Raw genomic sequence first — 282,555 nt, forward strand, 5'->3', positions numbered from 1 at the left:
TAACTTTCTCTTTGGAGGAAAGTGAATAAAACTTGAGGAGAAAAAGAATACAGTTTATCACTTTACAAATGAAATGTGATCTTGAAGAATACATCTTAGTATGCAATTCTTCCCTTTTCCATTTCTGTCATTTTCCTGCTCAATCTTCTCTCTGGCAAAAGGTAGAGAGAAAAATAGATTGGTTAATTTACTGTTTCCTATTAACATGACAGCTTTTCTGTAATTGCTACCTTAAACTTTGCTCAAGTATTTTATATTTATATTTTAATATAAAACATTATGTATTTTTTCCTAGTAGGTTTCTTTACCAAGGAATGTATAGTAGCATATATTAGCTGAGTAAATATATTTTATGTGTCTACTATTGCAAAATTTTCTTGGTTTTACAGCAAACCATTCACATTTGATTCGAGTTATGGTCCGTTGTAAACATGTGCCAAATATTTGTTTTAGCGTCAATATCACTAGCTAAGTAGACCCTAAAATACAGTCAAGCAAAACAAAAACTATAATGATACACAGAATTAGCATAATGAAAAGAGGCACATACAAGTAATTTACAATAATTGACTCATAAGCAAATGTGTGATGTCCTTGAAATGACCAAATGGAAATGTTTTCAATTGAATAGAAATTCAGTGCTTTTGAAAACTGATGAAATGATCATACAGGGAAGTTAAGATATCTCTTTCTTCATGTAACAGGTACAAGTGAGGTGCTAACTACTGACTTTACTTTGAACTGCAATAATATACTAAATGAACTTGAGATTTGGACCTATTCAACATTTTGTAATATTATGTAGTGTCTGTCTGTCTATGAGGTAACATTGGGTTATTCCCTATCTATTCTTACCTTTATAGTTCTTAAGATGCATTCCATTCTTTTCTACTCATCATTATTTAAGGACCAACTCTGAAGATATGGTGATAGGAATAAATCTATACTAGAAATAAAATAGTTGTGTTTAATTTATAGTGGCTATTAGATAAAGTCTTGAGATTCAAATAAAACTCCATTGATTGCTTTTTTTTTAAAAAAAAAGATTTATTTATTTATTTATTTATACAAGCACTGGGTACAGTCAGAAGCACGGGAGGGTGAGAGAGTTCACCAGAGCCAGAGTGGGGAGCAGAGCAGGCAGAAGGACCAAAGTACACTGCTGAGGGGAGCAGCGGGCGGCAGGAGAGGTCTGTGTGCCATGTGGGGCCCTCCTCCCGTGGCCGGGGAGCAGCCGGGGATCGAACCGGCGCTGCAGAGGCTGCGGGCAGCTTCGCAACCCAGCGCTCAACCACTGTGCCACCAGGGAGGCCCTCCATTGATTGCTTTTGACAAACATCATCTAGATAGTAATAACCTGAGTCTATTAGTCAACCTGAAATTTGGCATTTTGCTAGTAAAATGGCCTCATGGGTTTGGGCACACAATCTCATTTAGAATATTCTGAAAATGTTTGGACTGAGATTTTTTTTACAGAATGTCATATATGCACACTCATTTTAATTGCATCATTGTTTATTGGGATAACATTGGTTTACCACACTATATTATTTAGGTGTATAGGTTCACACCTTTTCAGATGTATGGTGTCCCACCAACCTACCACCAAAACACCAATAATACCCCACCATAGTCCATTTGACCTCCTCTCTGCTTTGCTCCCCACCACTCACCCTCCCCTTCTGGTAACCTCAATTCTGCAGTCAGATTTCTGGCTTAGTTTTTCCTTTGTTTTGTTTCTTTATATTCCACAGATGAATGAAATACTCTGGTATTTGTCTTTTCATTCTATGGATTTTGCTTAGTATAATCCCCTCCAGTTCCATCCATGTTGCAATTTGCAAGGATTCATTTTTTTTTCTTTTATAGCTGAGGAGTATTCCATTGTGTATACATAGCACATCTTTATCCACTCATCTGTCTAAGTTGTTATGGAAACAACTTAGGTTGGCTATTGTAAATAGTACTGCAATGACCATAGGAGTGCATATATCCCTTCAAATTAGTGTTTTTGTTTTCTTCATATATAGAACTTTGTGTAAATTTACGGTTAATAAATGCATGTTAATTTTACACATTTATAGTTATAGTGGTAATCTTTGGCTCCTCTGTCACCTTATATAATTATCATTTCTTTTTAGTGGTTAGAATAATTAAGTTCTAGTCTTAGCAAGTTTTATTATAATTCAATATTGTTGTCTATGTCTTACTGGTTTTCAAAAATTTTCAGTTTATTTTGACAATTGCTTTTGTAATAGTAGTTATATAAAAGATAGTTAAATAAAAGATAGTGTATCATTGACAACAACTAAACTACAATCATTGTTTTTAGTTTCATACATCAGTTATTCAAATGGTTCCCCCTCAAATCCAGCTAATACCTTTCCATTCTCCTTTATTTCAATCAATTGTTCTTGTGAACTAGCCAAAAGGCATAGTACTACAATATTTTTTAGCAAAATACCCCACTGATATCTGTATTTATACAATTTTAGAACATTAGAAAATTTTATTTTTGTGGTTTTAAGTGTGTAGATGTGATGACACCTTGTTTTAATAATGAAATCACATAACAATGGAAACATGACCATTTCAAACATGTTCTGTCTACACACTTTCTTTTTTGAAAAGTGGTTGTTAAATTCTCACCTTTATTCTGAAATAACAGATTGAATCTGTTTATTTATTGAAGACATTTTTTAAAGAGAAATTTTAGGTTTACAATGAAATTGAGAGGAAAGTGCAGAGTTTGCCCATCTACTCCCTGTCCTCACATATGCATCGCCTCCCCCATTACCGATATCATTCACTATAATGATACTCTATTTTTTTAAGCTAGGAGTGAACTAACCCAAAGTCCATTGTTTAACTTAGTATTTACTCTTGATGTTGTACACTTATGGGTTTGGAAAAATGTACAATAACCTATATCCACCATTATAATATCACATAGAATATTTTCACTGCCTGAAAAGTGTCTGTGCTCTGCCTATTCATCTCTCTCTCCACCCCTACTTTTGGCAATCACTTTATCTTTTTACTGTCTTCATAGTTTTGCCTTTTTCAAAATGACATTTAGTTGGCAGCATTCAGAATATAATCTTTTCAGATTGACTTCTTTCACTCAGTAATATGCAATTCTTTTTCATGGCTTGATGTTCATTTGTTTTTAGTGTGGAACAGTATTTCATTGTCTGAATGTACCATGGTACATTCATTTATCCATTCATCTACAGAAGGACATCTTGGTTCCATCCAAATTTTGGCAATTATGAATAAAGTTGATATAAATATCAATGTGAAGGTTTTTGTGTAGATGTAAGTTCTCAACTCCTTTGGGTAAATTCCAAGGAGTGAAATTGCTGGACTGTATGATAAGAGTGTGTTTTTTTTTTTAAAGATTTATTTATGCATATGAGAACTGGGGTACAAGCCAGAGGTGTGGGGGTTGAGGAGATTCACCAGAGACATAGTGGGGAACAGAACAGGCAGATCGACTGAAATACACTGCTGAGGGGAGCAGCGGGCGAGGCAGGAGAGGTCTGCCGTGTCATGTGGGTAGCTCCCTGGCCAGGGATAGAACTCATGCTGCAGTGGCTGCAGATAGCTTCAAAGGTTGCCTATCAACCCCTTATGCCACCAGGGTGGCCCTATGTTTAGTTTTATAAGAAGCCACCAAACCATCTTCCATAATGGCTTCATCATTTTGTAATTCTACTAGCAATGAATGAGAGTATTTGTTATTTCACATTCTTAGCAGCATTTAGTGTCAGTGTTTCAGATTTTGGTAGTTCTAAGTGCATAACAGTATCTTATTGTTATTTTAATTTGTAATTCCTTGAATTTATTCATATAATGTCATAAAGATGTGGAGCATCTTTTCATATGCTTATTTGCCATTTGTAAGTCTTCTTTGATAAGGTACATGTATAGATCATTTGCTCATTTTTTAATTGTGTTCTGCTTTCCTGCTTAGTTTTTAATTGTGTTCTGCTTTCTTTTTTCTTTCTTCATATATCTTGGGTAATATGCTTTATCATTTGTGTCTTTTGCAACTATTTCTCCTAGTCTATGACTTGTCTTCTAATTCTCTTAATATTGTCTTCTGTAGCAGAAGATTTCAATTTTAATTAAGTCCAACATCAATTACTACTTGGATCATGTTTTTGGTGTTGTGTCTAAAAAGGTATCACACCATACCCAAGGTCATCTACTTTTTTCCCCAGGTTATCTTCTAAGAGTTTTGCAGTTTTTGTACTTCATATATAGGTGTATGATATTTTGAGTTAATTTTTGTGAAGGGTGTTAGGTCCGTGTCTAGACTAATTTTTTTGTAGGTAAATGTCTTGTGTAGTATCATTTGTTAAAAAGATAAATTTGTAATTCCATTGTATTGTTCCTAAGTCAAAGATCAGCTTCCTGTATTTATTGGGATCTAATTCTAGGTTCTCCATTTTGTTCATTATCCTCTTTGTCTATTTTCTTGCCAATATCACATTGTCTTGAGTACTGTACTTTTATAGTAAGTTTTGAAGTCCTTCAACTTTGTTATTCTTCAATGTTGTGTTTGTTACTCTGAGTATTTTGTATCTCTATCTAAACCTTAGTGTCATTTGTCAATATCCATAAAAAAACAGCTAAAATTTAAGTTGGTGTTTATTTATTTAAAAAAATCCGATAGTTTCCTAATGACGATCTATTCTCATCATGAAAAGGCATGCACATTTTGAACATCTGTCTAGCTGTAAAAGAAAAATCCCTCACTCATCTTTAAATATGAAAGTTTTTCTTAAGTTATTGTGAGATAACCAACAAATCTCTGTGCAATATGTAAGCTTTTCATTATTTTCTTTCATCACTAAAATATGATTTAAAAGAGACTATAGGGAGCCTCCCTGGTGGCCTAGGGGTTAAGTCTCAATGCTATCACTGCTACGGCCTGAGTTTGATCCCTGGCCAGGGAACTAACCCACGTATGGCACAGCAAACCTCTCCTGTCTTGTCCATTCTTCCCCTTAGCAGTGTATTTCAGTAGATCTACCTGTTCTGCTCCCCACTCTGTCTCTGGTGAATCCTCTCATTCCCTGTACCTTTGGCCTATACCCCACCTATTCTATGCAAAAATAAATAAATAAATAAATACTATAAAGTTTAGACTAAAATGAAGTTTTTTTTTAAATTAATTCCAACAGAAATGTTTACTTGGCTTCATTGATTTTCAACCCAATTTCTTACATTGGTATGGATTATGAATTGCATGATGATGATGTTAGCTTTGTCAATTTACCTTAGACCTCTTTTTTCTTTCTTTTACTCAAGTTAGTATTTATACTCAGTATTTCCTTAACATAGTTAAAAAATGCTAATGAGAATATATACTCCCCATTACATTTCATTTTATTGGCTCACAAAAATGTTACTCTTGTATTTTATTACTGAGATAGTCTAACAAACATTAAACACAGAAAATTTTAGAAACACCCATGGTTTTGTTCAAAATGTTCAGCAAATTTTCTCGTACTTATTTCTTCAAATATTTAGTTTTGTTTTCCATTTAAAGTTTGTTATTCTATTTAATGTGTTTTAATTAGGTGCTATGGTAGATTAGGTTCCCAAAGAAGTACATCTTGAGACAGGTATTTGAGTGTAAGTAGTTTATTTGTGAAGAGGAGAACCTAGGAAGCATGGATAGGGATGGCAGAAGTGAGAAAAGGAAGGATGGAATGACTCATTAAGGATGATGTTATCAAGCAGGTTCTTGCTATGGGTCACTGGACTCACTCCTGCTGGAGAGTTGGGAGTCAGTGCAGAATTTTTCTCAGAGTTGTCCCACTCAAAAATAGCAAATATTCTCCAGTTCTCATCTCCCAGTACCTCCCAGAGGTGCACTACTCAGTACCTCTGGCTACCTATTTACACCTCTAGAGGGTCCTTGGTGGAGCGATACGGGTGATGCAGTAAGGTGCAGTGAGCAAGTTTAGGGAGTGCGTGTGCAGAAGATATGTGGGCAGGGCCATTGCATTGTCTGTTCTAGTCCCAAACAGCCTTCAAAATGCTTTTGACCATGTTTATTAAGGTAGAAACAACAAATATTTTAAGTTGGTTATTACTATTAAGAACTGCAAAAGTGACTTACAAATCTATAAAATTTTGTAAGGTTTTCATATTCTAGAGATAAATTCATATCTTAAATAGGTATCTCTGACTCTCTCTGACTCTCTCTCCATATATATGTTAATAATTTAACAGGTTTGACTTATTTTTAATACTTTTAGCTGACACAGTTTATTCAAGGAACAGAAGAAGAAGCTCTGCTTTTTCTTAGCTCTATGTGATTATATCATTAGTGTTATCTTCAATTTGAGGTTTCTTTGAAGAGATTTTTTAAAGCCACTTCTCTATTTCATGAAGGTTATTTACTTCAAACTAGGATAATGTAATCCATATATTGACTTAATTGGCACCATAGAATTCAACATGTTTAATAAAAATTAAATGAATGACAGAGTAATGGCTATCTGTGTAGATCTCCACATTGTGGAAGTTCCATTTTTTCTCCAAGATGCTTTGCTTGCTGTATGTGACATATAATGGTTTGACATTTAGACCTATTGAGATACCAGTGAAGTTCTGATAAAATATTAGTGAAACTTACCGTTTTCCCAATTCTTGAAGTAAATATCAAATAAAATAGGATTCCTATTTAACCCTAATGGATCATCTTTTGCATTCCCTGTGATTTGTGTAGCCAGTTTGGAGTCTTCTAAGCTATTACTAAGTTCTGATGCCTTAGCATGGCATATAGGTCCTTCAACATGTGGCCCTTGTCTGCTCTTTCATCTCAAGCTCTTGCCTTGTCATTCCTTATACCCTGCAGTTCAGTTATAATGAACTTTTTGGGATTCCTTGAATGTATTATGTTGAATCATCTGTCAGAGCTTTTCTTATACTATTGCTTCTTCCCAGAAGGCTCTTTCTGTTTGGACTACCTGATTAATACCTTCTCAATGAAACTTTTTCTGGTCCTTTCCATTCCCCGTGGAGAACTGAAAAGTTTCTCTGGAATGTTACTTCTGTATTCTGAACTTCAGTCTTCAGCTCTTTTGTTGAACATATTTGCTAGCATTCTTGGTTCTTCCTTAGATCACTGTCTCCCTGAAATCAAAGCTGTTGTCTAGTTTATTTTTGTGTCTTCAGCATATACTGATGAAGTGCCACAAAGAGGCCCTTAATCATGCTTGTTGAATTAACTCTGAGGTGATAGTTCTATTGTGCGCTGTATCGGTCAGCGGGCATAGAAGATTGTGTTTCGTTCTGGGTGCCTCTTGAGGAAGGACTTGGAAAACTGATGTGTACTCAGAGGAAAACAATTCCAAACTGTCACGAGAGCAGTTTTAGCTTGGGCCCGATATATAGAATAACAGGGAAGAGGGATTTGGTTTTAATATAAGAAAGAATTATCTAGTAATTAGAGCTGCTTGAACAGGGCATGAATGGCTTTGAGATATGGTGAGTTTCTTACACGGAAAGTGTTGAAATAAAGCCTGAATGGATAACCTCCTTGAGCAGACTGAACAAGGGCTTAAAGCAACTGGAGTGGTCATAGTGAGTGGAGGAAAATTTAGATAATCTTTGAATTGTAAACAATCATGCTGATATTTGAAATCATCTGATATGCCTAGTTGATAGGCTGAACTTTAATAGATATTTTAAAATGGAGAAGTGAGGCTATTTTAAGTAAAATATTTCTCTGTTAAAGTAGTCTCTGGGTCTGCGTGAGACAGCAAAAATGCTGCTTTGTCTTCTCCTTAGCTTGGTCAAGCAAGTCTTTGAGCATGTACTGATGCTGTTATAATAATAATTATTATTTTTTGTGAGTTTGAAGTGCAGATATCTAACTTGCTTCCTCTTTTCATCTTAGAAATAAATAGACCATCTTTATCCTGATCAACCATGGATTTAAAACTTACAGTCTGAGGGTCCATGAAAAATGATGGTGTCTCTTGAATATGAGGGCAAAGTCAGATTCTTTAACTTTCTATATTTTTAGGGCTGCCCCAGACAAAATTTTGAAACAAAATGTTGACTCAATTATAAAAATCAGGAAATAAATAGTAAACATATCAAAGGTATAACATACTGTAAACATTTGAAATAATCTAATTATAGCACCTTTTAAGAACATGAATCATAACGGGGAAACAATTCGTTAAAAGGACTGATCTAAATTTCATACAACTGATTTCAGAACCTAGACCATGACCCATCACATTTAGCCATGTTTTCATGGATTTCTCCATTTTACTATAGTGCCTCAAATACATAAGATGGGATCCTTACTCCAAAGAAATTTTGCAATTTTATAGAGGCATAGGACATATCCATAAAACAGAAAATAACAAAAGTAAAATCAAGTGCAATATGTGTATTGTAGCTAAGGAGTCATTTGGAAGGTCAACAAGGTGAAAAATCACAGGCTAAAGGATATGGAAATGTTTTATTAAGAACAACTTTGAAAGTAGCTCTGAAAGATAATTAGACTTACAGAATTTTTCTTTCTTTCTCAAAGTGTGTGTTGGCTTTTTTTCACATTCACCAGTGCCTTTCCTTCTTTTTGTATTTCTTTTTAGTTTTACTGCTCTTATTATACAGGCCAATAGGACACAGGCATCTAATTGCAGCAAATTCTTATACATTCCAAGTGATTCCCACAAAACAGGTTTCCATGGGAACCAAACAAAAAAGGACTAGAAAACAGAAGCAAAGTATTTACTTAATGTCTGATGGGCTCTGGGCTCTCTGCATGATTTTTATTGGACCTGTTGCTGACTTTTTTCTCGGTTTGGGTGCCAATTACTACTTATTTTTTAATTTTCTAAAAGACTGAAAACTTTTGATAAAGTTTGATAAAATTGTACTGAGCAGGGAGTCATATCTACTGATTTTCAAAAATATATCAACCTTATTTAGAAATTTTGATTTATTACATAGAATTAGCCCAGGAACTTGCGACTCTTGCCAATGGAATTCAAGAGAACAGAAGGGTCATTTGATGATGGTAGTCTTTTACGAATGTCATAAGAAAGGAAGAAAGAAGGTGATAATAAATTTAAAATAGTTTGTTAATGGCCCTGATGTTTGTTTTTGCCACATTAATAATAAGATGTACTTGAACCAATTGGCACAGAGACTTTATTGCTAATTATTTCATGCATAAAGTCTTAATTTAAATACTGCTTTGTATAATGAATACAATCTACTATGTTGTAGCTAGTTTTAATCCTTCAGTGAATAAAGATTTTGACAATGAAACAGAAAGCCATTTAGGCTCATAAAATATGCTTAACATCTTCTGAATTGGGGAATGGAACCCACTCTCTTCATCTCTACCATTGTCTCCATACCTCTTTGAAGTATACAAACATTAGAACTTCAAAGGCAGTCTAGGAAGATGGCCCTGCAGCTTATGGGAAGCTCTAGAGGTGTAGGTAAATATGCCCCTTGTCATTAGGTGGTAGGTTTCCTAGAAATCTTGGCATGGAAAAAATGGGAGGAGGGAAAGAATTGTAAATAAAGGGAAAGCTGGGGATTGGTCCATTTTTTCCTAGGTGTCCTGTGGAGTCTCTTTAAGAGGCAGTGAAAATAGTGAAATCCAGAGGAATTTTTAGAAAAATACAGTTTATGGTTCTGACCTTTTAAGCCAATATGCAGAAGGACTAAAGATGAGAAAAATAAGTCTGGTGGCCAGGTACTAACCCAATTCATTTTTCACTTATTTTTTTAAAGGAACTGTTAGATTCTGCATTTGGTAAATTACCAGCAAAATCAAAATGGTAAGTTATGGTATCACATTATTGCATTTTCTTGGATCAAGATATAAATACCCTCAAATGCTACTCCAGTTGGAGGAGTGTAGGTTCAGCAGATGTTAGTCCCAGCAAGAAGTCATGGATTTTTTTAAAAAGTTAAGTTTATACCTTAAATAGCTTTGTGTGAAATATGATTAAGAGTGAGATCAATTGTGGAAAGAGAAGACAGGACTTTTTTTTCTTGATTGACTAATTTGGATTTTGTTTTTAAAATTAGCCAGTTGTTTCTCTTACTAACAGGTGATGCAAATATACTGTTTTCTTAGGGATTTTAGGGCAAAATTCTAGTTTTGAGGAGTAGAATATTAAGGATCAGTACACTTCACTACTTAAAATTTTTTTCAGAGTATTAAAATAATCTGTGTCCATTATAAATTTTAGGGAAAAGAGATGAATTTCACATTACATAATATCAGAAATTTGCAAAACCTCCTTTAATTACTTTAAAATTAAACTGACTTGAGAAAAAGGCAGGAAGAATTTAGTAGAGTCAGAAGATGAGGGACAGCAGGTAGAAACCTTCTTTGGTGTAGTTACAAATGGAGAAAAATATTTTTTGAGCTACTTAGAGGTTCTGGGAGATTATTCCTCTTCCTTCTTGGGCTTCACTTACCTTGAATCTTAGTCATGAAAACCCTGATTACATGTGTGCAACTGGGTTGGGGGAGCATGATCTTAGAACTGAAGTCCTAAAAGAAGACTCCCCTAGCAGAGCTGTTCAGCATCTCATGTGCTTGGTGACCTAATACAGTGTGCCAGGAGGACGCCTATGCAGGGGCCAGCCAGCCAATGTGAGCCCCAGGAGTTCCTCTCACAAAAACCATCTCTCTTTAGCCTAGATCAAGACAAGTTATTGGGGCCTACTCTCTAATTGCGAATGCCCCAGGTTTAGTACTTTGGAATATTTAGTGATCATTTCCATGTAAGTTGAGTTCCAGTGTGTGTGTGTGAGTGTTGTATAGCATGTGCTTTGGACTGTATCCCCCCCCAAAATTAAAGTCTTCAAAAATTACCTGTGATGGTGAAATAAACTATACTTTTTTATGTGTGTTATTTTTGGCTGAGGGGTGGAAAGTCATGGTTTTGAGGGAACTGAGGAACTTAAGTAGTTTTCGTATAAGACATAGATGAAGTATTTGACTTGTAATGATGGGCCAAGCAGAAAGTTGGACCCTCCTAGAAGGATGAGATTGTCATGCACATGAATTGGTTTTACAGACTGTCACCAGAATGTAAGGATTAGGAACCTAGTAGTCAAAAGTACTGGTCCATCTTGGGTCAAGTTTGAGTGATAGTGGGGTTATAATTTTAGACTATTCTCCCATGCTAATTAATGTGTGGGACACTACCAATTTATGAATAATTCAGAAATCTATGGGTCTTAAAGTAAATTTAAAAATAATAATGAAAGTTCTCACTTGGTGATATCTATTTAGAAGGTAAAATTAGGAGCTGCCCCATTTTTGTCTGTTCCTTTCATTTCCCTGATTAGGCCCAGAGGGTCTGCAGAATGGGTTTAGTCCTCAGACCTTCATATTTTAGTTGCAGTTCATAATGCTCTCTTATGAGAATTAGCTACATGGGCCATAGTGTGACATCTGTTTTACATATTGAAATATTCAAAAACATGAAATCTTGCTATTTGCAACAACTTGGATGTACCCAGGGGGTATTATGCTTAGTGAAATAAACCAGAAGAAAAACAAACATCATATGATTTTACTCATATGTGGTATATAGAGAAAACAAACATATGAACTAAATGAAACAAACTTTTGGACTCTAAAACAGATCAGCAGTTACCAGAAAGAGAAGGGAAGGGGATGGGTAAATGTGACAAAGGGGGCTATCATAAATGAAGTATAGGATTGGATTTGTTGCGGCAAACAGTATACATATGTTCATTTTCAGATATACACACCTGAAATTTATATACTGTATCAATGCAATGTTATTTCAATAATCAATTTTTTAAAGATTTATTTATTTATGCATACAAGAGCTGGGGTGTAGGCCAGAGAAAGAGTGTGGGGAGAAAGAGGATTCACCAGAAATAGAGTGGGGAGCAGAACAGGTGAACTGACTGAAATACACTGCTGAGGGGAGCAGTGGGTGAGACAGGAGAGGTCTGCTGCTCCATGTGGGCCACCTTCTTGGCCAGGGATCATACTCATCCAAGTGGCCGGCGATAGCTTGATAGTGTTGAGACTTTAACCCCTGTGCCACCAAGGAGGCCCCATTAATTACTTTTTGTAAAGGGTGAATTTAAATTTTTTTTTTTTCACTTTAGGCTTACAATGAAAAATGAAATGAAGCGTACAATGAAAAATTTCAGCGATGAAGTTAACCTGGCTGTCTTATGAACAATTGAATAATTAATTATTTAAATTAGGTTTACATCGTTGTTTGTCTATTAGAAGCATAGGGTCTCCCCCCTGCAGTCAATAAACAAAATTTTAAAATGTATTCTGAACTGAAATGCCCTTTTCATGCTTTGGGGGTGATCCCCAAGACAATGCTTTATCTGCCTCTGCATGTCTATGAGAAAACAGAAGGGGTTTAAGAAAGCTTCTCAACTGGAGGTGTAAACCTCCGAACAATTAGAAACAAACAATGCCCATTTCCTTTCCCACCCTTAAAGTCTTCTGCAAGTCTGCCCCAGAACCAGAAAAAGAAGGAGGCATAGCTGCACGTTTATCTGGAGGTTGGAAGCTGGGTGGAGGATTGAATTGCCAGTGAACTTTACACTGTGATTTCATATTGAAGTGGCTGTCTCTGCACCACCTGTTGATGGCATGATTGGAGCATTAGTCCTGGCTAGGCCTCTGCACCATTGATAACTCCGCTTAACATCACCCCAGGGGAGGCTTTATTGGAAACCCAGTCACTTTGCCTCGGCAATGGTGTACATTGGCGCCCCATTCAACCTTTTTTTCTGACATTAGCACATTTGAATGGGCCACCAGTGAAGCCATTCAGTGAGAACATACAACCGGGGTTTCTGGGTGGCCTAGGGCTGAGCTGAGAATTCTCGTTAATGGACTGCAAGACTTAACCTATTGAGGTACATGAACTCAGTGACCAAAGAAAAGTGAGACAAAGATGTCCCTCACAGGAACATGTAGGTCAGAAGTGGACAAAAGCAGACACCGACCAGTCAAAGCTATTTGATTACTGAGCTGAAAAGGGAACACAGATCCCTGTGGGGGGGCAGTGTAGCTGATTTGACGGAAATCTCCAAAATGCCCGCACACTCTGAGAGTGAGGCATTTATTGGAATTGCAGGTGGTGTGTGAAGCTATTTTAAAAATGTTTTTTCCTTCCACTTGTCTTTGTGGTAATTTCCTATTTGGCAGTACTTCGAAAAGGCCCCCAATAACTGGAATGAAAAGAAAGGGTTGAAAAATTGAACTGGAAAAAAGCATGCTTAGAAGTGAAAGGTGATCATGGGCAACATTTCCCATACTGCTGGTGCTCAGAATTATTTTGAAGGTCTTAGGAACCAGAAAATGTGCTTTGAGAACCAGAACTTGTGCATGTTTATATAACCTCAATATCTTAGGATAATTTCAAAACATTTTTACATTAAGATATATGAGACAAAATATAGGTCTTTGAAACTTTACAAAAAGAAAAATGAAAAGAAAAACAACTGAAAAAGATTAAGAAATCATTTTGGATCTATACATATAGCCAATAATAACATGCTTAATTCTGATTAACCTTACATTGTTGATTCTTTTGTAGGAGAGACATTGGTTGTTTATGCTTAAATATGTGACCATGCAAATGTCCAGAGATCAAATACTCAGAGACCCAGAAAATTTAAAAAGTATTCTATAATTTTCCAAAATGGAATTTTAACAAGATCTCATTTGATTAGAATTTACTTATTACAGACAATTCATTCCAAACCACACTTATTTCTTAAAAATGGATTAAAAATTTGACAACTTCTTGAGACAGCAATTTATTTAAAAATGTTCAGAATTTTGGTTTATACGATTTTGGGAAACTGAAAATACCTGTAATCCTGTCATTCTATGAAAAAAAATAGAAGAGAAGAAAGTGTGTCTTTTGTCCTATCATAAATAATATAGCTATTTTTATGAGGAAAATACTCAATTTTAAAAAGTGTGACTGAGGAAAATAATCACATCTAGCAAGAGTCATATCCATTTATATTGAAACAGAATTTTATAAGGGAGAGGCCTCAGGGTATATTGTATCTATTGTTTTCATGGTATTATGGAGTCCTACAGAGGTTTATCACACCTAGGAACTGGACTTAAAAGTAACATTTTCCTCACCTAGAGGAATTGTTTCATTAGAGTAGATTTAGTCTTTTTTTTGGTACAGGTTTAAGAATCCTTACATTTAGATGTCAAAATTCTACATAGGTCTTTTTTTTTTTTTTATAAAAAAGATTTCCATTAATGCCATGACAACTTTTTAAACTTGTAGTAAAAGGGGGAAAAAAAAACCCAAAAACCCAGCAGCATCAAAACTTGGCTTCCCTGAAAAGGAACCTTTGAGACAGGCTAACTTTGCCTTTTTTAAGAAGCATTTCTAAAAACCAATTCCTTAATCTCACTTTGCGAGAAGAGATGTTTAACTTTTTGAGGGAGGGTGTATATCCTCTCTAATTCAGTTCTAATATTTCTCTTTTTAGACTACTTCAAAATGTATGGCAAAATAACTTCTCTCTGGAAGTTCTTCAACTTGAGTGCTCAGTTGCTTTTTCGTAACGGGACCCAGAATATACCACTTTGGCATAAGGATTATTTTATACTGAAAGCAATTGAGAAAGACTTAGTGAAAGTTCTTTACCCTTCTCCTTTGTGCTCCAAGCAGGGCATACATTTCCCTTTGGAAAGGTGACATAAATTTCCATCTGTAAAGATGTTCCCCTCTCCCATTTCAAGCAAACCAGAGAAAGCACTGAGATGAGACTGTGTGACACGCCTCACTGAACAGCCAGCCTCCCATAACTTACCACTCCAGGAACCCAAACCCCCTTTTCTTTGTCAAGTTACTACTGCTGTAATGGTATATAAACCCTCCCTCCATCTAACCACATCTTCAGTTTTCACTAAAGCCCCCAATTACATAAAATATTAACATCAATAAAACTTGTAAACTTTTTCTTCTGCTAAAATGTCATTTCTTGGTTTAATTTGCATTTCTTGGTTTAATTTAATTTCTTGGTTTAATTTCTGGGTTCAGAATTTGAAAGGTAGAGGAAAAATTTTTTTCCTTCCCTACACTTAGATAATCACTTCTCTCTTCTTTTGCGCCTATCAAACCTATTGAATTATGTTTTCTCCTCTGGTTTCCAACTCCTTATTGCATCTTCTTCCATGTTGTCTTATTCAACCTGTTTGTTTTTTTTTAAATCTCGTTTGCACCATTTATTTCAGCTAAAATTTAAAGTCTCAAATATTAGAAGTGTCTTGAAAATGAAAGGAAAGGTCCTACTTGGGATGTTATAATGTGACATTTGTTATTTTTAGAGTGTAGATGTTTTATAGCTAGAAGAAATGAAAATTGGTTTATAAAATTTGAAGCCATCTTTTTTTACAAACCATTAATTTTTGGATTCTCTTTTATGAGGCAGTGGCTTTAAATATCAAAATTTTATTTGACGATACTGTCAAAGCAAGAGTAGTATTTCAAAGTTTTCTCATATATATGTGTGTATGTATGTATATATACTTATATATAGATGTATATACATACATATACACACACACAAACACATGAAAGGAAATAGGGACTAGACTAACTTGGGTTTTTCATAGTTTTAATTAAAAAAATTTTTCCACCCAAGAAGTTGTTAAGTTTGGATGTATTACTGTATTAATAATACAATAATGTTTTCCATCTAGCCAGTGATACTACATGTGAGGAGTTGTGCTAAGCATTTGATATGCCTACTCTTAATGAATCTACACCACAACTCCATGAAGTGAGCACACTATCCCTGTTTGACAATGGGTTAATTGAGCTTCGAAAGTTTAGGTAACTTGCCCATGATCATCTGCTATTAAGTGGGGGAATTGGACAGAAAGGGTTTGGAAGTGGTCTAGGTCTAGTTCCTTTGAAGAAAGAAGAACCTCATTAGTAATTATATCTTACTGTGAGTACCGTTTCTCTTTATACTTTATTAATTGACACATGGTGCTTTCCCAGTATTTCAAGGTCTTCAAGGCACAGCCAAGAGCAAGAAAGGGGTATCTGGATGCATCAGACTCCAGGGATTATTGCTAAGACTCAGGTCACAGGGTCATCATTGCGGAGAGTTGAGGGTACAGGTGTGTCTAGCATTCCCACCAAGGCCTGGTGCATGTTGAGCAGGAACTCTGCTCCCATATGTCTCCATTTCTTTTTATCATTCAGGTAGTACCTTCTGAATCAGTACTTTCATTGGAAAGTACTTTTTGAATTCTGAAAGTTCTATCATCAAATAATACACCATTGCAGTTACTTTTTGTTTTGCTATTTGGAGCATTATACTATTATGAAACATGACCCACACTCCTGATTTAGGAAGAGACACCTTTATCATTTTCACCAACTGAAGAAAGAGCTAATACTGGTTTTATCATTTTCTTGTTGAAAATCATACATTTTAATAAAGTGAAGCACAAATCTGTTACATTTTATGTTAACAAGCTAGGTAGTTGAGAATATGCTACCCCAAAACGTGACACCCTGACATACTTTAAGCAGAAGGAATTGGAGAAAGAGCATGACCTTCCCTAAAACTGATCATAAAAGCTCATGTGAAGTGCAGGAGAGGTACACCATCTCCATCTTTGAAGATAAAGGTATAGGAATAAGAAAGGAATTTGAATAAACAGGCCTTGCTAAATTTTCCTCAGTTTCTACCTGTACTTCATACCCTTTGTCTTATCATAGTTCCCCGCAACTCTCTACTCTTTATCAAGCAATATACAAATGATCAGGTTTAACCTGAATTTCCCTGGGTCATTACCTATGGAGGTACCATAAGGTAAAATATGTATTAAATACATCTGTATGCTTCTCTCTTTTTAATCTTTCTTTTGTCACAGGGGTCCCCGTCCTACCTTTATGACTTTATTTTTTTAAGATTTATTTATTTATACATACAAGAGCTGGGGTGTAGACCAGAGGTGCAGTGGGGTGGTGGTGAGAGGATTCACCAGAGACAGAGTGGGGAGCAGAACAGGCGGATTGACTGAAATACAGTTTCAGTGGAATGTTGACTAAGTAGCCTCCAATCCTTATCCTCCCACTGTCAAATTGTGCCAGGTACTTTATATACCTCATTTTAACTTCTCAGCTGCTTATCATTTAGATATTTTCATTGTCATTTTACTGAGGAAAACTAAAGCTTGACTGTACTGTATTTTTTTTTTTAAAGATTTATTTATGCATACAAGAGCTGGGGTACAGGCCGAAGATACAGGTGGGTGAGAGGATCCACCAGAGACAGAGTGGGGAACAGAACAGGCAGATCTACTGAAGTACACTGCTGAGGGGAGCAGCAGGTGAGTCAGGAGAGGTCTGCTGCACCTTGTGGGTTTCTCCCTGGCCACTGGAGATCGAACTCCTGCTGCAGAGGCTGAGAATTGCTTCATAGTGGGGTGCTTAACCCTTTGCACCACCAGGGAGGCCCTTCACTGTACTGTAATTTGTCTAAGGTCTGTGAGCCAGACTTTGAACGTAGGTCTATTGGGAACTAATTCTATGTTCTCTCATCATTAAATTATACCATTTGATCTTAGCAGGTGTGTGGTCAGTAGTCATTGGGGTGAGCAGCATGCTGTAGAATATTTCTTAACATTTTGATGTTATTTGTGTCTTTTCCCCTACACTTGGTATTAAATTCCAATTACAGAAAAGTTAAATGAACAATACATTGAATGCTGTATACCCTTTATCTACACTAGCCAATTGTTAGTGATTTACTTTATCTGCTTTGTATTGCTCTGTATATTTACATATGTATTTATGTATCTTTTGCTGTTGTTACTCTTGAATCATTTTGAAAGGAAGTTGCACACACACCTGCAAGGGACATGCCCCACCTACCTGGTGAGTGTGGTGATATTTTAAAACTAATTGACATTTTATATAAATATATATATTTATACATCATTATTCATTTTTGTACAATGTTTGATTTCTCCTGTCAGGTGTTGTCCCAGTAAAATTCTCACTACTAAATCGCCTGTGAACCATCACCATAGTCTCTTGTGCTCTTCTGCCCCTGTTTAATCCCTCTTCCTCCCCCTTCCCTGTGGAATATCTCCAAATCATAATTGCCTGATAGTTTTGTCTGATCCCTTATTTGGTTCCCCCATATCCCTCCTATAAGTGAAATGATCTGATATTATCTTTTTCCTTCTGACTTATTTCACTAAGCATAAACACTTCCAGCTCCATCCATGTTGCTGCAAATGGCATGAGTTTATCTTTTTTGATCGCTGAATAGTATTCCATTGCATATATATACCACATCTTTTTTTTTTTTTTTTAAATAATAGTTTGGAAATTTTATTTTATTTTATTTTATTTTTTTTACAGATCTTTCAAATTTTTATTTATTTATTTTTTTTATTTAAATAATAAATTTTATTTTTATATTCCCCCATACAATTGCAAACCCCCCATTCTGACCCCAATCCCTCCCCTCCCGCCCCCAACCCCCCAAAAAAGTGTCTCTGGTTCATAGTTTTTTGTTGATTTTGATTTTCACTTTCTTATATTCATTTTCCTGGTCCCTTATTTAAGTTTTCTAGATTCCTGCTATGAGTGAGACCATCTGGTATTTTTCTTTTTCTTTTTGGCTTATTTCGCTGAGCATGATCCCTTCCAATGCCATCCATGTTGCTGCAAATTGCATGTGTTTATCTTTTTTGAATGCTGAGTAATATTCAATGGTATATATGTACCACATCTTCTTGATCCATTCATCTATTTTTGGGCATTTGGGCTGTTTCCAAAGCTTAGCTATTGTAAATAGTGCTGCTATAAACATAGGGGTGCAGGTGTTCTTTGGAATTGATGTTTCTGTGTCCTTTGGGTAAATACCTAGGAGTGGAATTGCTGGATCATATGGAAGCTCTATGTTTAGTAGGTCCAGAAATCTCCACACAGCTCTCCGTAGTGGTTGGGCCAGTTTGCACTCCCACCAACAGTGCAGAAGAGTTCCTTTTTCTCCACACCCTCGCCAACATTTGTTGCTGCTAGTTTTTTAATATGTGCCATTCTCACTGGTGTAAGATGATATCTCATGGTAGTTTTGATTTGCATTTCCCTGATGACAAGCGATGTTGAACATTTTTTCATATGTCTGTTGGCCATTTGCATTTCCTCTTCAGAGAAGTTTCTTTTTAGCTCTTCTGCCCATTTTTTGACTGGATTATTTTCTTTGTTGTTGCTGAGTCTCATCAGCTCTTTGTAGATTTTTGTGATCAGTCCTTTATCACTAGTGTTGGGTGCAAAAATGTTCTCCCAGTTGGTGGGGTTTCTCTTTGTTTTTGTTATTGTCTCTTTTGCTGTGCAGAAGCTCTTTAATTTGATGTAGTCCCAGCTGTTTATCTTTGCCTTCACTATCACTGCTTTGGGTGATGTGTCTGTAAAGATGTCTTTGATGTGCAAATCACGTAGTGTTTCGCCTATATTTCCTTCTATGTATTTTATGGTTTCAGGTCTTATGTCTAGTTCTTTAATCCATTTTGAGTTGATTTTTGTGTATGGTGTGAGGTAGTGGTCAAGCTTCATTCTTTTGCATGTAGCGACCCAGTTTTCCCAGCACCATTTATTGAACAGCTTTCTTTGCTCCAATGCATAGTCTTTGCTCCTTTGTCAAAGATTAGTTGACCATAAATCTGTGGGTTTATTTCTGGATTTTCTATTCGATTCCATTGGTCTGTATGTCTGTTCTTGTTCCAATACCATGCAGTTTTGATGATTATGGCTTTGTAGTATAGTTTGAAGTCTGGGAGTGTGATGCCTCCATTTCCTTCTTTTTTTTTTCAGTAGAGCTTTGGCTATTCGGGGTTTTTTGTGATTCCATATGAATTTCATCGATAATTGTTCTATTTCTTTGAAGAATGACATTGAAATTTTGATTGGAATAGCATTGAATCTGTATATTGCTTTTGGTAGGATGGCCATTTTAATAATGCTTATTCTTCCAATCCATGAGCAGGGGATGTCTTTCCATTTCTTTGTGTCTTCTTCTATTTCTTTTAACAGTGTTTTATAGTTTTCTTTGTATAGGTCCTTTACCTCTTTTGTTAGATTTATTACCAAATATTTGATTTTTTTTGTTTTGATAATAAAAGGGATGGTTTTTTTGATTTCTTCTTCTTCAGATTTATTGTTTGTGTATAGGAAGGCTACTGACTTTTGCGTGTTGATTTTGTATCCTGCCACTTTACTGAATTGATTGATGAGTTGAATTAGTTTTTCTGTGGAGTTTTTGGGGTTCTCTATGTATATTATCATATCATCTGCAAATAGTGATAGTTTGACTTCTTCTTTTCCTATTTGGATTCCTTGTATGTCTTTCTCTTGTCTTATTGCTCTGGCTAGGACTTCCAGTATTATATTGAAAAGCAGTGGTGAGAGTGGACATCCTTGTCTTGTTCCAGATCTTAATGGAATTGCTTTCAGCTTTTCACCATTGAGAATGATACTGGCTGTTGGCTTGTCATAGATGGCCTTTATGATGTTGAGGTATGTTCCTTGTATCCCAAGAATTTCAAGGGCTTTTATCATGAATGGGTGTTGGACTTTGTCGAAAGCTTTCTCGGCATCTATTGATATTATCATATGGTTTTTATATTTCTTTTTGTTGATGTGTTGGATAATGTTGATTGATTTTCGGATGTTGAACCATCCTTGTGTCCCTGGAATGAATCCAACTTGGTCGTGGTGAATTATCTTATGGATACATTGTTGGATTCTGATAACTAAAATTTTATTGAGGATTTTTGCATCAGTGTTCATTAGGGAGATTGGCCTGTAGTTTTCCTTTTTTGTGTTGTCCTTATTCGGTTTTGGTATTAGTGTAATATTGGCTTCATAGAACGTGTTTGGTATTGTCCCTTCCTTCTCAATTTTTTGGAAGAGTTTGTGAAGGATAGGCACTAATTCGTCTCTGAATGTTTGGTAGAATTCATTTGTAAATCCATCAGGTCCTGGGCTTTTGTTTTTGGGGAGGTTTTTGATTACCATTTCAATTTTGCTAATTGTAATTGGTCTGTTTAGCTGTTCTATTTCTTCTTTATCTAGCTTTGGGTGATTGTAGAGTTGTAGGAATTTGTCCATCTCCTCTAGATTGTTGAACTTGTTTCCATATAACTGTTCATAGTAGTTACTGATTATTCTTTTGATTTCTGCTGTGTCTGTTGTGATTTCTCCTCTTTCATTTATGATCCTGTTTATTTGTGCTTTCTCCCTTTTTTCCTTTGTGAGCCTGGCTAGGGGTTTGTCTATTTTATTGATTTTTTCAAAGAACCAGCTCTTGGTTTCATTGATCTTTTGGATTGTTTTTTTAGTTTCAATTTCATTTATTTCTGCTTTGGTTTTTATTATTTCTTTTCTTCTACTGGTTTTGGGGTTTTTTTGTTGTTCTTTTTCTAGATCTTTGAGCTTCGAGATTAGGTTGTTTCTTTGAGTTCTTTCTTGTTTTTTGATGTGAGCTTCTATTGCTATATATTTTCCTCTTATTACTGCTTTTGCTGCATCCCATACATTTAGGATATTGGTGTCCTCCTTGTCATTCAATTCAAAGAATTTTTTAATTTCTTCTTTGGTCTCCTCGTTAGTCCAGTGGTCTTCCAGTAGTGTGGTTTTTAATCTCCATGAGGTAGGATAGTTCCTTGCCTTCTTTTTATGGTTTATTTCTAGTTTGATGCCTTCGTGGTCAGAAAAGATGGTTGGTATGATTTCAATCTTGGTGTATCTGTTGATGTTTGTCTTGTGCCCCAGTATGTGATCGATCCTGGAGAATGATCCGTGTGCGCTTGAGAAAAATGTGTACTCCGTTTTTTTTGGGTTTAGTGTTCTATAGATGTCTGTTAAGCCCAAATGCTCTAGGTCCTTATTTAGAGCTTTAGTTTCTTTACTTATTTTTTGTCTTGTTGATCTATCCATTGTTGATAGTGGTGTGTTGAAGTCTCCCACTACGTATGTATATCACATCTTCTTGATTCAGTCATCTGTTTTAGGGCATTTAGATTGTTTCCATATCTTACCTATTACAAATAGTGCTGCAATAAGCATAGGAGTGCAAGTTTCCTGTCAAATTAATGTTTTTGTGTTCTTTGGGTAGATTCCTAGGATTGGAATTGCTGGGTAGTATGGTAGCTGCATTTTTAGTAATTTGAGGAAATTTCACACAGCTTTCCATAGTGGTTGGATCATTTTGCATTCCCACCAGCAGTGTAAGAGGGTTCCTTTTTCTCCACATACTCACCAGCATTTGTTGTCAGTGTTTTTAATATGTGCCATTCTCACTGGTGTAAGATGGTATCTCATGGTGGTTTCAATTTGCATTTCCCTGATTATGAGTGATGTTAAATATTTTTTTATATACCTTTGGCCGTTTGCATTTCCTCTTCGGAGAAGTATCTTTTTAGCTCTTCTGCCCACTCTTGACTGGATTGTTTGCTTTGTTTTTGTTGAGTTGTGTGGGCTCTTTATAGATCTTTGAAATCAGTCCCTTGTCAGTTATATGGAGTGCGAATATTTTCTTCCAATCAATAGGTGTCTCTTTGTTTAGGTTATTGTCTCTTTTGCTGTACAGAAGCTTTTTAGTTTGATGCAATCCCAGCGATTTATCTTGTCCTTCACTTTCTTTGCTTTGGGTGATGAGTCTTTGTTTTTTTTTTTTTAAAGATTTATTTTTTTATTTATACAAGCACTGGGTACAGTCAGAAGCGCGGGAGGGTGAGAGAATTCATCAGAGCCAGAGCAGGGAACAGAACAGAGAGAATGACGAAATACACTGCTGAGGGGAGCAGCGGGCGTGGCAGGAGAGGTCTGAGCACTATGTGGACCCTCGCCAGTGGCCGGGCATCAAACTGGCACTGCAGAGGCTGCAGGCAGCTTTGCAGCCCAGTGCTCAACCGCTTCGCCACCAGAGGAAGCCCTGGGGATGAGTCTTTAAAGATGTCTCTGAGATGTATGTCATGGAGTGTTTTGCCTATATTTTCTTCTGTACATGTTAGGAAAACCATTTGACTTTTACCCATTGGTTTTAGCATCCACTAATGATTCTTAGTCTGGGGATTAAAACATGGTGATTTTCTAATCCCATGATTTCCTTAAATTTCATTAGTTGGTGTATTAGTTGGCTCAAGGTAACAAAATACCACAGAGTAGGTGACTTTAACCATGGAAATGAATTTTCTCATAGTTCTGAAAGTTAGAGGTCCAAGGCTAAAGAATAGTTGGGTTTGGTTTCTAAGTGAGACTCTCTTCCTGTCTGGTAAATGAATGCCTTCTTGTACTGTCCTCACATAGCCCCTTTTCTGTGTCAGGTGGAGAGAGAAGCTCTGATATTTCTTTTTCTTCTTATATGCATACCATATTATAGGTTTAGAGTCCTCCCTTTATGACTTTAATTTTAATTTAATTTAATTTTTTAATTTTAATTTTAATCACCACTCTGAAGGCCTTACCTCGATACAGTCACATTGGGAGTTAGGGTATTAACATATTTTATTTTTCCCTTTTCCTTCTCTTCTCAAGCTTTCTCCTTCTGAGTTTTATTATGAACTCATGCATTTCTTTTTTTTTAATTTACTATAATCTATTTCTGTGATTATTCATTTTGATACTCAAATTGTCCAAAATGTGGCCAGTAAGAGCTCCTTCAAACCAGCTCCAGTATTCTTTTGATAGGCCTCTACTAATGTTTGAGCACTTCTTTGCTTTCTTGAATAACAAGGTATAATTTCAGGCTACCTTGTATTTTCACTATCCCAATTCTTTCTGGAACCATCCATTTCTAAAAGGAAGCCTGGTTCCTTTTAGTGGGAAATGGTATTTTTGAAGCACAGTGTGTACTTGTTCTTATTAACTGATTACCTTGTGAATCTGTTATTTTAAATAGCATTCTGCATATTATAGCTATAGAAAGTATACCAATAAAGACTTTATGAAATTAGACTATCTTCAAAAGTATAGTCAGACATTTAGTAAGTATTTGAAAGCTTTTTGGTCATTTACAAAGTAACATGTACCTAATAAATATGATGAATGAATGACAGGTTTTATTTTTTATTTTTATTTTTTTTTTTTATAGAGGCATGTTTTTATTTATTTATTTATTATATTTGTTTGTTTTGTTTATACATGCACTGGGTACAGTCAGAAGCGCGGGAGGGTGAGAGAATTCACCAGAGCCAGAGTGGGGAGCAGAACAGGCAGAAGGACTGAAGTACACTGCTGAGGGGAGCAGTGGGCGGCAGGAGAGGTCTGTGCGCCATGTGGGACCCTCCTCTGGTGGCCGGGGAGCAGCCGGGGATCGAACCGGCGCCGCAGAGGCCGCAGGCAGCTTCGCAACCCAGCGCTCAACCGCTGCACCACCGGGGAGGCCCTGAATGACAGGTTTTAAATGATGGGGTTTGCTTTATCTGCCAGGAGAGTCTTCTAACCCAAATGACTTTGTCCAGGCTATAGTGAGTGGAGAAGATTTGGGTCAGTCCTTATATTTTATCTACATTTTCAACCTGTAGCTCCTTCTCTGTTATTAAGAAAAATCCAGATTCCCATCCCCTGACTTAATGGCTGTTTTCCCAGAATGTGATTCTGGGAGTTTTTAATCTTCTCATCTGTGGTTCTGTGTGCATCCCTTTAGATTTCTAGGGGGATGAGATAACTTAGCTTGAAAAGAATACTTGAAATATTTTCCCAGGTTTTGCAAAACAGCTAGCTAAGGAGTATTTTTTTTTCCACAGATGAAGAGAATCCAGTTAAAACTGAGCTAGGAATATAGATTTCAGAGCCCTTGAGACTCTTATATATTTAATATCTATTCTAAGGAACAAGGTTTCAGTCACAACCACTCATTGAGGATCTATTTACTGTCAAAGTGTAATTGGATTTTGATAGAGCAGTTCATTTTGGTGGGGGTGGGGAAGGGAAGGTGATTACAAAGTAACAAACAAAATGTGATGTTACCTTTGATTTTTTTTTTTTCTTTTCCTGCTCCTGGGTCCTTACAGATACTGGGAATAAACCCCTTATCCCCCACAGTGGTCTTAGAAAACAAGGCGTACACTTCAACTACTTCTGCTGTGAATAATCCATTGAAGCCAAACGGTATTATACTAGATTCATCAGTTTTCACACAAAGGTCATATCCTTACATATCTCTTTGAATTTGTGGGACGCATATGGTGTACCACTTCTATAGAAGAAATATTTTCATTTTAGAATGCAACTTTTGTAACCTTTGGCAACATGTAGTATCAATGGCTCTTTGTTGTTCAAAAAAAAAAAAAAGTAAAACTGTAAGCTATCCCCAAGGATATGCAGGGCGTTGCTATAGCAACAGAATCTGCCTCCCAGCACCACAAGAGAAGCTATGAATAAAAGATGGTGTTCTAAGGACAACAGAATAGAAGAGGTTGTTTCGATCCTGCTAATACCTGAAATTTGCTGTTATTTTGTTAATGTAAAATAAAAATCTTGGGAAAAGGCCCAGTTTACTAAAAGATGAATTTCTATATTGTACTTCAGATGTCATGGGGGAAAATACATGCTTTTGCAATATAGTCAGCTCATGGTAGGATGACCAGGAAAAGGCCAAAATACTTGATTTATATATTTTTTGGTTTTCTCTTTTTACTTCAAATGAAGGAACTCAAAGACAAATATGTTACTCTGACATACAAAGATGGAGTTATTTTAAGTTCTGACCCCAAACAGTCTTCCGGTTCCATATTTAAACATAAGCACACTTTACATAAAAGACAGGTCAAAACATAATGTTCTAATTTCAGCTTGCAATATCTTTTTCTGAATCCAATTGTTTCATGTATACCCCTTCTGCCATTCAAGTCTAGTTCCCAGTAGCCTCACTGTAGCTTTATCTACTTACCAATCTAGCTGTGCTTTATGATACTGGGTATTTTAGGACTCAGACTTTAAAGTGCTATCTAAAGGTTTCAGATGATGCAGAAATGAATCAATTTTGACTCTTTCTTTACATACACATACAAAACACACATATGTATATGTATATATGTCTCTTTCTACACCATTCTTTATAGCATGCTTAGTTTTTAAGAAACAGGTTTTTGTTATATCATGTTACTAGTAAACTGTGATTCAGAGAAGAGGTGGAGAACTTACCCCTCTCTAAGTGCTTGTTTTCAATATATTAAGACCTAAATGAAGTAATTACCAAAGGAAATGACTACTGGAGTAAAGGGATGGCAATGGATAGAGTTGCGTTTCCTTTGAATTTGTATGTGGAAGCGCTTAACCCAAATGTGACTGTTCGTGGAGAGAGACTTTATGGAAATAATTATAGTTAAATGAGGTCATAAAGATAGGACCTCGGTCTTAGAGGATTAGTGTCTTCAAAAGAAGAGAAAGGGAGACCAGACCTTGCTCTCTCTGTACACACATACTGAGGAAAGACCTCTTGATCATCCAGCAGGAAAGTGACCTACTATTAACCAGGCAGAGAGTTCTCACCAGAAACCAGGCCTGCTGGCACCCTGTTCTTGAACTTCTAACCTCCAGAACTGTGATAAAATGAATTTTGTTGTTGAAATCACCCACTCAGTGGTATTTTGTTTTCATAGTTCAAGATGACTAATATAAGAATTAAAATATTTGGTGTGATTACATCTTAATTTTCTTTCAAAGTCCTAGTTTAGCCGCTGTTGTAACAGATTTTTGTTTCCAGGGCAAACAGTCTGAAAACTGTCATGGGCTCAGAAGCTCTCACACTGCTTTGGAGTTTGGACAACCGCCACCAGAACTGCAAAGGAAAGGGCCTTTCGTGCAGCGAAAAAGAAAAAAAAAAACCAATTTTTCCTAACCAATAGAGTAGCAGAAGGTCCAGTTAATAACTGAGGGTACAAGGTGGAGCTGCAACTTAAGGGCAACAGGGGCAGCAGAGATCTGCGACTGAGGAGGTGGGTGGGGGCATCCTGCCCTCCCTAGCAGCTCTGACAACAAGGGAGCCCAAGTGCCTTGTTGCCTTTTTAAGGCTCCTCTCACAAAACCCACAAGTGGCCCCTCCGTCCTGCTCTTTCTCAGCAGCTCCTTGGATCAGGGTGTCAGGGAAGGAGTTCAGATCATAGCACTTGCCCTGGTGTCCCGTCCAGATGTTAGGGGTCTGTATTTGGTCCTACTTATCTCTGGGGGAGAAAGCTGAGAGTTTGACACACATCCCCTGAAGCTGCCCAGATAGCCCCAGGGGTGGGCTTTGGGCTAACAGTTTCACATAATTCTCAAAGTTTTTCTAGATTTTTCCTCTGCTACTGTCACCTTGGCAACTTTACAAAATTGGGGATTTAAAGGTTACTGTAACAGTTATTAAATGTGTTTTTAAGAAACACCATTTTGGCTATGATATTTAGAAAATAGGACTTTTTCTTTAGGTGGGTAAATAAAATTTAGGAGCTTAGTAAAAATGTAGCATTTTGTTTTTCAGCTCTTAATTTAGGAGTGGGTAGTTAACATTTGGGAAGGGTGGACTAAAAGATTGTGTAATAGTACTAATAAAAACAAATTCTAGATAACTGTTGTAAAAAATTTAGAGACCTCCCTTATTCTTGTTAAGTATTTGGTTCTCCTTCAACAGTCACATAATTTAAAGACCCCAGGGATTCTTTCATTAGCAAGGAATTCGTTCTGTCAAGCTAGTTCCATGACTTGGTTGCAGTGCACTAAAATGCTAATATTGAGTGATGAGAACATGGGTGATTTTTTTTCCTCCTGACTTTTCATCTTATTTTCTAAATTTTGTATAATAAGTACTCATTACTTTCATTATGGAAAATAATTAAGTTTAAAATAATTGGTATTAGAACTTTAAGAAAATCTTCTCTTTTTTCGAGAAGAATTTTAGACATTTATACACTAAAAACTAGACATACTACCAATGTTTGAGAGTTCTTCTCTGGCTTTTTTAATATGATGAACGTACTTTTGAGAGAAAGAGAGACCCAATCAAGGATTCAAGCAAGGAAGGTTTATTATGGATTACACAATAGAGGTTGGGGCAACTACTCTGAAGGCAGGGTGTCCTGACTTTACAGGGTTGATCACAGAGGCAGGGTATTGGGAAAGCAGAGTACTGGATTACTGGGATTTTACCAGGTTAATTCAGTAATAGGAAGGTAAGGTATCAAACAGGGACCAGGTTTATTCAAAAAACAAACAGAGACTAGATTTTAGGAACCTTTTAACAGGCTAGGAATTAGAAATTTATAAGCATGAAAAGAAGGAAGTGCATTCTCTTTCTCTTTTTTTTACAATTTTATTTTCTTCTAAATTTATGTAGGAAGTACATTATCTAACCATGAAATGTGATATAGTTGTGATAACTGAAGAATAAATTTAGCTCTGAGCTTCCTGATAGTCAAGAAAATGGGATAATGGATTAGAAAATTTTTGTTTTGATCAAAAAGAAGTGTACTAGCATTTTGTGAGAGGACATCTTTCTCCTTGATAATCTCCTAAAAGGAATTTGTTGTAGTATGTTCATATTTGTATGAAAACTAGAAAGAATATTTTTATATGCTTGTAAATACAGAGAAAATATCTGGAAGACAACCCAGAAACTGTTAATGATTATGTAAAGTCATCAGACTCTTCTGCTGCTTAGCACATTTCCCCCTGATTTTGATGATAACATCCCTTTCCCTCAATGGAATTGATCCTCTCTTATTTCAATCACCAGGTTCTAGGTGATGCCAAACAAAGTATTCTTTTGACTAATCCAACCTAATCAGTGCACATTCCTTGTATTTGCCTTAGGGAGAAAAAGAATCACTTTTTCATTTGGATATTCATACAAGGTTTTAATTCCTCAGTCACCTGAAGTTCTATTCTTGACCATGTGAGAAGTGAGGAGAATAATTCCAAAATACATACAGAAGCAAAGACAAGAGGTTCACATTCCAGGTCTCCATTCCCTGGGATCCTTGATACTGCCCTGGATTCAGCAGTGTCATTCTTTGCCATTCCCTAGTGGTGATCATATCCTCTCTTGTATTTAACTGTTTAAAAATTCTGGAACTTGCAATGGAAAGAATCTGGACTACTTGATTACCTCTGGGAGTTGGGGTTGTGTGGGCAAGTAAAAAGGGATATGAAACTTCTGTATTGCTTGAAAAATTTTTTGAAAAATATTTTTTATAATAAGCATACCTTACTTTTAAAGGAAAAATACCAATAGAACTAACAACAAGAGGAATTTATTATGAAAAAAATTGTATAAGGGACATTGGAAAATATAGACAATAATATCTCCAGGAAAGCAAATGCACCGCGGCTTTTTTCACCCATCTATTTCTTGTACTGGGCATCACAAAAGTCTGAGAATAACACTGAAGTGGTACTCAGTGAAGGAGCTAAGCTAATGTGGTGCTCCACATTTAAACTAGAATAGATTGTAGAATACTTAGAGGAGTGGACAGAGAACAAATCTCGGGCTATCAGCCTATCGACCTAAGGGCCTTTGACAATTCCAGGTGAACTTTTCTGACGATAAGTGTGCATGTAACATTGCAGGCACACTGATATGCTTTGGATTGTAGATGAGCAGATGGTAGGGGTGACATTATTATATGAAAAAAGATATACTCAACTGTGTTCTTACCTAAATGAAAGGTCACCTTACTTGCATGTAGAGATGGGTCATTGAAATTCTAGCAAGTGGGGCCAAATTTTCTTCAAGAGGCAGCTTTAAGTTCTTGTATTTTCCTGATACCTCAGCGTAGCTTAAGATGGATACAGCACATTATAGGGGGAAGAGACTTGAGCTCTATACTTTTCCAGTGTGACTCACCGACACCTAGAGCAAGGCTGCCTTCCCTGTGTGTGCAGGTGGATTCTATATTCCTGAAACCATGGTTATATTTCTTTATTACTTCTTTGTTTTTAGGATACCTCTATCTATCCATTCACTGAAGAGAGTGACCTGGGAATTATTCTAGATTTCTCCCTTCCCACACTCTCAATACATAACCAACCCCTCTCTTAAATATTTATAGATTTTTGTCTTCTCTTCATCTCCACAACCTCTATTTTTGGTTCTGCCCTAATTATTTCTCATAGGATTAATTAATTAAACAAGTATTGCATTTATTATGTATTAAGCACTGTGCTCTGAGGATTTAGCAATGAGTAAAACCCATGGTCTCTGCCTCATGAAGTTTATAGCTAGGTAGTTGTAATCTGCCTTAACTGCTGTCCTGCTTCTAGAACACATACTCAGCCCACCCATTATGGCACTATATGAGCTCTTTGTAAAATGTAAATTCAAAGTGCAAATACAATTTAAATTAATAGCTTTCAGGATGGAGTACAAATCCTAAGCCTTTCCCACAAGTCATTCATAAGCTGGAACCTGTCTCTTTTATAATCTCATTTTTTTTCACTGCCGTTAGATATAAGCTGACTAGATAGTGACCCATCCTCTGGAGACACTGTTGGCAGTTATTTATTTTTCATTCCAAACCTGAATGGATCCAGATACTTGGTTTGAAGTTCCTCCGCCCTTTGTTAAGTACTCTTTTAAAAATAAGATGATTTGCAGATAAATTATTCAGACATGTGACACATTTCATCAATGTTACTGGATACAAATTTAATATATCAAAAAAAGAATATTTAAGGGGCAATGTCACTTGCAATAGCAACAAAAACGGGTACTGAGAATATATTTGACAAATCATGTAAGGTCTTAAAGGGGTTTAATTTCAAAACTTTACTAATGGATATAAACTATAATTAAATAAATGAAGATATGTAGCAAGTTAATGGATGAAAAGTTTAATTTTGATATCATTTCTCTCCAAATTAATCCATAAGGTCAACTTATTCTTAAAAATTTTAATTGAGTTATAATTTATATATAACGTTACATTGGTTCAGGTTTACAACATGATGATTTGACTTTTATGTACCGTATTAAGTGACTACAATAAGTCTAGTTATATTCCTTACCACACACGGTTAACTAGACTTTACTCTCTTCACAACTTTCAAGCATGCTTTACAAATTATTGACAATAACCAGCATGCCGAGTCACCGTGACTTATTTATTTTATAACTGGATCCTTGCACCTCTTACTCCCTTCACCCACTTCACCCCTCCTCACCCCATCAACTTTTTCTAATAAGAATGTCAACAAGTTTTTCATTTGAAACTTGCAAGTCGAAAATAAATTCATACAGAATAGTAAGTGCCAAGAATAGACAAAATATCAAGAAGGATAAATTCTGCATGGGATACCCTGTTGGAGAATAAAATTTAATATAAAATGATAGCAATTAAAAGTTTAGTGCTAATACAAGGATACACAGTTAGACAATATATATATTTGTGGGTTATTGGTACATAACAGATGTAGGAGTGTAAATCAATAAGGAAAGTATAGATCTTTTAATAAATGCAAGTGGGACAACTGGCTACCTTTGTGGGAAAAAAATTGGACATTTATTTTGCACTACACACAGAACTAAATTGTAGAGATATTTAAGACCTAAAGAGAAAACAAAACATTTCAAACTTGAGGATATCTTTAATTCTGAGACAAAAATAGAGTTTCTTGCCTTTATGTGTTACCCAGAGAGGGATCCATACAGTGTTGTTCTGGGTCCTGTTGTAATTATTAAAAAAAAAAAGATTTATTTATTTATGCATACAAGAACTGGGGTGTAGTCCAGAGGTGTGGAGGGTGAGAGGATTCACCAGAGAGAGTGGGGATCAGAACAGTTCGATCTATTGAAATACACTGGTGAGGGGAGCAGCGGGCGAGACAGGAGAGGTCTGCTGCGCCATGTGGGTTGCTTCCTGGCCGGCAGGGGATAGAACTTGTGCTGCAGTAGCTGGTGACAAATTGACAGCACTGTCTTTAACCCCTGCACCACCAGAGAGGCCTGGTCCTGTTGTAATTTAATGAGAAATGTTCATAATGTCTGGAGCCCTTGGTATCCTGCAGAGGCAGGAGGATGTCCTCAAATTCCTTGTAGCAGGAACTCACTTAGGTGGTGCTTACCTTTATTTCCAAATGGCACAGGACACATATAAAGGGAAAAATGATGGCAGCTATAACAGATCTGAAGAGAACCTGGGAGAAGCGTTATTGCCCATCATTTTGGAGGCTTGAAGTCCAATATGAAGGTGCCAGCATGGTCACCTTCTGTTGAGGACCCTCTTCCTGATTCATATCTGGTGGAAGGGACTAGGGGTTCTTTCTGGAGCACAATAAGGCACAATTTCCATTAGTTAGAGCTTCACCCTCATGCCCTTTCCAAAGAACCTGTCTTCCAGCATTCCTTGGGCGTAATGAATTCAATATATTAATTTTGGGGGGACTTAACTGTTCAGACTATAGCAATGCATTATATATCACATATTTAGTGTAGTTACTGACCTATTTGAATTATATGTATAGACTGTGTTATCCTTTATTTTGTATCACATTCTCTGTTCTCTTTTTCTCCCTTTTTTGGCTTTTATGATTGAACATTAAAAATTATTTCATTACCAGAGGAAAAGGAAAGGAGGCTGGGAGGAATGGGCAGAGAGGATCAGTTTGTTAATGGTGAATGGTACCAGAAATATGATGAGGTACATACACATATCAAAATGTGAAGCTGTATTTCATAAACTTACATAGAATGATAAAGCAATGGTAAGTCAGTAAAATTTTATATAAGTTGTTTAATATCCTTCTATTAGATAATTAGTTTTGCTCTCTTGTACTATTTTTAATAGTTACCTTGAGCTGACATATACCCTTGACAAATCAGATTGACTATAAATTAGTATTTTGTAGCTTCCCAGTCAATACAGTCTATAGAACATTTTGTCTTTACTCAGTTCTCTTATCTTTTGTGCTATTGTCCTCATTTATTTTACTTCAACATATATTTTAAAGCTAAAACACATGATATTGTTTAAAAAATCAATAGTCATTTGGGTTTTACTACATGTTTATCTTTTCTTCCTCATTCTGTTCTATGTTTAATTCTGAAATTGTACTTTGCCTGAAGAACTCATTTGAACATTTATTTTAGTATGGGTCTTTGGCACTAAGTTCTCAGTTTTCCATTTGCCTAACGCCTTTATTTCTCTTTCACATTTGAAGGGTGTTTTTGCTAGGTGTGTAATGCCAAACTGGAAGTTATTTATTTCCTGCACTTTAAAGATGCCATTATATTTTGATTTCATTTGTTCTTTGACAAGCCAACCACTATTTTATTTTCCTTCTTTAAAGGTTATGTGTCTTTTTTCTCTGACTGCTTTTAGGATGTTCTCTTTTAATTTTAAACAGTTTTGCATGATGTATTTCAGTGTGGTATTCTTGGTATTTATCTTGCCTGTGTTAGAGAGTTTCTTTAATCTGTGGCTTGATATCTTTTGTTAGTTTTTGGAAATTATTATTCAGCTTCTGCACCACCCTTTCTTACCTCTTCTGAAATACCAGTTGCACAATATTGGACATTTTTTTATGTTCTACGTATCTCTTGTACTCTTTGTATTTTTCATTTTTTCTCCATAGCCTAGTGTTGATATGTTCTATTGGCCTATCTTTCAGTTTCCTAATTTCTTTTTCTTTTGTGTCTAAGATATCTTTAACTCTGTTTATTGAGTTCTTATTGTATTTTACAGATTCCATTTGTCTCATGAAACTCTCTCCATCTTGTCATATATCTTATTGAAAATATTTATCATGGTAATTTTAAAGTTTATGTCTGATGACAGGTGAATGGATAAACTGCTGTATATCCAAAATATGCAATAATAAATAATAAACAGGAAGTAGCTATTGTTTCATGAGCAACATGGATAAGCCTGAAAATAATTATCCTGAGCTAAAGCAGATTTTAAAAAGTACATACAGTATGATTCCATTCATGTAAAGTTCTAAAATAGGTAAATTAAACTATAGTGGTAAAAAGCAGATTAGTGGTTTTCTGGGAATGGGATGTGGCAGGAATAGGAAGGAGGGATTATAAAGGGCAAGAGGACTCTTGTGGTGATGGCTATGTTCATATCCTGATTGTGGGTGATGGCTTCATGCAAATGAAAACTTACTAAATGGTACACTTTAAATATGTGCAGTTCTTTTAATGTCATTTATACTTCACGAATACTGTCCAAAAAAGCAACCTAGACATTCATATATTGAATATCTTTTAGTGGTTTTAAGGGGAAAAAAAAACCAAGTTAAATGAGAAATTTTATTTCTGAAGAGTTAAAAGTTGTCATTAAAAAAGGCTTCACAAAACTGAAGTGTTTCTTGTCGCTTTTCATTTGAAAACATAAAATGATGACTAAAACTACTCAAATATGCATGCCAAATTAAAGTTGATTAACCTTTGACCTTTGCACATCACTTAATGAGGCAGCATGCATGTGGGCATGAGGAAGGACCTGTCAAATTATTGAGTTTTGAGATGACTTCTTTTCTGGAGCTCTTTGTTTTGCTTTCAGCCCACCTAGTTTGACTCCTGTCATACCCATATGAGGCTGGGGGCTTTATGTGAATCTCAATCAGTTAGAGTTGTTGGCAGAGTGGCTTGGTGGAGAATGACAGTATTGTGGTTTTTTTTTTCATGTATAAAAATATGTATGTGATCAACAGAAAATAAAATTTCCTTTTGTCTCTGGTGAGTCCAATTTAGCAATTATTATGTTATTTGAAGAAAATGTCAGTGTAGTCATTTTGTTTAGATTATTTTGTATCTTGATGAGCTAAAGAGAGTGAATGCCAAGATAGATGGTGTATGATAGCAAGCTGACTGAATTTTCTGTGCTGTACACAAAGACTGAAAACAAATTGCCTACAGATTGAAATAATTTCCATGGGGTCACGAATGTCAACAACATCTTTCAGAATTGGTTTTCTTTTTAAAACTGGGAATTTCTTTCATGATGTTGTCCAGCTATGAAAACGAGCCTCGTATAAAACACATTTAGAGCTTTTAGAGAACAACTTGGAGCTCTCAACGATGTGTCATCCTTTGATGATATTTATTTCTATCACTATTATCATTGTGATCACCACTATCATCATTAAACATTTATTGGTTGTCATTGGCAGGGATTAAAAAAACTAGAAACTATGCATTTCAAACAATGTAAAAATCAAATGCTTTATATAATTTCAATTAATTATCAGATAGGCCTATACGTGATAAAATATCTGTAATTATCACATAAGCAATGGAAACTTAAAAAAAAAAATTTTGTTGGCCTCCCTGGTGGCGCAGGGGGTTAAGCACCACACTATGAAGCAATCTGCAGCCTCTGCAGCATGAGTTCGATTCCCGGCTGGCCAGGGAGAAACCACATGGCACACAGACCTCTCCTGCTGCCCGCTGCTCCCCTCAGCAGTATATTTCGTCAGTCTGCCTGTTCTGTTCCCCACTCTGTCTCTGGTGATATCCACTCACCTCCCACATCTCTGGCCTGTACCCCAGCTCTTGTATGCATAAATAATCTTTTTTTGAAAAAAAAAAAAAAAGCTTTTTTGTTGATGTAACATTGCTTTACAACACTATATGATTTAGGGTAGAAGCTCATACCTCCTTAGATGTATTTTACCACACAACACCCACCACTAAAGCACCAGTGACCTTCCATCATAGTCTTTTTCCCTTCCCCAGGTTACTCCCCACGGCCCAAGTTCTCCCTTCTCATAGCCTCAATTCTGTAGTTTGGTTTCTAGGATTTGTTTTGAGTTAATTTTGTCTGTCCCTTTGTTTCCCTTTGTATTCAACACATGAGTGAAATCATCTGATATTTGTAGTTCTCCTATCTTATTTCATTTTATACAATCCTCCTCCAGTTGCATCCATCACAAATGGGGATATTTTATGCTTTCTTTTAAAAGTTGAGTAGTATTCCTTCGCATATATCCCTTAAAATTAGTGCTTTAGTATTCTTTCGGTAGATGCTTAGAAGAGGAATTGATGGATGATATGGTAGGTCTATTTTTTTTTTTTTTTAATTTAAAAAAAAATTTTTTTTTTTTTTAATAGAGGCATGCTTTATTTATTTATTTGTTTGTTTGTTTGTTTTGTTTATACATGCACTGGGTACAGTCAGAAGCGCGGGAGGGTGAGAGAATTCACCAAAGCCAGAGCGGGGAACAGAGCAGGCAGAAGGACCGAAGTACACTGCTGAGAGGAGCAGCGGGCGGCAGGAGAGGTCTGCGCGCCATGTGGGACCCTCCTCTGGTGGCCGGGGAGCAGCCGGGGATCAAACCGGCGCTGCAGAGGCCGCGGGCAGCTTCGCAACCCAGCGCTCAACCACTGCGCCACCGGGGAGGCCCGGTAGGTCTATTTTTAATATTGTGAGAAACCTCCCTACTGGTTTCTATAGAGACTGGGCCAGTCTACATACTGACCAACAATACCCTTATCAATACTTTTTCTTATTATTTTTTAAACATGACCATTCTTATGAGCGTGAGGTGGTATTTCACTGTGGTTTTGATTTGCATTTCCCTGATGATAAGCATTTTTCAAGTGCCTGTTGGCATCTGTATTCTTTGGAGAAGTGCTCATTTTGCTCTTGCCCATTTCTTGATTGGGTTATTTCTTTTCTTTTAGTTGAGTTGCAAGTGTTCTTTGCAGATCTTGGGCATTAACTCCTTGTTGGATGTATATGGTGCAAATATTTTTTTCCCATATAGTAAGGTGTCTATTCATTTGAATTATGTTTCTTTTGTTGTGCAGAAGCTTTTTTGGTTTGATATAGCCCTATTTGTTTGTTTTTGCTTTTGTTCCCCTTGCTGTTGGAATCTAGTTCCCAAAGATGTCACAGAAGCCTATGTTGTGGAGGGTTTTGCCCATGTTTTCTTCTATGTATTTTATAATTTCAGGTCTTATATCCAAATCTTTAATCCATTTTGAGTTAAATTTGTGTGTGGTGTGATGTCGTGATCATAGCAATGGGAACTTAAAAAAAAAATTTCGTTCTTTAGCAATGGGAACTTAAAAAAAAAAAACAGTTTTTAAAAACAATTTAGTACCACAGTTAGACTTTAAGGGTGAGGTTAAAGTAAATTCTTCCAGAATCTTTTTTTCTTTATTGTACAAAAATGCTTGCAGAACTATTAAGACTCTTCAAATGGAGGCAATAATTTGGGCATTAGTTTCATAGAGACTACCTGCTGTCTGGGAGATGCCATGATGTGAGATGATTTTCCTATACATTCGTGTGATTGAGGGAAGAATGCATTCGTAAACTTTTGGAGGGAAAAGAGTACTATCATCAACCTCACATCTTTTAGCCCCTGTTCATTCATTCAGTAATACTTATTGAACAGCTGCTATCTGGGAGTTCATTTAGGTAGGAAACAATTATTTTGGTGAGAATATGAGCTCACAGAGGTATGAACCAGGTATGATGTGAGGCACAGAGGAGGCTCCTGATTTGATGTTGGGAGTGGTGGTAATAGTCAGAAAAGGGTATTTTGAGGAAATTGTACCTTAGCTAAGATCTTCAAGATAAATGGAATTAATAAGGCAGAGGGAGTAAGGAGGTAAAGGAAGGCTAGGAGCAGAAGCCAGCACAAAGGAAAGCTCAGAGGAGAGCATGAGTTTTTTTTTTTTTTAAATACACTGCTGAGGGGAGCAGCGGGCATGGCAGGGGAGGTCTGTCGCGCCATGTAAGACCCTCGCCGGTGGCCGGGTCTAGAACCTGGGCTGCAGAGGCTGCGGGCAGCTTTGCAGCCCAGTGCTCAACTGCTATGCCACCAGGGGAGGCCGGGAGAGCATGAGTTTGATACTTTTAAAGAACTGAATGAAGTTCATTACTCTGCCAGTTGCACAGAGTGATGCCATATGATCCACAGAGTGAATGGCAGAAGGGTGAGCCATGTGACCGTGAAGGAGAGCAAGGGCCAGGATACGGTCTAGTGTACAAGATCAATGGCCTACCATACAAAGTTGCTTAATTAGGGGATTCACTTGTTTAGAATTTCACTTAATATTGTTTGAAGAGAAGAAAAATAATTTCATTTGAAAGCAGGTTGGTATAAAATATTATAATGAAAATTGTTAAATTTATTAATATTAATGAATGTGTTGGAATTTGTTTTTTTTAAGATTTATTTTTTTATTTATGCATTCCTATACCTCCTTACTCCCTCTGCCTTGTTAATTCCATTTATCTTGAATAACTGGGGCACAGGCCAGAGGTAAAAGGGGTGAGAGGATTCACCAGAGAGAGTGGGGAGCAGTACAGGTGGATCCACTGAAATACACTGCTGAGAGAAGCAGTGGGCGAGACAGGAGAGTCTGCTGGGCCATGTGAATTGTTCCCTGTCAGCCCAGGGGATGGAACTCGTGCTGCAGTGGCTGCCAATTGCTTGGTAGCGCTGTCTTTAACCCCTGCACCACCAGGGAGGCCCTAGTCCTTTCTAGATATACAGTTTGGGTAGTTTCATTCTTTTTCATTGTAATATGCATTTTGAAATAGACTCATATTCATATATGAAAATGTAATTTAGAATTTAAAGCCATACATGGTAGACTACTTCCCCCAGAGGTGGAGAGACTGAAGTTTTCCCATTTCGTAAGCCCAAGAGAAAATAAATCCCAGGAACCAAACACATTCATAGTATAATCACAAACACAGGTATTATGAAAACCAATTCAAATGGAAATAGAAAAAACAGGAGAATACTGTAATCCTTTCTTAAAATATCAGTTGGGTTTGTATTTTATGACTTAATTTGCAAAAAGTCAGTGCATCTGAGAAATAGAAATTAGTGCTAGAATCTGTATTGTGAAGTCAGTTTTTCTGTATAGCTAGGCATAAATCATTGTATAAAGAAATTAATTCATGGCATCAAAAAAACATTGTCGAATGCAAACATTGTGCCAAGCCTGGTGTCATTAGTGTGAGTGAACCAGGCAGATACAGTCCCTGTCTTCAGACAGCACATGGTTAGTATGTGAGGAAGAGACACTAGGGGAATACAGTGGGATGCGGACATGGTAAGACGATCTCAGAGTGAGTGCAAAAACTCCTGGTGTCTGAGAGCAGTAGTGTGCAAGTGCAAGGTAGAGGAGAATGGTTTGCACGGCTCTAGTCTCTGAAGAATCCCTAGAAATTCTCCAATCTATTTTTATGTTCTGTGAGCTTGTAGCCCTTATTCAATCATCTGCACTTTATCTTTATCTGATTTGACTTCTTGAATCAATTTCTGGTTTTGAATATTTCCCCCGGCCCCCTACAATATAGTTCTGCTACAGAACCTCTCTGTTGGGGTTATAAGAAGGCTGACTTGAAAGTTACTTGACCACTGTAGGATCAAAGAAGAGGCTGGAAGATGGAATTTAAACAGACTCTTTTTGGAGTCTCTCTGTAACTTGTAACTTGAACAGGTGGCTTGGGCACTCCCTGATTCTTAGTGTAGTGGTCAACTCTCAGACCATGATAAACAGACCTGTTTTGTTCCTAATCAAAAGCACATTTCAACTGTTACTATAATTTTTGCTATAACCTTGTTTAATTGACAAGTAAACTCAGATCCATGGAGATAAAACAGAATGACAGGCATTGTGGTTCTGATATTTTTCATAAATCACGTCTTATTTGCCCATGCTAAGTCAGGGATCACTTTGATTGATGAATATATTCTTCAAATAAATGGGAATGAAGCTGGCCCTATATTGGGTTTACTACTCTAAGGCACTGGTAATCCTGTATGTTCAAGCACTTTATGCTTCTTTGAGAGGAATAGACTAATCATAACTAGTGAAATGTCATAGAGGTGATTTTTAAAATATCTTTTATTTTATTTGGTAATGAGGTTTGTTGAGTGTAGATCTAAATATGGGAAGGCAGAAATTAGCACTACAGTATTTTTCATTGTTTGTTTTTTTATTACTAGAAACAAAATAGTCTTTTGTCCTTACTTCCTCTAATATATAACTAAGACGTTTGTGCCCTTAACTTCTGGGACTCTGATTAAAAAAAAAAGCCATAGACAGCCAAATGGTATGTGTGTTATGTTATTAGATGCACTGCAAGGAACAAATATATATATTTCAGTAAAGTTGACTTCTATAAGCTGCATGTCTGAACAACTAATCTTTTTCATAGAGAGAGAGAGCTATATTTCATATGATTATGGACCCTAACAATTCAAATCCATTTGCTCACTTCTGTTGGTGCATGACTCAGGAAAATGGATTTTTTTCTTTAAGACTGCACTGTGGGTATACGCAATGAAGACACTCTTAAATGCTTCTAAGATTTAATTAGTGGAACATCACAGATACACGGGAAATTCCTTTGTGGGAGGGTTCTCTATTATGCTGTCGTGCCTGATATGCTTCAAACATGGTTTCTCCACTTTAGAGAGAAACTGGTATGTAAGGTGGCTTTGGGAATTAGCGGAAACCTCTTAACATTTGCATAGAAAAATAGGCACAGTATAACTAATGGCTTGTGTTTGATTTAAAATATTGTCACTTTTGTTTGCTATTTTGCAAAACTTGAAAAAATGGATAGGGTTAAGGGAGTTCACAAGGCATGAGATCTATCCCCCTCATCTGTCAATGTCCTGGTTGCCTTGTATTTAGTAATCTCATGTGACTTCTATACACCAAAGCTCCTGTGTAATCTTAGCAAATATGAGGTCAGAAACAGCAGCTTGATCAGTTGCTTATTTTATTATATTACTGAGCAGTGGAGTTGTGGAAAACTTTTCTGAAGTGCTGGCTTTGTTGTTGGGAAGATTGGAGTTTAAGGCATGGATCTACCACTTATTAGTTATGAGATCCCGAATAAGTTTTCTTTCTTCTTTTTTTAAGTCTCTTTAAATTTCCATTTCAGTGTCTGTAAGATGGAGATAATAAAAGTCCCCTTTTGAGAGGACAGTTGTGAGGATTCAATGGGACAGTGGAGATAAGGCCTTTAGTGTAGGCCCAGGAACAGGGTAGTACTCAGAAAATGTGATTCTGCTCCTGTCAGCCTCACAAGTGCCTAAGTGGGCACCATGGAAAGATAAGACCTTCTTTGTAAATTTGCTTATGGCACTTTTTTTCAGCTAGGAATTTGTCTGACTGAAGAGAAAAGCTGTGGCAGATATTAACATGGTCCCAGAGCAAGGGGTACTGTAGGAGCAGCAGGCCATAGAGAATATCTTGGTCAGGGTTAGAAGACATGGCCTTTGGTCCAGGCTTTGAAACTATACCTTTTGATTCTCTAGACTTAGTGTCTCATCTCCCCAGTTCCTGGTATGCAGGAATGTGGAAATAATCATCTAGATTAAGGGATTATTCTGTGATTGGATGGAATAATCCTTTCTATAGCCTTGATATTTTAACCAGAATCTGCATTTTATTTATTTATTTATTTAAAGGATTATTATGTTTAAAAAGATTTATTTATTTATTTATTATACAAGCACTGGGTATAGTCAGAAGCGCTGGAGGGTGAGAGAATTCACCAGAGGCAGAGCAGGGACCAGAACAGCCAGACTGATGAAATACACTGCTGAGGGGAGCAACAGGCATGTCAGGAGAGGTCTGCACGCCATGTGGGACCCTCGCGGGCAGCTGGCGATGGAACTGGCGCTGCAGAGGCTGCGGGCAGCTTTGCAACCCAGCGCTCAACCTCGGTGCCACCAGGGGAGGCCCCAGAATCTGCATTTTAAAGTAAGAGTCTCAGCTGATTCACATATACATTAAAATCTGATGAACCAAAAAAAATTCTGATTCTGTGAGTAATCATATGGAGCATGGCTACCCTGATAAGAGAACCTGTCCTCCCAATGCTGTTATGTGAGCACGAGTAAGTGTCTATGGCAATCCACCATATTTGTAGCTCCTTGTTGCAATGACTTAACTTTCATCCTGAGTATTGCATTATTGTTATCCTTATTTTAAGGATGAGAAAAATGAGATTTGGAAAGTATATCAACAGGATCCTCATAGGAAATAGGATTTAACTTTATGGTTGGAATAAAGAGTTTTTAATATAGGGATTACATAGTTTTTAATATGTGGGCTAATGCAAGGTTATCTCTTTTCTTAGAAGTAAAGAGGAGGAAATCAATTGGTAGCTAGAAGGGAGAGTCTGAGAGTGAAGAATCTGAATATATTTGTACACAATGGGGAGGGAGCCTGTAAAATGGAAGAAATTGAGGTTAAAAGAGATGATTTGTGGGATTGTGAAGGAGGCAAGAGAGTAGGCTGAAAGCATGGCTTCAGGAAAGAGGGGTGTTTAACTTCTCTGAGATAGAAGGGAAAGATGTATGTAGATGTGTCAGTCTGTAAGTGTAATGTGTGTGTGAGATTAGGTTTGAGGAAGTTCATGGCTTTACAAAGTAGGATATAGGTCTTGTGCTGAGAGAGAAAGGGCCGTTTCTTATGCTAATGAGATCTATAAATCTGCGGGGAGAGGACAGTGAATAAGGTGGGTGAGGGTTGCATCTAGTTGGAAAATCTCTCTTGCTGTGAGTCTTCTGCTTTGTGCTGGCCACAAGGTGGTCATATTGGGGAACAATTCTTGTCTGGTAGGCAGTCCTGGTTTTTAATATGAAATCTCCTATGTTTGACTCAATTTGGTAGATAATTTCCTTAGAATTAAAACTGGACAATGACATCATATCCTGAGCTACTGTATAATATTTGAGGCACTAAAATTTCATTCTGGTTTCTTTGTCCATTGGCAGAATTTGTACCCTGGACCCAGGACGTGAGCCCTGTGCTTATCTGATTACTTCTGGAGAATGAGTCCCTGTTCAATAGAGCAGCCTACATCAGCCTCACTCATTTTAGTTGCTTTAGTTGCTGTTCAGAATTCACATATGGGAAAATTGTTTGGAAGGCGCTATAACCAGAATTGGCTGTCGATAATTCTGTGAATTATGTGCTAGATGGCTTGGAAAGATGGGCACTTGCCCAGGGGCTTTAAGTTGCTTGCAACTGACTCTGCAGACTCTGGTCAGTGATGCTCTGGCCCCTGGGAGGTTGCCATTTTATAATCATCTCCATGTTGCTGGCTTTGCTGGCCAAATCATTAGGCCAGCTGGTGGCTTCTCTTTGGCAGCTGTTTTAAGAAACAGATTTCTTTTATAGAGACAATGGATTTTTTCATCCATGTTTGAATGGATTTGTGGCCTCCCTTCCAGTGCTGAATTGTTTGTCCAGTTTAAAAAAAATAGTGAGCAAGCACACATAATTCTCAAATTCTCTGTAACTTCTGACAAGTCTGGGGTAAAAGGACTCTACTTGATAGTTGCTGAATGTGATCATTTCTGAACTTTTTTTTTTTTTGTTAGGATATCACTTTGTATACAGGCAGGAGAGGACTTTAGAAGCATTAGTTAATGTTTTCCCTTACCAGTATAAGATAGCATCTTACAATGAATTACTAGACATCTAATCATTCAGTATTTTTGGCATGAATTTATTATGTATTTTTACATAAATTCTTCATCTTTTTCTTAATTCCAGGAGCTAAATAATTGAATCTTCTCTGGGAGAATTACCTTGCTCCGAAAATGCTGTCTCTTTTTAAGAGAAAAGGTAAAGTTGATTATCTAATTGCTTACTAAACAGAAAGAAGCAAATTAAAACTTGGTTAATGGAATAATTTACTGCTTTGATTTCCATGTATTTCTGGCTAAATATTATATATTTTTTGTTTATAAGAGCTTAAATTTATTTTCTATGTAAAAGAAAACATATACAGATGATGTATGGTAAAAAATCTGCAGATAATGTTAAATGGAAAAAGCAAGCTATAGTGTGTATAGTATGATCTCCAAATTATAAAGTGAAAAATTAATATATGCTTATACAAACACCCAGAGATATATTTGCATATACATAGAAGTGCAAAAAATAATTGGAAGGAATGTTGGGATTTTGTTTCATTTTTTATTAAATCTTTCTTGCACTTACTGTTTTCCTGAATGGAAGTACTTCTCATGTGTGGGCAGATAGAGTAGTTTCTTAGAAATAAAGAACATGATGCTACTCATATCAGGGTGGAGAGTGAAGCCTCCTGATGAAATTGAAGTGCTGAGAGATGTCACATTATTTTGTAGGATAAATATAAAGATGTAAAATTGGGAGCCTGAGATAATAAGTCCTATTTCTTTCCTAAAAATAAAAATATATAATTCCGTGCAACCATTTATTCCCAATTGTTAAACTGTCAACGTTATATATTTAAGGCTTTGATAGAATTAGCATTCTCAGAAAGAATTACCAAAACTAAAGGGCATTTACAAGTGGCAAATACAAGCAATAATTTGTTAACCCGTGGAAAATGTACTTGATTTAAGTCAAACAAATCACAGTGCCTGAGTTCACAGGTATTCTAATGAGATGATGAACTGGGAAAGAAAAATGGAGAATGCCTGAGGAAGAAGTGAGCACATAGCACATATTGTCACGCTGTGTCTCTGGCTCTTCTTAGACCCTTGAGAAACATGCATGTTTTGGTGTGTGCTAAATTGTTATAGAGCAGATTCATAAATATAATAAAAGATAATTATAGTAAAGGTATTTTATTACACCCTAGGCGCCAATATAGCCTCATTTCTGAAGACTTAAAACACACCTACAGTTTAAAGTAGGTCCCTAGAGAAGCTGGTGGTGAGCCATCCAGCCTAAGGCAATTTATTGGCAGAATGAAATTCTGGCTAATTTCCTTAGTGCCAGTGTGTCCAGTGCGCTCATTAACTGCACTAGTTACCAATGGAAAAATACCTCTTTCAGTGCAGGGCACTTTGCTGAAGTGGAGCCAGCCTCCTGCGAAGTGCCTGCAAGATTGGTTTGGAGTATTCTGAAGTGGTTTGGGGGTCCCCAGAGACTCACAGCGTGGTGTAGTGACTCCTGTCAGGGGCCCCTTTGGCCTCCGTGGAAGGTTCTGAAGTAGGACTTGTGCTAATGCCAAGCACGGTTGCTAAGACAGCTTCTGTGTGTTATTGTGCGAAGAGGAGAGTTAGCCCCACGGCTCACCTGCTATTGTAGAGCGAGATGTGAAAGGAAGAGCAGAACACCTTGATGAGGGGTGTGAAGTAATGGCAATGCAAAGCCTGGGGATGGATCTGAAAAAGACTTGAGCCATGGTCACTCCCAGGGCAGAAGAAGCTGTAGTCAAGGATAATTGCAAGTCAGAGAGCAAGCAATTTGTTGAGGGAGAGTGTAGAGAAGTAAGAGGAAGGGGTGGGGAGAGGTAATATAATGATGCCAAGGCTTCTGAGGCAAATGGGGGGAGGGGAGGTTAGATGGGCCTGGGATGGGGTGGGGAATGAACTCTTAAGTATTTTTGGATTTTCAGGGTGAATGGCTATTTGTACAAGACAGAATTCTAGAACTTTCTGTGTGGTGACTTCTGCATTTTCACTTGACTGACAGATTCCCATTATGTTTTCTGTTTGCCATTCAAATGGACATCGAGGGGTGCTTTTCATAAGTGACACTCAAGGAATGACTGCTTATTTCCAGTCTTTAAATTGACTAAGAACCTACTGCAGAGGGGCAGGGTGGAAAGCCAGGAGCAGGATGACTGGATGTAGCCAGATTTGAGAACATGGTTTTCAGAGAGATGTGAGTATTGCCCCTTTGATAAAGGATACGGTAGAAAAAGTTTGGATTCTTTCTGGAGTCATTTTCCCTTTCCCTTCAAGGAAGGAGGACTAATGCGTGATTCACTTCAGTCTTTAGGGTGATGTCACCTTGTGGAACTCTGCGATAAGGGTCCGGGATGGTGTGAGACCGGGAGTGTCATTGGAGCAGAGAAAGAGACTAGAACTAGAATCCCAAGAGTGCATCTGGAGGGGCACAAGCATAAAATGGAGAAGGGAAAAGTCAAAGATTCGGCCAAGGATGATTGTGGGGTGTCTCTTGAAGACTAAACAAGTGAGAGTATCATTTCTGCAGCTGTCTAGAGGGAATAACTAGATCATTTACTTCATATGCTTAAGAAAAACAGCTGCAGAAAGATCAATAAAGGGAAGAGTGAGGAAACAGGGTAGAATAGGGAGGCGTTTTTCAAAGGCTTCTCCAAATCCACAAGGCATCAGTGAAAGTTATTATGTCTATTATGACAGACTTGGTGTTTTAAGATGAGAAATCCTGTCCTTAGTGAATAGAGCATGTAGTGAGCGACGAACAGCAGGTCTGCAAAATTTCTTTGACTGTGAACTGTTTACTTACTCGCCTGTGCTTATGATGCTTTTGTCTCTGCAGTTCTTTGTGGGTAAAATAATTATTTTTTAAAGATACCAGTTTTTAAAAATGCTCTTCTACTGAGCTTGTGAATTGCGAGGGGGAAAAAAAGGCAGCCCTGTGGTTGTAGTTTAGTCTAATGCCTTTGCAGAGCATCAGTAACAGTTGGGCAAAGTATTACGAGAGCTCCTGCAATAGTGTCACGAGGAGTTCAATTATGTAGTTTTATATAGAATTGATTATATTCTTGTATAACATATTTCTTTATGGAACTATGGAAACTACTTTGCTGAACTATAAGTTATTAATATACCTTAAGTTATTAGTAGAGCTCACTTTCTAGTTTCTACAGTTATAGGGTATTGCTGACATCTTTTTTTAAGATTATTTTTATTTACTTATGCATATAAGAACCGGGGTGTAGGCCAGAGAATTCACCAGAGACAGAATGGGGAGCAGAGCAGGCGGGTCGACTGGAATACACTGCTGAGGGGAGCAGCGGATGAAACAGGAGAGGTCGGCTGCACCACATGGGTCAGCTCCCTGGCTGGGGATTGAAGGGATTGAATTTATGCCACAGTGGCTGGCTATAGCTTCATAACGCTGAGACTTTAACCCCTGGTCCACCAGGGAGGCCCCATCATGGAAGGTTGTTAAGCTTGAAAATTGTGGGAACTTAGTTTCTTAGCTTTCCATGCAGCTGTGATGCCGACATGTCTCTTAGCCTTGGTCAGACAGATGCATCTACCCTGGAAGAGACTTCAAATAGAGAGAGAAGAAGAGAAAAGCAGGAATAACAGGGAAGCAGGGAGTCTTTTCTTCACAGGAGCAGTGGCAGCAACAGTCACTTCACAGAGGCAGCAGGGACAGCAGTGGTGAGGGTGGCCTACTTGGCGATGTGACACTGGGGACTTCCATGCTATGAGTTTGTTTAGTAGCAATTCTAGCTGCCTGGTCTTCCTTGTTCATGATCATTTTCTGATTTTAGTCTTATAGTCTTTCCTATGACTTTGTGCACTACTGAAAGTTCTAAGTCTCATTTTTTGCCAAAATCAGGCAGTCAGTATCTGTTCCTTACTATTGTATTTTATGTTTAGTGGGTTTCTTACATTGAATTGCATGTACCCTGGGTTTTTCCTTTCAGTTCTGTGACTGCATGGTGATCAGTAAGTTCTAGTTTGACAACCCAGGACTGAGGGACCCCTAGGATACATGACTTCTGGGCAAGTCTTTTTGTTGAAGCAGCGAACCTACAAAGTAGCCCGGTGGCCTTGGACATGTCTCAAACCTGCTGGATCTGTTTCTTCATCTGCAAACTAGAGGGACACCTGTTATTATGAAGATAAAATTAGATAGCTGATATGAAAGCCCTTTGCAACATGAAAGGGGCCATACCAAACCAAATGGCATGGTTAGTTCTAGATAAGTGTGCTCTGTATACTTCCTTAGCTGGCAACACGGAGAGTGGTTCTAGGACCAGCTGCATGGAAAGAACCTATTAAGAAACAGAGGAAATGTTGAAATACTTCTTTAAAATTACAGATCCCTGGGTTCTACTCCGGATCTATTGAGCAAAAATTCCAGAAGTGAGCCCTAATAATCTAAAGTTAGCAAATTTTCAGAGAATTCTAATCCACACTAAAATATGAAGATCCTGGCCATAAGAGGAGAAGGAACAGGGTGTATAATACACCATTTTCTCTTCTTACTGCACCTGGGTCAGTTCTGTTTGCTCAGTTTTAGAGATCCCACTTAAAATTCTTGATACTCTAAGCATGGACCATGAATCAGCATCACTGGCATCACTTGGGCATTTGTTAGAAACGCAGAATCTGGGGCCCCATCCCAGTCTCACTGACTCAGAATATGCAGTTTAACAAGATTTCCCTGGTGATTTGCATGGACATTAAAGTCTGTGAAGGACTGCTCCACAGTGATAGAGCCCAACGGGGGTGAGAGGAGGCAGGACTTACCTATCAGGTGTAAGGGATTGGACCCAACAGGGGACCCTCTCTTCTTCCCCAAGCTTTCAACCTACCGAGACCAATCAGGAATCATAGGTGGGGATCAGAATGCCAGTTTTTTGTGTGTGTTTTTTTTTAACTGAGAAATCTGTATTGGAGGACATGACTGGGACAAGTATACTTATCTACTTATCAGCCTTTCCTGAATTGAAAGTAACCTTCCAAAGGTCAGTCCTCCCCAGCCACTCTGCCCTATTAAACTCTCACATGGTTAGGGCACCCTTCTGGCAGGGAGACAGCCAAAAGAGAGAAAGGACTGACCCAAGGCTGCCGACTTTCTTTCCCCACCCCATCTGCTAGTTACTCACGCCTTGCTTTAAGTAAAGCCATGAATCCTCTCTAGGCAAGTAACTCCACCGCAAGAGCATTGTGACATAGAGACGGCAATGACATCGTGTGGAGTCTGGCTAGGCAACCCCCTCTCCAACCCAGCTGCCTCTTTTTCTCCTCTACTCCACAGCTGCCAAGGCTGGGGAACCCCATGAAAACCAGGTGGTGGGTGCATCTGCAGTTGAACTTCTGGAGGGAGGAGCCAGCTAGTGAGCTGTACATTTTTGAGATGGGGCTGCTATCACCCCATGCCTAGGTAACTTCACCCTGGACTTTTCCTTCAGTTCTTGAAGAAGCTACTTTTTTTCCATGCATAGGTTTCTCACTTCCATTACGTGATAATGACTGTGAATTCAGACTACTTGCCTTAAAGCCTAATAGTGTGTTAGTGATATGCAAAACTCAACATTGAACCCCAATGTGTCTAGCATCATCTAATCATTTAATTGACCATAATGATCTTGTAATCTGGATTTTGGAATGGACAACTCGGACATTTTTTCAGTGTTTCCAGGTGGATTTCATATGTAAAGGGGAGGAGATATGTAATGTCTACATGCCAAGTAACTGATTTTTCAAATTACATTCATTCCTCTTTATTTTTTTGCAAGTATAGGGGGTTCAATATAGTTCAAGGAAAGCATTGTGGTAAACAGCCAGCTTAAATGTGAGCAGTGTAAAGAGCAGCAGCTTGCAGAAATATTGCTATAGATGCTAAGACCGTATCCTGCCTCGATACAGACCACACATAATTGAATCATGTTCAATAGAAGGCTATTACAAAACCGAACTTATTTGCAATGCTAATGTGGGGAAGACAGCTGTCACAGGGAATTAAATATGATCATTCAGAGCTTGAATAAATGAGGTGTCCATTATCTTCTGGCTGTGTTGCAGGCTGCTTGAAGAACACAAATAAATGATACTGTTGCAGTAACCAGCCATGGTTTTGTTTTTAGTCATAGAAATATGAGAGCAATGGAGGCGGGGGTGGGGAGATAGGGCTACAGAAAAGAAGCTTGGCAGATAAATGCAGGCAAGTGGGCAAAGAGTTTGATTCCCCCTTCCCTCTGTGAAACTATCTTTCCAAGGACATAATCAAAATTCTATTTTTTCATGTCTGATGTGGATTTTAATGCTTTTAAAGATTTTTGTCAAGATTCCTCCTTTCTCCCTAAAACTCATCACAACCAATTCACACAGAAAGCTGAATGTGAAAGGGTAGAGGGGGAGTAAACAAAGCTAATCCTTTTGTCTCTTCCCCAAGGCCTGCCTTCTCATCCAAGTGGATAATAAAGATAAACAGAGAACTTCTTCATGGTTAATCAATCTGCCAATGAGCATAAAAGGTACTTGGATCAGAGCTAGTTTTAAAAATGCTATTAATTATTCCAACTAAAAGAGAAGGAAGCTTCCTTTGATTGGCTCTGAGCAACTTATCTATGAATTAGTTTTCCTATGTTATTAACATGAAGATACTAAGCTGTCCTCTTTTTGACAAAAGAATTAGAAGCAACTCTTCAAAGAGCACTTACATATAAGACCATTTAGAGATAGAAGATCTAATGCAGGTATTTCCAGAATACCTGTGATTAGTCTGAAATTATATAACACTGGTCAAGAGAGAAATCCTTGCCTCCAGAGAACAGTGGCTGGCAAGATAGTCTTCCTTAGGAAAGAAGGGAGCAAAATGACCCCTCAGAAGTAAACAAGGTCTGCGAAAAAGCCTTTGTCTTATGCTCTTAGCCATCATTAGACGTTAGCTGTCATAAGAAAAAAAATAAGTAAAAGAGAAATTAATAAGAGTGTGTCTATGCCTGTCTTTTCTACTCTAAGAAACTTAATGTTCGATATTTTGTGTATTGATACATGAATTGCATTTGTGCAGCATTAAATTCAATTCAAGAAGGTATTCTATTTCTAGCTTCTAAAGACTCTGAGTACCTTAATGTGGCAGGTCTGTTAATTCTCTATAACAGGTTAAAAATCTATTCCTTTGAGAGAACACTCTTTAGTCTTCTCCATTTATAGTGATGGGAAGAGGAAAAATAGCATTGACCTTAAGAGTTAAAATAATTCTCTAGAGCCTTGACTTGGAAGGAAATTTAAGTGTTAGAACAGCCTGATGTGGTAGGAAGCTGTGGACATTAAACCCCCACATCCACGTCTTGGATGTCTCTTCACAATTCCCAGCGTGCTATGAACTGGACTTCTTGGCTAGGGTGGGCGGGCTGCTGGCAACCAGAGGTGGAGCTGAGTGCTGAGTGGCCATGTTGACCTTGAAAACACTGGTGCCGAGTAGGCCTGACTCCTCATCTTACTTCTCAGGTGTTGGCTTGCATACTGGTTTCAGCTCAGATGCGTTGCTGGTAGGATACTTAATCTTCTTTCTTTCCATTCTCCTTCTTCTCATGTCCCTTCTAAATAAACCATTTAATTTTTTTTCTATGTGTTTGTCTGCTTTTGGTTCTTGTCTGTTTTTTTTTTTTTTAAAGATTTTATTTATTTTTGCATAGAAGAACTGGGGTATAAGTCGGAGGTGCAGGGGGTGGTGAGGGTTCAAACCGGGGTACTCCCTTATATTTCTGAGTGTGCCTGCTAATATAAGTAATCATGGCATCTTTAGGCCTAGGTTGGGAGAGCCTCTCCTAAATTACTGAAAACAGAAGTCTGTCATATTAGAAACTTGAATAATTTATTATAGGACTAAGATATTCCAGGTGGAAACTTAAGCTTTTAGCTGAAATATTTCTTGTCAGTCCAGGATTATTGAAATGATTGGGGTCTAGTTTGGTCATGTGCATGGCATGTTACTTAAGAGTCAAAGTTCTAAGAGATTGTTAGCTTAGTGTATATGCTGCCTGCCTGGTCCTGCTGGGCTGGTGGTGGGAGGAAGGATGTGAGCATTTAAGGATCTGAGACCTTTGATTACTGTTGTGGGAAAAGTGTACACATCTCAGCCAGCAAACATTTATTTTCTATTAGCTACCATTGTTATAGGCACTGGGGATATGTTTAAGAAAAAGAAATCCTATTCTCAAGCTACTTATTCTGCTAAAAGTAATTCATAAAAAGCAAATTGATTTGTTGTTAGGGAGAATTAATAGTCATCAGGAACTCAAAATCTAGTAACTTGTTCAGTTCAGTATTCATGCTACTTATATTTTGAAGTCTCAGTGTCCTCATCTGAAAAATGGGAATAATAATGAATTTCTAAGCAGATTGTGATAGGAACTATATGAGAAAATTTTTATGCTTGATACACAAAAAACACTCAGTAAATGGTGTTTACTGTTTGTGGCTAATAGTGAGAGTTCTAAAAGCTGAGATCAAACTGACTTTGACTTCAAATGCCAGCAACATGTTATCTCTTGATGTATGGATGCAAGTCATTTAACTTCTCTGAGTAGAAACATTTTCACATTTGTACAACCTGTGGATTCACACAGGACCTTGCACTATGTTTAATGCTCTGGTACTCCTGCCTTGAAATTTTTAATAATTTTTGGACAAAGGACTTTGAGGTTTTATTTTGCACTGGACCCTGCAAATTATAGCTGGTCCAGTCTCAGAGCTTCAACGTCCTCATATAGAATGGAGATGATAATACGTACCACATTACATTTCAATGGTCTCATTTTAGACTCTCGTTTTAAAAGTTTTTATCATTTTCCATTTGTCTCCTTTTCAGACATAATATCGTCACACCATGCTCATATGGGTTTGTTTCATTTATTTTGTGCAAAAGAAAGTCAACTCTATTTCTTACAGGAAGATGAAAATTTAAGCTTAAAGCACACAGTCTCATGCTTTAGCAATGAAGAATCGTATTCTGAAGGTTTCAACATCTATCACAGACTACTCAGTGTTTTTATGTGAGGAAATTGTTGCATTTAAAATAGAAGATATAACAAAATGTAGAACAATTCATAAACTTATATAATAGGAATATATCCGGCCCTTGGGTTGATGCTTTGATGTAGAGCATAGTATGAAAGCAAACTTCAGTACTAGTTCAGTGCCCTCTTATAACTAATCCTTGCAATTTAGGTCCCTGTATCCTAAGCCAGAGAGAAATAAAGAACCAAGTCTCACTATACTGGAGACAATAAATTTGAATGAAAGATTGAAGAGAAACAAACCATTTCTGAGTGCTTCAAGCAAAACAGCATAGTTGCTTTGAATTCTCATCCATTAGCAGGTAGGAAGAGAAATGGGAAAATGAAAATAGCTTTAAGATCAACTGAGGTCTGTTGAGATAATAAGGAATCCGATGTAAGCATGTGTTCAAATCCTAGCAATTTTAAAATTTGGATTTCTATCTTTGACAATAAAAAATTAAGTGTTGGGTGTGAAATCTAGTATCATTTGGATTCCTAGCAAAATTTCTCTAAAAGCTTTAAGGCACGTAAATATGACAGTGAGTTTGTGTGTGTGTGTGTGTGTGTGTGTGTGTGTGTGTATAGAGTTAAAAAGAAGAAAAGGGCCAAAATCCAAATGGAATCACTAATGTTAAATCCCACCTCACCAAGCAGAGACTTAATTACAGTTGCAGCTCTCCCGGAAATGGAATCTTAGAGCAGTCAATCTCAATTACCAGATCAGCACAGTGAAGTGACTGGCCTGATGGAATCTCTAAAGGAAAGTAACCGTCTACAACCAGTCTACTTTATGGTGGTACAACTTTCTTGTTCTTGCTCCCTTTTGCCTATAAAAGTCTTTCATTTTGTGACGCTGCTCAGAACTCCTTTCTGTCTGCTATATGTGGTATGCCCCATTCTTTAATCACTGAGAAAAGCCAGTGTAGATCTCTAAAATATATATAGTTGAACTCTGTATTGAAAGTAAGAAGTGGCTTGAAATTTCCTCATGGTGAGGTGAATATACATACATACACTTTAGGTTTGCTTCTCTATAAAGCTTTGTGAAGGCCTAAATGCAAATGGACCAGGATTGGCAAATAGGGTCTTTTTAAATCCAGAGAATAGCTGTACTCAAAATTTGGGGAAAAACTTTAAACATGAATTAAAAAATACCAGTGGAAGCATAGTTTGTAAAAACATAAATACACCTGAGTTGAGCTAAAAAAATGAAATTACTAAAATTCATTGAATTAAAAAAATTCCTTGACATTTCATGAAATGAATTAGATTAGAAATGAAAAAAAAAAAGATTAGATTAGAAATGAAGAAGGGAAGAACACGGATGGCCACAGAAGCAGGCCCTGCATTACAGGGAGGGTGGGGGTGTGGGTGTGAAAATGGTGGAACCTTCTTCAATGAAGAGCTTTTAATTTGCAATTAATAGAATATCTGCTTTACTTTGCAACAAATTTAAGCTTACAATGCTACCCCCACTTGAACTTTAACAAATAAGAGGAAAACGAGCAGTTGGCATGGGGTCCAGGGATGGGAGTGTGAGAAGAGCATGGTTTTAAAATTCATTGTTCATTAGTTCACGTTTGTAGGTTGAAAGCTTTTCTTAGACCCTCAAAGGTCAACGGTGTAATAATGCTCTTTATTATCATAATTATTATAAATAGTTACCTTTTGTTACTTTGACTGTGCCACTTAGAAAAATGACTTTTGAAAATAGTTTTTCTTCAGTCCTTACCCTCACTCTTGCCAGAGTGGCAAAAGGAAATTACTGGTGTTGAACCATAAGCGAATCAGAGGGAGACAGAAGTGGATGGGGCACAAGCCATGCATGTGTCGGGGAAGGGGGTGAGAGAAAGTAAGACAATATCAATGCTTTCATTTCTGGCAGTGGGCATGTAATTTCAATTTGGATTGTTGGATTTCAATTTGGCGTGTTTAGGGGTGGCCTGGGATTCATTTAAGTTGCTTGTGGAATGTGAATGATAAATCCTTTTTTGTGTGTGCATATAAGGTACATATGTGTTAGACTTTTTCAAGGACCCCAGAGATAATATAATTTGAATCCATCCTGTGGAGTTGGTCAAAGTGTTAGGAAAAAGCCCAGCTGGGTTCTACAGCAACTGTGGAGACTTAAGTTGGCAGAACAGTCTAGGTTTTAGGTTTAACAAATTTTGTATTTTTTAGTAAGTTCAAGAGAGGGATGAAGTGGCTGATGGTAGGAGTGAGAAATCTTGGAACAACTTCTTTATGATGCTGCTAAAGAAGAATGTGCTAAAAATCTTCTAATTGGCAGAGTTGTGGGGAAATCATATACATGAGGGTGAAACCTAGAAGTTGAATACCTCCTATGATATAGGACATGGAAAATTATCAAGAGGAATTTTATATTTTTTCATGTTAATGTAATATTCTTGGATTGGAATGTAGTTTTTCTACAATGTAAATGGACAATAAATTGCTCCCTGATAACTTGGAGACATATTTCACTACAGGCATTTGCTAAATTCTAACCATGCTTGACATTTCCCTTCCTGGTTTTATCATTGAATGAACAGAGATATCTTATACTCAGTGTTTCAAGCTTGATGGTATCATACAAGTATGATCTAAGACATACTATCATAGTTGGCTAATTTATAGAGTATTAACATTTAAGAACAATCTCCCAGATATAGAGATTTAGGTGTTTGAAAGATACTCAATGACACTTAAAATCAAAATGAAAACCTTTCAACCATCTTTTCCTTCTCACTGTTGGTCAGTGATTGATTCTCACTAATACCCTACCTTTTCTTCTTACCTTATCCTTGATAGATTGGGTAATATTTAGACTTTTGAAGGAGAAAGATGCAGGACATTTCAAGCAGATAAAAAGCCCGTAGCATGGAGGGTAGAGTTGCCCAGAGTGCCTGAAGATGTGATATTTTAGTGGGGCCTAGACAGAGGGAGGTGAGATTAGAAAGAGAATATTGTAAGATGAAACCAAAAGATAGATTGAGGTCAAATTGTAAGGGCCTTTAAAGGTCTGTGATCTGAGATTTCAAACAAGTGAGTCTGGCGACAGTGTGGAAGCTGCATTAAAGAGCATGAAGTACAGTAAGGGCTGAATGCAATTACGTTTTTTGCCTGATGAAAAAGGACAAGACAAACTCTGCCTGTGACAGCTGGGAGGGAGAGAGGGATGAGAACATTTTTCCCTAGGTAGAGTTGGAGGGATTTAGGTGCAAGATAATAATGGTGAAGGGAAAAGGATGTGTCAAGGGTGACCCAAACTGAGGTTACTGGGAAGAGCACTGTGAAATGGGCAACTTGGTAGCAGAGCCGGGCCTGGGAGGCTCAAGGTGGCACCATGCTTTAGTTTCAAGGGCTGATATAACACAAATTGGGTGACAACTTATAGAAACTTTTATTTCACACTTCTGGACACTAGAAATCCATGATTAAGGTGTCATCTGGTTGGTTCCTTCTGAAGACTTCAGGCTTGTTTCTGGCCTCTCTCCTAGTTTTTTGAAATTCCTTGGTTTGCGGCAACATGACTCCAATCTTCACATGGTGTTGTCCTGTGTGTGTGTGTGTGTGTCTATTTCCAATCTTCCCCTTTTTACAAGGATATAAAAATACTGGATTAGGGGTCCATTCTTCTCCAGTATGAGCATATCAACTAATTTTATATCCAACAACTCACAAATGACATCATATTCTGAGGTACTGGGATTAAATGTATGAGTTTTCAGGGGGATATAATTCAACTCAGCAGCAGGGTAGATGACATAATTGACTTTGGAAATGCTAAATTTTAGATTTCAGAGGTTATGGATTAAATATATGAGTTTTCAGGGGGATATAATTCAACTCAGCAGTGGGGCAGATGACATAATTGACTTTGGAAATGCTAAATTTTAGATTTCAGAGGGCCCAATTCAACAGCTGATGGAAATGGAAATATACTCTGGATACCTAGATTTGATCATCACGTCCATACAGGGAAAAATTCATGTCTGAAGAATTTTCCATGGAGCATTTTGTTACTGTAGAGTAGAAACACTTGCCTGAGAAACGAGAAAGAGGAGAAACAAATTCATTGAGTACTTCCTTATGAGTGAGGCTTTCTCTTAGTGCCTAGCTATCTGATCTTACCTAATCCTCATGCAGATTGAGTGAATGAAGTTTTGAGTGGAAACTGAAGTTCATGGTCACACAAAAGGAGGGCAACAAAACAGATTTTGTAGCCAGGTTTGATTTTACTAAAAAACTCTGCCTCCTTCTGGGGGGACAGGTATTTGGCAAGAAAAGGGCTGGGGAGAAAACTATAGAGGAATTTGTTAGGTTAAAGGACAGTGGGGGCCAGTGAAGAGAAGTGAGAACTAGTAAATGGGAATCCAGATCTATTCTGGAAACCCAAAATAGAGTTTCAAGGAGCAAGGGGGCGAGCCAGAGTATTAAGTATTTCAGACGGGCTAAGGACCTACCAGTGTCTCTTCGGTTTAGTGCCCTCTATGTTCTTTGTATGCCCATTTGATTAAGAAGTGAAATTATGATGACTTTTCATCCACAGTGATTAGAGGCAACAGATTGACTATAAAAAACAGTTACTATCAATCTTATTCCAAGTTCACCACAGTTGTGCTGCTGGGGAGAAACATCTATTCTGATAAATTGTTCTACCAGTGTAGGTACATTTACCTACTGATAATATTGGAGGCAAATTTTATTCTTAAGTTTGGAATACTGAGACTTAGTACCAAGGTTGGGGGTACAGACTTTTCCAGGGTACCTAGAGGTGCTACTGGTTTGACTATTAAGAAATATTTTAAGTTGTATAAGCATGGTGTACAAGCGAGTGGAAAAACCTAATGAGGACATTTTTAAGACGAGGTTAAGGCATTTTGGGACATGTGAGGCTATTAGGTGATAAATAAGCACTTATTGGCTTGTTGCCCATACCTGTTTTATATTCACTTCAAAGAAGAAAATTTTCATTAAAAACAAAGCAGTTAAAATGTCAAGGTGCCCATTCTCTTTTTTCAGACTCTCCTTTTTACATTACAAAATAAGTGGATTGAGTGAAGCATAAACTGCTGCTAAATAAAGGCTTTTCTTGGCATTCCTTGGAGAAATCAAATCCAAGACCAGTGGTGAAAGGTGATTGTACGATATCCACTACACAGACTATTTCTTCTAATTATCAGCATGAATGTAATTACTCACAAGCATCTCAGGCTCCTATGATCATGTCCCTTAGAGCATTTCATCTTTAATGATTTTTCTTGATAGAAAGCCAGTTGGAAGCATTTGTTGCATAACATTGCTCAACCAGAAAGAAAAATACGTACTTCTCGGAAGAAAGATCTGTATGCTTTCTTCTCAATGGTACTTATATTCTGCCAGAATTTGATTAGGAGCTATCTTGGCACAAAGATCGCTAATGACCGAGTCAAATAACTTATATAGATTAAACAATTTCTTGGAAAAAAACACAATGTAGTATGACATTCCTTTTCCAAGAATATTGAAGTTCAGAATTGTAACCACTTAAGGTGAATTGTTAAATCCTCTAACTTCTGAGGGCAGAGAATAAGGGAGTTCCTGAGGGAGTTGGTAGAGTCTTAACACTAAGGGGAGCAATGTCTGTGCTGGCACCGAAATGAAAGTGTAAACTCACATAACAAGCTAGATTTTTAAACCTGTACCGGATATCAGAGTTTCCTGATCCCCCTCCTCCCTGCCCCCCCATTACCCCTTTTACAGTCTTTGGTGTTAGAGTCACGACTCGCTCCAGGCCTCAACTCCCTGTCCTGTAGTCTTTCCATTGTCACCTCTTTTGGACTTCTCTCAAAAATCACAAAAGTCTCCATTAATCTGGCATTTTTGAGAAACATGTTTTAAATGCTAACTGTCTAGATAACTGAAGTTTATCCCTTTAAGCATCATCTAAAATTTTTTTAATGGAGCTGGTCGTCTTAAAGAGTATGCCGATACGAGCATAATTTAGATTTTACTCAAAGAAGTAATGTCATCATTATAGGTATTAATTATTTTACCATGATTGAACTGAATCTACACTTGCCCTCAGAGAAATTGAGGTGAAAGGACTATGGAAAGGTGAATCACAGTGGTGATTCGGTCGCTTCTGCTGCCCCTTATTTTGATGTCTTTTATCACCACTTTGCCGCCTCCTAGACACTTTTTGCACCTCACTTACCAACTTGCTTTCATAGGCTGCTGGTCTCTTTATAACTGAAAGTGACTGGAAGCCTTTCCTACAGAATAAAATGCAAGATTTTATCATCACTACCTGATCAAAGATGTTAGTTTTCTTTTTGTTTGAAAACTGAGTCCAAGAAAATGAAATGGTCACAAACTTTATCATGTTGTATTCTCTTTGGAGATATTATCTGGTGATTTAAGAATACCAATTTGACGTTTTCACAATGGGATTTAACTGATGAAAACAAAGTATTGATATGTACACAGGGGGTCCTTGTTCGCCTAAGCAAGCCCTGAATTCGGGCTCAATATCTCTCCTGCCTGCACATTGTCTCCTAGCCCTGGGATAAGTTCTGGGTGTAACCAGTGGTTCTCCAGCTTCAGTATACAGCATTTACTTTGTTAATGTCTTGTTAAGCCACAGAGGGCTGGGCTCCACTCCCGGAGTTTCAGATGGAGTGGGTTTAGGCTGGGTCCTGAGATTTTGTATTTCTAGCAATTATAGGAGATGCTGCTGCTTCTGTTCAGGAACCACACTCTGAGAGCCACTGAGGAAATAATCTCTCTTCATTATTCTCCAGAAAGAGAGAACTGAGAGGCACTGAGATTCTGGGCTTGCAGGCACTTGTGCCAGAGGACATTGTCTGGAGCGGCCTGCATATTCATGTGCTCTGCATTTGGGACTCTGGTCAATGGCTCTTCATGTCAGAGAACAGTCAGCTTTCCTACCTTTCCCTGCGGAGTATTAAAAACCCATATTTTGCTGATGTCTTTGGTAGCAAATGGTCTTTATTTTTGCCTTTCTATTTTAGAACATTTATTATTGAATCAGACGTTTTACATATACATCTTTGGAATTTCTTGAGTACTTTTCAAAATCAAAGTGCTATAAACTTCTGCCATTTACTTTTATAGCCAGGAAATGGGCTTTGGAATTAGATGCACACAAGTTTAAATCAGCTGTGTAGTCTTGGGTCTTTACATCTATCGTATGGGGACAATACTTACATTACAGAGTTGTTGAGAGGGTGAAATTAGATAATATATGCAAACACTTAGTACATGGCAGAGGGTTAGTTAATGATAATTCATTACTTTCCAGGTGCTCCAGCCATGCAAAGGTTAGTCACACCTTGAGTCATACCTTCCCCTCAGATCTGCTCTGGAGTTCCTCTCTAGAGCCACCATATGCCTTGGGGCAAAGCATCTTGACTTGAGACAAGGTGATAGGAGATGCTGGAATTACAGCAACAGTGGGGAGAAGAGGAAACCAGAGATCCTAAGGCACTGGTGGCTAGCCCTTACCTCTTATCCATTGTGAAATTAACAAGTTAGCTCAGTAAATTTTTAGACCCTCCTAGCTCCAATCCCTCTAGAATTGTAGTATTCTCTTCTTCTCTTACTTGGCAGTCCTAACTGGTTCTCTTCAGTGCCATCACCATGCCCTCCAGTTTCTCTGTGTTTCCACAGCTCACCATCTCTCTGCTCAGCAAACTTGCCTTCCATCAATATTTTATTTTTAGCTCTCATCTGCTCTACTTTTCTACATAAATCCCATATTCTACTAGAACATAAATCCCATGTTTGAGTAGAACAGTCTACTCTTTCCTGTTTTTTTAATTTGTATCAAAGTATATTTTTCTTTCAAATCTAATGTTATTTGTTTTTCATTTATCCCTCTTATTAGAACATAAGCTCCTTGAAAGTGGAAATTTCTGTTTGTTGCTTTATTCCTGCACCTAACTGTGTGTCTGGTTGTAGAAGGTATACAACATATATTTGTTGAGTGTATTCTCTGCCTTCCCTTTTGCTTTTGCATGTATAAGCTCCTGAGGGTAACTTCAGTTATTGATTGATTCCAATAGGGCACTTACTGCCAGAGGATATTGTCTGGAGTTGCCTACATACTTGTGGGCAGAGAGCGAATTAATCAAACAAAATAACAAAACCAGGAACTGTCTTTAGGACTAGACTTTGATCCTCTCCACATAGAATCTACAGACTCGGCGCTTCCCCCTCAGCAGGGGCCTGCCTACTGGAGCTGACTGCTCCCACTAGTGGTGCCAGTCCAATGTGTGTGCCCCTTCTTGTTAAGAGGGATCTCCTAAAGGGATATTCTTAGAGGCCTTTTCTGAACCAAACTCCTTGGTCATTTCATTGCAGGACATTATATATTTTCTTCATAGACCTTATGACAGATCACAATGATTTGTTATTTGTCTGTTTTCCTCACTGGCCCTGTGGTCTGGGATCATGTATGGCCTCTTCAACATTCTGTCCTTGCAACTTCAACATCTACCTAGTATAGCACCTTATGTATCGTAAACCTTTAATAAACACTTGAATATTAAACAATGACTAGCAGCTGAGTATAATGCGCCATAGAAGCATCATGGCTAATCAGTACAAGATTTTATTTGTGTTTATGGTGACTGGTCTGTGTCAGTTGTCTTCAGGATAATTTTATGTAATCAAAAACATTTTTAAAAATTAGATACTTAAAATTTATACAAAATTCTAAAATCAGTTTAAGTTGTATATTCTGTGATATTGAACATACTTGGAATTGTCAGGAAGGTGATGTATGTCAAGAGCTCATATTTATAATGTGCATCATGCTTACTTCAATTAAAATTGATATCAAACTTGTAGTCTTCTTATTTTGAGAAACACCTTTAATAAAGACAATTGCAGGGACCTCCCTGATGGTGCAAGGGGTTAAACGCGCATTGTGAAGCTATTCATGGCCACTGCAGCCCAAGGTCGATCCCTGGCCAGGCAGGTGACCCACATGGCACAGCAGACCTCTCCCCTCAGCAGTGTATTTCAGTACATCTGCCTGTTCTGCTCCCCACTCTTTCTCTGGAGAATACTTTCACCCCCGCATCTCTGGCCTGCACTCCAGTTCTTGTATGCATAAATAAATAAATCTTAAAAAAAAGACAATTGCATTTTGAAAGGTATGATTACCCTTTCCTGAGGGCCCTGTGCAAAGTCACTGTCAGATCCCTTTTAGACAACCAGGGGCTGAGGGTAGCTCTGTAATCCTTCTCTGTGAGGCACTGGATGATAACAGTCATGTTGGATAGTTATGAAAGGCAGCTTTCTCTGTTGTGCCAACAAACAAAAGAGTTATTCTAAAGCATATCCTGTGGATTGCATAATAAAATACCTATCGTATGTGGTTCCAAGTCATTTTACAAACATGAGATATATATATATATATATATATATATATATATATATATATATATACACACACACACAATACTGAACAAAATGTATTACATGCTTTTTGAAAAAGCAGCTGCCTCTCTTTTCATCTGACCTGATATTGATTCACCATCCTTGATGGATTCAATGGTCGACTTAGTGGCATCAGAACGTGGGCTCGATGCCTGTTGGCAGCTCTGGCTGTCTGGGTGCCTTTCAGTTTTATCCCTTTGATTGTAGAGCAGTTTTGTGTTATTGATAAATTACAGGTATGGTACTCAGAGGGAGGAAAGGGGCAGCTCAGAGTGAATGGCGGTGCCCTCGGGTATGGTGCTCACTTGGACTTACCCATTAGACAATCTTATGTAGTAGAAGGTGTGTTTATGGGATTAGTTATTAATCACAAAACAGGATAGGAGTTACTTGACTGCTAATTATAACACTGGATGAGCACATAGAAATCATCATAATAAACAATATCATCCCTGTAGGACCCTTCACACAAAATCAGTCCTGCCAGACAAATAGTTATTTACATAACATGGAATCTTTAAAAAAATAGATCATATAAAACTAGCAACCACTAAATAAGGAAAATGTGTGTATAGAAGCTAATAAAAATTAGTACCTTAAAAAAAACATAGCAACTATGTTTTCTGTAATTATATCAAACCCTAGAGTTTTAACTATGTAATAGTAATTTTTTCATGTTTTTGCCGTTATTGTCCTTTTGATTTACTTAACTATGTCTAACTTGAACAAACAATGTTAAGTGGGGAAACAGATGCGATTAAATAGCCTGTAATTATGTTTTTAGTCAACTGCTACCATCACAGACTCCTCCTGCTACTCGGACCAGAAAAAAAAGTGACCTAACTGATTTCACCAACTGCTTTGCCAGGCCCTGATGCAGAATAGATGGCCTTATTAAGCAATCAAAAAATCAGCCATTACAGAGGAATGGTAATCAACAGTGTTTATACAGCTCACACACTAGCCCCACAATACACAATCAGGACCATGAATTCTGCTAATTGGGTACCTTCTGCGTCCAGAGGTGCCTGCAAAGGGAAACAAAAGGGACTTGAAAATTAGTGTTTGTAGCAATTAGTTTCTGTCTAAAGGCTTAACCCAGTTCAGGGAAACCATGATTCAAACAGGGATTATTATAGTAACGCTGGTATTTAAATGTCTTCTGCCATCATTTGAGGTAGGATTTAGCTTGGCAAAAGTAATGTAGATTTGTCTTCTTTTTTTTTATTTGCTTAATACGATTTTTGTTTTGAACTTTTCAAAAATCAAAACCATTAAGCCATTTGCTGCTTTAAATTTTCTGGCATTCAGTGTTTTTTTTAAACCTATGATCTTGCTCAAGACCAGTTGAAAAGACTGTTAAATACATGTATTGTTGAGGAGCTCTGCTAGGGGAATAATACAGTTTAGTTTGTTGTGCCATTATTTCTCTCAGAATGATCTGTAGTTTAGTGGGGGAAACACAAGGTATAATTCTTGGTGGAGGAAAAAAAGGACAGCAAGGGTTTTTTTTTTTTTTAATAAATGTATGTACAAATTCACATTCTAAGTAATAGCACTAAAATAATGCAGAAGGAGAATGCGGGTTCTCTGTGTATTTCATCTGCGTAAACTAGCAGGGCATTTCCAAAAGGGTCCCACTGAAAGCCAAATGGATTTTATAAAATTCATTACAAAAAGGCTTTGTCTTTTTCTTCCCTTTTAGTCTTTAGCATTTCTGATGTTACAATCAGATAGACAAATCTCTGTGCTTTGCTTCTGTCATTCTATTCTCCCGCTACAGATGCTCAAAGGGCAAATTAACAGTAGCACAATTCGAGGGACCTTTTCACCTCCATGGAAAGCATCAGCTGCAGGTTCTCGCCTCCCTGAAGCTTTCCACATGGTTACAGAAGGATCATAACAAACAACAACAAAATTAGGGAGAAGGGAAGCATAAACCTATGATTCAGATGAAGACCAAAGAAACAATTGATATTTCACTTTCTGTGATATAAAGGCTATATGACCAAATGACAGTTTGTCTCTTTCTAATTATTTAAATCATCTCTAATAAGTATAGTAAAAGTTTTATTATTAACACCAAATTTTACATTATTAAGACAAAAATTATAGGAAGAATATTGGTACTTTGAAGACAATCAGAATGACAAGTATGATAGTTTTACAGACGCTGTTAACAGTATTTTACTCCCGACTGATTACATTACATATTGATATTAGTGAGCATCAGTATGTAGTGCAATCAGTCAGGAGAAAATGAGTGAAATGTGAACTAATGAGAGCTAATTGTATCATATAATAGCAAGGACACAGAATTCTATCAATTAAATTAGTTTGAGATGAAACAAATATGAATATAATAATGTTTATAATAATGAGGCAATTAGAGCTAATGAAATAAATGTTAATAAAGACCAAGATCCCTGGCCCATTTCTACCCTTCTCCTTCTGATTCCTTCAAACTTTTAGTTATGTTATTTTCACTGGAATATTTTCAGCAGTGCTATGTCTGTGTTTATTGGAGATGTAGGATAGAAGCATATAAACCATCTGCATTTCCTTGATCTCTTGCCTTCAGAAAGCTCCTCTTGGTTTGTGGACCTCTTACTAAGGCACACCTTTCCCTCTGATGAATAAATCATGTTTTGTAGCACAGAACTATTACTTTCCTATACTGTCTTTTCTGGATAGAAAATTGATACTTCTTGGTGTCAAAGTTGATCTTTTCCTTCTCCACATATTGGAGAGTTGACTACTAAGGTCTAGTGCCTCTCCATTGTGTAATTCAATTGAATTCTGCTTTATTAGTCATTTCCTTGGTATCCTTAAGTCCTTGATGTCCATGCTACATAGTTCCCTAGTACAAAGAGTAACAACTGGGATGGCAAAGCCAGTTTCTTAGGTATCTAATTAGGAATGAATTCTTGAGGAGAAATTATACTTTAGCTTTCAGGAGGTGTTAGCTTTCAGGAAGTATTTTTGGAGACCAACTTCAGTCTGGTAAATTACTGACATCAATGAAATGTTTAGGACCCATATTCTGTATTGCAATTTAGATTTGAACATAATAGTCTAGGTTGCTGAGCACCTGATAGGGCAGTGGCTTGGGTGTTAGGGAAGATGATACAGTAGTATATTTCCATTTAGCTAAAGACTATCTCCCAAGGAGTGATGAATTTATGTTAGTTGTGGATTAAGAGAAAGTATTTTCTCTGGTTTATGTCTATTATGTTATGAAGATTGCATTGGTGATTAATGAGAAAGTTGAAAAAGTTCATTAATTTCCTTTTGATTATCCATTTGAGTTACTCTGTGGGTTGTACTTGTATTTGTCCTCAATTTAGGCTATGACTATCTAGTATTAGTGAATGATATTTGACCATTAATGTAGGTGGAACTTCGTGCTGTGAAAGTTGCAACCAACTTTCTCGCTTGGCTACTGTGTTTTTATCATGTATATTATGGTTGCTTTTGCTTTTGCTTTTGTATTACATTAAAAAGACATCAGAGCGAGCTGTGAGTTAATGTTTCACTTGTAAAAGGTTATGGATTACGCTCAGCTGGTTTCTCAGGCTGACATAGGGTTCATGATTAGAAGAATGAAAACAAACATGAATTGAAAATGTCACTAACCTTTATTGGGCCCTGAGAACCCCGGGGCCTGCATGACAGGAGGCTTTCCTGTTTTCAGCAGTACAAAGAAGATTGAAACAAAACAGCAAGGATCTTGGCTATTTACATCTTTTAATGAATGCTCTTCACGTTTGGGTTCCTTTGTCTGTCTCCCAGTTTTCAAGGGTGTAGCTGTGAAAAGTGCGGATGGTATCACATACTCTTATAAACCATGGAGCAGACATCTGTCTAGGATGCTTTTTCCTCTAAATTATGCTCAGCGAAAAGGGCGTATATACAGCTGTGCATGTCTAAGGTAGTCAGTTATCCTTTCTTAATGTTCATCAACTCTGAACTGAAAAGTATTTTCAGATATACTGTAAGTTGTGTATTTGAGTGTGTGGTGAAGGGATCTTTACGATGAGAGCTAATATCTTACATGTGATAAACCCATTCTTTTGAATCTGATAGTATGTCATTTAAAAATCTTTTGTGATTGGTAAACAAATATATTCACACCCTAGATTCCAGAACCTCGTGGGACTAGAGGAAAGTAAAATAACTTAAACTGCTTGTTCATAGGAACTCCAAAGTGTCTAGGGACTAAATTATGATAAAGGAGGTAACACAATTGACCAGCAATAATTTGGGTTTTAAGTTTCTATTCAGGTTCACTGTCTATGTTTCCTTATAGTGGTTTGGACATGGTTGTTCTGGACTAAATATGAATAATCTTGAAGCACCTGAAACATCTTAGTCTCTTTCCCTTTAATTTCTCTCCCTGCTACCACCTGATCTGGCACTTCTTGTCACAAATTGTGCTGTACTTTTACTGATTTCAGATGTAATTTGAGAAAATACTCTGAAGATCACTAGGGAAATCTTAAAATAAAACATATTCTTTCACGTGACCTCTAAATATATAGTGGATGAAGAATTTTAGACTTGTACAGATGCATTTACTTATCCCTAAATTAAAATGAATTCTGTACACCCACACTTAGTCCAAAATCATTTTTAAGACTTATATTTCATGGTACAACTCTAACCTAAAATACAGACTTAATGACATTCTTTGTCATAGTGTAAGTATGTTTTCCACACTAACTGAAAGTAGAGTATGTCTATGAAAACTTTCTTACACTGACATGGCATAAAATGAAGAAACAGTTATTATTAAATTATATGGAACAGTTTTTGAGCATCCCCAGATCCCTCCAAATAACCTACTAAATCATAGCAAATAACATATAAAGCCTAAAACAGCACTAGCATATAGTAAAAGCAGGAACAACATAATAAATACACAGCCAGTTTAAAGTACTTCCCAGAGAAGGAGCTATGAATGTCCATTCTCGCTGCTCAAGGTGTCAAGGTTCCTTGCTGCAGGACAAATGCTCAGTGTTATTTTCGTTTTTTGCCTTCTGCAGTAAGGCAAAAATCTTTTTATTTTTTTATTTTTGGCGTAGCGAAAACAGTTTCTAATTAGGTCTCTTATAAAAGTGAAGTGGTGCACAGTGAACTTTTGAAAAGCAAGGGATACCTGTATTTGGGAAACACAAAATGTGTGCCTTTTTATTTTCATTTTATCTAATTATATATTTGATCTTTTAGTAGGAAATTGTTTTGTATTTAAAAAGATCAGAGTAATCTTTTGATAAGAAAGGGGTTTCTACTTAAAAATATGAAGCACTTCATATTTTTATTTAAAAATAAACTTCATAATATCATACACAATTAATAATAATATGATAAAACAAAACTTATGCCCAAGCGTTGAATAGTAAGAGCAACTTTATTTTTAAGCATATAGTTATGAAGCTTATTTGGTGGAAAGTTATTTTTTTTAAAGATTTATTTTATTTTTATGCATACAAGAGCTGGGGTACAGGCCAGAGGTGCGGGAGACAGGGTGAGAGGATTACCAGAGACAGTGTGGGGAACAGAACAGGCAGATTGACTGAAATACACTGCTGAGGGGAGCAGCAGGCAAGTCAGGAGAGTCTGCTGCACCATGTAGGTTGCTCCCTAGGTGGGAATCGAACTCGTGCTGCAATGGCCATGGCTCGCTTCATAGGTTGCATCTTAAACCCTTGTGCCACCAGTGAGGTCCGAAAGAAAGTTATTAGTCACATTTTTTTTTTACACGAAAGTGGTGATTTTATTATTGCTGCATTTAAAAAGAGTTAGTGAAACATATACTTTTATTTCACAAGAGTGAAGTACTTTTTCACTAAAGATCATGTTTCCTATTTGGAAAAATGTGTAGTTTTTAAGGAAAAGCAAACTACTCAGGTTTCAATTTGGAGGATTGTGGGTCAAGAACTGGGCTCTAATTTTAATCTTGAATTGCATGATTTATCTAATTTTGAAAGTCACATAAATTCTCTTTATTTAAAATTTTTTATATTAGAATAGTTGTTTCCCTCTCAGAATAGGTAGATTATGCTGCAAAAATTTCAAATCTCAGCAATTTAAAATAACAAAGGTTTAATTCTCATGCATGTCTTCATTAAGAACTATTAAGGAGCTGTCTTACATCATTATTGTCATTGTCCTAACATTAGAATCTATGTTGAGAGTCATTTCTATTGGGAATATTGTCCATCACAAAGGCAGAAGGAGAAGAGAACATGAGGAAGTATACAGAATCTCTCAACCCTTCCACAACACCATTGGCCAAAGCAGGCCCAACTAGCTTCAAGCAGCACAGCAATAGAATCCTAGTACGTCACTCAAAAAGAAAAGACATTGCTATTTGATAATAATGGCCCTGGGACTACCATACACTCTTTGCACCCACTAAGCCACATTTACTCAGTTATAAATGTTACCACCTGATAATGTAATGCACTGAAAGATCAATAATGTAAACAAAACAAAAACAACCAATCCTATTACCCTCACAAATCAATCTGTTTTATTTGGTCAAGTCTATTCAAACACTTTACCAGTGTATACAATCTTTACAGAATTGTATTGTTTTCTGTTTGTATTGGTTGAACATTTAGTTTGTAAAGGATAGAGTCATGCTATGGAGGATTGCTTTAATCTTATGTTGCTATGGATTTCCTATCTGTCAATGATTAAAATACCTTCATTATAATTTTGACTTATGAAATTAACATGAAAGAGAAGCACAGAGAAGTGTATGCGATAATAACTTACATGTGGAATATCATGCAGAAGATTCCATAGCAGGAAAAAATATTTTCATATGAATGTGTGTTATGATTGACCCAGATAATTTTAAAAGGAATCCATTGTGGACCGGTTTTTGTAAAATTTCAGTTGAATTACACTATACTTCCGTTAAATTATTTTATTTTTAATGCAAGAGCTTATATTCAGGGTCTCTTATTTGGAAATATGGAAAGGAATTACAGGGCTTGGTTTACACAGGGGTGTGCAAAACTAGGCTTCTATGAGGGGGAGAACCAGTGAATGAAAGAACACATGCATGAAAAATCTTGTTGTGTAATATATTCAATTTAAAATGTTAATTTTCAAAATGTGGTCATAGGTGATACATCTTCAGTGCTATGTCACTAGTGCCCAGAATAATACCTGGCACCTAGGAGACATGCACTAAATATTTGTTCAATGACTAAATATGTAAAGGGTGAAGCTAGAAGCTTTCCTTACTTCATGTGAAAACTAAGTTTATTTTAGGGTGATGTTGTCAAATCAATGCGCAGTGTCAACACTTTCTGGGAAATATTGCACATCCTGGACAAATGATTGCTTAAAAAGATGTTAAAATGGGAAAATACATTATACCACAGTTCCAAGTGTAAATTTGTGCAATGATAAATAAGTTTTACTTTTTTTAATTGTCCACATCCATATGGATAGCAAGTGTTTTTAAAAAAGACCACAGAAAATAACAAATATTGGCAAGAATGGAGAAATTGACAGCCTTGTGAATTGTTAGTGAGATTGTTAATGTGGTACAGTCACTGTGGAAAGTGGTGTGATGGTTCCTTAAAGGAGTTAAATGTAGAATCACCATGCAGTCCTTCAGGTTCACTTCTAGGTATATTTCCCAAAGAATTGAAAGCAAGGAATCAAACAAACATTTGTATACACATCTACAGAGCAACATTATTCACAGTAGTCAAAAGATGGAAATAACCCATTGTTCATTTACAGATGAATAAGTGAAATATGTAATATGGACACACAGTGGAATAATCAGCCTTAAAAAGGAAGTTCTGACACAAGCTACAACGTGGAAAAATCTTGAAGATGTTATGCTAAGTGAAATAAGCCAATCATGAAAGGACAAGTATTGTACTATTCACCAATATGCAGTATCTAGAGTGGTCACATTCACAGAGCCAGAAAGTGGAAGGGTGATTGGCAGTTTCTGGGAAAAGATAAGAATGGGAAATTATTGTTTAATGATAGAGTTCAGTTCCGGAAGATGTAGTTCTGGAGATGGAAGATGGTGATGATTGCACAGAAATATGAATGAACTTAATACCACTGAATTAGACACTTAAGTGGTTAAACTGATAAATCTTGGTAGGTATACTTTATCACAGTTTTGTTTTCATTGTTAAGGTTGGCAATGACCTCGATGTTGCTAAATTTAATGATCAGTTCTTAATTTTCATATACTAGGCCCTGAGCATCATCTGACACAGATAATTTCCCCATTTCTCAAAGGTGCTTCTAGTGAATCACAGTGTCTTGGTTTTGTTTATTCCCTTTCTCACAGGCTACTCCCTCCCGTTTTCCTGCTGAATGCACCTTATCCTACTGATACCAGATGTTTGAGGGAGCTTCCTCACTCTAGACAAAAACTTGCTCTTTAGGTGATTTAATTCAGTTTTGTGTCTTTAAATATCATTTCTATACAGATGGTATAAATTTCTATTTTCAGCTTTTGCCTTTGCCCTGACATCCAGACGAGTATAGATATTTTTAAGATGACATCTCTGTGTAGATGTCTAATTGACATTTTACATCTAAACAAGGCTTATTTTATCCCCCTCCCAATCCTGCTTTCTACTCATTTCTCACCATCTAAGTAAAGGGCAAAACCTTTACCTTGTTTCATGCAAAGAAATTTGGACACATTCTTGACTCTCCTTTTATATCTTGTATCTGATCCAGTAACAATATCAATACTATTGCCAGTTATCCCTTTGAAATAAATCCCAAAGGTGACTACTTGGGATTTCTTCTTCCACTCCCCTGTTGCAAGCTGTTACCATCTTTCTCCTGCACAATCTCAATAGTCTAGCAATCAGTCTCCCTGCTTCTATTCTTGCCATTACTCTCTTCCTCAAGTCCATTCACTATCCGGGAGCCCTAGCATTCCTTCAAAAACTTAAATCTTATTACGGCAAATCCTCTAATTCTTCTATTTCACTTACAGAAAAACTTCAGAAATAAAGATTTTGATTTTCTTAGTAAAAACGAGACATTTGTTAAACCAGTCAAGTTTGTTATGTGACTGTTTTAACCCATGTGTTATGATTTTTTTTAAAGATTTATTTATTTATGCATACAAGAGCTGGGGTACAGGCCAGAGATACAGGGGGTGAGAGGATTCACCAGAGACAGAGTGGGGAACAGAACAGGCAGACTGACCGAAATACACTGCTGAGGGGAGCAGCGGGCGAGACAGGAGAGGTCAGCTGCACTATGTGGGTTTCTCCCTGGTCAGGGATCGAACTCGTGCTGCAGAGGCTGCCAATTGCTTCATAATGTGGTGCTTAACCCCTTGCTAAGGGAGGCCCTGTTATGATTCTTTATGTAAGAATATAATCCAGAATTTATAGAGATTAGGTAGTTTGCTGATAAACGTTTCTCACTTTAATTTTATTGTTCTCTTGGTAGGTTCTCTAGCCCTTAGTATTTTGCTTATGTCCCCCTTTTTCCTCCAAAGTTGCATCAGGTCCCATCATTTACTTTCTTTATCCAGGTTACTGACAGTGAGTCTGGGTGCTCACTACCTCCCATTGATCTTATCTACGGAGAGCCTTGCGCCTCGAGACAGGCTTGCAACATCTGAACTATGGCCGCAGAAAATGAAAATGTATCAGGGTATTTCCTGGGTTGTTATTTAAGGCTACTTTCTGTAGCATGCTTTCCTGCATTGTCCAGTTTGAACATCTATTCCACTGATAAAGAAAGCATTTTTTTTTCAGTGTATGCAGGGAAAAAGTCAATTAGCCATGCATGGTGCCTAAGAGTGTGGCAGGGAATTGAGTTACTTTAGACTCTTTCTCCTAGACATGTGCCCAACATAGACTAATAAGTTAGTTACTTGGTTAATGTCCAGTTATATTAAATCTCCTTGGAAGGCAGTTTTTCTGATACTTACTAGCATATATCCAATGGTGTTTTTTCTGAACTTGTGCTCATATTTCAGCTATTTGACTGGAGAATAATGTCTCCTGATTTGTCTGGATTGTATTCCAGGGAGAAGCTCTTTTCTTTATAGGCTGTAAACTAGATTTCCTAAAGCACAAAAAGCACTGACCTACTTTTCTTTGAGCTCTTGGGACCTTGGGGATGAATTTTAGTGATGTGGGAGCAAAGTGTGACAGCATTTATAGAGGGAAAGGCATAGCAGGTGGCTCTTGAATTGGCTTCTAAGAGCCAGGTGAAGCTATTGAAGACCTGGGAGAGTGTTGGCCCTACTCATGAGTGCCTGCTACAGTTCTGAAACTTCCAGCACCTTATGGTGCTAATTATTTGGACAGTGCTTAATTCCTTCCAACCTCTTTAGGTGGTGGAAAAATGAAAAGATATAATTTTATTGGTGTTGAGGGTGCCTAAGTACACATCACTGGAAAATGACGTTTTCTGTTTTCTCAGCCTAGGCAAGCAGTTAACGAGCAAATTTTCCCATATACTTTTCCCCAGATTTGACCTGATGGGACCATTTCTGGCCTTAACTAAATAACTTGTGCTATGTCTGAATATTCTGGGAAAAAGAAAAAAAATATTCCAACAAGGACTCCAATACAGCACATAGTGGTCTATACTAGTCCTAGGGGCTTGCCATTGTAAGTCTAAACTTAGACATATCCTGGAATAACATGGCATTTTTATTGGTCATTCTGTGATGTGTTTTGTGTTTTTATGCCTCTTCTGGCCTTAGTGCCCATGCAAGAACCTACTAGACTAAATCTGTCTTTTTGTGCCACCATTATTTGTGACAATCAACTCATAATTTTACTTTATGAGGAACTACTCTTGTTCTTGCTTGAAAAGGCACAGTTAAATGCAGGACTGGCATGGGATGACTCATTGTTGTAAAAGTGGTGGGCACTGATCTATAATCTATGAAAAGACGTCTTAGGATGGATTGCTAACTAATAGTAGATTGAACTTGCAAGGAGAGGGGCACATTCCTTCAGGGATCGATCAGGACACAGGGTTATTGGGCTCTGTATTGATAGGGTTATCCCAAACTCCAAGTTCATTTTCTAATGTGACTCTGCCATAACTTCAAAAACTACAGTTTAAGAAGCCTTGAAATCAAATTCTGAATTGTAGTAATAGGAAATGAAAATTGTGATAGTATCAAAAGGCCTGGTGTTCATATATTAGAAAAGGTTTGACTTCTCAACAACAGAAATAGGGTCTTCATTACTTGTCTATAAAGTAATCTGCAAACTTTTTCCCTTTAAAATAATAAATCTCTATATCTTATCACTTGTAAGAATTCTAATCTTAATGTTGTTTACTTTCATTTGTTCACAAATTTTACTGAACAACCTGTGTGTGCCAGCTGCTGGTTCAATAGCTGCAAATAATGCTGCTCTCATGAAGCTTATAATCTACTGGCAAAATGTACAACAACCAATTATGCAAATAATGATAAGCCTACTATTTTAGGTTTAGACTTCTTGATATGTTCATTAGATGTTACTTTTCAAAAATTTTTTTCTTAGATTTTTTTAGCCACTTAAGGCACAAATTTTCTTTTAAATTATAAGGATAAATTCCATTCTTCTATTTAAGTAGAGATTATACATTCAAATGTGACTTTTGATAAAATTCAGCTAGAGACTAACTGTACTTTATGTGATTGGAAGTAAATATTAGAGATTTAGCAATACAATAAAGCAATAATTATTCAGTTCTCCTTTCTAAAAATGGAAAATACTATTATTCAGTAAATACTAAGGGGTTTATTTGTGTGTGTCAATGTACTAGGCTCTGTAGGGGATCAAAATGCTTCAGAGTAAGTGACATGTAGTCACTTTCTAAGTGAGACCATCTTTTTCCTTGACAAATGTGTGGATAGCATTCATTTTTCTACATTGTATTCTAACCAGTTTTCCTCTGACAATAAGTGCTTTCTTTAGGATGTTATGCTATTGATTAAAGTCAGGTGCTAATTCTTCATATTTCTGGGATCCTAGTTGGTATATCTGATTCTTAGGTACTGATTTTTGAATAATTATCAAGAATCTTAATTATCATCTTAAGTATAGCCTACAATAAAAATTATTACATTGTGCAGTAATACAAAAGTAGCACACATTATTCTATTTGATCCAAATGCTAAATAGAAACTAGACAATTACCTATATAGATATATGTATGTATAAAGCTTTTTTTACTCATTAAGTGCTTATATATACTTTTTTGATGTGGGGCTTCCTGATAGTCTGTTATTGACAAGTTTAATTGAAAAAAAATCCCAGATATCACTTGTTGAGATCATTAATAGGTAATTTTATGCAAGGCTAATGTTAAGTAGACTTGCTGTATACATTGTAACTCTCTGTAACATGATAAAGGCTCCAGTGCAGTTATGACATCATTTAATGACCTCCACTGATTATTTCACCACTTAAAATGGCAAGGTAATTCACAAATAATTAATGAGTGGGTGTTTTCTAATTATATAATGAGAAAAAAGTGCCATTTGTATTTTAGGAGTTGATGGTAAGGAGGTTTGCGATTATGAAAACTGTATTAAATTACAACTGTGATCACGACTCCATTAGCACAGACTCATTTCACATGACATAGGACACCTCTGGCCTTCTGCAGAGTGTCATACCTATACCCCTGCTATGCAAACATTATTTGCAACTGAATGCAGTCAACTCTTTTAAAATTTAAAAACTCTATTATCTACAGTGATTTTAATTAATGGAAAAATTATTGCAGAGCTTAGCTCAAAGCTTATACATCCATTTGAGATGGCCATGAAGATTTGTTGATGGAGTAAAAGATCATTGAAACTGTTCATTGCCAATATCCAAGTACTTGTAATACTGTAGTAACTTATAAAAATAGCTAGTTTCATAGGAAGTAAAACATGTACATCTCAAGGATGCATTTTTCTGTGGGAAGATTATTATGCAGAAATTTAGATATTGCTGAAGGGAATATCTCATCCCATGCTATTTTTCAACTGTATTGCATTCAAACATAAAGTCATTAAGCATTCACGTATTAAAATGCACCATCATTCATAGCACATTAACCTTTTTTATTGTATAAGGAATTTAAAAAATTATAAATATGAAAAATTTATGAAGAGCCAAAACACTTTAATCAAACTAGTATTGGGGTACTGTGTATGGTCATATGTATCATCTCTTCTCCCCCTCTTTTTTGTAATTAAAATGAACACTTCCATGCTCTTTTGTTAATAGCCTGTGTCCAGATCCAAGTAGTCGATTGGGCTTTGCAAGAGGAAGACCTCTGTGGGTGCCCAAGGCTTGAAAACTTCCTTGCTTGTTTTCATGTTCTCATTGATGACTATCAAGTGTTTGCCTCTGCCACTAGTTCCTTGAGCTTGACAAACAACTGGCTATTTTCTTGGATCCTAAGCTTTGGAGGTTGCCATGGGGTCTGATTTATGAACACGGAATTTGGAAACACACCTGCTGACATGCCCCAGGGGCCATCCATACTTGGGTTACTCTCCTTATAAGCACCTAGTGGCCATTTCTTATTCCCTCCAGTGAGCAAGGAGCAGTTATGTCATAAACATTTTCTTTATCATTGAATAATGATAAAGTCATGTAGCCTAATCTACTGATTTTAAAAATAGCAATTCAGAAAGGAATTTTAAACTTGATTTATATTATATGATGTATTAATGTTAATATAGACTATATTAAACATTTAAAAGGGCTCATATCCTTAGACACCAGCAAATCTTAATAAAGTCTGATGTTTGCTACTGTTTCTAATACCTCAAAACACCAGGGAGTTTCTCACTCTTAGATCCTGGGCAGAACTAGCTTTTTCTCATCTTGCCACTGCTTTCTTACCCCTCAATAGTCTGTCCCCAATTTCTCGCGGGAACACCTTGCCCCCATCAGCAACCTATCTCTCCCATAGCAAGTGTGTAAACTCCTGGGAGGCTTATCCTCTCCCTGCATATTACCTGTAACCTTGACTGTGTTTTTAGGGAGAATCTGTCAAAGAAGACTGTTGGTTCAGTGTACAAAGATATGTACACAAAGAATGTGTTCAAGGTATGAGCCAGAGAAAAAGAGACAGAGAAAGGAGAGAGAGAGAGAGAGAGAGAGAGAGAGAGAGAGAGAAGCAAGAACTCCCTCAAACGAATAATTTTTATCTTAGCTTTTATCACAGCTATTACGACTTTAAATGTTGTTTTTTTTTTTTTTTTTTGCTGTTATCATTGTTTTAAAGTAGATGCACACTGTGTCACAGCTCCATCATTTTCATGGTGTTTTTGCCTGTGGTTGGTATTTAAAATGTTCTTACTTTTGTAGAAAGTAATAGAATGAATGTATTTGTGCTTATGGTTTTATCCTTTGGTTGAATTTAAATGATATATGTAAGATACCAAGTACAGTAAATAGTTTTATTTCCGAGGATATATTTCCAAGGTATTTATTATTAAACTGTAAATCAACTTGCTGGTTCTTTATTTGAAGGGTCATATTGATTTCCAAAGGCATTATACAACAGTGGTAGCCACATATTCATACATTTTGCCAATCTAATCATGTCAGTGTCTCAAGTTTATTATGCATAAATACCAGCAAGAGTGAGCTTTCATCCTTCGTACATACTTACTTTCTTTCTATGAACAGTCTGTTTAAATCTTGGCCTTGATATTTTGCTTAAAGATAACAATGCTAAGGGCCTCCCCGGTGGCGCAGCGGTTGAGCGCTGGGTTGCGAAGATGCGCGCGGCCTCTGCGGCGCCGGTTCGATCCCCGGCTGCTCCCCGGCCACCAGAGGAGGGTCCCACATGGCGCGCAGACCTCTCCTGCCGCCCGCTGCTCCCCTCAGCAGTGTGCTTCGGTCCTTCTGCCTGCTCTGCTCCCCGCTCTGGCTCTGGTGAATTCTCTCGCCCTTCCGCGCTTCTGACTGTACCCAGTGCATGTATAAACAAAACAAACAAACAAACCAGCAAACAAATAAATAAAGCATGCCTCTATAAAAAAAAAAAAAAAAAAAAAAAAAAAAGATAACAATGCTAAAAAAAAAAAAGGATAGCAATGCTATTCTCATTTGTATTAGCTTTATTTGTTCATTAAACAATATGAAACAAGTTTTCATACTTGAATGTCAGTTTTACCTGTGTGACTTTTACATTTCATGGATAAGAAAGTTAACATTTCTCTGTCCTATTCTCTATCTGCAAATTTTTAAGGTACTGGTTTTCTCTTTGTTTTTCTAATCCATCTGGAGGTTATTTTCTTCAATGGTATAAAAATGCAGATCTGCTTTTTTTTTTTAATAATAAATTTTATTGTTATATTCCCCATACAATTGCAGCCCCCCCATTCTGACCCCAATCCCTCCCCTCCCGCCCCCGCCCCCAAAAAGTGTCTCTGGTTCATAGTTTTTTGTTGATTTTGATTTTCACTTTCTTATAGTTATTCATTTTCCTGGTCCCTTATTTAAGTTTTCTAGATTCCTGCTATGAGTGAGACCATCCGGTATTTTTCTTTTTCTTTTTGGCTTATTTCGCTGAGCATGATCCCTTCCAGCGCCATCCATGTTGCTGCAAATTGCATGTGTTTATCTTTTTTGAATGCTGAGTAATATTCCATGGTATATATGTACCACATCTTCTTGATCCAGTCATCTATTTTTGGGCATTTGGGTTGTTTCCAAAGCTTAGCTATTGTAAACAGTGCTGCTATAAACATAGGGGTGCAGGTGTTCTTTGGAATTGATGTTTCTGTGTCCTTTGGGTAAATACCTAGGAGTGGAATTGCTGGATCATATGGAAGCTCTATGTTTAGTAGGTCCAGAAATCTCCACACAGCTTTCCACAGTGGTTGGACCAGTTTGCACTCCCACCAACAGTGCAGAAGAGTTCCTTTTTCTCCACACCCTTGCCAGCATTTGTTGTTGCTAGTTTTTTTAATATGTGCCATTCTCACTGGTGTAAGATGGTATCTCATGGTAGTTTTGATTTGCATTTCCCTGATGGCAAGTGATGTTGAACATTTTTTCATATGCCTGTTGGCCATTTGCATTTCCTCTTCAGAGAAGTTTCTTTTTAGCTCTTCTGCCCATTTTTTGACTGGATTATTTTCTTTGTTGTTGTTGAGTCTCATCAGCTCTTTGCAGATTTTTGTGATCAGTCCTTTATCATTAGTGTTGGGTGCAAAAATGTTCTCCCAGTTGGTGGGGTTTCTCTTTGTTTTTGTTATTGTCTCTTTTGCTGTGCAGAAGCTCTTTAATTTGATGTAGTCCCAGCTGTTTATCTTTGCCTTCACTATCACTGCTTTGGGTGATGTGTCTGTAAAGATGTCTTTGATGTGCAAATCACGTAGTGTTTCGCCTATATTTCCTTCTATATATTTTATGGTTTCAGGTCTTATGTCTAGTTCTTTAATCCATTTTGAGTTGATTTTTGTGTATGGTGTGAGGTAGTGGTCAAGCTTCATTCTTTTGCATGTAGCGACCCAGTTTTCCCAGCACCATTTATTGAACAAACTTTCTTTGCTCCAATGCATAGTCTTTGCTCCTTTGTCAAAGTTAGTTGACCATAAATCTGTGGGTTTATTTCTGGATTTTCTATTCGATTCCATTGGTCTGTATGTCTGTTCTTGTTCCAATACCATGCAGTTTTGATGATTATGGCTTTGTAGTATAGTTTGAAGTCTGGGAGTGTAATGCCTCCATTCCCTTCTTTTTTTTTCAGGAGAGCTTTGGCTATTCGGGGTTTTTTGTGATTCCATATGAATTTCATCAATAATTGTTCTATTTCTTTGAAGAATGACATTGAAATTTTGATTGGAATAGCATTGAATCTGTATATTGCTTTTGGAAGAATGGCCATTTTAATAATGTTTATTCTTCCAATCCACGAGCAGGGGATGTCTCTCCATTTCTTTGTGTCTTCTTCTATTTCTTTTAACAGTGTTTATAGTTTTCTTTGTATAGGTCCTTTACCTCTTTTGTTAGATTTATTCCCAAATATTTGATTTTTTTGTTTCAATAACAAAAGGGATGGTTTTTTTGATTTCTTCTTCTTCAGATTTATTGTTTGTGTATAGGAAGGCTACTGACTTTTGTGTGTTGATTTTGTATCCTGCCACTTTACTGAACTGATTGATGAGTTGAATTAGCTTTTCTGTGGAGTTTTTGGGGTTCTCTATGTATAATATCATATCGTCTGCAAATAGTGATAGTTTGACTTCTTCTTTTCCTATTTGGATTCCTTGGATGTCTTTCTCTTGTCTTATTGCCCTGGCTAGGACTTCCAGTATTATATTGAAAAGCAGTGGTGAGAGTGGACATCCTTGTCTTGTTCCAGATCTTAACGGAATTGCTTTCAGCTTTTCACCATTGAGAATGATACTGGCTGTTGGCTTGTCATAGATGGCCTTTATGATGTTGAGGTATGTTCCTTGTATCCCAAGAATTTCAAGGGCTTTTATCATGAATGGGTGTTGCACTTTGTCGAAAGCTTTCTCAGCATCTATTGATATTATCATATGGTTTTTATATTTCTTTTTGTTGATGTGTTGGATAACGTTGATTGATTTTCGGATGTTAAACCATCCTTGTGCCCCTGGAATGAATCCTACTTGGTCGTGGTGAATTATCTTATGGATACATTGTTGGATTCTGATGGCTAAAATTTTATTGAGGATTTTTGCATCAGTGTTCATTAGGGAGATTGGCCTGTAGTTTTCCTTTTTTGTGTTGTCCTTGTTCGGTTTTGGTATTAGTGTAATGTTGGCTTCATAGAACGTGTTTGGTATTGTCCCTTCCTTCTCAATTTTTTGGAAGAGTTTGTGAAGGATAGGCACTAATTCGTCTCTGAATGTTTGGTAGAATTCATTTGTAAATCCATCAGGTCCTGGGCTTTTGTTTTTGGGGAGGTTTTTGATTACCATTTCAATTTCGCTAATTGTAATTGGTCTGTTTAGGTGTTCTATTTCTTCTTTATCTAGCTTTGGGTGATTGTAGAGTTGTAGGAATTTGTCCATCTCCTCTAGATTGTTAAACTTGTTTCCATATAACTGTTCATAGTAGTTACTGATTATTCTTTTGATTTCTGCTGTGTCCGTTGTGATTTCTCCTCTTTCATTGATGATCCTGTTTATTTGTGCTTTCTCCCTTTTTTCCTTTGTGAGCCTGGCTAGGGGTTTGTCTATTTTATTGATTTTTTCAAAGAACCAGCTCTTGGTTTCATTGATCTTTTGGATTGTTTTTTTAGTTTCAATTTCATTTATTTCTGCTTTGGTTTTTATTATTTCTTTTCTTCTTCTGGTTTTGCGGTTTTTTTGTTGTTCTTTTTCTAGATCTTTGAGTTTTGAGATTAGGTTGTTTCTTTGAGTTCTTTCTTGTTTCTTGATGTGAGCTTCTATTGCTATATATTTTCCTCTTATTACTGCTTTTGCTGCATCCCATACATTTAGGATATTGGTGTCCTCCTTGTCGTTCAATTCAAAAGATTTTTTAATTTCTTCTTTCATCTCCTCATTAGTCCAGTGGTCTTCCAGTAGTGTGGTTTTTAATCTCCATGAGGTAGGAAAGTTCCTTGCCTTCTTTTTATGGTTTATTTCTAGTTTGATGCCTTCATGGTCAGAAAAGATGGTTGATATGATTTCAATCTTGGTGTATCTGTTGATGTTTGTCTTGTGCCCCAGTATGTGATCGATCCTGGAGAATGATCCGTGTGCGCTTGAGAAAAATGTGTACTCCGTTTTTTTGGGGTTTGGTGTTCTATAGATGTCTGTTAAGCCCAATTGCTCTAGGTCCTTATTTAGAGCTTTGGTTTCTTTACTTATTTTTTGTCTTGTTGATCTATCCATTGTTGATAGTGGTGTGTTGAAGTCTCCCACTACGTATGTGTTTTCTCTGATGTCTGTTTTCAGAGAGGACAACAGTTGTCTGATATATTTTGGTGCTCCTTCGTTTGGTGAGTATATGTTAATGAGTGTTATTTCTTCTTGAATTATTGTCCCCTTGATCATAATGTAGTGACCATTGGGGTCTCTTTTTATCTTTTTGAGTTTGAAATCTGTTTTATCTGATATAAGTATAGCTGTTCCTGCTTTCTTTTTTGGTCCATTTGCTTGTAGGATTGTTTTCCATCCTTTAACTTTGAGCCTATTTTTATCTTTTGTAGCTAAATGTGTTTCCTGGAGACAGCAAAAGGTTGGGTTTTGTTTCTTAATCCAGGCTGCAACTCTGTGTCTTTTTATTGAAGAGTTTAGTCCATTTACATTTAGAGTTAATATTGATATGTTAACATCTGTATTTGCCATTGTATTTGTCTTTCCTTTGATTTTATTTATTTATTCTTTTAATAACTTTTTTTTTTTTTGGCCTTCTTTCATTGTTATTCGTCCCTCTGAGGTTCTGGCTTTAGGACTCCTTGTAGTATTTTTGGAGTGGGGTTTAGTTGCAATGAAATTCCGGAGTTTCTGTTTGTCTGGGAAGGTCCATATTCTTTCTTCAAAGAGGAAGGAGAGCTTTGCGGGATAGAGTATTCTTGGTTGGCATCTGTTTTCTTGGAGTCTGTTGACTATGTCCCTCCACTCTCTCCTTGCCCTTAGTGTTTCTTTGGAGAAGTCTGATGTCAGCCTGATTGGCTTTCCTTTGAATGTTATCTGTTTCTTCCCTCTTGCCAGCTTCATTATTTTTTCCTTGTCCTGGATTCTAGGGAGCTTTACTATTATGTGTCTTGCTGTATTTTTTCTTTCGTCGTGGAAGTTTGGTGTTCTTCTTGCTTCTTGTATATCAATTTTCAGCTCCTTCTTCACATTTGGGAATTTCTCTTCAATTATCTCTTTGAATATTTTCTCTGTTCCTACTTCTCTCTCCTCTCCTTCTGGTATTCCTATAACTCTTATATTTCCTTTCCTCATGGAGTCAGATAGTTCCCGAAGTCTTTCTTCATTCTTTTTCCTTCGTACTTCTCTTTCCTTTTCTGTTTTGGTTCTTTTTATTTCTGTGTCTTCAAGAGCACTTATTCGTTCTTCCATTTCATCAATTCTGCTTTCATTGCTTTTCCCAGAATTCTTTAGTTCTTCCACTAATTCTTTGATCTCCTGCATTTCTTTTACTTCCCTCTTTAGGGACTCAATTTCATTCTTCTGATCGTTGATTAATTTTCCCTTATCATTGTTTTCCTTTATGACTTCTGTCAGTTTTTTAATCACGGCAATTTTAAATTCTCTTTCTGGAAGGCTCAGAAGTTCTTCCAAGTTACTGTCGTTGCAATCTGGGGGCTGGTTTTCTTTTTGTGGTGTGCTTTTTCTCTGGAGAGTTGCTAGGTTGCGTGTGGTTCTTCTCCTCCCTACTGTCTGTTTTCTAATTTGCCGTATGCGTTGGGACACTGTGTTGTTGGGACTGGCCGGCATCTTGGGTGGGCTTCTCTGCTCCCCTCTGGTTCCTCCAGGAGTCATCTGTCAGTTTCAAGCAGTCTTTATTGGAGAAAGGTCCCTGTCCTAAAATGCCGATGTGGGGACACACTCCCCTGTGCGCCTGGTCTGCCCCAGCGGTGGGTTCCTGTTCCCCCTCTGGGCTTGGACTGCAGGCCAGAGGGGGTCTGGCGTGGGCGAACTTCCCCTGCTCACCTCTGGCTCCTGAGGAAGCCTTGTGCAGGTAGTCTTTACTGAAGAAATGTCCCTGTTCTAAAATGGTGATGTCGGACACACTCCCTGCGCGTCCAGTCTCAGGCACACTCTTCTGCGCGCCTGGTCTGCCCCGGCTGTGGGTGCTCGCTCTTCCTGTGGGCTTAGACTACTTGTTCGGAAGGGGCCCGTGTGGGCTAACTCCCCAGCTGGCCACTAGCTCCTTCAGGAGCCTGTGCTGGCTTCAAGTCGCTAGGTGGCGCCAGAGATCTCTCCTAGAGCCCTTGGGGAGCTGATTTTCCACCCCGTGGGACAGGGAGCAGAGCGGGGATGGTAGGGTACGCCTCAACGGCTTTGGGGTGCTGTGTCTGCCTTGTGCCCCACCGTCGTGGGGAACCCATGCCCCTAATTTCGTGCCCCGGGTCTCAGTTCCAAAGCCCTCAGTTCCAGGACGCGGGCTGTAGCCCAGTTCAGTGGCGCGGGAATGGCGCCTTTTGCACCGCTCCCGTGCCTGGACGCCTGGTTCCTGCTCACTCAGGGAGGGACCTTCACCTCAGTGAGGACCTCCGCGCATCTCCCCGCAAGCCTAGGTCGTCTCCCAAGCCTAGGTCGCAGGCGCGGGGACCTGGGCAGCCGCGATCCCGGTCTGCACTTGCTTTTCAAGCGCGCCAAGCGCGCCGCTTTTCGTGCAGGCTTACCGGCAGCCCGGGCTGTGTGCGCGTCTCCCGGGGTCTTTGTTCTTCTCTATTGGCGCCCGGAGCCGTTCGCTCACCGCAGCGGCGAATCCTGCAGGGTTCGCCTCAGCTCCCGTTCACGGGGTGTGGTGGCTGCAATAGTTCCTTTCCACGCACAGTCCCGCTTGCTGCATCGTTTGTTCTTGTGGGCCGTTTTGGTTTGTTGTTTCCTCCTCTCTGCCGGTCGGAGAGTGCCGCCTCTGTGGGCGGGGGAGGGGAGCAGGGTTCTGAGCTTCCCTCCCTTCTAGTCCTCTTTTATGGCCACTTTCTTCTTCGGGTAGTTTGCTGGAGTCACCCGTTTATCTTCCATGTCCCAGTTCTCTCTGGGACCTGCCGCTTTTCCTCCCTATTAACTTTTTTTAATGGGAGATCTTACTCGCAGTGTCTCCTCGCCGCCATGTTGCTCCGCCCCTCCAGATCTGCCTTTTAATTGAATTGAATTTTCGTTCGTAAGCCATCCTTATTATGGTATTAGAATGTTTTGAAAATGTTTATGTAGTAACATCTCACTCCCTATTTAATATTATTTTATAATATATTATTGCTTAAAATGATAATTTTTGTTCTCTATTTTATTGATCAAAATGTGAAATTTACTTGGTCTAATTATTTTTGCTTTAGAAATAGTCACTATCGAGATTGTTTATATACCATTTTCATTCTGTGATCTCTGTCCATACAGACTGGATAAATTTTTTATGGTTAGTGTCATAGTGTTCTACTGTTGAATTATTGTAATAAAAGGTTGTTTGGATTTTCATTTGTTATCAGACTTAGTAATAAGTTGAGTTATTATGATACCTTTTATTTCCAAGTCCTCTCATAGCACTTTTTTTGCTGCTCTTAAATCCTTAACTATTTCCAATCTTGAAAAGGTCTTAATGTCTTTTGAACTTAGAGATACAAAGTTTCAGACTGTGTTTTCTGGTACTTGCAATTTCATGTTTTTTTTAAAAAAACAACCACCTTCAGATTGTTACTCTGCCCCCCTACATGAATATTTCAGCGATAAACTTGTGTTTGTATTTAACCAAATTTTTGTCAAATAAAAGATATATAAATTTTGTTCCTGATTTTAGTTTTTTCAGTTAGTGGTGATTTTAGTTAAAGGTAGAGTACTGAACATATACTTTACCTCTGTTCCTTTCCAAGATTCCACTAGTATTATAAAACAAAGAGTAAATTCATAATTGGAGCGGAAAATAGAAAGGATAGCACTATATCCAGAGAGGAGGAATATAGGAAAATGTTCATGTTCACACAGTTGTCAGAGTTTGATTGCTTTAGTCATTTTTTGGAAGGCAGGTTTGGTTATAGATACCAAAATAAAATGCACTTATCCTTTGAACTAGCACTTATATTCCTAAAAGTATTTACTCCAAAAGTATGTAAACATGTGCCCAAAGATGCATCCTGAACATTTATCAAAAGGAAACTCATTAAACGAATACAGGAATGTGTACATCCATATAGATATTATTTGTCTGATTGTGTTTATAAGCACTGTATACACATATCAGTCTGTTTATGGCATTAAATGTTTTGAAAATGTTTACTTACAAAAAATTTGGATCAGTGTCTACCATGGGAATAGAGTAGGATGTAATTGAAAGAATGGAGGGAATAAGATAAACTTTCACTTATTATGCTGTATACATCTGTACTGTTTGAATTTTTTTCAAACAAGCATCAAAAGGATGAGTGATATGCATGAAGTTTCTTCTTGCCAGTGCTTGCCTTACATTTCATTTTTCTGTGAATCAGATCTCCCACATTTCTCTTTGCTTATTCTGATTATAGATGATTCTATCTCATCATTTTCTGTCAATTTAAAAACTAATATGACTATAATTTTATGAGTAAATGGTTTGGATGACACTCTTGATATCACAGTTTTTGTAAAAGGGTAGACCATTAAAAACATAGTATGCATTATTTGCTCTGCATTCTCTTGAGACAAAATATTGAACTTGAGACTAGCTTCAGATTTTAAATAGCACAGTTGTTGTTTTAAGATTTAAGTGTCTGTAATACCCTTGATGCATTATCATGTGTAGAATAGGCATGTTGTGCATTCATTATTTCTACAGTACAAATTGAAAAAATACACAGAATGAGAAATCAAAGACCGAATAAGCATATTTTATTTATTATGATAATCCTCCTCAAGTCCCCTCTTCCTGCTTTTGATCTAGGTGAAAGCAAGCTGGAAATCTAATTAAACCAGTGTTGAGTGAGACCAGGAGATAAGATACACAAAAAACGGATTCTGACCAACCAGATTTTGAAGATGGAGTTAATTAAGAGCAATATACAAATAATCCCTGCAAATGGTGACATTTAAAAATGCATTTTGAATATTCCGAAGCTGTTATGTAAATCATCAAGAGTAAGACTCTAGAGGAAATGTAAAACATGCAGGCTCACCTTTTAATACCTTTTGGTAATGTTTTCATTAGACTTAATGTTTGCCAGGGGACCATGTGTTTGGAGGTAATCTGATGATAGAATTGTCGGAGCCCTGTGAGAGGTGGAGCACAGGGGAGGGCACTGCCAAGAAGGAGACCTATAGGTAAAGGTCAAGGATAACAATAAAAATAAGGAAAATAGTCACAATCTCTGTGGTTCTGTGGGGAGTTTGACCCTGCCTATAGAACTATTGAGATGCTGAGGACTCTGCAGCTTAAAGAAGGGCATGGCCTGGGTGCTCATGAAGGTTCTTACCTTCCCAGGCCTCTTGAGGATGACACATGAGGTTGACAAAAATTACACTGTGTAGCTTCTTATATAGTTACAAATTGCATATGAATTTTAGTTCATGGATTTCAATAACGTAAGTTGGGGACATATGGTGATAGCTATAGTTGTAGAACTGGCAAAACAAATGCAGATTTTTTAATGATATTTCCAAGATGATACAATTGGCCAGTGGTAGGATAGGGAACTGATTCCAAATGGTCTCACTCTTACTTTTAATATTTTGCAGTTTTAAGAGTAAGAGTCTTACTCTTAAGATATCTACAGGTTTGGGGGACAACAACTTCTGGCACTGCTGCTGTATAAGAATTCTGATAATGTGTGATACAATTTTATCACGACTGTCTCCCAGTTCCTGCCCTAAATATGCTGGTCTCTTATTTTCTCTTTCTCCTTTTTCATTGGTTGACCCATTATGATGACCTTATAACTTCATTCTCTTCCATAATGCTTTTTAAGCATCTATTTAAAAAAAATAGTTTGTGCGTGAGTGTGTGTGTGTGCATGTGCGTGTGTGTGTGTGTACATACATATATTCAAAGACTATTCTGAAAATTGGTGATTCTCTTTTATACTGTCATTCTATCTATGTTGAGTATTGCTTTTTTGGGCAGGGGGAGGGGGATTGTGCTGAACTATTTTATGTTGCTTAGAATTGGATTTCTAGAGTCTCAGAGACTTGGGAAACTGGAAATGTGCTCCATATTTTGACTATCAACAAAGCCTAATCAAGAATGCATTCTTCGCCAGCAACATTCAAAACAGATGATTCCAAGCTGTGGCTTGGAAATAAACCTCTTTTATTGCATTTCAATTTGTAGTGTTCTTTGCCTTCCTTTCACACAAATACTCAAGGAATTTTCCCATTTAGAACCTGATGCATAGATTAAGATATTTCACGTAATGCTATTCATGATCTGTTCCAAAATTAAAATGATTGATATGAGATGCCATTCTGAGCTCCTGACTACAATCAACGTAGAATATTTTCCTATATACATGTCTTACAGGAAGATTAATTGTTTTTGGATTAACTACATTAATTTAATGAGACTGGTTTATTAATCAGATCTCATTCTGTAAACTTGTGGGGTTTTTCTTTTTCTTTTTTTAGCTTTTTTTTTTTTATTTCCACCCCATGAGCACGCTCACAAGACTTGGATAGCAGAATTGCTCAAAATTAATTTTAGAGCTCAGACAGACCATAGGGTATCAGACTGTTTTGTGAAAACAGAATTCAGTAATGTTTAAGAGCAGTATACAAATTTTTTAAAATGCTCATGGGTGTGGAACTCTTGCACATTTTAAATAATATGAAAGTTCAGAAACCTGTATTTGCAAATTTGTCTTGTAGATATGCTTATTGGAATAATGCTTCCAACCAACCACAGAAGGAAAATTAAGTGGAAGAAATGTTTAAATTCACAGAGCTAGCAAAAATAAAATAAATCTCAAATACTCATATTAAATTAACCCTGGATTTATCTTGCTAACATGGCAAATCATTATGTACTTAACACAATTGAGATACATGGTTTTGATGAGCAGACCATTTCTTGAAACAATATTTTCACAGTACGTGAAATTTAAGAGCTTGGGATAACACCAAATTAACCCTGAAGGAGACAATTATTGAAAAGCTTATGATTTTATATGGAAGCTAGGCACAGTAAAGCTGAAGAATCTAATATATAGACAGACAGGCTCCCAGGCTGCGAACAGATGCATTCTTGAAGTCCATTTACAAATCAGTAGTTTCTAATTCAGCACATTCTTCCAGAGTAATAATAGTGAAGTCTCAATAATGTTAGCCTCATGCTAGGCTCTTTCCAGTGCTTTATTTGAATTGTGTCATTTAATTCCTTCAAAAATCCTGTGACTTCAGTTATAATTAACTTAATTTTATAGAAGGAGAATCTGAGGCACAGAGAGATTAAATTGTCTGAGGTCACACAGCTGGATCCCAGGCGGTTGACTTCAGATCTATATTCTTAACCACTTTACCCATAGAGGTGACAGTACTAATTGTGATTAAATTCTGTTCTGGTGACCTATGGTTATAATGATTGACCTCCTCCAAAACCAATTATATCTGACTCACAATTTTGTGTGTCAGACATTTAGGAAGAGCTCCTCTGGGCAGCTTGCATTTGCTCCACACGTCATCTGAGGTAGCTAGAAGGGCTAGGAGATTCGCCTCCACAGGACTCACATGCCTGGTAATTTGGTTTTGACTGAGCTGGTAGCTTACCTGGGGCTGTGGGCCAGTGTAATTGGTTCCTCTCCATTATGGACCTTTCCCTCGGGGTTGCTAACGCCCGCACACAGGGTGATAGCTGTACGGCAAGAGTGAGTGGTCTAAGGGACAGGAAGTAGAAGCTCAATTTGGGCCTGGAAAATTAGCACAGCATTATTTCTGCTGTATTCTATTGATCAACGTTGTGAAAGAGACTGTTCAGATTCAAGAAGTACCTATTTCTCAATAGAAAGAGTAGCAAAGAATTTGAAGCTATCTTTATTCTATCACAGGTGCCCAGAAGAAATAATACAATTCTATTTAACATGTGACCTGGATTAATGTTTCTTAAACTAATCTTTAATCTCTATTTCTCTATAAGTTTACTTTTAATTTAAATCTTTTTAAAAATACAGATTTTCTTTCCACTTTTGGGTCTATGATTCTTTGAGACAAGCATGTATCATTTTCAAATGTAAAATACCTGGAACAGGGCTGGGATTCTATATTTATATGTCATTTATCATTTTTTCCTTTTTACTTTAAGGCAGCTACAAAATAATAAAGACTAAAGGGACAAAATGACTTAAGTTGTTTGAAAGTGCAAACATCCTACTTTATTTTTTATAACATAAGCCCTCTATTTCCCAAGATGCATGGCGATATTTCCTTGTCTGTCACCAAAATCCTTGCTTGTAATTCTTTTGGAATAGAGGCTATGTCTAAATCATTCCTCATACTGTATTTGCAGGGTAAATACAGTTCACTTGGAAATAATAGGCACTCAATAAATATTTGAGGAATAAAACTCAACAGACAATAAAGTAATCTGAATGTGTATAAAATAATATACCAATACCTAATTTATTAACAGATACTTGTCTTCTTGAGATTCTAATGTGTTGACTCTTAATGAGGCAAAAGTACATTTGGTGGTCTATTTCATTAAATGTCATTTTAAATGTTTTAGTATACTTGTAAACCAAGGACACATATCATTTCATCTCTGAGAAAGAAATTAAAGATATGTAAAGAAGTTAATATTAATGCATAATTTTGAGTAGGTGTATCTACCCAGGGTCATTATATATCTGTACCTCAAAAGGTAATCTCATTGTCTTTCTAAAACAAATCTATTTTAATCTCATTGCCTGCCATCAGAAATTTTCTTTTTAGTTAAAACTAATACTAACATGAGATACTTGGCCTAGAATGTCAACTACTTATCTTGACTTAGCTTCCCTCTTCATTTTGTCTTCCTTTTTTTCTCTCTTGGAAATGATAAAGAATAAATAAAACTGTAGAGCAACAGTTAAGTTGAACATTGACTTTTCAGTACCAGGTGTAAGTTTGGAGTTATTCTTTCAATCCAGGGCCTACAGAACCCCAACTGTTATGTGACACCCCCAACCCCAAATCACACACCTGGGGTCTATGGAATTCTAGTCTGGGAGTTGTGAACTTTTTCAGTCTTGCTCTAAGTTCAGAATGCAGATTATTCACACATGGAGGAAAAGGATATAGAATTATTGTAATCAAATCAAACATTTGATTAAAAATAGCTTCATGAAGATAATTTTAAAGAGGGGTAGGTCACACTAATCATCCATTTAGAACAGATGTTTTCTCAATCTTTGCATTGGTCAGGGATATATAGAGAAACATAATCAATCAGAACTGCAGATATAGACATATAGCATAGATATGTAGAGAGTTATTATCAGAGATTGGTTTACGTAACAAAGGAGATTGAGAAATCCCATGATCTGCCATCTGTAAGCTAGAAGAGTCAAGAAAGTTGGCAGGGTGGTCTAGTCCAAACCCAGAGGATTGGGAACCAGGGTTGCTGACAGTGTTAGTCCTGCTCCAGGTCTAAGGGCTTGAGGACTGGGAGAGACTGGTGTTTAAATCCTGGTTCAAGTTAAAAGGGTTGAGACCCAGGAGTACTGATGTTGATGTTAGGGGACAGGAGAAGATGGCTGATACAGCTCAAGCAGGTAACACATTCACCATTCTCTGATTTTTTTGTTCTATTTATTGATAGGATCTCAGTGAATTGGATGATGCTTACCTGCAATGGTGAGGATGGTTTTCACTCAGTTGAATAATCTAATGTCCAGAAACATCACCCAGACACATTCAGAAAAAATGTTTATTTTAAAAAATTAAATTTTTTTTAAAAAGATTTACTTATTTATGCATACAAGAATTGGGGTGTAGGCCAGAGGTGTGCAGGGGGAGTGAGAGGCTTCACCAGAGACAGAATGGGGAGTAGAACAGGCAGATCTACTGAAATACACTGCTGAGGGGAGCAGCAGGGAGACAGGAGTGGTATGTTGCGCTATGTGGTAGCAGGATCCCTGGCCGGGATCAAACTCGTGCTGCAGTGGCTGCCGATAGCTTCATAGTGCTGAGACTTAACCCCTTGCACCACCAGGGAGATCCCAGAAAAAATGTACCAGTTATCTGAGCATCTCTTAACCCAGTTTACACATAAATTTATCAGAATCCTTAATTAACATATTCTTATCTGAATATTTAGTCTTCAGGACAGCAATTCTCTCAAGTTTCTTGATCGTGATCGTTCAAAATTCATTTCTTCTCTATTAAAAATGTTTCCATACCTGTCTGACAATAGATAGCAATTGTGATTGAGCAAAACACTGAGTAGAAGATGAGTGCAAAAGGAGAAGCTGAAACAAACCCATTTAGCTACTTATTCTGTGTTCTGGTAATAGCTCCATGGACTAACAGCCAACCAAAAGTATTGTTAAAAGTAAGCATGGACATTTGTTCTCTGAAGATTTTATTAATACCTGTGTTATTTCCATAACTACCATAAGTAATAAAGAACTGTTTATAAGTTCAAAGATGTGCACATAAGAGGGGCTAACACTGAGAGACCCAGAATGATGAGATAGAAAAGTGTAAAAAAATAAGAATTTTAAAATAATTTGTGGAAGGTAGCCTGAAAATAACTAAAGATAAAGTATTGAAAATGATGATACAGGGCCTCCCCTGGTGGCGCAGCGGTTGAGCACTGGGCTGCGAAGCTGCCCACAGCCTCTGCAGCGCAGGTTCGATCCCTGGCGAGGGTCCCACATGGCGTGCAGACCTCTCCTGCCACCCACTGCTCCCCTCAGCAGTGTATTTTCATCCGTCTGCCTGCTCTGTTCCCCTCTCTGGCTCTGTGAATTCTCTCGCACCCCCCCCCCCATGCTTCTGACTGTACCCAGTGCTTGTATAAATAAATAAAATAAATACGTCGTTTTTAAAAAAAATGATCCATAAATGTAAATAATAATCAAAACCCAAACCCATATCTACCACACACATTTGGAAATGAGAATAAAATCAAATGGAAGAATTTAGAAAGGTGACTAGTTTCAGTCAACAACTCTACTTTCCTTTTTACATACTTCCCCAACTTCAATTAAAACACTCAAGCACTGAAATGGGAAATGATGAACTAGGGCATTAAACAAATCTGACTTCCAACTTCATCAAATCCAAGTGCCAATGACTTAACTCAGAGAATTGAAGAGCACCTTCATCCCAGCAGTTTCAATGTTAGGTTGCATTTCACAAGCACACACAAAAAATTATGAAAATGAGCATGTGTGGAGGTTTAATAGCTAATTTTCCAAGTTGATTATCTTGGCCAGTTCATTGGGATGCTCTTGCTTCTTAGCTAATTTAATTTGTTTCATCCTTTTTATTGTCTTATTTAAATAGCAATTAGGGGAGATAGCACTCCATTTTGCCTCCTACTTGCCCCTTTGCTTAATCATGATTTCACCCTGTGCCAGATAGTTATGGGTATATGGAAAGATGGCACCGGTGAAAGGCAGAGTGGGTGAACATACTTGACTCCAGCCTGAATAATCCAGGGAGAAGTTGCCAATGATCAAGATGTGTGTGCGTGTGTGTGTGTGTGTGTGTGTGTGCGCATAGCAAAACATTAGAACAATTCATTTAGAATTAGAACCACTTTTGAAATAAGTTCAGAAATGTAAAACATTCCTACTTGGAAGTTCAGACTCATCTGTATGATGCCAACTATCAGTCTGTAGCTGCTTAAAAGCCAGCTTTCAATCTGGTAAAATAGCAGAACCCTTCTATTTTGTACTCCCTGCTTATTTAATTATTTTAAACTGAGGTAATATTGGGGTACCCCCATCAGGTATTACCACTGTAGTATACCCACCACCACCAAGTAACCCATATGCTACCATTTTGCTTCCTTTTTTCTTTGTTCTTCCTGTTTTAAAACTATATATTTGTATTTGGACAAACAGCAATTACATGCTATAATATTTTTAAGTATATTGTCATTAAAAGGATTTTATCAAGTGCTTGTTTACATATAGACCTATTTTAGGTGAGTCAAAAGGGAATTCCTTGATAGGGAGCCCTCCACAAATAGGCTTTGCACTCCATTCTTGAAACATTGTATATTCTAATGAGAGCTCTCAATTCAGCAGCCTTGATTTTATTTCTTTTTAAGAGATTAAAGTAGTAAAAAGAATTGATCCTGGTCTTAGATGACTTTACTTGGGGATGAAAAGACAAACATGAAATAGAATGTAATAAATACATTGCATGGCTGGATGGAGGGCTTTTCAGTGCAGGATGGTCTGTAAGCTTAGGCTAGATGATTCCTTGCAGTGGTAAAACTTTGGTCAGAGAGAGTAGTTGACATGGCTGGCGAGTTGACCAGTATGGTTCTTTATAGTCGGCAGACCCTTATAGCTTTGTGGAATCCACAAAAAGCCACCAAAATAGTTGTCTTTCCACCCATTCCTTAGTTCTGAGGTTGATATAATTCAAAGTTGTGAGCAAAAAGGTGCAAACACCAACTTCATTTAATGACCTGTGTCATTAAAGAAGGAGCAAAATGTACAGATTTTCAATAGCAACAGAATTTGCTCTCAGGTACCTCCATCTAAATCATGGCAGAACTCTTCAAGCCTTTCTCATGACTGATTTCCTTAGTTTATCTTTCATTCTCTGAACTTGGGAAAGTAGAACCACTATCGCCCTTTGCCCACCCCATTTTGAAATAGAAAGGATATTACTCCCCTAGAAGGCAAATGAAACTAAAAAATCAACTCAAAATTGATCCTCTCTTCAGCAGTTTCTGCCTCACTGCTTTAGTTGTCCAGAAAGAGCAAACTGTCTAGTTATTCCAGTAGCTAGTCTTCTCTGGTTATTTCTGTAACAAGATTTTTATTAGCCTTAATAGAGATGTGTACTGGGTGAAAGGTGATAGTGTGTGCCTGAAACATAGGAGGTACGGAATAGGTATTGAATGAATGAGTAAATGCATAAGCAGAGGAGTCTGGAAGGCCTTGGGAAGCTTAAAGAATGGGATCCTCTCCTTCCCAGGCTCTGAGTGTGTTGGCATTGGGAAAATGAGTAGCCCTCATTTTAAAAGAGAGGGGAGGCAGCATTTGCAGGGGAAATTCTAGTATGTAGGTGGAGAGAGCACTCTGGAAACCATTTGAGTGCATACGGGAGTTTATTAGGTTTGGATATGGGTTTCTAGAAGGCACTGTGGAAACAGTTATTGGTAGAGCAGTCATGGCAAGATGATTTGCCGAGGAAGAAACATATTGATAGAAACAAATCAGGAAAGGAGTGTGGGAAAGGGGCAATGATTAGAGACATTTATACTTTGTCAGTTTAGGAAATCCTGGGAGAAATGCAAAGTGTGATAAAATGGTCTGAATCATCCATTGTGAAATTGTCTCCACTCTGCATTGTGTCAGGGAGGTGTGTGATCTTGGCGTCTCCTTCTATCCTATAAGCTCCTAGAAAGGCCTGTCCTCTGTAGAGCCCAATGTACAGTAGGTGCTCGGCACACAGTTAGTGTTTATGTGAGTCCATTAAGAAGTACAGAAACAGGAAATGCACAATGCAGGCTTGAAATGAAAAAACCTTCATTGCGTCTAACCGAGGCCTGACTTGTGTTGCCGAAGGTCTTTGGCAAAACAGTTCAAATACTTGCAGCACTACCCTATGGAAGATGGATCTGACCTTTTCTCAGTCACTTCACAGGGAAGCACCAAGGACACATGGTAGCAGTTAGAAATAGATTTCAGCCTAGAATATTCTAGCAACAAAAGTCATTCAGAATAAAAGCATAATTGCTGCCTTAAAATTGTGGAGTGCTTCCTACCACAAAAGGGGTGCAAGTGAGACAGAACAACTGCACCTCAGGAATGTTCTAAAGAGGGTTCTTGCATTGGGACCCTCTTGCTTGGGCTCTTCCATTAAGAATTAATTTTGTGACCAGTGTTGTGTTAAGTGGTAGTCTAATATGATAAAATAAAAAGCAATTTATTTAGGAGACATGGATACAATTTCTGAAAAGGGGAGTAGAGAAAAGGGTTGCATTTATACTGTCATTATAGAATCATCTACCAATGTGTAGTACAAAAGATTAGAAATGTACCAGACTGTAAAAAGGAACTATTTAAAATGTACTCTGCAGAATGGAGGAGCAAATCTGAATTAAGAAGGGAGAGACTGAAGAGGACTGGAGTCGTTGAGAAAGGTTTCCTGAAGCCGCTGGTTGTTTAAATGTGCCTCAGGAAAAGGTTCGTCTGAGGACCTGTGAAGGGGGAAGTCCCTCCAGGGAGGGCTGAGGCTTGAGTATCCACTGGAGGAGGCTGCTGTGAGCTTGGCCTACGGGGGGTGCCGGAAGGAGTCTGAGTGATTGGGCTCACTCTGGCCCTCTGTGTGCACTTTGCGCAGAGATGATGGGAACAATCAATGGTCATTTGAGGGAATGAAACACACTTAACGTCCTCTTGTCTGCATCCTACAGTTCCCTGAGTTCCATTGGCTTTCGAGCTAGGAGACCTGGGATTCCCAGCAGGGCCCCTAACTAGCTGTTTGGTGAGGACACATCATTTAACCTCCCTCAGCCTTATTTTCCTCAATTATAACACACAGGATTTGGTTAAATTCAGTGTTTCTCAAACTTTAATGTGCAAATAGGGCTATTGTTCAAATGCAGCTCTGATTTCAAAGGACTGGGGGAGGGCTGGAGAGCCTGTATTTCTAACAAGCTTCCAGGTGATGATGATGCTGTTGGTCAGCAACCCACACTTGTGAGTAACAAGGGGGTTGGCTGAACACCATGAATGTTCATGTTGATTATGTTCTCATACCTTTCTTCATAGTTGTTTTCTCTCTAACTAGGTTGTAGGATTAAGAAGAGTGTCTGGCACAGAACTTAGTCCACAGCGGGTACCCAGTAAGCATTTGCTTATTAACATAAAGTTTGCCTCTTGAACACTGTGTACCTAAAAATGCAGTCATTTTGGTTGTTCAGTCCTGCATTTCAAACATGTAATGCAGGGTCAGCAAATCTAATAAAAGTCAAAGAAAAATCTCAGTACTTTCCTGGACCTCTTTTCTTAAGACCCCTGTTTCCTCCAGGAGGAAAAGCAAATAATGGCCTGCTGAAATATCTGATTTTTGTGTTGCTTTAGGAAAAAACGGTTAGATTGTCTTGCCATGTGCTGAGTAGAGGGAATGGAGGTATTCATTCCATTAACACTCATTCCATGAGTCATTGGAAGTTCTTGAAAGTATGCCAATGAACCCCAGTTAATTTATTGCAGTTGCCACTGGTAGGTAGCATTTTGCCTCTGCAGGTAATCAGCAAAGCTGTAATAATTTATTTCATAAAGAAGATGAGGTTGCATGGTTTATTTATGCTACTGTTTTGTTTTAATATTGTTATTGTTCTTTTCATAATAAGCCATATTTGTCTCTGTCCTACAGGGCTGTCCAACGCTTACATATTAAACGTTCCAAACTTAATATGAGTATTGATATAAAAAAGTTTTTTTAATATTGTTTCCTTTTCAGATTGAGAGTAGTAATTTAGAACTGTTCTACAGAGGTTGTGTTGACTGCATATACACATACTTGGTTACTTGAGATTTTTACCAAATTTAAGATGGCTTCCCACTGAAGGTCTATAAAAGTAATAAGATTCCTTCTAGTTTTTGACCCCATGAAGTCTGACCAAGAGTAATTTACGTATAGGGCAATGGACAATAGGAGAATGAGTTGATCCACAAATTCTGAAAGCTTGCTATTTGCTACCCAAATAAGCCAGAGTTGATGAAAGGGAAAAAGAGACTGTAGCAGATACAAGAGTCTTTTTAACAGTCCAATGATAAAAATCCATCACACAAATTTGGTATGACACCTCTGCTAATTAGAGAAATCCATTAATACCATTAACCTAATAGAATATCAGTATAATGCTGATTATTTTTTGTAAAGAAACAGACTAACTGTATCCAAGCCATACTTAAGAATAGTCCATAATTTATTTGGGCTGGGGAAAACTTATTTGAATCATTAGACTTCAAACAAGTGCTTGAAGCCCATATTCAATGAGTTTAAGCAAAAGGGTTTTTTTTTATAGTTCATATTTTATTATATTTGTTTTGTCATGTATCTGTCCAAATGTGTAATTTTTAAAAAATTTATTTATTTTACATCATTATTCATTTTTAAACAATATTTGCTTCTCCCCACCCCCTCAGATGTAGTCCCCATAGAGTTTCCTTCACCAATGCACCTGTGCACCATCACCTCAGTCCCCTGTGCTCCTCCCTCCCTCCCTCTGATCCCTCTCTCTCCTCCTCTCCTCCAGTATGTCTGATTATAATTGTCTGTTTTTGCTTTGTTGTGTTTTGTACTGTTATTATTTTTTTACACTGATATCTTATTTGGTTTCCCTATATTCCTGCTATAAGTGAAGCCATGCGATATTTTTCTTTCTCCTTCTGGCTTATTTCACTGAGCATAAATCCTTCTAGTTCCATCCATGTTGCCACAAATGGCATGAGTTTATCTTTTTTGATTGCTGAATAATATTCCATTGTGTATATATGCCATATCTTCTTGATCCAGTCATCTATTTTTGGGCGTTTGGGTTTCCAGGTTTTACCTATTATAAATAGTGCTGAAATAAACATAGGGGTAAAGGTGTTCTTTAGAATCAATGTTTTTGTGTCCTTTGGGTAGATCCCTAGGAGTGGAATTGCTGGATCAGATGGTAGCTCCATTTTCAGTAGACTGAGGAATCTCCAGACAGCTTTCCATAGTGGTTGTACCAGTTTGCACGCCCACCAGCAATGTAGGAGAGTTCCTTTTTCACCACATCCTCACCAACATTCGTTGTTGCTTGTTTTTTTTGATATGTGCCGTTCTTTCTGGTGTCAGGTGGTATCTCAATATGGTTTTGATTTGCATTTCTCTGATGATAAGGGATGTTGAACATTTTTTCATATGCCTGTTGGCCATTTGCATTTCCTTTCTGTAGAAATGTCTTTTGAGTTCTTCTGCCCATTTCTTGACTGGGTTGTTTATTTTTTTGTTGTTGTTGAGTCATGTGAGTTCTTTGTATATCTTTGTGATCAGTCCCCAAAAGGGTTATTTATTTATTTATTTATTATTATTTTTTGTTTTAATAATAAATTTTATTTTTATATTCCCCATACAATTGCAGCCCCCCCATTCTGACCCCAATCCCTCCCCTCCCACCCCCGCCCCCCTAAAAGTGTCTCTGGTTCGTAGTTTTTTGTTGATCTTGATTTTCACTTTCTTATAGTTATTCGTTTTCCTGGTCCCTTATTTAAGTTTTCTAGATTCCTGCTATGAGTGAGACCATCCGGTATTTTCTTTTTCTTTCTGGCTTATTTCGCTGAGCATGATCCCTTCCAGTGCCATCCATGTTGCTGCAAATTGCATGTGTTTATCTTTTTTGAATGCTGAGTAATATTCCATGGTATATATGTACCACATCTTCTTGATCCAGTCATCTATTTTTGGGCATTTGGGTTGTTTCCAAAGCTTAGCTATTGTAAACAGTGCTGCTATAAACATAGGGGTGCAGGTGTTCTTTGGAATTGATGTTTCTGTGTCCTTTGGGTAAATACCTAGGAGTGGAATTGCTGGATCATATGGAAGCTCTATGTTTAGTAGGTCCAGAAATCTCCACACAGCTTTCCACAGTGGTTGGACCAGTTTGCACTCCCACCAACAGTGCAGAAGAGTTCCTTTTTCTCCACACCCTCGCCAACATTTGTTGTTGCTAGTTTTTTTAATATGTGCCATTCTCACTGGTGTAAGATGGTATCTCATGGTAGTTTTGATTTGCATTTCCCTGATGACAAGTGATGTTGAACATTTTTTCATATGCCCGTTGGCCATTGGCATTTCCTCTTCAGAGAAGTTTCTTTTTAGCTCTTCTGCCCATTTTTTGACTGGATTCTTTTCTTTGTTGTTGTTAAGTCTCATCAGCTCTTTGCAGATTTTTGTGATCAGTCCTTTATCATTAGTGTTGGGTGCAAAAATGTTCTCCCAGTTGGTGGGGTTTCTCTTTGTTTTTGTTATTGTCTCTTTTGCTGTGCAGAAGCTCTTTAATTTGATGTAGTCCCAGCTGTTTATCTTTGCCTTCACTATCACTGCTTTGGGTGATGTGTCTGTAAAGATGTCTTTGATGTGCAAATCACGTAGTGTTTCGCCTATATTTCCTTCTATATATTTTATGGTTTCAGGTCTTATGTCTAGTTCTTTAATCCATTTTGAGTTGATTTTTGTGTATGGTGTGAGGTAGTGGTCAAGCTTCATTCTTTTGCATGTAGCGACCCAGTTTTCCCAGCACCATTTATTGAACAAACTTTCTTTGCTCCAATGCATAGTCTTTGCTCCTTTGTCAAAGATTAGTTGACCATAAATTTGTGGGTTTATTTCTGGATTTTCTATTCGATTCCATTGGTCTGTATGTCTGTTCTTGTTCCAATACCATGCAGTTTTGATGATTATGGCTTTGTAGTATAGTTTGAAGTCTGGCAGTGTGATGCCTCCATTCCCTTCTTTTTTTTTCAGGAGAGCTTTGGCTATTCGGGGTTTTTTGTGATTCCATATGAATTTCATCAATAATTGTTCTATTTCTTTGAAGAATGACATTGAAATTTTGATTGGAATAGCATTGAATCTGTATATTGCTTTTGGAAGGATGGCCATTTTAATAATGTTTATTCTTCCAATCCATGAGCAGGGGATGTCTTTCCATTTCTTTGTGTCTTCTTCTATTTCTTTTTTTTTTTTTTTTAATAGAGGCATGTTTTTATTTATTTATTTATTTGTTTGTTTGTTTGTTTTTTGTTTATACATGCACTGGGTACAGTCAGAAGTGCGGGAGGGTGAGAGAATTCACCAGAGCCAGAGCAGGGAGCAGAGCAGGCAGAAGGACCGAAGTACACTGCTGAGGGGAGCAGCGGGCGGCAGGAGAGGTCTGCGCACCATGTGGGACCCTCCTCCGGTGGCCGGGGAGCAGCCGGGGATCGAACCGGCGCCACAGAGGCCGCAGGCAGCTTCGCAACCCAGCGCTCAACCACTGCGCCACTGGGGAGGCCCTTCTATTTCTTTTAACAGTGTTTTATAGTTTTCTTTGTATAGGTCCTTTACCTCTTTTGTTAGATTTATTCCCAAATATTTGATTTTTTTTTGTTTCAATAACAAAAGGGATGGTTTTTTTGATTTCTTCTTCTTCAGATTTATTGTTTGTGTATAGGAAGGCTACTGAATTTTGCGTGTTGATTTTGTATCCTGCCACTTTACTGAACTGATTGATGAGTTGAATTAGTTTTTCTGTGGACTTTTTGGGGTTCTCTATGTATATTATCATATCATCTGCAAATAGTGATAGTTTGACTTCTTCTTTTCCTATTTGGATTCCTTGTATGTCTTTCTCTTGTCTTATTGCTCTGGCTAGTACTTCCAGTATTATATTGAAAAGCAGTGGTGAGAGTGGACATCCTTGTCTTGTTCCAGATCTTAATGGAATTGCTTTCAGCTTTTCACCATTGAGAATGATACTGGCTGTTGGCTTGTCATAGATGGCCTATATGATGTTGAGGTATGTTCCTTGCATCCCAAGAATTTCAAGGGCTTTTATCATGAATGGGTGTTGCACTTTGTCGAAAGCTTTCTCAGCATCTATTGATATTATCATATGGTTTTTATATTTCTTTTTGTTGATGTGTTGGATAACGTTGATTGATTTTCGGATGTTAAACCATCCTTGTGTCCCTGGAATGAATCCTACTTGGTCGTGGTGAATTATCTTATGGATGCATTGTTGGATTCTGATAGCTAAAATTTTATTGAGGATTTTTGCATCAGTGTTCATTAGGGAGATTGGCCTGTAGTTTTCCTTTTTTGTGTTGTCCTTGTTCGGTTTTGGTATTAGTGTAATGTTGGCTTCATAGAACGTGTTTGGTATTGTCCCTTCCTTCTCAATTTTTTGGAAGAGTTTGTGAAGGATAGGCACTAATTCGTCTCTGAATGTTTGGTAGAATTCATTTGTAAATCCATCAGGTCCTGGGCTTTTGTTTTTGGGGAGGTTTTTGATTACCATTTCAATTTCGCTAATTGTAATTGGTCTGTTTAGGTGTTCTATTTCTTCTTTATCTAGCTTTGGGTGATTGTAGAGTTGTAGGAATTTGTCCATCTCCTCTAGATTGTTAAACTTGTTTCCATATAACTGTTCATAGTAGTTACTGATTATTCTTTTGATTTCTGCTGTGTCCGTTGTGATTTCTCCTCTTTCATTGATGATCCTGTTTATTTGTGCTTTCTCCCTTTTTTCCCAAAAGGGTTATTTAATGGAAACATCTTGGGTAGCTGACGGAACTGAAAGAAGCAGGGCAACCAATTCACAGGAAGGGCAGGGAGGAATGAAATGGGGCCACAGGAATCCTTGAACAGGAAATTTTACCTTGCAGGATGTTACGTCTTTCTCTTTATATTCTATTTCTTTGGTACTTGGTACTTTTTAATATTTTTTTTTTAACTCTCACTGCAGACAGCTTTTTCTACTTGATAGTCAGTGGGGTTATTGACTTCTTGCTTAAGAACTTTCTACCTTACAATTTCCACCAGGAATCTAGAATTATTCTTTTTCTCAGATCCATTTCTATAAATACTGTGGAAGAATTCTAATTGGCTGTTGCAGGTAGGTGCTTGCCCTCACCTGTGACTAGGAGGCAGGATTAAGTAAGAATGTGGTAACCCCCACAGTAACCACATGGGTGGAGTTGGGAGGAGGGCAGTGATTTCCAAAAGAAGAGAGGGATGAATTTGCCAGAAAATAGAGGTAAATGGACAGATCAACTAAGGTTGGTCCAGTAATCTAGTTTGGAGTAGCGTCCTAGCTTCACCTTAATATTCCTTGTGCCCCCTCCTGGTTATAAACCCTAGGCTGGAAATTCTATGCTAGATGTTCTTTATCCACCATCATTTATAAGCCGCAGGGGTCTTGCATTTTCCAGATTTTAGAAAATAAAACTGTCAGAATGTTTCCGGAGCCCACTTAGGTAGTGAGATTATTTTACTTCTGTAACTGATTAGCTTGAGTTTCCGAAGAAAAAGGTAGGCTAGGTTGACAATGCTATTTGTAGTAGGTACAGAAGATCTGAGAATCTCTTAGTTCTAGTCCCTTCTTATTACTCCCTTCTCTCTGCTTCCAACAGCAGAGGAACACGGTTGTCCTCACAAGTGTGGCAAGCTGCCCAGGGTGCAGGAACAATAGTGTGTATCTGTAGTGCAAGCAAGCACAGGGCAGGTTCTCCATGGATCATGCAGAAGGGGAAAGAAGAGTCCTGGAGCCCTCAGTGCCTTTTTCAGGCTTTAATGATCTTTCCACACCAATTGTGAGGCAAACCTGCAGGCTAGCAAGGCAGGGATGCTGGGGGCCAGGAGGCTGGCACACCTCCCAGACCTGGGTGAATCTTTACTCCTTCTCTTTGGGCTCTCTCTGGCACTGTCTTGTGGTTTTTTCCTCTTGTAGACGTTCCGCTGCCATCATCTCTCAGTGACACCACCCTTATAGCCTCGGCCTCCAGGCTCAGATGTGTATACTCAGGCACGGCCACACCATACTCCAGGTGTCCCCCATCAGGCATGTGTACCCCAAGTTTACGCTCCCAAGCATCTCCTACATTAGCACAATCAAGGTTGCGGGTAATAGCCAAAGAGGCCAGTGGCATGAAAGCCTAACCAATTATCCGTTTTTTTTTTAATATTTTATTTAAATTTTTTCTGTATTTTTTTATTTTTCCCATTTATATATACATATTTTTATTTTTTTACATCATTGTTCATTTTTAAACAATATTTGCTTCCCCCCACCCCCTCAGGTGTAGTCCCATAGAATTTCCTTCACCAATTATCATTTAACCTGCAGTGTCTCTTTAAATCATGCGAAACTCCGGCCTCCGGCCATAGTCCTTACATAGGACCAGAAAGTGTACAAATATCTGTGGATGTGATATTTGCTTGAAACAAATTTAATCTATGTTAAAAAATGTTAGCCATCTAATTGGAGTTACATAGTGACTTGTAAAGGTCTTCACTTGATCATTTTGCAAAAATATGCATGTAACTATGGCCTCCAAATGGGAATAATAAGGCAGAGTCCTATTTGTAACTCTGTTTCTCAACCACATAATATATTTTTAAGAAGAATGTCGTATCTATAGCAATTTTCATTATTTACCAATAAAGAATCTGAGTTCCTATTTAAAAAAAATGGAAGTTTTTTTTATGCTATCTCTTAGGAGCAGACACTGAGACCTGTGAAGGTAATAGTCTCTAGATACAGAAGAGAATTGGAGCAAATAAATCCATTAGTCTTACATGTGTTCTCATTATAGATAAATTAAATCTTGAGCAGGACAGATCCCAGTTTTGAACTTCTTCAAGCATACAGATTTTATTTTAACAGATTTTATTTTATTTTATTTTAAATTTAACAAATTTAATAATTAAATTTTGTTGCCATTTGTTGAAGAAAACAATTTGCTCCTGACACTTACCAGAAGATTCTTACAGATAACTGCATTTTTCCTAAGTGTGAATCTTTTTGTATTACTTTCAACTCATTTTAAACAATTCAGAAATGAGTATTAAATTTAAAATTAAATTTAAATGAGTATTAAATTTAAGTTCAAATCTGCCATAATCCTTTTCCCTAGAAATAATCACTGTTAATAGTTTGATATATATTTATTAATTTAACTTAACAACCCCTTGCACAGCAATTACTATATGCCAAGCACTTGTTTAAGCATTTTACAATTGTACCTCATTTAATCCTCATGAAAACCTTACAAGGTGGGTATTATTTCCCTATTTACAGAGGAGAAACAGAGTCTCAGAGACTTTAATACCTTGCACAAAGGTACATAGTTATAAGTGGCAGAGTTGGGGGGTCAACACAGTCTGACTCTGAAGTCCGTGCTCTTAATTATATATCAGGTCTGTCTATGGTTTTCCAGACCTCTGTTTATGCATATAATAAAAGTATGTGTACCATGTTTCCTAGTTCATCCATCTCCTGTGGCCAACCTTTCCTTTTATATCCACTTGAAATGGCTCAAGACCCATCCCCTGTGAACTGGGGACTCCATGCCTCCTCTCTATTGTATCTGTGATTTCCTGGAGGTGTTTTTGTTTTGGAACATTGTTTTACATCCAGATCTCTTACGGATCTTGTCTATGCATTTGCTACCCTGTCTCTTCATCTCTGAACGCTGTCTTCCTTCTTCTCCAAAATACTAGTAACATAGATAAGGCCATTTTATTTTATTTATTTTTTTATAATAAATTTTATTTTTATATTCCCCATACAATTGCAACCCCCCCATTCTGATCCCAATCCCTCCCTCCCCCCCCCCCCCCCCCACCCCCCCAAAAGTGTCTCTGTTTCATAGTTTTTTGTTGATTCTGATTTTCACTTTCTTATAGTTATTCATTTTCCTGGTCCCTTATTTAAGTTTTCTAGATTCCTGCTATGAGTGAGACCATCCGGTATTTTTCTTTTTCTTTCTGGCAGATAAGGCCATTTTATCTAGAAAATTTTTTCCCCTAAAGATTTGGGGATAGAGCCTCCCTGGTGGTGCAGGCGGTTGAGCTCCGCACTGTGAAGCTGTCCGCAGCCTCTGCAGCGTGGGTTCGATCCCGGTGGCCGGCAAGTATCCCACATGGCGCAGCAGACCTCTCCTGTCTTGTCCACTGCTCCCCTCAGCAGTGTATTTCGTCAGTCTGCCTGTTCTGTTCCCCGCTCTGTCTCTCGTGAATCCTCTCACCCTCCCACACATCTGGCTTATACCCTGGTTCTTGTATAAATAAATAAATCTTTAAAAAAATGGGGGAGGGGTAAAGGAGAGAATTTCAAGTTAGAGAAAAAGAGAAAAGTTTGACACAGTGTTTATGGTGATTGTTTTCAGAGAGCAAGGGAAAATCAAAATGTAAAAATTTTCAAAGTACTTTCTTCTTGGGCACACTCCCATTCCTGATAATACTTTTCTGTTTCTGTGAAGTACTTTCTCTCAGATGCTTTGCCCCATTTTACCCATCTCCATGGCCCATTTTACCCAGGCTGCCACCCCCAAACACCAGATCTTTATTCCCCTTGTTTTGCAGAGGGATTTAGCTTTAATTCTAAATTGATCTTTCCATTTCATGTCTATCAAATTTATTCTTTCATGACAAAAATATTTTATGGTAAAAAGTTTTTGGTTTCCCAGTTGTTCTCAAGGAGGGGGGCAGTGATTTTTGTATGAAAGCAAGAATTAACCCATCCCAAAATATCAGTAGTGCTGAGATTAAGAGACCTTGTTTGATGAAAAGTGTCTATGTTCCTTGGTGGGGGACCATTTCCTTTCACTGGACAATGCAATTTTGGTGGAGCCCCAAGCCACAGAACCTTCTCATGGGCTATAATGGTGACTACCTCACATGGATGGGTCTGATTTTGGAGCCCTATTTCCATGGTTAAATGCCCAGGAATAGACATTTGGATTAACCTGGACCAACCTACCCCTGGTGATGAGTCCTACAGATGCCTGCATGCATTGTGTGCATAGGGGTTGGCCAGGATCTTCCAACATCATTGTTTGTCCCAGCAAAGATTAGTTATCATTCAAATGTTTACTGATTTATCAAATTATGATAAAATCATACAAAGAAATACTGCTGCGATAGTTTGTACAGTGGTCACTGGGTAAAGGTAGAATTACTTCTCTATAAGATTCTGAATTAGAATTGACCAAAATAGGATTTGGTGGGAGACTTGGAAGGTAGAAATGAACAGTACCTTTGCTCTCTTAAGGTCATGGAGGTGAGATGTGGTAGTAGACAGGCAAGGGTTTACAATGAGCCCTCACATTTTGCTCCATGTCACACTTTCCCACCTGAGAGTGCTTGCTTATGGACCCTCAGAGGGAGTAGCTACCCGAGGACTTTATTCCATTTCCTTTGTGGTCCTTCTTTAGCAGCAGGACATGCCTGGTGTCTTAGAGGGGTTGGACACTCCTTTAAAATGTCAACTTACCCTTCTGATTTAGGAAGTTTGGTGTTTGTTGAGAATTTGAAATAAAAAAAAAATTTGTTCTATTTAAAAGGTAAGTGGATTGTTTTCCTTATGACATCTAGTGTTAATTAATGGGGCTTAGACAATTAATGGCATCAAGAACATATAATTATGTTTCTTATAATGATGCAATTACGTAATTGTTTTAATAGGTTAAGTGATCTGCCTAATCTCTTTTCTGTTTTTTCAGCAATTTCATTTGATTTCTTTATTGTGAGATAATTTTTAGTGCTTTAAAATTTTGAGAGATAAATTTTTATTAATTTCCTAATAAAAAACATGGTGTATTTTTCAATAACTGGAAATTTTAAAAGTGATCAGAATATATATTGAAAGATCTTCTGATGATAACTGGTGTTAAATCAAAGTTGCTAATGATTATGAATTTGAATTTGACTGTTAAATGTCCATGCTAATGAGGTGCTTAGAAAACAATAAGAAACATTTGGTTAATTCATTTCTAAAGAAGTCTGAATTAATATAATTGATTCTTTTAAATCTCCTCCCTGAAAGAAGGTATCTTTGAAATATGCTCTGGGCTCAAAATTTGAGATCTGCAGTAATTTATTATGCTCTCAGTCTAGTCTTAAACCAATTTAATATCATTGTGACAAATATTTATTTACCATTGAAGTAGGAATCATTATTTGCTGACACTTTATGATTTTACTTCAAGTAGTTCTATTATAATGATGTGATAGGAATAAATCAACTTAATTTCATCATGATGCTTATATTTTATTTTCCCCACAAAGGCATCAAGGAAGTGTTGTTCCATGTTACTTACCTAGCTTTTCTCCCCTGATGCATTTTTATTTTTTGTTTCAATGGAAAATTTGTGTATGGATCCTAATTTAAATCACACTCAATTCTGACCCCAGAAAATTCTTTAAAATAGATATATTTGAGTAGGTCAGCTCTTTGACCCAATGCTGTGTCCTTTTGGCATTTTTGTAGTAGAAAATAATAGAAATGCTTTTTCAATGTTTTTACTTACCTATGAATTCTTTACCTTTACTTTCTATTCTCTTTGTAAGTTAAGTGACCAGCCCAAGGTCAGAGACAGATTTGGTTGGAACTTAAAATCTGACAGTCATGAGTGTTCTTTATTCCCTGAGCCAAGACAACCTGCTTCTTTAGTAAAGTGATAGCGAAAAGCTCAACTTTCCCTTTTCAAGATAACCATACTTTGAGACAGTGTCACGCCCCTTGTTAAACATTTAAGAAAATTTTCATCCCTGTTATTGTTTCCTGACATCCTAACAATGCAGAATGATGGTGTCTTCATGAGAAAGGTCTACTGAAATTAGGTTGGTGTATAAAGTCAAGGATCTTTTGTTTAGTAGACCACTCTGCACGAGTCATGTAGTTATGGAGAAACTGAAAGTCACAGAGGCAATGCATGGTCGGAAAGAAAGCATGAGTTTTGTGATTTGATAGTGCTCTGTTTAGTGCTGCAATGCCTTTCCTGACCCACCTGGTTTCCTACAACACTTCCAGTCTCAATAAGCATACATTTAGGGTTGTATATATATGGTACTGACATTGTTTACTTACAATTTGGATATTAGTCTTGTTTGCCTCAGTGGATATTGACCTGTTTGTATGTGGGAAACAAGTCAGATAGTATCTTTCAACATGTCCAAAGATGTATGATTAACTATTAACTGCAGGAACTTTTCTTAAAGACTTGGGCCATAATCATATATATGTTCTTTCTTGCTCAGCAATATCTACTCTATGATTTGTGGAACATCATAGTATGGTTATTAAGAGCTTGTGTTCTAGAATCAGTATGACTTGGCTCTTCTACTTGCTAACTTTGGAATCTTAAACAAATTCTTTAACCTTTTAGTGTCTCAGTTTTCTCATTTGTAAATGAGAATAACAATGGCTACTACCTCAAAGGGTCATTGTGACTTTAGATGAATTGATATATGTGAAGTATGGAACGTAGCACTTTGCATATAAAAAGGGCTCACGGTTGCTGTCTTAAGCTTGTAGGGTCTTAACATTCAGATTGGTCATAATTTATGGCTTTGGGGAACCTGAAGATTCTACTGACATCTGGAACAGGGCTTCTGTGAGCAATTTCTATCATATAGACTGCTATGGTTCTGAAAATTCCCCAAATGGTCAATGAGTATGTGTGAGAAATGGACTTGGGCTATGAATACAACCATTTGGAAGGATATAGGCAAGAATTAAGATGAACTAAATGGATTGATTCCTAAGCAGGTTGGCACTATGTGTTTGAAGTTCTAAAGCAGGTTGGCATTATGTGCTTGAAGTTCTGTTATCTGGGCAAGAAATGATGAGTGAAAATTCATCAGAGGATCCCAATATTCCATAAAATCTTGAATTCAAAATCTCCTTTAGTAAAGTCCTTTCAGTTAGTTGAAATCCAATCAACCCCAACTTATGTTAAATGATTACATGGACTACACTAGAAGTGATAATGGAGAATGTGGGTGCTTCTCCAAAGATGGCCTCTAGTGAAGTCTGCTTTCAGTACTCACATTTGTTTAATTCCCTCCCTGTGATACTGGGATGGCTGTGAGATTTGCATTTGACCCATAGAATGAAGTGGATGGGACACACATGGCTTCCAAGGCTAGGACATAAGAAGGCTCATGGTTCTTACCTATTCTCCTGGAATTATAGCACTGTAGGAAGTCAGCAGACAAGAAATCCAACTATCCAGATACAGCTGTGTTGTGAGGCAGTGGTATGCCAAGACAGTGGCAGTGGTTCACTCGGGTTTAGAGAACAAGGGGGTACATTGTAGAGAACTTAGAAACAACATTAAAGTTGGATTATTACCATGCACAAACAATTCTAAACACTGTCAGTGATAAAATATTCCTTCCTATGGATAAGCTGCTCCCACAGCCTCTCCAACGCAGCCTACACCCTCTAAGCTAGTGCTGTGAAGCTGATGCTAGCCATATGTGTGGCTCAACCCCATCTGCTCCAGCTGCCCTGGCCCAGGCATCAGGTGTGTGAGAGCAGCCATCTTGGATGACCAGCCTAGTCTGGTTTGGAAGCCTCCAGCTCCTGCTGGAGTTGTTGTTGCCTGAAAGATCAAACCCCACACTCACTCAGCTTAGCCTGCTCAAACCACAGAACTGCAAAAGACAATATAAGTTAGTGGTCTTAGGCTACTATGTTTTCGAGTGGCTTGTTATGCAGCAATTGATAAGCAAAAAGGAAGAAGCATGTAAGAAAGAAAAAAATTCTTTTTATAAAAAAATTCTCCTGAGGGTAAAAGAGCACCCAATTTCCTTTGCCCTAAAGGATATCTAGAGATCAGCTTATACTGAAATAAACAGAGGTAAGAAAACAAACAAATTTCATTTCCCACCAGGTAGAAATTATATCTATATAGGTGTTACTAAGCAACAAGAGATTTAAAAAATCCATAAGGCATGGCCATAGAATGCAAGTCTTGGGTCAGCCTACCAAGTTCCTGTTGTACTTAAAAAGACCTGATTATGGGAAGAAATGATGTTCACAGTGTGTGGGAAAGAAAGGTCTTCAGGGACCTTAAAAGGACAGTGCACACTTCATCATTATTTGCCTAAAATGACAAGTGAACTAAAAGCCAACACATGACCTGAAAAGTGATCAATATTTATGATTAAAAAGAATAACAATCTGGGAAAAATATCACCAGTATTGGGAGCGTTGTCTCCTCTCATCTTTATATCATTTGAAAAATATTTGTAAGGGTAAAAATTCCTTTTTTTCAAAAACCTCACAGCTTTAAATATTTATCAAACATATCAACATTTACCAAATTAATATACAGTATTTTACAAGGGTATGATAAATTATACTAAGCTAGTGCTAGGTGATGAGCAAATTATCAGGTGATGAGCAAATTCAATGTTTTCTTGGATGAGACGATCATTAGGTCAGTGGGGTCTCTAAACTTTCCCTTTAGCTGGTCAGAGAAGCAGGCTGAGGAAAAGGAGATGGGACTGAGGGCTCAGGGAACAGTCTTCAAGTGGGGCGGGGGACAGTCTAGAAGTAGGTGCAAATGAAAACACGAATGGTCAGAATAAAGTGAATGACTCCTAACTATTCTACATAAGGAGTCATTTTCGTTATTCCCTCAGGTGATCTTTTATCCATCTATTTTTTCCCCCTGCTAATTAGGTTTTTCAAGTTAAAAAGGTAGAAGAAAAGTAAGCTCAATAGGAGACAAACAGGAATTGGGTGTTGAAATTGAACATTGAATATTTTCAATATTTTAGCAAAAGCTATGTGTACCCCCAATCATATACACTACTGGGGTATCTCCAAATGTCCCAATGCTTTCCTGCGATGTGGGTATCCAGGGAGAGAGAACCACACACAGTGTGTCGAGAAACCTGACCTCAGCCTGCCAGCGTTGCTGTATTGAGCACTGTGGAGCCGACTAGAGCAGACCCACCAAATCCCATGTAAGTGGTCAGAGCGCAAATGAGGCTGACGGTGGGTAGTCCTACCCTATTCATGAGCTCTTTCAGAACAATTTTCATTACTTTTTTTAAATACTGTTTTTGGCAAACACTTGATACTTGAAATAAAAAATGCATGAGTCACCTACTGGGATAGGCACAGTGTGTGGTTCATTGAATTTAGCTAAATTGTGAGTCATCCATCAATAGTCCTCTTGGTGAACATACTTGTAATAATTTCACATGTTACAAACAAAAATAGGTATGATTTTCAAGATTCTTGAGGTTATTTCCCTTGGGGATTTTTTGGATTGTGTTTAGAGTTTTTGTCTTGCTAGGTGGTGAGAAAATTGTCAGCCTTGTTTCCAAATGGATCCAAGGCTTGTCTCTGTCTTGTTGCAAAAGAGCTTTGATTTGGGAGGCTTGGGGGTAGAACTGGAACTGGAATCATAGGTTGGGGGGAATAAGAATTAATGATAATATTTGTCCTTGTCATATCATTGCTTTTAAAGATTAATTTCTGCTTTTGAAAATGATTGGATGCACTCTCAGAAGAACAGTTGCAGAGAGACTAGAAACACCCGTCCCTCTTTTCCCTGCTAGGGGAGAGCAGAGCAGGGTGGATATGAGCATCTGTGCACCACTGCCCTCTGTTGGATGGCACCAGCCTTCCTCCATACTGTTGCCCACATTGAATGAATTAAGCAGCAGGTAACCCAGGCAAAAAAGTCCGTATTGGAGTAAGACCAATTACTTTTTTCACAGTTGGCTTGTGTATCTAAAAGCGTCCTCTCTCTGAGGGTCTAGGATTTCTGGCTTGAACGGCCCTTGCTTCCATTCTGGTGTCAGCCTGATAAGCGACTGGCATCAGCTGTCGAATGGCTTAACAGGTATGGTTAAAATGCTAGATATTTACCTTTTTGAGATACGAAAATAATCGTAAGAGGTGTCCATCTCTTTTGTTTTTTCTCTCTTTTTATTTTTTCTTCAATAAAATCATTAAGGGGCTTCTGTTTTGGGCTATGGCCAAAAGTTTTATATGGATAGCAGATAGGATGTGGTTCTTGGCAAATGGTGATTAAAGAGTTCATATCAGTAACATGTATGCAGGGGGCCCAGGAATCTGCTTGGAAAGTTTGATTCATTTGGGGACACATTTCTGCCTTTCTTTAGCTTCTTCAGGGTAGCAGGAGTAAGTGTCCAGGCTGGAGCTTGGGGTCTTGTTCTGCTACTTCTAGATGAGTAACTTGGAAAGTTGTATGGCTCTTGAAACCTCATTTTTCTTTTTAGTGGCATTTTATGGATGAGGTGAAATGAATTATCTTTTTTCCTTAGATGATATTAGCACAAAAAATAGTTTAACTATTTACCCTTCTCTTTCTACCCCCCCATCATCATATCTCCCCCCTTCTTGCTTCCTCCCCCATTCTCCCTCTCTTGCCCTTTATCCCACTATTCCTCTCCCATCCCCTCTTCCCTCCCTCCCTTTCAATTTTTTTTTAAGGAAACACACCCACTGTGATAATTTTGCATCGGGATGTGAGGTGGTGGAAACTTGGCTGTTCTACTTGGCTGCTATACCAGCTACACCCGACAAACCTCCTTGCTCGGCGCAGGAGTCCATAGGGCCAGCAGATGGCGCACTTGCACAGTCCACATATTTTTCAAGGCTCCCTAGGTAAATGGTCCTGATTAGCACCCAGAAATAACAGCTACCGATGTTTGAACAAATTGCAATAGTTTTCAGGCTACTAAAACCACGGCACTTTTGGGAGCCGGAATATTTGCTGATATTTAAAATGATCGGGAAGGTTGTTAATCTAGAATACTATGGGTCCTGCTCTCAAGTGCTGTGTAATAAAGGCATGCTAGAGAACCTTTCACAGGACTATCAAACAGCCTGTACCAAATTGGCCTATTTTTTTCCCTCAACAAGATGGAAGAGGGAAGAGGATATGTTGATTAATATCATAAAAGAATCAATAATCCAAGCCAGAATTCAGTCAGTCCAGAACCACAGCAGTCCAAATAATTCAGACCATACACCTTGGTGATCATTTATAATTGTGGTTCTTCTTACCCTTCCTTTCTTTAATCCTCACCTCTCTTGACTGTGGAGGGAAATGTATGTGTGTTAAGTGTATGTGAAAGTGGAAGTAGGAATTGACAACTCAGAACCTTGGGGCTTAGTCACTGGCCACAGTCACTGCAGCTCCTAATCTCCCCAACGTATCTGTGGAAGACCCTGTAAGAGTAGCAGCTGGCATTTATTGATTACTTACTTTAAACCAGGCACTGTCTGAGCATCTTTTATACATTAATAGTTTAATTCTTCCAGCAACCCCATAAAGGAGGCAGAGTGATTAAGTAACTTGTCTGGTTTTTAACACATTTTGTGCTTTTTTAGGCTCTGAATTAAAGTGGTAAAGACAAAAAAACTATTTTTAGTGGCTACCACTTTTTGACCCCAAATATTTTCCAGCAAATAGATCATAGACTCTTTTATACCCTGGTTTTTAAATTATAAGAAGTTTATTGGAGAGTGTTATATTGGCAGGCTTGATTATATCAGCCTGTGAGGTAATAGTTTGTTAAGAATTTTTTCCCCCTATATCCTTATGTTTAGAAGGAATGATTCACCAGGAATGGAAAGATGTGAATAAAATGAGGAAATTTGACTATCACTCAAATAATTAATGTTTTCCAGAGGGTCACTTTATCCATTAACCACTGGGTAGCATTAGAATTGTGTAACAAGGGCCTCCCCGGTGGCGCAGCATTTGAGCGCTGGGTTGCGAAGCTGCCCGCAGCCTCTGCAGCGCCGGTTCGATCCCCGGCTGCTCCCCGGCCGCCACCAGAGGAGGGTTCCCACATGGCGCGCAGACCTCTCCTGCCGCCCGCTGCTCCCCTCAGCAGTGTGCTTCGGTCCTTCTGCCTGCTCTGCTCCCCGCTCTGGCTCTGGTGAATTCTCTCACCCTCCCGCGCTTCTGACTGTACCCAGTGCTTGTATAAATAAAAATAAAAATAAATCTTTAAAAAAAAAGAAAAAAAAAGAAATGTGTAACAAATGAATAACCAATATTTATGTATTATAAGAGTGCTGCTGCATACCAGGTACAAACATTAGTTTATATAATTCTTATCATAATGAGCCCCATTTTACAGATAAGAAAACCAAATTTAGGAGAAGTGACACAAGTGGAAGTGTAGTCAGGATCCACACCAGTCTTTGGTCTCTGACCTCAGGGGATAGCCACGAGACTGTGCTGCCTCTAGCAGTAGGAGACAGACCTGCTGGCAGGCTGTGGAACAATTCACTAAAGTCAATGACAGAAATAAACACGTAGAATGTTGATATCCTCCTACCCACCAAAAATCCTGGTATAGCAAATAATTTCTACAATAAAAAGTGAGAGTAAAAATAGCTAAATTACCTATTAGCCTTCATGACAGAGAATAGGAGGTATAAAGAACAGGAAACTGCGGGGAGATCTACACATATTTTTAAATTGAGTATTGCAGTTTGTGATATTTAAAGCAGTAACTAGTTCTTCGTTTTCACTGAACAAAAGGAAGTTGCACTGAATCACAGTCGTGTTTGAGTGAACATCTGTTGTCTTTACCCTTCCCCCTCTATACTGTCACTCCCCACTGTACTTTTCCTAGGAGAAAAACTCCCCACCCAACCACAGCACCAGGGACATCACATTCCCTCCATTCCACACAAGAGTGGCTTGTGGTCCAGACTTGGCCAAATATGGTTCATCCCTGGAGTTATGTTCTCCCATCCCCTCATTCACCTAGGAGAAATGACTTCTGTCGGAATCAATGAGGCCAGATGATTGAGAGATATTTAGAAAAAGAGAAGAGAGAGACCTGATGTTGATCTCAGGTCCTGGATGCCAGCCTTATTCTGGAACATCCCTGTCACACAGCTAATATCTCCCCTTCTTGTTTAAGCTAATTTGGGCAGTTCCTGTTGCTTGTAATTGAAAGGGTTCTGCCCTAACACAGGTGTGGTTTAGATTTGATAAAAAGGACAATTCTTTACTGTGCAGGAGGGCACCTGCAATTCTAACCAAAGATCATAAATAATAGAAATGATACTGCAACCCTACTGGGGAGACTGAAAAGAGCAATATTATTAAAGTAGTTAATGATTTATGTGACATGGACGCTGGCCAGTGAAAACAAGGACCACCGGCCGTGACATTCCGGGAGCACTGGTTAATTGCAGCCACAGTGTCCTGGATGCCCTGTGTCGTAGGAACAGCATCTGCAGTTGTTTCTGTATTAGACCCTGAAGTCTCTAGGCATACAGGTTTTCCAAAATGTTTCTAAATGTAAAACTATTTACAAGTATAAAACTTCTATTCTCCAACACTTTTTACTCATGGTGCTTTCATTAATGCCAGATGATCACTTATAGTTCCTAGAATAATTTTCAGAATAGTCCATAAAATTAATTTCAATACACTTAGCCTTTATTTTAAAAATAATTTTATTTTTAATTTATATAAATTTTTTTTACATAGAAGAACTAGAGTGTAGGCCATGGGTGCAGGGGGCAAGAGGATTCACCAGAGACAGAGACAGAGTGGGGAACAGAAAAGGTGGATCGACTGAAATACACTGCTGAGGGAAGTAGCGGGTGAGACAGGAGAGGTCTGCTGTGCCATGTGGGTTAGCTCCCTGTCTGGGGATGGAACTCAGGCCAAAATGGTGACAGTGCAGAGACTTAACCCCCAGGTCACCACAAAGGCTCCACTTAGCCTTCATTTAAATAAAACTATTTTACAGTATTCTCAATACTGTAAAGTGGATAATTTATAAATTTTACAAAAATGGAGGCCTTTTAAGATTTTTAGAATGTTAGTCAAAGTCAAGTGATATTACAATTTGGTTTTATTAAACAGATAAAAATCTACCAAGAGAAATCTAGAAAGAGTCCATTTTTAGGATTTACAAACTTGGTGGATTCTATCTTTAAATGTGTTGTTATTTTATTCTTACCAGGAATAGAAGAAATTCATGGGGATAGGTGCACAAAGAGAACCGTGGTGATAAAGAAATTCTGGGAGTCCTCATGGCCTGGGGTCCAGTCATCTTGCACATTTTCTTTGCTTACTTAGTTCAAAGACAGGAGCATTGCATTAGGAGGCCAGGTGTTTTAGTCTAACACCTTCTCAGCCTCCCAGGGTACACCTGCACCTCCACTTTCTCAGAGTCCCTGTCTTCTTGTAGATGGCACTTTGTAGAGCATACTAGAGGGAAGCAGCTCTTTCTAGAAGTAAATAGCAGACATTGTTCTTAAAATGAACATTAAAGTAAACTCAGGAGCAGAGACTAAGATTCTCCAGGAAAGAGTAAAAAAGGCCTTGAAGTAAAAAAGCAGTATTCTAGATCAGCCTGGCCTTAGTCCAATCCAGAAGATGAGTACTTCCCAAATTGGGGACCATGGAAATATTCCCAGGGACATGTGATTCCTGAACACACCTAGCATTGTGAATATGCAGAATAAATGCCTCACATATACTGCATTACCATCTTCTAATATTTGTGAGTACATCTTCTAATATATGTGAGTTTTAACTTCGAAATGTTAAAAATGGAATTCACAGCAACTTTCTGTTGTATCTATTGCTCAATATAAATGTAAACTCTAAAATATAAGACACTAAGTCTAGACCTTTGGCCGTCTACTCCTTTTAAAAATCTTAAGTATGCTAAAAAAGAGATCCAAAGAATTTTATAGGTAGCCTGAATTAAAAAAAAAAAAGAAAACAGAAATTCTTTAAATAGCAACTTTTTTTTTTTTTTAATTTCCCTGGGCTGATCAGAGGGTGCTCTCTGTATATCCTTAAGACTGTGAAGAATTACCTAGAGGCAAGACAAGAGCTCATTAATTAAATATTTCCATACTGGACACTCATCATGCCTGACAGTTCTCTCATTATGTGCCCCTGAGAGGCATACTAGTTGTCAGTAGCTGATGTAAAATAATTTTCTCACTGCTGTAACTGACTGAGAAAAAGCTTGATAGCAGTTCTTCTTGTCTATTAGGTAAATTATTTGAGAAAAAATGGCTTGGCACTGATGGGAAAGTAAGAACATCTCATGCAAACTCTTTAAATAATTTTTTATGACCAGAAAGAAATTAACTTTCTGTAAATGGAAACATTTTTTTCCCCTGACAGGCCCTTCCAACTTTGCTTTTGCTGTGTCTTTCCTCAGATATATTTCTCTTTTTACCATTATAGAGAGTATCCTACATACCCTGAAACGCTGTAACAGAAATACCAAGTGTGAAGAATTCCATTGTTTGAATGAATATTATAAACTGAGAAATTTGCCTATGATATTTATAAGAAATATATATCTGGCCTTCATTGCTTTCTGCTTCATAGTTCTCCAAACCCTGGAATTTCCCAAGTAACGGGAAAGATAAAGGTGTCTTTTGTTATGCCAATATTGTGACTTTTGGACTCTTCTAAGGAGAGGGGCAGTTCCACCCCCTGATCTCTAGGGAGGGGAGAAGGGCTGGAGGTTGAGTTGAGTTGGGACGCACTTGTCTCTCAGCTCTCCTGCCTCAGGGTTTGTCCTAGCCTTAGGAGCTTGATAGTCTATAAACTGATGTAGCCCAGAGGTGCAGAGCAGTTATGTCCCAGGGAGAACCCTCAACCACTGGGATTAAAACTCAATGAGAAGGCATTCCAAGGTCTGTTCCTTTGAGGGTCTCTAAAAGAAACTGAGGTCTTAGTGACCATCATCAGCTCATCACTGCACCCTTTATTTTCCTTTTCTGTCTCATTCTCCCTGCTCCAATTTACTGGGAGCACTCCCCAATAGACTTCCTGTACTGGGGACCAAAACTATGAAAATGTTTCAATAATATTAAGAAATCTCTTAATATCATTAATCTGCCAATAGAGAAAAGTAGTATGAGCCCCTTAACAAAATTAAAAGAGCATTTGCTATAATTCAATATCCATTCTGATGAGAACCATTACAACTGGAATAGAAAAAGAATTCCTTACAATGTCAATCAGTTAGAATTCCTATAAAAAGAAACCACTCTACGTATGTAAAACAGAAGTTTAATATGGGAATGGATTATAAGAATAATGGAAGGGCTGGAAGAAGCTAAGGGTAAGTGAGGCAAGGGTTCTCCAGCAGTCAGGGAGCAGCTCTTGCTGGTTGGAGTCAGCTGTGGTGTAGGACCTCGGTGCCTGATCTTCCCACCCGCAGTTGTGGCTATTGATGACCATTACTACTGCCACTTGTGGTATTAGTGTTGCCATTGTTGTAAGCTGACATTGTTCTTGCTACTGCTTCTGCCTACAGATATGTCATCAGAAACCATAAGCAGGAAGAAGGTTGTTGTTTCTTTATTTTCTAGTCTTCCAGTCTTTCATTGGCAAAACCAACTGGAAGCCAGCAGGCAAGAGTATCTGGCAAATGCAGTTTTTAACATTTTAGTGCTCTCCTAGATCGATCTCTATAAACCTCTACCTCTATATCTACCTATATAGCTATGTCCATCCAGTCACCAAATGTTGGGAATGAGGTTTTAGAAAATGATTGGCCATATTAAACCTGAAACCAGTATCATATATAAATGAAGTACTTGGAATTTCTTTTTTTTTTTTAACTGTGTGACAGCAAGTATTTATTAGTTCTTTTTTTTATAATAAATTTTATTTTTATATTCCCCATACAATTGCAACCCCCTTATTTTGACCCCAATCCCTCCCCTCCCACCCCCTACCCCCATAGAGTGTCTCTGGTTCATAGTTTTTTGTTGATTTTGATTTTCACTTTCTTATAGTTATTCATTTTCCTGGTCCCTTATTTAAGTTTTCTAGATTCCTGCTATGAGTGAGACCATCCGATATTTTTCTTTTTCTTTCTGGCTTATTTCTTTTTTTTTTTGTGGGACTCTCGCCGGCAGCTGGGGATCGAACTGGTGCTGCAGAGGCTGCGGGCAGCCTCACAACCCAGCGCTCAACCACTGCACCACCAGGGGAGGCCCTGGAATTTCTTTTAAAGTGAGGTACAAAACAAAAATACAAGTTATCATAACTCTTCTTCTTTCTCTTAAAAACAGCTTTGTTGAGGGGCCTCCCCTGGTGGTGCAGTAGTTGAGCGCTGGGCTGCGAATCTGCCCGCAGCCTCTGCAGCGCCGGTTCGATCCCCAGCTACCAGCGAGGGTCCCACATGGCGTGACAGATCTCTCCTGCCACTCCCGCTAAAACAAACAAACAAGCAAATAAATAAATAAATAAAAACAGCTTTGTTGAGATCTAATCCATATTCCATATAATTAATTCATTTAAAGTGTATGTAACTCAGCAGTTTTGAGTATATTCACAGATATGGACAACCACAGTCAAAAAGAAATCTTGTATCCTCTAGGTATCACCTGCTGATCCCTACTCTACCCTCCATTCTAAGCAATTATTCATCTGTTTTCTGTCTCTATAGACTTACATATTCTGGGGTTTTTATTTATTTTTTTAAACTTTTTATATGACTGTAATAATATACTATTTGAGCCAACTTTATAACGCTTAAGAGACATACCTGGAATATAAAGACAAAGAAAGACTGGAAATTAAGAAGAATGGACAAATTTATACTATATAATCCTAAGCAAAAATAAGTTATATTGAAGTCAACTAAAGTAAACTTAAGGCAAGATATTACTAAAAAAGGAAAAGCATTTTTAGGTTTCTTTTTTAATTTAAAATTCATTTTCTTTCATCTTTGTTCATTTTGTACAGTATTTGATTTCTCCCCTCAAGTGTAGTCCACATAGTTCTCCCCCAACCACAGCACCCGTGATCTATCATCACAGTCCCTTATGCTCTTCCCTCCTCTGTTTTGACCCTTCTCACTCAGACTCCAGATCTATGGTCAGTTGCAAATTTTGTCTTTTTCTGATCCTTTGTTTGGTACTCTGTATTCCACATGTAAGTAAAACCATCCAATATTTATCTTGAAAAGAATATTTTAAAATAAGAGGGGCAAAGGACCCAGAACAGAATGTAGTTATAAATTTGTATGCATCTAATAACCTAAATTTAAAATATAACAAAGCAAAATTTGGTGGAACTAAGAAATGGAGAAATCCACAATCCAGTGGGAGATTCTAAAACACATCCATTAGTAAGTGATAGGAATAGTAGACAAAAAAATATGTAAGTATATAAATCTTAAATGATATGATTAATGAAGCTAACAAAATTGATGCTATTAACAGTTAAATACTACAACCAACAATTGCAAGAGTATATAAATGAAACATTACTAAAATTTAACATATACCAAGCCATAGAACATCTCTCAACAAATTCCAAAACATAGAAATTTTATAGATTCTATCTCAGGCTTCAATGCAATTTAGCTAGATAACAACAGAAAAATAACATGAAAATGCGCAGATGTTTGAAAATAAACTACTTAATTACCTGAGGTTCAAGAAGAAAGTAAAAGGAAATAAATATTCTAAACTGAATGACAAAATATAGCAGCTCTTATGGTGTATGGCCAAAGCCAAGGAGAGAGGAAAATCTATAGCCTTAAAATGCTCATGTTTTTGAAAAAGCAACAAAGAATCTATCTTAAGTAATTAGAAATACTACAGAAAATTGAACTAAAAAAGTAGAAAGAAGGAAACAAAACTATAAGAATAGAAATTGATAAGCTGATAAGACTGATCAGGAAATAAAAGAAAGAAGGCATGAAATTACTTCTCATGATTATAAAAGAAGTCATCATTATAGATTGTAGAAAGTTAGCAAGAAAATTGGAGTAGCGTAGAAAACATCTTGTGAATAATTTTGAAAATGTAGATAAATGGACAACTTACTAAACAGTGCAACTACAACCTAAGATTGCTCAACTTCCACCAGTCTTTATAGAAGAAATATCATCACTCTTACATTCTTCCAGAAAATGAGAAAATAAGTAACTATTTTCAAGATGTTTTATGAGACCAGCATAATCTTGATATCCAACAGTGATAGACATTGTAAGAAAATCCAATTTTTCTGTGAACATAGATGCAAAAATTCTAAGCGAAATGTTCAAATTTATAATCTAATAATTTATATAAAAGGTAACATATTTCAATCAAGTCACTTTTATTCTAGGAATGTAAGGTGGTTCTAATGTTAAAAATCTTTAAAAATTTTTTTTTAAAGATTTATTTATACAAGAACTGGGGTACAGGCCAGATGTGTGGGAGGGTAAGAGGATTCACCAGAGACAGAGCGGGGAACAGAACAGGCAGACTGACAAAATACACTGCTGAGGGGAGCAGCGGGTGAAACAGAAGAGTTCTGCTGCACCATGTGGGTTGCTCCGAGGCCGGCAGGGATCTAACCGGCACTGCAGAGGCTGCAGACAGCTTTATAGCGCTGCGCTCAACCGCCTGCACCACCCGGGAGGCCCTAATATTAAAAATCTTAATCAATGTTACCACATTAACAGAATGAAGAAAAAAATAATACGATTATCTTAGAAGATGAAGAATACACAATAGCTAAAATGTAATACTTATATTTACTTTTTAAGAATCTTAGTAATAGAAAATTCTTTTTTTTCCAGCTTCATTGGGAAAGTTTAAAGCATATAGTATAATGTCTTGATTTACATATATTGTGAAATGATTACCACAGCAGATTCTGCTAACATACATTTCACATGGGTACACAAAGAAGAAAAGAAAGAGGAAAAGGAAAAAGGAGAACAATTTTCTCCTTGTGATGAGAACTCTTAGAATTTACTCCTTTAACACAGCTCTGTTATCACAGAGCAGTATTAGCTATAGTCATCGCTCTGTATATTACATCCCTAGTACTTACTTAGCTTATAAATGGAAGTTTGTGCCTTCTGATCATCTTGCTCCAATCCCTCCTCCAAGGAAATTTCTTTAAAGATATGTATCCTCAAAAATCCTACAGTAAAATCATATTCAGTGACAAAATCTTGACAGTTTCCCTTTGTCTCGAGGAAAGAGCCAGATGCCTGCTACCATCATTTCTACTCACCAATTCCTGGAAAGCATAAACAGAGGAAGAAACAAATAAAGGAGATAAAAAGTATAAGAACTGGAAACAAATCTTTCATTAGTTGAAAATGAATTAATTATGTGTCTAGAAAATCCAAGTGAATCTGCAGAAACTCTGTTAGGAATTAATGAATGAATAAGAAGGTCATTAAATAAAAGATCATATAATATACATATATAAAATACATAATTGTAGACGTAATTGTCTATATATTATTACCATCAGCAATTATAAAATTAATAATGCCACAATACCACCAAAACATTAAATAAGTAGGGGAAAATTTTAACAAAAGGTATGTAAGAATTTTATACAGGAAACTGTAAAACTTTATAAAATGACAAAACTAAGTAAGTGAAAGATACATCATTTCCATAAGTTATAAAACAATATTGTAAAGATGTAAATTCTCCTAAATTCATCTGTAGGTTAATGCAATTCTAAGCAAAATTATAGCAGAGAGTTTTGACAACAAAAAGGTGATAAGGGTAGGAGACACAGAGATGTGTTCAAGGGAAGGCTTGCTGCCCAGCTTCAAGGAGCTAGCAGTATTTCAAGAGCTGCCCTAACTGCAGAGACCTGCCTTACCTAGCATCACATCTTTCCCAGTGGAGCTCACATGATGCATGATGCTGGAATGAGGTGAACTATCCACTCATGACCATTTGGGCCCAATGTGGATAATTCTGAGAAGCAATATTTGCTCCTCCTCCCTGCTGGGTGATTGGAGGCTTCGTGAGATTAGCAGTACAGTTCTGTGTCTCTTCTGCCTAATCCTGCTCCCTCTCATTCCTTCTACCTGGCCTGTTTCCTAATAAACATTGTGTCCTCCGAACTTAGCAAGGCTTCCTGCAATTCCAACCTGAAGCATAGGGTAACCCTATTAACTTCAAATCTGCATAAGAATTCTTCTTTGAAGAGCAGGGAAAAGAGAGGAAAGCAAAGCAGTGTATGACCTGGGAAGAGGAACTCTTCCAAATAGCTTATAAGTACTCACTGAAAAGCCTGACAGGCCAAACTGTAGCTGAAAGTGGGAAGAATTTTACTTACTCAAATAATGGGTCAGTGCAAAGGGGTCTATGGAAAGTTCTGGAGAGGATGGAGAAGGCTAGGCCTGTGCATCCTCAAAACTCACCATCCAGACTTCTCTTCCCAGGCAGTGATCACACTGAGCAGGACAGCGTAACAGATGAAGGAAAGAACAGTATTAGATAAAATAGAGGCCTGGGGACAGATCCAGGAAATCTCAGAAAGCACGTCTATACTTTAGAACACTACAGGAAAGCAACAGAAGAGGGAGCTCTATGAAGTTAGAAAAGATGCCCTGAATTATGCCTCCATAAAAAGTTTAGGAAAATTAGTTTCTTATGAGAAAAAATCACAGAAATTATTGAGATAAAAATCCCATGCAAAGGTATAAGGAAAAAATATCTTTTCAAAAAAATTAAACCATGCCAGAAAGACATGCTGACAGAATGAATAGATGAAAATTGTAAACTATTCAATATGAGCTAAAAGATACACTGAAAATTCATGACATGGAAAAAAAAAACCCACAAATCCGAATTAGAAAAACGTATGAAATTAGGTGACTGCTCTAAGAAAGAATTAGAACTACCATATGACCCAGCAAACCTATTTCTGGCTCTATAGCTAAAGGAACTAAAAGCAGGACCTCAGAGATATCTATTCTCCCATATGCACTGTAATAGTACACCCAATAGCCAAGACTTAGCGGCAACCTAAAGTCCATTGGTAGATGAATGAATAAAGAAAATGTGAATATAAATACAATGAAATATTATTGTCTTAAAATAAAGAAGGCAATTCTGCTATTTGTGACTAGGTGGATAAACCTGGTGGGCATTATCATATGTGAAATAAGCCAGATACAGGACAAATACCGCATGATACAACTGGGATAAGGAACCTAAAATAGTTAAATGCATAGAAACAGAGTAGAATGGTTTACTGGGGGAAAGGGATTGGGGAGGTAATAGTTAAAGGGTGTAAAGTATCAGTTATGCAAAATGAATAAGACCTAGAGCTTTACTATGCAGCATATGTCTATAATTTACTATATTGTATGCTTAAAAATTTGCTGAGAGGGTAGATCTAGTTAGTAATAATAGTAGTAATAGTAAATATAGTAATAATAGTAAATAAAGAAGGCAGGAAGTAACTTTTGGAGGTGGTGGATATATTTATGGCATAGATTGTGGTGATGGTTTCAAAGATATATACTTAGCAAACTCATCAAGCTGTAGAAATCAAATATAACAGCTTTTCTGATATCAATCATGTCTCAAGAAAGTGATTTTAAGTATTAAAAAGAAAAGAAAAATATTCTAGACATAACTCCTAAATTGTAGGAATGCAAGAGAAAATATGACCCTCAGGCAATGGGAGGAATAGGTGAGATGAAGTACAGATCATTTTTTAATAAAAAATGACTGGGTTTGATATTTACAAACATGCAAAAAGAACAAAAAGAGAATGAGAGGCACTCAATAGTCACTGCTGGGAAGGGGCACAATCAGGGACTGTAGGCAGGAAAAGTCCTGTTTCTGGACCTTGATGGTGTTTCATAATAATTCACTAAGCTATACATTTGTTTTTTTGTGATTTCCTGTCTCTGTGTTTTATTTTACAATGAACATCTCACATCGTGCATACACGTCAGTTCCACATTGATTGTAGATATAAATGTGAACATTCAAATTTCTACAAGAAATGAATTGTAAAAATTTTATGTGAAAACAGAGAAGAATATCTTTATGACCTTGAGGGAACAAGGGTTTTTAAACAGGTATTAACTCTAAATGAAGATGGATAAATATGATTAAATTAAAATTAAGGCCTTTTTCCCAACAGAAGATGACATTAAGAAAGTGAAAAAGCAAGCCACCCTGAAGCATGTTTGCAATATTTAAAGAAATTTTCCGAATATATAAAGAACTCATTCAAGTTAATTTAAAAATGCAGACAACCCAATAGAAAAATGGGCACAAAAGATTTGAATGGCCACTTTATAGCAGGGAATATCTAAATGGCCAAAAAATACATTAAGAGAAAAAAAAGAGATATTCAGCTACACTAACATAGGGAAAGGGAAATTAAAATCCACTGATACCACTTTGATAAAATATTTTTACTCTAACAGTTTACCATAAGTGGTTACCATAGTGAGATGATAAGCTATATGTAGTGGGGTTTATATATAAGAATGTTCATTGCAAAATTATTGTAATTTCAAAAATTGAGGGCAATCTACATGTCCTATTTAAGAGGATATGTTTTTGGTTAGTGTTCCCCCCAGAACTTCCCTCAAAAAAGAGGTTAAATGCTTCTGCTCATAATGACTTTTGGTTAAAAATGATAATGAAACACTCTAGAATAGCAGTTATACCTTATTTAATTTTTTATATAAGCACATTTGTGAATATGTAGACTTCTTAAGGAAGATACACACATATGAAGAATCAGTCAGTGAAGAATTATAGACTTAGAATCATGACTTAGAAAAAGAATGTGTTCCCTTACTCTTGAGAGAAATTTATTTATTTATTTATTGAGGTAACGTTGGATTACATCAATTTTTCTGTTTTAGAGATATAGAATCTACCCCTTCGGGTGTTACTACACCACATCCATCACCAAAGTACCAGTAGTACATCCTCATAATCCAGAGTTCTCCCTTCCCACTTGGTTCTCACCCCTTCTTCTCCCCCTCTCCTTCTGGTAGCCTTAGTTCTAGAATCAGATTTCTAGGGTTTGTTATTAGATTGGCTTTATCTGACCATGTGTTTGTTTTCTCTATTTCCACAGATGAGTGACACCACCCAGTATTTGTATTTCTCCTTCTGACCTATTTTACTTAGCTTAATACCCTCTAGTTCCATTTGTATTGTTGCAAATGCATGATTTTATCTTTTTGATGACTGAGTAATTTCTCTCTCTCTCTCTCTCTCTCTCTCTCTCTCTCTCTCTCTCTCCCTCCCTCCCTCCCTCCCTTTCTCATAATATCTTCCTAACCATTCATCTATATTTGGGCACTAGTTTGTTTCCATAACCTGGCTATTGTAAATAGGATAAATAGGATCCATGTTTTACTTTTTTTTTTTTTTAAAGATTTATTTATTTATCCACACAAGCACCGGGTACAGTCAGAAGCGTGGGAGGGTGAGCGAATTCACCAGAAACAGAGTGGGGAACAGAACAGGCAGACTGACAATACACTGCTGAGGGGAGCAGCAGGCGTGGCAGGAAAGGTCAGCGCCATGTGGGACCCTCACCAGTGGCCGGGGATCGAACCGGCGCTGCAGAGGCTGTGGGCAGCTTTGCAGCCCAGTGCTCAACTGCTGCGCCACCAGGGGAGGCCCCCATGTTTTACTTTGAATCAGTGGTTTTGAATTCTTTAGGAGTGGAATTGCTGAGTCATATGGTAGATCTATTCGTAATCTTTTGAGAAACCTCCATAGGGACTAGACCAGTGTACATGCCCATCAACAGTGTAAAATGATTCCTTTTTCTCCATGTGCTCAACAACGCTTGTTCTTGGCCTTTTTGATATGGGCCATTCTCACATCTGTGGGGTGGTATCTTGTTGTGGTTTTGATATGTACTTCTCTGACCATGAGTGATGATGAACATCTTTTCATGTTCCTGTTGACCATCTGTATGTCTTCTTTGGAGAAATACCTATTTAGGTGTTCTGCCCATTTTTCGATTGGGTCATTTGCTTTTTGTTGAACTGTATGAGTTCTTTATAGATCTTGGATATTAGCTTCTTGTTGGATGTATGGTACTTTTTTTTTTCAAATTTATTATTATTATTATTTAAAGATTTATTTATTTATTTATACAAGTCCTGGGTACTGTCAGAAGCTCAGGAGGGTGACAGAATTCACCAGAGCAGGGAACTGAACAGGCAGAGTTACGAAATACACTGCTGAGGGGAGCAGCGGAAGCGGCAGGAGAGGTCTGTCGCGCCATATGGGACCCTCGCTGGCTACCGGGGATCGAACCAGCGCTGCAGAGGCTGTGGGCAGCTTCACAGCCCAGTGCTCAACCGCTGCGCCACCAGGGGAGGCCCAGTACATTTTTTTTTTAGTGACAGTTTCTTTCTCTCTGCAGAAACTTTTTAGTTTTATGTAGTCCCAGTTGTTCATATTCTCTTTTATTTTCCTTGTTATTGGAGACAAATCCATATCTCTGAAGCCTATGTTAATGAGTATTTTGTCTATGTATTTTATGGTGTCAAGTCTTATATCAAAGTCTTTTATCTATTTGGTGTGTGGTGTGAGATAGTGGCCTATGGGATGGTGTGTATGGTGTGAGATCATGGTCTAGTTTTATTATCTTGCATGCTACTTTCCAGTTTTATCAAAGCTATTTCTTAAGGAGGTTTTCCATGCTCAAGTATATATTCTTGACTCCTTTGTCATAGATTAACTGTTCATGTAGTGGGGTTTTATTTATGGGCTCTCAATTCTTTTCCATTGTTCTGTATCTGTTTTTGTTCTAGTACCTTATGGTCTTGATTGTTATAGCTTTGTAATATAGTTTGGGAATGAGATACCACCATTTTTCTATTTTCTTTTCTTTGTGTTAGGATTCCTTTGGCTATTCAGGGTATTTTGTAGTTCCACATGAATTCAATAGTATTTGTTCTATTTCTTTGAAGAATGAAACTTTGATAGGAATTGCCCTAGATCTGTATATTGCTTTGGGTAGCATGGCCATTTTGACAACATTAATTTTTCCAATTGATGAGCAGGGAATATCTGTCCACTTTTTTTTTTTTTTTATTTTAGAGGCATGCTTTATTTATTTGTTTGCTGGTTTGTTTGTTTTGTTTATACATGCACTGGGTACAGTCAGAAGCACGGGAGGGTGAGAGAATTCACCAGAGCCGGAGCGGGGAGCAGAGCAGGCAGAAAGGACCGAAGTACACTGCTGAGGGGAGCAGTGGGCGGCAGGAGAGGTCTGCGCGCCATGTGGGACCCTCCTCCGGTGGCCAGGGAGCAGCCGGGGATCGAACCGGCCGCGGGCAGCTTCGCAACCCAGCGCTCAACCGCTGCGCCACCGGGGAGGCCCTGTCCACTTCTTTGTGTCTTTTATTTCTTTTAACAATGTCTCATAGTTTTTTATTTTTTGTATAGGTTCTTCAATTCTGTTAAGTTTATCCTAGATTTTTTATCCTTTTTGATGTAATTATAAATGGGATTTTTTTCTCTTTTTTTTTTTTTCTCTTTTTAGCTCAATGTTTGCATATGGGAAGGCAACTGTGTATTGATTTTGTAACCTGCCACTTCGCTGAACTGATTTATTGTTTCCATTGTTTTTTTTTTTTTTGGTGGAGTGTTTGGGGTTCTCTATATCAGCTGAAAATATGAAGTTTTACTTCTTTCCCAATTTTGATTGCTTTTATAGTCTTCTCTTGTCTAATTGGTTTATCTAGGACTTCCAATGCTATGTTAAAGAGTAGTGGTGAAAGTGGACATCCTTGTCTTGTACCAGATCTTAGTGGAAAAACTTGCAGTTTTTCAGCATAGAGAATGATGTTTACAGTGGGTTTGTCATATATAACTTTTATTATGTTGAATTGTGTTTTATCTATACCCAGATTTTCATAATTAATGAATTGGGGATCTTATAAAAAGCTTTCATGGCATCTATTGATATTGTCATATGGTTTTTATCTTTCCTTTTCAATGTGGTGAATTACATTGATTGATTTTTAGATATTAAACCATTCCTGTGTCCCTGGTATTAATCCCATTTGGTCATGGTGTTTAATCCCTTTAGTGCATTGTTGAATTTTGCTTGCTAAAATCTTGTTGAGGGTTCTATTATTTAAAAAAAAATACTTATGTCCCCTGGCAAAAGGGAATTCTGCCAGTAGATAGCCTTTGGATTTGAAAAACAATTCTTCCCTATGTTACCACCAGTCTGCTGACGCACTCTGCAGAATTTGGGTTTGCCATCCTCCTTAAGTATGTGAGTCAATTCCATAAAAATAAATCTTTCTTTCTCGATATGAACACATTCTGTTGGTTATGTTTCTTTGGAGAACCTGCTAATACTATATGCAATTCATAATTATTTAGTGCTTCATTAAGAACAGAAACCTTCAAAGGTGGGAACTGTGGAATTGTGTCTTTTGTATGTGTCAGCCCTCATTCCCACCTCTAGTTAACATCTAGTTTATAAGAGGCTTTTACTAACCTGTTATGAAATGAATGATTGAATGCATAAATGAATGCTGTGGAGGGAATCTGAGTTAAAAAAAAAAACTTTTTTTAAAATGTAGAAAGTGTTATATATATAAAATGGGCTCAAACATGGTAGTAGTTTTATTTTTTCTTTTGTTATTAAACACATAAAGAGACAATCTATATCTCTATAGAGAATATAATAATTATAAGATGGGAGACTTTATTATTAGGATATGGGCAGAGAGCTGGTGCTTTGCAGGTTTGCACTGGAAATAGAATATATAGCACATGCAAAAGTAGTTCTGTGTGGTCATCAGTTATGAGCCCCTTGAAAAGTACTCCAAAGCCACAACAACATAAATACAGTATGGATACTATTATCTGACTACTATCATCAATTGTCATTTTTTAAGTGACCATAAGCAAAGATGGAAAAACCAGGGAGACAAGAAAAGAAGAAAACCACTGAATTTCCAATTTGAATAGAACATCACAAATGAAGTCTGTTGCAGAAAGGGCCAAAGTATCAGATTATAAACTATAAGGAATATAAACGAGGTATAGAAGTGGCAGACCAGGATCTGACTGGGTTAGCAAGCCGAACCTTTTTTCTACTAAGAGGTTTGAAGAAAAGGAGCAAAACATTATGGAAATGAGAAGCTTTCACCGTGTTGAGAAAGAAGATAATGCCTCAGAACCTTGAGGCCATCCAAAACGAGACTGATTGCCTATAAAAGAATATTTGAATTTAATGTAGTATAAACAGATGTTGATTTATAGTACACACTTGTATAATGTTGTATAATGAAACTTGTATAATGTTGTAATGCAATGTTATTTCAATAAAAAATTATTAAAATAAAAAGAATATTTGAAATGTCCCTTTTCCCTCTCCTGGTCAAAGCTACTACCTTTGTTCTAGCTCCCTCATTTCACAAATCATACTATCCTTGCTTTTGACTAGGGTATCTGGGCAGGTGGTGATGCCTTCCAGTTGAATATATTTAGTGCTTTCTCCAATGATGACCTTCTGTGGATCCTACAAAGGCTACTCTGATTCTAGAGTCTGGAGACTTTTGTAGGAATAAACAGCTGAGTGGTGCTGGAGAAGCCCCTGATGACATGCCCTGAATTTTGAATATGTAGTGCAAGTCTAGAATCGAGGAACTTTATCTTTCATTTTTGTGAAGGCCTGCTTTCTTTTCCTCTCTTCTCAGTGCCTCTCTCCTGGTCTCATTCTCTCTGTGTCTTCTAAAACATAGTTAATGAGCAGACATGATGTTGCTAGCATTGTTTAGAGGTGCTAGGGCTCCATCAATGACTGAGACATAGTTCCTGTGTCAATGAAGTATGAATTCTAATGTGGGAGAAACAGACAATAAATACATTTAAGATATAAAATTATTTCAGTTGACAAGTGATAGCTAGAGAGGTGTTGAGGAGTATTGTTTACTAAGATTAGGCAGGGAAGTCATGACATTAAAGATGAGACCTGAATGATTAGAAGGAGGCAGCACATGTCGCTCCAGAGGAATATAATTCCAGGCGGAGAGGGCAGAACCAAGAAGAAATTTGTGTTTGAGGAACAGGAAGAAGAGCAAGGTATCAGGGGCATAGTAGGTGAGGGGAAAGTGGCATGAGATGAGATTGGAGAGGGATCAGAGGTCATGTTACATGGACACCAAGATAAAAGGATTTGGATTTTATTCAAATTACTAAGGGAAGTAATTCGCAGATTTTAAGCAGGAGAATAATATAATCTGATTTATGCATTTCATGTGTTGTTGACCCTTTCACTTGAACCCTGGCTAGTAATTTTGAGCCTAACAGTGCCATTAGAGAGCCTCAAATTACTAGCTCTAAATCAAATTGACCAGAAGTACTATAATCCTAAGTAGAAAGTTGAAGTCAACATAGTAGGAATCAACCCAATTTTAAAATTAGCATGAGATTTGAAAATAAATTCATAAAAGAGTATATGTATATGATCAGTTCATAAAAGAGTATATGTATATGATCAATAAGCACATGAAATGATGCTCAAAGTCATTAGTCAGGAAAATGTAAATTAAAAGATGAGGTGTCATATATATATATATATATATATATACACACACACACACACACACACACACACATACATACACTAGGATGGCTAAGATTAAAGACAGATAGTATCAAGTGCTGGTAAGAACGTGCAGTAACTGGTACATACATTGCTGATGGTACTGCAAGGTGGTACAGCCACTTTGGAAGACAGTTTAGCAATTACTTATAAAGTTAAGCATTTACTTTATGTTGTGATTCAGAAATCCACTCCTAAATATTTACCAGGGAGAAATGAAAACATATGTTCACACAAAAACTTAAACCCTAACATTCACGGCAGCTTTATTTATACTTGCCCAATCCTGGAAACTATTCAAAAATCCATCAACAAGTGAAAGGATAAACAAATTGTGGTATATTTGTATAGCAAAATTCTACTCAGCAGTTCAGTAAAATGAACTACTGCTATAAAGACCATAAATGAATATAAGATACAGTTGTTTAACAAAAGAAGCCAGACAAAAAGAGAAGATATAATATAGGATCCCACCTACATGAAATTCAACGACAATAATCCTCAGTTACAGAAAGGAGATCAGTGATTACCTGGGGCATTGGATTACCACTTTAAAGGGTTTGAGGAAACTTTGGGGGATGATTGAAATGTTTTATATTGACTATGATGATGATACTTGGGTGTATACATTTGTCTAAACTTGTCAAACTATACATTTAAAATTGGTGCATTTTATTTACATAGATATAAATAGCATAGTAGGAGATACTTTTAGGATATTCCTACTAGGGAGTCCTTACCTCTCATAAATGCCTGTAACCAGGCTCTCCCAGGCCTGGACTTAGTGAGCAGGTACGGACACTGCAGAGTCAGTACAGACACATTTTTTCTCCTCCATGTTTGCACTTCCAACTCATTCCATAGGGCTTACTCTATGTCCTCCACCCTGACCATTAAAATCTGGGCAGAATGTCCTGCTTTCTTTGTACAGTTTTCATAACTAGGCTCCATTAAGGTGTCCCAGAGATTACATCTTTCGGGAGCAATGGATTAAGTTGCTATAATCAGCGTTTCTTTTGAGAATATTGGCTAATTCACCCTCTTATACTTGATTCGGAAGGCCCAAATTCTAGCAGGTTATTTTAAAAGACTTTCAGTATCATAAATCTATTCTTTTCCTTAGTCTGCTTCTTAAATTTTTCTGGAACAATCCAGATTATGATAATTCCTTTGTTCATCATTTGTTCATTACATTGATAGAAATATGTGTGTATATTTTACAGACAGATAAATCCTTCTAAGAGGAAACAGAACACCCATTGATGCCAACATTTAAATGTGCTACTGCAGAGCACATTGAAGACTTTTCTCTATCAGCACCCTAACTGTGGGGTGCCTAAAATTGGGTCTACCACTTGAGTAAGTGACTGAGTTAAATATTTTGACTTGAATTTCATAACTTGTCACAGTGATCCCATTGGCAGTAGAGTGGTGGGTTGCCATGAAGGCGATTAATTATCTCTCTGTCTCCCTGTGTATTTTAATTTCGTTCCCTCTCCCTAAAGAGAGGTGATGCTATGGCTTACAACTAATATGCTCTTGCAGAGCTCTCTACACCAATTAGAAGGGTTCTGTGTTATGACACTCTGTGATAGGATGTTATGACACTCTTTGATAGAAAGCCGTTGTCCCATTGAAGCGGAAACTTCACCAGAAGCACAGAGAATCAAGGGTGTGCTCTAGACATCCGGAATGTGGGAGGGGGGCTATCTGTGCTCACTGGGTCCATCAAGCAAAGTGCATCCCACATAGGTCTTTCCAGGTAATCCTGCTGGTCCCCTGCATTTATCTCCTTGTCCCACTCTTATTTAGTACTCAGCTGGAAGAAGTCCTGTATGTTTCTTAACTCACTTCTTGGAACTCTTAGGTGTTTATTTAAAACTTTGAAAGCCCTCTGTAGTGAATGGCAAAATTGCCCCTAGTATATTGTAGGCAAAGGGAATGGGGTTACACTTCTGGGGTAAGGTCATGCTTTTCCTTGGGAAAAGCAGAGTCATTGCTGTAAACCATGTTATGACATTCCTCGGAATCATGAATTTTAAAATCTCCATGTCCAACTCTAATTTCCTTTTAGAAAGCTTGCCTGTGGTCTCACACCAAATTTCCTAGTCTGGAAAATGGGATGCTTAATCTCTGAGCTATGAGACCAACTTGATATTTACTTAACAATTGGGATTCTTACATACTGTCATGCCTCTATTATCATGGCCAAGGAAGCAGACATTATTCATTCCATCTTCATTTTAGTCTCATTTTTTCTTAACTCCCTCTCTTTAGTTTTAATCATAGTCAATACAAATAACAAATGATAGCAAATAAACGACATTAGCCTGGAGATTCAAAGCATTCCTGGACCTCTTCTGGTCATGGTGTCTGACACTGAACATATGGGCTATCTCCTAGCTAGTTGTGCAGTTTTATGGGAAGAAGGTGCACAATTAATTCAACTATCTAGAGTCCTGTATAGCTGGGCAATTCCTCATCTTGAAATATCCATTCTCATTAGTACCTTTGAATGTAAATAGATTCTAATTAGACCTATGAAGAATTATGTTGCATTGGATGATCAATTTCAAGTGTGAATAAAAATGCCCATGTTTTGGTGGTCCAGTAGCTCACTTTCATCTTGAAAAGTTTTTCAGTTTTTATTCCAGAGAACAATTGCTCTGACATATGCAGTAATCCCTGATCCTCATATTCTGACTGGAACTAGCCTTTATTTTCCTCTCCATCACTGCCTGGCAAGCATTAGTGTGTTGGTAGCTTTTGCCTTTTTTTCTTTTGTCTGAAGTTTGAAATGTAATATATCAGAAAGTGATGAGGCAGAAAGAGGACTACACTGAGAGTGAGGTTGCCTGGATTCTAGTTCAAGCTCTGTTTTTCACCAACTGTATAACCATGGACAGATCATTTTCTCTATGTATTAGTTTTCTTAAATCTTTTAAATGGAGGTAATGATGTCTACTCATAAATGGATAATATTGTGTGGAAGTAATTAACACAGAGCCAGGCATAAGCTAAATGTTGAATAAATATTTGTTAATTATACATCTAAAAATTAATGTCTGTGGCTCTTAATTTTCACAGATTTCTAGGATTGAAGATATACTTGCATAAATTAGCAAAAGCATAAGCTGAGGATCATCAGGGTAACAATAAAGACTATCAATTCCATAGTAGGCATTTATTTCAATCCTTGGGTGGTTCCAATGTATTGCACTTATGTACATATTAGGGTTAAGGAAGGAAAGAGAGGATACAAAAACAAGGTATTTATTTCTGTGTTTTGAGAGCTTACTGTCTCATTTCTACTATGAACATAATAAGAAATCTTTGGCATTGATATAAATTTTGATTCTATGTGAGTTCCTCAACTTCAGTAGATAAAGGTTAATTTATCTGAAATTGCTTGAAATTTAGTTGAAACTTACAATAGTTAAAAATACACTTTTATAGAACTTTCTATTTGGATTTAGGGTTAGTAGTTGTTCTTAATTTAATCTACAATCATTTGTGTTCTGTTTCTAGATAGCTTTCTTTACAATTCCTCTTAATCATTACTTAAGTCATTGTGACAGAGAGATCCAGAAATATAGTTTCTCTGTTCCATGAGGTCATTTGAGGGTCTGAGGTGGCGAGTCAGCTCTGCTATACAGAACATGTGGTATCCATGTCAGGCATCCAGGATGGCTCAATTAGTGCCAATTAATCTTAGCCAAAGGGCAGAGGAGATCCGTGGCAAGCTTTCCTAATAAGGGGGTAACTCAGAAGCTGCATATTTCACTTCTCACATCTTATTGTCTTAAAGTAGGTTTTGTTGCTACATCTAGCTATATGGGAGGCTGGGAAATATACTCTCTAGATGGGTGGCAGGAATTCTGTCTAAAGGAAGAAAGAATGCACACTGGTCAGTAACTCAGTCTCTGCCATATTCACTTACTCTCCCATCAATTTTAATTCAAATGTGACTGGCAATTTAAGGATGTGATTAATAATTCCAGAAAGCTGCAGTTGAACCAGGATAAGCATACAAGGATGTTAATTATCCTTAGAATTAGTTTCTTTTGTTTCATTCTATCTATCTATCTATCTATCTATCTATCTATCTATCTATCTATCTATCTATCTATCTATCTCATCTATCTATCTATCATCTATCTATCTATCCATCTATCTATCTATCTTCTTACCTATCTACCTACCTATCTAATCTATCAATCATCTATCATCTAATCTATCACCTGCCTTATCTTTCCTGTGAATAAATAGTCTGAAATTCTGATTTAAGTTTGACCTTCTTGGTATTGGGTAGATTCAGCTTTGTTAAGGAATATATATAGATTTTATTGGGAAGGCAACTGCATTACTAATGAATGAATAGGAGTTAACTAAAAGTAGAAATAATTATAAAGCACCTGTCAAAAGTGAAGTGCTATAGAAATGCTAAATAATGACACTAATAAAAAACTGATTGTCGTGACTTCAAAGGAAGTGTTAAATTGAAGTGTTTTGACGTGTATGGCATTTGAATGATCTAAATAGGTGTTCAGATACTCACATGAGAGACTGTTCTAGCCACTCAAGGAAAATAAGAGTCTGTTCTACCCACTCAATGTTTTGATGCTTCCGTGAGAATTTTATCATCTTTAAACATTATTATTTAAAAAGAAAGGATTGTGTTGTCTTGATTAAATTCATATAAAAGAAGGACATTGCCTCACAAAAATGTTAATTCTTCTTAGATTGTTTTGCTTTAAGCCTTAAGTTCCTGGAGTCTGCCTCTAATATGATCCAGTGTCCCTGAATCTGTGTGTTGACCAGGGACACAAGAGTTAGCATGCAAATCAGTACTGAACTTGTGTAGAGCAAGAACTTTGGGCTAGGCAACTTTCTTGTTTAAAAAAGGTATCTTTAAATATTTATTACATATAGGAGCCCTCTCTAAAGGCAATCATATGGTAATTTGAATGTTAACTGAAAGAGAAATGAATGAATTATATTGCTGGTATCACGTGTTTTAAAATAAGAAAAAATAAATACTTTGAATGGTAAGTATCTAAGTACTTATATCCTCAAAGTCAACACCATCAGTATCCAGGCATGCTTTAAAAGTTCAAAATATTAATTTTAAAGTATTATTTAGCAATGTGGTAAAACCTCCAGTTCTGTACCCAGAGTTGAATTCAAATCTATTCTGTGATCATGGACCACCGTGGGATTTTACTCCAGGCTTTGGTTTCTTCATTGGTTAAATGAGTGTTAGAAGATGATAGTAGGACCTACCTAGTGAGAATTAAATGAGACAATGTATTTGATATGTTTGTTATAATGCCTAGCATATGGCAAATAATAAATGTCAGGGTTGATTTTCTACTTTTATTATTTGCTCAGATTCTATGAAAGGCAGCATTCATGAACTTTTCTACTGGTGATCTCAAATCTCAAATTCACTAGGGTTTCATGAAATATTCTTTCATGCTATGTATAGATTTATGGTTGAGTGAAAAATTCTAGCTGTCAGTCTACCGCTGTGTACCCCTAGCTAGCTAGTTAGCTTCTCTGTGCTTTAGTTTCCTACTTTGTAATATGGAAATAATAATAGAGTACCTGTGTCATAGAATTCTTTTGAAGACAAAAGGCATGTCAAGTACTTAGAACAATGTTTGGCATATAATACAGGTACAGCAAATACATTTTATTGTAAAACTTATGATGGTTAGGATTCTTATTTTAGTAAAATGAATAGTTATTTTGAGGTCTAGCATTACCCTTTTGAACACTTGATTTCCCCACTGTAAGAACAATTCTTTCAGTGACTTGTGGTTTTCAAAGTGGGTCCCCAACTGTATGTGCTCTACAGGATGCACTGTCATGGGTCCATGAAGAAGAAAAACCCTAAACTGATCATCTAACTTTCCGTTAAGTGCTCAGTTCTAACACCCAACCTCAGTTTTGTTACAATGCATGTCAATGAATACATTTTGGAGTTTTGTTTTTTTTCTTTTTTAACTTCCTAATGAAGTAAATAGATGATAGACCACTGGGATCAGAGACAAAGCTCCCTAGCACTGCAATGGTTGATTTTCTCTTCCAAAGGACACTCAGGCATTCTTCTAGTGTCCCAGTGGACTATTTACAGCTTTAGTGGGGAAGTTGGAGGGTTAAAGAAGAGGGTGCAGGGGAGGGAGTAGCTGTGTCTGGCTGTTTCTGCAAAGCCACCAGTAGCAGACACAATAAAGGTAATGTAGCAAATTTAGAAGCATCACTGTCCTAACCCATACCTAGTGGTCAGTAGTGTTGGAAATCTGCAGGGCCCTGTGAATACTTTAAAGGCAGGAGACAGATCTTAAAAGGTTTGATTTCTCTTGCATCTAACCTGGCTTAATAGTTACTTACTTGTCAAATAGAATCTTGTGTAAGGATTCTAAAAGATGTAAACATCTTTTTTAGATGTTTGTAGTGCTGGGAGATTATACTGTCTTCTTTATACTAAATAATTTCGTAAACCAAAATGAGGTTTATAGTTACTAAAGAAACTTTATATTTTCCTTTAGTAACCTGTGAAAAGTTCTTTGGTGAAAATAATCTTTGTCTACTTTATGCTTTTTAAATTTCTCTTTCCCTCAAGTAATAAGAAGCATGGATCTAAAGTAAAAGCATAACAGCCCAGGGGATCTAAAGTCACTGTTTCTTCCATTTAAAAATGTAGATTCGTCTACTTACCACTTTCAGCTTTCAGGGGATGCCTGCCCCAATGTTGAAACATCTTTATGGGCAATTGAAAGCACAGATAGAAAGCACTATAGGCCCTTCAGAATAGAAGTGTTATATTTCACTTTTCTATTATTGTTTAAAGATGTAATGCTTAATTCCTTGTGGAGCCTGTTCTTTGAGGTAAAAATTTTAAGGTTTATCTCTTGGAGCAGAGGTGAAGTGGGTGGGGGAAGGGGATAAAATTTGGGGATGTCTTTCAGGAGTTGTGCACAGGAAGTTCTTAGACCAGCTGTCCCCCTGGCCCTGCTCTCATCAGCTACATAATTTGAAGTGGGGGCTTAGCCTTTTTACTGCAGTAATGTTGAACCAGGGCATGGAGCTTTAGAAGAACCAGGCACAACCTACCTGATGTGGCTCACCTGGCGATCTCTTTTAGATAGCTCTGAGGCCCATCCTTTGACTTGCCAGTATCTTTCAGCAAAAAGAGGAAAGTGGGTTCCTTGCAGAGCTTGTTGATGTGCTCCATGGTGCTGGGTGCAGACAGGATACAGCCGCTGAAGTGTAGTGCTTTAAAACAACAACAACAATAAAAAAAAAAAAAAACAACTCTGGGAAATGAAAACATGATCCTGAAGTAGTCTGTGGTATTGAAATGCAGCACTCTGCTTCGTTTTGAAGCAAAACTTGCTTTTGGCTCGCTGGTACAGAAGGGTCCTCAAGGCGAAGAGGCTGAGAAACAGCAGGAATGGGATCTTAAGGAAGGTATCACTTATTCTACAAAACAGATTGCTCTAATTAAAAAAAAAGTGTCACATTAGCAAGAGTAGCTCAATTGGAAATGTGATAGTAGGAGTAAGTTTTTTTAAAGAACCCCCATAGAAATATCTGCTCTACTGAATCATGCGCTACTCAAAACCTGCTGTTTTGAGTTGTGATAAAAGGGGTTGGAAATTGATGGCTAGTGGCCTCTGATACTTCTGGCCATTCATTTATCCTTTCACTCTCCTCTTCCAGAAACTTTAGAGACTTTAGCAAAACTTCTATTCTCCTGTCTGAGCACTTAACTGCAATCAGGAGAGATAATTCAAGGCATTGATATTTTATCAACTTTTATCTGCTTCAGCCATCATCCACAAGTTCCTTTGGAATGTTGAACACTTAGGGTTTATTAGTTTGTGCATTTGTAAGAAATTTCGCACCCTTAATATTGAAAGAGGACCACTAAAAGGAGATGATAACATTTATTAAAATATATACAACATTTGAAATCATGTATATGTCTATCTACAAGCAGTATCCTCTATTTTCATTAATGTTTTTATTCATTATATTTTATATATAATTCATTAATATTTATATATGATTAGGTTTGGCTCCACTTGCATGAGTTAAAATATTTTGTCATCCATTGATAGAAATTTAAACAATTTTAATGAATCATTTTGCCATTTAGTGAGGAAATTCTCATATGTTTTTAGATAAGGGGGAAACACCAAAAGCAAATGCTATATTGAAGCAAAATATATGTTTGGAGGTGATAAATCTATGTAGCTACTGTAAGTTCTATCCCAAATTTACATAGAAACAAATTTTTCTTATGCCAATGCTTCTTTAACTTTAATGTACGTGCAAGATGCCAGGGAACTTGTGAAAATGCAATTTTAATTTAGTAAGTCTTGGGCAAGCCCGATATTACATATTTCTCATAAGCCCCCAAGTGCTGTTGATGCTGCTAGAACATAGACCACACTTTGCAGAACAAGTCCTTATATACATTTGCATTTTATTTCTGCAGTTCCAGTTGCATGGTTCCATTCAGTAATGGAATTCAAAGCTGATTTTATTTGCAGGGTTTAGGTTACAATGAAACTTGCAGTTTATTTATTTTTAATTATTTTATATTTTTTTACATCATTTTTCATTTTTGTACAATGTATGCATTTTCATCTTGGTTATAGTTCCCATAAAATTCCCACCACCCATTCACCTGTGAACTAACACCATGGTCCTGTGTGCTCTTCCCATCCTTGTTTTGCTCCTGCTCCCTTCTGCCCCCTTGTAGTATGTGTCTAATTTATAGTTTCCTGTTAACTTTGATTTTTACTTTATTATAATTAGTTTTTTTCCCTTATTTGGAAATTTGCAGTTTTAGCAGTGAGTTGGCACTGAGCAAGTTTCCTTTTCTCAAAGGAAGAAAAGCTGATAGTCATAGAGTAATTCTTAGCAAGTATTCATCCCTGGGCTCTCACATCCCATCTGTCATTGTCTGATGGGGATACTAGGGCTTCTCCTATGACTGTTAGTCATGTGAATGAAACTTTGCATCCTACATATCAACTATAGAGTGGTGATTTAAAAAAAAAAAATGTACTTCTGTTTCAAAATATTTCCTCATCATTGAGCTTTTACCAAATTCCCATAAGACTATTCAATAATTTGGCCTCCCCGGTGGCACAGCGGTTGAGCACTGGGTTGCGAAGCTGCCCGCAGCCTCTGCTGCACCAGTTCGATCCCCGGCTGCTCCCCGGCCACCAGAGGAGGGTCCCGCATGGCGCACAGACCTCTCCTGCCGCCCGCTGCTCCCCTCAGCAGTGTGCTTCGGTCCTTCTGCCTGCTCTGCTACCCGCTCTGGCTCTGGTGAATTCTCTCACCCTCCCGCGCTTCTGACTGTGCCCAGTGCTTGTATAAATAAATAAACAAATAAATAAAAAAAATTCAATAATTTGGGGCCCAGAACGTAAAAGCCCATCTCCACATATGTGCTGATTATAGCACATAAATAAATATCTAAATTAAATATAATTAATAAAAATTTCTTAGGTTTAATTGTTTAAATGCTGTCCCCCCTCATTAGACTATAAATTCTTTAAGAACTGAGTCTGTGTATGCTTCATCTTTGTATAACTAAACTTGATGATGAAAGTTTTATAGTTGGCATATCCTAAACTGAAGATGAGTTAAATTCAAATGTCAAGTTGACATTCAGATTCTGATTTGGTAAGGTCACTAAAATGAAAATGAGAAATAAACCTTGATTTTGTTGAACCACTGAGATTTTTGCAATTGTTTGTTGCAGTAACCAGCATCAATTGTTCTGATTAATATGCCTCCTGGTACTTGAAAAAGATTTTCTAGTCTGGGGGATTAATATTGGGATATGGGATAAAATGAGTGATGAGGGTAGGTAGGCTTGGTAGGAGGGGATACTGTGAAAAGAGGGGAGACTATGTGCAGAGCCAGCCCAGCTTCTGCCTGTAGGAGAACTTCATTTCACCATAACCAAGAGCTTTGCTTCATATACTCACTTCATAGGCATGAAGGGGGCTTGCTTTCTTCTACAGTAGATGGTAAATTTCCTATTGACTGGGCTTGATACTTGTCAATATTTCAAGACTTTGATCAGTTACTGTTGAACCAAATCAACTTGAAATCCCCTCTTTCCCTCTCTTTCTCCCCTTACACATGGGGTTCTTGAACTTTTGTGAACCAAGTGTCATGAGGATGGGTCCCTGAATATCCAAAAATGTGAGAAGGGAATGGAAGAGAAAGATCTCTTTGGTCTACTCAGAAAGAACTGTTCAAAGTTCTTTCAAAAATAGAGAGAGTGGGAACAAGATCTTATTGTTGTAAAAATAACTAATATTGAATGGGGTTTGCTATGTATCTGGCATGTGCCAAAGGCTAGACTCATGCCATCTCAATAAATCATCATCACATCCATCTGAGATAGTTACAATGGTTCTTTTTGTTAAATAGAAGAAGAAACAGAGACACACAAAGAAGGACCAAACTATCTAGATCTACAGTAAAGGCAAGACCCAGAATTGCCTTTGCTTTTAAGGTAAAGGCCAAAATTCTATAAGACCTGATTATTGTCTACAAACCCATCCTGTCACTGAAGCCACATATACTTCTTTTAGTTTTTCAATGACTTAATGCTTTTCCCCACACTAGTACTCCTTTTCCACTTTTTTTCTTTCTAGTGTCATCCTACTCATTCTTCAAATTTTAGTTCAAAAACCGCTGACTTGGGATATTCTTCCTTGACCATCTCCCAAAGTGAAATTCTGTCACCTTCCTTTCCCACACTCCTACCACTTTGTACTTCCCCCTCATGTCCCCATCAGAAACATTTATTTATATTATACTCAAAGCATTTTCTCTTTTCTAGATGTAATCACTGTGAGACAAGGACTAGGACTAGTGTGTTCATTATCTCTGCCTGTCACATATTAAGCCTACAGTAAATATTTGTTAAGAGAATGAATAAAATGAATGACACTCCGATTTAAAATTATCCCTAGAACAAATACTGATGGAAGATGGAATGAGAGCAAAGTAGGTGGAGAATAATGCTATTTGAAAAGAACGTTGACAACCGTTTCATTTACTAGTGTTCTTAATAGTTATATTGCATTAAAAAGAGAATTTTGTTTTCTTTTTAAATCTTTTCACAGTTCTGCAGTGAGAGGTACTCTTGATATACTTTGAAGATAGTATTATTCTATAAGAAAACATGGGGGGTTTTCAATCTTCAGAGTGACCTTGAATTTATTGCAAAGGGTCCTTGAATTTATAAAAATATTAGGCAGTGTATGTAGATTGATTAAATGGCATTCCTTCACATGTATGCTACTTCTTAAAAGAGGTATGTAGATGCTATCACAAGTAATATAATTTACTTAAAAGTATCACAAACTCATGGTAACTTTTTATAATTTTGTTTTCCCTAGTCATAGATAGTAAAAGTACCTTCACTATATTTGTTTTAAACATTCTTAACATTTAAAAATTGGCTGTCATACTTAAATGGTGATAATAGTATGTTAAATCTTTTAACATAGTAGTTAAATCTTCTAACTCTAGTACAAACCTATTTTTAAAATATTAAAAGAAATGAACTTTGGGTCTCAGTGTTCCAATTTTATGTTACATTTTTACTTTCCTCATAGAAATTGATTTTTAAATCAAAGCCATCTCATAATGTGTTTTGGGGGCATTTCAAAGATATCTCTTTGGTTGGTGGGTTGTTATTCTCTCCTTATCTTTTTTTAATGGTTCAGAGCTTTGGACAATTAGTAAACACAAGAATTGACAAGAGAAAATTAGAAAAATATTGCCTTGATATGAAAAATTTGTAGTTGTTCACAGTTATCAATTTGATTATATTAGTAGTAATGAAGAAAGGTGAAAAGTGTCTTTCCAATAAATCAGATTACTTAACACTATCTTTTGAATCCATCCTATCTGTGCATATCTCCAAAATAATTTCTTAGATTTCTTCTTTTAATATTTTAGTTTCTGCTAAAAAAAAAAAAAACTACAATTACTCTAATTTGCCTACAGCTTAAAGTCCAAAATATTTTGTTTAATATGCTATATTCTCTCCAATCTAACTTCGATTTACTTATCGATTCTTATTTCTCAATATCTCCCCACAAATTTGATATTGTTTTGAGTTTATTCACTTGGTTAAGAGCAAGAAAATCTTGAGTCACATCCGGGTTGTAAAACTTGCCGCCAAGCATTAGACTGAATGCCTAACACTCAGTGTTGCATTTAAACCTCACTACAGTCCTATGAGAGGATTGTCACGATTCCCTTGATTTTGCGGGTGAGAAAATTGATGCTTAAGAGTTCAAAGTCTGTTCTAACACACAAAAATCAAGTAGGCAGACTGGAGGATGAAATATATTTGCAACTTTCCAAAAATAATTTAAATATACCAATTTTACAATAAGAATGTAAGGCATAAATGATGATTTTGAATATACATGATTTAAAAAACAAACACACTTTTACCTTCACTAATTATCAGGGAAGCGCAAATCAAAACCAGTGAGATACTACCTCACTCCAGTGAGAATGGCCCACATTAAAAACAAAAACAAAAACAAAAAAAACAACCACAACAAAACAGAAGCAACAAATGCTGGTGAGGATGTGGAGAAAGGGAACACTCTTAAATTGCTGGAGGGAATGTAAACTGGTCTAGCCACTATGGAAAGCTGTGTGGAGATTTCTCAAAACACTAAAAATGGAATAAATTATCCCATATGACCCAGAGATTCCATTCCTAGGAATCTACCTAAATGACACAAAAACACTAGTTGGAAATGAAGCCTGTACTCCTATGTTTTGTTCTATGAAGCATTCCTTTCCCCAACTTTACTACTCTAGTTCCTCTGAGCTATTAAGGTAAATGCTTTATCAGAATGAGGATTTTCTCCCCTTTGGAAATTTTATTTCAGATTAGTTTATACCAACTAAAAATACTGGCACTTACTATTCACTTTCTAGCAGTATGCTGGTGGGCCCAAACCCATCTTTGAAAGTTTCAGAATGTAGTTGGCTGAAGTTGTATTTAGGCAAATGATGAAGCAAAATAGACAAGGGAGCTCCTTTCAGAGTGAAAAGCCCTAATTCCTGTTTTCTGATCTTTTCCTCTTCTTCATACTCTCATTCAGTGGAAGTAGAGTGGAGCTGCAAACATAGCAGTGATAGAGTGCGTAGCTATGGCCATGCAGAATGGGGAACAAAACAGGGAAGGGCTTGGTCTTTGAGGGCACAAGGCTCAAGACCTCCTGCAAACTCCTTCACAGAGGAGGGAAAGACCCATGCACTTAAATGTGTAAAACAATAATTAATAGACATAAAGGGAGACATTGATAGTGGTAGACAAATAATAGGGGACCTCAACAGACCACTTTCATCAAAGGATAGGTCATCCAGACAGGAAATTAATAAGGAAACACTGGTCTAAAATTAAGAAATTGATCAAATGAACTTAATAGACAATTACATAAAAATCCATCCTACAAGAAATGAATACACATTGTTTTATGCACACATGGATATTTCTCAAGGATAGATCAGATGTTGGAGCACAAAACAAGTCAATAAATATATTAAGATTAAAATCATATCAAGTATCATTCTTGAACACAAAGACATGAAACTAGAAATTAACCACAAAAAAGAAATCTGGAAAGATTTGAAACACATAAAGCCTTAGTGCATTTCTGAAGAACTCTTGAGTCGATGAAGAAATCAAAGAACATGAAATATAAAATTACCTGGAGTAAATGAAGAGACAAGCTATCAGATTCTGGGCCTCCCCGGTGACGCAGCGGTTGAGTACTGGGTTGCGAAGCTGCCCACAGCCTCTGCAGCGCTGGTTCGATACCCGGCTGCTCCCCGGCCACCAGAGGAGGGTCCCACTGCTCGCTCAGCAGTGTGCTTTCGTTCTTTCGTTCTTCTGCCTGCTCTGCTCCCCGCTCTGGCTCTGGTGAATTCTCTCACCCTCCCGCACTTCTGCTGTACCCAGTGCTTGTATGTATAAACAAACAAACAAATAAATCTTAAAAAAAAAAAAAACAGATTCTATGGGACATAGTAAAAGCAATATTAGAGGGAAATAGCAATAAAGCCCCACATCAGTAAACAGAAGTTCCAAATAAATAATCTAAACATCTGTATGAAGAAAAAGAATAACAATGAAACCAACATTTAGTAGGAGAAAGAAGTTAATATAAGTTAGAACAGAAGTAAGTGGAATAGAAAACAAAAAGATCATACAAAAGAGCAAAGAAACCAGGAGCTCTTTCTTTGGAAGGCTAAGTAAAATGAATAGACCCTTAACAAGTCTCGCTAAGAAAAAAATAAAGAAGACTCTTAAAAAAGGAACCAGGAATGAAAGAAATGAAATTACAATAGATAACACAGAAATACAAAGGACTACAAGAGAGTACTGTGAACATCTATATGTAAAAATATTGGACACCCTAGAAGAAATGGACATTTTAAAAAACTCTTAACAAGCTTGCAAGACTGACTCAGGAAGAACTGGATAATTAATACAGACTAATCATTACTACAAAAACCAAAATAGTAACCATAAAACTGCCTAAGAACAAAAACTCAGGACCAGATCACTTCATCAGTGAATTCTACCAAATTTTCAAAGAAGATATAATACTTATTCTCAAACTCTTTTAAAATGTCAAAGAGGGCTTCCCCTGGTGGTGCAGCAGTTGAGTGCTGGGCTGCGAAGCTGCTGGCAGCCACTGCAGCACTGGTTTGATCCCTGGCCGCCGGCGAGGGTCCCCGAGGGTCCCACATGGTGTGCAGACCTCTCCTGCCACACCCGCTGCTCCCCTCAGCAGTGTATTTCGTCAGTCTGCCTATTCTGTTCCCTGCTCTGGCTCTGGTGAATTCTCTCACCCTGTGCTTCTGACTGTACCCAGTGCTTGTATAAATAAATAAATCTTTAAAAAAAAGTCATAGAAAGGAAATGCTTCCAGACATATTTTTTGAGAGGTCAACACAACTTTGAAATCAAAACCAGACCAGGATAATACAATAAGACAAAACTATAGGGAGATATCTCTGATGAATATAGATATGAAAATCCTCACCCAAATCTTGGCAAATTGAATCTAACAATACATTAGAGAATCATTCATCATGCTGAAGTGGAATTCATTCCAGGGGTAATAATATAGATGGTTCAATATATGCAAATCTATTACTATAATATAATACATCAGCAAAAGGAAAAATAAAAGTGATATGATCATATCACTAGATGCTGAAAAATCATTTGACAAGATTCAATGCCCATTTATAGTAAAAACCCTCAATAAAAAAGGGAATAAAAGAAACATTTCTCAAGATAATAAAAGTTGACAAACCCACATCTAAAATCATATTCAATGGTGTAAAACAGAAAGCTCCCTCCCCACCTAAAATCAAGAACAAGGATGTCTTCTCTCAACTGTTCAACATAGTTTTGGAAGTACTGGTAAGGGCAATCAGGCAAGAGAAAGATATGAAAGGAATCCAAATTGAAAAAAAAAAGATGTGAACCTATAACTATTTGCAGATGACAAAGTAAAAGTATGATAAAACTGTACCATGAAAGCACTAATAAAAAAAGTTGCTATCAGAAAAAGACTTAGAGCAAAGAAAAGGGACAAAGAGGAATACTCTATACTCTTTGAAGTGTCAAACAATGCATAAAGATGCATAAAATACTATTTGTATATGTAACTAATGTCAAATTTTAAGATATGCCATGCAAAACTGACCGGAGTAGAAAGAGACAAATTCACAATTATACTTGGAGACTTAAACACTCCTTTAGTCACCAATATGATATTCAATATATGGAAATTGAGTAAGAATATAGAAGAAATAAAGAATGCCATCAACCAATTGATCTAATCGATATGTATACACCACTCACCCCAATAGTAGCATAATATAGATTCTCTTCAAGTGCATGTGGAACATTCAAAGAGAGAGACTCCCCTTGAGATCCAGAGACACTTTGTCCAGAGACACTCCCTTGGACAAAACAAATTGTCCAGGCTAGGGGAGGTGGTAGGATGATAGAGTAGACGTGATGAGAAAGGAATGTTGATAGACATGGGCATGACATGAGGATAATGAAGAGCCGTCTATGTCTACAGAAAGGAAGATAGAGCTATCAGTTCATTTGGAGATTTCTTCCTTCCAAGTGATACAACACAGAAAATATGTGACAATAATAGATTTCAAAATTTTTAAGTCATGTTCACAAAAAGAACATAAAATCACCTCTATTGATCAGAAACAGAAAAGTGGTAAGACTGGAACATCAGGCTACTGAAATCTGGAATCAGAAACAGGCCATGCTGACTGTGAATATCCCTTGCATAATAGGAGATCAAAGGTAGGCTTATTACATGAAGTATGAGCTTGACCATTTCTTCTTGCTGAAGAGAAAAGCTATGAAAAACTGTGACTTCTGTCTTGTACAATGGCTAAATACAGGCTGCTTGTGGTGGCCCAGGAGATGGAAATATACAAATGATGGTGATAACTGCCTTGCTCCCAGACACACAGATCAAACATGGTGCAAAGAGGAAGAAATTAACACCCAAGTAGAACTTATAACTAAAATTTCAGAGTGACACAGAAAAAAGTGACTAATGCCAGGAAAGATACCATGAGTCAATAAATTCTATTAATAGCACCTTCTATTCTCAGGGAAAAGGAAATAAAGAAATCTGAAAGAATATTAAAAGGACATTTTTTACAATCTATTTTTTAAGAAATAAAAAAATGAAATAAAAAGGGATATATGTATTCTGAGAATTAAAAAAAACTGTGATTATTGAAACAAATAAAATTTAGCAGATAGAATAAGCTTTTGATTGAACCTAAGGAATAAAATAGTAAATTGGAATAAAATAGTAAATTGGAAAGTGATGTGAAGAAATAGGTTTCCCCCCTAAAAAATAGAAATTGGTTTCATAATAAGGCCAATAGAAGGATGAAAATACATGAAAAAAAAATTAAGAGACATGGAGAAGAGAGGCCCTCTAATATATGCCTAATGGGAAGTCCAGACCTGAAGAATGGGTGGTAGAAAGGCAATGGCTAAAGAGATAATGCCTGAAAATTTTCAGAACTGCAGAAAGATGTCAGTATATGGAATGAAAGTATGAATTGAATATAAAGCAAGATAAATATATATTGTAAGGGGACAACAAAGAAAATTACTTTGCAACTAGATAGAAATGTGTATGAGGATTTATGCCAACCAATATTATGGCATTATACATTTACATTTTTTTCTTAGTAATTGAGTATATGAACTAAGGTTTTTTTTTTTTTTTAACTGTAACCTCCAGTGACCCTGGGAAAAGTGCTTTGTTCATTGTAGGCACTAAATAATATTTGTTAAATGAATAAAGAAAACTCAGGGGAGAAAAATGACTCTTTCCACCTTGCTTTTCTATAACTGTGATGATTAATTAGTGTGTAACTGCCCCTTGCTGACCTTTTTGAGTAGGAGCAGAATGGAGAGAGTGGGTGCCTGAAACTTGGATCTCCCTAAATCATTTTCCATGGATTTAGACTCCTTAGGGAAGAATTTTCTAGGTATCTGAGGTTAGGACCCTTTCTTTGACTCTGTTTTATATTCAGAGCATGTCTGGTAAGAGCATGTAAGTGAGACTCATCTTCCTGAAATGCCAGGCTTGGATAAGTGCAAGTTTCTGTTTTTAACTGCCTGTCTCCATCCAGCTACTGAAATCAAGCCCTGGGGTCTGAGCCGGATTTGAGTGGAAAGACCATTTGCGTATTTAAGGCATATCTAAGTACTGTTCCTCTTGTATTGGAAACAAAGATTCTTATAGATGAGACATCTTTGCCCACCTGGATTGATTTTTCCCACATGCCATTCACACAAGTCCATGGGCTGTGCAATTCCATCTTCTCTCTTGGGCACCAGTAGCCCTAGTCTCCCAATAAATATGTTTTCCAGGGCTGCCTTTACTTGCAATTTTTGCCTACAATGAAATATCCAAATAATTTAGGTGGTGATATAGGTATGGATTTTTCAATACTTCCTTCATCTTTCTTACAGATAATGCTTATTTAGACCAACTCTTTATCATCTACTTTTAAAATATCCAATAGAATCATGATTTAAAAACTGAAACTGTGTATTTCTGTAAATTCCCCTCTCCCATCCCTTCCTGTGAATTTTCCTGTCATGATTCCAAACTCATTGACCGAATATTGAGCTGATTAAAAGCAAAATGTATCTTTTAGATGTCAAACATTAATTTCAAGGTATCTTTGGATTTTCTTTTTGTTGCTTTTGCAGGATTTTAGGATTTCCAGTTAGAGGTGTGAAAAATAATGAAAAATTAATTCTAATTAAAATAATGAGAAATACATTTCTATCTTAAAAATTCAACAGTAAAAAAGTTATTAAATGTATTGCTACTAAAAACACTTTTCATTTCTTGTGATCTACACAAAACTTTAGAATTTTCTTCTTTTGATCTTGATGACCTGTGGTTTTATCTTGTTACTCATAAAACATTTTTTTTTAATAGAAAGGTTTCCTGTAACTAGAGAAAAATCAATAGCTCTTTGAGCATAATTTTTTCCCAATAAGAGGAAAAAGCATGAGGAATAAAGTTAATTTAGGTAGAAAATAGTCTGTGCATTTTTGTAACTTGCAAATAAATGTCATTTTATTTTTGTCTGTTGTGAAAAGTTGAGATTTGTAGAACCATTTTAATGGAATCAGTCAGTCATTACAGAGAAGCTATTTTATTACTTGTTTCATCTGAACTAGGTCAAAGACCTTTGGACTGGGCCAAAGTAATTGTTTCAAGGAATGGTTAAGCAAACAGTTGTTTGAAAAGTCATCTGGATCATTAGAACTGATGTTTATGGACTTTTTGTCAGAGGATAGAATCTGTAACCAATTATATATAGCTAAAAATAGTTTAAACTTAATCAGTGTTAACACTAATTAACTCTTTCCTTTAACCACTTCACCTTCTTCCCTTGAATAAAAATCCCTGACTTTGTCCTTCCTTGGGAAACTTTTTAGATTTTCTACCTGAATCTGTGTACCCCAAATTTTAATTCTTTGATCCCAAATAAACAAGCTTTGCCTTTTAATGACTTTCTGAATTTTTAGTTAAAATTGTATAATACTAAACACCATGGTGTCACTGAGTGTTTTGTAGGTGTAGCCCATGTTGAAGCAAAGTAACTTGTATGTTTGTATGCAAGCTGTACCCACATACAATATTAAACCGTAGTCCCTATTTCCATGGGTATTTAAGTTAAGGGTTCAAATAACAAAAAAAAAAAATAGTTGTTGGGAAAGGTGGTCTTTAAAAATTGTTCACTCCTTTAATGTGTAGAGACAAATCAAATATTTTAATCATAACCTTAATAGTGAAAATATCACTAATAAAACTTAGTCAATCAACGATAGCATTATTTTATTATAACACTGAAATAAGAAAGGAATGTGGAAAGTTGTAGCATTTCCCACTGTTAGTTTACAAATAACAATATTTAAGCACAAAATATTAAACCAACATAATTAAGGCTCTTATACCTCAAGAGTCAGTTAGCAATAATATTGAAAGTATCTAAATTACTAAATGGTAGAGGAACATACTCCTTGTGTAGTCTAGCTGCACTAAAATAGAAATGTCTAAATTGAAGTCAGTGCAATTTTTTCTAAAGAACAAATCAGGCTTCTGTGGTTGGTTTGAATAAGATGCCTGAAGTGTGAATGTGTAAAGTTGACTGTCATACACAGTGACCCCTCTGCAGCACGCCTCCGTTGGGGTCACATAACTCTCATAAGTACAGCTTCTTGAAGGCTTGTGTGAGAGCTGTTGAGTGAAAGAATAAATTTCCTAATATTTCTTCTACTTCAGGGAGTGAGGAAAAAGAGAGGGGCCTTAAAAACACGTTCATTTTTGCAAACATATTTTTGCAGGTTGGAAGGTGGATAGGTGAAAGTTGAATATGTCAAGTCTAGCAGTACTTGCGCAGCTGCAAATTTCCTACTATAGAAAAGAATGATGGCCCGTGATTGGTTCACATGTACACCTCAACATAATTGAAAGTTTCACCAGGGGTTTTGGACTTTCTGTAAGAAAAAAAAAAACAATAATTGGAAATTGTTCATTGTGAATACATTAGATTTGTACAGACAAAACATTCATGAAGTGCAATTATAGTCAGTGTTGCTATATTAGTATGAATGTTAATAGCATGTTTGTTTTTGAAATGGGTTATGCATTCTGATAAATGTCTGCTTTAATCTAGTCATCTGTGTATCACTTGTCTAAGTACTCTCATTTAAGATGCCATATCCCTTCTTGTAGCAATAAAGGGGTAAAGCAACATTAATATTAAATAATTAGAAAAACAAAAGGGGAATGATTAAACATATTTACATAATTGAAATAACACTGTGTCGCAGTGGGAAATCGGGACAATGTTGTCTCCTTTCAAAGTAATTCATAATTCAGAATTTTAATTATGGCATATTCATTCATTTAAAGATGATTCTGGATGAGAGGGCCACTAATGAAATACAATCATTAGCATCTAAACAAAGTAATTTACAAAGTCTCCTTTAGGGGAAAAGATTTCTAGAACATCATCAATCACACAAGATATGCAAAAACAAGCAATTAAACCACACACAAGAACTACAACAGCCTTATATATCAGTAATGTACACATGAAAACATAACTGATTACAATGATTAGACTAGGGTAGTGTGGTTAATTTGTATTTTATGTAGTGATTCCATGGAAGAATGCACCCGGACAGACACATTACACACAAGAGGAACTTCATTTCATTAATACTCACGTAAAACATACAACCAAAAAATCCCAAAAAACAAACCTTGAATTTTGAGTTGTTGCCTGGACATCCACGTGGGATCAAAATACTGTTTTACTGTTTACTTTAATAAAACATCTTCCTTTCTCCTGTATGTCTTTTTGCCTACTATTTATTTTGTAAACTGGCAAAATATGGAATTAAGAAAGTATTTGGTGAGGAGCAGGGGCCGCACTGGCTTCAAATCCTGAATTATTTGTTCAAATCCTGCTGTAGGTTTCCAGTGAAAAAGTGCTTTCAGCCCTCACCAAGTCAATGATTTACGGGTTCTTCCTCCAGATACACAGACATTAGGTATGAAGCAAGACTGAATGGATAATGAAAATTCTCCGACTTTTAATGTATCCTGCTTTATAATCTTCTTGAAAACACACACTGCTTCTGCAGGTTGATTTTTCTTTGTGAAGGTGGAAGGAAGGTTTGGGTGTACAAGGAGAAGGGATTGGGAGTCTGGGGCTGTGGAGGAGGGGTATCCCCGGAGGAGGCTGGCACTCCTGGTGTAAGCTGAGCTGCCTTCGATAACCACTAGCTACAGAAGCCAAAAATGCTTTATTGGGTACTCAAAGGATAAAAATACTGGTTAATTTTCAACAGTGCTCCTTCATTTGACTTTACAATTTACAACAGTGAACATTAATGCAGGAATGGCTTGGTTGAGGAGGAGTTTAAAATTAGAGCCCCTCTTCTCATTAGCCCCAACAGCCTGACCCAGGGTGACTGAGAAGCAATTTGTCGCCAGATTCTCATTTCGCTTCTGTTATGGCTCCTTGTAAATGAAGCGCGGCAATTTATTGTAGCACCTCTAGGAGTCAAGAACATAATGTGTAAAACACATACAAAAAAAAAATCTTTCTTCACATTCATTAATACCCAGCACATAGAGGCTGTTCACTTTTCCCTCTAATGAAGGAGGGGGATCTTAAATCTAAAGCTTTCCATCATGTGAAGAAGTCCTCTTCAAACCATTAGATGGAGGCTGAGTTGGATTGAAGAAAGGTCATTGACAAAAACAGAGAATGGCAATATGAGGAAAAATAGAAAATGGATAAAAGAAGAGACTTTACATGCCTCAAAGAATGGAGAGTACATTTTTGGCATCATTGAGCAACCTTTCTTGTCTCAGCATATTTTCTGTTGTCAGTGAAGAAAAGACTACTGGTATTTTATTTAGCTGGAAATTGCTCTAGTGTTTGGACAATTCTCATTTCTTCACCCTTTATCTGACCTTGCAAGAGGCATTAAGTTAGGTTCATTTGAAGAGGGTATTTTCTATGATCTTTAAAACATGTTTGCTTGTCTCCTCATCTTCCCCTGCAGCCTTTAAAGAAATTGCAGTGTCCGTGGTTTTAATGTATTCTGATTGTGGAACAGGCTGCTCCCGCCCAGGCCTGGAATGTGGGTTTTTATCTTACTTCTGTGATTAATTCTGATGAATGGTTTGGTTGTGTGGGGTCTCACAAATGGCACCTCCAGATGAACCTGATAACAAATTACTATATGGAAAAAATTGCCAGAGGGCCTGGGATTGCCCATTTGGATTAAATGTGGAATGTTGCCACACAGTGTACTTGAATGCTCTTACCATTTCATGATGTAGTAATAGGCACTCAATATTTATGGTAATAATAGTGGTCTTTTAAAACTCACTTTAGAAAAAGTGAAATTTGGAGTTTATAGTTCCAGGTGAAAATGTCACTAAAATCAGAAAGATTTCCTTTTGAGAGTTTTCTGAATACTTGGGAAGTGCCCGGCACTGTGCCAGATGAAGCAAATGACTAGCATAGTCACTAAACTATGCCGAAGTTACTCCTCACAATACCTGATTAGCATACATTAAGGTCAGACAGATTATATTTAGTGATACAGGGTACAAACACTATTACCGTTCATTCTTCCCATAATGCAGATGAGAAAAGTGAGGTACAGAAAGGTTAAATTGCAGGCTTAATCCTGAAAAGTTGGAGCAGAGATGGGATTACAACCCAGGGCATTTTCCAAGGTCTGATGTATCCTCTCAGTCATGCAGCCTCTCACTGAGGGCACCTTTTCTAAATCCTAACAACTTCCTCTTTTTTGTTTCAATTAAACTTCATGGGCTTTTCTCAATGCTCCAGGTTATAAAAGCACTTAAACTTTTGTTTTACTGAATGTAATTTATTGTAGGAAATAAAATATTTTGTCTCCTTTCTGCTAATCTAAATAACCAACACCCACTTTGATGTTGCCTTATTCTCCTGCCTTTCTTAATTCTACTCTGTGTATCTGAGATTTAGATTAGCATTTCTATAGCTATTTGAGCTTGTAGCTTTAACATATTGTTTGTTCTCATTCATAAACAGCGTGTCTATGTGGCTAATATTTGAAGGATGAAGTCTGGCATACACACACAAAGTAAAATTAAAGAAAATTTAGAAACACTTGTCTTAAACTAAACCAAAACAAACCCTAGAAATCTGACTGTAGAATTGGGGCTACCAGAGAGAGCAAGGAGAAGGTAGGGAACATAGGTGGAGGGGGCACAATGGACTATGATGAGGGGCTGTGGTTGCCTTGGTGGTAGGTGTGGTAACATACATCTTAAGAGGTGGAAACCTATATCTCTAGATCATATACATTGTTGCTCTTATATTCCCATGAAATCTTCTCTATTTGAGTTCTTTTTTCCTTAAGTCATATTTCCTGTTTTTATAAGAGCATGAAAACAATCAGAGGCAAATTTACAGAGAAGCTAAGCATCAGGGTACCCCACACAGGACCCTGGCAATGTAGTCATATTGGTTTTATCTATAAAATTTGCTCACAAATTTTGTGTGTCCTTTTCTTTTTTTTTTTTAAAGATTTGTTTGTTTGTTTGTTTGTTTGTTTATTTATTTATTTATACAAGCTCTGGGTACAGTCAGAAGCACGGGAGGGTGAGAGAATTCACCAGAGCCAGAGCGGGGAGCAGAGCAGACAGAAGGACCGAAGTACACTGTTGAGGGGAGCAGTGGGCGGCAGGAGAGGTCTGCGCGCCATGTGGGACCCTCCTCCGGTGGCCGGGGAGTAGCCGGGGATTGGCACCGCAGAGGCTGCAGGCAGCTTCGCAACCCAGTGCTCAACCGCTGCACCACCAGGGAGGCCCTCTGTGTGTCCTTTTCGACCTCAACTCTTATCTACCACAATTCCCCTCGGTAAGGTGGCATCACAATGCCTATGAACATTTCTTGAAAGACAATTAGGGGGAAAATGACTTGGAAAGCATATTGTCGTATTTAGTAGTATCCATTCATATGTATAGCTAAATTATTTTAGCTATTGTTGTCCTTATTTGAAATTAAAAATACGTAATTTCAAGGGGACTGAATAACCAAAATAATCACAAAGAAGGAACAAAGTTGGAGGACTCGTAGATCCTGATTTCAAGACTTATTGCAAAGCTACAGTAATCCAAACAGTATGGTACTAGCAGAAGGATGGACTGGTAGAATAGAATTGAAAGCCCAGAAATAAGCCCTCAGGTGTATGGCAAATTGATTTTCAATAAGAACACTAAGGCCATTCAATGGAAGAAAAAGACAGTCTCTTCAACAACTAGTGCTGGGAAGACTACTACCCACATGCTAAAGGATCCCTCAAGTATTCTACGAACAAAAATTGAAAGGAAAGTGTTAGAGAGGTATGTCAAGCAGTTAAATAATGCAAATTTGTGATATCCTTATGAATTTTGTGATTTTTTGTTAATTTTTCTGATTGTGATGCCATTTCTCATCCTAAAGAAAATTTACTTTCATAACCTAATTTTACATTCATAATTTTATATATTTATATATTTTCTTGAAAGAACTTTCTCCCCCATCCACAACTGTATATACTTCTGTTCCCATAAAACCTGGATTCAGATCCCATAAAACCTGGATTGCTAGCCCAAATAGCATATCAAATGACAAATGGAGTAAGGATGAATTTTAGCTATGTAGACTCTCTCCTTTGCCTAAGTGCCATTGTACAAGGTACTCACCAAAAATTCTGAACAGCAGCCCTATAACCTGCTATACAAGGTGTTTCAAGTGGGGTTTGATCCTCTCAGTATAAAGTAAGGCTATCTTCTCCTTATAGACACTATAATTCTAGTGTGAGTTTTTCAAAAGTGTTTAGGTCTGTGGTTTAGGCACTGAAGTATTAAATACTGTGTATTTTCATTAATTAAAAAAATATTTATTGAGTTCCTAATGGTATTTGGCCCTGTGTTTGGAGTTTGTCTCCAAAAAGATGAATGAGGCCAGATTCTGTTCTCAAGTCATAGTTAGTACAATATAGCATAAATAGCTGTAAGTCTCAGAAATGCTCTGAGAATATATTATGGGTAGAATGATCATGTAATGCATTGTTCAAACTGGGATGCTTTTGAGTAAAACAAGATGCTGCCAAATAAGTAAGCCAAAACAACAACAGGCATACGGTGGGACTCTTTCAGACAAATTACGACCCTGGGTATCCTGGTTATTGGGATTGTTGGAGAAGAAAATCAGAGAGGAAGGGGACATTGTGGTAGTTATTTTATATGTTAACTTGACTAAATCAGAGAATGCTCATGTGTCTGGTTAGACATTGTTTCTGAGTGTGTCCCACAGGATAGTTTTAGATGAGATTAGCATCGGAATCAGTGGTCCTGGTGCAGTTGATTACCCTCCCCAATGGGCCTCATCCAGTCCCTTGAGAGCCTGAATCGAACAAGAAGGTGGAGGAAGGATAATTGGATAATTTGTCCCTTCGGCCTTGTTTTCTTGAGTGTGGGCATCTCATCTTACCTTCTCCTTCCCTTGGACTGGGATTTACATAATCAGTTCTCCTGTTTCTAAGGTCTTTGATCTGGACTGAATCATGGCCCTAGCCAGCTTTCCTGGATTTCCCACTTGCAGGAGGTAGATCATGGCACTTCTCACCCCTTCATAATTTTTATGAGCCATTCTTCCTAATAATTGTCCTTTTGTATCCTATTGTTTCTGTTTCTCTAGACAACCCTGAATAATAGGACATTTATGTTAGATGTAGAAACTGAAGCCGAGGGGATGAGTGAGTGATAGAAAGACGTGAAGAAAGTTAGAAATCATTGATTCTGATCACCATTTGTCTTTAGGTTGACTAGACCATCATGCTCCTGACCTCAGAGAAATATTCATTGTATGTGTTCTTATGACAGTGAAAAAGTCAGGTGCTGATAAGATTACAGCTCTTTAGGTAGTTCCTATTCTAAAATCATGTGTCAAACAGTGTTTTTCAGCAGTGGTTGAAAGCATTTTCTTAGAGGATAAGGTTTTATGATCAAATGCTGTTTTAAAATTGTAACATTATACTGCTTTTCTTACCTTTATCAGGGTGTCTGCAACCTGATTAGTTGCTTAAAAGATTATTATTTCCCTGTGTTCAACCCACATGTCTGCAAGGACAGGGGTGAGTGCAACCAATCAAAGCCCAGAGTTTAGAAATGGCCAACTATCAGGAGGAATAATCCATGGACTATTTTAGATACTAAAATTCTGACAGCTTGCTCTTGTGACAAAGATGTTAACAAGGAAAGAAAATGGCACTAATTTAATCTATTCTTATAGTTCATTCTAAAATGAGACTAGCATGACACCAAGTTATAATAATAAATACTATAGTAATTTCACAATTCTTCCTACATGCTGTTCACAGCCCTTTCACATGCAAATTTGCCATCCATTGCTTCATGACAGTGATTTTAAGTGCATTAAAGAGTTCTGAATTTTCTTATACTTGATCTCCTAATTACATTGCGGGAACATACACAGAATGATACTATATGCTGGCATTTGTCTAGTTTATAGCTTCTCTCTATACGGTGGGTTCCCCTCTTTCTCTTGATGTAGTATTGGGTTCTGAAACATAGGTTTCACCAGTTAAATTTGATTATGGGAGTAATAATCAAGTAATTACTAGGGCCAGTGAAAGAGAGAAGGTAAGTTGCAAAAATTAAGTCACTGTGAAATGCTCAGTGCATCCTCATTTTGTAATAAAATTTGTGTTTATTTAATTAATAAAAAACAAAGAACATTTAAAAGATATAAAGTTTTTTAGATTTTGAGGACATGCTTGAAAAGACAACATCATAATTGTGAAAAAAAATATACAGTTAAGACCAATGTTTTGAGTATCCCACTTATGTGTTTTTGGGGCGATGCCCTGGCTTCATGCACTGGTGCAAAGCATAACATTGTTGGTGTGGGAAAGAAAGTAGAAATGTTATGGTTCTTTAAGCACGTTGGAATCCAGGCCAAATGGAATTTTCTCATGTGTGTTAATGAATGGTAGCTGCTAACAACAGCATGTGTAGGTCCACCATGCTGAGTGAATATGGGGTTGTCTTGAAGCAAATGAAAAATCTGGAGAAAGCACCTTGCCCTGACTTAATCAAGCTTGTCACCCATGAAAAATTAGTATCCAAAGGTAGCCCAAAATAAGTATAAATTTGTAAAAATTTTCACTGTTGAAAATATGAAGAAGTGGTAATATATCTCATTATATGCTTTTATTTTTAAATACTATGTTATGCTTAATAATTCAATGGTGAGAGATTGTGGGGGGACTGAATTAAAGAGTCTGCTTTCTGGGAAATGATTTTGTACCATTTCTCCCTATGAATAGAAAATTGTGACTATTCACAGTTTTAGATGAGTTCTAGATGATAGCCCTTCCATCCAATTCTTCAGCATCTTGCCCACCAGGAGAGCAGAGACTGGGCTCTGACTCTGTCAGAACTTCTCTGCGTGCTTGTTTAATTAATGAAAGGCTGTACGTGCACCACTGCCTCTGAATTCAGCTTAATAGCATTAATTATGCAAGAAAGCAATACACTCTGTAAATTAGTACACACCAGACGCGACATAATTATCAGGACAGGATGGACAGCATTTTGCTGAAATATTGCTTTAAATGAGTCACTTCAATGCTGGTAATATATTTTTTTGTATTTGAGAGCTAATATACTGAATTGTTCTTTCAGAAACCAGGTTCCAATTGCTCTAAAATGCGAGGTAGGTGGGAAATAATAAATTCTGTGTCTTCTGAGATAAAAACCACATTTTGTATTGTACTGCTGCGCTGCACAATCACTGTAATTTAGGAAGGTTGCTATTATTGTATGAGCAAACTTTTTTGTATTATTACTGTTTATTTTAATGCAGGGACATATTCTCTAGTAGACACATAATGAAAATGGTCGTGTATTAAAATTGTTTACCTGCTGTTTGCTGAAAGACATTGTAAAAATTAGAAATAGAAAAGACCCTGCTATGTCACCTAGCCCATCCCAGGCAGGGCAGAGAAAAAGATTATACCCTAAGCAGCTTTGCTAGGGGAGCCAAAAATAGACTACGCTCTCCACATGTCTTACTGAGTAAATTGTAGGCAGCAGGAAGAGATCGTTTGTGTCAATTCAGGAGGAAAAACAGTACATCTGCAGATGTTGAGAAAGAGGGGCACCAATTTATGGGCAAACTTATTGACTGAGTTTCCACATTTGATAGTTTTAGATTCAAAACAAGTTTTTAAAATCTTCAAATTAATTATGTTGAATTGTGTAATGATTTAGTCTCCCAGTTAACTTACATGATGCTGTGTGAGTACATAGTAGTGAACATGGGGCAGAGACTGTTATTCTTTCACTCTGAAGATGAAGGGTAATAAAATACTGATGAGTTTGAATTTTATTGCCTTTCTTTTCTCTCCTGAATTTTTCAGAGGAGGTGCAAAGGAGCAAGAAATGGCAAAAATATACATAAAAGCAGGCAGAATCAGATGAGATATAAGAGGCCTACATAATTCAAACCAGAAATGAGCCCCTCAGTCATCAAGGTTGAAGTGACATTGCAGCGATAAAACTGAATGAGTCCTTGGCAAAATTGTGAAGCAGTCCTTGTTGTCCCTTCTCTTGGTTTCTGAGATATTTCTTACCCTTTCTTTCCCCCCTTTCCTCTCCTAGGAGTGCCCACCCACACTCTTTTTTTCTTCCCCAGGGATCCAAGAACCTCTCCTAGTCAGTAACAATCTTTTATTAAACTAAATTGGAAACAAACTTTTTAGGTATTTATCCATCTCTTTTTAAAATTCAGCTTCTCTTTTTAGCCCTCTCCTTTACTCCTTTTGTCGGACAGATCTCCATTTTGATTAGTGAAGAGGTTACTTAGCCTTGGTCACTTTAGAGTTTCTAACTAATATGGCAAAAATGATGGTATGTCATTTCTGAGATGACAACAAGAGTGGCTTTTCTCTTAGAATCTCTCTTGCACTGTTTCTGGCTTACTCTGTTTGAGGGAAGTTGGATGCCATGTAGTAAATTGCTCTATGGATGGAAAGAGAAGGAGGTTTTGGCCAAGAACTAGTAAGGAAGTGATAGGAGTAAGATTGGAAGCAGGTCCTTCCTCGGTCAGATCTTCAGATGAGAACACAGACCTCGCTGGCAGTTAGCCTGGACTTCATGAGAGACCTTGAAGCAGAAGCATCCAGCTAAGCTGTACCCAGGTTCCTGACTCACAGAAACTATGAGATAATAAATATTGCTTTAAGCCTCTAAGTGTTGGGTAATTATTGCACAATGAATCATAAGAAATAATCTTATGTATAAGATAAAAAATGAAAATCTTATGTATAAGATAAAAAATAAATTCAAAAAATGAATTTAACTAAAATAATTAAATTGAGCTTGAACTGTAGAGTTTTAAGAGTTATAACACAATGTTAATGAGATTAAGTTTATAATTTTAGACCCATTGATGAACCCACGTTGTACAGTAGTTTGGCTGTTTTCCTGAGCGTAGATCATGCCTTTTAGCCACATTGTAAATTTTGGGAAAGTCGTAAGACTATTGTCTAAGGAGCACACTGGGGAACATTGATAAGCTATTTCCTGTTACTGGACATATAGATTGTTGGCACTTTTTAAACTACTTTAAGTAAGTCTCATCTTTGAGAACGTCTTGAATTACTTCCACATACCTAAGAGAAAGGACTCGGTAAAATAGTTTCTTTAAAGTTATGATGTAGGGGCCTCCCCGGTGGCGCAGTGGTTGAGCGCTGGGTTGCAAAGCTGCCTGCAGCCTCTGCAGTGCCGGTTCGATCCCCGGCTGCTCCCCAGCCACTGGAGGAGGATCCCACATGGCGCGCAGACCTCTCCTGCCGCCCGCTGCTCCCCTCAGCAGTGTACTTCGGTCCTTCTGCCTGCTCTGCTCCCCGTTCTGGCTCTGGTGAATTCTCTCACCCTCCCACACTTCTGACTGTACCCAGTGCATGTATAAACAAACAAACAAATAAAATAAATAAATAAAACATGTCTCTAAAAAAAAAAAAAATAAAAAAAATAAAGTTATGATGTAAATTCTCAAATTACTCCTCAGAAAATTTCCACCAATTTTATACTCCTACCTCAGTGTGTTTTTCTCAAACCCTAACATTGGAAACTACCATTTTAAATAGTTATCACTTTGAGAGATGAAATTTATATATGTATTTTATAATACATTTTATTTCTTTGGTATTTATTAATGTAGTTGATTGACCATTTGTACTTTTCTTAGATGAATTGTACATTTTAGTACTTTGCCTGTCTATATACATGTTTACTTTCATTATTTTGTGGATGTTTTAATATAACTTCATGGAAATATCAGTGCTTTGAAGAAAAATAGAATAAGTGGTTACTGGAGTAACTAAGGACAGAGGCTAAGGGCACATTATTTTTGATAGTGTTATTTTTCTTTTAAAGATTTATTTACTTATTTATACAAGAACTGGGGTACAGGCCAGATGCGTGGGAGGGTGAGAGGATTCACCAGAGACAGTGTGGGGAACAGAACAGGCAGACTGACTGAAATACACTGCTGAGGGGAGCAGTGGGTGCTGACAGGAGAGGTCTGCTATGCCATCTGGGACCCTCCCTGGCCTGTCAGGATTGAACTGGCTCTGCAGAGGCTGCATACAGCTTCACAGCACTCCACTCAACCGCATGAGCCACCAGGGCAGGCCCTGATAGTGTTGTTTGAAAGACTGCTCAGAGGAGGTGAATTTGTCTGAAACATATTGATTTGCCTTGTACAGGACATTGTCCAGTTATACCCCCAAATTCTTTCTCCACCCTTTCAATTACGTTCTCCCAGGGACTATCCTAGGTGCACAATATTAAAAACTTCTCTGGCTTTCCATTAAGCTTTGCAAATGGGGAGCCTCAAGGGGGAGGGAAAGGGGAGGAAAGAGAGTAAAGTTGGGTATTTATTTTCCCTCCATCCCCCAGTCATCACTTGAGACTGACAAAAGTCAATGTTTCTCAAAGCAAAGCAGCTCTCTATATGACTGTCTCTTTCTTGATTTCAGTAATTGCTCTATTCCTTCAACCCTCTAGAAATAGTAGCAGCTCTGTCCCCTGTAGTTCAACTAGCTCCAAGAACACCTTTAAAAAGTGATAACTTTGCAAAATTATCCTAATTTGATAGTGACATTTATTTTTTTTTTGCCACCCTGTACTAAAACTGTTAGTGCCTCACCCAGTTCCGTGCTGCTAGGCCAGTGTTGCCCTCTTCCTCCTTTTGCAAATTCTTGTTGCTAATGGCTTACCAGCAGCATCCTGTCTTTGGGCTTAGGGAGTCAGCTTGCCCAGAAATGTCTGAGAAGTTAGGCCCTCCCAACTGAGGAGCAGCCTCCAGCCAATCTGATTGAAGTAAGGTGCATGATGCAAAAGCCTGAGTCCTTAGCTGAAGTGACTAGAACAAATAATGAAAGATAATGATCGTTTGACCATACTCTAGGCAGTAACAAGAAGCCACACTATTTAAAACTGAGGTACTTACTTGAAGACTGATAAAGAACAGAGACTGAAATTAGACCAATGTGTTGTATATTGAGAATTTGATATAGGAAAAAGATACAATTTTAGCACGAACATAATGAACTATGTAACAAAAAATTCTGAGGATTTGGCTATTATATAGTAAAGTTCAAGATAAAATCAGATCTCTACACCACTTCACTTACAAAAATAATAAGTTAAAGATCTAAATATTAAGAGTGAAGCACTAAAGTCTTTTAACTGAGAAACTGAACACTATCTTTATGGCATAAGTAGAAGATAATTCTTAAACACAAAAAGCACAAAGCAAGTATGTTTGCTACATCAAAACATACTTCTGTATGATAAAAGAATATAAACAGGCTGAGAAAAATATAGTTGCAATTCATATTAACCAATGAAATATTAATGCTCAGAATAAATAAAAATTTTTAGAAATCAATAACAACAGAAAGAGAAATGTCATCAAAAGATGCAATAGTAAATTTATAGAAGAGGAAACATGGATGTCTAATAAACACATATAACGATGTAGGAAGTAGGAAATGTAAATTTTAATAGACATATTATTTTATATTTATAAGCTTATTTGGCTTATTATCAACCACTAGTGATGAGTGGATAAATAATTATTCTAATGCGCAGTAAAAAAGGAAAGAAAATGGTTTTGATCACTTTGGAAAGCTATTTGAAACTATTTGACAATACATAGTCTCCATAGCTCAACAGTTCTGCTTCTGTGGGCTTGCTTATGAGAAACTCTTGTTCAATGAGGAATGTATGAAGATGTTTATTGATGAATTGTCTTAATTATTAGAAGGCTGAGAAAACTTAATGAAAAAAATGCATTTGTGATTTGGTCCAGTGGGAACATACAAATAAAAATGAAGGAACTAGATCTGAATTTATCAACATACATAACTCTCAAAAATATAATTTTGTAGATAAAAAAATTGAGCTTACATATGCTATCAAACATTTGAAGAACAAAATGTATGTGAGTTTGATAACATTTATTTCTGGAAGGGAGTTACCTCTGGAGGGATAGGGGTGAAGAAGGGGCAGTAGGTGGACTGTAGCTGTATTTGTTGCTTTTTAAAAAAATTAAAATAATCTTAAGAGAATATAGAAAATATTAATAGAGTTTTAATCTCAGTAGTGAGTATGTTGATATATGGTATATGTCCTATAATTCTCCATTGGGCACAATTTAGAAAAACATTTAAAAAGAGCACATGTTAAAGTCATGGTATAAAAAATGTTAAATTGACAATAAAAATAATGACTTATAAATAATGCCTAGGTTTTCTTGTGTTCTCAAATATGGCTCTAAAACACCAATTAAAAATCTGAATGATGGGCCTCCCCGGTGGCGCAGTAGTTGAGCACTGGGTTGTGAAGCCGCCCGCAGCCTCTGCAGCGTCGGTTCAATCCCCCGCCACTGGACAAGGGTCCCACATGGCGCGCAGACCTCTCCTGCCGCCCGCTGCTCCCCTCAGCAGTGTACTTCGGTCCTTCTGCCTGCTCTGCTCCCCGCTCTGGCTCTGGTGAATTCTCTCACCCTACTGTGCTTCTGACTGTACCCAGTGCTTAAATAAATAAATAAATAAATCTTTTAAAAAAAAATCTGTTGATGGTAAAGATACTTGATGTAAAGATTAATAAATACAGTCTGCGTCTTTAAAAAAAAATTAAATCTATTTCCTCAAGGTGGAGCAAATGTATGGTACTTTCATAGTATAGAAATCCCCGCAGGATCAGTTTCAGGCTAGAGTATAGCTTTACTTATTTGTTCTCCTTTATCCTAATTCCCTTACTTTCTTATAAGTTATTCCTGAGTGAAGTTTCTCAGTTAATCACTTGTGCAGAAATTCCTTTTTTAGGCTCTGCTTATTGCGAATCTGATCTAAGCTAGAATGTGATGGACACAATGTTGGTTCTTAAAAAATATTTTCACTTAGAACACAATTCAAGTTCACAAGTATCTAATCTTGAAGTTGTTATTCCATTTACTTCTGACTCCATTGTTGCTGTTGAGGAGTCATCCATAAGTCTAATTGACATTACTTAGTTGCTCTTTTGTCTTTTCTCTTCTGGCTGATTTGAAAAAAAAAATCTTTATCTTTGGTATCCTACAATTGTATTACAGTATGATAGTGTAATTGGAGGGATAGGGAAAATCCCTATCCCTATCCTAGGGATTGTATAATTGGAGGGATAGAAAAAATTCTGTCATGAATTCTTCAACTATTTTCTACTACTCTAGCCTCCTTCTCACTTAACCTTTCCTTTATACTGTATTTCTCTTTTTCTTTCTGTTATAATCTGTGTAATTTCTATAAAATTATTTTCTAGGCATTAATTTCTCTTTAAGTACTTCAAATTTACTGCCTAAGAATATTAATCATTACATTTTAAATTTCTACAAATTCTACCTTTAAAAAGTTCTATATTGTCTTTCTTGTAATATCTTATTTAATTAATCATAAAATGATTCTTTTATTTAAGTATTTGTATTTGTATAGTATTGTACATGTTATAATCTGTATATAATATTTCTAAAATCTGCAGTATCTGAGTCTTATTCTGATAGTATGGTTTCTGCTGAGCTTCACTCACGTCTTATTTAATCTTGTATTTTATTATATTTTTCTTGTGATCACATGTATTTTTGTATGTTTTCTGGGGATTTTGTTAAGGTCTAGGGCTAAGTTGGATTCCTTAATAGATAATTTGCATTTATACTTGTTTGTGTCAGGGACATGGTAGCATTCCCAACCTCAAATGGCTTTAGTTAATCACTTTCAATTTTTTGGGTAATAGAGGTAGAGAAAATTATTGTTCCAAACTAATTCAAGGATGGATTAAGGTTATAAATGCTCAGAAGAACATTTTTTCTTTAATTTGGAGTAAATACTGAGACAAAATAGTTTTTTCTATTTTCCTTTTGAAAGGAAAGATGTTTATTTTGGTTCAGCCCTTTCCTGAAGGTACTCTTTAAGTTTTTAGGTGGTCTGTGTACCAGAATTAAGGAGGATCTACAGTCTGACTTCCACTTTGAATTAGCTCTTGATTTCGTTGAAAAATTGAGATCAGAGGAAGCCAGCAAAACTTTCTGTATTGTACTGACCTACACAACATCTGCCAGCTACAGTAGTTATTAAACACTTGGGATGTGGCTTGTACAATTGAGGGATTGAGTTTTTATTTAAATTTTTTAAATTTAACTTTTAATATCAACATGTGGTAAGTGGCTACTGTATTTAGACAGAAAAGATCTAGACTATTGGAAATCAGCAGTTGCTGTCAAGTTAGATGCTATTTTTCATTGGTCTCCTATCTTTTGAGGTAAATGTTTTTGCTTTAACTTAATTTAATGTTTTATATTTTAATATAATTTTTTAAATTTATGGGATAAAAAAATCCATTATACTCTGCATTAAAATGCTTTTATTATCCAGCATTTTTATCTCTACTGGGAAAGTTTTTATTTCCAAGGTATCCATTGTGCTGTATCACTGGAAATAGAAGATGGAAGTGACATATAAGCAGATACTTCAAAGTGGTAAGGAAGCAATCTATGCAAAAATGAGTTCCAGGGAAAGAACAAAGGCTTTGGGACAATAATAGCTTATTATATTCAAGGACTATCAATGACAAGTATAACAGACATAAGATAGCAAAAGACTGTGTGTGGAGAACGTCAGAGACAATGTGACAAAGGTAGGCCTGACATAGGTCCTGTTAGAGTCTTATGAGGCATGGTCAGCATTTGGGATTATTCTAATTTTGGTGAGGAACCCTGAAGTAGTTTGGTTGGGGGAATAATGTGCTCTGATTTACATTTTTTAAATATTACTCTAGTTTTTGGAATATAGTTAGTAGGGAGATCAGTTGGGTTTGGCAGTGGTCCAGATGGGAGATAATGAAGGCTAAATGGATTATGTCTCTGTTCCTAAAACAAATCCAAAAGCACTGAATACCATGGCACATGAGTATTATTGGCTTATCTTTTATTATCAACATCATCTGTGCTACAATGCTCTCATATCTACAGCTGCTATGAGGCAGGCCACTTGGAAGATGAGTTCATGTAATGAGGTTTTTTAATGCCGTAATTTTACTTCTGTAAACTCTGCTTCCATTAATTATTTTCAACCTGGTATATTTTAGTAAATTCCACAGTTAGTCTTCTTGGTTAAGGTAATTTCTCATCTGGTTCTACAAATTACCTGGAATATATTATTGAATTAAGTAGAGTATCTGGGTGGAAAGGCTGTTTATGGGCAGGGCATCGTTTATTGCACAAAAGTGCCATTATTCATCATTATGCTCATTACAGTACAAAGGATTTATCTGCTTTTGACATCTTGCCCTTTAAAGGAACCCAATTTTGGCTCCATGTGGAGGGTTAAGAAGAAGTGCAGTCATTTCTCTAATGATGGTACTATAGAAGCTAATGGCAGCATAAACCATTCTAGACAACTAAGAACAACTTGAGTAGTACTTTTGAATACTTTTAGAAGAAAATCTGAAAACCTATCAAGAAGGAAAAAATGGGAGTTTACTTAATAAATGAAAAAGCTTTTACTTATTATTACCATGATGCATGGGGGAAAAAAGAAACACACCTTAAAATGAAGAGAATTTACATTGTACATGTTTGTGTATGTTCACATATACATCGTGTGAATGGATTATTTTTTTTTTAGAGAATGCTTGGATAGCAGAAAGCACATGTTATGAGGAATTAGAAGTTGAGTTGAGTCCAAGTTTTGATTTGGCCATTTATTGAGTGACCTTAGTCAAACTGGGTTGTCTCTTGGGCTTTATGCTCTAATATTCTATAGTTCTGTAATCTCTCTACACTTGAGGAAAATGGATCACCAATTCCCACTGGAGAAATATCTCACTTGTACATAGGTTGCTTGAAAACTGTGATGTTTGTTTCTATGACTGTGATCCTCAGAGGCATCAACTTTAAAGGTTTCTCTCTGCTGCCCATGATGAGACACTTTATTAACAAACTTGGGTGATGAAGGTTATTCTGGTAATAAAGTTGAATGTGCATGAACTTGAATATTTGTTGTATTTCAAATATCTCTTAGAGACCTCCTAAAAATGTCTTAAGAAAAGAGCTCATAGGACTCAACAAAAACAAAGTAAACAATCCAGTGAAAAAAATGGGCAGAAGAGCTAAAAAGACACTTGTTCAAAGAGAAATGCAAATGGCCAACAGATATATGAAAAATGCTCAACAACGTTGTAATCAAGGAAATGCAAATCAAAACCACAATGAGATATCACCTTACACTAGTGAGAATGGCAAAACTGGCAAAAAAAACTGGCAACAACAAATATTGGTGAGGATGTAGAGAAAAAGGAACTCTCCTGCACTGCTTGTGGGAGTGCAAACTGGTCCAACCACTATGGAAAGCTGTGTGGAGTTTCCTCAAATTACTAAAAATAGATCTACCATATGACCCAGCAATTCCACTCCTAGGAATTATCCAAAGGACACAAAAACAATAATTCAAAAGGAAACCTGTACTCCTATGTTCAGTGCAGCATTATTTACAGTAGCTAAGATATGGAAACATGACAGGAGTAGTAAATCTTATGTGGCTCTCTGGGATGTGAGCATTGGAGGCAGAGACAATAAGCAGACAATCTACAAAACAAGAGTGTGACTGACATGTTTTAGGTTCACCAAGGAGGTAGTTTGGAGGCAAAACAAACAAGAACATGAGGTCATAGGGACATTGAGATTCTTGTCACTTATGCAAGAACTTTGAATTTTATTCTAGACAAGATGAGAAATCACTAGAAGGTTTTGAATAGAATGGTGTGATGTTTGTGCTGCTGGATAGAGTAGGTGATGTGTGCATTGTGGAGGGTACAGGTGATGATGAAAGCAGAGAGACTTGTTAGGAGGCTCAGTGTAATTCAGTTGAAGGGTGATGGTGACTCAGATATGAGTGGTAGCAACATACATAATGAGAAATGGCTGGATATATTTTAAAATTGGAACCCAGTGCCTTTTCTGCTTTACTGGGTGTCAGATGTGAGAAAAAGAGTCAAAGATGACGCCAAGGTTTCTGACATGGAGCTACTTCAAGGTTGACAGGTAATCTTACAAGACATGGGCAACTGGTCTGGTAAAGGCTGCTGAAGGAACAGGTGTAACAGGGAGGTATGAGACTTCATACTTGAGTCTTAATATATTAATTTTTGGTGACTATTTACTAGACATCCAACTGCAGATACTGAGTTGATTATTGGCCCTATGATTCTGGAGGTTGGGGGAGAAATTAGAGCTGAAGAAATGAATTTCGGAGTCATTGGTATGGGGATGATATTAAAATCCTGGGACTGAATGAGACCTGCTAGGTCTGAGTGGAGATATAGACTGTGGTTTAGTATGAACCCTGAATCCTCTGATACAGACTTAGTGTCTGGGATGATGAGGAAGACATAGTAAAAGTGAGACCAAAAAGTAGTAGCCATTTAATTAGAAATACCAAATGTGAATGCTGTCTCAGAAGCCAAATGCAAAAAGAATTTCATGAGAGAGGAATTTTCCATGACTAAAAGTGCAGATTGGTATAGCAATGTGTTTAGGATTCTCCATTGGATTTTTGCTTTTGACTAGAAAGTTTTAGTGGAATTATGGAGACAAAAGCTACACTGGATTTGCACAAGAGAGAATAGGTCTCTGCAGCCATCGTGCCAAAAGCTGTGGATTTGAGACCAAGAAAATCCAGCTCCTTGATCCTTCGACAATGGTAGTTTCCTGTTGAATCACTTTGGAGAATATAAAACCTTTAAAGAAAATTTTATGGAATGCTCATTAAGAATAACTTTGAAATAATTTATACAGAAATGTACCCAAAGGATATTTGGCATACAGAATAGAGAGTTAATGGAAAAGAATGTTAGAAAAAAAAATTTAGAGATCTAATACGAAACAATTTATTTTAAGGGAAAGAAGACAATCGGCTCTGGTTAAGGGATTATATGTGACAATACAATTGCCCTGCAGTATCTGTTTAAACACAAGGAGCTGGATGTCTGGTTCTGTTCTATTGTGAACATTATCTTTAACTGATGCTTTCTTTCCAGGTGATTAAGTATTTGACAAGATAGTTTGGGAAAGGGCTTATCTTTTAAACCTCTCAGAATTATTTCAGTAATTATTCCTTTTTATACCTGTTTTTTTTTTTTTGCCCCCCACCCCATGAGTTTATTTTGTTTTACTTTTAAAATCGTGCATGTTCGTATCACTTCTAGGGCTTATTCTTCCCTGACCCAGTTCCTAAGGAAGCTCATAATATAAAGTAGCAATGCTATAGGAATGTTTCAGCTTTATTTCTCTTGTCAAACTGGTAATTTTACAAAGCTGAAAGTATTTTTTCAGCATTAGTATGAAATACAACTTTCATTATGGTATAGAGATACCTATGATTAAAAAGTCACTCTCTTTTTCTACTCTTACGCATTTTGGTTAGTTTACTTTCTTCTTTTAAAAAATAAGTACAAAATATGAAGTGTGGATTATTTTGACAAAAATGACTTTTGAAATAGATTTTATCTGAACACAAAATATCTTTCTAATGAAAGGGGCAATTTCCTAGTTTGTATCTAGGAGTATTTCTAAAACAAGGTATATAAACTCAGCACAATAGCCATTTCTTTCTAAAATACATGGTCAATACATTTATGTTAGAAAAGGAGGAGAAGTAAGAGGAAGAAGTAGAGAAGATGAGGAAGGGGAGGAAAAGGAAGAGTTTTCCAACGTGGAAGTTTAGATGACTGATTTTGTAACTTCTTTTCTAATATATGCATTCAAATCTGTATATTTCCCTTTAAACATTGCTTTCACTACTTTTTGCACATTTTAATAAATGTATTTTTATTTTAATTTAATTAAAGTTTTAACATAATCTTGAAACTTCTTCATTAATGCATGTTATTTACAAGTGTATTATCTAATCTGCAAATATATTGGTTATTTTTTCAAGTATCTTCCTATTGATTTCTATTTTAGTTCAATTGTGGGCTGAGAGTCTACTTTCTATGATTTCTATTCTTTTAAATTTATACAATATGTTTTATGATCCACAATGTGATCTGTTTTGGTGAATATGCCATGAAAAAGCTTGAGAAAAATGTGATTCTGCTGGTGGATGAATTATTTTACAATGTCTTTGGTGTGTAGCATTTCCTTTTGATTTTTTCTTAGAGTTTCCATCTGTATGCTTACATTACTATAAATTCTTGCCTGCTGTCTGTTTTTCCTACTAATGTTTTTAGCATACCAATCATAGTTATTTAAAATTCCTGTTAGAATGATTCTAAAATCATGTCATTTCTAAGTCTGGTTGTGAAACTTCTATTCTCTCTTTAGACTGTTTTTTCTTACCTTTTAGCATGTCATATAATTTTTTGTTGTTGAAAGTCAGACAAAATATCTTGAGTAATAGAAACTGAAGTAAATTGGACTTTGTTATGAGATTTTATGCTTATTTGGCTAGACTTAGTCTGTATTTCCTTTTGCTGTATCTGTGGGTATCAGAGTCTACTATTTCTTCTATTATCTTTATTTTTGTCTCCTCTGTTGCATTTGAGTTTTCCTAGAAATTTCTTCTTAGATATAGTCTGTCTTGCAGCTCTCTCAGCTGTAATCCTCTGTTAGTAGAGTTAATTGACATGATAGTAAGATATTGGGAAGGCAAAGTGTTCTATTGTGTTAGGATTAGATATCTTTAAAACAAACAAACAAAAAAATCAACTGTGTGTAAATCCCTTGGTTATAACATTTGGAAGAGTTTCTTAGACTTTTCCCTTCCTCCCCTTATGCTAGGCTGAAAAACTAGGGAGACTGGCACTGACTAACTGTCCTTTCCCCAGGTCAGATAAGGCTTTGGTAGTTTCCCTTGAAAGTTGACTTTTGTTGCTAAGAACAGACAGAAGAATAGAATGCTCTAGGCATATTTCAAAGCAGAAAACTCCCCCGTGTATTTTAAAATGATAACTTTTCCTCCTCTCCCTGCTGCAAGCAAGTAGGGACTTTTCTCAGTTCCTCACCATGACAACTGATGGGTCTCTTGGAGGTAAAACTCATGAAAGTGTGGAGGATGCCCCCCACCCCACATTTTTAGTTTTCAAGTTAGTTCACACTGAGTCTTCAGCAATTCATCAATTAAAGTTTAAATGCTCCAAAAGATGCTGTCTCCAGACAGTAGCTTTTGCTCTTAGTAAGAGGTGATTTTCTGTATTTACGTAACTCCAGATTGGGAGAGAACAAGAATAGGGCTTCTAATGCTCAGGGTCTATTTCTTGATCTTGGTGGTAGGTAGTAAAATAGAAGTGCTGATTTTCATAAAAATTAATTATCCAACTGTTAACTTATGTCTTGTATGTATGTTATATTTTATTTTTTAAGATTTATTTTGTTATGCATATAAGAGCTGGGGTGTAGGCCAGAGGTGTGGGTGGTAAGAAGATTCATCAGCGACAGAGTGGGGAGCAGAACAGGTAGATCTACTGAAATACATCACTGAGGGAGCAGTGAGTGAGACAGGCGAGGTCTGCTGTGCCATGTGGGTTAGCTCCCTGGCCGAGGATCAAACTCATGTTGCATTGGCTGTGGATAGCTTCATAATGCTGAAATTTAACCCCTTTTACCACCAGGGAGGCCTCTGTATGCTATGTTTTAATATGAAAATAACTTTAAAAAGCAGGTTATATTTAAAGTATTCTCTAAAACTATACACACACAAACCCTGGCATGCTAGAAAGTACATGCCAAAATCCTAACAATGAGTATCAACGAGTGGTGGAAGTTTCATTTTTATGGGTATTTTTGCTGTTGTCGACGCATTTTACAAATTTACTTCAATGCACCAATTACTTTTGTGATAAAAAAATCATTAAATATTGTTCAAAGGAAATATTGCTGTAGGAACTCTATGCAGCGTGGATTGGGGAGAGTAAGGCTGGAGGTAATGGAAACATTAGCAATTGGCATGTGAATGGTGGTGAGGGTAAATTGAGATAGTGTGGTTAGAGGAGAACCCAGAACAGTACCAGAAAAGGAGCAGGTCGGGTGGTCTCTTTCCGTCTCTCTCTCTCTCCCTCTCCCTGCCTCACCCTCCCCACCCCCTCTCCCCTTCCCCTTCCCATGTCCCTTCCCTCTTCCTCCCCCTCCCCCCTCTCTGTCTCTGTTCAATTTGAAACATGTTGGGATTAGGTTCTTGTTGGGACATCCAGGTAGAGATGTTTAGTAAACAGTTCAAATTGTTCCTTAAATGTACAGTTTCAACATTTTTCATGCTTGTCACTTGACAGCGCACTCAACCTAACTCAATAAGGTGTGCAACAAGTGAAATTTACCTGTAACATCTTCTTTTACTTCCTGGCTCTATGCATTCACAAATGAAATTTTCCTATAATATAAATCACAACAATGACCTTAATGAGTATCATCCTCTCTACTTATGCTTTATCTCCCTTCAGATGAATTTTCAGGGCCCAAATCACTGCTCTCAAAACTCACAATTTCTTGTTGTCAAGACAATGCCTGAACTATAGAAAATAAAGATTAAGAATCTAAGAGCTAAAATTGTATTATCATTAAAAATGCAGAAGTTCAAAAGCCAAAAGAATTACAGTATTGGAGCACCAGTGTAATTAGATGACTGAGGAATTTTTTTCTGCCTTATCTATATGCCCAATGTAATCAAAGGAAAAAGTAGCTGGTTTCTAACCCAAATCCTTAGGAAGTTCATGAGTGGCTCTTTAATGCATATTTTTAATATGTATCACTAGTCTTTAAATAATCATGTGCAGCATGAGGTAGTCTGGCTAGACTGTCACCCTTAGATGATACAGGAATAAAGACTGTATTAATAATGGAAGAACTTCACATTTCAACTCATCTGCTCAGTTGAGTCTGCCAAATCTTATTTCTAGATTTGCTTGATTGAAAATCTCTCCTTTTCTGTATCCTATGCAATTTCACAAAAATCCCTAGATTTGAATGTCTGGGGTGATGATGGTATCTTTTAAGGTTTGGTTGTTAAATTTGATTATATGACCAACTTGTTGGGGAAAGTAATTTGTATTCCTAGGTAGTTAATCCATAACAGATCACCTTGTACCATTTTTTTGGTTGCTGTATATTTTGATATTATATTGTCCCTATATTAGTCAAAAATCCTAATACATAATTTGAATTCTAAAACTATGCGGTGAGTCAGTCAGTGTTTGACCTTGAACTTGCAGCATCTAGATAGTGGTTATATACCATGTCAGTTCTGTTCAACAGAAATGGTTTTAAACTTTCCAAAATTTCAATAAAATAAAAATGGTGACAATTTTCTTCTTTTTGAAGAAAAATTTAACAATCTTTATATATACACTTCCTTAAGAATTGAACAATGAAGCAAGGTTAATATGTTAGTTTGCAAGAATTCACATTACTATTTCATTTATAAAATTTCCTAACTCTTACAATTTCCTTGCAAATTCTGACTTCCACACTGTGATGTAATAAGTGAGTTTTTTAAAAATGCCAAAACCAAAAACAGAATACACCTCAAGCAAACCTGCTTGTCTCAGGTTTTATTACATAAATTGGGTGAAATATAAAATGATGGAAGTATAAGTTGAGAGAAATTGAAAAGAGACACTAAAGAATGTCTCACTTACCCCCACAACTTTTCCTGCTTTTCCATTAAGGCTGTAATTTTCAACTTTTCCCTTTTTCCCCATGGAACAGCAGTTGAAAAGTGGGAAAGGTAATTTTGACACCTACTAGAAAAGAAGGGGAGGAAAAACAGAGAAATAAATGAAGGAATTAAGAAAGAAAGGAGGAAGGAAGGAGGGAGGAAGGGGGAAAGAATGGAAGGAAATGAGAAATGAAGAAAGAAGAAAGAAAAATCATAATGCAGACTATCACAGAGTGGATGAACCCCCAGTGCGCTGGGTTATATGGACTGAAAACATACTTGTACCCTGATTTTAGAGAGAGTCTGCTCATATTCAGAGGGACTTTTGACTAAAAACAATAAAATTTAACATTCTATTGTAATGGTTAAATGATTTAACAGTTTTAACAATATATTCAAGGTCAAGAAATGTTTCTTTAAAAAACATAATGATATGAATCCTCCTTTGTCAAGCTCATTAACAGAAAATGGTATCTTTATTTTTGTCAGTGGATTTCCAATCAATTACCATCTAATGCAAAAATAATCCCAGGAGCGAAGATTAAGTATTGTTTAAATCATGGAACCAAGACCTATAGTCAGACATGACCTCAATAATGCAAATGCATTTGTGAATAGCTGGAAAGACAAATTCATTTATAACAACAGACAGTGTCAGGAGAAGATTAAAATATATATGCACCACATAGATGAAATAATTGTAATCAGGACAGTAGCATTACCACAATTGGAGAATTTCACTGAATAGCTGAATTTCATGTATAACACAATCAAATTTTCTGCCTCATTCAGTCTCACCAGTGTTCTTTTCCTGGGTGTTCTGATTAATTTAAACTATGGTTAATTGAACATTGAAATATTCGGGAAACTATGGACAGAAACAATTTGCTGTGGATAATTTCTACCTGTATTCTTACACTTTAGAGACCATATAAGAGAGAATTTTCATATAAAGGGGATTTGCCTGTTCAACTGCTCTTTAAACATCAATCTTTTTATCATGCTAAATTAGCTATTTTCCAGTAAATGTTCTAAATGGATTAAAATTAGGGATATTTTACCAAAACAACTATCCATACATAGATATTTGTAGATTTATTATTCTCAGTTTGAGACCTAGACAGATAATTTAAAAAACTGGTTACCACAAACTATGTATTTCTCCCACTGTTTCCTATATCCCCACCCCTTTAAATAAATTGCTCATAGGTTTGCATTGCTGTAAGAATCAGACAGTATTTTCACAGTTTATTAATTAAAGCTGCCTTAAATATGAATTCATACAATTCTGAGCTTACATAATGTGTACCAACTCACTCTAATGGCCATGCAGTTGGTGATACAAGCAGCATAAACATCCATCCATGGTGTATATGTACCACATCTTCTTGATCCAGTCATCTATTTTTGGGCATTTGGGTTTTTTCCAAAGCTTAGCTATTGTAAATAGTGCTGCTATAAACATAGGGGTGCAGGTGCTTTTCGGAATTGATGTTTCTGTGTCCTTTGGGTAAATACCTAGCAGTATAATTGCTGGATCATATGGAAGCTCTATGTTTAGTAGGTCCAGAAATCTCCACACATCTCCATAGTGGTTGGACCAGTTTGCACTCCCACCAATGGTGCAGGAGAGTTCCTTTTTCTCCACAACCTCACCAACATTTGTTGTTGCTAGTTTTTTTAATATGTGCCATTCTCACTGGTGTAAGATGGTATCTCATGGTAGTTTTGATTTGCATTTCCCTGATGACAAGTGATGTTGAACATTTTTTCATATGCCTGTCGGCCATTTGCATTTCCTCTTCAGAGAAGTTACTTTTTAGCTCTTCTGCCCATTTTTTGACTGGATTATTTTCTTTGTTGTTGTTGAGTCTCATCAGCTCTTTGTAGATTTTTGTGATCAGTCCTTTATCGTTGGTGTTGCGTGCAAAAAATGTTCTCCCAGTCGGTGGGGTTTCTCTTTGTTTTTGTTATTGTCTCTTTTGCTGTGCAGAAGCTCTTTAATTTGATGTAGTCCCAGCTGTTTATCTTTGCCTTCACTATCACTGCTTTGGGTGATGTGTCTGTAAATATGTCTTTGATGTGCATATCATGGAGTGTTTTGCCTATATTTCTTTCTATGTATTTTATGGTTTCAGGTCTTATGTCTAGTTCTTTAATCCATTTTGAGTTGGTTTTTGTGCATGGTGTTAGGTAGTAGTCAAGCTTCATTCTTTTGCATGTAGCGACCCAGTTTTCCCACCATTTATTGAACAAACTTTCTTTGCTCCAATGCATATTCTTTGCTCCTTTGTCAAAGATTAGTTGACCATAAATCTGTGGGTTTATTTCTGGATTTCCTGTTCGATTCCATTGGCCTGTGTGTCTGTTCTTGTTCCAATACCATGCAGTTTTGATGATTATGGGTTTGTAGTGTAGTTTGAAGTCTGGGAGTGTGATGCCTCCATTCCCTTCTTTTTTTTTCAGGAGAGCTTTGGCTATTCAGGGTTTTTGGTGATGCCATATGAATTTCATCAATAATTGTTCTATGGATGAAGCTGGAAGGGATCATGCTCAGCGAAATAAGCCAGAAAGAAAAAGAAAAATACTGGATGGTCTCACCCATAGCAGGAATCTAGAAAACTTAAATAAGAGACCAGGAAAAAGAATAACTATAAGAAAGAAAATATCAAAATCAACAAACAACTATAAACCAGAGACACTCTGTGGGGGGCAGGGAAAGGAGGGCTTGGGGTCAAAATAAGGGGTTGTAATTGTAAGGGGAATATAAAAATAAAATTTAAATAATAAAAAAATAAATAAAGAGAAAAAAACCAGTATAAACTTTATTTTATCAGTAATATTAATCTATGTTGGGCCTCCCCTGGTGGCGCAGTGGTTGAGCACTGAGCTGTGAAGCTGCCCGCAGCCTCTGCAGTGCTGGTTCCATCCCTGGCCACCAGCTAGGGTCCCACATGGTGCGCAGACCACTCCTGCCGTGCCCGCTGCTCCCCTCAGCAGTGTATTTCGGTCCTTCTGCCTGTTCTGCTCCCGGCTCTGACTCTGGTGAAGTCTCTCACCCTCCTGTGCTTCTGACTGTACCCAGTGCTTGTATAAATAAATCAATCTTAAAAAAAATTTAAAAAAATATTAATCTATGTTATCATTTGCCCACATATGCTATGTTTGAGACTTGTGACCCTAATCCAGTAACACATTTTCCTGATTGTGTTCAGTCATCATTAGATACTCCACAGAATCTGAATTGTTGAGACAGATTTATAAGAACAATCTGAAGGCTGGCGGTAATTATTATGGAGAAATTTGACAATATAAAAGATAGGACACTGTAAGATGATCAGTCTCATAGTTTACATTGGAATTAACTTCTACACAAGACATGAAAATACTGAATGTTGCTGGGAAGTAACCTCAGTCTATTTAGGCTAATACCCTTATTTTACGGTAAGGAATCACAGTGATTCTTTGACTACCTTAGTGAGGGGATGGTTGTTAGATCCCAAGCAAAAAGCAATGTGGCTGAAAATAGAGGGAGTGGGAATGAGTAGTTCATAAGATTATGCGAAGACTACGAGGAAAGGACAGTAGAGGAAGCAGTGAGCAAGACTGTGTGACACTTAGAAAAAGTAGTCAAAGGGTGGTGTCTTCTTTAAGTCTGTTTCCCTTACCACATCAGCACGACTGTCCTTTTCTCAGTGTGAAGATGTTTGTTCTAAGTCCTGTGATTTATCCATTTCCACGAACTCTTAGTGAGTTAAAGACTGCATATGTGCATGTGCGTGTGATTATTTATATTTTGAACATTGTCCTCATTTATTTACTCCCAGGCTAATAACCACAGAGTGAAAGTTAAAAAAAAAAAAAAAAAAAAGGAAATCCTGCCATATGTGACAAAATGAATGAACATCGAGGGTATTATGTTGAGTGAAATGTCAGTCACACCAGGGAAAATATTGCTTGATACAACTTATTTGAGGTAACTAAAATAGTCAAACTCATAGAAGCAGAGTAAAATGGATTTTCAGGAACTGGGAAGAAATGGGGACTTGCTAGTTAATAGGTATAAAAATGAATAAATACTGGAGCTCTGTACCCACTGTGCCTTATGGTTTATAATATTGTATTGTTTACTTAAAAATTTGTTTATGGGGGTAGGTATTGTGTCAAATATTGTCACTATAATAAAACTAAACATAAAATACATAAATCTCTCACTTCCAATTGCTAAAAGAAAGCATTCAAATTTAAAGATGGATTGAAAGTAAAGATAATTAGCACACGTGTTTAAAAATAAATGGAAATATATTAGATATTTTACTAATTACATTTCCCTTTAATGCAACAATAGTTTCAGCTGAGGAAGTTAATGAAACAAACAAGTGTTTTCTGATTTACTTGTTTTCCCTTTTTGTTTTTTTGGAGGAGTTTGGTGGAGTCTGAATATCTACTCCAGGAAGATAATGAAATCGGTGATCTGACGTAGTATAGAAAAATCCAGAGGAGGAAATTTCACATTTGGTGAGGCAAATAGAATTTCTGCAGGGGTTACAGCTTTTGAAAACTCTTGAAAAGATTCCTAGTCATTTTATGACTCATGGAGCATATCAAATATTGAAAAGCTATCAGTGAACAGAACAAGAAGCTTCTTTCAAATATAGTCAGAGGCACTATAAAAACTAACAATTCTACTGCAGAATCAAAATTGCTCAAAAGAACTATCATACCCAAATATTTATGTTTCTTTTATCTGTTGAGCTGAATATTAAGTTCAAAATGTCTTATTGTTATAGCTATGTCCATTCATCTGTCCATCCACCCATATGTTCATTCAACCATCCAGTGTCTATTGCCTAAATCAGTTAATCATAGGTGGTAGTCTAGGCATTATAAACAACATTGTGCTCACAAATTTTCTTTGATCAGACAGTCTAAGTTCTAGATACCTTTTCAATAAAATATGCTACAGAGAATGGAATGACTAAACAAAACACTGCCAAGGCAGGAAAAAAATGTGTGAATGTTGTGTAACCATCCCAGGCTGGGCAAGTACACTGTTGATTCTGGCAAACGGAAAAAGATTCTCAGAGCCTTAGGTGTCTCTGACATGCCTTTAATGCTGCGGCAGGGAACCAGATACACAGTCAGGCCAGCAAGCAGAGAGGCAGGCAGGCAGCAACTGAGCCTCCTAGGTCACATAACTGATATATTGTTGCACATGCCAGGCACATTCAAAGTTAAGGACCATCCCTTTACTGGATGTCCCAAAAAGAACCTGAGTTGTACAATGTTCCTTACAGTGAAGTAAGCTGTGTCTGCATTTTTTGTATTGTTTATAAACTTTTTGTTCAATGGTAACACTTTAATACATTTCCTTTGTTAAAAATTCAAATATTCTTGACATAACAAAAATATCCTTTTGCCTGAGTGTTATCCTTACATGTGGAAATATGTCCATTCCCATAGCTTTTTTGTCAATAAGTTCATATTATATGTGTTGTTTTGCACTCAGTTTTTCACACTTAATATATCTAGGAGATATTTCCTTTATCATTATAGTTGCTGCAAAAATCCCTCTGTAGTTATACTTTTATTTTTGGTTTTATAATTCTATTCATAAGTCAGGCAGAATGAAAAACTATAGTAATATTCATCTTGTCCAATATTGAACACAATGAGGCAACTGTGGGGGGACTGCTGATTTTCTGGTGGTTTTCTTTCTAAATTCCTGCTCCCCTACTGAGGAGTTAACAGAGACAAATATGTGAACATCACTGGAAGGTGAGACTTGCAATTCTGGTAGAGTTGTCTTTGGGGAAAACACCATCTGAACTTTATAATAACTGATGAATTGGTTTAGGGCAGCAGGCAATTCAGATCCTCTGACCATGAACCCTTAGGTGGATGACAGGGATCCTATGCCATGTTCTTTCTCTCTGTGGGATAGAACAACTTACATGGCTGACTAAATCTGTTGCTGAGAGGGTTAACCTCTTCATATTAGAACAAGTGCCTAGACAAAGAGACAGTGTTTGGAATATAGCAGAATTATTTCAATACTTTTCCTCCTCCTTGCAGGATTATTAATTCCATGACATTTTGCCAACATATTTGTATCAAAAAATCAGTTTCTAACAAATTATAGGGAATGAAAGACACTAACTTTATTGGTTCTCTTGTCTTGTTTGCATGCTTGTGAAAAGATGTTGATGCCTAATTCCATGCCTAATCATGGATGCCATGGTTAATTTTTGTCATTCTAGATGACTTGTGTATTTTTAAAAGTCACCTTTTATCCATTTATTCCGGAGATATTTATCAAGTGGCAAACATCAGTCCACTGATAGCAGAATCTTTTGTTCCATCAATTCTGTGGGTTATTATTTTTTTTTCAAAGTGTGCATTTGTATTTGGTATAGTGTCATTTTTCTCCTGTAACATTTTTTTGAGGTAACAATTTACCACACTATATATGATTTAGGGGAATATGTTCACACCTCTTCAGGTTTATGTTACCACACTACAGTTACCAAAACACCCATACCAAGTAATTTCATCCATATGTGAAAATAAAGAACAGATCAAAGGAACAGACAAAACTAGACCAAAAACAAACCCTAGAAATATAACCACAGAATCGAGGCTACTAGAAGGGGAGGGAAGTGGGAAGGGGACAAAGGCAGCAGGAGGCCCAATGGACTATGGTGGAGGATATATGATTTATTCTATCTGATCCTCCAGGACCATACAGAAAATAATGCAATTTTGTTCACTATAAAGATTTCACTAATTTCAAATCCTGTGTCCAATGCTCAGAGTTGGTTGACTTCATCAGTTGTGTTCAGTCCTGGGTAGAATATGCGGTGTCTTTATGCAACTTCATCACCAGATCATGCTTCTCAGTGTTAGCCCAAGCTGCTTTCTTCCTCAGAGACCTAAGTCCCCTCCTGAAGCCCAGGGGGGAGTGTAAACAAATCCCTTCCTCTCAGGGTTACATGAAAAGCTAAGTCATCATCCAACACAATAAAATAAGCTGGTGAAGGAAAGAACCAATCAAACCTCTTTGATTCTGAGACTTAGGGAAAGCACTTAGGAAACCTCACAGTCTGCCTATCAGAAGGAAGAAAGGCTCCAATTAAATGGGAAGAGTACTCATTTTAAGCACTCTAAAATGTTCAGAATTTTAAAAATACAGTGCTTAACATTGTGTAGAGCTACAACAAAGAATATGCTAACCATAGCATTTACACACCACGCTTCTGCCAAGCCATTTCATAATGTACCTTAAAATTTTTTCAGGCTTTCTTACAAAAAGACACCCCCCTCCTCCCATGCTGATGGCAGCACATTCCCAGGCATGTGAATTGTATAATTTTGAAGTTCTAGTGAGGGAGGCTTGTAGCTTGAAGGTAACGCTCATGCCAACAGTGTTGTTGCACAAGATGCTAGTTGAGCCATCCCTGCTGATTGGCTTATTTCCTATCATGACATTTTCCCTGAACAACTTTGACTGAATAGATGACACTTTTTTTTTTTTTAATCAGGTCAGTTTCATTATGTTGTCTGTGTTCTGGCAAGTGGAATTAACCACCTTTTTCATCCATTTCTGTTACCTTTACCTATATGAAAGGTGCCCTTTCTTTAGCAAACTCTCATGCCTTCTATGCCTCCTATCAAAGCCCATATGTGTAGTTAATTAAGCTATTGATTCTGATATTTCATCATGTTAATTTTTTTACTTCTTACATGGCTGCAAAAATTCTTTGGTATCACCTAATCATCTATTGGAGTTTAGAATACTTCCAAAACTTTATAAATAACACAACCAGAGTGCTAGCCACTAGAGTAAAATAATGTTAGCAGAAACTCAGAGATTTTGTTTTTAAAGAAGGAAAGTTTGAAAAATAACTTAGGGCAGTAGTAAAAAATATATAATTACCATAAATATATTAGCTTTATGAAATATCAAAGCTAAAACAGGGACCTAAGAGATTACCTAGTTGGCCCTCATTTACATACTACAGAGACACAGAGAGATAAGAAGTCTGTCCCAAATCACATAACTGAATTTGTAGCAGAGGAGACTGACCCTGTCATTTGATTCAATCAGAGATCTTATAAATTTATATCTTGAATCAGGGGTGCAACATTTAAACACTCAGCTGTGGTGTAAACAGTGCATTTTAAGATTTTTTTTTGAATTTTTAAATCTATGGGTAATGTGTCCTAAATATATAATTGTAATATAAGATTAGAATAGCACTCAAAGATCTATTTATGTCGATTGCATAAATGATACACTTTGAAAACATTTATGAATATGTATTACCATTATTAATGGTGTCTTAGATTTCTAATGAGTATTGTGGGGGGGTGGATGTGGGTATAGATGTGGGTGTGTGGGTGTGGGGGTGTGTGCTCTTGTGTATGCATATAAGTACACAAAATCCTTTGTGAGAGAGTAGAGCAAATGGATTCAGATACAATCAGAATCTCCCATACTCTATCATCTATTTTTGGCATCAACTTTGACCAAAATAGCTTTTTGAAGCTTAAAAGTGTTTCCTCTCTTTCTCTAGTTGGTGATTGTATATTCAATTGACAGTTTAAAGTGAAGAGGAAAGCTGGGGCAAGTTAATTTGTTTGTTCTATTCCTCTTTCCCCCTGTAGATCTGGTCGGGTTTCAGGGAACAATAAAGAACAATACTTGTCCTTCTACTTTCTGTACAAAATAAATATAATAGAAGCAACCAGGAGCATTACAGCTGGAGGGGCTCTACTCCCATAGAAGGAAACTTGAAGAGTTGGAAAAAGCATCACTGCTTCTTCCACACTTATTGACACCCTGTTAGGGCTCAGGCACTATGCAAGATACAGAAGATGTAACAATAAATAAAACATAGTCTGTGGCCTTTAAGAAGTCACAGGTAAGTAGCAATCGTTATGGTATTATGTACTGACTTTGGTAATTATGCAAAAATACCTAGGACCATAAAACCTGAGTGTTGAACTGTGCCTGGAAATGCTGGTGCAAACACCAGAGAATGGAAGTGTCTTTTGAGATGTTTTGCTTTATGTTCATGTCTTCAAAAGGCAAAAGATTTTATGATGCTGGAGAAGATTTTATTTATGCTTATTTCATTTTGTAAATGTGTATTTATTTGTTTGCAAATACCTATTGTTAGTTATAGAGTTAAAATCAACTTCTCAGTAGGAAGAGGGAAATAATGGTCACAGTTCTGTATTCTAAATAGGAACTCCAATTAATGAACTATTTTTAATTTTTTTAGTACATTTTTTCTTATGTAGTTGTTACTTTTGGGACAGTATTCGATTTATTCCTTAAGGAATAGTCCCCATAGTTCTCCCCCCACCATAGCACCCACAATCCATTAGCACAGTGCCTTGTGCTCTTCGCTGCCCTGTTATGACCCCTCTCTCCCCCTCACCTGCTTTATGCCTCAGATCTATGTCAGCTTGCAAGTTTCATCATTTTCCTGGCCCTTTGTTTGATTTCTCTATATTCTTCATATAAGTAAAACCATCAGATACTTAATTTTTCCTTCTGACTTATTTCTCTTAGCATATAATATCTTCCAGCTCCATACATGTTGCCACAAATGACATGAGTTTATCTTTTTTCATCACTGAGTGGTAATGCATCTTGATTTATTCATTTATTTGGGGGCATCTGTTGTTTCCATAGTTTAGCTATTGTAAATCATGCTGCAATAAACACAGGAATGCAAGTTTCCTTTCAAATTAGTGTTTTTGTGTCCTTTGGGTAGATTCTAGGAGTGGAATCACTGGGTCATGTGGTAAAACAATTTTTAGTATTTTGAGGAAACTGCACACAGCTTTTCATAGTGGCCAGACCAGTTTACATTCCCACCAGCAGTGTAAGGGTTTTTTTTTCCCTCCACATATCGCCAGCACTTGTTTTTATTTTTAATATGGACCATTCTCACAGGTGTGAGGTGGTATCTCATTTTAAGTGATGTTGAACATTTTTTCATTTGCCTGCTGCCTGTTTGCATTTCTTCTTTGGAGAAGTGTATATTTAGCTCTTCTACCCATTATTTTGATGAGTTTGTTTTTTTGGTGTTGAATTGTGTGAGCTCTTTGTAGATCTTTGATATCAATCCCTTATCAGATGTATTAATAATTTATTTAATCAATTCCTTTTGCATAGATTCTTATTTGCTCAGTGAAACTTTTGACATCCTTTAAATACACCCCCGTTCTTATATATTATGAATAATATATTCATATCTACATTCATGTAGATTTTTACATGATTTGCTTTAAAGCTATCAGTTGTTGGTACCATGCTTGAAGTGGAATAGAGGAGAGCTTCCTATGACACCAAATTGTCTTATCCTAGAGTGCTCAATGTCTAGTGTAACTTTGGAAAATAAAGAAGAGGGAAAAAAATCACCCATTGGATGGAGTATCAGTCAGTTCATCCTGAGGATCCTGTAGTTGTGAGATGATGAGTTTGTAATCGAGTTTCCCATATCTCCAGTGGTGGCCATAACATCAGGTATTCCCAATGTCCATAGTATTATGAATAGACATTTGGGTACTAGGTTATTATATACAATTTACCCTTCTATGTAGTCAATGTGCCATGTATTTCCAGTAGAATAATTTTCTGCTACTGTAATTTTTGTAGCACTTATATTTTTAACTATATGAATTATATAAATAAATAGGCTGTGATGAACTAACCTAGAAACTTAGCCACTGATTAAAATACTCATTCTATGGAAATATAGATTTTCAGCTTTACATAATAGTTTAATAAATGAACTTTCTGAACATAAGATTTTTTTCAGGTTAAGGATTTCCTATGTTTGCATTTTTATTATTTCTTTTTACCTTCTTTCCTATTATCTTTCTCCAGGGCTGAGGTCTAATGATGATTGAGTGTGATTATAAACACACTACCTAGCTGCCCTTCTTTTCAGGTAGCCGACACTAAAATAGCAGGATATAATATAATAGGAAATGGAGATGATAATAGCTACACATTTCCTACTTTTCAACAATGATAGAAAAATAATTGAGGCAATATTTGTGAATACTAGGGAGAAATGTGCTATATAGAAATCTGAATGTCATTATTTTCCCACATGCTGTATGAGGAAGAAAAATGTAAACATCATCATTGTTCATCTCAATCCTTTTATCCCAGATTGAGTGACCTTTCAGAGTCCTTTATTCTGAACAATCTAATGGGCATTTCTCAAATATCAATGGATGGAAGCTCCCATAATCACATTGCTTTTACAAATGAAATGTGTACAGTATCACTAACCAACCCCCAATGTGATTTTTATTTGAAAATTTAATGGGATGGGGAAAAAAAATCACTTTTTAAAATAATTGTCAAAGGCAAGCTAGAAGTATTCCTGGACAAGAATCTGGTAAAAGCAGAAAGTTCGATGCTCAAGAAATGTTTTGTTGTATGAAGAGGCTGGTTTGGTGGTGGGGAGGAGATACACAGAAAACTCCTGACTTTCACCCTCAATATGCTCCTGACATGCATACTCAGGGAATGTTAACAAATGTGGGGTAGTTAACATGTTTTATCTGCCTTGTTCTTCTTTTCCAACTAGAAGCTATAGCAAAGCTCTGGTAAAGGCTAGCAAGGAGAAAAATAAAAGCTGAAAGTTCTAATCAAAACTCTAATCAGAAAGATGACAACTGGTGAAGATTATTAAATTTTCCTTGCTCCCTTGATGAATTTAATAAAGAACTAATCAAAGATCATTAGAAGGCTTTTGTGCCTGGTTTGCATTGTAACTGGATTGCAATCTGAATTTGTGTTTTAGGGGGTTTCCAGGGTTGGATTGGACATGTAAATATATTTAAAACTATAGATAGTTAGACATTTTTTAGTATTTTTAGTTAATGTAAAAGCCCATGAAAATGTATAAGCTATTTATTGTGCTCATCTACTCTGCCAACTAAAAATATAGAGGATTTTGATTTTGATCTTTAGTAATTAGAATTTAAAAAATTTGTATCAGTGTCTAGCTCAAAAAATTTCTAATGATCTTTGATTAGTTCTTTTCTTAAATTAACAGGAAAATAAAAAATGGTATCATTTAATTTCCAGAGCATAAAAATATGTAAATAACTCTGTAACTACCAGAGCCACTAGAAATTTATAGAAAATTATGGTAATATCTGAAGAGGTTTCTCACTACCCCCACCCCAATTCTGAACATTTGCTTAATGTTCCTTGTTTTCAAATGATTATCCCATGGCCTTCCAGCTACATTTTAAGTATTACATTTTAAGTACTGCACTTATAGTGTCTCATGAAGTATGCATTTTGATTTCCTTGTGATATCTGCACTTCATCCATTTTCAGTGCTTAGTTTTCGTGCCTCAGTATCTGATTGGTCTAATGCAGCTTACTCCCCACCCTGCAACACTGCATTAACCCAGTAACAGGATTCCTGCCAGTTCTTATATTATTCCACCTCAAACTGCCTCCCAGCTATCTGAATCAATGACATTAGTTTTGATTTGTCTCAGTACAGAATACTTCTGTGTTCATCATAAAATAACCAGCTTTCATTAATATAAAAAAAACTCCAGGTTAGCTTTGTGCTTTTTAAAATTTAAGTATGGTTATATCATTAATAAAATTATTCCTAGGCTTTCACCAATCCTTTTTGGCAATAGTAACAACTTATTCTAGAATTATCAGGATAAATAAAGGAAACAAAAGAAATAGTGGATACTTTTCAAAATGAACTAAAAATTAGATTCCACAAATTCACTTTGATTAACTTTGTGTTTTCTTATTTAAAGTAAAATTAGTTAACACAACTCTGAGTATACCTTACAAAGAAATCTGTTGCAGTATTAGTTTCTAAACCTCTTTTTGTAAGTTAAAATATAACTATTTCAATATTATAAAAGAATTTTCAAAAATATTCTGAGGTGGATAGTATTTAACTTTGCATACCCTAGATGAGTTACACTTTCACTAAGTATTTGTTGAAGCAATCAGCTGTTTAACTCTAGTTATACCATTGTTCTGTCAACCAAAGAAAAGTAGATAGGAATGTGAAACTAGACTCTAAATTCTTCATATTCAATGTTAAATTAAATGGTAAACCCCCAGACAAAATTGAAAACAAATTTAAAAACTTTTCAGCTAACTTTTACTTGATTGGAACATCCTGATTACAAAGGCCAGATATTAAGAGAGCTAACTCTTAGGAAGAGAACTTGAAATGAAAGGTCTATGTAAACTTCAATTCCACAATGATCTTTATCTTTTACATGGTTCTGAGCAATTTGTTCATCTCTTCATATTTCAGTTGCCTTATTTCTAGAACTGGTAAGTTCTAGTGCTTTTCTTTTTTCTTGCGTATCTAAGTTTCTCTAGAACCTGAAAGACATCATTCAAGTAGTGTATGTGCACTGGAATAAATCCTCTCAGCTTTCATTCTTCAGTCTTTAGTTTTTGTTTGTGAAGGCTATTTTCACTGGATACAAAATCCTGAGTTGGCACTTTTTTTTTTCTTTCAGCACTTTAAGAAAGTCATCCTATTATCTTCTGGCCTCCATTGCTTCTGATGAGAATTCAGTGATAATACTTGTTCCACTGTACATGCCTTTTACTTTCTTCTCTATTTTCAAGATTTTCTCTTTGTCTTTGTTTTATAGCAGCTTAGCTGTAATGTGCCTTGGTGTGTATTTCTTTATATTGATTCTGTGTGGATTCACTGAAATTCTTGCACATTTAAGTCAGTGTTTTCATTCAAATGTAGGGAACTTGGAGTTATTATTTCTTCAAATTATTTATCCCTATGTTATTGTTTTCTTCTGGGACTCAGTCTCTTGCTAGGTTGACTGTAATGTTTCAAGGTCTCTAAGGCTCTATTAATTTATTTTTATTTTTTAATAGACTTTATTTTTTAGTGCAATTTTAGGTTCATAGCAAAATTAAGCAGAAGGTACAAAGATATACCATATATTTTCTGCCCCACCACATGCATAACCTCCTCCATTATCAACATCTCCCACTGGAATGGCATATTTATTATAATTGATGGACCTGCACTGACACATCCTTATCACCTAAATGCCATAGTTTACATTATGGTTCACTTTTAGTGTACTTTCTATGGATTTGGACAAATTTATTATGACATGTATTCATGATTATAGATTCATACAGAGTAATTTAACTGCCTTAAATGTCCTCTGTTCTCCATCTATTTATTCCTCCTTCCATCCTAGCCCCTGAAAACCATGCATCTTTTTACTATTTTCATAATTTTGCCTTTGCAGAATGTCATATATCAAACAATATGAAACCTTTTCAGATTGGCTTCTTTCACTTAGTAATATGCATTTAGGTTTTCAACATATCTTTTCATGGTTTGATAGTTTCAATTCCCTTAGTGCTGAATAATACCCATTATCAGGATGTACCACAATTTATTCATCCATTCATCTACTGAAGGGCATCTATTGGCTTCCAAGTTTAGCAACTATGAATGTGCATTCTTGTAGATTTATTGGTTTTTGTGTAAATACCAAGGAGCATGAAATAGTAAGGCTATTTCATTTTGTAAAACCCACCAAACTATCTTCCAGAGCAGCTATGTCATTTTGCATTCCTACAAGCAATCAATGAGGGTTTCTGTTGCTCCACATCCTCACTGGCATCTGGTTTTTGAATCTAAGACTTTGGGGTTATTTTGTTTGTTTATTTTTTCTTTGTATGCCTTTGCTTTGTGTTTATCATGAAGTGCTGTTGATGCACTGCTTGCTCCCTCTTCCATAGTTTCTAACTGCTTCAGCAACTCTGAACTCTGATACCTTCCTCCTAAGCTCATCAAGGCTACCATGCTCTGCTCATTATCTAGAGCTCTGCATCATGGCCAAGAAATTGTCTCCAGATAGAAATAGGGCAATTGTGCATCTTATCTTCTCTCATTGCTTGTTAACCAATGCCTGAATTAGATGTCTCACATATTTTGTCCAGTTTTAGAATTATTTTGGGCTAGTTCAATATTAGTCATGGGCTGAAAAACAAGCACTGTGGTATTTCTATGAAATGTCATTAAATAATCCCCACCTCAATTGCAAAAACTCAAGTAAACATTCCTGTTAAATAATTTAAAACTCAAAATCACATAAGCTACAGCAGATCACATAGCCACAAGCAAAGTATCTAGTATAAATTTTATTTTATAAATTATTAAGTATTTGTTGTATAGAGTGGAAAGTGGGAGGAAGGACTCACTGCTTAAAGCTATGACTTATTTACCAGTTTACTCTATGGTTTGTGGCCTGCAACTATGTTTGACATATCTTTGGGATCATTGGAGAATCTTCATTGAAAACCAAGGAAATCCAACAGTACATTTACATTTGTAATTTACCTTGATTATATCATCTGAAAGATAACTTCTGGGATCAAGTATCATTGTGTTTTTATTGTAGAATTAACAGGTTTCAAGTTTGGCAACTGAAATGATAACTTTGGAGGGCTTTCATAATTTCAGAAAAGAGCTTTACTCGTGTAATTATACTGAATTTGCCTAGAAAGAAAAGAAGCAATCTGAATTAGTTGACAGAAGAAAAATATGGTTAACAAATAGTAGTTTGACAGTATCCAAGAATGGGACCTGGTCTTTCAATTAAGAAAATGATGTAAGTACATACATGTATACATAATGGCATGTAAGTAATTACATTATCATTTTTCTAGAGAACAATATTGAGAGTTCAGTGGACCAAAATGGCACATATTGATGCAGTATAATTACAATTTTGGGTGTAGAACCAAAGATGCGATGACCATGACTTAAGAAACCTACAATACAAACTTAAATGCCATTATCTAAATAAAAATACAGCAGATTCTAAGGGAGTGCTTACCAACATGGTTGAGCATTCTTTCTTAAAACTGACACCTGTTCTGTTCAGCCTTTGACCTAATGCTTCTAGTTGGCTTTTCCAGAGTAGTCTCTTAAAAGCAGAATAGCAGTAAAACTAAAAGAAATACATCAGGTCCCAGATCACTTTCTTTTCCTCTTCCATTCTTTCAGTTATAAATCCTGCTTTGTTTTAGAAAAAAATTACAATCCCCTTGAATTTTCCCATGCCATCACAAATTCATCCTCCTCCCTAGTATTTTATACTTGAGTGGTCAAAAACTTAAAACACTTATGAACTAAGAAGTCTGAAGAGAGGGTTTGTGTTGGAATCCTGGTCTTTAATATTTCTATTGAATAAACCATTCCTTCAGGCTTCAAGGTGAATGTACATTATAGCTTTTGCCAGAAGAATTTCTGGAAGGGGGCCCAGTACTGTCTATAAGGCTGTTCCAGATGAATGCAGAAATGGGTTGTGAGAAGGCCAGGACTACAAATACCTTGCAAAGAAATAAAGGAATAAATGAAAATATAAAAGTGAACCAACTCATTGGAGTCTTTGGGTACTACATAAATTCTGGATGTTACATAATTACTTTTTGTTGGGCTTTTTCTCACTATTATTGTATGTGGTCTTATGTAAAACTTCCCTGTAGTTTAATGGGACAAACTGCAGGGACACAGCCCTAACTCACTTTCTGTGTCTATTTCTCTTTTGTAGGTATTTGCTAGTAAAAGCTCAAGCCTATTTTTTTAAGCAGTGAGAAAACATAGTGTTTCAAATAAGGATTATCTGTATAACCCAACATTTTAACTCCTCTGTTTTTCTGCAAGTCATATTTTTCTTTAATAACCACCCTCTATTTTGTGGGAAGGCCAGTATGTTCTCCAATTCCTCTTCAGATCCTGGAGCTGAGACTTTGTTCTTCCTATTTTTCCTGACTCTAAACATTTTTTTTTCCTTCTACATCTGCCCATCGTTCCTACAGCCCACCTAGACCATTCTAGTCTGTTTTGGTCAAATTATGAACTTACCACTCTCTTATTCATGATAATGTGTTGTGAGTAGCAGTCTCTTATTGAATTTCATTGCTATATAAGTACCATACAGAGGAACTATGGCACAAAACAGGAACAACTTGAGATGGAAATACTGATCAACACTGTCACTAAAGTAATCTGAAATCTTTACCTGAGCAGCCCCTTTTGGCAGTCTTCTTACCAGGTATTTCTGGATCTGGCTCTCTAGACTCTAAAAAAGCTTTTAGTTTTCATTCTCTTTTTTATGGACAGACCCTGTTCAGCACTGTAGTGGTGGGAGGAACCCATTCCAAAATTCCCGTAAATTTATGATGCAGAGAAATTTGGCCATCTCAGGCTCACTCTCTCCAGTCCAGACTCCTACAGTCTCCTCTTGCTCAGTTAAAAAATGTCCATTAGATGCTTTCATAATCAAGAGAGCAGTTTTCTCTTCAAGAGGAATTCTTCGTCTTAGAACAACCAATGAAAATGACTGTCAGCTTAAAAGGCTTTTTTTTTTTTTTTAGTTGTAGCTGAATTTCTCTAAATAAAGTTTGCATTAGATGAATACAGTGATTTGACAAAAATTTTAATAAAACTTGAATAAACAAAAATTGAGGGCCCAGTTGTCAAGGAAAGTGATTCTAGCTGATGCAGGAAAAGTTACATCTTGTGCTTTCTCTCTCTCCAGTGACTTCAGCTATGTGGGGAAGAGGATAGGGTAGGCCTAATGTACCATCACTTCTCACAACAGATAAGGAAGCTCTCAGAAAGTTGTTACTATGTAAGACATGAAGTTTCAGCTGAAGCCAGGGAGAATGATTTTTCATCTTTTTAAAAAATATTTTATATATTTTTTACATCATTTTTCATTTTTTGCACAATGTATGCATTTTTATCTTGGTTATATTCCCCAAACAATTCCCACTCCCCCTATTTTGACTTTAATCCTTCCTCCCCTCCCTGCCCCATAGTGTGTCTCTGGTTTATAGTTGCTTGTTGATTTTGATTTTTACTTTATTATAATTAGTCTTTTTTCCTGGTCCCTTATTTAGGTTTTCTAAATTCCTGCTATGAGTGAGACCATCTGGTATTTTTCTTTTCCTTTCTGGCTTATTTCACTGAGCATGATCCCTTCTAGCTCCATCCATGTTGACCCAGCAATTCCACTCCTAGGTATTTACCCAAAGGGCACAGAATCGTTAATTCAAAAGGGCACCTGCACCCCTATGTTTATAGCAGCACTATTTACAATAGCTAAGCTATGGAAATGATCCAAATGCCCAAAAATAGATAACTGGACCAAGAAGATGTACATATACACAATGGAATATTACTCAGCAATCAAAAAAGATAAACTCATGCAATTTGCAGCAATAGGGATTTTTCATCTTTTAAATTGACAACTACTTAAAAAAATCAAAATGACTTGCATTGACAAAATAAGAGATAGTCTTTTTTTTTTAAGATTTATTTATTTATACAAGCACTGGGTATAGTCAGAAGCACTGGAGAGTGAGAGAATTCACCAGAGCCAGAACAGGAAACAGAACAGGCAGAGGGATGAAATACACTGCTGAGGGGAGCAGCAGGTGCGGCAGGAGATGTCTGCGCACCATGTGGGACCCTTGCCAGTGGCCAGGGATCGAACTGGCACTGCAGAGGCTGCGGGTAGCTTTGCGACCCAGGACTCAACCGCTGCACCACCAGGGGAGGTCCAGTATAAGAGATAGTCTTAATACACTCTTGGTGAAAGGCAAATTTGTTTGATTTTCATAGATAATAGTTGGACATTGTCAAAATTAGAATGTTCATAACTTTTGACTCAACAATCGTATACTTAACAATGTATCCTATGTGGAGAGTAAACATGTCATGAGAGTTATTAGTGCTGTTCGGTATCTCTACTTTTCTTTCTTTCCTGATGTACACCTGAATTTGCACATAGATAGATCCATGTGACTAGTTATTCCCAATGAAATACAAATGGAAGCAATGTAGTTCACCTCCAGGCTGAGATGATTATGAGTGGATATGTGGAATTTCTCTGTGCTCTCTTCATTTCCCCCAAATATGGGCTCAATGCAGAGAAACCTGAGTTCCTGAATGACTGCATGGACATGAGCCCATCACCATCATTACTTGCCAATCTGTATTATACTGTGATGTGAACAAACGATGAATATATTTTCTTTAAAAAAAAGATTTATTTATTTATGCAAGCACCGAGTACAGTCAGAAGCATGGGAGGGTGAGAGAATTCACCAGAGCCAGAGCAGGGAGCAGAACAGGCAGAAGGACCGCAGTACACTGCTGAGGGGAGCAGCGGGCGCAGCAGGAGATGTCTGCGCGTCATGTGGGACACTTGCCCGGCAGCCAGAAATCGAACCGGCGCTGCAGAGGCTGTGGGCAGCTTCGCAGCCCAGCGCTCAACCACTGTGCCACTGGGGAGGCCCCAAACGATGAATATCTTGTCTTAATAAGCTGAAAGTTTAGGTTGATTCTTATCGCGGATATCATATTCAGAGTGATAAACATGTTAACATGTTATTTAAATCTCTTGAAAGATAACCACTGCAGTATTATTTGTAGAAATTAAAAATAATCTAAATTCTACTAGTTAGTTAAAAATAGAACAATATGTATAGCATGAACTCATTTTTTATAAAAAGTATATGTATTTTTGAAAAGATATATGTCAGTATGCCCATGATGGTCTCATGGTACAGGAGACATGCTTTTCAATTACATTTCAAGTACATTTTCCAATTATTTGAATATTTTACAGTTTCTCATTACTTTTATAATCAACAAAAATAATATCTAATAAAAGTAATGCACAGGGCCTCCCTGGTAGTGCAGTGGGTTGAGCGCAGCACTGTGAAGATGTCCGCAGCCTCCACAGCTCTGGTTGGATTCCCGGCCAGCCAGGGAGAATCCCACATGGCAAGGCAGACCTCTCCTGTCTTGCCCACTGCTCCGCTCAGCAGTGCTTTCATTCCGTCTGCCTGTTCTATCTGCCCCGCTCTATCTCTGGTGAATCCTCTCGCCCTCCTGCAACTCTGGCCTGTACCCCAGCTCTTGTATAAATAAAAATAAATCTTTAAAAAAAATAAAAATAATGCACATAGTTTGGGAACTTAGGTTCCCTTAAATACTTCCTGGAACAGAAAATAACAATGGCAAATAGTTAATAATTCTTATAATTAAGAAGTGTAGAATTGGGTATTAGATAGTAGTAACTTAAACAAAACAAACAAATAATGATATATCAAAAGGACAATAGTGCTTATAATCAAGTAGGATGACAGGTAAATTTTGTTACTTTGCTTTGTCCTTTTCTGTATTTTCCAAATATTCTGTATTGAAGACGTACTTTTTTTTTTTTTGCAATTAGGTGGAAAGCTAAAGTATGGATGTTGCAAGTGTAAGCAGAAAAAGAAAGAGTTTTAATAAGACTACCCTCCTCTCTGTGCCCACCTCTTTTAAACCAGTGTTGTGTTCTTTAAAGATACAAAAGCATGGACTTGACCTTCAGCAGTTTTTGTTGTATAGTTACAAGCTCTCTAACTCCCACCCACTAAAATAATCTTTTAGCCACAATGATAGGTCAGATCTTCACTTAACCAGTCTCAATCCAGGAAGAAGTGTTTCATTTGAGAATTAGGGAATGCTCTTTGCTTAGTGGGTCACCTTAGTGTGGCTATTAGAAAGACAGCAGAGTATCTGATAATTGTTAGGATTTTGCTGGCAATTGCTAGCTAATTATGCCTGATCTGAAAGAGAAATCAGGTAAGACAAATCACAAACAGAACTTAAAAACAAACTCTCATTCCACATGTTCATCAGAGTGTGACCAGTAAAAAGGACGGTTCATCCAATTTTTTCCCTGAATGATTATCTAAGAGAGTTGTGGAGCCACCTCCACAGCTGTGATTCTACTTGAGAACCCAGAGTTAAGAGCTGAGAGAGCCAAATGCTGCAGTGGCACTATTGGTTGTCTCTAAAGAACCATTTACGAGCATGGAAGTGCAGCATTTACAAGCTGAGGTGAAGGGACTAGAATGAATGAATGAAGGTACTAGAAGAATGCCTTTCTGTGTCATGACTTAGACAAATGAACAAAATAATTCCTAGGTAGCAAACAAAAAAGTGCAGAGAGTTCAAGGCAACAAGGAAAAGGACAATCAAACTAACTAGTGATGAGGAGAAAGTGAAGGGAGGCAGGAAAAGCACAGGTTCTTCCCATAGATTTGGGATCAGATGTTTATGGATCAGAAATTGAAAAAATGAGTACTATAATTTTATTCTTATTACTGGATGAATGTTTTTGCTAGTTCAATGCAACACTAATACTATTGTATGTGATCTAATGAACAAAACACGAGCATGATATAGCCTAATGGCAATTGGTAGGGAATAAATGCTGGAAATACACAGCATTTTATTGTTAGTATGTTGGGTGCTAAGACAGAGGAGAAAGAAGACAAAGCAGCTATTAATCCAAAGAGACAATAATAACATGTTACATCAGACATGGCCAAGGGAAAGTTGTGGATAATGAAAATAATAACAGTAATATTGAATTTATCAAGACTTTTTTTTAAAATCAAGAACTTAAAGACATGAGTAATGGCTTCTTAGATACAACAGCACCTGTCTAAATTAGACAGAAAAGGGAATTACACCATGTATTTTTCCAGTGGAGAAATGACAGACTAGAACATCTAATACAAGGATAAGTATAAAGGATGGAGCCAATGACAAGAATGGAATTATATGGCTTACAACCCTTAAGGGCTCATGACTTCCTTTTGTGTGTTCGGGTTCTGAAGGCTTGCTTGGTAAATTTATTCATTCCAAGATCACATTTTTGGTTGCAAAAGTGTGTGTCACGTTGAACACACAGAGGAGATTCTTAGGCCCAGAGGGCACCGTGAACAACAGCACTGATTTGCATGTTGATAGCCAGAATTCCTCTTTTGAATTTTCTATTTCATATTTTTTTTTCTTTAAATTCTGACTAACAAGTACTAGTTAAGGAGAGTGAAGTGAAAGCAATCTCATTTTAGTCTTCAAGGCTTTACAGATAAATATCTTAATTAAACACAAAACTCAGGGCCTCCCCTAGTGGAGCAGCGGTTGAGCGCTGGGCTGAGAAGCTGCCCGCAGCCTCTGCAGCACCATTTCGATCCCTGGCCTCCGGTGAGGGTGAGTGGTGAGGGTCCCTCATGGCATGACAGACCTCTCCTGCCATGCCCACTGCTCCCCTCAGCAGTGTATTTCATCACTCTGCCTGTTCTGCTCCCCGCTCTGGCTGGTGAATTCTCTCACCCTCCTGAGCTTCTGACTGTACCCAGTACTTGTATAAATAAATAAATAAATCTTAAAAAAAAAAAAACCCACAAAACTCAATGCCATTTCTCTGCCTTGAGTGATTTCTTCCCGCTCCCCCTGCAATGAACACCTGCATGTCTCTTTAAGGATTTGTCTGGTCTGGTAGGTAACCTGACCACTGAAGGCAAAATGTCATCACGGCTGCTTTTGCTAAGGCCCTGAGCCTACTTTTGGAAGCCTCTTGAGCTCTTAGACATCTATAGCTCAGAACTGGTTATAACTAGATATTCTCTGGGAAGAATTGTCCCTAGATCTCAAGAAGAAAATTTCCTTTAGATGTTTGGTTTGAATAAGATGCCACTTCCAGATCTGCTGTAGTTATGGGTATCTGTGGAAAATTTTGTTATATTTCTGCAAATTTCATTTGGCAGGTGGAGAACTGTGTGCAAGCTAAATATGAACATGTTCAATCCATTTGAAAATCTGGACTGCTCCTCTTCTTCTAGTGGTGATCTCTAGCTCTCTCATCTTACCTTAACTCCATAGATTTCCCCACCTTACTACTTCTTCCTTTTCTTGCATTAGATTTGTTTTTGTTTTTATTTTTAAAATATATTTTAAAAAAAACAAGTTGAGAAAAGGAGAAAGAAAAAGAGAGACCCCTGCATAATCACAGGTGCACAGAAGAGCATCAGATTTATGTCTTTATTCTTTTCATTTGGCCAGTTTTTGCAAGCAAGTTTTGGAAATACCATGTTAGCTCTACACTGTACTATTTTCTTTCCTCAATAGAAATAGGAACATTGGTTTTTCATCTTCATTATAAAGATTTTATGGGCCCTTCCTTTTTTCTATCCTTTAATCATCTCAGTTGCTCAACATTGAACCTCTCTCAGTTGTCCATAAGATAGAGACCCGAAAGAGGATTTCCCCTCCCTTGTCAGGGTGTGGTTTCTAACACTGTATTTTAGCACTGATTTGGATTCTGAGGTCCAAACTGACTACCAGATGTAGTCAGTTAGTCTCCCCAAAAATGGCAGACATTTTAAGGTACATCCCAGCACTTCCTTCATCTCCCCTACTTTAACTTCAACTCTTTGCCTATTGGTGATTAACTCTTTAAGAAAGAATACCGAGTCAGTGCTTTCTGGCTCAATTATCTTTGACTTTCAATATAAAACTAACCACTTACTGAACAAATGGGGAGGGAAACATTAAAAGCAAAAGCTATTAAAGAATTATAGACTTAAGAAACCTCACAGTACTTAGGCATTTTGCTCTGTAGTGGAGGAACCTATAAAATTGTACACACCTTAAGAGCAAAGTTTCTACCCAGCATGCATTGACTTAACAGCATAACTCCCAGTAATGTAAAGTATGGACCTTGATTCTTAGAGCACATTTTGTTGTTATCCTCTCTTTCTTAATAGGACAGGGTTTAAAAATATGCTACTGTGCATACACAATAGCTCCTTTTCACTTATGCTTTTATCTGTGCAGAAATTATTCTCTCAGCCAAGAGATTAAAATAAATGCATAACAACTTTTTAGAATTGCTAATCCAGGCAAACTTCTCTGAGAAAATTCAGTCTTTGAAAAAGTCATCTCAGACCTTGTCATAAACAATAAACACTAATAAAATTTACTTGTTCTTACAATGAACAATGATGAAAATAAGAGAGCGAGATGAGCTTTTTCCTTTAGGAAACCAGGTTGATACTGGGAAAAGTCAATAATTGCGTCACTACTTTATATGGTACCAGTAAGGTTGAATACATATGTGTACATTTTGTTTCTAAACCAAAACAGGATCAAATAAGGTTGATGGTTTGAGTTAAGTAGATGATAGATTGGAATGTAAAATGGGTACAGACTGATGCTGTTGAAAAGGAGTTCTGAGTCTGGTGTTGGGTCCTGGTTTTGCCTTATGGCATTAGACAAGTCATTATTTTGTGGGGTTGCATGAGAAGCAGAGAAAGGGATACTTGTTAGAAACTTCATTGTGGCATCTCCTTTTGGCCTTGACTTCCCATTTTTGACAGGAAGAAACAGACTCAAAGAACTTGTGAAATTTTCAGAATTCCTTTGCAGAAAGCCATTTTGCTCTACTCGGACCGAAATAGTCAATGCCTGAATTTTTTGTGTGTTATTCCACTTAATTATATTGCTCTTCCCCTCCTCCCTCCATGTTGATGTAGTCTCCAAGCTTTACTCAAGGGAATCTTCAATCTAGACTGGGATTCTTTATGTCTACCTTTTTTTTTTCTGGGTCTTGCCTAGACTTTTCTAATAACCCAAATTATACACTAGTCTTTGTTTTCCTGATACTACCTTGTTCTACTTTCTTTTAAGATCCTTTTTAATAGACATGACTTCATGCAAAATGAACTCAATATTTCATGCTCTGATATCTATATAGAAGGTTCTACATCCCATTTAAAATGGTAAAGTCTCAAGAACTGAGGAAAATGTCAGGGTAGTTTCACATGCATTTCAAAGAGTCTCACAGGATGATAAAGAAATTCTACAACTTAATGTGATCTTAGCAAGCATGTAGTACCCACTTTACAGAAGAAGAAACTGAAGGCCTGATTTGCCCAAGATCATAAGACAGTGGAACTCAGAGCTGAATCTAGACCCCAGGTCTTCTAACTCCCAGTTTGGCGTTCTTTAGACCACATCAGTCAGTACTATAAGCATTGATGATAGCTGCTATCTTTTCTTGAAAAATCCAGTACCTTGTCCTTTTATACAATTAAATAATGGAACTCTTTCATCCTGACCTCTGTTCCCATTTTTACACTTCAACTGGCATCTGCTCTTGAATGTCACATCACTTTTCCTTTTGTAGTGAGAAGAATGGTTGACCAGGAGTACATAGATACCATGCTGCAATATATTTAATTGTTCCTTGAAAATGGGCATTTGGTTGAAGTTCAAAAGAATTTCACATCAATATATTTTAAAACATTCTCCTTTGCTTTCTATCTTGTTTAAAGAATAAAAAGTAGAGGCACTAGGTATAATAAAAGAGAAGGGACCAGTGTGCAACTTGATAAAGAGAATCAGTTGGCTCTTCCAACCCTTCCAATCCTATGAGACTAACTCCATTTGGGAGGGAAGTAATTATGCTTTTATTCCCAGTCTCGGCTTTAGAGTTAATGTTGTGATCATAATGTGTTGACCTAGATACTAAAGTTCTGATTAGTCTGTCATCAGAGATTCATAGATTTTTAATCTTAACCTTTTTTCTGCTCTCTTTAACTATTTCCAACAAATGAAAACCCATCTTTTTGAACACCAACAATGAAGAATATTCTGGGCCTCCCCTGTGGTGCAGCGGTTGAGCAGCCTCTGCAGTGCCGATTCGTTCCCCGGCCACAGGCGAGGGTCCTACAAAAAAAAAAAAAAAAAGAAAGAAAAGAATATTCTACCTTTTTGTGTAGTTTATGTCTATACTAACTCTGGAAATTACTTCTTTATTTGATTTTCTTATCCCAACATTTTAACTTTTTTTTTTTGGTCTAGCTTTAATATTGATGGAGAGTAATGATTTAAATGTACTTTTAGATATTTGGCATTTATTAAATTATCCTTTGATCTTCTGTAACAACAGCTAGGAAATCTCAGTCTCTATTATCAGTCTTTTGACATTCCCCCCACCCTATTCCTTTCACAGCACATAGGGCATTCTGTTGTATTCAGTCCCCAAGGGAGGAAAGCAGGGAGATATGCAGGGCCAGGCTCCACCTGTCAGTCAGTGTTCCACAGGGACATGAGAAAGTGATGCTCAACTCTCTATGGCTCTGGAGAAGAAGGATAGATTATGGTAGCCCTTTCTTTGTCTTCTTCCCTGATATGAAATGGGGGAAGATTGTGATAAGGGAGAAAGTCAGAAGATTTCCAAATAAATCATAAAAAGAGTTATTTTAAACAGGATAGAGAAGATTAAGCAATGTAGATCGTAGCTAAACTACAGTTATCTTGGCTTCAGCCATTCGTGCTTTACCATTACCACCATTCCTTGTTCTCTGTCATAGAGCTTGTTTCCTAGGACTAAAAATGGTGATATATTTGAGGCAGTTTTACTGAGAATGGGGACAGGGAAGATTTCATGAGAACAGCGCATTTGACTGGGCTCCCAGTGACTGGGTATGATTTGACTGGTAGATATTGGGAAGACAGTGACTGGGCACGAGCAAGTCAATTATATTCTCCACACTGCAGTGATCAGCTGAATCTCTGGTCATGTCTTCCCACTTATGTATCTGAAAATTAGAGTTTGTTGATGAAGGGTTCAGTATTATATATAATTATTAAATATTATTAACTATATTATGAGGACTCAGTATTATATATACTTATTAAATATTAAACTATACCATTAAATATAATTTAAATATAGTTTAGTTAATGCATTATAGCATTAATTTATAAAATTTAATTTATGAAATTAAAATTATAGTTTAACAAATTATTATATCTCATTTTGCTAATATGAAAGAAAAGCACTTCTTAAATATGGAGACACAAATCTATACTGTTATTTACTTATCTAATAAAATCCTAGTTTTTCCTATAATTGTCTCACAAAACCAGATAGTCTTCTGGCTATGTACAAATTAAATCCTGCTAAAGAGAGCTGTTAATGAAGAGATGAACAAACTTAGATGGTTTGGAGGTGAGACATATTCCCTAAAGAAAAGTAATGAAACAATGGGTACAAATGCAGTTGAAGCTGCCATACGTCGAGAAATTATTCTTTGACACACCATGTGGTGATGAGAGTAAGCTCTGGGTGCCAGTTTTGCAGAGGAAAGCCTGAAATTGATGTTCAGATGAAGCTTGATCTATGCATTTGGAGGGGATAATAATATGGGCATAATTCAGACCCGAGGGGTGCTCTGGGCTACAAATACCACCTGAGAGAAAAATCTGGCAGCTAAACTGAGACTGACTTACATAGTCTTGTGTAATCTTTAACCCTCTTATTTCAAACAAATGGTAATACAGTATCCCTTCTGGAATTTTGCTGTTAATTCCAGGACAAATTTGTCACAAGAGTTCAGAAATTGAAATAGGAGGGAAATGGGGCTCTTCAGTGTGTTTTCTGAAGCTCATGGAACCTTAAGTTCTCTGAATTGTGGTTTCTGTTTTTTCATTGCAAGGCGTAGTCAGTCTGTTTGGCAACACTGGTGATTTGCAGTGACAGCTAAAAATACAGCTGAAAAAAGTAAATAGGAAAAGTACTTAATGTTTGTGGTAAATGGAATCTAAATCATCCTTTCAATGAAACCACCACAATTTCACGTTTCTGAAGGAACAAACACAATGCACTCTATGCTCAGACAAATGAGTTTACCTAGGGAAAAATCACAAGCAAACAGCCAAAGCCTGATGTTTATTTCTTGTAGACTGAGCAAACTGTTCTCTAAAAATAAGTTAAACTTGCCCTTAATGGGAAGTTACTTAGGGCACTAGGGGTCTATTCCTTACCTTTGAAGTCAACATCAGGTGTCCCTCCAAGCATTTATTGGTGCCAACTGTCAGAGTTAGAGTTTGGGAGTAGATAGACTATTGTTACTGACTAATAAGAAAGATCTCACGAGTTCTGGTTTTTCTGATTAAGGGAAATTCATCAGGATAATGTGATCTAAATTTGGATAGGACAGGCATAATGGGATACCCTATTTGGAATACTCTCCTCTTCCTTCCCACCTGAAGATGCTGTCAACAGAATTCCACATTAACTTCTGCAGTTGCAGGTGTGAACCTCTCCATGAAGGACAGATATCTCTTTTCTCTGTCTATTGCAATTGGGAGAAAGGAGGCTCCATCAAAGAAGTCATATTGTTATAACAGATCTTAATGTCAGTTCACTTTAGTTCTGCAAATGTTTTCTTTTTTTGTAAAGATTTTTTAAATTAATTTTTTTTTACAATGTTTGCTTTCTTTTCTCAGGTGTAGTCCCCATAGAATTTCCACCACCAGTTCATCCGTGCACCATCACCACAGTCCCTTGTGTTCTTCCCACCCTCACCCGGTCTCTTTCCATCCCCCTCCCTTGCAGAATGTCTCTGATTTGTAGTTGTTTTTATTGTTGTTTGGTTTTGTTGTGTTTTTTATTGTTACTATTATTATTTTTTACCCTTGATCCCCGTTCTATCTACTTCTCTACTGACAACCCACCTACCCCCACAAACTTCTATGTAGAACTGAAGTTGAATTTACAAACATGATGGTGAAAGGGCTTGACTGACAGATTTAGGAAGTCCACCATCTATATAAGACTAGTGCCTCACATACAGGAGATGCTCAAGAAACCTATTGAATGAATGAGTGAATGAACCTTATTTACCAGATACATGAAAAGTGGACCAGAGAGCTAGAGACTGTATTCCTGGTATTTTGGAGCTCAAGTCACTCTGCTAGTTTTTGATTGGGGGTGGCAGCCTTACCAGTCAGACTAACTTTGCTATTTTGTGAACTGCATACAACTTACTTGAGCATGAGTGCCATTTTTGGCAGTAAACACCAGCTATCACTATAGCCCAATGTCTACTTTCTCAGAAACCTAGGTTACAGACTTAAAATATGTTGTCTTAATCAGTCTACCATCTAAATGATTTCTAACCAACACACCATTTTTAGGTTTGGATGTGTTATATTCCTTGGCAAGGATGATTTATTTACTTTTCTTTTTATGTGTTGTGGCTTGTGAGGCAGTAATTTTAGGTCAGAAAAGAACAAAATAACCGACTATATGTGGTTAAACTTTTGCATAAAAAACTGAATGCAGTGTCCAGGGCCAAATTCTTACTCAGTGCTGGGGTTAAGCCCCAATAATATACATTCTGACAAATCCAAGCAGAAGATCTGTGGACCTTGCTTTAAGAAGCACTGGTGTATAGATGTGAAAGAAAATTATAAATTGTTAGGGAACTTTGCCTAGTAATAAAGAACTGAAGTGTCCTTCACCAGTTTCTGTGCTCCAGACTCATGATATGTCTCACCTTGTTGCCCCATTTTTCAGATGAAGAGACTGAGTCACAGTCAGTGGCAGGGCTAGGGCCCCACCCAGTGTTCTGACTCGCTGCCATGTTTTGAATACATGATCCTGCCTTTCCCATTGCCACCCAACTTCTGGTAAACGCTCCTCACACTGTACCTCTGTTCTTATTTGGGTTTCAATTCAGTCACAGACAGAAAATCCTCAATGAATATGAAACAAAGTTGGCGTACAGGCCACTGAGAGCTGCTAAGAAGTGTGTCCACAGCCCCTCCTGCTAAATTAGCTCTAGGCAGATTCTGGTGGGAAAGTATTCCTGTATACTATTTTCACATTCCTTGATTTATATATTAATTAAAATTTTAGTCCATTCAGGATGAAAAAAAATCACTTGGGGTTGGAGGATTATCATTCAAATTGTTTGGTATCAGCCCTGAGCATCAGGGTTGCTGAAGTGAATATAGATGAGACCAGTTGCTTGACAGAACTGGACCAAATTATTTAGGCATCTGAGCCTCGTGAAAACAGTTATATCTTTTCTTTTACACTCAAGTATTACCTTTAAATGGATAACTAAGGAGAAAGTAACAAATGAAATCTCTCCAGATATTTGATAGGTAGCATACATACATAGTTACTATGGTAAAAACAAAAAGGACTGATTTATACATAAATGTATTTTATAATGCACCTCTTAATATGTTTTTAAACGTTATTGTACATGGACTATTTAAAGGGCTCTCCTGCTTCTCCCTAATTTCTCCCCTCCCAACCTTTATTGGCATATCACTGACATATAATATTGTATAGCTTTCAGGTATACAATGTAATGATTTTATGTGTATATATTGCAAAATCATTATCAAAATAAAGTGAGTTAACACATCTGTCCCCTTACCTAGTTCCCTTATTTCTTGATGTATTTCCCCCCCTCTTTCTTTCTCTGTAACTGCTAGCACTTTAATGTAAAAAATAGGCTCATTCATCTTATCTTCTAACGAGCCTTGATTGTACAGTGTAAGAAAACCTATAGTCTGGAGAGGGGTGTTAATGTTGGATTCTAAGAGCCCCAGCATTTGTACTTTTGACTCTATCATCTTTTATCATGTAACAAAAGATACAAAAACCAACAAAATGTACTATCTATAGAAAATGCCTATAACTGTTTTGTTAACCCAAGAGTTGACCCCTTTACATGTAATTTCAGGTTTAAAATAACATCAAAGACCACAGTTTGGTTATGTATGCACTGTGCCTCCACCAGTCTGAGTTTCCAGAGGACTGTACCAGTCTTTTCACTGTCATCCCCCCATAGGTCAGCAAGCTGCAGCACAGGGTGAGGATGAACTGTTTGTACTCTGAGGAACATGGCGACGATATCTTCATTAAAATGGCACTTAGGCACCTGTGATGTGTCATCTTGTTATAGAGTCACTGTAGTTGCTGAAAAGGATACTAGAAGGAGACTCAGGAGATAGTTTTTTGTTGTTGCAGTTTCTGCTACTTAAGAAATTCTCCTCAGTACTTTAGACTACAATTTCTTCATAGATAAAGTCAAATGCTTGGGCTAAATGGTTTTCTTCAGTCTGTACCACCTTTAAACTTATATTTTAAAATGGAAGAAAATGTATCTACTATTATTCTTTTTTAAAACCCTTATTTTAAAGTAATTTAAAATTTATAAAAGTTACAGGAATAGTGCAAAACTACTTCTGTTTTTCCTTCACCCAGATTCTCCAATTGCTATCCTTTGTCCACATTGCCTTTACCATTCACATATATGAAGATATAGATGAATATAGAAATGGTATATATATCTGTATGCATGTGTGTGTGAGTGTGTGATCATTTTGAAGTATTTGACAGTTAGTTTTGGACATTATACCCTTTTACCCCATACCTTTCAGAATGTATTTCCTAAGTACAATGCTGCTTTCTTGCCCATGATATCTTTATTAAATTAGAGAAAGTTAACATTGATTCAATACTATTGTCTAATAAATAGACCATTTTTAATTTTACCATTGTCTTAAAAAGCTTTATGTGTCAATTTTCTCCCCTGTTTCAGGATGCAATCGAGGATCATGCACTGTATTGCTGTCTCTATTTAGTCTCCTTGAACCTCAAGGAATGCACACTCTTTCTTTGTCTTATATGACTGGGGTATTTTCAAAAATTACAGGTCAATATTTTTTGGTAGAAAGTCTCCTAACATGAACTTATCTGATGTTGCCTGATGAGTCTCAGGTTATGTATTTTTCACAGGAATCCTATATGAGGGAATGTTGTGTTCTCCTCAGTGCATCACATCAGAAGGCACAAGATGCCATAGTGCTAAAAGGTGTTTTAAGATATGATTCTTTTATTTTTTAAAGATTTATTTATTTATGCATACAAGAACTGGGGTACAGGCCAGAGCTGTGGGGTGTGTGTGAAAGGATTCACCAGACAGAGTGGGGCCATGTGGGCTGCTCCCTGGCCAGGCGGGGATGGAACTTGTGCTACAGTGGCTGTGGACAGCTTCATAGGTTGTGTCTTAACCCCTTGCACCACCAGGGAGGCCTCCAAGATGTGATTCTTATGGGGGGTAAATTTTCTCATTCTCATTGGAGTTCAGCTCTATCCTCATAATTAAAATACATGGAAATATTTACTAAATTACCCAGATACTGGGATTTTCTACATTAGTAAGTTGATTGCTGCTCTATTTTAGTTTTCTTCTAAATTTTATTTGTATGTTAGACAGCCTTAGATTAACTATTCCCACTTTCGACTAAAGAAATATCAGTAAGTTTGAAACTATTTGGAAATTATTTTTAAGATGATTCAAATGCTTTTATTCTGGATCCTACATGCTGTAATTTTTTCCCCTGAAATTAAAGAAGTCCCAAAGATCTCTTCACTAATACTTTTCTGGGCACGATTCTGAAGGCTAACCAGAAAATGGTATAAACAGTGGTAGAACAGAGAAAGAACATGAACTTTGCCCTCCTGAGCTTTACTCCAATCCTTTTCCACTATATTGTTGTTTCCATGAGTCACTATTTTGACACAAATCTGCCTTTAAGTTTTTTTTTTTGTTGTTGTTGTTGTTAAATAAAGAGAGCAGCTAGTCAATGACTACACATGTTTAACATATTTCCTAGTGCCCTCAGAATAGCATCATGGACCAGTTCCAATAATGATACCCCAATGAAAATGAAATAACCACTTTGGATTCATTAGGTCACTTTGGGGCACTGTAGTGTTTCTGCTAAGCAGTAGATGGCACTGTTAATGTACCTTGATTTTATTATGAAATCTGGAAAAGGGAAGTAGTATTCTAGAGATTTACTATGTGGTTGTTCCAATGAAAGGTAGTGACAACTCTATAATCTCTATGATGTTTATTTTTATCTCCTCTAGCATGATCTGGCTGTTTAGGCTTGGGTTCCGTCCACCTCCACCCGCAAACACTCATATATATAATACTACTTATAAACTTTGCTCTAAGAGTTTAGTATTTCATTTGGCATTGGAAGCTATTAATTATCTCACACTTGATACTGGGGATTTGGGAAGATACATGGTCTCTCTAATAATCTTAATGTACTTCTTAGCCAAAGAAATGTAATTTAGAGCAATTCATACCTTTAACCTGTTTACATGATTCTTAACTAGAAAAATTGTTTTAATGTATTCAATTTTCTATGTTTGATTTAGTTGTTTAAAATAACTAGAGTTTATTATTTTTATTTAGATAAGAATATCAAAAAGACATAAATGTTTCATATTTCATGACTTTTTTTTGAAATGAGTAAGGTATTTTGTAAATGACACACATAAGAAACTTCAAAAAATCTGGAAATAGCATTTCCATAATCCTTAATGAATTCAGTCCTTGATTATTTGCATTGAATGCAAACTTTACTGGCTCATCATATCACCTTTTAAACACCTCACTTAAATTATGCAGATAAAAATTATATTCTGTCCCTTTAAAAAACCTTGAAGAAATAATTAAAACTATGTTTAGCCAAATGCTTCAGATGAGGAAAATCATTAATAATGAAATAGTATTCATCTTTGCTTCTCTTAAAAAATAAAATAATTTAGTTTTCCATCTCCGGGCAGGAGAAGTTTACACCTTCTAGAACCATGACATCATATGAAATGTTGACATCTATTATCAACCTAATTAACTATTTGCTGTTCAAATTGTGGTGAAAGTACATCGAGACTTCTTTTGTACTCTTATCACTTGTTTAATACCAAATTGCCTGGCATCTGTGTATCAAGGCTTTGATCTAATACTCTATCAGTTGTTGGCTCAGGCACAAGAGACTGCAAAGTACACAAAGCTGTCGCTGCAGACTCCAGGGTAGAAAGAGGCTGTGGATATACAGCCCTGATTAGCTAAGTCAGTCAATATTTGCATGATGCAATGATAATGCCTTCTTTATGTTAGATTGTTATTTCACTGAAGCAAGTAGGAAACTTCCTTTTCAAGAACTTGATGTATTTTTTAGAAATTCTTCCCCTCTCAGGTACATATATGGCATATTTTCTTTCATCTCTCTCCATTTCCTGCCTTCAACATTTGAACACACAGAAATGCAACATGATACATTTTCTTACATTATTTTCAAGATTTGCATGTAAAGGAATTTTGATAAAGTTTTGATCTTGCATATGTCAAAATCTTGGAATCAGAATTGGTTATTTTATTTTTATACCTTAACTATAAAAATGCTTGTTTTATTCCTTTTTTTCTGTTCTCTAATCTTCAATTAATTGATTTATAAACTGAAAATGCTAATGTCCTGATTCTACTTTCTGCTACATATCTTTTAATGTTACTCAAAATTTATAAGAAATAAATCTTATAAAATTAATGTTAGAATGAAGACAAAAGAAAGCTATGCTGAGCTCCCAGCAAAAGGTGAAAATTTCTCTGTTATCTTCCTTGTTTGACAATATGTTAGACTTCTTGGCCCTAGCAATGAGGATTTGACATTCATAAGATTTTGTTTATACTTAGCAAGTTTTTCAGTAACATTCTATTATCTGAGATGTTCTCTCTCCATCCCTCTTTCCACTTCGTTTCTTTTTAAAATACAAAAGTTGATGGTCATAAAAGAACTGGACAGGTATCTCCTTTAAAGTGATTGGCATTTATAGAGTAGGCTTGTGGGCCAAGTGATATGTTATTTACTGAAAAGCACACACAAAAAAGACATGGTTCCTGCTCTCAGAAAGTGTACAGTTCAGTATGTGTTGACCTTTAGCCTCTGCTAAGTAACATGAAGGAACATAGGGATTATGGTAAAGCTCTATCTAATGTATACCCTGGGCATAGAGGAAGCAGTGGTCAATTCTACCCAAATTGGATGGTCTGATAGGTTTGGAGAAAAAGGCAGCACAGGAAAGGCTCTGTAAAGAAGTGCATCCACATAAAGAAAGCGATATGATTGAAGGGAGAGAAACAGGGATTTCTTTCCAGGATTTAGGGACAATTTACATACTAAAAATTCATCATGGGTTAGAGGTAGGATGTGAGGAGGAAAGAAAATTGAATAAAACCACAGATGTCAGTTTGAGATAGATCACAAAGAGACTTTAGGTTTTATCTTTAACTGGTGAGATATTATAGCATTTTTAAAATTTTTTTTAAGATTTATTTATTTATTATTTATATACAAGAGCTGCGGTACAGGCCAGAGGCTTAGGAGGGTGAGAGTATTCACCAGAGACAGAGCGGGGAGCAGAACAGGCAGACGGCCAATATACACTGCTGGGGAGAGCAGCAGGCGAGACAGGAGAGGTCTGCCACACCATGTGGGAATCTCCCTGGCTGGCTGGGACTCAAACCCCCTTTGTAGAGCCTGCAGATAGCTTCACAGTGCTGCGCTCAACCCTCTACACCACCAGGGAGGCCCTATTATAGCATATTTAAATAACAGGGCCATGATAGAATTCATATTTTTGAAAGTCATTACAGCAGTAGGATGAGGACTTGGTCAGAAGGGCGAGACTGGAAACAGAAACAATAACTAAGAACTAGGAACAATAGCTAGAAACAGAAACAACTTGCTTACTACAGTAAGCTAATTGCTCTTAATCTTAATGGGCTCCTTAAAATTGCTTCTTAAAATCATATGCATATATACATACACTTTACATATAATTTAAGATGGTTCACAGATCTCTTAAAATTCATCCAGGGGTTCCTACCAGTCCATAAGTTCCACATTAAGAATTTCTGAATGGATATAAAGGCAAAAACTCATGCAGTAACAAAGAGGAGAGAGAAAAATAGATCAAATGGGAGGCATAATAAGAAACTGTAGGACTTGCCTGACATATTGAATATAAGAGTGAAGAATGGCAAAGACTATTAGGTTGCTCCCAGCATTTTAGCTATGATGACTTGGTTGACAGTAGAGCTTTTATCAGGACAAAAAGTACATAGAGAGGAAACTATCATTGAGATTGTGGAATACCCATGGAGTATCCTGGTGACAGTGTTAGAAGGGAGCAGTAAATAAAGAGGCTTATTGGTTATTTTAGAATACCAAGCTTGTAAAAAGAAATTAAAACCATAAGTGGAGCTCACCGAAGGTAAGAACAAGAAGTCCAAGCAACAGTTCTTGGGGAACATTAGCTTTGGAGGATCAATCACAGAAAGAAAAATTAGCAAAGAAGATGGAGAATTGTATAGGAAAACAAGAGTGAAGAGTCTTAGAAGGTCAATGAAGAAATAATATCAAGGGAAGAATGTTTCACTGAATCAAATATTTCAAATGTTTCACTGAATCAAATATTGTCCTATATTTCACAAATAGGACAAATACTTAAAAGATTTCATTGTATCTGACACTTAGTTATTCATGACTGCCACCAGAAGAGTTCCAATGGAGTTGGTGGTGGCCGAAGATAATAAGTCCTACTACTGAAAGAGTAAATAGAAGATGAGAAAGTAGCTGCAGAATATTCCCTCAAGGACATTGATAGTATGGTAAGATGAATGATAGAGCTAAAAGAAAATTTATGGTGTTACTGGGTCAAATTGTATGTACATTTTCAATATGGATAGTTATATCTGATTGCCCCCACCAAAATGGTTGTATCCATTCACTTCTATAATTATGTGTTTTAAGTATACAATTTTCTGTACTTTCACAACTATATATTAACATGCTTTCCAATTTTTGCCAGTCTGGTGACAAACTGTAGCTTTTTAATTTGCAATTTTCTGTTTACTAATGAGGTTAAACAAATTTTCATATAGAATTTTTTAGCATTTGTATTTATTCATCCTTGTCTTGCTTGTTTATCATTTTTGCCCATTCTCTGATTCAGTTTATCACTTCATTGTTTTGTCAGTAATCTTTTTGATTACTGATATTGATCCCTTCCTTGCTATATATGCCGGAAACATTTTCTTCCAGGATGTAGTTTATATTGTAACTTTGTAAACAAAATTTAATAATAATATTTTTATTTTACTGTATAATTTTAAAAAATAGCCTCATTTATTGCTATGTTTTAAAGATATTCTTTCTTCTGGACATAAGTCCTGAAACCATAAAATATATAGAGGAAAATATAGGTAAAACACTACAAGACATACATCGCAATAACATCTTTAAAGACTCATTACCCAAAGCAAAGAAAGTCAAGGAAAAGAGAAACACCTGGAATTACATCAAACTGAAAAGCTTCTGCACAGCAAAAGAGACATTAACCAAAACAGAGAGATACCCCACTGGTTGGGGAAAAAATCTGCACTCCATCCAACTGATAAGGGACTGATCACAAAGATATATAAAGAACTCGTGGGACTCAACAAAAACAAAATAAACAACCCAATCAAGAAATGGGCAGAAGAAACTTAAAAGACATTTCTCCAAGGAGGAAATACAAATGGCCAACAGGCATATGAAAAAAATGTTCAACATCACTTATAATCAGGGAAATGCAAATTAAAACCACATTGAGACCACCTTACACCAGTAAGAATGGCACATATAAAAAAAAAAAAAACAAGCAACAACAAATGTTGGCAAGGATGTGGTGAAAAAGGAACTCTCCTACATTGCTGGTGGGAGTGCAAACTGGTCCAACCACTATGGAAAGCTGTCTGGAGGTTCCTCAGTCTACTAAAAATGGAGCTACCATATGACCCAGCAATTCCACTACCAGGGATCTACCCAAAGGACACAAAAACATTGATTCAAAAGAACACCTGTACACCTATGTTTATTGTAGCACTATTTACAATAGGTAAAATGTGGAAACAACCCAAATGCCCAAAAATAGATGACTGGATCAAGAAGATGTGGTGTATATACACAATGGAATATTATTCAGCAATCAAAAAAGATAAACTCATGCCATTCGCAGCAATGTGGATGGAGCTAGAAGTAATTATTCTCAGTGAAATAAGCCAGGAGGAAAAGGAAAAATATCGGATGGTTTCACTTTAGCAGGATTATAGGGGAACCAAATAAGACATCAGTGTAAAAAAAATACTAACAGTACAAAACACAACAAAGCAAAAATGGACAATTATAAATCAGAGACATACTGCAGGGGAGGAGGAGGGAGAGGGATCAGAGGGAGGGAGGAGCACAGGGGACTGATCAGAGGGAAGGAGGCGCACAGGGGACTGATCAGAGGGAAGGAGGAGCACGGGTGCACTGGTGAAGGAAACTCTATGGGGACTAAAACTGAGGGAGTGGGGGGATGCAAATGTTTAACAGTGAACAATGATGTAAAAAATAAAACAAAAATTAATATATAAAAAAAATAAAGATCTTGTTTCTTGCACCTGGCTTTTTATCTGGAATTTATGTATGTGAAATGATATAGTACACAAATGGATTCTTGTAAAATGGATACTTTATTTTCCTGACACCATGTTTTAAATATCCTTCCTTTTCCTGAAATGCCACCTTGTTATATACCAAATTCAATGTAGACAAGGATCTGTTTTCAGATTTTCTATTTGTTGTATTAGTAAATTTGTCTATTCCTGCATTGTTTACATTGTTTTAAATAACATAACTTCAGAGTATATTTGATATCTGATTGAATATATATTCTCCATTTTTGCATTTTTTCTTCCAAAGAAGAATCTGCTGGTCAGGTTCCATTGAAGATCCTATTAGAATTTCAGTTGGAATTTACATCAGCTTGTAGAGTCAAACCTTTATCCCTGGAAAGTCTTCTCAATCAGAAACTGGTCCATCCATTTTCCTGAAGCCGTGTGTGTGTGTGTGTGTGTGTGTGTGTGTGTGTGTGTGTGTGTGTGTGTGTGTGTGTGACAGTTTTCTACATGTAAGTATTGCCTATTTCTTATTGTAATCATTTGTAAAGTTACCACTTTGGTTTCTTTTGTGCATGAAATTCTTTTTCCATCACACTGATTGTTTTACAAATGGGCCAGCTAGGAATATTTGGCTGTGAAACAGAAAACCCAAAAGAAGCTTAAAGAAGCTAGTTTAATTTACTCACAACAAAAGTTGAGAGAGTATACTTTCAGGGGTTGTTTCTAGAGTTATTGCTGGAGAAGTTTCTCTGAACATGTTGAGCACTGGAAACTGCCAGGAGGAGACACACCGCACTCTCCTGTGGGGCTGAGCATGAGGCTGGCTCTGGGTATTGCTTCTGCAACTGCCTTTTGCCCCTGATGCTCATTCATCTCTTCCTCTGCAGTCTGAGTGGAAAGAAGAAAAAATGTCCAAGGGGTGAGCAGCGGTGGAGGCCGGTTTAGCAACTTGATGAAAGCAAAGAAGGTGCCTCTTTTGCCTGTTGTGACCTTATGGTCAGTGTGGCTTTGGCCTTCTGTCAGCGTTCTGAGGAGATTCAGAAGGGGAAAGCAAAAGCTTATATCAGACATGCAAAAAGCTCCTCAGGAGAGTTGGCCCACTTCTCACTGGACACAACTGCGTGGCACTGACTCCTCCAAGTGGTGAGGGAGGAGGCAAGGGTGAGAGGGGATGTTAGGTCAAAGAAACAACAGTGTCTCTCCACCTGACTTAAAGTAAATCTGTTAATTTGTGCTTATTGATCTTATACCAGCTGCCTTACTAAAACACTCTTACTATTTTAGTAGTGTTTCAATGGACTCCCTGACATTATCTAGGCTTGTATATCTACAGATAATGACAGCCAGTCTCTTCCTTTCAGGTAGATGTACCTTAATTCTTCTTCCCTTTTGCTTGCTTTATCTTTCTCTTTTTGGTCTTATTGCACTAGATAGCATCCTATCTTTGTCTTATGGGTGTAATAGCCTCTCAAGTCTTTTTGAAGATATTAATCAGAACTTATTTTTTTTCAGTTTTCTTTCATTCCTTTAATTATCTTTAATCCTTGGGGAAGCCTTTTGTCATTGTTCCCGTCCTTGTTAAATGCTGTTAGTTTTCCTTCAATAGCTGTTAAACCTCAATTGTTCTTTTAATATAAGTAATGATGAAAGACTAGGTTCGTTAATATAGGCAGCTAATACAGTCTCCTCTGGAACAGTATTTACCATTTGCCCTACAAATAGGCCTCTCCCGGACTGGGAGGGCTGCATGAGACCAGCAGGCTTCATTGGCAGTGCCTGGGCCTGCAGTTGCAGGCAGTGAACTGGCTCTTTCAACCACTCCCGGCCGTCAAGTTAAGCAGGACTCAATTCAGATGCTGAGGCAGGGGTCCGTTTGCCTCCTGGGCAGAGGGGCTTTCCTCCCCTGTCTGTTCTGAGGGTCTGGGCTCACAGCGTCCTGCCTTCCTTCTCTCAGGACCTCACTACCACGCAGGGAGCCCACAGACAGGATATTTTCTGTGAGCTACATTCTGAGGTTTAGCCAGGGGTTAAAAGCAGCTCTTACCCATAGCTCTGTATGAACAAGGGGAACAGGGACACCTGCCAAGGCCTGCTGTTCCAGGGGCAGTCCTCAAGTCCCCTCCAGAGCCTACTCTTGAGAGTGAGACTACTCTGAATATGGACCTCCCTCCTGCGCCTGCTGAGGGCTGCGTCTTTCGTTCTGGTCGTGGTCTCAGTTGATACCATCCCCTTTGCTTTTCTGTCTTCTAGGATTCTTTAGACTTCGTCTGTTGATGAAAATTTCCTTTACTATCCAGTATGTTCATGAATCTGTGCTGTGAAAAATATCAGTCTTTTCAGGACTTGAGGCCAGGAAGAGAAGTTCACATTTGGTGCCATCCTGATCCACCCTTCTCTGGAGGGATAGTTACAAAATAAAATTATTTACATGTGGCCCATGGCTGTCCTTCACGAAGCAAGCAAATGCAGCTGTGTGGTGATTGATTGTTAAGTAGCCATTCTGTACTTTCTGAAAATTTTCCAATAATAAAAACACTGTCAGTTTTGTATATAATGACACATTTCGTAGACTTTATTTTGAAGAAATGAATGTTGAGCCCCTAAAGTACTGATTCAATAGCTCTCAAAGTGTTTTTCCCCAAATTGGTGTTTGTCTGCACTCTGTGTGCTTGTCTCACTCAGGGGACAATTTCTTAAAGAATTTTTTTTTTTTTTGTTAAGCATTTTCTGACAATGCAAAATTTCCTCAATTTGATGTTTAAATAATATTGATGCCTAAGAATCGTAAACAGAAGTTTAATTCACTGTATTTAATGTGCTCTTTTCTCTTTTGAAATAGAGTAGAATTTTTTTTCCTGCTTTCTTCAGGAATGAAATTGTCCATTAAAGGAAGCTGTTATATTAGCATATCATTATATTTCATTTTTTAACTCACCTCTAGAATTATATTTCATTTTTTAACTCACCTCTAGAAGTGGCTACCTATCCTAGAAACTGTAGGAAAACCCTGAAGGCTCAGCTAATGATTAGATTGATAGATTTCACTGCAAAATTAAGAATAGTTTCCTTGCTTATTGTAGAACACAGAGCCAAGTCATCATCACTATAAACTCGAGGCAGAATTTGTAATTACATTTGAAAATGAAAAGGGATGATAGGACACGCTTGATTTTTTAAAAAAATATAATTTTTAATATATTTTACATCATTGTTCATTTCTGTACAATGTTTGCTTTCTCCTCTCAGGGGTAGTCCCCATAGAATTCCCACCACCAATGCACCTGGGCACCATCTCCATAGTTCCTAGTTTTCTTTCCTCCCCTGTTTTGATCCCTCTCCCCACCTCCCCTGTAGAATGTCTCTGATTTACAGTTGCCTGTTAATTATTTTTTGTTATTATTTTTCCCTGATCCCTTATTTGGTTCCTCTCTATTCCTCCTATAAGTAAAAATATCTGATAGTTTTCTTTTTCCTTCTGACTTATTTTACTGAGCATAATCTGTTCTATCTCCATCCATGTTGCTGCAAATGACATGAGTTTATTTTTGATTGCTGAATGGTATTCCATTGTGTATATGTACCACGTCTTCTTGATCTATTTTTGGGCATTTGGGTTGTTTCCATATCTTACTTATTATAAATAGTGCAGCAATAAATGTAGGGGTGCCCAGTATTCTTTTGAATTAAAGTGTGGGGGGACACACTTGTTTTGATGGTGGACTAGAGTTTCTAATCCTGAAAAACTTGAAGCTCATCATGTTAAAATGCTACAAAAATTATGCCACATGAACCAAATATCCAAAGGTTCTAAACAAAATAGTATCTCCTGAAATTAGTAAAGTTAAATGGCACTTATAATTCGAAGTTTTTCTAACAGAGTTCTGTGGGTCTGCCAGAGTCCACAAATGAGAACACCTTCTTAATTCTTTCTGCTTTATTTTATTTCAAAGGGACAGTAATATTACAAAGTATGATATAGATGAGCTTGAGTAAATATGTTAGAAATTAATGTCTAGCTCAGTAAAACAAACTTAATAGTAAATATTCTTTAGATTTTCACAGGAGGAATTATCAATTTACCGACTCACTTAAAAATCTCTTATTTATAAATTTGTAAAGTCAGTTGTTGTTCTTCGTCTTCTATTTGGTCACCATAATTCTTTCTAGCATTTTCTTCGGAAGGAGGGAAGTTACTAAATAAGTGAATATAACTCAGTCATTTGAGCTTAGTTTGTAAGCTAATAGTGTATGGAAGGATAATAAATTAGTTTGTTCACTAAAATGGGGTTCTAGGATTATTCAAGAGGAAATAGTGATTCATATATGGCTATTCCCTCTTGTTAGTCATTGATTATGGATTCTACCTTTATTAGTGAATGGCCAATATGCTTGGAACTGGGCATCCAATGGGCCAACTGAGAGTGTAAGAGTCTTTGGACAAATTCTCCAGAAAAATGGCCAGCAAAGCTGTCAAATTTCCTCAAAAAAAAAAAAAAAAAAAACAAAATAAAACAACTCAATGTTTGCTTTATTCTAATTTAAATTGCATGGTGATTTGCTAAGGCTTTAAAAATGCAATTTAATCCTGTTCAGTTCCCAAAGAGGGGTGAACATACAATGAAATGAATTAACTAGGCCAATCATAATCAAACACTGCAGAAAGCCAGGCAGACCCGCCATATGCCAAGGGTTTTACAAACAGATCTCATGCTGCCTGGGAAAACTTAACACTCTGTGTGTGTGTGTGTGCGCGCACACACACGTGTGTGTAGGTGTGTGTACGTGCGTATGCGTGTGTGTGTGTGTGTGTGTGTTTACTGGCAGAGGTAAGATATTCCTTAAGGAAGGAGCATTACTCCTTTCAGAAGATCTGTTCCTATGACTTGCAGCAAGGCACCCTTGAAGTAGTCATTGTATTTTGTAAGTAGTTAAATTTTAAATTCTTTTGGGTGCTGAGGACAAAATGGGATGCCACTAGGGTGGTAGCCTCTTTTCATCTTCTACCTTGGCTAAAGGCATCACCCTAATCCTCTCTAGGGTCCATTTGTTCATCTGAAAACAAGCACATTGAATCTGGAGCAAACCCTCAGTATTTCCTAAACTCAACTTTAAAAAATGCTGCTTCAAAGAAGCAGCAGTAGAACATTAAGAACAGCGGGTCCAGAGTAAAACTGTCAAAAACTGTTGGTTGGTGTTGCTGCAGATAACTTGTGTGACTTGGATAAATGACAATTTGAATGAATTTTGGTTTTTCTTATCTGTGAAATGGGGGTAATAATTTCACAATGTTGATGTTAGGATTAAGTGAGATAATATAGTGAAGTGCTTAACATACGGCATGACACATTGTAAATGCTTCATAAATGTTAACAATGATTATTGATATTATTATTATCAAGCAGTCAAAACTACCAAACCTTGTCTTCACGCACCAAGTAGTTATTGCTTAGTATGTGTCAACTGTCACTAAGTATTAGGAAAAAGAATATGCATCTCTGTTGGCTACAGATGGAAATTTCTGCCTCCTCACTTTCTTTAAAGACAAAACTTTGTGGTGTATCCTTCACTTAGACAGATCAACCCCATCCCACATGTAAAACTTTTAAAGACTAATGTATTTTCATGATGTTTAATGAACTACAGCAGCAACAAATAAAGAAATTCAAGTATACTTCTTGACTTCTGTCTCAAATAAAATATGGGTGGTAGACTTGAAAATAGGATTGTAGAAGAAAGAGGCCAGTATGACATGCCACTCTAAGGCCTTTGCGTGGGTTATTTTTGTTTTTACTCCCTTAGCCCCTCAAATGTAATGCCTGCCAAGATTCCCACAAGCGTAGCTACCGCCTGCTAAGTGCAGTTTTGCTTCTGTATAAGCATGGAGTCCCCTTGACTATTATGTTTGCTTGTGCATCTCTGGCAGCAGAAGGAAGAGTCACATCAGGCTGTGGGGTGTGGACCATTCCCACCACGTCTCCGGAGGGAGTGCACTCCGAGGTCCACCTTCTTGGAAAATGCTTTGGAGCAGGGTGGACTGTGAGCCAGGGACTTGTCTGGGCTTCCCATTAATCTCTGAAGATGGGAGGGTAATCCCTTCACAAATATGGGAATGGGGGCTGCTTTGAGGCTAGCAAATAATAAACAATGAGGTTTTTTTGTTTTTTTTTTATCCTGGATTCCTCCAGCCCTCCTCTCTCTAGTCCTCAGCAATAACTTAGCTCTTGTCTTCCTCACTGAAGGATTTAAAAGGAATGACCTTAATTCTCACTTTGTTTGCACTCTATCTTTTAAGGAGCTACAATGAAGACCAAGACAAACAGTAGATTAACAGTGGTACCTTTTATAGGGCTGATTAGTTCCTAAAATATGCTGAAAGGAAACAAAACCTAAGAGAAAAAAAAAAAGAGTGGAATGGGGGCTGAGACAGGAGCCTTTGTCGGTGAGTTTGAAACAGCTCCATTTCTCTCAGTAGTTGCAGATATTGACCTTCCAGTGAAATATTTCCTTTGTGTGTGAAGGCTTTGCCGGGATAGCATTTATAGTGTTAAGCAGGTGCCTGGTAAGTGTTTCTAAACAAATATTACTTCACTGCCTAATTTTGGTTTAAGGGGAGAGTTGCACTGGGGATGAATTCAGAAAACATTTGATTATGGCTCATCTGCTGCTCCTTGTAGTCAGGCCTATAAGTGCCTGACAGTGTCAAAATCAGAATTCCAAAGATGCTATTCCATGTGGAGTCATTAAGAGGAGCACAGCCTCCTAGAATCTCCTTCAGCTCCTCCGGATTTGAAGGAATTTATAGAGAAACTTCCAAGACACCTCAGGTATATCCAAATGAAAGCCAAAGCATTAGAGTGTGGCAGAGCTGAAAGTGTGTCTCTGGAATGAAAAAAAATATATAAAGCTACGCAGAAAATATTTCTGAGCACCAGCTTCTGTTTCCTTTAAGAGATGGGAAGATGTTACTGCAATTGTTCGATTTAATTTAAAGTTAAATAAAAACATGAAAGGCTAGGGTGCATTAATAAGATGATCCATCTGCTTATAATAATAGGATAATCCACATCTTCATTGTCAGAGCAGAAAGTCTCCGATAAGGTCAATCATTGAACTCAATATGTTTCATTCTTTGGTGCCGTCTCACTTAGATTCTCAGAGCCACTTGTCTGCCCTTCTTTTCCACTATGCACCTATATTGCAAATTTAGTTCCATTAGGTACATGCTTGCACCATTATGAAGTCTGATTCTATCATTTTCAAAGTACCAAGCCATTTAAATACTGTATAGTCTTCGGTCATATTTAATCCAAACATTTACACACATCTAGCTCCTTCTTATCTTTTTAAATAGGATGCAGGGCTTATTTTTAAATTACACCCTCATTCATGCTCTATAAAAGCATCAAGAAAAACCATCCATGGGATTTAAATTCTGGTCCACAGGTGCTGCTTCCAATTCCTGGCATGGCCATTAAATCCTAACCCCAGCATAATTCTCGGCATGACACTCTTGAGTAGAGGCAGAAAAGATAAAATAGAAACAGCCATTTTTTTTTCTCTTTCAGAAATTATACTATGCCAAAGTGCACTGTAGCTTTTGCTCTCTTCTCTATTTATATGTAATCTAAAGAGCATTTAAAAATAAGGGTCCCCAGAAAAGGGACATCAATGGGATGCTTGAAATGAGGCGAGTGCTTACCAAAAACAGTGAGGTGCATGATTTCTTTCACCACATGGGGTCAATTAGACATGCATCTGTTTGGGGGAGGTTTCTGTTGCTATAAAGAATCTTACCATGGCTTGGGTGTTTTATTCATAGCAGCATGTCCCAAAAGTCCTGACTCATTCATGGTTCCCTCAAACCTTTGATAACATATTTTCCATAAATTCCATCTCTTTTTCCACACATTCCCTCTCCTTTTGGTCTATATTGGCTATTTTTTTCAGCTATCTAACAAATGCACCATATAGATACTCTAGCTCTCTTTCCTCCATTGCAAGGCATATTTTAGTTCAGTAAGAAATCTCTTGTCAATTTGGAAAAGCAGTTGGACCAAAGTAGTTTTTACTGAAACAAACAGACAAGCAACCTTGTATCACTGTGTGCTGGGGGAAAAAAATCCTAACAGTATGGTAGGGGCTGCTATGGGGAGTCTGTGATATCTCCAAGTGATCAGAACTGTGCGATTGTCCTGGGTGCACTTCTTTAATAGGTGCCATTTGTGCCCACTCACCTAGAGAGCTTGTGGATAGCCTGAGAGGTTGGTGTGTGTGTGCGTGTTTTAACAAATTTTCAAAAGTTGCCATGGGGAGAGAATAGAAAGAAAGCTCTTCAGGAAAAAAAAATAATTTTCACAGCATCATCCCCAGAAAAACACCTTGCAATGGATATCTTTGAAGGTCGACTGCAATGTGAACTAATTGGGGAGGGAGGAGGAGGTTTCACATTTGCTCTCCTTCTATAATGGGTCTCAGAGAAGTGATCAGGAGCTAACCGCTTCCTGCAATGAGTGGCTTGGGCACTTCCTAAGCAAAAGGAAAGGTTCCTCCAGTTTCTTCTTGTTCATGTCACTAAAAGAGGTCATCACCTTCCCTCTTTTACTTGCTACTTCTGATTACTGGATAGGTTCTCCTCCAAAAGTCATCTTTTGTTGTGAGGACATGAATCTTCTCCCCAGTGTTGAAATGCTTGGTGAGAAGGAGGGGTGGAAGTGGGCAGACAGATCTCAAAAGCCTCAAGATCACAGCCGAAGAGCATTATTTATAAACCTTTACTGAAAATCAGCTTCAATCTGAGCGAATGTGCTACATTAAACCAATAACAGACAAGCTTGTGAATATTTGGCACAATGATAAAATCGGCCGCCACCCTTCTGCAGCAGGGAGGGAGAGAAGCACAATCTAGGAAGTGCTGGTACTCCTCCTTGGAGTGTGTCTGTTGTGATTGCTAGCTGGTTTCCACAGATCCTTGCTGAATATTATGCCATTAAACAGTATGAAAGAAAATCAAAATATATGTTTACGGGGTACTAAATAGTAAGTGCCCTTTCAAATGCTCTTTAATGGCTAGGCTTTAAAGTCATCGTGGAGCACCCTCAGAAAGCAAGAGCAGCGTGTTTCACAGATTTCTGTGGCTGTAAACCACCATGAGATGCTGAATGAATGCGCGCTGAGATTTCTGAATACTCCACACTCTGTACCCTTAAAGGCACATTCAGAAAGGGAAAACAGCCCTCTGGCATAGATAGTCTTGAATTGGTAGTTTTGATTGAAAAATTAGAGATAGCTCAGCTTTATTTTTCTAAAACTTGAGTGACAATTAATGCCTGATTCAATATAATAATCGATCTTCTTCTTGGGGCAATCAAGAAAGGAATATATGTTTGGATGTTGCGCTAGAATGTACTGTGGCTAAATCTGACTAAATACTTGCAATGTGAAAGTACAGATATAATTAAGAGCATTTAAAGAGTAAGTAAGTTCTTGTAATTTACTGTTCATTCTGTTTGTATTTCTGTGTAAAGATGCTAGCACTCCATGTATGAGTAGACAAACAGACCAAAATCACAGAATAGGACGCCCAGAAATAGACCAAAAACATAATAGACTTTAGTATTTGGCAAAGGGAACATCTCATCCATGGGAAGAAAAGATGAATTATTCCATAATTGGTGGTGGGATAACTGGATAACCATCTGGAAAAATCTGAAGTTGGATCAGTCTCTCAAACCTTGCTCTCAAGGATAAATGTTAAATATAACCATGAAATGTTTAAAAGAGGAATAATAGAAAAAGAAACCCTACAAGTACTACAAAATACTAATGACAGTTGGGAAAACACAACAGAAGGTAAATTTCCCTAATATATAAAGAGTTCTTAGAAATCAATAAGAAAAGCATAACCCCCCCTCAAAGAAATATAAAGTATTTAAAGGGAGGATTAGCAAGGAAAGAAATATAATTGCCTCTAAAACATATTAAAAGTTATTTGACTCTACTAATAACAAATTTAAATTAAAACTGTAGAATGGTACTATTTTTTAATCTATCAGATTGTTAGAATTTCAAAAATTTAATTGCCTTTGTTGGCAATTTATGGGGAAACAGGTAATTTTATACACTATTGATGGGAGTGTAAATTGGAACAACTTACAGAGGGTAATTTGACAATTATCACAATTATAATGCAAATATACTAACAGAAATTTCACTTCTGGAAATGTATCCTTCACATATATTTGCATATATAGGAAATGACAGATGCAAGGTTATTTGTTTTAAAAGAAATATTTTGAGAACAACCTATTAGTAGGGATTGATTAAATAAAGTACATTCATACCAAGGAATACTATACTGTTGTGAAAAGGAGAGGGAAGACCTCTATATTTGGAAAGACAACTGAATATAGTGTGAAGTGAAAAGTGCAGGACAATATAAATAGCATACTGCAATTTGTGTATGCAAGAAATAACATAAGACTATCTTAGTATTTTCTAATATTTACATAAAAAATTCTGGGAAAGAATCTGATAATGGTGGTTATATTTATGGAGGATTAAGAAAACTGGAAAGACAGACTGCAGGCAGGAAGGGAAACTTTATTAATAAACCATTAATTTTTTTTAATTTTTAATCATATTTTACTCAGTGTTACCTACTTAAAAAACTTTGTATCATTAAAATAATTAAATGAAGCTGTTCAGTACAAATTAAATCATTCCAAAATCAAATAGAACAAACACATGAAAAAACATACAGAAAAAAATGTATTAGTGCTAATGAAAATAATTGCTGAATAGGGAGATATATGTCTACCAATGTCATGAAAACAGAAGATTTAGAGTAGTTTTTACAGGAACATTATTAATTTTATCCTGTCTATCATACATTCCTTCAGTTATTAAATAGACATACATATATATTTCATATTCTTCCAAGAAAACTGAAAACTTAATTGAGGAAAGATTACATTTATTTTGGCAAGCTCCCAAAGCATTTTTTTATCATTTAAATAAAAAGTTCTTTTTTGTAGTCAACTCTACTGTTTTAAAAATCATTTCTACATTCCCAAAGTAGGAATTGACCCTAACACTACCTTACCAAAAGAAATATTTGCCCAACTCTTAATTCTGCTTCAGCCCTAACTTCCAACTTACTCTTTTTGGGTTAAACAGAACATAAGGTTAAAGTAACCTAGTGTCAACGAAAAACAGAGATGATGCTACAATTGCATAGTTAGAAACTATATTTACTCTAAATTGCAGAATGGTAGGTATTGTATGTGATGTTTAAGTTGCAGCAATTGTTCTAGTAATAAATGTAATATTCAGCAGCATTTTTCATAGATTACTCAGTTCATCATTAGTGCCATTTTGCCTCTTTATAATAATGTGCACTTTCCTTTAGAAAGAGCTTGGTTATTTCTTTGGTTGGGCCTATTTGCTCCTTTTTTATGTGAGATTTTTCAATACTATGAAATGATGCAGAGCAAAAAAGGTCCATCCACTTCACTTGTGTTGCCTCCTGCGTTACCTAAACCACAACAGAACAATGACAGACAACAGAGCCTTTCTCCTCTCTAACAATTCAGTCACCATGACAACCAGCAGAAGAACGTTGGGCCAGAAAAAAGCATTGAGCTTGAGGGACTAGACTAATCAAAAAATGGAATAACATGGCAACAATTACACTGATGAGTGAGAGGGGAGCTGCAGATGCATTCAGACACCTATGGCACCGCAGACTCAACGCATTCAGCATTTTGTGTTTAGTGTCTTGTGTTTTTGAGAGCAGGTAAATAGACAAGATCGAATTGTGTAACAGAATGTCAGTGCTCTAGTTAAATAGAAAATTCCTTTCCTTTGGCTGTGCTACTTCAAGCGCATTGAAGAGGGTTTAGGGGAGATGAGGTTTTGAAGTGAAATGTGTAATAGATACAATATGAGTGCCACAAGGCAATGTTATTTAGTTTTAAAAAAGTAAACTTGGGTATGTCCCCTCCCCCCCTTTTCAATATATAGGCACAAATAAAGGGAGAATGCTGCTGGGTTAGCGGCTGACACAATCTTAAATCCTGTTTCATGTCAGGAACATACATGATTCACCTCACTTAATGTGTTTCTGGAGTAGATTGATTCCTGTTGACAAAATCAAGCACCACAATGTTAGCAGTGTCGGCGCCAAGGTCAGGAGAAAGTTAGGCTGGAAAGGGGCACCATGATCCTGGATGTTAGGTAACGGAATGTAGTAGTGTTGGTGTACATTCTACCCATCTTCTGTGTGAATAGCTACCTCAGTTTACCTCCTTGTGAATTCTCTCCATCCCTGAGGTGGTGAGCCCAAATTGCATCTATATATTTTTTTACATGACATCTATATATGACATCTATATTGCCGTTACTTTTGATCACAGACATAATTATCAGCATTTGTAAATGCTGACCTCATCTCAATTTCATTAATTTTTTCAAAATTTTTGTACTACTGTAGATGTTGGGTTTAATTGACTTGGGGGACCTTTGTAGTGAATCACGTCATCTGACTTTGCTTTATCAAAGGCAAAATTTTCTTCCTCTGATATAAACAGAAAATTCTATTAAGACTATTTTACTAAATCATAAACAGGAATTGACAGCCTCCTCTCAAATGGAAGTAAAAGATTTGAAATATTTCCATCTTCATAAAGAAATCGGAGGTGAAGAGGAAATGAGACCTACCTTTTTAAGTTGCCCAGTGTAAGTTATTAGTGTTGGGGTGGGGTTTTGAGGTGACAGTCTGCAAACTTTGAAGTAGTTCTAGCTCTGCAGAGCTCAGACTACAACGTCTCCCGTTGCTAGCTGTCCTATAACAGTATGTTTTCTTAGTCCAATTATTTTGACATTCTGTGACTCAGTTTCCCTACCTATTAAATGGACTGCTTTTCCCCTCTATGCTGTTATATTTTTGAAGTGTGTGTGTGGGTGGGAGGAATAGGGAAGGGGAGGAGGCAGCATATAATTTACATTGAACCTGTAAGAAATGCTTATAATGAGAACTCTTCATGAGTTCTATATGAATGAGTTATTTTCTTTCTTTTGTTCTTGATGAGGCCAAAAACTTGTAGCTAGAAGTCACTCCTTGGGAAGATGATTCTAAACTATTTTACCTGGCTTAATTTTCCTTTTCCTCAGGTGATAGGGACAGCATGGTTAGAATGATGATAGCCACTTTTAAGTGTTCATTTCTTCGTAGTTCATCTACTTCCAAAAAGAAATTGAGGCAAGTTACACAACAAGTGGCATTCTATTAAAACAGACTTTAGGCACTAAAAGACAAAGAAAGAGGAAATGATAATAGAAGAAAAACTTGTATCGAGAAACAAATAGTATAATTTCTAGGTCTTTGCTTTCTAGCAGCCAGGCAAAGAAAAACCATGTGAATTACAGAGCCTTCCTTGGTTACTTACGAAAATGGTGTGGGTTCAAGAGAAGTCAACTTTTTCTGTCCCTCACCTCTTCCAGGTGGAATTTGTCTTGGGAGGTGATGTGTGTGAAGCAGCTAAGAAATTGCCTCTAGAAATTGACTTTCAGCAGAGTTGGGGACAGCCCCCTCGGGAGGATTTGTCCTTCTAACTTTGGCTGATGTGCAGGCTGAGCTGAGAGCAGAGGAGAGTCATTCTTTTCCTGTGATCAGGGAGACAGGGAAGGAGGAGAGGAAAAAAGGACAGACTCTTCTAGGTCCGAGGAAGAGATATACATCCCTGGGAGGAGAACTATAACAACTTATTTGGAAACCACCACATGGAGATGGACTTGAATTTGGCCCAAGTAGTTGTTTTTACCGAAACCCTTCTTGCTTTTAAGGTAAAGCGGCTGCTGACTCGTTGGCAGGAACCCATCCTGTGGCTGGGCCTCCTCCCTGAAGAAGCCAGTCGAGCTGCCAGATTTCATGCCAAATTCAAATGAAAAATGAAGGTTTTCTATGAGATTATTTTGAAAGGGTGCGAAAACAACTAAATCAGCTTTGTGGGAGATAAACAGTGATATCTTGAGTAGACCACACTTTACCAAAGCCAATCTTATTTTAGACAACATAAGCATGATCATTCTTTCTATATAGTCTCTGATATTTTGCTTTACTGCAAAGAAAATCTGCTCATCAGTTTTAACACCCTTTTCTGAGTTGCCAGATAAAAGGCCACAGCAATTGGAAGAAATTTATCTTTAAAATGTTTCTATTATGCTTGGTGACAATGCCGTTTTCCACTGAGTACTTCTCTAGTATGTATTTTTTTTTTCCTATGGATGAAGCAGGAATCAAAAAGGACTTTTCTCTCCGCCTCAGGAGAACAATACAGGCATGCAAACACTGAGCCTGGCATTGCATTAAGCTCTGAAAATGCTTCAGGGAAGCGGTGGTGCCGTGCATGTGCATCAAGGCGAGAGTCTTTATATTCTAGGAAATTCATCGCGGTGTGACAATTTGTGCCGAGCTCTCAAACGGAGTTCTTTCCTGTCTAGTTCTTCCTCTTTTATACCCCTCGAGAGGCCTGAAACTTTCCGGAATATGTCTGCAGGGGCATTCAACTGAAGTTTCAGGCTAAGGGAAGAAGAGGCCCACTATTTCAGTTCATGTTTCCCTCCCACACCCTCTGATTTCATTTTTGGATAATGGGATTGACACTTACGGGGTGTCCACACTATGTAGACACCAGCTGACTCACTTCAGTTGCATCTTTGCCAACCCTATAAAAATAAGGATTCATGGCCTGCCTAAATTCCTGTATTGATCTGCTATTCAGTCACACTGCCTTGGAGGACCTGAGTATAGTTTGGCAGACTGAGTTTAGATGTTGAAGACCCAGTGGTAAATAAGATATCATTCCTGGCATCATAGACAGGGGAAAATTACACAGCAAAAAGGTGAAAGATCTTTAAAAAAAAAAAGTCAAGGAAGAGCTAGAGCCAGTATGTGAAGCCATTTTGTAGAGTCATGTGGAGAGTTCTGAATCTCGTGCCATTTCCTCCACTATGCCACTTCTCTCCATGACTGATGGTCTTCTGATCTCTGGGTTTCCTGAGGTTAACAGGTGATTTCGAGGTTAAAGGCATGGTTTGCCATATTTTAACTGGATGGACTTGGGAAAATTACTTAACCTCGCTAGATTCATCACTTTTATCTGTTAAACAAGAATTCTAAAGTTCACTTCATAATTATACTGTGAGGCAGAATGAAATGTTGTGCATAAAGCCTTTAGCACTGTGCCCAACACATAGTGATCACTCCGTGAATGTAAAATAGGGTATTTTCTTCCTCACTATGGCTTTCTTTTATACTGAGGGGCCTCTCGGCTGTTTGCTTTCACATTAAATTAAAGTCTCTCCTTTCTTCAGTAGCTGGTTCTGTCCCATCTCCTAGCAGAATTTTTGCTCTGACCGGAGGCGACACTTGTTGTGATTTTGCCATTCACACTAGGGGTCTACAGGGACAAAGATGGAGAAATGTCCTTATGCTCAGGAGCACATGTGTGACTATATATCATGTTTTCAGGAAGAGTGGCTCCTGTAGCCTTGGGTCTTAGCATCTCTGATTCCTGACACTCATGCAGGAGTGAGTTACCACCCTCCATCCACGCGTCTGTCTTCCTCTAGCTGGAGATGACGCGGTCTTACTCATCCCTATCAGCACCGTGTCTGTCATGTGTTCAGCATACAGTGAGTCCTCGCTACACATTGTGGAGTGAATGAAAGAATGAAAAGTGACCCAAAAGTTCCCTTTTTTTCTTGGTTCCTTTAAAAATGGATATTTTTCTGTATTTCAAAAGGACCAGGAAAACATCCCAAAATGTAACTTGGAACAATGGTTTTCCCTTTGTGCTGGGATTTGGAGATGACATTTTTTCCTTTGTGATTTTAGAATTTTGTGGCATAATAACGTTAGCAACAGTTGATGTTAAGCTCTTTGGACTTAAGAGTGACCAAAGAGTTACATAATGAGAGCTAGAGCGTTTGGAAATTCAGTGTGATGGTGGAATGGAACATTGCCCTTGCCCTGTGCTCACCAGGGATTGAACAAACCACAGTTAATAGATCTTTATAGTTCAAATTGTGTCACTCTTTCATGTGATATTAAGCTCCTTGAAGTCGCTTATTGCATTCAGCCTTTCACTTAGGGGGCCAGCGTGACCAATCCTGTTGGACGGAGATCTGAAATATTATGCCTTTTGACCCAGGTTGAGTCTTACACTCCCCTTTCCTGTAACCTAACCTTCTATACCTCAGCTTATTCCCCTCCCCCATGGCACAAATGCTTTTGATATGAGCTTGGTAGGAACCAGCATATCTAGTTAAGTTGAGTTGACAAATGATGTTATTCTTAATAATTTGAAATTTTGTGCATCACTTTGCTGTAACTGACTTTTTGGTAACTTTCAGCCATGATCCACATACTCTTATCTCTTCCTATCATTAGATATGACATGAAGGTGCATTTTGTAGACTCTGAGCTCTGTTGCCTCCAAACTGATCTCTGATATCCCTGTGAAAGTTATGAGTCACTGATGAACAAGTTCAAGCAATTCCTTCCTCCTTGATCCCAATGGTTAAATCATCATGTTGTCCTGTGGGTGACAGCTGCGGCTCAATGGCAGGCTGGAGGGTTGCTTGGATTCTTGCAGATCACAGGCGCAGGGTCACCCCCTTGGGCCACCACAAGGCTTTTTCTGTGGCCAAAACTCATTTTTAGGAAGACAACATTCCAGACTAGGAAGCGATGGGTTTCACAGGTACGAGGGGTTTAGAAACTGAGTTAGTCTTGAGAAGATTTTATATCTCTTTCTAAAAAATGGCTAATGATAGCATGAGTTAGATTCTCCCAAGGATACAATTTATTATTTGGGAGTAAGATGTGGGATTTAGGGTACATGAATCAATCAAATAAATTAATCTCCACTATGTGTTAGCTGACAAATGTGTCATTTTCCCCAGGCACATGTTTTTACTTAGTCAAGTTGTAGCTATTTCTAAGAAACCCTCAAGGAGAGGTGGTAATGGTAGACTTCCAAAACTGAAGATATTGTTGGTCAGAAGACACCTTGGGATGCACCAAATCCTATCCTAGGAGAGACTTCCAAATATAATTCCTTACTTGAGATCAGGTTATCATATTTTAAGACAGGCATTTCAGAAAGTGCAGAGTTGAGCTCCCAGTTGTTTTGAATAATTTCAAAATGCATTCTGAAAGACTGCTTTTTCTTTTGGCATGAGAATAATTGAGCTTGCTTCCTTCATGGAATCAGGAAATCTCAGTGCTGTAGTGAAGTGAATGGTAACTCCCCAAGGGCTATATCCATCCAGAACCTCAGCATGTGACCTTATTTGGAATAAAGACCTCGCAGATATAATTTAGAGATCTCCAGATGAGATGTCTTAGATGATACAGGCGGGCCCTAAATTCAGTGACCAGGGCTCTCACAAGACACAGAGAAGGAGAAAATACAGAATCAGGGCAGAAAATGCCCTATGAACACAGAGATAAATCAGAGTTTTGCTGCCACCAGCAAGGAACATTTGGAATCATTAGGAACTGGAAGAAGCAATGGAGGAGTCTCCCCTAGAAACCTCAGAGGAAGCTCACATGTGCTCCTACCTTGATTTCAAACTTCTGGTCTCCAAAATCATTGAGTAAATAAATTTCTGTTGTTTTAAGTCACACGGTTTGTGATAATTTATTATGGCAGCCCTAGGAAACGAATACAAGCACATTCTTTGAAGGTCATGGCCACAAGTACTCCAGAGGGTGATGGGATGATTTGAGGGTGTGCATGATTTAGCATTGTTTTTTAAGGTGTCTGAATGTGGCTGGTTTTTCCAGATTATATCTTATTCTGTTGGCACCTGCTGAGTATGTTTTAACTCACTTTAGAAAAGACCCAAATCCACTACAAAGCTGGTGATTTTCAGTGAAGAGCTGATTATGAAGACAGTAAATTCTTTATGCATTTTATGAATAAGTAAACAAATAGTCTGTAATACCTTTTCCACTGGGAGTTCACCTTCTTGAAGACAGAGAACACCAAAGGCATGAACAATAATTAACTTCTGATTGCAATGTACGGCCAAAAAGTTCCATTTTGTTATCAGTTCTCCGAATCGCTAAGAGATTAAACATTTGATTAAACATATTTCAGCAACAGAAACTACTTTGGCTTTTGAACTATTTTAGTCACGTAGCTGTATATTTACCTTCTATGCAGTGAAACAATATCCTGTTCTCTGCTCATTTGTTTATGTGCTTAAAGGAACTGGGCTTCTCCATCTATTCATTCCACCCTTTCTTGAACAACAAGGATATGATTCAATTTGCAAATATTTCTGCAGGGCCTACTATGCACCCTGGACACTATTAAAGCTGTGGGTTACAACAAAAGTGAAAGGCAAAGATTGCAAATGCCTCCCAGTTAATCAAGGAGGGTGAATACCCAAATAATTCTCATGTTAAAGACACCCATACCACCCAAGGCAGACACCTGGAGAGAGATCCAGGTGAGTATCAGTATACCTTGCTGATTTCCCCCCTTTTCTCTGGCAGCTGCTTCTTCATTTATTTACTGGACCTCTACCTCCTCTACCAGCTGTTAGCTAAGGAATCCCACCAGGTTTGTGTAGAAGCTCCTTTCTTCTTCTTTTACTTTCTTCCTGAAAGAAACCCTATGCCTAAAATTGCTACCATAACTAACAAAATCCCTAAATATATATCTTCTGCCTAAAGTTTTTCTCTGAGCTGTGGACTACTACATACAACTACTTAATAGCTCTTGGATGTCTCAATGTCATTCACACTCTTGTGCCTCCCCCCCCAAAAAAAAAACCAACTCATGATCTTTGACTTCTTTCAGAAACAACCATCTTTCATTGTCTCCCATGCCCAAGGATGACTGGCACATGTTATAGGAGTGACTTCCTATCATTCTTGCCATATTCTACTGGTTAGAAGCAAGTCATAGGTCCTGTCCAACAGAAGGGAGGAGACTTTTAGGGCACAACACCAGGAATGCAGAGAGTAGAATCCTGACTATGATAGATCTCAACTCTACTCACTTCCGTAAGAGAACTCTCCCCAACCCAAGATTGGATCTTTATCCAGTTCTTAAAGGCTTGCATACACCATATATCTCTTCTCTCGACCATTTGTCACAATTGTCATTTTTACTTAGTTATATACTATGTGATTAATATTTGTCTCCCCCACTTGTCAGTCTTATGAAGGACTTGTTTTATTCAGCATAGCACCAGAACAAAACCTTGTGGAAACTCAAAACCATTTGCTGAATAAATTGACAGAAAGGCATGGAAGCTGTTTATACTTTGTGGTCCTGACCTTTCATGTAGAAATCAGGGAAAATCTCATCTCCAGGCTTCTTTTTTATTTTTTTTTAATTTCTTTTTTTTAAGATTTATTTATATATGCACCAAGAGCTGGGGTACAGGCCAGAGATGTGGGGGTGAGAGGATTCACCAGAGACAGTGTGGGGAGCAGAACAGGCAGATTGACCAAAGTACACTGCTAAGGGGAACAGCGGGAGAGTCAGGAGAGGTCTGCTGCACCATGTGGGTAGCTCCCTGGCTGGCTGGGGATCAAACTTGTGCTACAGAGGCTGTGGACAGCTTCATAGGTTGCGTCTTAACCCCTTGTGCCACCAGGGAGGCCCCAGGCTTCTGTTTCAATAGGCTGCATTGCACCTTTGCAGCAGAAATGCCAATCACAATGGACCAATGGAAGTTTTATTGAGAAAGAGAGAGAGAGAGAGAGAGAGAGAGGGAAAGAGAGAGAGAGAGAGAGAGAGAGAAAGCTCTAAGCTTTCATATACCATCCTAATCATGCAGACAGGGAAAATCATGGTTTCTCAAAGTCCTGACCACAATAAGCATCTCAAATTCACAGTAAATGTTAGAGGAAGTTAGGGATGGAGTGATAACCTAAATTTACCAACAAAAGATATTATAACTGATTTACCTTTATCTTGTTTCCTGGGATTTCAGATCAACTTGTTCAGGGGATCTATGCTAAATCATTGATAGACATAAATTGCTGATTTTGTCTCTATAGGTATTATGACTAGAGTAGACTCACATTTGAGCAATTTTAGAAAACATTCAAACATTTGCTGAGTTACCCATGAGGTGCCTCGAGAAGTTTTCACTTTTCTGAGACTAGAGTGTTCCCATGGTGGCCATGCAGCGTAGGGTCTTCCTAGCCTGCTTTCTGAAGGTGCTTACCATTACCATAATCTTTTCTGGCCACTCACTTGATCACATTTAATCATCTAGTGATTTTCAAGTTTAGGTCTGTTAAGTTCTTGAATTATTATGAATTCATTGAAATGATAATTTGAAAATCTTGATGAAGAAACATAGAGGAATCCAAAAAGAATTTGAACTGGTTGACTCTAAAAGGAAATCTCCTATTTACTTGTCATTGTGTTCCTTCTCCATGCAAATCCTTACCTGGTTGTTTGAAGTTTTCAATTGATTTGAAGTTTTCAATTGAAGTTTTCAATTGAAGTTTTCAATTGGAAGCCAGTGGTAATTTTCAGGTCTGGCTTAAATATAACCTGGTCTGTGCTGTCTGCAATCAGACTAGAATGAAACTTTTCCATGCTTATCTTCATTACTTTTCTCTGTCCCTCATTCTTGGTGTAAACGTTATTCCAAAATCTTCTGACTGGCTTTCTAGCCCAGTTTTGCCTCATTACTGATAACTAACAGAGTATCAACATTATCCTTCTGTGTTTTCACATGACTCTGCCCAACTCTTGAGTGTACAGCAGCATAATCAAGATTTTTCAAGACACTTCCTTTTTTCTTTCTGTCCCTCTTCTTCCCAATCTCATTTTTCATTATTCCATAATGAAATTGTTGTTCCAATAAACAATCTGTTCTTCCTTCATCTTTGAACATTTTACCATTTCATTTTTTTCCTTTCTGTTCACCAATTACTGTAATTCTTTATCTTTCAAGCCACCTCAAAATCCTCTTTCCCAAGGCAATCTTTTATGATTGACTTCATCTAACTCTGGTATTACTCACTAACCTTTCTGGACCAAGTTGGCACTAAATTAGCTTATATATGTTAAAAAGTTGTTATGTGTAAATATTCTTTAGTCATTCAACTAGTGTTTTCTCTCCCTCCGAACAGACGATAAGCCCTTTGAGAGCAGAGATTGTCTTTGTTCTTTCGTGGAGTGCTCAAGGGACCTCATTTATTCATTCATTCATTCCTTATATTTCCAACAAGCATTTTACATATTCCAGGCAGTGGGTCCATCCTGTTGCTTTCAGCAGAAGCTTGGTTGCTCGCATAAATGTTACACTGGTCAGGGACCTTCTAATCCAGAGCTTTGGAATTGGCTTCCAGTAGCTGTGAGTCCCTTCCATTTAATTCCTGGGAAAGTGAGAAAAATAGAGTAAAAAGATAGAAGGAGACTTGCTGGAAGACAAACAGAGAGATGAAACTTGCTGGAAAGTCAATGTTTTGGGTAGGGGACTAAGTTGGAGGGGGCGAGGTAAGGAGAGTCTTGTTGAGGAAGTAGAGTTGAGTTCTGTATGACATTTCTGATCGGGGCCTTTTTCAGCAAATATTAAATTAAAAGCTGTTTATTTTAAACAGTTTTACCTAAGGCATAGGCAGAACAATTGTATTTTCAATAGGCAGAGACTCAATAAATAATGAAATCCAAAGAGAGTGGTTGTATGTTTTATCTGCCTTGGGAGTTTGATGACTTCAAGTAGTATTTTTGTTCCTGAGTCTCTCTCATCTTTTAAAAAGGAATATTAGAATTGACATATTAATGTGATTCATAAATTCACAATTCATGAATTAAAAGTAAGTTCATTGAACAATGTAACATTGTATAAACAGACATTAATGTTGTCTATACAGATGGTTACAAAGGCAATCTATTCAAAGCTCAGTTTGAAACTCAGTTCTGTACATTAGGACTGATATATGTGTTAAAGATAAGATGTAAGAAATAGGAGGTAAAACAGAATTTTATATTTTTGCTCATTCTCAACAGTTTTTCCCTGCAACCATAAAGGCAAAATACCCCAGTTAAATTAGAGTATCAAGTGCTGTTAGGCAGGCCATCGCCTCTGTTTATTAGTCCTGCTCTGTGACTAAAATAATCAGGTCTCCCACTCCCTGAAAACAGCAGGAGGGCTAGAGTTTCTGGGCTTCTGCATGCCTGTCCTGCATGAAGGGGGCAGACATTGGGACCACTGCGGGGATAGTTTAAGAGTCAAACACTTGATAGCCCTTGCGGCTAAACTTCAGCTACTGGAAGATAACTTTAGAGAGAAGTAGGAAATCTCTCCCAAATATTTTCTCAGTGTTCATCTTTTTCTTTCCTTTACCTTTTCTTCTCTGCTCTTTTGTCTGCTGCCAACTTCACCTTCCTCACCTTTGTTTCACTGATTGAAAACCATGCCAAAGCACACACTCGCGCTCACTCAGGTCTCCTTCCGTCATTCCATTTCAGTTACAGGAGCTTTCTTAACATTAACACTTCCCCTTCCTAGAAGACACAGCTGCAAGGCAGTTTGCTTCTTCTATTCTCCTGAGACTGAGGGAAGAAGGCAAAAACCTAGGGTTGGCAGAGGCAAGATGGGCCACCCCAGGGAGGACAGCACTAAGCAATGGACAACCTCACTATCCCTCATGCCCTCACGTAATGGGGACGTTAACTATGTGAATTGCCTAAACAACTTAGCAGGAAGTTCACAAAGACCCATGGTCAATTTTTTACAAATAAAATCTGTAGTCATGGTACAATATGAGGAGAGCATATTTTATTTGTTACTCTGGCAAAGAAAATTACTTTAGCCACTGACCTAACCTTGCTTTTTCTCAACATATATCACCAAAAATATAAAGCAAAATTTGTTTTAATATATTCTAAGTATGCTCCATCACATTTCTTGCTGAAAATTTTGGTACATTACAATTAAGAGGAGATGAATATATTGTTATTAAACACTGAATATTAAAAAACTTCACTGTTGGAAACTAATCTAGTGGGATTGAGAAAAGGATTAACTAGAAAGGAACATGATGAAACTTTCTGGGGCAAGGGTGATGTTCTGTATTTTGATATGGACTCGGTCACACAGGTATCTGTATTTGTCAAAATCCAGTGCTTGTACATTTAATAGGTGTGCATTTCATTGTGCATAAATTTTATTTCAAACAAGAAAACCCCATAAGCTCTAGTTAGTGATATGCATACAGGAATATTTAGAAGGATGTGTACTGCTGCCTGCATTTTATTTTGAAAGGTTTCTAAAAAAGACAAAATAGATTGAAGAATGAATACTAAATTGATATCTATAGAAATATGTTAATGGTAAAATCTGATGGTGAGTATATTGGTATTCATTGTCAAGTTTTTCATCTTTGTTTTATGTTAGAGAATTTTAGTAATAGATTATGGAAAAATTACTGTTGAGATTATTTTATATCCTCCATCAGCCAATTGCTATCATTTGGGTATCCTAGTTAGTCTGGCTAATGAACAAAATCCACATTATTATACAACACACTCATTTTTTTTTCCCTAAGAAATGCTTTTAGTACAATACTTAAAGACATCATCGGGCCCTGTGTAATTCCTGCATAAAATAATTCTTTATGGAAATGGAGTCTTCCTTCCATTGTACATACATAGGTAGAGAACACTGGTCTTTAAGTAGGGGAAACAATGTTTAGCTTCATCAACAGCACTGGCATATGTTTTCCCATAATCACTTCCACATTAATCATATATTTCTTTTTTTAAGTAGAAGCTTTTATTGAGTTCTTTAAATTACTACTCATGTTTTTCTTTTTTACTGGAAAATTTTTCAATCAACCATTCATAATTGAAGGTATTTTGTAATGTGTCACAGACACAGGGTGACAGAACCCTCCATTTTGTAGAGGATGTTAATCTGAAAAAAGTCATGAGGTTTATTTTAGTAAAATCTTCATTGAGTTTTCTGATTATTTTACAAAAACAAGCCCTCTACTCTTCAAGTGAAATGGGTTAGATAGACAGATAGACATTCTTTCGGATTTTATCTATCTTGTCACCTGGAATCTATCTTGTCACCTGGAGAGGACTGCCCTCTCCTAGGAAAAGTCTTCTGCATTTGCAAACATTAATTCAGCTTTCTCTTGGTTGCACCAGTTTTTTTTTTTTTTTGGAGTTGTTTTTTGCTGCTTCCACAATTGTCTTGCTAATCAGAAGGCAGAAGTAACACTTCCCACAAAGTTGGTTGGTTTTGCGTACCTTTGAAGTTCTTACTGCAGATGCTGATGCATGGGAAGATCTGTGGAGGAACACTTTGACTTAGTAGGAAAGTCCACCCATCTGGTGGTATCATTTGAAAGCTTGTCCAACCATTCAACCATACTCTTCCCACAGTTCTCACCGAAGCCTAGAACCAACTCTTTAACTTGTTCAGTACGCTAGGTTCCTTTTCTTCCAGTTAAATTGAATAGACTTATGAAACCAAAAATCTCATCTTTATCACATCGATATAGAACCTACCAGAGTAAATACTAGATGAATGCTTAGTCCAAGTTGAAAAAGCTCAAAGTTCAAGTTCCTAAACAAATTGGAAATGAACCAACCTGATTATAAATAAACTATCCTTTTACCTGGTGATCAAATTTCAATGTAAGGAATTCAGAGACAATGAGAACTTGCAAGTTTTGCCAAGACGTGTGATGCTCCATGGAGAAATGAGACCCTGCACCAGGCAACCAAATATTGTGGTTTGCTTGATTTTCTTAAAATAAATATTCTACACGTAATCTATCCAAATAAATCAAAGAGATCTATCTGTGAAACCTAGGTGTTATAATTCTTGGCAAACTTTTGAAACCCCCTTCTTAAAATGGTTTTCAAAGCTTCCAACACTTCCTTCTAAATATCTTCACAGAAAATAGATTTTATTGTTGAAACAAGAAATTTACACAGAGACCAGCTGACTGGAGTAGAACTCATTTTAGAAAGTGGTGCAGTTGTAAGCAGATCATGATTTCCTTGATATAAATTTGTTATCTAAATTACCAAAGAGGAATTTCAAAAATATTTTTAGTATCATCAGAATACATATATATCTCCTGCAGTGCCTACTTTGAAGGGCAAAGCTGAGATAAAAAATATATAGCATACCTAGAAGTATATGAAGTCTATGGGGTCCATGTCCCCAGTGGTCAAGTAGTAAAAACTACACCTACAACTCCATTGTCCTCTGCACAGTTCTGTCCTCTGAGGCAGTTTGTGGCAGGTTCCCAGCCTTCCTCAGTGCCTGTTTCTACAAAACAGATCCTGAAATGTGGCTGTTTAACATTTTTTACTTAATGGAAAAGCACTGAAAGGAGGCTAGCGGCAACATTAGAAATGCCCCAGAATTTATCATGAAAAACAAAGCAGTCATTCACCCTGCAGCCCTGGTATTCACCTAGTTCTAGCTGCTACAGAAGAGCAGGCAGGCAAAGGTCCTCAGGTGGTGAGAGAAACGTGGAAATGGAAGCAGCCGAATCATGTGTGCGAAACTGAACCCTGAAGTAGTGGCGAGAATGTATTGTGCAGGGAATCTTGAGAGCAAAATAGGTGTAGGATGAGTCATGGTCAGCATATTGAAAATACAAGAGGGTGTGAGGGTTAGCGTGGCTGGGGAGAGGTGGAACTCATGTTTTGTGGGTAATAAGTTGGGTAGCAGAAGAATAGGAGGAAATCAGAGGCCTTGAGCCTTTGTGAATTCTTCCCTGCTATCTAAGATGCCCCATTGTAGTGAAATAACATTTTTCAGGGTCTAATTGCCTTGTGTTTGGCACTTACATTTAGACTGACTTTGGTTTGCCCAGGTTTATTCTTCTCCTTTATTGACTGTTTCCCATCTGACTGCGCAGACATGGCAATTTACTTATTGCCTTGTGTCGAAGTGACATCTTTTCACCTTCTAATTGTCAGACAAATATCATGGCATCCTAGATATCTTGAAAGACCACCACCACCTCCTGTTTATTGCCACACCCTCTTGTAACCAGAAATTTGCCAAAAGTATTCTCATACTCAATGTATTTTTCCTTGCAGGGTCAACATTTAAAACCATTGCATTCAAAACACCAGAGTTTTGTGGCTGAATTCCAAAAATAATATGCTCTGCCCCTATCACTATTTCCTAGGGAGCCTTCCTCTTTTCTTCTTTCGTTAAGGATGTTGTTCCTTGCATACAGACAAAGTATAAGTGCCCAATAAATGTTATGTACAAGTGAATGAATGATAACTTAGTAACACAAAATTTCCATCATGATTTAACCACCATGTTTTCTAGAGGCATGGAGAAAGATGGCTTTCCAAAGTTCCTTCAGTTTTAAGGCCTTGAAGATGTAAAGACATGCATTCAGAGAACTTGCAAAAAATGACACTGTAAACCTACTGTCAGCATGGTGGGAAGTGAGTTGGGAGAGGAATGACATGTCTGCATGTCTGTGTGTTTACTCACACTACACACACACATACACACACACGTGAACCATTTGTCACATCGATATGATATTTAACATAAGTCATTTTGTAATCAATCCTTAGTACAAGGCTCCATTCTACTTACATTTCATGAAGAATTAAATGCTTTATAACTCATGAAAGTAATTGCAACTCATGCTTGAGATAAAATCATGGATTGTGTGGCTGAAAGTAGGGTGAGCTGTAGTAGGGCCTCAAGTTAAGAATAAGGAAACGCAGAACTAGAAAAGCTGTATGCATTCCCAAATCTACATAGGATGCTGTTGGCAAAGGAGCATCATACTCCCAGGTTCCTGCCTCCTAGTTCAGACATCTTTGATCTCATTCATTGAGATTGTGACAGTGCTGAGCACAGTCTAGCGTGGGAAGGGCTCCAAGAAGCAAAAACACAGACTGTTTTGTTTTTACACAAGAGGGTTTAGTGACTTTTAGGATTGAGGAACAATAAAAAGATAAAAGACAATTATCAGAAATACTCTTTCTTTTAAATTGTGTATGAAAGACATCAGCCATGAGAATATCTGTGAAGACTACACATGTCAGGACAGATAGGTGGTGTTTTATCTTGCTTTTTACATCAATTAATTAATTAGGTATACCTTGAGATTAACTAAGGTTTTCTTTTAATATTAACTATGCTTGGGAAACATTCCACCTTAAGTCTACCTTAGTAACTCACACAAGGAATGAGGACATGGATTTAATAAACATATTGGTATTTGGAAAATAATTTGGAAAAGAAAATAAGTTTTCTTTAAAAATTAATCAGCATGAGAGGCAAAAGCAACTCATTTCACAAGTATGAGTTTCAAAGAATAACTTGTTTTTGAAAACCTCCTCCTATTTTTAGGTGCATTACTTTTTTATAAATCTCTCCCCAGGGAAACAATATTCTTTTCTTTACTCCTTCCTTCCTTCCTTCCTTCCTTTTTCTTCTGCAATAAAATATTGTGGCTGACCAGTTGGTGGAGCAATTACATTTCCATAGCTCTTAATGGCTATTTTGCTTAGGTACTAGTAACTTAATTGGAATCAAGAAAGAGACTATTAATATTCTAAGGACTAACCAAGTGATCACAAACTTTCAGGAGAAATGACAGACAAAATCACATTAACAAATCCAGCCTGTGGAAGACAACCTGTAATTAAATTACAGAGGAAATTCCACTCATGACAGCTGGAGTGTCCCCTCTTAACTCACTTCAAAGAGGTAGGCTCCTCCCTGCCAAGTGAGAGTTACAGGTAGATTTAAAAAAGGAATAGGAAGCCCAGCCTTGGTTGGACTCCCAGAGTTGGACTCCCAGAATCCCAATTCCCAGAAGCATGAGACTGATGCGATTATAATTCTACTGGCAAACTCTTTTAGAAGATCACCCAGCCTAGTTTAAACGTAATTTTTAGCCTCTTTGGCTTAAGCAACTGTCCTAGAAAAACAATCTGAGAAAGTTATTTGCTCAGTCCAGATTTCCTCCAAAAGAATGACTAGGTGAACATTTACTGATCTCCAAATCTTCTGGCTACTTACTTAGAAAATGTAGTCTTGGTCCTGATTCACTAAATGAAAAAGGAAGAATCAGTATGGCTGTGATTATATGAAAAAAAATTCTTTGAGTCGACAAAACTGAAGGAATTATAAATTGCTAAAATGGTTATTCTTGCATCGTAAGACTGTGAATAATCTTTTTCTTTGATTTTCTAATGTAAGCATTTATTAATTTTCCTTAAAAGACTATCTTAATGTCTTCTTTAAAAAGTAAAATATTAGTACCAGTGAACTTAAGGGAATGATTAGATATGTAAATGTACATAAGTACAAACAAAGTAAATATAAACAAAACAGGACTGTCTTAAAGCTAGCTAAATGTACCCTTGTCACAGAGGCCAAGCAGTACAGAGGCTATAAACCTTAGCTGAATTAAAGTGTGACCTGCATGTATTGATAAAGTTCTGTTGCTGAGTACAAGTTAGAGTGAGGTGGGAAGATTTATTTTCTAAAATCCCAGTTTCTTACAGAGAATGTGTTTTTAAATAATAAAAGACAACCCAATTTAAATGGGGAAACTATTTTAGAAGACATTTCACAGAAAGAAATATATAATAGCCAACAAGCACATGAAAACAAGTCATTATCATTAATGGTCAGGGAAATGCAAATTAGAAATAAAATCATGAGGAAATACTACTATATACTCACCAGTGTGTCCATAATTAAAAAGGCTGTGAGGTAAATATTGCCAGGTGTAAAATAATTGATACTCTCATTAAGTGCTGCTGGACGTATAAAATGGTACATCCAGTTTAAGCAGAGTTCTTTTCTTACAAACTAAAAACACACCTGCCCTAGACACAGACATTCACTTCTAGGTATTTGCTCCTAATAAATGAAAACTTATATTCACAATATGAGTTGAATTATGATGTGCACAGCAACTTTATTCATAATGCTCAAAAACTAGACTCAGCCGTAGTGTCCATCAGTCGGAAACTGAATCAATTGTGTTTGTACAATGGAATAGCAACAAGCAGTAAAAGGGAACAAACAACAAAAAAACTGCTTGTATGAAGATACAAGCCAGATGGTAAATTTCAAAAACATTATGCTGAAAGAGATAAGCTTTAATCAGAAGAGAACACACTGCATGATCCCAATGATAAGAAATTCAAGATGAGACAAAACTAATCTTGGTGGTGGTGGTACAGGAATTGGTTTAAAGGACATAAAGGAAATTTCTGGGTATGGATAGGAGTGTGAGTTATGAAAGTGTTGCATTTGTCAAAAGAGGCCATACATACAAGACTTGTGAATTTCGACGTATGTAATTTTTACTTTAAAAATGTTAACTAATATTGGGCTCAAGTTAAAAGCATGAGTGTTGAATATTTGATGTTGTAAAATTTGAAATGCAGCAAAAAAGATAAAATGGATTTATGGATAAATGGAGCGGTGAGTAAATACGTGATAAAGAAAATACAGTGAAGAATTCATGATAGAAACTCAGTGGTAGTTATGTGGCTATTCACCATAAAATTCTTTGAATTTTGTTGTAGACTTGATAATTTTTATAATAATATGTTGGAAAAACCATGTCAAAGAAAGTATTTCAGATGCTTTGTAAAATTTTAATTTTTTAAAGATTTATTTTTATTTATTTATGCATACAAGAACTGGGATGTAGGCCAGATGTGGAGGGGTGTGAGAAGATTCACCAGAGACAGAGTAGGGAGCAGAACAGGCAGCTCTACTGAAATACACTGCTGAGGGGAGCTGCGGGAGAGACAGGAGAGGTCTGCGGTGCCATATGTGGGTTACCTCCCTGGTGGGGGATCAAGCTCATGCCCCAGAGGCTGGTGATACCTTGATAGCGCTAAGACTTTAACTCCTCAGCACCAGGTAGGCCCCTGCTTTGTCAACCTTTTAAAAAAGCAGGATTGCATATTGTATATGTAATACGATGCTTAGTGTGAAAAAAGCATTGAAATAGAGAAAGTCACAGTGGTTATCCTGGAATGTTGTGATAATGGGTAATTACTATTTTCTTTACCTTATCTAGTAGCTGTGAATGACTTATCATAAAAATACATTTTTATCACTTAACATTCTTAAAAATAGTTTCAAAGAGGCAGATTTTAATTTAGAGCACAGAGGAATACTTTCTGACAGTCAGAACTATAAGCTGATGAAATGAACCTCGAAGATGGGAGGAAGGTTTCCCATCCTCCAAGGACTGTTGTTGAGGCTAGAAGACCACAGGTAGGAATATTTTTGACAGGATTTAACAAGACATTAGGGTAGCCTCAGATTCTGAGATCTATATGTGAAAGTGTAAGTGCTATAGAAAAGATCTCTTGGGTTTTCCTTATCTATTCCAAGCTCAGTATACTACTCCATGAAAATAAAAATGCTAATCTAAGAGCTCTTACACCAGTATACCCACAACTTGGTTAATTATGCAAGAGGAAAGTCATCCCAGGTACCAAATCAGAGTTACATTTACATCTTAGCTGTTATAGGTATGGTGGAGCAATAACAATACTTCATATTTGCAAAGGGTTTTAGAGTGAACACAGCATTTCAATATGCATTACTTAATCTATGTCAAAGACAGCTTGAGACATGTTGGGGTAGATGACTTTCCCAGACATTACAGAGCCAAAGACAGCAAGTTAGTTCAAGGACATCTTGGCATTGATTCTGCTTTCTTCCCCATGTGCGAACAGTCCTTGTAGGTGCTGCATTTACTTTAAGAACTCATAGAGTCTCATATTTGCAAAACATTTCCTTAAGGGATACACTGTGGATTCAAGTATGTTTTTCTGGCTTGGTGGTAAAATAAAATGTGGCTTGTTCCTCAACACCTTCAGCACACACTCTGAAGGGAAGGTTAATGTCAACTAAGTGCCCCCATGGGGATGCCAGGGGTAAAGAGAAAGCTGTGTTGCCTTCAGGCTTGCTCTGGGTGAGTTCCCGCATCCCCAGCTACATGATAGCAGATGTATGTGTTTGTATATAAGGACTTTTCCTGTTGACTAGGAATTGATCTTCAGTGATATGCATTAGTATGATCTATTTTTCTGACTTTATTCTATGTAATTAATGATGAGGAAACTGAAGTTCAGAGAGATAAGGCAGAAGAACCAGAACTAGAATCTGACACCAGTGATTTTAGATGAGAACAAAACTTTCCAAGCATTATTCAAAGAAGTTTACGATCAAACCTATGTAAGAAAAAACAACAACAGCAGCAGATTTGCCAGTGACAGAAGAAACAACCAAAGGGAAAAAAAGTACTAATTATAGCACCTTGATTTTATTTAAAGTTATAAAGCTTTCTGAATGCTGTAAGTGCTACCCTGAGTAATCTGAAAGCTTTTCTCCATAAGCGGAAGACCACATGAATCCAGGGTACTGTGTTACGTGTTCTCTTGCTGCCAAATGACAGTGAAGAACTTGAAGAAAGAGCTTTGACTTTTGCCCTCTTGATTGATGCTTCACTTAAACTGGGAATTTTTTTATTCTGAGATACTTTGCTTGCCTAGCCTGCTCATAAAGAAGGAACAATTTCATCTAAGACAGGCCAAGCAAGAGTTTAGAGTAGGTGTAAATACATTACCACACATCAAATGACAATACAATAAATAGCATAACATTTTTGGAACTCTCCGGCAGAGAAAACAGAGTGCAATGGAGGCAGCCACACACTTCAGTAGTCTAAAACCTTTGCCTTGAGAACCTTTGCTTTGAAAACAGATTCTCTACTAAAGCTTAGTGAACCTTCAACAAAATCTTTTAAAGCCAGGACCAACATAGGTGACTTTTCCATTTCATGTCTTCGGAGTTGCAAAAACACAGTCTAATAAAGAATACTTTTAAGTTTGACTAAGTTCTATTAAGTGGAGTAAATGTTGTCTTTACTGAGCCAAGTGCCCTTCGCATTCTAGCCCTGGAACTAAAAGGTCAAGCCCACTGCTTGTCTTTTCAGTCAACATTGATTGGAGCTTTAGCTGCTTCTCCAACTTTTTAGGTTTCCACAGCCTTATCAGAGTACCGATGAGAAAAGGTTCCAGAGGGGCAGTGTCATCTCTATGTTTCCACAATTGACCCATCAGGTCATCCCGACTGTTTATAAAACTCTACATGCAGACCAGACCGCTGAGGTTAGAAATGACCAGGAAAAGAACTGTCCCCTCCAGAATTTCAAGGCCCTTGGACGCTGTCTGCCTCTTACCAGTCACTTTCTTTAAATATTTCTCCAGCTCTAGGGGTGCTTGAAATTTTTCAATTAGAGGTTTATTTCTTGAAATTGGCTTCTGTTTTTTTAAAAAAATCCAATACCACTTGCAGAATTAATAACAACTTCAACTTGGTGTGAAGATATTTATCAGATTCCTTCATGAAGAAAGTTGTGACAGAGCAGAACACCACTTGGTGCCCCTCCAGGAAAGCAAAAAAGCAGAAAAGCAATGAGAAGGGAAACCTTTTTCCCAAAGGGGAGAGCTGGGAATATGGACACCTTTGGATTATACCATTTTTTCCAGTTGATCTTGGTCTTAAGTCTCAAAAGTGTCCTCCATCCCTACCATGAAATCTTACCTTCTTATCTAATAAACTATTCCTATCAAAAAAGCCCATCAAATTTGTGTGTGCCCAGTTTTCCTCTATCTTGACCAAATACAGGAAATGAATCACTTGCAAAGCACACGGAGACCAGCCAAAGCAATCTGCAAATTGTGTAACTCTGTCCCAGTTCTTGGCTCTATGTATTCAGCAAGAACTTCAAGAGAAACCTCATTCTTGTTCTCTCTCTCAAATGCACACGCCCAGAATTTTTTCGGTAATCTTATGAGCTTCGGTTTTGCAACCTCCAGTTTGGAGAACAAGCAAAAAATAGTATTACTCCATTTGTTTTGTGCTTTTTCCTAATGTTTTCTCCTCTTGTTGAAATAATTGGAATAAACCTTTAGGAAAACAGAAGGTAACTGATTTCCTTGTAAACACACCCACATACACACACACACACACACACACAATCAGCTTATAAAAACTATGTGATTGGAATTGGTAGCCCGTGTAAACATTTTTTAGCATAGGATAAAAAAAAAACCTGAAGGAATCACTTTATTATCCTAAAAATAGTTAGCCAAGAGTGAGTGGCAAAGCTTGGAGTTAGACTCCTGTTACAGGTAGTCTCTATTCTTGTTTACTGAGTTGTACTGACTGTGGAGGTGCACTATACTTTCTATTTCTGAAGCTGTTTTAAAAGCAACCAAAGTAAGCAGGTATATTATCTTTGCTAAGAGATGATGTGATATTCTCTCTTCCTATACTTATCACTGATTTCAAGGACAGGATCTTTATAAAGTCTCTGTGCCATTATTAAACTTTTAACTTCAAAAGCATACGAGGTAGACATGATAGTAAACTGTAAATGGAATTTAAAGGCAAATTCAATTTTCTTCTTAGAGCTGTCATGAACTTCAATTCTGCTGGCCATATTTCATTTGTCACAGGATCTGAAATGAGTACATATTGTGTGCAATTGTGTAATGTAGTTGTCCTAAACTTTAATACATTTACTTTTGAGTACCGTTTACAGATTGTTTCTCTAACACGCACAACCTGAGTTATTAAAGTTTAAAGGTGCACAAGGCCCTTATAAAGACCCTGTTTATAGCTCAAGTACAGAGCACAGGAATTCTGGCTAAATTACCTCTTTTTGCTGCCAGCCAGTTCACCTTCATTTCAGACAGGCTACAATATCAAGGGAACTGTATGTTCCTTTTCCATGAAGAGGATACATTCTTAATCTCTGTATTTAGTGAATAATTGGTGCTAAAAGGCATGGTTTCATTTGTAAAGTGCCTTCCTGCTTAGAATACAATGTCAAGATCCAGAGGAGAGTTCCTGACAAAAGGCACAGAAGAAGAATAAGAGTAAGATATCCAGTAATTAGAAGGCGGACCATCCCACACACATATGCCATCCAGCAACTATCAATTTAGATGCTACTGTTTCTTCAAGGTCTATGTCCTGTTTCCTGAATACTCCTAATTCACAGGGACACATCCCTTCTCTGAATTCCTAAAGCATCTTTAAAGTGAACCTGAACTCAGTGAGACTTTAGAGATGTTCTGGCCCATTCATGGAAGAGTTGGTCCTAGAACCCAGCACTGTTCTCTTTTTGCGAGATCCTGCCTTGGTTCTGGTTTACTTGGAAGAAAACCAGATCTGGAGAAAGAAGAATCTTCAAAGATGCCTAAGGTATTGAACTTGGATAGCTTGGAGATATGGGAAACTCATGGTGAATTAAGGTAATGGGTTTCGTTTGAAATAGGTTGAGTTTGAAATGATGGGAGAACATCAAATCTACTGGGCCTGGTGGGTCAGGATTCTTGCAATGGTAAAACCTAAACTTTGTGATAGGGCAGACATCTTTGTAAATGATGGACAAAACAAGTTTAACCTTGGAAGTTTAACCTTGGAAGTTCACTTAGTAATGCAGACAGTGTGGAGGGCTGTAAGACATGCCAAAGTCCTGATAAAGTGATGGGCACAATGACTGTGTCCTAAGTAGCAATCAAGGTCATTTCCTTTGAAGTGAATTTTTCATGGTCAACCTGGTTCCATAAATAAGATCAAGGTCAGAAAATCATACACCATATGTTTTTGTACATCCTGTTAAGAATATTTCTTCCACTTTTAAGTGGTTGAAAAAAATCAAATGAATAATAATGCTCCATTGAAAATTATAGGAAATTCAAATTTAATTGTTCCTAAAGTTTCATTGGAATGCAGACACGTCTGGTCATCTACATTTTCTCTATAGAGAATTTTTGGGTGGCTACAACAACACAGTTGAGTAGTTGCAACAGAGATTGTATATCTCACAAAGCCTAAAATAGTTATTCTGTGTATCAGAAAAATGTTGCTGACCCCTTAGGTCTTTAAGAGTTCAAGCATCTAAAGATGGCTTTTGATTTTTAGCATTCTCGTTTGTTCATCCATCCATCCATCCATCCATCCGTCCGTCCGTCCGTCCGTCCGTCCGTCCGTCCGTCCATCCATCCATCCATCCATCCATCTATCCATCCGCCCACTGACCCACCCACTTACCCAGCCATCCAGTCATCCAGCTAGTCAGGACAATTACCCAGCCATCTAGAATTTAAGAACATGCAGTGTAAAATCTTACAGAGTCCCAAGATCTAATAATATGCCCTCAATACCAGTGCCACCACCACTTAAAAGAATTTTGTATAGATTTAGACTGTTTAATACTTCACAGAGTAGTTGAGGGGTGAATTTTCTGTATCCTTAGTTTTTTCTTTCATCAGAGTCCTCTTTCCCAGATTCCAGTCCTCCCTATGGCTGGAAGAGGCATTGGTCTTTGAATAGAAATAAGGCAGAAACTGCAGCTGTCAATCAAAGGTTTAAGTTAAACAGAAGAGGAGAATTGCTGAGGTCAGGAACAAGGTTGAACCTAAGGAATTACAATTTTTGCCCAGCTGGCTAGGGCTTGTTTCTCCAGCTAAGGGATGGGTGTGATCATATTATGACTGTCATGGCCCTTGCATACTTTCACTTTTGTGGGCATCTTTTATTTAAAAAAAAATTTTTAAATGTCAAGAGTACATTGGTATAAATATAAATATAACCAGTCTGTTTCATTATTGTTGCTGCATTCCTTTTTTTCTGATTTCAAAAGAAATTAAAATTGATATTTTTGTGGGACCTTAAAAGTATTGTGAGCACAAGTCACTGTGCCTAGTGAGCTTACTGGACAGAAATACAGAGTCTTTTGGTAAAGAGGGACCCCACTAGCCAGAGGAGAGCTCAACAGTATGAACACAATGTTTGGGGGCTCACCCTAAACACCTCCATAAAGATCTGACTTAAAAGGAGGCTTGTGGTCTCTGCGTCTAAGAAATCCAGGTCCATTTCCTCCAGTGGCCCCAGTACTGCAAACTCCATGATATTCAGCTTTTAGCTTAGGTCTTTTTTTTTTTATATATAGAATTTTAGAATTGTATTAGTTCTTTAAAAATCTGTTCAATTCTTTGGTAACACAAATCTCTGATCAGGTTCATACTGGATTTTCTCATTGATAAAGATGATTCTCACCATATATAATATAATAATAATATAATATATAATATGTATTGCATGATCATGTCTTTTGGAATGCTCCACACTATGCTCTTCATCTAAGATTTTTTAACAGCTTCGTGTTCTAAAGACAAATGGTTCTGTGCTGAGCATAACCTACTTGGACCATAACTTTGTCTCCTCTCACTCTAATTTTGGTGTTTACTTTGAAGAACAACATCTGAGTCTGCTCTTCTTTTTTTCTCATAGGAAGTCCTGTCTTTATTTATTGAGAGGTGGAGGTTGGAGAGGGTGCGTTGGATATCATCCTTCATTCCAAGTAGTTGCCCTATTTTGGCCATGATACACTGAAAGGATACACTTCTACTGCCTGGCAGCCTAATTTGTTGACACTTAAACCTGTGAAACCCCCAGACATTTGTGCTGTTATCCTCACTTTTAACAGCCAGTTCTGTTATCCTCACTTTCCCTGCTCTGCCCCAGCATACTCCCAGCATATGAGTGGGGAGAACACTGCCAAGACCTGCTAGGACTCCTCATGCTTTCCAACATGTTCACTGTTTCTTATTGGTTTCCTGCAAAGGTACTTTAAAAATGTGAATAGTTTATGCATACAAGAACTGGGGTATAGGCCAGAGGTGTGGGGGGTGAGTGGAATCACCAGAGAGAGTGGGGAGCAGAACAGGCAGATCTACTGAAATACACTGCTAAGAGGAGCAGTGGGTGAGACAGGAGAGGTCTGCTATGCCACATGCGTTAGTTCCCTGGCTGGACACTCCAGTTCTTCTATGCATAGACAAATCTTTAAAAAAATGTGAATAATTGAGGAATACTGGATCAATAGTTTGACTTCCTCCCAAATATATCTCAGTTTCAAGGACATGGATACTATCTTCTAATGTTAGTAAGAACAAAGTACAATGGGTCTGGAAGACCATTTAGAAGGGCACACTTAAAAACCTTAAAAATGTATTCTTTTTGACCCCAGTATTTCTACTTTTAGAAATGTACCTTAAGAAAATAATCTTAGACACGCAAAAAATTTTATTTTAGGTTGGTGACTATAACAGTGAAATTTTGAAAATAGTTTACACAACTAATAGTAGGAAACTAAATATGTACTAATATTTCTAAAGAGTGAAAGACCATATAGCCATTAAAATAATGTAGTGGATAAATATTAAAATGTGTAGGTATTATCAATTATATATCTAGAAGTTGGAAAATATACCAAACCTTCATGCATAGCATTATTCCAAATTTATTTAAAATTTTAAAACTATATGAGCACATGTCAAAACACAAATATTTTTATACTTTTGTCCCAATGTAAATAAACATATAAATAAAATGCCAAATGTTATTTTTTAATATCTAAAATTCTTAAATGATAAAATATTTGTATCACCATATAGTGAAACTCCTATACAGTGAAATGTATGTTCACACACATAGATGTTGATTGGCATGGAAATGTAGTCAACATATATTAAAAGGAAAAATACAGTTGTGTAGATTATAATGATACTATTTTGTGAAATAAAATGTGTACATGTTCATGGTTTATATGCCTATAATTTTGTAGAGGCAAGCTAGAAATATGGGCTTCTTTTAACAGTAAAAAATTAAGAAGTATATATAGTAAAATAATGGTTGTTATCGCTATGTGGTCATTTCATCTTTTTTGTATTTAGGCTTTATGAATTTTTTACAATACACAATAATTACTTTGTCATCAGAGAATTAAAATTATTTATTAAAAAGGCAGCATCTGCCCAGTAGTGAAAAATTGCCCAATTATGATTTGTTCCAAGCACAGGGACTACCATTATGAGACCATGTACAGTCCCACCATCTTCTTTCTGTATGATATTTCAGTTGGGCATATCATTCTTTCTGTATGATATTTCAGTTAGCTAAAAACATGCCAAAAATCTAACAACTGAGTATACTATAACAACATTTATTTATAATGCTTGGAGATAGCAATTTCAGGATTGGCTGGGGGCTCAACTGTTACCAACTTTTTATCTTTCTGCTCTGCCATCATTAGAGTGATGGTTTTTTACCCATATCCCTGTCCCCACATGAGCGTAAGATGGCCACCATCTTGCTTTCACATGCAAAGGCACAGGAAGGAGGAGGAGGCTGCATTGGCACGTTTAGAAAGCAGGTCTTTCTGGCAAAAGGGAGAAGGGGCTTGGGATTAGCCGTTGTATAAGCCAACCAGAAATGTTGGCTGTAGGTGAGAAGGCTCTGTAATCGTTATTGAGACTTATCATAAATAGATTATTTTTCTTATTACAACTCCTTCAATATTATAGTTAATAATAAGTCCCTGCAAGATACTGGCAATGAGTTGTTAGTTTTAGTCACTGTACAGGTCCATAGACTTGTTCCAAGTCAGACTCATTTCATTTCTAGTACGTTTGATACCACTATTTAGACTGATGGTAAAATAACATTTCAGAAATAAAAGGCACACCATTCAGAGCACATTTTAGGAATTTGAAACTTTTTTTCATTTGATCGTGGCTACCATTTCTTCAATCCCCATTTTTCTTAACTCTGAATATTGCCTTCAGTTAAGCAATTTGCCTCGTTCTTTTATCTGTAAAATGGAATTATTTTATACAGTTCTTGCCTTGCTAAATGTTATTTACTTTGTTAATGTGCAGGAAAGACTTTTTAAGATGAAAAAGTGTGAGGCATTAATATTAGCTCTGCTAATGGTATGTTCACTGTACAATGGTTAGATCTAAGGAAGAGAGAGAGAGAAAGACGGCCCTGATAAAAGGTTGAAATTCTCTGTAATAGCACTTAGCTACCTAAATTGTTGAGTCTATTTTACTATTCTGAACCCAGAATGAACCCAGAAATGAACCCAGAAAATAAAAATTAAATGAATTTCACTTAGAAGTGAACTGAATTTAGTGATAGGGTTTAATTGACCTGTAGTCTTTGAATATTCAAACAGCAAAATTTTATGATGCGTCAGTATCACTTTTGCTGTATTATCCAATTCATTCTAGCTTAATCTTCATTCTTACTGTTTTCCCATTAGTTCCTCCATATAAGCACTATTGAATGAATGAATCATACTCTATCATATGTGTTGCTTGATATTTTTCAATTAAAATGCTCGCTGGGTGTTTATGAGCTGACTATCTGCACAATATAAAGCCTTTTCCCCTGACTGTTCCTTTATTCTGCATTGATATTTTCCCCAGTGGTTTCATGTGTGTATACATTTCCTCCTTAACTGTAAGAACAGAAGTGATTTCCTTTACTTTCTTTGAATCCTAATGAAAATGTTGTTAGTGTAACAAACATAATGCAACCCTTTATGTTTATATTTATTTGATACTAGAATTTTCACAGAATTTTTCATATCTATGTGTATTTAATCTTCACTGGAGTATGTGTGTTTTATTTTTACCTTGAAAAAAATATTGGCATCATATATACCACTTTTTCCTTGCTAAATGAAAAAGAAATCCTACAATCAAGTCATGATTTATAGTCGTTAGAAAGACATAAAATTAATATTTCCATAATATTAATCTTTTATTCATGATATCACTTTCAACTTTGTCATGCTTAAAAATGTGAAGACAGGAATACTATGAGAATGCAAGGCAGAGATGTCAAACAATATGCCCATAGTTGTAAGCTATTTGTCAATAATATGAGATAAAACTATGGGAAAGTCAGTTACTATGGCAGAAAAGATCAGAAGTGGACATTCTTCTTTAGTGGAAAAGATGCCTAGAGGAGCTGGATGGTATTTTAAAAACACTGTTTCAGTCATCAAAAATCATCCTACCAGGGCCTCCCCTGGTGGCACAGCAGTTGAACGGTGGGCTGTGACGCTGCCTGCAGCCTCTGCAGTGCCAGTTAGATCCCCGGCCACCGGGCAGGGTCCCACATGGTGCGACAGACCTCTCCTGCCACACCTGCTGCTCCCCTCAGCAGTGTGTTTCGTCAGTCTGCCTGTTCTGTTCCCCGCTCTGGCTCTGGTGAATTCTCTCACCCTCCTGCGCTTCTGACTGTACCCAGTGCTTGTATAAATAAATAAATAAATCTTTAAAAAAAAATCATCCTACCAGCAACTATTGAACACCTCCCAAGCCTAGCTCTCTATAAAGATAACCAGGACATATTCCCTAGTCTCAAGCTGCTTTGTGACTTGAGATATACTTATATAATAAGCTCCCACATATCAATGGAGACTATCCTCTGGGAAAGTAGATAAAGCTACTTTTTACTGTACCTGGCTCAGCCTGGGGGGATGGAAGAGCCTGGGGGAAGCAAAAGGTAGGAAGGAACAAGGAAAATTATACAGAAGAGTAAATCACACCAATGAGTGTAATATAAAGGTACCAATAACTACATTAAATGGATTAGTACTTATTTCATTATATGTAATGATTTCCTGATGTTATTATTGCCACTGGACTCTGAGCTCTGCATTGCCATATGCCATTTTTGGCAGAGACTGTCAGTTGCATACTAAAATTCATTCTCCCCTCTTCCTTAGTGTCAGAATCCGGTTAAAGAACAAAATTCAATGAGTAAATTTTTCTTCTTTTTCAACTCCATTTTAATAATTGTGAATAAATTATAAATAAATTTATAAATAAAAATATGCAATGTATATTTAGGAGAAATGTACCAGGACGAAGAGATTTGGACTGAAGTATTAGCAGCAGCATCCTGGATCTTTTCTACCCTTACATAGTGGACAGAAAAACAGAAGGAATTAGCAAACTGTTGGAGTTAGGGTATAGACAGAGCTTACATGTTATCATTTTAAGACAGCATCTGTGTGAATATTTTCTCTTCCTTTGAATGATAGTTTTCCCTTTCCCCCGAGTCAATCACCTGGTGTATGAATCCCTCATGAAAAACCCTCCCATGGCACACACTGGCTGGGGACAGGGGTTCTAAATAGACCCCTGCTGACTAGCTAATTCCACATCTTTCCCTCCCATCCAGGGGATATATTTGGGTCTAAATAAGTGAGAGAGCTAAAAATATTAGAGTGGCCTTCCATGGATCTTAATTTTTGAAAAACTAAATTTATCACAAACATTGGTATTTTGACTATTTGTGACACAGCTCACAAATTTCAGGACAACGTGATTAAGGATTATTTTAGAAATACAAATAAATAAGATATGTTTCTAAGTTTCCTAGGTAGACCAGCACAGTCTACATCTGGTGTTTCTAGCCAAGGTATAGGTGACTCAGTTGACTCCCCCAGCTCATATATTCACCTTTAGCGTATCAGTTACAAGGATATTAGGATATCACCAGAGACATTTGGACTTTTGAGACAGAAGAAAAGACAGAAAAATCCATGTTCTCCCATGTGTTAGGACCCAAACCTTCTCACCTTCCTAACTGGCTACAGGGAACCCTCAGCTGGACTAGTGTTTGTGTGTTTAGTAAAGATCTGCCCAGCATCATAAATCAGGAAATAAAGGATCTCTATGTGATCTATGTTTTTTATACCACGGATTCATCCAGAAAATATGGAAGTTGAATACTAGAGCTTTCTGTGGTAGCTCCTAACTCACGATGACCAACTTCCTTTCTACTTACTGCCTTACAAAATGAAAATTCAAGAGGTAGGACTATAAACCAAATTCAGAGAAGAAGAGATACAAAGAGGTGACCAGCAATCTGATATTGTATGTCTCCTGGGGAAATGGATCTTAAGGGTAGACCAGGACAAAATGAGAGCAGAAACAAATTTATATTTGGTGGGGGGGGGTGGTCATCACCTTAGGAAGCCAACCTATATAGATTTAGTTTCAGGGGAATATCTTTAAATAGCTATCTTGTCACCACCCTTTCCATCATCTTCCATGCTCACTTTGGATCTCTCATCCCTGAGCTGTGTCCTACCTACTGCGATGGAGGACTCCTGCAGGGAAGGTATGTCTGCTCTCCTTGCCTTTTTCTGTTTCAGTTTAGTGTTATGAAGACCTGCACATTTTTTTGCTCTTTGGATGTCTCTCTTAGACACCATATATTTTTATGGTCTCAAAGCATACCTGGTATAAAAGAGGGGATGTGCAATGCCAGTGTCCCATTTCTCCTTGTTTTTTTTTTTTTTTGTCTGACTCAATGTTCAAGGTGACATGTGACATGCTGTCACTGTCCCCTGAAGCTTCACAACCCTCACTCTGCCTCTTTCTGAGCACAGTTGACTGGAGGGAGTTTCAAAATTCATAACCTTTGTGGATATTTATATTCCAGCTCATTTCCCCTGTGTTTGCAATAGTTTGTTCATAACCACACCTTCCCTCACCCTCTCCCCGCAGCAGGCTGTGAGCTTCCCGTCACAGAACTATCTCCCATCTATAGTTATAAACTCATGCCCAGATGAGCACCTACTTGGCACTGAAAACAACTTGAGTTAAAAAAAAATGACCAGCTGACTAACCACATCATTTTTCTTATGAGGTATTCTTGTGAGGACTTGTGCAATCCAGAGAGGGGAATACGATTTTGCAAATACTTCTTGAAATTTGACAATAATATGAAGATGCAGATTGCACTGTCCAGGCATAATATCAGAGATAGGAGCCAAAGCAAGGTGCCAAGAAAATAGTATGATGGGCTGCTTCTGATTGCTTTTTCTTTCGAGAAGTCACCTACTGACCATATCATCTATATCCAGGAGATATCGTTATTGATTCTTTGACCTTTGTCCTTGAGAAGGTAAAGAAAACATCCACCAGCTCATATATTCAGTTTAAGGACATGAATTCAAAACAATAGGAAGACAATAAGAAGGAGGGGTGAGGAATTTGACCTTGTTCTCCCTAGTTTCCTTGAGAGCAGTATTAGCAGTTTTATTGTGCAGCCTCACTACTTTGTCTCTGACCCCTGCACTCCCCAAGGTCAGGTCAGCTTTGCGCATAGCTTATGGATTAAACCATCCGGACCATCCTCGAGCCTCAGCTTTGACTGGTCTCAAGGACATGCACCTACACCTGCATATTCTTTTCTTTTGCTCCTCTTTTTCTTTCCAAAGGATGGGGGCTCCATTTTAAAACTAAGGTTCAAAAGACAGTAGCTAGAATTTATGCTGAAGTGGAGTAATAGGCTTTGGAGCCGAGCCGTGTCCTAATACAGGTGAAAAGCATGTATTGATTACTTAAAGAAAGTTAAAATAAAAGCAATTTTTCTCCCCATTTCGGCACATTGCAGCTTTTGGCCTATCCACTCATAGCTAAAAAAGCATTCTTTCCTGATAATCAAGCTTCAGCTGTCTGAATTTCAGGCCGAGCCTCTCCTCCTGAGCTCTGCTGAAGAGCTGCTTTAATTAACCATTATACCACAGATGTTATTGATTTTTTTTTTCAAATCTGGTTGAAACATCATTGTGCTGGATCATGGCCAAAACTAAGGCCTGAATTTGTGTGTGTGTGCTGCTTTTACTCCTTCTGCATACCTTATTAGTCTCCATGTCTGTTAAGTGCAATCCTTAGTATTAACTCAGAAAATATAGAATTGATTTTTAGCCTAGCAGTCGTGATCTAAGGGCTCCTAATTTGAAATCTGAAAACCTCAGTTGCTGAGGAAGTCTTTCTGCTGTTGCTCTACACTTCCTTGAAGTAAGCTTTTTATTCTTTAATTTAAAAAAGAAATCTCCCTCTGCCTTTGACTTCTTTTTCTTTCTTTCACACACACACTTGGAGGTTTCTCAGGAACATGGCCTGTTCTTTGCATTTGAACCATGTTTGTCAGGAAAAGCCCCAGAGCCTTATTCTTGTCTGTGTGGAAGCTGTGACCTGCAATATGGACTGTGTAAAATTTTGAGATGAAGTGTCCCCACACTGGCCATCTTGTGAAGAAAATCTGAAAGAATTTGCACAACATTCACTTTGAGCAAATTGCAGGATATCTGAAACACAGGGCATCTGCATTCCTTTTACAATCCACCTTCCAGTGATGATAAACTCAAGGACCAAACAATCACAGTAGGTTCCTAAATTCTGATAAGGTTTCTGTGAGTTTAGTGATATGTTCTTTAAACATAATTTGAAGCTTTTAAAATACTGTAATGGCAGCTCTTGACCTTTAAAAAAATCACATGGAGCAAGAGGTGGTGAAAAATGTTTATTTACTCTGCATTAGTGGCTAAACTCCCGTTCTTTCCTAGAACCGGTAGTTCTTTTATACTCAGGAACTCACGCATGTCACCCCCATTCTTCCAACACGAACCAGACAGGCCCACTTGAGCTGGAGAGACAATGGCCTGCAGTCAGTCCTATGCCTCAGTGAGAAACAACAATGCAGTCCTCTTGACGAATTCTGGCATTGCGAGTGGAATCTTGCAGTTCAACATGTCTGCTGAACAGAAGTTGGAAAAAGAAAAGATCATCTTGTAAACAATTAATTAATGTTTGTCATGAATTATCATTTTTACTTCCTTCTCAAGAGGCTCAAAGGGAATAAAAAGGCATTTTTGCAGGTGGTGGCATTCAAAGTAAGGGCAATCAAAGGTTTGAGAGCCGAGGCACAGCACTCTGAGTCTCTAAGGGTGAATGGTGCTAGGATTAGAGCACAGCGGGGGGTTGAGGGCTTCAGGTGTGAAGCTTAATGTTTGTGATCAGCAAAAAAAGTCTTGAATTTATCTAAACTGCTCTTCTGCTAACAGTACTTCTAGCACATAAATGTTCTGAAACTGACAAGTGTTCTCATTGCTCTTCTAACGCAAACATGATCTGCATTTGAAAGATGCATCCCTTTTGCCTAATTTAGAATGTGCATCACAAAGAGCGTTAGATGATGACCCCACAAAGAGAGATCACTCACACACACACACACACACACACACACACACATATATGCACACATGCACTCATTCTCTCTCTCTCTTCCCCCCACCCCTTGGATGTGATGCTGCATGTGTATACACACATGCAAACTCCCTCTTTCTTTCCTGGATCTTCTCTGAATCTCCCAGCAAGGATCCTTCAAGAGTGCTTTTCTCTACCTCCAGAGGTTGAGAGCTAGGAGACTCAATGGCCATCTGACCAGTGTGTTCCTCTGAATACTCTACATCAATAATTACATTGCCTAGAATTTATCAGGAAGCATTTCAATTTGCGGTCCTTCTCCTGCCTCCCCCATCCCTTCTATCAATAGCAACACACAGAAAAGTATCCAATATATGAAAATGTAAAACACATACAGCCAATGACATTAAAATTTCCTAAAGAACCACATGTAATCTGCAGCAACTAGAACCAACTACCAAGGCAGTCACCATGGTTAGAAGGTTGCTTAAGTTCATACAAATGCATTTGATCACTTAATGAATTTTCCCCATACTATACTGCCAAACTCCAATTAAACACTCATTTTCTCTCTCTTGAGATCATCAATAGATGTCACCTCTAGCAGAACTGTAAAACAAATACTAGGAGAAAGGGTGTTAAGACATGACTTAGTAAAAAATCATCTTGGAAGGACCAAATGACTGAGATTCTTGAGTTAATTTTTAATCTAAAACATCCAAAATTCTCCACTATCCCCTGGTATCCACCTACCCAACTTTTTTCCAGCCTTCTTATTTTGTATTCCCTTTAGTATTCATTTACCATCCAAACAACACATGTTTGCAGAGCATCAAGGCATTATCGTGGGATTTTTCCTTGAATCCAGGCGTGTAAACACTAACCTTAGGAAAGACTGCCAGAAACTGTAACAGAGTTTGGGTAGGAAGGATCAAAGTAGAATATCATCCGATAAAGGATATGAATGGAATTTTAGAAGGTTTAGAAGAGAAAGGGGTCTAGAAACAAAAAAGCTAGCACAAAGTCTGAGACAGAATAAAAGTCAACAAAACCCTTTCCCGAAATTTCTGGAAACTTTCACATAAGTTAACTTCTAAGAGTGGGTAAAATGACTTATCAGAAGAAATAAATTAATATCCCATCATTATCAAAGATCTTCAAAATCAATAGTCTACTAAAATAGTTTTGTTCCCCATTTTTTGTCAAGATGTTAACATCCCATTGAAAGCGTAATACCAATTGCCATAGAATTACATATAAAAATAGTGACAATAAAGTGGCGGTGGTTGTAATTCAACTTAAAAGGAAGAGAGTTCACGATGCCCACTTCTCAGTTTGGAAAGGAGTGTTTCAGACCCCTGATAGGCACACTTGGGGTGGGAGTTGCGGGGTCCAGATCCCAGGATCTGGGACCTCTGTCAGCATCTGTGGCCCAACCATCTCTTTGAACCTATCCAAGCTCTGCCAGTCCTTTTGCTGAACAATGACCTACATGTGGCACTGTCCCCAGTGCAGGAAAACCACCTTAATTCCCTTCGGCCTCATTCCAAGCCCCATGTTATGTACCACTACTCATTCTCTCTGTTTTGGATGGTTGACATGGCACTCACCATGGCTTGAGGGGTGGGAGGCTGAAAAGTCTCCACAAGTGAAAAACTGAAAGTCTGTTGACTTTTATTGGTATTGGATCAAGTGGTCTAGATTTAATTGGAAGGTGTCTTACCATAGGTTGAAATTTTACAAAATTAAGAGTACTTAGCTTTAAGATAAATGGCACTGATTGAACAACCGTTTTAAAAGACACTAAAAACATATCAGCCTGATATCCTCTCTTTATCAGGGATGACATTGATTGAAAAGTAGAAGGCAATGGCTTTGCACATTCTTTTTTTCACTGTAAACAAATTGATTCCCCCAAGTGTTTAGATGCAAGTTGCATTAACCCAAAGCATCAAATAGTTCTAAGGAGTAAAAACAAAGGCTAATTTAAAGGGGTATGACTAGGAGTACATTTACTTCCTCCAAGAAAAAACAGAGTTTCTGAAATAAATACCTCCTATAAAATTGCTCCCCTCCCAAAACAACACCCAAGAATAAGTTGATGATGAAAGAATTAAAAATTGTTACCACTTGAGCGACTCTTCTGGTTGACCCTGTCTTTTCCAAAGAGATTGACCCTTCTAGGACTTCTGTCTGCTGAGCGGTCCCACCCTCCCTGTTACTATTTTAAGAAGATCAGTGAAAGGATCCTACTTTGGCTTCCCTCCCCCCACCCCAACTCCATTATGCCACCACGGTGTGCTAGTGCTTGAAATTAATCAAGGGCCCCTTCTGGGAAAGGGATTCCTCTTTGCGAGAAACGGAACTGGACACTTCTCTGCCTTCCCTCTTCCCCTCGCACTGCCAGGCCCTGCTCCCCAAAGCTCCCTAGACAAAGCCCCCAGCACTCTGGGGGAAACTGCTAGAAGCTACAGACCTGCCTTTGCCAGACAGCTGCTGTTTGAACCCAGCTCTGACCGTAAAATCAAAAGTGGGTCCGAGGGAAGCGGTAAACACTGTGCAATGAGCCTTTTGAAGGCAGCTGATGCCTCATTTGGGGTGACATGTTGTGGCTGATGAGTGTGGATGATGTGGGGTTTTCGATAAGTGCCTCATCAGTATCCTCATCATGCTCGTGTTGCTCCGCCGCGGCGTGTGCCCTGACTTGATTGTAATTGCCCGAATCTGCTCCCGCTGCTCAGGCGCGCACAGTAATATGCAATAAAACAGCAAGAAGTGAATGTTAACCATCTGAGTTCTGACACGGGCGGCTCTGCAGTTCAAGATCTCCATTAAGGACCAAAAAAAAAAAAAAAAAAAAAAAAGCTTGTAAGAAAAGAAGGAATCGAAAAATTCCCAGGGTCTGCTTCTGTGCTCAAAGGGAAAGTCTAGAAATTAAGGAGCTGTTGTTTAACCTTCCTAGATCCTCACAGGTACTAACAGGCAGTTTGCTGGTATTTATTTATAATTTATTTATTTATGGTTGCATTCCAGGTGTCCCCGCCTTTGCTCATTAGTGCTGAGAGACACTGCTGTTGCCTTTGCCCAGGTGTGGGTGGTGGGCCACTTTCTCCAGGGCAGGCAAGCCCTAGATCTGTTAGTGCCCTGGGTATGTTTCAGATACTGAATTTCTAAGATCCCATATTCTGCAGACTCAGAGGCAGACACCTGAGGCAGTGCTTAATCAAATCACCCACTGCTGAGTGGCGTGGTTAACTTCACCAATAGGCAGAGTGACAGAAGTTGTCTCTTCTCTTCTGTTCCTCCTAAACAATGTTCCACATCTCTCCGGCACTGTGTCCTATGGGATTATCCTTCAATATTTGAAATTAACCTGTTTGTGTCAGGGGCACCTGGGAAACCAGCTTCCGGGAGCTGAGGGAGTCCTCGGGACTGTGCATTTAGCCTTCAGCTGTAAGAAAGTCTTTCTAGGAAAGGAGATCTTGGTCAGATGTCTTTGGAGTCCACATCTCTCCTTTCTCAGGTGAAACAGAGAAGGGGGAGAGGCAGATTGTACTGTTCTTTTTTTCCTAAATAAGGTAATTTTCTTAGTTAAGTAAAGTTAGACTTGGTATAAACATATCATTTTCAGTCTGAATTTCAGTATAGGTCTAATGATAAATATGCAACTTGGAAATCTAATTTCCATAATCTAAACCTACTTTTCTTAGGCTTTCCCTCCTTTCTTCTACCCTGGAATGAACCATAATTGGTTATCATTTGGTGGTAAAAGCTGCTATCCATCCATTGTCTTCTTAAGAACTTTTCTTAAAGCATCTCACAGAAAATACCATATTCTTTGCAGTTTCCTGTTAATTGAGTCCTTTGGGAGCCTGTGGCATTGGTAACTTCAGAATGAGATTTTAATTACATATGGGAACCTTTACCATTGTTTTTCATTTTAAAGAAAGTAGGGTAGGCTCAAAAGCATTTATTCTTTTTTTTTTTTTCTTCCCCATTTCCAGTAGCAGTGTCTTTTCAGAACTTTACAAATGCTGTTTGTTTGGACTGTGGGTTTTCTCCTTGCTTAAAAAAAAAAAAAAGCCTCACATCTGAAACTAATGAATTCAGCTTGCACTCCCACTTGGAAGCCCCTATACAGATGGAGTTTCATTAACTGTGGGAATATCTGTATCAGTAACTGCTCAAGAGAAACAATTCCTGCCCACATGGATAATTAATAGAGCACTTCACAGGAAAAGACCATCTCTTACTGTAACTACCTGGCCCTTGCTTAGCAAACCTGTCAGGTTTCACTTCTTCCTGCCTGTGCCAGTCCTTCCCAAAAGCAGCCAGAAAGCTCCTCTTCATGTGGAATTTGTACAACTGCTGCAGCCCACCAACGTCGCTGGTAGGTTCAGCTTGAGTTTACACAGAAGAGAACGGAATTACCCTGTGGCTGGTACCCTCTAAACTGCCACGGAAGCAGGCTATCTCCCTACCCCAAGGACATGCCCTGGCTTCCTGCTCAGCAGACTCTTTGCTAATAATGGCCTTATCCATGTTTTATTATAAGGAAAGATTTAATCCTGAGTTTTACGTTCAAGTTCCCAGATCAGTCATTTACATTCCAACTTTTAAAATCCACCCCTCCTCCCTTTTGCAAATTCAGGCAGAGACAGTCTTTCCAATTATTTTCTGCTTTACCAGGTGTGTAATGTTTGCAGTGTTATGCTTTCTCACAGCTGTTGCTTTTTATCCAAGAAGTGGCTGGATTTTGGAGGTGGGTGATTCCAGGATAGAGTTCTGGATCCCTAATGAACTCAGCATTCTATTGCAGTTTATAAAGCATGTTCCCTTAATAGGTGACATATTAAGGAAGGTGTTAGGATTTTGAACGGTTTTTTTAAAGATTTATTTATACAAGAGTTGGGGTACATACCAGAGGCACGGGGGGATGAGAGGATGAGAGGATTCACCAGAGACAGAGCGGGGAGCAGAACAGGTAGACGACCGAAATACACTACGAGTGGGTAAGAAGGGAGCGGCGGGCAAGACAGGAGAGGTCTGCCTAGCCATGTGGGTTTCTCCCTGGCCGGCGGGGAATAGAACCTGCACTGCCAAAGAGGCCGCGGTCAGCTTCACAGCGCTGCGCACAACCCACTGCGCCACCAGGGAGGCCCGTTTTTAACTTCTTAAAGACAGATACATTTTAAACACAGAGTTTTAAAACAGAATATTTAAAAAGGGAAAGAATAGTAATTGTGTCAGAGAAGCAAAAATAGATAAACTGAGTAAATACACAATTTCCAGTGAAAGTGAGAATACCTAGATCAGGATGCTACGTGGGCATACTCTGGGAAGGAAGAACTTAAACCAGGAAATATAATCAAATGTCAACTGGTCAATAGCAAATTTCTTCATGGAAACTGACATTTGTGTCATTTCTGATACTGATTGTAAAGATTTTGCAAATAAGCAAATAATATGTAATTTAAAAAAAGAGTGGTGCAAAGTAGGTTTTTGATTGTCTTTAACTATATCAATCTTGTTAATATGAAATAGCCCAGAGAAGTAATAAATTGGAAAGAAGCTACACAGAACTTTCTAGAACTGGATATGCTTTTAAATGCATTTTCCTTCAACTATTGCATGTATACATATGCATGTGTACACAGCAATATTTTTGTTTTTATATAAAACTAAGGTTTTGCAAGATTTTGCTCCCCAAAACAGTGTCTATATATATGCTATAGCAATTAAGAGAAAATTAGTGAAAGGAGGAAAATGAATTCCAAAATGTGAAAAGCTTTTGTTAAATGGCAGGTTTAATCAGTAAGAATGCACAAGTCAGCTTCTAGATGCTGTGTCTTAGTGAACCTGATTGGATTCGGGCTGGTAAGTTCCGGCTATGAATTCTACAGAAGTTGAAAGATGTGCGAAAACTGCAGCATCAACAGTTCATTTCAAAAAGGTTCCAGGAAAAGAAAAAACCTGCAGTAACATTTCAGCATTAATAGATGGGGTTGCCATGGGCACCAGAGAGAAGCTTGGGATAAGAACTGCTGCCTGAGGTTACTTGTGGGGGGATGGGCATGAGCAGGAGGCACAATGTGTGGGGTCTGGCCTCCCCAGCAGAAAGGTGGTGTCTTCATTCCATGGAGCCTCAACAAGCACCATGTTGGTCAGTGGGAGAAAATGGGCCTATACACTTGTAATACACTCTGAAGGGAGAAATAACCTATCCCCTTGCATTTACAGAGAGAGAAACTGAAGTGCCCAGGTCAGAGAATCAGTTGGTGACCTGATATAGTTGTCCTGTGTGCTCTCAGGTACTGTAATTTAGGGAAGTGACTGGGCAGTATCCTTCTGGATGGCAGATTAGCTTAGGTCAGAATTAACTCCAAATTGCAAATATAGATGGAATTTGGTGAACTCATGGCCCTGGGCCAAAAGTAGAGAAAGAGTCAGGGAAACACTTCGCTCCTTCCAGAGTCAAATCTGGAATTAGAGTTTATTCAAGGAGAGATTTAGTTTATTCAAGTAGAGATTTAGGGTAGGCCAAATAAATCACCCTTTATGATGAAATACTCAACCTCCTGCAGCAGTCTGGACAGACCCCAAAGGATCAGAAAGATAATATGTCCTTAGTTTAGAACCCTAAGTCTGGGGTTGAAAGAGCAATTCAATTCATTATACTCCATTCTTTAAGCATGTAGAGGGAGCTTAATTGATTAATGGCAAATTCATAGTATAAAGTCTATCAGCATCATAGGGAAAATATCTTAAAGAAAATGAAAATGATGGCTGAAAAAATAAGCAAATACTCAGAGGCTGATGATTACAACATTCCATTTTTCCTAAATTTGGGGCAAAAGAGACTAAGTAAGAATCTGACTTTTATTCCATTCTTTTAGTCAATACAGAGAACTTTTAATCAAAAAAATCCATGGAATAAACTAGATATGTGCCTCAAGACAGACAAAGGGGATGCAAAATTAAATTCTTGATGTGAAAAGGAGGACACAATGAAGCCTTTAGATGAGATACCTTTGGAGAAAATTTCAATTTCACTGTTCTTTTCTTTCTTGCTTGCTTTATTTATTATTTTATTTTTTGCAGATATGCTCTCTGGAACTCCTGAAAGCCTCTTTCTTATTTCTTATTTTCTTTTCCTTTTTACTATGTGGTATATATTCTTCTTTTTTTAATCTTCCTTCCAATATTGAAGCAGTTCCCAGTTTTCTAGTTTTGTTTCTGACACCTGGCCGTGACCAACAATATCTTCCATTGAATCTTTTCTTTCATCTGCTCAGTTTCTCTTATTTCCTTCATCTATCCTTTGCCTTTACCTCCTCCCTACTTCTTATTCACCCTTTCACTTCCAGGCATACTATGACTTTCATGAAGATACAAGGCTCTCTTTGCTTTTTCAAGCCTAAGCTAATTTTCTACATAAATTAGTTTTTATCCATGATTCTATTAAACTAGATTCATGGTTTCAATCTCTAACAAACAGGGAACTCTTTTATTAGTTTATGATATATAATTTTGCCTTTGTTTTGAGGGTGTTTAAAGATGCTCTTTTCCTTAGGAGAATAAAGGATATTTTAATCTGGGCATAGAACAGTTCCACAAACAACGTATTACCTTGTTAATTCATTGATTTCAGAGGGTCTCAAACACCAGATTATGATGCGATGTCCTTTGTCAATTTTTCACCTGGTTTTTCTTATAGAGGGAGGATGAATAGTCCATTGAACTATATTTATAACAAGTTAATAGATGATTAGAAAACTAACCCTAAGAATTGAGCTAGAATTTAAAATTGCCAGATAATTTCAGTATCTCTAGTGCTTCTTCCAGACACATATATGGCTGTGACATTTGGATACATTATTTTTCACCATGAAAATTCCAAATTTATGAATGAGTGTTATTTCCTATATAGTACACTCCTTATTCTTGAATATTTCCTTTTTTCTATATTTTTTCATGTATTTGTATTTTGTTGTTATATTTCTCTATAGAGTGCTCTGAAATATAAGAAAAAAGTACTGTTCTTGTGGAACATTTACTTGTGGAACTGGAAGATCTAAGTTTTTTCTTAAATAATATAAGGTAAAGGGCCTCCCTGGTGGTGCAAGGGGTTAAGCACCGCACTATGAATCAATCCACAGCCTCTGCAGCACAAGTTCAATCCCCAGCCGGCCAGGGAGCAACTCACATGGTGAAGCAGACCTCTCTGGTCTTGCCCGCTACCCACCTCAGCAGTTTTTTTCAGTCTGTCTGCCTGTTCTGCTCCCCACTCTGTCTCTGGTGAATCCTCTCACTGCCCCCCCATCTCTGGCCTGTACCCCAGCTCTTGTATGCATAAATAAATAAATCTTTAAAAAAAAGTAATACGAGATAGTGCCAGAGAACATATAAAATCCAAACATGCTTACTACTTATCGGGGGGAAAAAAATCTTCCTTTAAATCTATCCAGAGAGGATTTTTAAAACTCACACTTTGACTAACTATTCAGAGTTTATACCAAACAAGAGTCTGTGAGTTCACTCTCACAGGTATACACTCAATGGAATAGTCATCATCCCTCCATAAGAAAAACCAGGTGAGTTCCTTTTTCTCCACATCCTCGCCAACATTTGTTGTTGCTAGTTGTTTTTTTTTTTTTAATATGTGCCATTCTCACTGGTGTAAGATGGTATCTCATTGTAGTTTTGATTTGCATTTCCCTGATTACAAGTGATGCTGAACATTTTTTTCATATGCCTGTTGGCCATTTGCATTTCCTCTTCGGAGAAGTTTCTTTTTAGCCCTTCTGCCCATTTTTTTTTTTTTAATAGAGGCATGTTTTTTATTTATTTATTTGTTTGTTTGTTTGTTTGTTTGTTTATACATGCACTGGGTACAGTCAGAAGTGCGGGAGGGTGAGAGAATTCACCAGAGCCAGAGCGGGGAGCAGAGCAGGCAGAAGGACCAAAGTACACTGCTGCGGGGAGCAGCGGGCGGCAGGAGAGGTCTGTGCGCCATGTGGGACCCTCCTCCGGTGGCCGGGGAGCAGCCGGGGATCGAGCCGGCGCCGCAGAGGCCGTGGGCAGCTTCGCAACCCAGTGCTCAACCGCTGCGCCACCGGGGAGGCCCCCTTCTGCCCATTTTTTGACTGGGTTATTCACTTTGTTTTTGCTGAGTCTCATCAGCTCTTTGCAGATTTTTGTGAAAAGTCCTTTATCATTAGTGTTGTGTGCAAAAATAAGCCAGAAAGAAAAAGAAAAATACTGGATGGTTTCACTGATAGCAGGAATTTAGAAAACCTAAATAAGGGACCAGGAAAAGGACTAATTATAATAAAGTAAAAATCAAAATCAGCAAGCAACTATAAGCCAGAGACACAGTACAGGGGAGAGGGGGAGAGAAGGGAGTAGGATCAAAACAAGGGGGGTGGGAATTGTATGGGCACTATAACCAAGATGAAAATGCATATATCGTACAAAGCTGAAAATGATGTAAAAAAATATATAAAAGAAAAGAAAAAGAAAAAAAAAAGAAAAACCAGGTGAAAAATTTATTGGAAACAGATGAATGTGGCAATGAGTCAACAGTGAATTTTTTTACAAACTTGACTTGGAAATTTTTTTTTTAATGGTCTTTTTTCCCTAGAGAATAAGGCCTTCATTTTTTTTTTTCTCGTCTAAGGAAAAATTCACCTTGAATACAAGAAATAAATCTTAACTTTAAAAAACATTTATAGAAGTAAAGCCTTGAATGTTAAAAGACTTTGATAAACTTAGGAAAAAACTTTTTGGATGTAGCTCAGTGGATGAATGTCACTTTTGTGGTAATATGATCTTTCATCTTACCCACTGACTTTAGATCATTAGGTAGAGCAAATTTAAAATCAATGAAGCAAATTATCTTGAGGACAAGACTATACTCGGAATTAAATTGAAATGTGAAATATATAGAAACTCTAATGTAATATTTGCAAAAATAATTTGAAAATTATGTTTTCCAAATTCAGAAAATGCATTAACTCTACAGGCTCATGAACCACTGAAAATCATAGAATACAGAAATGATCTTCACCACACTCTTCTTACAGGAGTCGCAAGGCTGAAAAGAGTCATACTTTCAAAATATTTGTTCATGCACGACAGATTTTTTTTTTTTTGATTTGTCACTTAGTGTCAAAAAGCATGTCTTTTAAAAACTTACTAGAAAGATAGTTATACCAAGTGAATTTTCTGTCTCGGGAACAAGCTGTCTTTTCATTTTGGATCTCTTTCCTTATTTTCTTAGTTGTCACTTGCAGTATAAACTTAGACAATAATATTTCTATTCTAGCAGGGATTTTTAGCATCAATGAATTGCAAAGCCTGGGAGTTTGGAACATGCTTTTTCTTTTATTCATGAATTCTGAGGTATTGTTCCAGTAAAATATGCTTTCAGGATTGCTGAGGATATCATATTCTTTTAATAGGCAACAATAATTTTCTCCAACTACATTATGTCTCTCTCTGTGTCAGCCTAATAATTATATGCTATCAGTTTTGTGTCATTTCCTCTGGGGTTCCCTGTCTGGTCTGCACCACTTTTGACTGTTTCACTTCATTCAACATACTCTCTAATTGACATATCAAAGGTTTAGTTGACTCTTTTTTTTTTTAAGTGTAATGCATTTGACCATAAAATCACGCATTTGCTGTGGAGTAAGCATTTTCATCAAACATATAGCTTTAATTTTCACTTAGGAAAAAAGCCTCATATTTTAATGCAGGTTTTGAATGCAGATTTACTATAAAATAAGTGAATAATAATGCCAGGTTATTTTGGAAAGTGTTCTTTTATGCAATCACTGCATTTAATACAATCACAAAATGGCTGCCCAACAGGTGGTCTTTTCAGAGTGTTAAGCCACAACAATCAGAACAAAAAGGACACCAGAATCTAATGTTCTCCAGAATTTAAAAAGCTGTTCACTTTCTTTTGTTAATTTTCAGATTTAGCCATGTTCATTATTGCTGAGCCCCAAATGCAGGACATTCTTTTTTGACATTTTGCCCTAAATAGACACTGACCGAGGCTGACTCTCCAACTAACTGTTTTGTCACATGCAAGCGGAAACTAGTCGTGAACAATGAGTGTGCATTCTTGGTACTTAAATGGCCAAGGAAAGGGCCAGTTTTGACATGCTGCAAATCTGGCAAAGTCTGGGTTAACAAAAGTGTGTTTGACAAAAGATGAAGTTTCTTTTCCTATATTTTCCCCAAAAGTAGGTATTTAATTATGTCCTACCACATTTACTTCTTTTTTGCCTACAGGATTATATGCTCTAGTGACAAGCTTATTCACTCTCTGAGGTTATCCTGTGGCATTATGGCTCATATTATTCAAAAACCTTCTTTGGAAGAAAGTTTTCTTTAACCAATAATTATTCATTTAAGGGAGAAGGGTTACAAAAATATATGATTTCACTGTACAGTTAAGCATTATACTGTGGTGCTAGCATTTATAAGGTAAAGTTGTTTAATAACTTATCAGAAAATTGATAAATGTGGCAACATATTTTCCTAAGCAAAAGATCAGACTACATTAACTACAAGAAGCAAAGCATTTCAAAGGCTTTGAATTTATAAATACTCAAATGAAAAAAGAAGGAAAAAACAACTTTTATAGTTAAATGCAAGATACAGCACACACCTTGGAATAAGTTATTGAATATCTTATCCTTCATTGTAATATCTTGAGGGTTTAAATGTCAATATGTATAAAGCATAGCATTGTTTGTATCACCATAAAGCTAAATAATCCTTCACTTTGAGAAATAGGCTAATGACGTGTTTGTGAGAAGAAAATAAGTTAAATCCTATGAATAAATTGAATTAATGTATAAAATACATTCCCATTCATTTGCAATAAGTAACTAGGAAGGTTAATGTAACTGAAGTGTTTTTGAAAGAAAAAAAGAAAGATGAATTACAAACTCTTGCATTTAGGGTTTTTGCTTAAAAATACACCTAGGCAATGTCAGGGCTGCTCTAGATTGAGCCGAATCACTCTTACCTTCTGCTTCAAACACACTCTTCAAATAACACTAATGTTTAGAAAGGGAACTCAGTGAATGGTGAATTCTGACTTCTGCACAGTCCTCAAAGTAAGATTGTATTACATTTGGTAGAGTTTTTAAAGATTTCTCTATAGTCTTGTATCTTAATCCTTGACATTGAGTGATGTGTATGTTAGAAGCGGAATCAGTTTCCAAGACACACAGCCTTTTAAAAATGAAGTTTATTTTGATGCGCAAAGCTTTTTCTTACATTAACCTAAACAACTTTCATTCTTTAGGAATTCCAAAGTTTTCTGATTCAGAGATTTTCTGCCTAATCAACTAAAATTCTATCTGATGGTTAAAGTAGACCTAAGTTACTCCATGTAAATTTGGTCTGAGCTCAAAAAAAAATCTGGTAAGAATTGACCAACAGGGCTATGGCCAGGCCAGGAAATGGCTTACATCCTGTCCAAGGCCTCATCACTTTCACCCACATTCCATTGGCAGGCCCTCAGTTCCTGTCTAACTAGAGAGTCTGAGGAATATAGTCTCCTTTATGATCAGGCAAAGAAAATGGAATTGGTGAATCTCTATCATATATTAGCTACAGTCGCCTTCATTAGAAGATTAAACATCAATTGCTTTTCCTCTCAATCACCTAGGAGTACACATACCCAAGCCTGTCCTTCTTGTGCACACACCTGAAATGTCTTGCCTTTGCTGGTGTACATCATAGACTGAGCTGATCATTAGCACTTGGAGAGGAAAATTAAAACACCCTTCCAGTCCTGCCAAAGCACTTTTAACTGATCTTGATTTTAGGGGAATGACCCCCTAAACTTGATTCGCTTTATCAAAGTAACAAATCTAAACATGAAAAAATACACAAAACATAGAGAAAAACTTATTTTACATATGTAAAATAAAAAAAATTTAATAATTTTTATTTTACGTATGTAAAATAAAAAAATATATGTTTCCATAATAAATAGGCTGAAATGTTCTGTGTAGACATTGTGGTGTTTCATTGGTACTTATTATAATTCAAAGGAAAACTATAAAGCTGTGAGGTTCAACGTTGTATATTACTAAAGGAGAAAAAAAAATTTCTCGAAAGAAACTAGAATCAGTTCTATATGTGAACTACTTGAGTAGATAATGGCTCCCTGGATTATGTGCTTATTTTTAACAGATTATAATTTTTTACCCTCTGGTTCAAAAGTGTGAGAAGTGTAAGTTCTCCTTGAGAAATTTAGTATCGAGTAGCATTGGAGATGACTGTCCTTTCTATTATGGCTTTGAAGAGTTTGCAGTATATAGTTGAACTAGGAAACTGTGCCATAATTAACTTGGACAGCCAGTCCAGCCACATGGACAGAAGCAATGTGCTTGTACTTATGAAACTGATTGGTAGGGGAGGCTGTTTTACTGCTGAGATCAAATGATCAAATAGATATTGTTATGCTAAGTTGAGCATCACACCTTTTATGTTCTTTCCATTTGGCCTTGAATAAATATCAGTATAATAATAATCTAAATGGTTTGCAAGTGGTCATGAGCAGTTGCCCATCTGCTTTGGACAGAATTATACAAATCAATTACATGGGCATAAAAGACAAATAAATGTGGGTAAAACCAACAGAAATGAAATGGATGAACTCTTAAGTTTTGTTCATCATATATAACCCCTTAGTAACCAAAAATGGGTAAATTACACTCATTAAACTTGCAAAATTAGGTGATTTGTACATAATAGGTTTGAAACAATACCTTTCTCTTCCCGCTTCTGATGAGTATTTTGTCCATGACACAGTATAGTTTAATTGGACATCCATGAAGGGGATTGTTTTGATGTGGTTTGTTCCTTTCTAGGGAGATTATTCCATAAAATTAGCTTGTGTCTGTTTTTCACTCTGTACATCAAACTAAAGATTTCAATTGTTCAGTTGTGCTCAGGTAAAGGTGAACATTGACAATCCTAGAGGTAAAATAAGTATGTATTTAGCTTAAAGTAGCCAGTGTGAACTTCTAGACAGGGACTCAGAGAGGCAAGGATGCATTATTTCAATTTTCTTTGGTCATTTGTCAAGAAAAATATTGCCGTTATTAAAAAAAAAAATCAGTGAAGAAAACTTGCCTGATGGGATAAAGTTAAGCAAAATTGGAAACATCTTCCTTTTCAGAGGCTATTCTTAGCCCCTGACAGTGGGACTTCGGCGGGAAGCTCCCTGTTTACACGATCTGTGCTGAAAAGCCCAATGGCCATTCGCTGAGAATGGCTTTGGAAGAAGCCACTGGGCACAAGTTCTCCAAATTGAGAAAAGGCTGTGCCTGAAGAAATAGGATCCTATCACAGAAAGAGTGTTTTGTTGATAGGAAGAATACTTTGATTTCTTGATGGATTCAACTACAATAGGCTGTGTAGATTGATAGTTATACTGTGACGGTAACTTTTATGTGCCAATTTGACTGTGCTAGGGGATGCCAAGATAGCTGGAAAACCTTTCTGTTGTGTCTGTGAGGGTGTTTCTGGAAGAGTGGCTTCTGTATGAAAGATGAAGTCAAATCACCCCTAACATTGTGGGTGGGCATCATCTAATCTGTTGAGGGTCTGAAGGGAGCAAAAAGGTGGAAGAGGGGCATTTTTGCTCTCTCCACTTGAGCTGAGACAGCTCTCTCCTAGTTCTCAGGCCTTTGCATTTGGACTAGATCTGCATACTCCGTTTTTCTGGGTCTCCAGATTGCAGCCAACAGATCATGAAAATTCAGTCTCCATGGTCTCATGAGTCAATCCCTCATAATGAATGTCTAAGTATTTGTTTGATCTACAGATATTTCTCTTGTTCAGTTACTCTGGAGAACACTGACTACTATACGAACCTGGAGTCTGCTTCCTGTGCTATAAATCTATTTAAAGCACCAGAAGAAAAAGTATTTTTCCCATCCTTTCTTTTGTCAATGCTTTTCATTTTATACTAACTTTTTTTTGGAGTACTTCCTCAGAGCTAGGTCCTCTGTTGAAAGCATTGCATCTTTCATATTTTTCATGCCCTCTACCTCCTAAAATGAGAGATAAACTAGCATATTCAAAGCCTGAAGTTTTAGCTTACTCTGACAGTATGTCTGGGCAATCTTTCTAATTTCATTTGCCATCTTTCTGCATATTTATTTTTTACCAGCACCTGCACACATCTCGATTTCTCAATCACTCTAGGGTTTGCTTGTCATTGTTATGTTTTCAAAGCCCTTCATGCATCAGGATTCATCCAGAGAACTTAAGCTTGGTGCTGGGGGAGTTAAAACACTTGAGGAGTAGTGTAAGTTCTTAATTAATACAGAAAGAAGAATCACTTATAATTTATTAAAAAATATCCAATGCTGATCCAAATAATATTTTGGAATAAATGGGTATGCAGTGAACAGTCTTCCTTGGTTCCTCTTTCACTGATTCTTCCTGCTGGTGTGAGGGCTGTTCAAAATAACACTTCACTTTTTGGTTTATTTATTAAGATCCTGCACTCAACTCTAAGAAATTAGCCTCCTAGAGGTGAATCGCTTCCTACACTGCAAAGAAGAAATCCATTTCTTATAGCAAAGAAGAAAGTCTTGCATGTACCTGAGACAGATAATAAAGAAAAGATCAAATAGGTTTATTGCACAGCCTATTCCAAGTGTGAAATAGGGCAGCAGGATGTTTAAGTAATGTGGAAGGGAGTGTCTGAGAGAGTGATCTCGTTACTACCCATTAGACAAGGAGTATGTCCGAGATGGGAGCATGATGGGTTTTTTGTGAACTTTTAAACTCAAAGCTCTTTAGTAATTGAAAAATGGAATAGCTTGAAGAAAAAGTGTTCCCCCCCCCCTAGGATATTCTGAAAGCTAATAGCATAGCTGCATTGGAAGAGACATTGAGAGAGCTCTAGTCAAGCCCTGTGTCAGGTATGTTAAAATCGCCCTGCTGTAAATCAATGTCTTTGCTTTAATTATCTGCAAAATGCTTGAGCAGTGCCATGTGTCTCCCCTCCTTCTGTTCTCATCTGGGGTTACTGAATTGGAATTCTCAAAGACTCCCCCCTTCCATTTCCAAGTAGCTAATACCATTAGATTTTAAGTTCCTCAGCAAAAAATTCTTCAGTAAAGACCAACTAGGGAACAAAGGTATGCTAATTTATACCTGGCCCCCCAGGTATGTGATGCTGTGTGATGCTCTCTACAAGCCCGGAGAGACCAAAAAGCATTTCTACTTTTCAGTGTTGCCTCTGTCCCCCTCCTACTCTTCCATCTTTTATCTTTGCTGCTTTGTAAATAACAAGGATAAAAGCACAAAAATATTTACCCATATTTAGAAAGGTCATACGTGACTTATGCCATGCCCATTGGACAGGATAGATGGATATATACATGTAGATGCTGGGGTAGACATGTCATAGACAGCATCTACTTCACATCACTTTGCTCAATGAAGCATTTTTTGCATGTTCAGAGAATCAGTGAAAAACTTATGTGCATTAGTTTTGGGGCTGGCCCCTCTAACTCCTTTTTCTCAGAAGGCCTCAACAATTATTCAAGAAACATTGTGTACATAATCCTCTGTGGGACGTTAGAGATAGCGCCTCTGGTTTCTTTACCTCAATAGATCCCCCTGATTCCTGGCTAGCTGCCCTTTTCACTGTGGCAAGTCACTCTGGGCCAGCTCCAGCATACCCCCTCTCAGTCACAGCTTACCAATTCTGTGTTCCAGTCCCTGGAGCTTGGGGTTACAGACTGGCTAGTTAATGAGTCGAGCAGAGTAATGAAGCAACCACACATATGAATCCAAGATCTCGGCCAGGTCGGAGGACTAGCTTTGAGAAGACATTTCCTGCGCTCCTTGAATCTCAACATCCGGGTTACCATTGGTTGCCCAGCTGTTACCGGATTAGCCTGTGACCGCACCTCCCACTAATGCGAACCTATGGTCCAGAAGTTTTTACAGAAACCTGCATGAATCCTTTTTTTGGAAGGGGAGACTTACTCTTGTAGCGAGGAATGCTACCTTGCCAGGGAGCCAAATTATCCAAAAGCAGCTGACTTTCAAAGGATTTGAACGCCATCAAGCCTCCTTACTTAGGCAATGATAAATACCAAGTTATAGGAAAAGGGTTGTGCTAAGTTAGTAAGTGGACTTTTCTGTGGCTTTTCATCGTTAATATTAATTATATTGATATTAATTATATTAATACCTATATTAATATTTAATATTGTTGAATAGTAATATAGTACCTCAGCAATAAGACCACCTCTTGAATTCTGCTGTTCAACAGAAACTATGTTTATGGTTGTACTATAGTACTCCCTAAAAATTCAAAGTTTAGAATCTCCATAGCTCTATCTCTTTGAGAGGAAAATTGCACTTTTGCTTTTTTCCCCCATGGGGTAATTACTCATAATTTTATTACTTTAATTAATTGATGCATTATATTAATATATGATTACATGTTATTATTATATTACTATAGTACATGTTATATATTATGCACATATTATCATATACATTATGTAATATACAATCACTATGTATTGTAAAATTAGTATCATTACCTCATGTATAATCATTTTATCATATATCATATATATATATTGGCTTAGGCTGCTGATCAAATATTAGCTTGATTAGGAATAGAGTGTTCCATTATGTCATATATAATCATTATATCATATACATTTATATATAATTATTCATTCCCATCAATTCTCCCCCTTTTCTCTAGCTATTTTTCCCTTTATATTCTATTTTTATTTACCTTAGCCCTTCCCCTACCTTTGTGCTGCCTAACTTAGCTGTACTGTAAATGTATTTACAGCTTTTTGCAGATGCAAGAACATGAGCTTCAAAGAGGGTAAGGAAGGATAACCAGAGAACACGGTTTATCTTTCTGAATCTCCAGTCCCTTACCTGCAAGTAAGAATAATAAACTCTGCTTATTGTAGGGATTAAATGACATAAAGCACAAGAAAGCCTTCGTACTTTGGTTTCGGTATCTTAGTTGTTGTTAGTTTCTATTCCTCTATCTTCCATTTTCTTTAAACTCTAATCCATTAATAGAAATTCAGAGAAATGAATAAAATTGCTGGTGTCTGCTGTATAGACAATAACTTTAAAAAAAAAAAACGCATTGAAACAGACCACAATAAGATTTTTAAAATAAGTCTACTGTGGTTTCTGAAATTTTTATTTTGAAGTCCAGAGGTTAAGGTAATGACCCTGTTTGTGACCATAACTTCTTTATCAAGTGTGATATACTAAGCACAGCAATCTATTCTCCACACTGTAGCCAGAAGCCAGACTAATTTTCCTAAGATGCGAGTCTGATCGGGCCACCCCCCTGCTCCTCCCTTCAGCTGATTTGCCAGGCCTTTGGGGCTGGGCCTGATTTGCTCTCATAGGTGTCTCTCCGCTCTCCCGTACACCGGCCCCAACGCAGTGCTGATCTCACCGCAGCTCAGCAAGGACCATGTGTTGACTATTCAAATAAGTGAATGATTGAATCAAGGAAGTACAAGGTGGTTACAGTCTATAGCTGTTACCAAACTATAGAATTCAACGGAATGACCTTGCTTCTGCAGAAAAAATTTCATTAACTTTTAATATAATCAGTACTTGACTATCAAAGAAAGGACATGATTCGGAATTCATAGCATTTATATTTTTTTAAGTTAATTTTTTCTCTCATGGGAATGTTCTATTTTAGGTCTGGTGTTTGAATTTTGGCTTTTGGAAGACAACTGACAGACTTCTACAGTTTATAGTGAATCATTAGCATTGAATGGAAATTAGTTATATGAATAGATATATGTATTAGATGTATAAGATTAGTAAGGTGGGTGGATAGGAGCCCCCATGTTTCCATATATGTTTTCATGAAAAATTTTCAACTCTTCAAAACAGTGGGAAAGAAATGCTGAAAAATAAAAATATTTAACCACAAATGATATCTTGCTTTTATGCTGGAACTGCTCATGTAGAGATGTTTTTCCAGAAGAGGGAGACAGGCAATAAACGTGATATTTATGTAAATTATGTAGCCTGTAAGAAAAAATGGAATGTTCTGAAGAAAGAAAAAAATAGAGCAGGTGATAGAAATCTGGAGTCTGGAGGGCCGAGGAAAGGGAGACTATACTCCACTCAGGGGAGAAGCCATTGTAGGGTTGCCAGGAAAACAAAAACAACAACAGGATGCCCGGTTCATTGTGAATTTCAGATAAACCAATGTGTAATTTTTTTCAGTACATGTGTATCTCATGCATTATTGGGGACACATACTTATTTCACTGCTTCTCTGAAATTAATACTGAACTGGTGCCTTGCTTTTTTTTGGGGACCCATGCCATACTGAGAGTTAGATTTGAGCAAAGATATAAAAGGGGGATGTGGAAAAAGTGTTCCAGGCTGACAGGTGGGAGCCTGGCAGGTGCCTTCCAGGTGGCAAGGAGGCCAGTGTGGCTGGGCTAAGGGGTAACGAGGAGATTGGCAGAGAGGGAAGAGAGCCAGGTAGGTCTTGCAGGGCTTTGTAGGCCTTTGGAAGGTTTTTGTTTTCTCTCTTGAGTGAATGAAGAATTTACTGTGGGGTTTTCAGGACAAAAGTGACATAAGCTGTCTTCTGATTTTAAGGGATCAATGTGGCTGTTGTTTGAAAAGAGACAACAGGGATGCAAGGGCAGAAGCAGGTGACCCCCAAGGGAATAAAGCAATATTCCAGGAGAGTAGTGTGATTATTGCCCATGCTGGGGTGATAGCAATAAAGTGATGAGAAATGTTTGGATTTTGAATATGTTTTGAAGAGACAACAGAATTTTCTGACAAATTAAATGTGGGATAGGATAAAAAGGTTGGAGTTAAAATGACCCCAAGGTCTCCTGATCCCAGGGCCTGGGGAAAGGGAGTGGCCAACCACTGGGAAGACAAAGTGTGACTGGAGTAGGTTGGAGGAAATAATAAGGAATTCTTCGTTTGGGGGAAGTCCTGAGTTTGATGGGACTCAAGACATCTAAGTGGTGATTTCAGGGGGCCACTGGATACGGTATCTGCTCCCAGCAGATGTAAATTTTGCCCTCTCTCTAATCTCCTTTTAAATTAGCCCTACCAGGACCTCCTTGGTGGCTCAAGGGGTTAAGATGCAACCCATGAAGCAATCCACAGCCACTGCAGCACAAGTTCCATCCCCAGCCAGCCAGGGAGCTTCTCCCACATGGCGCAGCAGACTTCTCCTGACTCTCCCATTGCTCCCCTCAGCAGTGTACTTCAGTCAATCTGCCTGTTCTGTTCCCTGCTCTGTCTCTGGTGAATCCTCTCACCGCCACCACCACCCCGCACCTCTGGCCTGTACCCTAGCTCTTGTATGCATAAATAAATAAATCTTTAAAAAGTAAATAAATTAATTAGCCTCCCAAAGAGGAATAGCTTGTCACTACCTAAAGCTGAAGGATTTCAGTGAATCCTTCAGTTTTAAGTTTAAAAGAACTATTTTTGAATCTGTCATTATATTTAATTTTATATCACCTACCCTTTAATTTTGAAAGATAGGGTGAGAGGTTACAGATTTAATGTATTTCTTGTTACCTTTCTAAACTATAGGAAAGTGGAGTCATTTTTCCTACATAGTGAGATTTTTCTCAAATTTGTCTTTGAGGGTCCCATTCTAGGTAATTTTGTTCTTTTAAATTTGAACTTGGCTCTTCCAAAATCAAGATGTAAATAGGATGAAAAATCACACAAGTGTCCAGACCAAGCCTTGCTGGATTCTGAGTTTACATGGCATATAGCAGTTCCTAACAGGGGAAGGTGATAACAACATTTGGAAAAAGAACTACTTTTTGGACATAATATATCTAGATTTCAGAAAGCTGGGGCTAGATTGTAAAAGATAAGTTCTAAAAGAAAACATCAAATTTGGATTTATTCAGAATGAAGATACTAATTTTTTACAATGTCAAATAATTTTAAGTTACATGAAACTTCATCAAATTTCTCCAAAAGCATTAGATTAGGAATGATGTCATTTGGTTTTAATCCTGATTCTTTCACTACCCAGCCATGAAGCCTTGGGGCAAATCTTTTACCTTTTGACATGTTCCAGTTATCACATTTCAAAAATGAGGAATTGTTGCAGCTGCTTACCCTTCCAGGATAAGGATGAGCTGTAATGCAGACTAATGTATGAGAAAACATGTTAATGTATGATTAATGTATGAGCCTGTCTCACTAAATGAAAAAAACAAACAAAAAAAAAGACCTGGGAAGAATTAATGCTTTTTTCTTCTGTCCTACGTTGTTTTTTCTGAATGTGATACCTGCAAGTGTGGCAGCTGTCTTGCCACTTAAAGGAATCAGCTTAGAGGTGACAGAACAGAAAGATAGAAGAAGCTGGGTCTTCTGTGATGATGTTACTGAACTAATGAGTTAACCACCTTGGACTTCTTTCATGTAATAATAAACCCTCTCTTTAAGCCAATTGAGTTAGATGTTTCTATATTTTGGATAGAAAAGCAGCACAGTAGATACTCAACCACTAATAATGTTTAGCTTTCCTAGTTAATTTATAGATTCTCTTGCTCATTTTAGTTATTCTTCTTTCCAGAGCCCGTAGTCTTCTTGTAGAGAAGCAACTGAGGCTGCTGTCAATGCTGTGGATAAGTACATTCATACACTGGTTAAGGCTTCTGAGGGCAAAAATTCCATCTGATTTATGTATCAGCATATATACCCAGCCCATGCAGTGCTTGAATAATATACACTGAATGAACAAATGAATTTCCCATAATCCCTTTTTTTATCATAATGGTACATAGGGCTGATAGCCTTCGGCAATAGAGTAATGTTAACAGAATGCCTTTTCCATCCTTTTTTCCGCTATCGCTTTATAAAAGCAAATAAAGGTCAAAGGCCTTGACTTTTCAAGCAACAGTCATATTTTTTCCAGATTTGTTAATTGGCATGAGAGTTCATCTATGCTTGTCTTTCTGTTGAGACAGAAAAATGAGATCAGGATTCCAAGAGCAAGAAAAAAAAAAAAAAAGCTGGCGAATAGCAGCTATCCAGTAGACTGCCACATGAAGGCTAAAATTCTTTGGCAATGGTGAATATATGTTTTATGCCTGGCTGTACTTTTCTAGCTAACACCTCATATAGCTGATTCTACCTGGATAAATAACTTGTTGATTTGAATCCCTTTAAAAAAATTAAATTCTAGTAAATCTTCTTGTTTTTCAAGATCAGAAGCTATATGTTTGGAAAACTACTCACTCCAGAGACCACACACACATTTCAGGTTTCCATCCAAAAAATAAAGAATAGAAACAACTTAGGTGTCCTTCATTTAGGAAGCAAACAAATGAACTCTAACTTATTGATACATCTGAAATACTAAATAGCACTTAATATAGATAAAGTAGAAGTGTAGAAATCAATGTATTTAAAACTAATGGCTCACTTATTCATCCGGAGTTTAAGAAAACTCATTTAGAATATGCACCGGAAAAAAAAAAAAAAAGAATATGCACTTGAAGACTCATGGTCTGGGATTTTACTGACACAGTTAATTTCATCAGCATCTTTAAGAACTAGAGTACTGCCCTTGTCTCTTTACATTCACCTTCAGATTCCTATAACTGTGAAAGTTGTTATTTTTCCTCTACTTGCCATTATAGTCAAAATGAAAAATTCTAAATTGTCAACTGTGTTGAGAAATCAAAATGATTCCAAAGAAGGTATCTCTCTAGACTTTAATACCTATTAGAAATATGTCGAAGGAAGGTGTAATAGTGATCTTTTATTTTACTATTAAATTTTCAGGAATTCCGTAATTGTTTCATTTTCTTGATTTTTTAAACATTTGGAAATAATAATGAGTAAATTACTGAGATCCCTCAATGTAGCTTTAAAAGGGTCCAAATGGACATACATGGGGATAGGAAGCTATGAGTTTTATGCTATTTTTAAAAAGTAAATTAACTATTCTTTGGAGAGTAAGAAAGACTGAAAGTCAACCCTTACAGTTAAACTGGTCAAAAAGAAATCCGTAACTAAAATTTTGTCCAGTGAACCCAGATATCTCTAGGGTTAAAGGATCATAAAATGTTTTCAGTTAAAGTCACAGAAAAAAGTTCTTAGAGAACTAAACACTTTATAAAAGCCAACTGTTCATCAGTCTGGAGCACAAGGTCACAATTCCCAGTCCATCCTTTCTTTGCTAGAAGTGTCCCTCTTTTCCCCCAACCGAAGAGTGTTCTTGGAGATCCTACCACTCAAGTCCAGAGGTGGCCAGCTGATCCAAGTTTAGATTATAATTTTTTTTTTTTTAGATTTAAAATCATGAGAAACAAACATAGGATCCTAGGGCCAGCAAATTAGGTCAGAGCTGGATGCACCAGAAGTCCCAGTTTGTGTAAGCCTGAACTGCGGACAGACCTCTTCAGACCAAGTTAGAAAGGGAGTAAAGCAGATGAATGCAGACTTGGTCAGGTGAGAGCAAGGGGTGAAAAAACTGACTACACCCCTTGCACTTTGAATTACAGCCTCCGGAACACCCTGTACTTAAATTACTTAGGACAGAATTCAGTGCCAGGAGGGGGATGGAGACCAACAGGTTCTGAATGAAGATGTAGAAGTTGCCTCAGCCTTGGCTGAGGCAGAGCAGTAAAGCCAAGGCTGAGGTAGAGCAGTAAAGGCAGATGCAGGGAGGCTTCCCTATTCCATAGAAAACTGCTAGTTTGGAGGTAAAAGATGGCAAAATAGCTGATTAAGCAATTGTCCAAAAATCTCTTAGGACCCAAATTAGATGTTTAATTAAAGGTAAAGATTCAGGTTTAAAAGTTGTCAAGTGTGAAGATACACGGATGTGTTAACTTTCTGTGGACGAATTTAAATGTTAGTGGGTTGTTTAGTTAAAAGCAGAGAAAAGCAGTACATTATGGAACTATTTCATAAAATCTTTTCTGCTGAGATTGTTGAAGATCAAGTCCAGATATTCCTGAAGGGCTCAGCAGCCTCGCAAGTAAAAGGCGGCTATCTAGCAGTAGCCACAAGTTTGGAAAGCGCAGCCCTTTTCCTTAGGATAAAACATGTTGATTCAGCCTAACACTCTCACAGTTTCTAGTTCCTAGTAAAACACTTCCCTAGACTGGACTGTATAACCTGTGGCAAGGAGGGAATTTTAGAACAGTAAGCAGGATATGATCCTATTTTCTGGCTTTCTTCCCCACCCCCAGTCAATGTCCTTTTCTAGTTATTTTATTGTAGTTTTTCCTATTGTAATATTGGCATGCTGGTATAAAATGTGCTAATAAACCCAGGTCATTCTAGCAGGATGGTGATTACAAGGACCAGACGGAAACTGAAGAGTATGCATTTGTAGCTATACTTGTAATACTGAATCATGTTAGGCAAGATTGTCTTGGCGGATGACTTTGTTTTGCAGATAATATAGTGGAAAGATATTAGCGGAATTGATTTAGTTCACACATAGTTCCTGGGAATGATTCCAATGCCCCCAATTTTTACAGGTGACTCTATTTTCAAGGTTTCCACAAATGATTGTAAAAGGTGTGTGTTCAAAACCTATTCCTATGGAAAGGTCCTGCCCATCATCTTGGCAGTAACTGATAGAGATCTGATTCAGTCCCACAAGGACTTGAACTAAGAGATACAAGGACCGGTAAGCAGTGGTCAGTGGAGTTGTGAGGTTCTGGAGTTGGATCCGAGTTTGCACTAGAGCAGTTCAAAGGCATGAACAAGTCAGGGCTATGGAGAGAGGGTTAACATGTCGGCCTGTGTGGGGAAGCAGAGATGTAGAGGCCTCCAGAGAAACCTGTCGAGAGAGAATAAAGCAGATGCAGAAATCTGCTTTGTTACAGAAAAAAATGAGAAACAGGAATATAGAAGAGACACGGAGGGGGAGAAAACAGATAGCAGGGAGGGCAGAGGAAAGACAGAACTAGACAGAAAAGAAACAGGTTGCTGGAGACAGAGAAAAGAGATGAACTGCTGGTGATATTTTAGATGCCATGAAGTCCAGGTATACTTTCTGCAATTAAATTCCAGATTTTTGAATTTCTGATTATTTTAACTCCCCTTTTATATACTGTTTTAAGTGGTTTTCTGATTCTTGTGACTAATTCTTGAACTAAAAATCTGTTCCTCAATTGTAGCTGCATCTTTTAAATATTTTATTTGCACCTATGGAAATAAATGTACTACCTAACATAACAGGATACTGTAAAAAGGTGAAGCTTTCAAGGGA

General features: G+C 37.2%; 2 long non-coding RNA genes and 1 pseudogene across 4 annotated transcripts; 2 read left to right on the forward strand and 1 right to left on the reverse strand.

Annotated features, from left to right (window-relative positions):
- Nucleotides 1-43,512: 43,512 nt before the first annotated feature.
- On the reverse strand, nt 43,513-48,657 carry LOC119238252 (uncharacterized). Of its 2 annotated transcripts, XR_008549786.1 has the most exons (5): nt 48,620-48,657; nt 48,261-48,321; nt 45,696-45,890; nt 45,076-45,189; nt 43,513-43,616 (listed from the first exon to the last, which is right to left on the reverse strand). It is a non-coding gene; the product is annotated as an uncharacterized LOC119238252 (long non-coding RNA). The 2 variants fall into 2 exon arrangements; XR_005123509.2 differs by lacking the exon at nt 48,261-48,321.
- Nucleotides 43,572-183,079, forward strand: LOC119238253 (uncharacterized). 2 transcript variants are annotated; one of them, XR_008549790.1, is made up of 3 exons: nt 43,572-43,632; nt 178,602-178,697; nt 182,847-183,079. It is a non-coding gene; the product is annotated as an uncharacterized LOC119238253 (long non-coding RNA). The 2 variants fall into 2 exon arrangements; XR_005123511.2 differs by lacking the exon at nt 43,572-43,632 and adding an exon at nt 178,010-178,155.
- A 29,887-nt stretch (nt 183,080-212,966) lies between these two features.
- LOC119239695 (small nucleolar RNA U3) lies at nt 212,967-213,165 on the forward strand (annotated as a pseudogene).
- The last annotated feature ends 69,390 nt before the right edge of the window (nt 213,166-282,555 follow it).

The sequence above is a fragment of the Talpa occidentalis genome, unplaced genomic scaffold (assembly GCF_014898055.3).
Source record: "Talpa occidentalis isolate TD23 unplaced genomic scaffold, MPIMG_talOcc4v2.1 talOcc4.11, whole genome shotgun sequence".
Taxonomy (NCBI): Eukaryota; Metazoa; Chordata; class Mammalia; order Eulipotyphla; family Talpidae; genus Talpa; species Talpa occidentalis.